We start from the raw sequence: 288,358 nt of genomic DNA on the forward strand, positions 1-288,358 counted from the left end.
CACACACACACACACAAACACACACACAGTTTACCTCGTGGGTAGCTTGGGAATGTGTCCACACACACACACGCACACACACACACACCTTACCTCGTGGATGGCTTGGAAATGTGTCCATACACACACACACACACACACACACACACAGTTTACCTCGTGGGTAGCTTGGGAAAGTGTCCATACACACAAACACACACACACTTTATCTCATGGGTGGCTTGGAAATGTGTCCACACACACACACACACACACACACACACACAAGCGCGCGCAGAGGAATGCAATACACGCCCAAAGGTATTAGCCTGATTTAAATAATACACTATCATGCAGCGGTATATGACAAGGTTACCCCCACCACTCACCTAAGAGCGCCTCTCCCAACAGCTTGATAAATAGTATAAACAAGTGCTCGTGGGCCCTTCGGGCCCCCCGCACTTGCTCCTGTGGAGGGCTCTCGCACTGCTGTATTTTAGTTATAGTTTTGGGCAAAAAATTCTTTGGACATCCTATGTCGGGCGCCGGGAGCGGTGTTTTTTTTGGTCAAAATGTGATCGCTCATTAAATATAGTAAAAGTTTTTCAATCGTGATGGAACCAAGTTTTTCACATCAGCGAATATTTTACGATTTTTGTGCCAATTTTGGTGCAATTTGAATGTGTAGTTTCGGCTGCCCAAAACACACACACACACACACACACACACACACACACGGCTAGTCCTATAGTATATTAGATGTAGGAAAGAAAAAAATAAAAGGAGGGAAAAGTTAATATACAATACCCTAGTCTAATGAGTTGAAGCAAGCAGGGCGGATAAATGGTTGGTGGTGCCGAGCAGAGTGTGAAGAGTGAGGAATATTAGGACGTAGGAGTACAGTAAACAGTGGAAAATAAAGGCGATGAAGGAATGCACTGTGAACATAATATCAGTTCAATACGTTAGACAAAATATCGCGTAAAATCTGACCGCAACCCTCAACAAAATATTGCATAATACTTGGCCGACAGACATACAGGTCAAGATGTCTTATCACACTGTAACATTTATTTAAGGATATACTGAAGCCTAAGGCTACCACATAGTTTTATTTACAGTTCTTTGATCTAAGAATTATTACGGATTAACTCGAGAGGAACGTGTTTGTATAATTGTGTGTGTGTGTGTGTGTGTGTGTGTGTGTGTGTGCACTTCATGCACCATCGCCATGTCTCATCGAGGTTTTCGTATGACCTACTTTCCCTTTACGTGTTCAGTCTCATGACAGGAATTTATGTAGTTCATTTAATTTTCCTAACGGCTGCATGTCATTTCCTGCAAACTCTTCTGATAAATTTGCACTGAATGACTAACGTAATTCTTAATTCTGCGGCTATACTGTGTTCCAGGCTTCATTCTTTGAGCTGCTGATCATCAGCGTATGAGACGAGTGCCACAGTTGCCAACGATTATTTCATTTAGTGTGGAGTTTGTTACATCTGCTTTAAAAATTTCCTTTTAATCCATTTAATATTTTGCAGTCAGTAATTCAATGTTAAGTCACACACATAAACTATGGAATGGAGGCACATTCATGATACCGTGAGTAAAATACATAGCACAACAGACACTTGGGTTTCAGCCAATTACCACCTGGGTTACAAGCCCATCTAGGATGGTGGGAGTTTCATTCATAAAAGAATACCACGGCCTAGTAGGGGTTGCCTTAAGTCACAACATTTCACAACCTTGGAAAAAAGTGTATCCCTTTCATTGTGGACAAATGTTCATGTAGATCTTCGTGATTTCAGTTTGTGTAATGTCCCTGCCTATTATTTGCCAAGACAGTGCCCAGGCTACTCACTTTCGGTAGCACACTTCCCTTAAGCACAGGAGTTAGTGTGGTTGGACCTTTAGTAGACGATGATCCAACAGGAACGCCCGTGAAATCAACAGTAGGATTCATATAGGGTTGGCGGGGGGGTGGCAAATAATTCCACCTCCGTCACATAGTTTTTGGTGAGGTGTAATTTTTGTGCCACCTTATTCATTATATTCGGTGGAGTCCTATATATCTATATGGGTCCCATGGTCCGCGTCGTCTAAGACAGTACCTTGTACAGAATCTGCCAGGCTTTCTCCTGTCCCCCACCTGGGGACGCGCCAGGTAGCAGTGGGATCCTGCCCCGGGGACCTTAGGGTCAGGGACCGAATATTAAGGCTGTCAGAGATCGTGCAAGATGGAGAGCCGACATTAGGTGATCAAGCCCATGCATGAAAGCATGTTGGAGCTTTTATAAATGATACGATGAGGGGGAGACAACTAATGAATAACTCTGGTTCATTGAGGTGCACAGCATCATCTTCACTTTGCAACATGTGGAGCATGGCAATGGAAGCCTCAACAACTCTGCAAGATACTTTTGCCAAGCATAAGAATCCTGAGAGTCATAAAAATGAAATGTTCCTCCATTCTAGACCTTATTAGATCATATAGCCCCGCTAGGTGACAGGAGGGTGCTACCCCTCCCGGCAGCAGATTTCTGTTCTGTATGCTTACTCGTCTCACCACTGAGAACCCTCAGCCAGGATCGACGCTCGCCCCGTCGTTCCAAAATTAACCATTAGTTTTTCTCGAAAATATGCTTAATATGTTGCCCAGGTAAAATTACATAGGTGATACCTAACCTAACCTGCCCCACTAGGGCTGCTTGGCTGAGGTGGCTGGCTGTGGTATTGAGACGAATACCTATACAGAACGGAAATATGCCTCCCGGCATGGCAGCTGCGGTGCGTGGCTCGAACTAACGACCCCCCGGTCCCGAGTTCGACGCTCTAGCACTGAGCCACCCTGCCCTCACTGAGTCACAAGACAGTTTCAGTGCTATTCTTTGTTGTTTTTAATACATCTAAATCTCAATTCCTATATATTTTGACCGGCCACAATCTTCCATAGGAATATCGTTTAATATTTAACAACATCTTCAATCACACAGTATCACTGAACATACATGGGGTTTCATTCCCTTGGGATTTACCATGGAAAGTTTAAAAATCTGCTTCCAACATATTAGGTGTGTTAAACTGACTCCATGCCATCTTTACTCCTGTACAGCTGGTGGCTTTTATTCACCCCTGTGTAAAGTACAGCCCTTGCGTCGGGGGGTGGGGGGGCTCCTCACATACAGCTGATCTCATCAGAGTGGAGTCAAAGCCTTTTTGTCTCGTTAACTGTCCTTCTCTTACTACTTCCCTTCAACCTCGGTCTTTTCGCCGCACTGTTGCAATTATCTCTATCCTGCTGCTACTTCAGTGGTCACTGCTCTTTTGAGTTCTGCTTGTATCCCCCCTCCATTACAGTAGGCACATAGCACACGTCTGGCAGCAAAGTCTCATCCCTTTTCTGTCCAGCTCTCTAGTGCAAGAGTTATCTGATAGTCATGTATGCAACAGGGCAACTGTGATACTGTCTTCCTCTGCGTTTTTCACTCTGCCAATGACCTCCAGTCATTTAAATGGAATGCGTTCAGGCATCTTGAAATGAACGGATCTTGACCTTCAGTCGTTCTCTCTCTTTTTATTTCGTTGTTGGAGAAATGGTAAGATTATTGTACAAAATGTAGCTACGACGAGAAATGCTACGTACTGTACTGTACAGTCATGGTCATAAATAATCACCTATCATCTTGTAGCCCGTGCCTCTGGCTGCCTCCTTTATGCGCGGCGAGTCACAGTGGAGCAAGAGGGGCTGAGAGGGAGGGGCCAGAGAGAGAAGGGAAGGTGGATGGGGGGACGAGTGATGGTGTAAGGGTGAAGTGAGGGATGGGAGGGAGGGAAAGTAGGGGAGGGAGATTGAATGTGAAGTGGTAGTCACATTATTTGTCTGTTTTCTTTCATTCAGGGCATGATATAAAGGAGTTAATATTCGGTAGATAATGCTGCATTACATCTTGTATACCGGCGTCAGATGACAAGCTTTATATTGGTCGTGATATCAAGGGCTGGCTCATGAGAGAAATGTACTGACGTGTCAGATCAAATATTAGTGCGGAGCCACATATTTGTGTTTATCTGTATATGTTGACTTCGGACGCAGAATGGAAGCTGGATGGCTTTGATTTCCGTAATGTTTAATTGAGACACGTCTTCTACCCTTATATGTACCGGTAATTAATTTTGGAACTAAATATCACATGCAACCTTTGACATAGCTGTGTCCACAGTAAGATCATCCTCTCGGTATACACTTCTCCATACAGTCACCATCATGTCAACTATTTTATGGCATCTCTTTATGAAAAGGCTATTAAAGATAACTGTCCATAAAAGATAAATAAATTTGATGTCTGGACACATGAGTGGATATAATCACAATATGTCTCATAAAATGTTAGAAAGAAAATAAAATCCTACCCAAACTCCCAAAATATATCAATGTCAGTGTTTACCGACACTGGTAAAGCCAAAGCAACAAGGAAAGCCTTAGTAAGTAGTCCTTTTTGGGGGGAGGGGGCTTAATGGCCATCACTCTCAATGCGGGGTATTAGGCCAGCCAATATTGCTGGAAAAAACCCAAGCCACACCCGCACCACACAATACCATCGATCTAGGGGGCCAGTCGAGGTTGTAGCACGATAAAAAGCTCGAAGGTCGGCTAGACGCACCTCCTCCCCCCTGACAATCGACAGTGGTCTTATGTCCTCACCCCGGTCGGCATCCCGGAGCAGATCGTAGAGGGTGCAATATGTCGTTGCTCCAAGCTGGTACGACCGGATGTGAACGTTGAGAGCCAGGAGGTGTCTATAGGAGGCTACATCTAACCGATCCTTAAGGTCGATAATGGTAGGGCGAGATGGGGCGCCGCCCTCTGTCTGAGGAGGGGGGGGACTCACCGACTTCCTCCTTGACTGAGGAGCCGGTCGACGCTTCCTCGGCCACGGAGATGGAAGTAGAAGAGTCCCGCCCCTCCTAATCGTCTGCAGTCTGCTCTGGAGCTTCGTGAATCTCCGCAACGGTCTGGTGGCTAGTGAGGATCAGTCCAGGTTCGGGAATCGGCTCCGTTGCTGTCCTCCAGTTGAGGGGGGGCATCCAGCCTCAGCCTTTTCCGTGGCGTAGATCGAAGTGCCGCGGATCTAGAAGGATGGGCCCTACGCTCCCGCCAGCGAGGGATTGTGAGCATATCACCCGGTAAGCAGCCCAGAGCAGATCGTGGAGGGTGGAATATGTCATTGCTCCAAGCTGGTATGACTGGGTGTGAGCGTTGAGAGCCAGGAGGTGTCTATACGTGCGGGGGAAGGAGCGGCCACTGTACGCCTTTCAGATGCAGGCCCTAGGAGTCACGAAACCGCGCTCACGGCCACTGTACATGACGGGGAAGGAGCGCCCACTGTACGCCCTTCATTTGTGGTTCCGAAGGTCCTCCCGAACCAGGAGGTCCCTTGCGCGGCCGACACTTTTCCTCTCGGCTGCGTGGGATGCCTTTGTCTCCTTACAGGAGTGGTTTCCAGGAGGTGCTGCCAGAGTGGCTGCGTGGCCCGATTCTGGTCCTACCACCTACCCTGGGAGGTCCCTGCCCCTGCCAGACGCCCGACGGAGAAGGCGCTGCAGTTCACCCCTGACGGGGCTCCACCCTGCAGGCAGCTGCAGCCCCCAGACCAGGGTAACTCAGGCTCTCTCTCCCCCCGGAGTCAGAGGAGACAGGCTTGCCTCCTGCAGCTGTTCGGCCCTAGTCCCGAGGCCCACCACTCAGGTCGAGGCCCCGAGACCGGAGGGCTTCCCTGCACCCCACCGACGAGGCTCCAGTACGAGGGCCTCCTCTCAGGTCGAGGCCCCCAGACAGGAGGGCCTCCCTGTACACCTCCGACGACGAAGACCCGGGCAGTGATGCCCCTGCGGGCAGTGCATTGCCCCCTACAGGAAGGCTCCCCATAGGGCCTCCTCTCACGACCGGGCACCGCATCAGGTTATACCCAGGAAACACGGGTATGCAGTGACATCAACGCCTCTTGTGTCGCGAACTGTCGAGATGGGAGTGTATAGTGACAGTAACAAAGTGAGGGCTAGAATAATATAAGTGACTAAGTTACCAGTGACACACCAAGGCCCGATACCCGGCAGAATAGAAAATACAAATAACCACAGACAGAGGAACTTATAGAAGTAGTGGGTCAAGACCAGTGGTGCGCGGGAAAATCAAAGACCTGTGAATAAGTGTTACCGCGACTGTCACTTTCTCGAGTGTCGCAGCCCGCACCCTGCACACTTATAGCACCATTCACTCCCCTGACCACCCCTAATGCATCATACTTAATATATAAAATATCAATTCTGCCTATAAACAGAATACGGGTATCGCAATATTATAATTCATTATCCATGTGTAAGTGAAGAAGCTATATGTCCTGAGTGTAACTGTGAACATTTATATTGAAGGATAACTCTGTGTCCCTGTCCAAAGCATATCCAGTGTCTCTGTTTTATACTGTAACGGTGTATGAATTAAGACAATAGATGTGTTAAGGTGTACTGCCTGGTTTTTATGACCTGTTCCTTTGTGGATGCTTTACTTACGGTCTGGAAAGAGGACCCCGCTCAGTCGCTGGCGTTTTTAGGACGAGAGGTCGGACTAAAAACACCCAGCAGAACAGCCAGTATCCTGCGAGATACTAATATCCTAGTTAAGGTTTTATTTTTCTGCCGCATATTGTGTTGTAATATCTGCTGATCTTGTCCTGTGTCTGACTGTGGTAATATACGTGTAAACGTTATTGCCTGGAGTTTTTGTGTCCTAAAGAGGACCCCGCTACACGTTAGGTGTTCTAGGATCGAGCAGTCGGGCCTTTTTCACCTAGCATTACAATAATCATAACTAGACCCCAGTGTCTTACACCCCCCCCCCTCATTCTTTGTGAGAAATAGTTCTAGCCGCTCCACTCGCATAGAGACCCCAGACTACACTAATTTAGAATATTCCGCCTCGAGTGCTGTTTCGACGCTATTCCCAGACAGTATACTGCGAGATACTATTAACCCTATTTAGTATTAAGAGTTTATGATCACTCAGAATATTGTGTCTGTAACATCTGCTGATTCACCTGTCTGATTGAGTAATACACGTGTAAGGTTATTGCCTGGAGTTTTTGTGCCCTGCCTCTCTCTTATATGTCAAAGCCCCAGTCTCGAAAGAGAGCCCCGCTACACATTAGGTATTTAAGGAACGGGAAGCCGAGCCTAAAAACACCTAGCATTACACGTACCATGTCCTTTGTTTGGTCCTTGGTCGTCACCTATTGGTAAGCCCTGGTCTGGGGCTTCTTGTTTGCATTTTTTAGTTGTTTTCCAAGAACAGGCACAAACCTCCGCCAACCCGCTTGTTGACACGTAGGGACCGCGTGTTGGTTGGTTATACTTATAAGGTTACCACCCAGCATATTAAATGATTTCCTGGTTTACGGAAAAGCATTTGGCTTGCCACTGAATATAGAACTACCCTGAAGTAGAATACCACTTCATGATGTGAGTGGATGATGGAGGCCCCCACCAACCACAGGGTTAAAGGAAAATGAATGTCAGAGGAGTGGAAGTGGGCTAAAGGGAAAAGAACTGGGAAACTGCTCACAGCGTTATATTTTTCCCATTAGCTATTACATAGCTTCACTTATCAGTGACTTGGAGTTCCATGGTGTCTCCTTCCACGTAACATTTTGTATGCAGATACATGGGTTAAAAAAACCTCATTAGATCATTGAGCTCAGGGATGTCTTTTCATTTCTTTTCCCCCATCCACAAATGATTTTCGTCACTTTTGTCATATCACTCGTTGTATTGTTTATAAAGGCTCCAGCATGGTTGCTTGCATCGGTCTTGGTCACCTAATGGCAGCTCTTCATGCTGCTCGATCTCTGGCAGCTGCCCTGTTCAGTCCCTTATCCCTGAGGTCACACTTAATGACCTCATTCAAGGTCATTTTCAATTTGCCTCTCGCAGCCTGACCCCTGACATTAGCACTTGTCTATTTCTGCACCCAATTGTCATTCTCCATCCTTTTAGCATGTCCAAACCATCTCAATTTACCCTTCCTCATCACAGCATCAGTACACTCCAGTTTCATTCTTCCCCACAACTCTTCAATCATAATCCTTGCCCCACCCCCCACCCCCCAGCCGCGCATTCAAGGATCCCTTAAACATCCGGTTAATCATTGTCATTTTTGTACATTTGAGCCTGCAAATATCCTCTTCCTTTGCTGCCCAGGTCTCACTGCCACACAGCACTATATATGCCACATACAAGGAACCTTTAACATGAAGGAAGAGCTCTGTCAATGTCAGGAGAGGCAACAGTTCCCTGAACATCCTCCAACCACTCCTTACTCTAATTGCAGAGCGAGCTCCAGCCCCACTTCCGGCTTGCAATGCATCCCTCAAATAACAAAGCTCCTCTACACACTCAAGAAACTCACCAGCATGATCAGGCTTTTCATGCCTGAGTCTCTCTCAGACACACTTCACACACAGAATCAGCATTATCTTGCAGTCTGCCTAATACCGCTACATCTCTATGCACCCACTTACCACAAACAGTGCACAGGATGGAGTTACTTCTCATTCCCATTTCAATGTGGATAATATGATTTTGCTTTAATAAAGCCCATCAGTGTGACAGACATTTCTCAGTCAAATAAAATTGTCAGATGCAAAAAGCTAAAAAGGACATCACTTGTAAGTGTGCAACAAGTGTTATACAGTATGACACAGACCAAGAATTCATATCACCAGCCTGCCAAATGAACATTAGTTCAGTGTTTGTGATTGTTGTCTGTGAAACCCATCAGACGTAGGGATGTCGATAGGTTTCTTGTGCTTGAGGGTGCATCAGTATAGTATTGTATTCAGTATCAATTACTGATTAATGGGAAAAAAAAATTGTGAACTAGTTATTTTGTAAAATTTTTAAATGCCCAGGCATCAAAGGGATATTATGCAAAACCACAATGTGTTAGTTTATATATATATTATGCATAAGGTAGGCTATATATACAGTATAATATAGTATTGTATCACTCAACAATAAACTAAACACAGGACAGTTTACCACGATCATAACTCAGTTTTAATGTGTGTAATATATACTCACATACCAATAATATATTTGTGTTTATTGAAAAGTTATATGGTTTCAAGTCCTTATTTGCCTACTAACTAAATATGTGTACCGGGTATGACTGCAATATAAGTAATATACTGTACCTGTAACATGTGAAGCTTGCAAAGTGTGATAAAAAAACTGTAACATGACCATTCCCTATGAACAATTAGGTATATGTAACCAGTTTTCTTTAATTTTATTACAAAACATTATGGTATTATGTAAATCTTTATTAGTGCAGCAGATCAACAAGAAGTACAGTATAACTAGGATTTGATCTGTGCTCTTAACAGTGTCAGTACTGTACAGTACTTCCATGCCAGCAGACGTGCCATAAAATCCTTCCTGTTGCCAGTACTCCATAATGAATTATTTATACATAGACATACACAGTGGTAGGTGGTGGCGACCATCATCCACTCACTTGATGTAGTGCGGCCTACTTTTTTCTTAGCCTTTATCATTCATTTTCAGTGCCTGCCCTCCTCTCTTCCTATTTCCCCCATCTTTACTGTAACTTCTTATTGCTTTTCTTTCCCTTACAGGAGGATTTACATTGAGTGACAAGCAAAATGGTTTCCTGTAAGCCAAGAAACCACACAACGCTGGGTGGTAACCATATAACCAAACCATACGTGCTCCCTATGTGTCAACAAGTGGGTTGGTGGAGGGTTAGTGCCTCTCCCCATAAAACAAATAACTCAAAGTCAAATGGCCACCCCTTACGGGATTATGGTGTCTGGCAACAGATAGATAGATAGGCAGACATCAACAGAAATGACATAATAAATACTATTAAAGATTGCGAACATTCCCATTCCCAGGGAAATGCAGAATGTTTCTACAGAGCTAATTAAAGTACAGTAAACTCTCAAATATCTTGTCGCAATATCCGGCCAAACGCAATCTCTATAAATACCGACAAGAACTTGTACAGTAGTACCCAGTTTCAAGCTGACGAATGCGAAAATCACTTATTTGATTTTTGTGAAGTCCGCGTACAATGTTCCCATGCAGATGTGCTGCCACCTGCACAAGCTGACAATCACATGTTTGAGGCAAGATGGCCATCCCGTGTTTACATGCACTGACCCCCCTTTTACGGCCTTCTGTGCATGCATCCTTCTTCCTGCCACCTTGTTGAAGTCCCCGTGTTGTCTGTCCATTCACTTAGGTGTCTTGCTGCTGTGTGCCTTCTCCCTTATGTTCCCGATGTTACATAACCATCTTGCATGTACCCTACCATCGAAACACCATTCCTATCACAAAATACAACACAAGTGCGCAGCAAACAGTGCAGTGTGTGATATTACAGGGGGAGATGACTTTGTGTGAAATACTGAAATTTGTGACTTGGAAAACATGTCAGGTAAGGGTTTAACTCCAGTGGAAAGCATGGTGCCACTGAGGGTGCCAAGGGCAAGCCAAAAAGGATAAGGCATAGCCTTCCCCTGCTGTTATACTGAAGACTGTTAAGCATCATAAGGACAGGCATGGGGTGAATAAGAGTGCAAAAGGCCTTAAGCTGCCCTATCCACAGTTTCTACCATATTTAAAAACCAGAGGCTGCAGGGCAAAACATGCCCACCCTGCATGCTACGCATCTAACAAAGGCTAGAGATTCCACTATGAAGATGAGGCATCTCCTAATGCTGTGAGTTAATGAACTTAAACCGAGTGAGGCAGCCCCTGCCGGATAACTGAGAGTTTACTGTCTCTTAACATAGTGTACTTCTGTGCAAATTTCCATAATGATAATTGTAATTAAACATACAAGAACACAGCCTCCTAAATACAGTATATATTGTATATTTTTTTTTACAATTAGACCAATGACCCTTTAACTTAAGGCCTAAATCCCCCAAATCAAAGAAGTATCTAGGGATGTTTGCCCATTGAACAATGTTGGCAAGTCTGAAATGAACTGGCTGAATATAAAGAAATGGCATCAATATGGTATGTGTTTGGAAGGAAGGGAGAAATAAAGAAACAGGAATTACTGTAGGCTTCCATCATGGTGTTGAGACCTAATTATTACGTATTAACTTGGCAGAATCCTGAAATACTTTACTACAGTATACCCAGAACTACAGAAGAGCAACAGTGACCATTGCAATTTACGGTTTTCAGTACTGACAATTCCATGTGTTTGAAATCACCGTGGGAAACATCGGTACAGTGAATATTCTCTCTCTCTCTCTCTCTCTCACCTCATCCTTCTCCTATATGGTATTATATAATGATGGGGGTAGTTGGTGGACCAATGGGATAATAGTTCTGTCAAATGTCACACTACAACAAACTAAGAAGGTTCTCATACTTCCCCTCAGCTGAAACTCTGAATAATTTATGTTGGTATATTTATCCCTACTAATTCATTTACAGTATTTTTATCCATGGCTCAGTTGGTTAAAGTGCTCCGCTCTGACCGAAGGGTCGGAGGATCGAATCCACCCAAGAGTCATTGGTAGACATCAGGAAGGGCATCCGGTCATAAAATGCTACACGCTCCAAACCAAAGTCCTCTACCCAGGGGCAACGCCTTAACCCTTATCCAAAAAATGGGGACTTGGCGTATTAAAAAAAAAAAAAAAAAAAAATTACGGGAAAGATTGTTTGCTGCACACATTAAATGTTTACAGTAAAATGTACTGAAAAGGATCAGGAGTGTAGGCCTGGAAGTCCTCCATATTTAGTTTTCCTCATTTCTGTGCTTCATGTCCCCAAGAGAAATCAATTTTTAAAAAATCTTGTTACCCCATATAGATATGGAAAACTGCATTAGAATAAGGATATTCTTCATCATCTATATTGACACTATTTTGAACTTCACGTCAGCTAACTTTGATTATTCATTATACAAATTACCTAAATACATTAAAATCTCACTATAACAGACTAACTGGGGCCCAAGTCATTCCGAAAAAAACGAAATTCCAATAAAAGCAACATGCAAACTTCCCCCTGCCATTCCGGAATTTTTCCAATACATCAGACATCAGTCTGGATTGCACCAATGGTTTTTAAACAGTTTTCACTACCACTGCAGTACTGTACTGTAGTATACATTCACTACAATAATCAAACGGTTTAATTTATATAATAATACTGTACTGTACACTGATAAACATGTCTTTTATTTACCTTATTGTGGTGAACACAGCTGAAGTGGTCAGGCAGTCTGGGCTGCTTCTGGTTTCATCAGAATTTTTCCGATATACTATATAAGAATTTGGTCTCGTAGCTCCTCGATTCCGATAAAAGCGAATTCCGGTCAACTGAAATCCGTTATATCAAGGTTTTACTGTATTACCAAATACATCTGTATAGTTTATTGCTTCCCCAATGCTTCATCAGAACCCAGCATATTTGACTCCATATCCACACAGTTGACCAACCTTAACCTCACCTTTACCACTGAAATTACTTTGCTCGGTGAGCTTAACATCTATATGTTGAATGGTTATTGCATTCTGCCAGGACTAACGATACTGGTTTAATGCGAGCTATTTGCAGAATTGTTTAATTTTGTGCAGTTGGTAAAACAACAGAATCCCAGATAATCTTGACCATAGGGCCTATCTCTTGGACATATTCCTGACAAATAACCTAGATCAGTACAGGACAGCGGTACTGTCACCACTTGGATCCTCTGACCATGGTCTTATCAAAGCCTCATTAGTCAGTTGCCTCAACCCTCCCCTTTCTGAACCAGTCAGGGTGACCAGGTGGCACTTTGATAGGATTGACTGGTGTGGATATTCCACGGCAGTCTTTCTCCTCCACTGACATCAGTTCTACTCAGTTCCACATCAATGACTTAATACAAGTTGGTGTAGAATTGCTCATAACCAGTCAAAAATTTACTAAAGATTGGACTCCTCAAAATAGTTTGACAGCATTTGTGCCAGAGCAATGACCCAAAAGTCCCTAGCATATAAAGTTAACTTAAAAAACCATCTGAATCCCTCAGGCAATTTAAAATTGCTAGAAACCATGCAAAAACTGTACTAAATCTCACTATGTCAAACTCTCTTCACAACCAAGCATCCAGACTATTTAATAATCCCACTGACATTAGAATATTCTGGTCAACTCTCAATTCATTCGGTAACAACTTTAACAAGTCATCACCCATTCCCCCACTAAAACAGATGGAAACATGATAAATGACCCACGTGGAAAAGCAATCATCCATGCTAGTACGTTTGCCACAAGTTTTACCTTAGAGGAAGTAGGTAAGAATGTCCTTGTGCATCACCTTGATTCTCCCGAAATTGCTACACGAAAGGTACGTAAAATCCATCTTAAACAACTGATCAACCAACGGAGCTCCAGGTCCAGATGGAATTCCTCCAATTGTTTTGAAAAAGTGTTCCCCTGAACTTGCTCTTGTTCTAGTTAAATTATTTAGACTATGCATATGTACTTTTTCATTCTCTAATTCTTGGAATGAAGTAAATATCCACCCAATCCCAGAGAAAGGAAGTTTCTCTGACTCCTCTGATTGCAGACCAATAGCATGCGCCTGTATAACATGAAGTAGTACGGTATATGTGATTTTTTTTTTTTAAATCAGCAAAGTGCATTAGGACACCACCCATCCATCCAATCCTGTTGCCCCAAGAGAAGCAAAGAAGCCCGGGGCTAGGCAAGTTGGTCCTGACATTTAAGATGAGAGTGACCAGCCTCACTCATCCCTGAGTGGCATTACATGGGCAATAAGCTCCAACTACCCCTTGAATATAATCCTACACAGGCTCAATCTGACTGAAGCCCCTTAATTACCCACTGAATCATCAGGTGCCATATTTGGTTATATGGTTACCACCCAGTGTAGTAAATAGTTTCCTGGTGTACAGGAAACCATTTGGCTTGCCACTCAATGTAGAGTCACCCATAGGCAGAAGGAAGAGGAAAGAATGAAAGAAAGAAAGACAGACGAGTATGGAAGGAAGAGAGGAAAGGGCAGACACCTGAGAGCAGGACTACATCGAGTGAGTGGATAGTGTGCACCCCCATCCACCACCAATAAAAACTTTCCATCTCAATGGACACTAAAAGGATCATGAAATTATGATTGCAGGATCTAAAATATCTGCCTTCTTAACTGCATCAATTTGGTGACTTACTTCACTTGTTTCTTTTTGCCACCTTGAGGTGAGTTTATTCAGTTTGTGGAACACCTGTTGAAGTGAGGGCATATGCACACCTATTTCTAACCCCTCCAGTTTAAAAACATCCTCCAAAACTGAATAAAATTATCTAGCAGTAGCATGAATAACATGAAAAATATAATCTGGCTGAAAGTGTTGAAGAAAATGAACTCATAAATGTGACAAGTTCATCAGTTAACACTTCCTTCACAACCTACACCAGACTTAAACATATTTTTCAACTTCTGACAAAAGCTGACTAAGAACTAAAAACACAGGCTAATATGACACTGAACAACAGCTGGTGCATTAAATTTTGGTACATAAAGTCACTATTAAGAGGTAAAACCTATATCCAAGAGATAGTATATCTTTTCCTATTCACCACGTGTAAATTCCAAATAAAAACTATTGCTACAGGTATTCATTTATCGACCAAACTATTTACTTGCAATAACAAGGCACTTCAAGGTTAAGTAGCTAGTTTTCTCTGACATCTAAATAACTATATTCAGTATAATACAATATTTTCCTTCACCCTTGAAATATGAATGGTATTACACAAAATATATGAATACTTCATACAGTATTACTAATATGTAAGGAAACTGGTTATTCTAATTTAAAGAGTGATTTCCCTTCCACGCACCAAGCGGCTCCTAATCTTCCAGAGATCCTGAAGGAGAATGCAATACAGTATCAATGTTTTTTTTTAATTTACTTTTTGTTTTTTTGTAAACCACACAGCCACTAATTTTAACCTTTGCACCCCAGATACAAGATTTACAGTCATCCCCCAGATATGGGCTAATCTGAGAAATTCTGCTCATCTTCAACTAGTTTTCTTTGTTTATTGGAGGGAATGCTGTAACTAAGAACATAATTTTAAAAAATTAATTCTTTCATTTGCCAACAGCCACCAAGAACACTTCTATAACCTTTATCATCTTGGTGTAATGAGTGACAACAGGTTGTGGTATAGTGACCTTGAGCCATTTTTGCTGCAAAATATAATGATATCGGAGACCAGAGGGTCTAAAACATTAAACAGAGGCAGTGCAGGCTTTCCTTTGCTCAGTAGCCCAACAAACACTTAGTGGGATGATAGAAGAGCCATGGCGTATAACAAAGTTGAAAAAATGGGGGGGGAAGAAGAAAAGTGTGTACAACTGAGGACACTGCCTGAGGTGCATTGGTCTACATCTAAGGATGTTCTTCAGGATGCAAGGGTCAAAGGAAATTGGTTATATATAAATCTTGAAACAAAGTAATTTAGCTATTTATTGACGTATTACTTTTTTTTTTCAGTACTTAATTCCAATGCATCTTCTTTGCTTTTATAACCTGCGCTTACCCGGTAATCCACAGCTACACCCCTCTTCATAACCAGCTCCTCGACTTCAAGTGCAATGTTCTCTTGAGTGGTGCCTTTCACATCAATGTACTCACAGTCTGATGCAGCATAATGGCAGGAAATGGCCTTACGGAAGTGCTAAAGAGAAGGAAAAGTTTATTATTTGATTTGACTACTTAAATTAAGCATCATGAAACAAAAGAATGAAAATTAAAGATATTTCTGAAATTTCACATTGAATAAGAGTACTACATTTTGCTTATGTTGCCACTGTTGGTTGTGTATTAAACAAAGATGATGTATATTATGTGGCTACATCTGCAGTATTCTGTACTGTCATATGTTTTATGTGACAGCCAAGTCAGGGAATCAGCAGTATCTATCCTGATTACAATAGTACAGAAGTTGTTGTTGAGCAACTCCAGTCTGTCTGGCAGTACAGGTCCATCAACCACAGGCAAGCAACAAGCAACCACCCCTGCATGGTCTTCCTGTGCAGTGAACAGATGTTTCCTTGTAGTGGATAGCACCTCACCACAGTGTGGTGCAGGGAAAAGCGTGACTGTTTGGTTCCTGGATGGACACTGCATTTGCATCTCTCTACCCCATAACAGGGGCACCACATTAAGCTTCACATCATCCCATTATCTGGTTATATGGTTACCACCCAGCATTGTAAATGGTTTCCTGGGATACAGGAAACCATTAGGCCTGTCACTTAGTGCAGAGCCACCTGGAGTGAAAAGGAGAGAGAGAGAGAGAGAGAGAGAGAGAAGGGGGGGGAGGATGAGGAAGAATGGGAAGAATAGGAAGAAAGGAGGACAGATAAAGAAAATGAATTATAAAGGTTAAGAAGAAGGCAGCACTACATCGTAAGTGGATGATGGTTGCCACCACCTACCACTAGTACAGTATCCGCAGTAACTAGTAGCTACACTACCTTAAATCTACAACATGAAAGTGTTTCAAGCCACAGGGAAGCACATCTTAATGAGACTGGGGCCACAACAACACCTAAGGATGTACCATACCCCTATCCACCTCACTCTTCGTCACCCCTTCAGTCTAAGTGGAGTACAGTTCCTGAATACAGTATCTGCACCCACAACCTTTCTCATGAAGAGGGGCTAAGAGGCCTTTGGCACTGATCACTGAAAGTTGATAAGAGATATATCTAGTATTTATATTCAAATGCTACCTAACTCAGACTTTAACCTGCCCCGTCCCGATGACGTACATATGTGCCCGAATGTTTTGTCCCTGTGACACCTGTTGATGTTTATAAATGCCCTGCAATTGCAAGGTCTGTCATTTGCACATTTTCAAATTTTGCGTGTGATTTTTGGTCCATATAAGCAGGACACCTTCCTCTACCCGAAGCCAGGCAGAGACAGTGCCTTACCCCATATGACTACCCCCCCCTCATACGCCATTGTTTCAGGAACTCACCTGTTACCAGTGACCTGGACAGCAAAGACAAGTTGCGCCAGGGTACGAAATTCAAGGCGAGAGTGATTCCCCAATCGATGACGATGTGGAGGACAAAGTTTACGTGGCGCCAGAGGAAGAAACGGTCAGAAGTGATGAGGAGGTAACGTCGCCAAGGAAGGTGCAATATGTTGATGTGTTTGGTGAGTGAAACAACACATATCGCTTATATTACTGTGTGAAAACCAATATACTCTTGTACTACATATAAATTCGTACCAAATAAATGTCTACCTATTCTGAGTGGTTTGGAATAGTTACCCCTCACACAGAAAATGTCTTCTCTGGAGCTGGGCTCAATAGAAGATGGTACCAGGTGAGGGGACTGTCACCTGTACCAGGCATTTCTAAGCTCAGGTGAGCACCCTCTCTCTGAATTTTCGATGTTTCTCATAAAAAGCAGAGGTTTTAGCAAAAAAAAAAATGCTGGGAGGGGGGGGGGAGTCATTGGTGAAAAATCTGCTGGGACACAGCGGGTTAATGTACTGTACAGTAATCCCTCCAAGACCCAACGTAATAAAGTCAAAGACATGTCCGGTACTTACTTGGGAAAATGCCTCCTGGAAAGGTACTTATGGACCCTAACTCAGCCTAACTCTGAAAACCACCTACATAACTCCCTGCTGGACATGCATAGCACCTATTCAAGACCCTAAGCACACAAATAAGGGACAGAAAGCATGAAATAAATGACAGGGAACCAAAGAATGAGGATTCAGAGCTTACTATGGAAAATATTTGGCAGTATCCAGGGTACTTACAACACATCCATGGCCATCACGAAGAATAACCCAACTCCTCTCAGACTCTGACAGTACGAAGGTACACCTGAAACACGTACAGTAATCCAGTATTGCACTGCACTTAATCCTTTGCACTCTGAATTCTAATTTCTTAACACTGCGCATTCTTTTCTTACTTGCGCTGCACTTGAAACTCACCAGTGTTGCACTCTCCACTTAAGCCTTTGCACTCTGAATTCTAATTTCTTAACACTGCACTTTCTTTTCTTACTTGTTCTACACTTGAAACTCACCAGTGTACAACAGCACTCTGCACTTAATCCTCTGCACTCTGAATTCTAATTTCTTAAGACTGTACAATCTGTTTTTAACAATGCACAACACTGTAAATTCCTTTGTGGTCTAGTGGTAAGCTTTTGCTGTTTATTCACTGTCAGAGTCCAAGAATAGGTGTTGCAGGTCGCCGAGGGGAGCGTTGCTGGGACGTGGTGATGGACTACCCACTGCAGACAACTCCGAGGAAAGCCACAAACTTACATCCAGTGGCGACTCCACCGTGGATGATGTGCTGGGCTGTGGCCTGGAGGTGGTAGGCCCGTCTTGGGGAGGCAGTGGTGTGGAGCCAGGGCTGGGCACAGCAGGGGTCACAGACCTGAAGAAACTGTCAATGGTTGATTGATGTAAGGAACAGTGATTCTGGCGAGCGATGATGCGCTGCCTAAAAAGGAACAGTGATTCTGGCGAGCGATGATGCGCTGCCTAAAAAGGAACAGTGATTCTGGCGAGCGATGATGCGCTGCCTAAAAGCGAGCACTTCCTCCACAAGTCCCAGGGGCACTATCTCCTGGTCGCAGTCTGGGTGTCCAAGGTAGTCCAGACTGAACTCGACATGTTCCCGGAGTGCATTCAGCATGGGGATGGCAGGAGTCGTGGCACACGGAGAGGAGTCCTCATCGTCCTTGCTGTCCTCGTCGGAATCTTCAAGCTGGGTACTTGTACCTGCAACTGAAGATGCAGTCTATATATCAGACATGATCTGATACCCAGGATCGCCCTCATCGTCATCCAACCACTCACGCACTTCGTCCACATCCACCTCATCGCCAGCCCCACGAAGACGTGCATGGAAGTCATCCACGTCAAGACCTAAAAAGTCATGCACCACATCAGCTCTGAGAAGCTGACACAACTGACCACTTTCCAGAGTCTTGACAGAAACTTCCCTCCATGCACTGGCCCAGTTGTAGATGGCTGACTTGAGGTTGTAGCGGCGAAGGTTTTCAACAGTCCACTGGCCTTGCGTGTCCCGTCCCTCCCTGAGCTCGTCCTCGTCCTTGAGAACAACCATCACCTCGTCCAGGAACTTCCAACGGTACAGCCTCTTTGTTGCCACAATTTACTCCTTGGTCCACTGGTTGGAGGACAGCAGTCGTATTAGTTGGCAAAAACAAGCACCTAATGCGGCCATTCTCAGCCACTAACTCCCTGTTGAACGAATGCGCAGGTGCATTGTCCAAGAGAGGGAGAGCCTTTACCTGGTTGCATGGGATTTCCAGTGTCTTTGTCTGATAATGGATGACCTCCTTGACGAAGTGCTAGTGACCATCAGTCTTTGAAGATCTTGGCTGTGAACCAAGCCTTCACAGAATGGTACCACACAACAGGAAGGATATCCATCACCCCACAAAGGCACCAAGACTGCTTTGCACAGCCAACAATAACGGGCTTGAGCCGGTGCATGCTGATAGCACTGGCGCAACACAAAGCAGATATCCATTGCTTGGAGAGCTTGTGGCCAGGTACACGCTTCTCCGTCTCCTCTGCTAGGTGTTCGTTGGCAGCAAAGCGGTAGAATAGACCAGTTCTGTCAGCGTTTAGACTTGACCAAGAGTGAGACCCTCCCTGTCGATCAGGCCCTTCACCACCTGCTGAAACTCTCCTACTCCATCCTCGTTGGTGTCCAAAGCTTCGCCATGGGCCTTATGGTTGGTAAGTCCATGCCATAACTTGAGAGCAAAGAGCCAACCCTCGGATGCCTTGAAGTCTGGGGTGTCGTGTAACCTTGTGAACTTCTCAGCACCTGCCTTCAACTCTGTACACGCACCAGTACACCAGCAGCTCATTGTTGACAGTACCAAATCAGTGTGGAGTGGTCGATTTCTGCAAACCTGGATGGGTACATAATCTTACATGTTGCGTTTGGTCTTTGACGCAAAGTCAGCTATGTACTGGGTGAGTCTGTCCTGAGAGTTCTTGATATCAAACAAGATAGTGTAGGCCAAGTTGAATTCTTGGAGGATGCGGGATGTCAACCATCCCTCGTCCACCTTGTCCAACATCTCCTTCTTCTTCTCCAGAATCAGAACCACTCGTTTTGTCTTCTAGAGCGACAGGGCCGTTGTCTCACACACACAAGTAAGAGGCAGCAGAGGAACACCAGGGCCTGCAGCAGGTAGAACACCACCACAAAAGCGAGCATGTGGGCAGCCATGATGAAAAGCGTACACTCACGACGATGGGTAGGTGGGAAATGGGGAGGAGGCAGTGTCACCCTGCTGGACGTCGGCAGAATCTTGCGGCAAAATACAGCTGTTTGGCGCCGCGTGACAAGTTCAAAATACTGTATGGTTGAAATCCCCCCCCCCCCAAAGGCCTGGGCCAAAATGTCTGGGACTTGAGATGTTCATGACTTGCGTGTCCGGGTCTTAGAGGGATTACTGTAGTAATTATGGCGCTCCAATCAGACTGAGCCTGTTCAGGTTTATGTCCGAGAGATTGTTGGGGTTTATTGCTCACGTAACGCCACTCAGGGATGGTTGAGGCTGGTTATGCTAATCTTACCCCTTTGAAATTCCGATGACGCTTTTGGGCGTCATTTCAAATCCAACATCAGAGATTTCGATGACAAATTTATTCGTCATTTTAAGATATTTTTGTATTCATCATAAATCACGTTTATGCATCATAACTGAGACTCAGGCATGACGTCGCTGAATGATTGCTGTGTGCGTGTGTGTCGGCTTGTAGTAATTCCTCAACTAGTCACTAATATATCAGCTTATTGGAACCCCACAGCTGATTACCAATTTATATATCTGCTTAGACGTGACTGCACTGTTCCAAGCAAAGTTATCAAGATATAACGTTCCGCCTGGTCGGAGTCACTTCCAGCTGACACTCTCCACCAAATGTCTTTTTCACACACTGGAGATGGTAGGAAATCGGTGTAGATCCAGTTGAAGGAATGGCAGAGGTAGAGTGTGTAGGTGAACTGAAAACTAAGCAGATTTATCTCTCTTTATTGGCCACAGAAATATACAACTGCGACACAGAGAGAGCCCAAAGTATATACAGTACCCTCGCGTCCAACACGGTAATATTGTCATGCATGGGTCACGTGTTGGACCAAAAACGTGTTGGACAAACAATAGAGCTTATGGGGAAAAATGAATTATGTCAGCAACCCTAGGAAAAGTCACCCTAAATACCTACCATATACCTATACATATATTGGTACTATTGTAATTATAATAAATGGTACTGTGCTATGAACGATAACTAACCTTTTAGGATAGTGTTGGTGGGCTTGCTGGGAATGGAAGGTGGTATCCAAGGCTGTAGGTAGTCCTACTGGGTCCCCGGAGGATGGCTGCTGGCGTCACTAGCGGGTAATGGCTGCTGCTCCTCCTCAACCTCCCTCATAAATCCTTCGAAATCACACTCAGAATCACTATCTTCGTCCACAGCCTATGGAAGGTCCTGCTTCTGCCTGTCCTAGCACTCTGTAAGCCTTCACTGCTGCCAGGATCTTGTCTTGGTTTTTTATTATGGTCCTCACGTTGGCTTCATTCATGTCGTAGGCCTTGGCAGTGTCAACTTTCCTCTCCCCTTTCTTCTTCCTCTCGATGCTTTCTAGCTTGGTGGCCTGAGGGAGGTGCCGACACTTCTTGGGGTTCTCAGAAGACTTCCTAGGCATCGTGAGCAGGGTAAAATGCAGTAACAAGGGCAGAAAATGCAGCAAGAAAAAAGCACCTTCCAATGCAATTATGCGACTGAGTGGCGCTGGGGCGGGAGAAATTAAAACAAAACATCACGTGACAGCAGAAGCGTTTTTAATTGGGCGGCATCACGATCACGTCACGATAGCGGGCAGGGAAGGCTACTAGATCAGAAGTTTTCATTGGCTATCATCATCCTGGGAATGTCCAGTATGACCATGTTGGACCGGGGGTGATCGTGCTAGAGGTGAACTCTGTGGATTTCGCCCACTTCTCGGAGCTCTGTGCGTGTTATGCTAACACACTCGTGTTGCAGTAATTAAATTGTATTAAATAATACTAATTATTTGCTCTCCGTGCTGGACATGAATCGTGCTGGACTAACGCGTGTTGGACGCGAGGGTACTGTACTGTAAGTCCCTTTCATTTGAATGATACGTGCATTCTCTCTAGCTGGCTGGCCTCCCCTCTGGGAGTGGCACTGAGGTCAGCTAAATCAGAGGTGCCAATCCCCACAGACAACTGGGATTTATACATGAACAGAAGCATAACAACTTTACCATGCACATTATACACCTCAACAATGTCGTACTGATTACATTAAAGTATACCAACAGGGTAAATACTTCCCCCAAGACTTTAAACATATATACAATTCATATTTCTCTATCGCCTTCCCTTTACTCTCGTTGTTTATGACAGAATATGCTGGACTTTGCAAGTCTGATCACCCATCCATCCCCATGCCACACTTATAGTAAGATGGTGTTACACACGCGTTAATTATGTTTAAACACCTTTGTCTGTAATGTGTAAAAATAGTGTGAGACTACAACTCATCGTGGAAACGATATCCTGCACCAGAACACGTGGCAGGTACTGCGCAGCTGGTATGACTCATGGCTTTGTTACTTTATTACTTTATTCTAGGCAAGTATTTTTCTACAGCAAGGTACAGTATAAAATTTTTGGTTTTTGCCCAAATTCAGCTTGTCATTTCAAAATTTTATTTTCTTTGTTTTCCTTCTTTGAACATACTATGGTAAAGTACAACTATTCAGCTTTTATATGACACCAAAACCAGCATTCTATCATTAAAAATGTATTTACACTGACCGATCAAAGAAAAAGAACATGAAGTGCATATGCTGCCAAGAATCATAAAAAACTGTGCATCTTATTCCTTTGGTTTTACCATGCAATAAAATGCAAAAATAACCATAATCATTATATCATTGTTAATGTAATTTATTGTAGTTTTGCATGGTTTACACCAGATATATATATCTTTATAACTTCTTTTTTTTCCATCATCATCATCCGGACCTCCTTTCCCACCCTAGGGCAGGATGAGGAGTAGCAATGTCCAGACAGCCCAAATTTGCCCAATCCAATAGGCCACGCTTCCATTCACTCATCATTCAAGCCTCCGGAATCCTGGCTCTATCGGATACGCCAAAAACATTCACCACGTTCTGTAGCTTCACATAAACGTATCCGCTTGAGTCAATCCAGACATTGCCATGTTAAAAAGGGTGCCAAATCCCTGATCATGCACTTCTCCTCACAACATTCACCCAGACAGCTCGATCTCTTGTCAGTCACTTGGCCTCACCGACTTCCAAACTTCTCTTCCTCAAACACTCATCCACCATATCTCTCCACCTTCTCTACGGCCTACCTCACCTCCTCCTTCCTTCAAATTTGCTCAGATATACCTTTTTCACCACTCTGTTGTTATCCATTCTCTCCACAAGACCATACCATCTCAGTACACTCTCTTCGATTCTGGTGTCCACCAACTTTCTCACTCCACATCTTTCACGAATCACATTATTTCGTATCCTATCCACCCTCTGTACTCCACATACATTCCTCAGTAGTCCCATCTCCACTGCTCTTACTCTTGACTTTTCATTTTCATGCCACACCATAGTCTCACATCCACATGTTAAAGCTGACACTGACACTCCATTATGTAAGCCTCACACAGCTGTAACACTCAAGCCTCTGTTTCTTATCAAGGCTTTCATTGCATCAACTACTTTTCTTCCTTGTGTCACACTACTTTCCACTTCTTTTGCACATTTTCCTCTCTTTTCTATCACTGTACCCAGGTATTTGAACTCTCTCCCCAATTTCAGTCTCTCTCCATTCACTGTAACATCACACTGGGAGTCACCTTCTCTCCCAGTAACCATTGCTTTACTCTTTTCTACATTTACTCTCAAGGCATGATGCTCACAGACATCAGCAAAACTCTGCACTAGCACTTTTTTTTTTTTTCCCCCAATATTTATTTATGGCAAGGTATAAAATTATTGGTTTTTCCCTAATTTCAACTCATCATGCTGACTTTATATTACCTTTGTTTTCCCTTTTTATATAAACTATGATAAAGTACAACTGTTCAGCTTCAAAATACCACCACAACTAGCATTCTATGAAAAAAAGTGTATTTACACTGACCAACAAAAAAAATGATTGTGAAGAGAATGTGCCTGAGAACCATAAAGAAATTTTTTACATTTTTCTTTTCATTTTACTGCACAATAAAAAGCACAAATTATCACAATCTATACTGTACAAAGGTTAATTTTTTTTCTGCCCACAGAACTAGTTAAATGGGTCAACAAATTTCACCCCTCACTGGATGCATGTCAGCTAATCTGGAATTTATGTCTGTTGCTTTACTAATGGCATAATTACCAGCAGATGCCATTGGCAATATACCAGTTATGCCCCAATCCATCTTGAGCTTTATGTCATCAGCTAGAATCATAACATCTTCTAAACTCTCTTGCTTGGCACCATCCTTGCTGTTCTTGAGGAAGAGACTGTTGCCACTGACCTGTACAAGTATTGGGGTTCCCTATTCCTCAACCCAGATTTTCCGCTTCTTTTACAATTTCCACTATTCCATCATCAAGAAAGGTTCTGACCTTCCTGTTATCCCTGTGTTTCTTTCCAAATTGAAACTCATGTCTTTGGACCAGAGTCACCAATCAGGAATGTTTGGGTTTCCTTGGCATCCACCAGACAGAATCTGCTCATGTTTAACTTGTTACCTTTCTTAGCCTTCACTGCCTGTTAATTATGAGGCTTTCTGCTTTTTTCATTTTGTACTCTATCATTCAGATGCTCTTCTGTCTCTAATGGTGTCTGGGTAGGGGTGGATTTATTCACTTATGATGCAAGGGCACTGACACTGTTCGTGATGCTCAATCCATATTTAGGTTTCTTGAGGTGGGTGTTTTCCCTTCGTCTGCCAACTGTTTCCCAGCCAGAATTGTCTTCAACTGGAACCTGTATATTTCTTTCGCAGGTTCTACTGTCGCGGTGCACGACTCTGAGGTTGTTATTATTGTGCTCTGGCAACGTATCATTCAAAAGTGAGTCTGATTTCATGTATAACATGAGATGCGTATGATTTGTGTATAATAAGTTTGTGTATTATAATATTCTATCTATCTATCTATCTATTGCCAGACGCCTCAATCCCGTACTGGGTGGCCACAAACAAATCGCCTCCACGTCACCCTGTCCCCCACCATTTCAATGCCCTGCTCCCAACTCACACCCCCCTCTCTCATATATCTCTCCACCCCATCCCTCCATCTCATCCTCAGCCTCCCCCTCCCTCTCCCCCCCTCCATCTCACTCACATACACTCTCTTCGTCAGTCTTTCACCCTCCATCCTCTCTACATGGCCAAACCATCTCAGTGTATTCCTCCAAAAGCTTCTTATCACATTCACATCCACACCACAATGCTCCTTTATATCCTCATTTGTCAGCCTGTCTCTCAATGCGACTCCACAGGCTCCTCTTAAATAACTCATTTCCACTGCTCTCACTCTTGACTTGTGCCCTTCCAACAACGTCCAAGCTTCACTTCCATACGTTAGAGTTGGTATCACAATACTGTCATGTAGTAACTTTTTCACTTCCATGCTCACTTCCCTGTTTCTTATTACTGCTTTCAAGGAACCAGCAACCTTTCTTCCCTGCTGTACCCTTTCAAGCACTTCACCCTCCAAACCTCCATCCTTACTCATCACACTACCCAAGTACTTAACCCTTTAACCGCGGGCATTGTTTTGCCCCGACTGGCCTCTCCCGCGCGGGTTCCAGCCAAATGTAAACAAACCTTTAAACCTTAATAACTCTGCACAGAATAAAGCTAGAGAAAAAAATAAGGTACCATTAGAAAGTACTAACCTTCAGCTTTACAGTGATGTACATTTCATGACTTTGTGGACTTTCACAGGACAGGCAGTGCCGTTAGAAGTGAGGTGTGTAAAATCACTATTTTATGCCCCACACACCAGTACCAAATGCCAACCACTCTCTGATAATAGTACTATAAACATATATGAACACTGCACATACAATAAACACCCACTCTGCATTCACTGAGGTAGGTAAAAGGCATTGTAATTGCCCGCACTTCACTGCGGCATCACACGCTCACTGACGTTTGGTTAGCGGCGATGTTTTCATTACTTCTAACTTCTATTACTATTTTACATATAATCTGGGCAATATACATTATATTTACACTGCACTTATTACTATATTGCGTCACTGTCGCATCACAGAATTTCAGCAGTGCCGCAGATTTTCTTATTACCATATCACTTATATACTGGCCATATTTACATAATTTTCTAGGTAAAATATCTCTTATTACTATATTATACAATTATTGGTAAAGCACGTCACTGTCGCATCACAGAATCACAGCAGTGCCGCAGATTTTCTTATTACAATATCACTTATTATACTGGTCAATATTTACATTGTTTTCTAAGCAAAATATCCCTTATTACTACATTATCCCTTATACAATTATTGGTAAAGAACGTCACTGTCGCATCACTGTATATCACTGTCACTGTCAGTATTTACTCAGAAAGTGGTACTCGGCAAAGCACGGAGTCACACAGAGAGCGACTTGGCATTCCTGGCACTGGTGTGTGCTCATTTTTCTCATCCGAGGCCTCCGTGTGGTGTTATGACACACTCTGCAGCGGCCCTGTGACAACCTGCTGCCTGCGGTGAGAGGCAATTTCACAAGCTGGTGCCGGCTCATGTAATTGCGGCACTCAAGACGGTCAGGGTGTGTGTCAGAGTGTCGCCTCGGGACCAATGCCGTCACCTGACCAAATCGTGCAAGCAGCTGCTGCACGACAGTCTTGGAGAACTGTCTCAAGGATGGTTGCCTTATGCCCCCAACTTGTGTCTTGTAGAGGAGGAAGGTGTTGAGCATGCACATATCGAGCATGTGGAGGCAAGCCTTCCTGTACCATCGGGTGTTTCTCCTGAGACAGTCAATCTCGCCAATCATCATATCAGACTTATCAACAAGTGTCATGTTGATATTATAGTCAATGACGGCATCGGGCTTCATGATTGGCTCTCCCGTCCTGTAGCTGACCTTCCCAGTTCTCTGCAATTCCCCCTTGTGGATGGTGCTGAGCATATTCACGACCTTCTTGTCATGCCACCTGATCGCCAGAAGCTTGTCAGACTTCTTCAGGTGCACATCTCCCTTGGATGATGATGATGCTTCAGGGAAACTTGGCCACTCTTTCCTATGGCTCTGTACAGTGCCAACAGTGCCGATGCCGTGTTCAGCCAGGTATTTGGCGAGTTTTGGTGCTGTGTTGTAACTGTCTGTGTACAGCACATGATTCCCACCAAAATACCTCTCCATCAGCACTTTTACTACGGAGCCAGAGAAGCCAAGGGGGTCTTTCCTGTCCAGGTCCATTGTACTTGCAGAGTAGATCATGAAATCAAGGATATACCCCGTCTCACAGTCACACAGCACAAAGAACTTTATCCCAAAGCGGTGGCGTTTGCTGGGGATGTACTGCATGAATTTGAGATGTTCTCTGAACAATACCAGGGATTCATCTATGACGACTTTTTGCATGGGACGGAAAAATCGCATAAATCGATCCCTAATCCTGTTGAGGAAATCCCTCACTTTCCACAAAGGGTCAGTTTGGGACGGGTTTCCATTGTCAGCAAAGTGCAGGTATCCTAGCAGCTGTCGGAACCGATCTCGTAACATGTACTTGCCGAATGTTGGGATTGAAGTAATGTCATCAACCAGCAAGTACTCCTCCAACTCATGTCTCTTGATATGGGGCATCAAGAACATGAGAGCAAAGAACACATACAGCTCTCTGATCCTGACAGGCAACCACGACACTTACTTTGGTGAACCAATAGGTCCCAGCCCTTCTGTTGCACACTGAGCTGCATACCTATTGGTCTCATCGCTGACAAACTGCACGATTTCGTCATCCATGAAGGCCAGGAAGTAGTATACAAAGTTATCTCCTTCGTTGCATGGGACGGCAGGCTGTATTCCCGCATTTGTCATGTCAAACGGCGGATTGTGTGGCTGAAAATCAGCACCGTCAGACCAAACAAATGCATCCACTTTCCCGGTGTGTGGTTCAGTGGCAGTGGCAGGTCGCATTGCACTCTTTTCCCCGTGAGAAGGAGCTGAGGTGGAGGCAATGGGTGAGGCAATGGGTGAGGCAGGAGGTGAGCGGGAGGGGGGTGAGTGGGGGGGGGGGGGGGGGGTGGCGAGGGTGAGGGAGCTGGGCGGGGGGCAGGCGGGGGGGTTACTGACCTGGTGTGTGGTGAAATCTGACCCTTTCTTCCCCGCTTATCACCTCACTTATCACCCAGCTTTGCCCTCCTACTGCCACGCATCCCCTTTGTTCTACAGTAGGCCAGCCTGCCCTGCTTATCCTGCCTGCACGGCCTGCACGGCCTGCCTTCCCTCGCTGTGCAGGCTCTGGGAATTCATATTCCTCAGATGATGTAGACTGAGGAGAGGGCACGGCAGAAGATGAAGATGATGTGAGGGCAATAGGGCTAGGGGAACGGGAAAGTGGTGGGAAATGCTTGCTAGGGCCTGGTGTAGGAGACGTAAGTTTACGCTTCACTCCCTTCCCACGTGCTACACCAGTTTTCCCCATAGGCGCCTTCCCTTTCCTAGAGTAAGTTGGGGGCGGTGGGGGGGAGACAAAATGTTCACTTTCATCACTGTCACTGTCAATCCTAAACGGTTCACCACCAATCACTGCATAGTCATCACTACTACTTGCTGTAAGTGTATCACTCTCACTGCCACAATCCAGAGTTGTACTTACAGTTTTATCCAGCTCTGTTCTAATTTCTGGGGTGCTCAACCCCTTCTGCCTTGCCATTGGCAGTTCCTTCCTCGGTGTAGAGGTCGAAGGCACACTAGCACTAGGAATTTCCGAGGAGGAAGCGAGCGACGATGACTCAGGACGGAGCGCCATTATCACGCACAGAGCTGGACAGATACTGATTGATGCATGTCAGGGCAGGGGTGGGGGGGGCCCCCTCAGGGTGGGAGGAGGGAGGTGTGGGATGGCTGGCGTGAAAGAACTCGACAGCTACTCTTGCGTGAAACAATTTGTGCACAGGAAAAACGCGCGGTGTTCAAAATATTCACGAACATTCCAGAATGACACCCGCGGTTTGGTCCAGTTTTGTCAATGTCATTCTGGAATGACACCCGCAGTTAAAGGGTTAAACATACTCACATTTTCCAATTCCTCACCATCCAACCTAGCTGTACATTCACTGACTTCACCTCTCTCAAAGACCATCACTTTACTCTTCCCTACAATCACCTTTAGATGCCGTTTCTTACATACTCTCCCAAACTCATCCACCAAGCCTTGCAGCTCCCCTTCGTCTTCACTCAACAACACAGTATCATCTGCAAACAACAGTACAGGGAGTTTCCAAACACTACCCACTCTCACCAGGGCCACTCCAACATCCACTACCCTACTTTGTACCTCTTTTATTACCCCATCCATGTACAGATTGAACAACCATGGAGACATGACACATCCCTGTTTCAACCCAACCTTCGAAGAGAAAAATTCACTCAGTTCACCATCCACACGCACTGCAGCCTTAGCACCATCATACATACACTTCACAGCATTCAACAACTTCCCATCTACTCCATATATTCTTAATACTTTCCACAATCCTTGTCTATCCACCCTGTCATACCACCCTGTCATATGCTTTCTCCAAATCCATGAAAGCCGCATACAACTTCTTTCCCTTCTCTAGAAACTTTTCCACTAAAGATCTAAGAATGAATATCTGATCTACACAACCTCTTCCCTTCCTAAAGCCTCCCTGTTCTTCTCCAACTAATTCCTCTGTTATTTCCCTAACTCTGTCAATAAGTATCCTACCATACACTTTTCCTATTATACTAAGAACATAAATGCCCCTATGATTACCACACACTTCTTTTTCCCCTTTTCCTTTGTACAAGGGAATAATTATACCTGACTTCCAACCCTCTGGAACTCTACCTTCCTCCCAGGCTAATCTGCACAACTTCCACATCCATTCTACTACTATCTCTCCCCCATACTTCAGCATTTCACCACACACTCCATCAATTCCTGGGGCTTTCCCCAATTTAACTTTCTTCATTGCTTCCACAACTTCTATCCTACTGATTTCTTCCTATCTTCTCACCTCCCTCCTTCTCCCAGCCATTCCCCAGCCACTTATGCTCACATCACTTCCATCCTCTATGTTCTACAATTCCTTAAAGTATTCTCTCCATCTGCTCACTTTTTCTCCCTTCTCCACAAGTAATCTACCATTTTTATCTTTCACTCCCCTGCTAACTTCATTTCCACCCTGTCTTACTCTCTTCACCTCTTTCCAGAACATTTTCTTACAGTCCCTCCACTTTACACTCAAATTCCTTCCAAATTTCTCATCCACTCTCTTCTTACTCTCTCTTACTAATCTTTTCACCTCTCTCTTTCTTTCTACATATAACTCTCTCTTCCGCCTCTCAACTTCTTCCACGCTCCTATTTCTCATCCATTCATTGTATGCTTTCTTCTTTTGTGCCACAGCCTGTCTCAACTATTCAGTCCACCACGCTGTTCCTTGCACCCCCCTCCATCTTCTCTTCATCCCACACACCACATCACATCACATGCTGCACATATTTCTGCTGTGAATATCCTGCACACACCTTCCATATCCCCCATCTCCTCCAATTCATATATGCCCAATCGTTCCTCCACATCTCTCTTATATTCTGCCTTTTTCTCATCCTCTTGTAACCTTTCCACTCTCCTTGCAAATACTCCTTCTTCTCGTCCTTCTCTTCTTCTATTTCTCCATCTTCTTTGGATCTTGATTCTGGCCACCACCAAGTAATGGTCAGAAAGTCCACTCCCCCAACCTCTATAAGCCCTATAATATATTCGTGCATGATAATATGATTGGTGTATAATATGATATGAAATCGGATGCACTTCTGAATGGTAGGTTGCAAATCTGACCTTTCTCAGGGTCTGGTTTTCAGTCTTCAGATTCCTGATCTCATCCCTTAAACTGCCAATCTCTTTCTGACCCTCAGCAGCTTCATTTCTTTGGCTCTTAATTTCTTTATCCAAGTTTTTTAGCAACTCTTTTATATTTCTTGCCTATTTTCTAAGCTATTCCTCATGCAGGCAAATTTTGCAATGAGAGTAAATGAAAGGATTATAGCAGTGAAAATACTGTTTGGTAAACTCATCTATCTATCTATCTATCTATTGCCAGACGCCTCAATCCCGTTTGGGGTGGCCACAAACAAATCGCCTCCAAGTCGCCCTGTCCCCCGCCATTTCACTGCCCTGCTCCCAACTCACACCCCCCCTCTCTCATATACCTCTCCACCCCATCCCTCCATCTCATCCTCGGCCTCCCCCTCCCTCTTCCCCCCTCCACCTCACTCACATACACTCTCTTCGTCAGTCTTTCACCCTCCATCCTCTCCACATGGCCAAACCACCTCAGTGTATTCCTCATAACGCTTCCTATCACATCCACATCCACACCACAACGCTCCTTTATATCCTCATTCGTCAGCCTGTCTCTCCACGTGACTCCACAGGCTCCTCTTAAATAACTCATTGCCACTGCTCTCACTCTTGACTTGTGTCCTTCCAACAATGTCCAAGCTTCACTTCCGTACGTTAGAGTTGGTATCACAATACTGTCATGTAGTAACTTTTTCACTTCCATGCTCACTTCCCTGTTTCTTATCACTGCTTTCAAGGAACCAGCAACCTTTCTTCCCTGCTGTACCCTTTCAAGCACTTCACTCTCCAAACCTCCATCCTTACTCATCACACTACCCAAATACTTAAACGTACTCACATTTTCCAATTCCTCACCATCTAACCTCGCTGTACATTCACTAACTTCACCTCTCTCAAAGACCATCACATTACTCTTCCCTACATTCACCTTTAGGTTCCGTTTCTTACACACTCTCTCAAACTCATCCACCAAGCCTTGCAGCTCCCCTTCATCTTCACTCAACAACACAGTATCATCTGCAAACAACAGTACAGGGAGTTTCCAAACACTATCCTCTCTCACCAGGGCCACTCCAACATCCACTACCCTACCTTGTACCTCTTTTATTACCCCATCCATGTACAGATTGAACAACCATGGAGACATGACACATCCCTGTTTCAAACCAACTTTCAAAGAGAAAAATTCACTTAGTTCACCATCCACACGCACTGCAGCCTTCGCACCATCGTACATACTCTTCACAGCATTCAACAACTTCCCATCTACTCCATATATTCTTAACACTTTCCACAATCCTTGTCTATCCACCCTGTCATATGCTTTCTCCAAATCCATGAAAGCCGCATACAACTTCTCTCCCTTCTCTAGAAACTTTTCCACTAAAGATCTAAGAATGAATATCTGATCTACACAACCTCTTCCCTTCCTAAAGCCTCCCTGTTCTTCTCCAACTAATTTCTCTGTTCTTTCGCTAACTCTGTCTATAAGTATCCTACCATACACTTTTCCTATTATACTAAGAAGACAAATGCCCCTATGATTACCACACACTTCTTTTTCCCCTTTTCCTTTGTCTCTATCTATATCTATCTATAGCCCGACGCCCTAATCCCGCAAAGGGTGGCCGCAGACAAAACGCCTCCAAGTTACTCTGTCACCCACCATTTGACTCCCCTCCCCCCAACTCACCCCCCCCTCCCTCATATACCTCTCAACTCCATCCCTCTACCTCATCCTCGGTCTACCCCTCCCTCTCCCTCCCTCCACCTCACCTACATACACCCTCTTAGTCAGTCTTTCATTCTTTTCCTTTGTACAAGGGAATAATTATACCTGATTTCCAATCCTCCGGGACTCTACCTTCCTCCCAGGCCAATCTGCACATCTTCCACATCCATTCTACTACTATCTCTCCCCCATGCTTTAGCATTTCACCACACACTCCATCAATTCCTGGGGCTTTCCCCGATTTAACTTTCTTCATTGCTTCCACAACTTCTATTCTACTGATTTCTTCCCGTCTTCTCACCTCCCTCCTTCTCCCAGCCATTCCCCAGCCACTTATACTCGCATTACTTCCATCCTCTACGTTCAACAATTCCTTAAAGTGTTCTCTCCAGCTGCTCACTTTTTCTCCCTTCTCCACTAGTAATCTACCATTTTTATCTTTCACTCCCCTGCTAACTTCACTTCCACCCTGTCTTACTCTTTTCACTTCTCTCCAGAACATTTTCTTACAGTCCCTCCACTTTACACTCAAATTCCTTCCAAATTCCTCATCCACTCTCTTCTTACTCTCTCTTACTAATCTTTTCACCTCTCTCTTCCTTTCCACATATAACTCTCTCTTCCGCCTCTCAACTTCTTCCATGCCCCTATTTCTCATCCATTCATTGTATGCTTTCTTCTTTTGTGCCACAGCCTGTTTCACCTCTTCAGTCCACCACGCTGTTCCTTGCACCCCCCCTCCATCTTCTCTTCCTTCCACACACCACATTACATGCTGCACATATTTCTTCTGTAAATATCTTACACACACCTTCCACGTCTCCCATCTGCTCCAATTCATATTTGCCCAATCGTTCCTCCACTTCTCTCTTATACTCAGCCTTTTTCTCATCCTCTTGTAACCTTTCCACTCTCCTTGCAACTACTCCTTCCTCTCGTCTTTCCCTTCTTCTATTCCTCCATCTCACTTGCATCCTAATTCTGGCCACCACCAAGTAGTGGTCAGAAAGTCCACTCCCCCAACCTCTATACACTCTTGCATCCTTTACACATCTTCGCATCCTTTCATCCACACACACATAATCAATCATTGCCTTCCTTTCATTCAGTTCACCACCCACCCTTCTCATCACTCGCCATGTATACCTGTGGATCATTTTATGCCTGGAGAGGGTACTGGCTATCACCAACCCCCTCCCAGCACAAATGTCCACTAATGCACTCCCATTCTCATCTATCTCGGCAGGCACACCCCACTCACCAACTATTCCATCCACCTTCACATTACCAACTTTACCATTCATATCACCAATCAAAAACACTCTCTCATTCCTTCCAAACTTTTCCATGCACACTTCCACATTTGTCCAGAACTCTTCTCTCACTCTTCTAGCATGATCTCATGGTTTCAGTTATATCAGTGTATGGTTCATAGGTTGACTTGGATGGTAAAGAAAAAGACAGATTCTAGGATGACTTGACACATGTGGTCGATGGTGTGTGGGATGATGAGTGTAGTTTCGGGTGGAGATTTAAATGGTCGTGTGAGTGAAGCAACTCAAGAATGTGAAGGGGTGCATGAGGGATGTGCACATGGTATGGGGAATGCAGAAAGGAAATGAAACTCAAACATGGGGAGACAATGGACAAGATTGTGTGCAACAAGCACATTAGCAAAAAAGAGTAGGCTGATTACATACTAGTCTGGGGGTAACAGTAGCCAGATTGACTATTTCCTGGTCAGTAGGGTTGGTAAGAGGTTGGTGAAGGATGTTAAAAGTTGTATGGAGCAAATAGTGTGTGCAGCAACACAAACTGCTGATATGTGACATGGTGCTGAAGGAGCATGTGACGAAGAAGAGGACCTATGCACCCAGGAGGAAAATACTGTATGGGAGCTGAAAAACCAAGTATTAAGAGTGGTGGATGAAGAGGGAGCTAGTGACAGAAAAGTTGCTAAGCAATACAGAGCTCTCAAGAACAATCTCTTGAGTTACTGATTCAGTGTATGGATGGGCAAGGGGCCCTCCACAACATAAAGTAACATGGCAGTGGGATTGGGATGTGAAGTTCAAGTTAAGGAGAAAAGAAGGGTTTTCCATGAATGGAAAAGGGGTTGTAAAAGAGACATATACTTGGCTGCCAAGCATAGGGCCAGAAAGGAGATATACAGGGCAAAACCTGGGTCTTGGAGATTTTTACTGGATAACCCAAACAGTGCTGAAATAAGGAATGTGGTATTTAAGGTGGCAAATCAGATGATTTTGAAACACATGGATATCATAGGTGAGCTGTGTGTGGAGATGAAGGAAAGGTAGTGGTGGACAGTGAGGATATCAGATGCCTGGACAGAGCACTGTAACTGGCTGCTGAATGAGGAGTTTGACTGGAAGAGAGAAGGTTTGGTGTCAGCAAATCCAGTTCAGTATTAGGCCTTTTGCCTTTGATGCTGCTAATGTGAGCAAAGAAATAGGCAGAATGCAGGTGGGGAAGGTGGCAGGTGCATCTGGATTGACTTTAGAAATGCTGAAGGCCTTGGGAGATACAAGAGTGGGTTTAGTTACTGATTTGATGCATTTGATTACAAATGAGTATGTTGTCCCAAATGACTGGCTGAAGAGTTTGATTGCGAATGTGTCAAGGGGGAAGGGTAATGCCCTGGAAAGAGGAAACTATAAAGACATGAAACTTTTGGACCATACAATGCAGGTAATGGAGAGAACCTTAGAAGGTATGATACACAAAAGAGTGAATACTGATGAAATGCAGTTTGGGTTTATCCCATGCAATGGGATGATTGACACCACATTCATTGACAGCTTCAGGAAAAACAGATAGGAATGAAAAATGGACCTGTACTTTGTTTTTGCTGATTTGATGAAAGCCTTTGACAGTCCTAAAGGGACAGTCCCAAGGGAGGTGTTGAAGTGGGCAATGAGAATGCTTGAGATGGAGGAGTGGCTGGTTTGAGTGAGTATGGCTCTGTATGTGGGTGCTTGCACCCAGGTGAGAGCAAATCTGAGTGATGAGGTTTCTGTGAATGTCTGCATGCATCAAGAGTCAGTCTAGAGCCCCTTATTGTTTGTCATGATGCATGAAGCTCTAATGTGACTTTAAAAATGAGACCCCCATGATAGATGTATGCTGATGACCTGCTGCTGATTGCGGAGAATGAAAAGGTGGCAGAGGAAAGATTTTGGAACAGGGGAGAGAGAGTTGGGCACAAAGGTTTGACAGTGTATTCTGATAAAACAAAAGTGATGATACCTTGGGCTGGTGGCAATACTGTAAAAGCATATGGAGTGTGGCCATGTGCAGTTTGCCACAAGGGTGTGCCAAGTAACTCCATCTTGTGCAGTGTTTGTGATAAGTGGATTCATAAGAAATGTTGCAGTATTAGAGGTTGGCTGCAAAATAATGCTGATTTCATGTGTGCTGCGTGAGGGGAGAGCATGTAGAGACTGTCAGGTGTGAAAGGATTGATCTTGCTGGAGAGTCTCGAGTGTGTGGAAGAATACTGTTACTTGGGGGACATGTTCTATGTTGGAGGTGGGGCTAGGATAAGGAGTGGCTGGATGAAATTCAGGGGCTGCTGCCTCTCCTAATGTTGAAAGGGCTCTCCCTCTGTGCAAAGAGATCTTTGTACGCCGCATGTGTTAGGAGTGTAGTGCTACTGTATATGGTAGTGAGGCCTGAGCAAGCAAATATTCCTAGGCTCAAATATGCAGAAATGAAAAATGATTAGATGGATGTGTAGTGCATCCTTGAATGCAAGGAGGCCTGGAAGGGCTAGGATTACAAATGAAAAGTTGAGAGGAAGGATAAGACTTCAATGTATTGATGGTGTGATGAGGAGGGGTAGATTTAGATGGTTTGGCCAAGGCAAGCAATAGAAGATGACAATTAAGTGTGGAGGGTGAGATGTGTGAATGTCAGGGGTAGGGTTGGGAGAAGCAGACCAAAAAAGACCTAGGATGAGGTCATAGAGTGTGACCTCAGGGATAAGGGACTGAACAGGGAGACTGCCAGAGACAGAGCATGGTGGAGAGCTGCCATTAGGTTATCAAGGCTGAAGCATGTAAGAATGTTGGAGCTTTTATAAATGATATGATGTACAGGAAGTAGCCTTTAGTTTCTGGACACCAGTCATTTTGCTATTTCTTTATTAGGTAGTTCGAACTTTTCAGGTTTGCTATTAAAAAAAAAAAAAAAAAAAAAAAATCATTGACTAATGCATCCAAAGACATGAAAGGTGTGGTGAATGTTTCCCACGCCATCTGCAGCTGTGTGCTTATGGTCTGCATTCAGTTGAGTACCCTGTCCTTGATGGCTTGTCACACTGACCAAAGATCTCCCCAGGACTGGATGATCCTAAATGTGCCACAGTTCCAAAGTGGACACCACAGGTTATATATTGATTTCCCACCAAGACTGATGGCAAGAGCAGAGTCCCTCCTAAGTTTTCAAACCACCATCAATGGCCAGACTCTTGGAATCAAGTGGTCCAGGAATATTACACTTGGTCAAGAAGCCCAAGAAATTTTAGTTGGCCTGGCCTCTAACATGGCAGTAAAGCTCTGTCACTTAAGAGCAGTCCTGCCAGAATGTGCCAAACAACAGTAAGGGGCTGGTTGGGCATTACAAGCCTGGAGTGAGCTACACAGGACACAACAGCCACACTCCATTTACTGGTTCACGATATGCATGAAACTCCTCCAATCCCAGTCTTTCACAACTTTTAAGTGTAAAATGGCATTATTTACAGAGGGGTCCAAAATGTCTCTTCCCACATACTGTATGTGGTTATGGAAGGGTCCTTAATAATATGTTTTGTCTTTTTTCCATCTTCTTCTATCTTTCTTTCCTTCATTCTTTCCCCGTCCTTCTGCTTACGGGTGACTTTACACTCCCTCTTCTGTCTTGCATTCCTTCATTCTTTCCTCTTCCTTCTGCCTGTGGGTGACTCTACACTGAGTGACAAGCCAAATGGTTTCCTGTACACCAGGAAACCATTTACTATGCTGGGTGGTAACCATATAACCAAATTTTGGCGCCTGGTGGTTTAGTGGGTAATTATTGTGCTCCAATCGGATTGAGCCGGTGAAGGTTTATATCCAAGGGATGGTTGGGGTTTATTGCTCACGTAATGCCACTCAGGGATGAGTGAGGTTGGTCACTCTCATCTTAAATGTCAGGACCAACTGCCTAGCCCCGGGCTCCTATGCTCCTCATGGGGCAACGTAGGATTGGATGATGGATGGATGGATAGATGTCTTTTTTTTTTTCTTTTTTAATAAATAGAAAAGGGCATGAGATCTTATTCCTATCTCTAAAGTTAAGTGGGTGTAGAAAGGCTTGGATTTGTAGGAATGCTACTAGAGAGAAAGAGAGAGAGAGAGAGAGAGACAGCAGCACTACTGTAATTCTTATTTCTTCTGTCATGTGCACAATGCTCATATATGTCTGCATGGCCATATGTAAACACTGTCTTGATTGCTGATAAGTGGCTGGCTGGGGTGGTGGGCATAACTTGTATTGTTTTCCCTGTTTCTTTAATTTTCTCTCTATTACTTTTTTTTTTAATAAACTTTGGATGACCCAAAAATGAATATGAGAGAGGAATTGATGTAACAGGAGAGAAAAAGAGAAAATGGGAAATGCGGGGGAAAAATTGAGAAGGGAGGAAAGAGAATGTCGTGGTCTGTCACTGTGAGCTTTTATAATGAAAAGATATATCCCTATATACAGCAAACTTGCCCCTAACGCGAGGGTTTTGTTCCAACCGTGACGCGTTCGGCGCAAAACCGCGTATGTTTTAACTGCTCCTTATTTTGCTCCCTAGACCCCCTGAATGTGATGTTTTGCTGTTATCTGCCATTGGTAATCAATATGAAGCACTTTCAGGAGTTAGAAGGGTTATGTAAAGTTATAACTTACAAATACAGTACTGCACAGCAAAACTTCAACACACAAATAAGTAAACACAAGGCAACATTCCGATGCCGACTGGTTTCGGGACAATTCATCGTCAAGTCAGTACGTCATCGCAACAATAACAAGACAGTTCGCCATCATTAATGAAGACTTCTGTGAGTGATGCTATGGTATAATTCAAAGGCGCAATAAGTATATTTATAGAATGACGGGGAATCATTCAGGGTGAGAATTGTCCTGACAGGGAATCGTCCATGTTTTGACGGGGAATCGTCTGACGGCGAATTGACGATGGAGAATTGTCTCGGAACCCGCTGATCATGGGTAATCATATAAATCAGATTAACTGGTTACATGGCTTTATTTAACGCTTTAACTTTACTTAAGTGCTTTAACTTACATACCGGAGCAGTAAATATTTAACTTACAAATACAGTATCGCGGAAAATCAGTGCAGCAAATCTTTAACGAACAAATAAAAAAGGCAATATTCCGATGCCTATCAGATAAACTGGTTATAAGACTTTATTTCATGCTTTAACATTATTTAATAGTACTTTAATGTACATAAACTTACCAGAACAGTAATGTAAATATTTAACTTACAAACTCAGTACTGTGGAAAAGCAGAACACCATCACATGATCAAAACAAACTGTGTGTGGTGCAGCGCTGATGTTTGAGGATTTGGCCTTTCAAAGGCCGCCTCCCTTGCGTAAATTTATAGTTTTCGTAATAGTTCTTTAATCTTACATTGTCTTATACGTATCCCAGCACTAACCGCGTATAATTGCGAGCGCGTTCGACGAGAACATGTTCGGGGCGAGTTTACTGTACAAAGAACCGGTTTGCATGGTAGCCCTGATTACTGGATGAACACATACCAGATAAGCATGGAGGGCCTACTGAATGTGTATTTTAGACGTAACTAACCTTTGTTCATTTTAAAAACTGTTATACATAGCATTATAAGCTGGTGGTGGCCAAACACCAAACCACCTTTTCACTATACATTATATTATGCTCTGTCATACGAGCATTCACTTGACAAGCACATTTCCATGCACACAACTACTGTACTCATAACATCAGGACCACCCTGTACACAATGACATTTTACCATGCTTATTACTATCTTCAAGGGTAGTGTTCTATGTCTGAACAGTTATGCAATACAGGTATAGGGTTTTATAGGGGGGTTAGACCCCCCTGGGGTACTTCTGCGGGTACTGCAGCAATATTCGCCAGCATGTCACCTTTTGGCACCCCCTTGGCCACTATACACATGATAACTGAGAGTTTACCATCTATCTATTTATTGTCAGATGCCTCAGCCCTGTAAGGGGTGTCCACAAACAAACTGCTTCCATGTCGCCCTATCCAACGCCATTTTACTTCCTTGCTCCCAGCTCACACCCTGCTCTCTCATATACCTCTCCACTTCATCCCTCCATCTCATCCTCAGCCTCCCCCTCCCTCTCCCCCCAGGCCACCTTGCTCACATACACTCTCCTCATTAGTCTCTCGCTCTCCATCCTCTACACATGGCCAAAACACCACAATCTATTTCTCCTAATGCTTTCTATTACATCCACATCCACACCACAGTGCTCCTTCACTTCCTCATTTCCCAGTGTGTCTCTTCACATAACTCCACATGCTCCTCTCAAATAACTCATTTCCACTGCTTTCACTCTTGACTTGTGTCCAGCCAACAAGGTCCAAGATTCACTTCCATACATTAGGGATGGCAACACAATGCTGTCATGCAGCGACTTTTTTACTTCCATGCTCACTTCCCTGTTCCTTATCATCACTTTCAAAGAGCCGGCAACCTTTCTTCCCTGTTGTACCCTTTCAAGCACTTCACTCTCTAAACTTCCATCCTTTCGCATCACACTACCCAAGTCATTAAATGCACTCACTTCTATATTTTCCAATTCCTCCTCATCCAGCCTCACTGTACATTCAGTGGCTTCATTTCTCTCAAAGACCATAACTTTATTCTTCCCTACATTCACTTTTAGATTCGGCTCTTACACACTCTCCCAAACTCATTCACTAAGTCTTAAAGTTCCCCTCTGTCTTCACTTAACAACATAGCATCATCTGCAAACAACAGTACAGGGAGTTTCCAAACACTGTCCTCTCTAATTAGAGTCGCTCCAACATTGACTTCTCTACCTTGTAACTCTTTTATAACCCCATCCATATACAGACTGGACAACTATGAGGATATGACATCCCTCTTTCAATCCAACATTCACATAGAAAAAATTCACTCAGTTCACTATCCACATGCACTGCAGTCTTGGCACCTTATACATACTCCTCACAGCATTTAACAACTTCCCATTTACTCCACTTTAACACTTTGGCCGGCCCCGCACGCAGGCCTCGCTACACCCCAAGGTTGGCCGGGGGTTGCCATGCAATGAGTAGTTCCTTGCAAATGTTTTTATTCTTTTCTTATTTCTGACTTTATTTTTTGTGCTACATTATTCATTTTAATGTCAAATCGTTTGTAATTGATTTTTCTCTAAGGATATATGCATATGAAGTTGAATAGAATACTAGCATTACCCGTACTATAACAGAATGTGCAATGACGTGAAAAAACATAGGCAGTTTGGATAAATGTTATTACTCTTTCTTTATTTTCAACGTTAGTGTTTGTGCTATTTTATTAATTTTTGTCTCTCTTTTTTGCAAGTGACTGTTCTACAATAGTATATGTATAAAATAATGAGCAAACAACTAGCATCACCATTACTAACACTGTAAAAACGACATGAAAAATGTGGGCAGTATGCGTAATTGTTTATACTGTACTCTTCATTTTTGACACTAGATTTTGTGCTATTTAAATCATTGTAGCCTCTGTTTGTTTGGAAGTCATTGTACTACAATAGAATATGTATAAAATAATATGCAAACAACTAATATCACTATTACTAACACCGTAAAATTGATGTGAAAAAATATAGGCAGTTTGTGTACAGTAATTGTTTATAATATTTTTTCATTTGTTATGCTATTTCATTCCTTCTAACCTCTCTTTATTTGTAAGTGATTGTTCTACAAAAGTATTTGTATAAAATAATGAACAAACAACCAGTATCACTAATATTAACACCATAAAAATGACGTGAAAAAATGTAGGCAGTTTGTGTACAGTAATTGTTTAAACTTTATTTTTGACATTATTATTATTATTATTTTTTTTTCAATTCATTTTAGTCTCTCTTTGTTCGCAAGTGTTTGTTCTCCAATAATATATATATAAAATAACAAGCAAACATCCAACATCACTATTACTGATGGCGTAAGGAAGGCCAGCCGCGCTCCATCAGTGCGCCATCTTGTAAACATTTACACTCATATTTTATTTTATTTCTGATGATATTTTGCATGCTATTTCATTTATTTTAGTTTCTAACTGTTCATACAAGTTTGTTCTACAGTAACATTTACATTCAAGAATGAACAGAACATGAACTCACTATTACTAACAGAGTAATCACTCTAATATCCGGACGCCCAATATCCGAACATCCCCACTATCCGGACATAAGAATGTTTCACACACAACTTTTTTTCCATACTATACTTACCTCATTTCACTCTTTAATATCCTTTATTGGTGTGAATAAGGTGTTAGGAGCTATGCATGTGCAGTAGGAAGGTGTTTTTCTGAGTTAGGCTAGGTTAGGGTCCATAAGTACCAGTCCAGGAGCCAGTCACCAGAATGTTTATTAATGTATGAACCTACTTCTAAACCCTCATTTTATGTTTCTTTTGCATTTATTTCAGTCATTTATGTGCCTTATTGGTGTGATTTGGGTCTTAAATAGGTGCTATGCATGTCCAGAGGGAGTTGTATAGGTGTTTCTCTGAGTTTGGGTTCATAAGTACAAGTCCATAAGCTGGAGCCCAATATCCGGACAGAACCAATATCCGGACCTACCTATGGCTCTATTACGTCGGATATTGGAGTGATTACTGTACATACAACAAAGGAGGCTGTAGCACCAGTCAATCAGGGTGGTACTCCCAAGGGGAATGGGAATGCTGGTGACAGGGAGAGCTGGAGCTCCTGTTTCACTATAGTTGCGGTACATGACTCTGAGGTTGTCATTATCGTACCCTGGCAACTTACCATTCAAAAGTGCAACCGATTTTGTATCATATTATGAACGAATCAAAACATTACGCACAAATATATTATGCACGAATATTATTATACACGAACACATTATACACAAATCACATGCGGCTCATATAATACACGAAATCTGATGTACTTTTGAATGGTAGTTGCCAGGGCACGATAATAACAACCTCAGAGTCGCGCGCCGCGACTATAGCTACCTAACCATCCCCCTTCAATGACCTTTTCAGTGTGACACTAACTTGGAGAGTAGACCAGCATACTCTCCCAAACACTTCCTCTAACTATCTCATACGCTACACCACATGTGCTTTACATGCCACACAATGTACCCCACTATGTCACAGGGGTTGATGTCAGCATGGGCATGCAGCCAGAGAACATTGCCCCCGCTACCCAGTGGCGGACCTTTAGAGGGGAGGAGTGACGAGAGCTCCACCAGCATAGATGGTGGGACAGTGGGAAGATAGGGCTTGAACCTGTGCTAGACGGTACAGGGCACTGCAGTCCCCAGGCCGCCACTTCCTCCCAATAAAGAGTGCCCCAAACCTGGAAGTAGTGCCCCAGGAGGCTGCCGCATCAATGAGTGTATAATGGCAGGGCAGTTACAGTGTCAAGGTGCACTTGGAGGGTGTCCCTGTAGCTGTCCTGGCAGGGTTCCCTGAGGCCACTACCACAGCCACTGGCCAAGGCTGGTGGGCTAGGGGTCCCAGATCCATTGCCTGGGCCTGGGACTGTGCAGTGGGTGGGGCCTGTGGCCTGTCTCTCCACTACTCATTTTATTGATTAGGCCAAGCTAAAGGAGGACATTAAATCATCCAGGGGGATCAGAGTGGCTTCGTGAAATGTGGGAAGTTTGAAGGGTAGAGCGGGGGAAGTTGTTGAGGTAATGAGCAGGAGGTGGGTGAATGTGAGATGTGTGCAAGAAGTCCAGTATAGTGGTGGATCAGCCAGAAAGATAGCTGGGAGGGATTGTTTCTATTAGTTGTTTTGGCTGGATATGGGGGTGTGGGTGTGTTGGTTAGGGAGGAATGGTTGGAATATGTCATGAATGTTGTGAGAGTGAATGATAGGATAATACTAAAAATTTTGTTCGGTAGGATGGTGTTTGCAATTACACTCAATCCTTAAGTAACACGTGGTTGAGTAACACGTTTTTGTTCTAACGCGGTCAGCATAATGAGACAAGTCATGTCAACACGCGGAAAAACTCGAGCTCACGCGGGAAGTAAGCTGGCCTGGGGACGAAATTTGAAAGCCGCGCGCTATGACGTCACCCTCTCACCTCTGGGTACATTTCCTGGGTGCATATTTCCATTCTGTATGGGTATTTATCTCAGTACCACAGCCAGCCACCTCAGCCAAACAGCCCTAGTGAGATGGGATAGGTTAGGTTGCTGAAATTTTGCCTGGGAAGCACAGTGGGCATATTTTCATGAAAAACCTATGGTTAGTTTTGAAACGAATGGGCAAGCGTTGTTCCTGGCTGAGGGTTCCTGTTGTTTTTTATGAATACGCATACAGAATGGAAATATGTTTTCTGGGCAAACTCAAGGCCGAACGGTTTGACGAAATTTATGGGTTTCGGCAGTTTCAGGGGACAAAATGGAACGACAATGTATGCTAATCAAAAAAAAAAAAAAAAAAAAAAAAAAAAAATCCTTGCGTTCTCGTAAGTTACAGTTCAGTTCCACATTCTTCGTTTGATTTCATGCTTCCCAACACATTTTGGACCAACTGGGCATATGGTTATCAGTCCTTTCTCATCCCTCATCTAGTTCTTATTACCCACAATTATCATGGATTTTGCAGTTTTAAGGAACGAAATGGAACGAAAATGTTTGCTAATTAGAGGAAAAGTTACTCCTTCGTCCATGTTATCGTAGCGTTCAGTTCCACATTCTTCGTTCGATTTAATGCTTCCCAACGCTTCCAACTAACTGAGCATACTGTTATCAATCCTTTCTCATGCTTCACCTAGTTCCACCCCACACTCATAATGGGTTTCGCAGTTTTAGGGGACGAAATGGAACGAAAATGTTTGCTAATTAGAAAAAAATACTGTCGTCTATGTGTTCTTGTTAGTGTTCAGTTCCACATTTTTCGTTCGGTTTCGTGCTTCCCAACACATTTAGGACCGACTGAGCATACGGCTATCAAGTCCTTTCTCGCGTCTCACAGACTCTACCTCACAGTCATATGGGTTTCGAGTTTTAGGAGACGAAACTGAACGAAAATGTTTGCTAATCACTCACACACACACACACACACACACACACACACACAAAATACTTCTGCTCGTGTGAGCATTCAGTTTCACATTCTTCGTTCTTCTTCCTGATAGTCTTATGTTTGTCGGATTACTCTGGGAGGTAAATAAATGTTTCATACTAAATTTGTTTCCCCCGTCGTTTTAAGTTGTATTCCGCTGTCAACTTGTTTGACACATCAGGGTTACGGCGAAATTAGGGCCTGTCCTAACCTAAGTGTTTAGACTTGACCTAACCTATCTTAACTATACCTTATAATTTAACCTAACCTAACGTAGCATCCAGTTGGGAAGTTGGGAGACGAAAATCACCTTTGAGTACATCAAGACAATCATGTTATGGCTTAAGGAACGTGATGATAAAAAGTGGGAAATTTTTCAGCAGGAAAAGGTAATTTACTACCCTGGAAATAGAAAAATACAGAAAACAAACTGGAGGAATATGAACTGAATTGGTAAGGTTCTTCCACTGCTTTAAGCGTACAAATACCAAAATGGCAAAAGAAAAAAAGAAAAACCATAGCATAAAAGAAAGCACCATAATAATGATTTGGAAGGACAGGGAGAAGATAAAGATCGTGTGTAGGAAGTGATGCAATCTGGCAGCTGTGAAGGTTTATATGTTGTCCTGAAACTGACTGAGAAGCTTATAGGGCGTTATGTGGAGCGTCAGAGAAAGCAAACTTTCACTTTTACCCCTTTTTACCATCTTACCCCACGTATTTACCTCCACCTATACGCACCATCAGGTAAAACACTGAAAGAGATATAACTGTTGTAATTAAAAACATCAGTGGTATTAAAAATGGCATTAACAAAAACAGAAGTTGGACTGGGTCAACACCACCTCCACTGAGTACCCTTTTGTTGATACGTAGCTCCACGGTATTTTACTCCCGCCCCCCAACCCCAAAGTTGTTGTCAAAGTTTGCCTTCTCGTATCATGTGGCCTTCGGGAGAGACGTTAGGCCGTATAGTTAGACTAAAATTTACGGGTCTGGCTGTTTTAGGGAACAAAATGGAGCGAAAATGTTTGCAAACCAGAAAAAAGGAACTCTTTCATCCATGTGTTCTCCTGAGTTAGCGTTTCGTTTCACATTCTTCGTTCGGTATCGATCTTCCCAACACATTACTCTTCGTTCGGTATCGCTCTTCCCAACACATTTCAAACTGATTGAGCAGTTTAGCCATATGTTTAGTTTATCAGAAATGCGTTGGGAAACGCGATATCAAACGAAAAATGTGAAACTGAACGCTAACTCACGAGAACACACGGATTAAAGTAATTTTTTCTTGTTAGCACAAATTTTCGTTCTACAGTATTTCGTACTCTAAAACTACCAGACCCATAAATTTTTGTCTAACCATATGGCCTAAGGTCTCTCCTGAAAGCCACATGATATGAGAGAAGGCGAAACTTTGACAACAACATTGGGGTTGGGGGATGGGAGGAAAATACCGGGGAGCTACGTATCAACAAAAGGGTACCCATCCCAACTTTTATTTTTGTTAATGCTATTTTTAATACCATTGATGTTTTTAATTACAACAGTTATATCTCTTTCAATGTTTTACCTGATGGTGGGTGCAAGTGGGGGTAATTTACATGGGGTTAGGCGGTAAGAAGGGGTAAAAGTGAGATTTTTGGAAAGTTGCCAGAACATATTGTACCATTATACATGTAAACATATTGTTTGAGTGACGCGGATTTGGGTACCACGGTCCTTGTCCAGTCCCTATTGCCCGCGGTACTCAAGGATTGAGTGTATATAGGCATGTGCTCCACAAGCAGGCTTGGATGAGGCAGAGAAAAATAGATTTTGGGATGACTTAATATGTGTAGTAAGTGGTATGGGGGATGATAAGATTGTAGTATTTGTAGGATTTAAATGGTCATGTAAGTATGCAGCTCAAGGATATGAAGGAGGTCATGGGGGATGTGCAAATGGTACCGTACAAGAAATGAGGAAGGGGAAAGGATACTCAAGTTTGGAGAGGCAATGAACATGATTGTGTGCAACACACATTTTAGGAATAGAGAGAGTAGGTTGATTACGTATGAGTCAGAGGGAAAAAGCAGCAAGATAGACTACTTCCTGGTCAGGAAGGCTGATAGGAGGTTAGTGAGGGATGTTAAAGTTAAAGGAAGCGAGAAGTGTGTGCAGCAACACAAATTATTGATCTGTGACATAGTGCTTAACCCCTGCATGTCAGGGGTTTTCCAATGTCACACACTCCTCCCTACGGGGGATATCCATGACGGAAAAAAATACGCATACTTCAAACCCTAATATCTGCCAAACAATAACAGCTAGAGAAAAAATTAAAGATACATAAGACTCAACAACTCTTCCTCTTTCATATGAAAGTATCCCCATGTCTCCAGGTGAGTAAGAATAAGTTAAAGTTCAAAGGGTGGCAGGAAGACACTTGTGGCTATACACGTTAACTGGCGTTGCTCCGTGCCCAAAATTGTGACGACTATACACGTCAACCGGAGCACAGGGGTTAGGGAGTGGTTGATGTAAAAGAGGACCTATGCACCTTGGAGGAAATTATGGAAGCTGAAAACCAAGCAGTAAGGGGTACCTTCTATTGTGAGATAGGGAGAGTGGTGGCTGATCAGGGAAACATTGACAGAAGTGTTAATGAACAGTATAAAGCCCTCAAGATCAAAATCTTGAGTTAATGATTCAGTATGTGGATGGACAAGAGGTCTACCAAGACATAAAGTGACTTGGAGGTGGGATGATGGTGTAGAAGCTGCAGTTAAGGAGAAAAGAAGGCTTTTCCAGGAATGGAAAAAGGGTGATAACAGAGAGGAATACTTGGTTACCATGCAGAGGGATAGAAAAGAGGTTTACAGGGCAAAGTCTGAGTCACAGAGACTTTTACTTGATAACCTAAATCATGTGGAAAGGCAGAATATGAATTTTAAGGTGGCAAACCAGATGAAGAGGGAGAATTGGGATATTATCGGAAACCAGTGTGTGACGAATGATGAAGGAAGGGTTGTGGTGAATAGTGGGGATATTAAAGACACATGGAGAAAGCATTACAGCCAGTTGTTGAATGAGGAGTTTGACTGGGACAGGGAATGTTAGGAGCCTGCAAATCCAGTGTTTGGCTCATGGCCTTTGATTGATGCTGCTACTGTGAGCAGGACAATATGCAAGATGAAGGTGCAGAAGGCAGCAGGTGTATCTGGGTTGACTGCCAATATGCCGAATGCTTTAGGAGATATAGGAGTGAGGTTTGTCACTGACCTCATAAATGCAATTATATATGAGCATGTTATCCCAGATGATTGGCTGAAGAGTTTAATTGTAAATGTGTACATGAGTAAGGGTGATGCCCTGGAAGGAGGAAATTATTGAGGCATAAAGCTTTTAGAGCAGATAACAAAGGTAATGGAGAGAGTTCGAGTGTTCTAGAAGGTATGATTAGAGAAAGAGTGAATATTGATGAGATGCAGTTGGGGTTTACGCCAGGCAAAAGGACCACTAATGCTATATTCGTTGTGCGACAGCTTCAAGAAAAATACATACGAAACAAAAGGGAACTGTACTTTGTTTCTGTTGATTTGGAGAAGGCTTTTGGCAGAGTCCCTAGAGAGGTGGTGAGGTAGGCAATGAGAAAGCTTGGAATTGAGGAGTGGTTGGTTAGGGTCGTTATGGCCATATATGTGGGTGCTCACACCCGGGTACAGGTGAATGGAGATTTGAGAGATGAGTTTTCCATGAATGTTTGTGTGCATCATGGATCAGTCTTGAGCCCCATGTTGTTTATCATGGTACTTGAAGCCCTCTCACATGACTTCAGAAATGGACTCCCGTGGGAGATGCTGTATGTTGATGATTTGGTGTTGATTGCAGAGAATGAAAGTGAGGCGGAAGAAAGATTTAGGAAGTGGAGAGATGGTATGGGGTGCAAGGGCTTAAGAGTAAATGCAGATAAAACAAGTGATGGTATCTAGGGCTGGGGGTGGTACTGTCAAAGAAAAAGGAGAGTGGCCATGTGCAATTTGCCACAAGAGCATGGGAAGTAATTCCGTCTTGTGCAGTGTTTGTGACAAGTGGGTGCATAAGATATGTACTGGTATTAGACGTAGACGGAGATAATGCTCATTTCGTGTGTGCGGTGTGTCGCGGTGAGCATGTGGATATTGCCAGGTGTGAAAGGATTCAACTTGCTGGTGAGCCTCTTGAGTATGTGGAGAGTTTTGTTAATTGAGAGACATGTTATATGCTGGAGGTTGAGCAGGAGCTAGCTGTGTGGCTAGAGTGAGGAATGGTTGGAAGAAGTTCAGGGAGCTGTTGCCTCTCCCGACATTGAGAGGGTTCCCCCTCCATGCAAAGGGATCTTGGATGCAGCATGTGTTAGAAGTGTAATGCCATATGGTAGTGAGACCTGGGCAGTAAAGGAAGATGATATTCACAGGCTCAATTGTACAGAAACTGCAATGATTAGATGGATGTGCATTGCATCCTTAAGTGCAAGGCCTGGGGAGGCTAGGTTTACAATGGAAGGGTTGAGATGTAAGATGGGACTGGTGTGTATTGGTGTTGTGATGAGGAGAGAGGTACCTTTAGATGGTTTGGGCATATGGAAAGGATGGGGGATGATAAATGGGTGCAGAAAAAGAGAACTGTTAATGATGGAGGTAGGGTAGTGCACGGCAGACCGAAAAAGACCTGGGAGGAGGACACTGAGTGTGACCTTAGGGTTAAGGGACTAAATAGGGAAGCTGTCAGATTGAGCGGCATGGACAGCCGCCATTAGGTGACCAAGGCAGATGCATGCATGCACGGTGGAGCCTTCAAAAACGAAAACGTTATACGTGCATTACAAAAACAAAGAAGCTATACACAGTAAATATACCCAGTATCTATACTTACCATCCAGTGATGCTTGTAGAGCACAGGAAGAATGGGAAGACACTGGCATGCATTTTAAAACTAATCCCATAAACACTGAACAATAAATTGATTTTTGGTGAATACAGTAACATCTCAAATAACACGAGGGTTAGGTTCCTGGAGAGGTCGCGTTAGTTAAAAATGTCTTTTTTAAACATAATTTTCCCATAAGAAACAATGGTAATATTGGAGGTTACATTCCTGGACTTTGGGAAAGTCTACCCATTTGGGGAGTTATGCTGCTCTAAACTTAAAAGCAACAATATTAATTTGAAGGAAAATTCAAGTAAAAAACAAAAACAGTCTTTGAGAGAGATGAAGTCAGTGAATGTATAGCGAGGTTGGATGGTGAGGAATTGGAAAATGTGAGTACAGTACATTTAAGTACTTGGGTAGTGTGATGAGTAAGGATGGAGGTTTGGAGGGTGAAGTGCTTGAAAGGGTACAGCAGGGGAGAAAGGTTGCTGGTTCTTTGAAAACAGTGATAAGAAACAGGGAAGTGAGCATGGAAGTGAAAAAGTTACTACATGACAGTAGTGTGATACCAACTCTAACGTATGGAAGTGAAGCTTGGACGTTGTTGGAAGGACACAAGTCAAGAGTGAGAGCAGTGGAAATGAGTTATTTAAGAGGAGCCTGTGGAGTCACATGGAGAGACAGGCTGACGAATGAGGATATAAAGGAGCGTTGTGGTGTGGATGTGGATGTGATAGGAAGCGTTATGAGGAATACACTGAGGTGGTTTGGCCATGTGGAGAGGATGGAGGGTGAAAGACTGACGAAGAGAGTGTATGTGAGTGAGGTGGAGGGGGGAAGAGGGAGGGGGAGGCCGAGGATGAGATGGAGGGATGGGGTGGAGAGGTATATGAGAGACGGAGGTGAGTTGGGAGCAGGGCAGTGAAATGGCGGGGGACAGGACGACGTGGAGGCAATTTGTTTGTGGCCACCCCAAACAGGACTGGGGCGTCTGGCAATAGATAGATAGATAGACAGTATATTCCGGGAGAAATAAACAACATTTGAGCCCTAGTTGGGCCGAAGCATTGTTTACTTCTCCCCAGTTACATACTGTTTTTGTTTTTTACGTGGATTTTCTTTCAATTCTGCTTCATTCACGGCATTGTGAAAGTTCCTCAACATTATTAATGCAGTAGTAGGTCATAAAAACACTACAGTAAAAGCAACATTTTCATTACAGTAAGTAGGTCGCAAACAATAACAACACAGAGCCTCACTTCATCTACGTTATTTTTTTTTTTGTGCTCAACTCTGGGCATAGGCCTCACAGCCTGCTCTCAAGGCCCAGTAGTCCTCCTACATATCATACACCACTACATGTCACCACTTTGGCCCTAACACCCACCGTCCATATTGAATACATGCTAGGGCTGTCTCATACAGGACTGGCATATTGGTATTAGCGGGGGTACTTTTACGACATGTCGGTGGGTCTTCTGGTAGATCGGTAAAGTCTGCTTTACATGTAGTTCAAATCCTTAAACTGTTCCCTGACCCAGCGGGGATTTGAACCTGGGTCCGGTAGGACCGCAGGCCACCTCTCTACCGATTGAGCCATGTATCACTCGTCGTCTGCTCCTGTCCCTCCTGACCCCTCTCCCCCATCTCCCACCGCTCCCCACCCTCAATTTGTTGTCCCTCCTCGCTCTGCTGTCCCTCCTCACTCTGCTGTCCCTCCTCACTCTGCTGTCCCTCCTCACTCTGCTGTCCTTCCTCTTCCTCCAATGCTACTGCTGATGAAGATAACTCTCTTAAGTTTTCTGTCTTCTTCATAAAGAACTGCTCTATCTTGGTCTGAGTGGTTTTCTTCTTTCTGTTCTGCAGCATCAAGTTGTAACAATTTAGATCTGCCATCACTTTCCTGGCCAAATTTTGTCTGAAAATGAGCCAAATTGCTCAGAATGGGGCCAAACTTCATTTTCAAATATTATAGTTCGAATAAAACCAGTTTAAGCAACAGACAAATAAAAAATTGTAATTATGCACAAACTGCCACACACGGTCTATCAGCTCGGGACTGTCCAAGGCGCGCGCGGCTAATTCAAAACCATCACGGACATGTAAAGGCGGGTTAAATCGAGAAACCCTTGTTAGTTAAACATATCTCCTTAAACATTTGCTCGTGTTAAAACGAAAACACATTTTTTTAAGTTCGCGTTAGTTGAGAGGTTACTGTATTTTACTTTGATGATGTGAATGACGCCCAGCTTAGGGAAGTTTTTCGGAAGACGTAAATAACATTGGCTGGCCAAAGTGTTATACTTTCCACATTCCTTGTCCACCCAGCCTGTCATATGCTTTCTCCAAATCCATGAAAGTCACATACAACTTCTTTCCCTTCTCTAGAAACTTTTCCACTAAAGACCTAAGAATGAATACCTGATCTACACAGCCTCTTCCCTTTCTAAAACCTCCCTGTTTTTCACCAACTAATTCCTGTTATTCCCTAACTCTGTCAAGACGTATCCTACCACATACTTTTTCTATTACACTAAGAAGACAAACGCCCTTATGACTGCCACACAATTCTTTTTCCCCTCTTCCTTTGTACAGGGGAAAAATCATACCTGACTTCAAATTCACTAGGACTCTACCTTCCTCCCAGGCCACCCTGCATATCTTCCATATCCATCCTACTACTCTCTCTCCCCCATGCTTCAGCATTTCACCACACACTTCATTAGTTCCTGGGGCTTTCCACATTTTGACTCTCTTCAGTGCTTCCACTGCTTCAGTCTTACTGATTTCCTCCTCTCTTCTCACCTCTCTCCCTCTCCCAGGCATTCCCCAGCCACTTATACTTGCATTACTTTCATTCCCTAAGTTCAGTAACTCCTTAAAGTGTTCTCTCCATCTGCTCAATTTTTCTCCCTTCTCTACTACCAGTCTACCATTTTTATCTTTCACTCCCCAACTTACTTCTTTATCACCCTGTCTAACTCTCTTTACCTCTTTCCAGAACATCTTCTTGCATTCCCTCTACTTGACACTCAAATTCTTTCCAAATATCTCATCCAGGTTCTTACTCTCTCTTACTAATCTTTTCACCTCTCTCTTCCTCTCTACATATAACTCTCCCTTCTGTGTCTCAACTTCTTCCATGCCCGTTTCTCATTCACTCACTATATGCTTTCTTCTTTTGCGCCACAGCCTGTCTCACCTCTTCATTCCACCATGCTGTTCCTCGCACCCTATTTCGTCTTCTCTTCACCACACACACCACCTCACATGCTGCACAAATTTCTTCTGTGTATAGCCTGCATACACCTTCCACGTCCCACATCTGCACCAAATCGTATTTACCCAATCATTCCTAAACTTCTCTTATATTCTGCCTTTTTTCCATCCTCTTGCAACCTTTCTACCTCCTTGTATGGACTATTTCCTCCTGTCCTTCCCTTCTACTCCTACATTTCATTTGAACTTTGACTTTCACCACCACAAAGTGGTGGTCAGAAAGTCCACTCCCCCAACCTCTGTATGCTCTTGCATCCATTACACACCTTCTCATTCTATCAACCACAGACACATAATCAATCATTGTCTTCTTTTCATTCAGTTCATCACCCACCCTTCTCATCACTCACCACGTATACCTGTGGATCACTTTGTGACTAAAGAGGGTATTGGCTATCACAAATCCCCTCCCCTCACAAATGTCCACTAGAGACTTGCCATTCTCATCCACTTCTGCAGGCACACCCCACTTTCCAACTACTCCATCCACCTTCACATTCCCTACGTTTCCATTCATATCTCCAATCAAAAACTCTCTCTAATTCCTCTCAAACTTTTCCTTGCACACTTTCAGATTTGTCCAGAATTGTCCTTTCACTCTGTTTGCATGACCTTGTGTTGGCGCATACACACACAGAGTTGCCCAGATTTGTAGTCCAACTTTCAATATTACCCACACAATCCTTGAGCTGATGGACCCATACTCTCTTATATTCTCCTATCTCTTGCACACAACAATACAAACTCCTTCTTTTGCCCTCTCATGCTCACCTACTCCAGCAAATATACCCCATCCATACTCCCATTTTCTCACAGTCTCACCTTTCCATTTTGCCTCAGTTATTCCACATACATCCACTTGTACATCTTCAAGCACCTGGACAATCTCTCACTCTTTCACCCCATCATTCGCACCCCTTACCTTCCATGTTGCAGTCCATGCCATGTCTTTTGTTCAGTCCTTAATTATCACCTGTTGGTCAGTCCTGGTCTCAGGCTTCTTGTATGTATTTTTAGTTAGTTGCTTTCCGGGGAGTGGCACTAACCCTCTCACAATCCACTTGTTATCACAAAGGGAACAAGTGTTGGCTGGTTATAAGCTTACCATCCATTGTTGTAAATGATTTCTCGGTTTACAGGAAATCATTTGGCATGCCACTGAATGTAGAACTACCCTAAAACAGAGTACCGCTACATTAAGTGGGTGGATGATGGGCGCCCCCATCTACCCCACTGTATCTGGAAGTTGAACCCCAAAGCGTGGCTCACCACCTCCCTCTGCGACTCCCACAAGGCCAGGTATCTCTCCCCCATACTCCATGATTATGCTAGCAGGAAGGACGTGACCAACAGGCTTTTCCTCCTAGTTAATAATGCTGCAAGCCACCCCGAGGGCATGGAAGTCTGGGTGGATCTCAGTGATGAGGTGGTCTATATGCCTCTTAACACCACATCTTTGCTCCAACCTATAGACCATGGGGTGATAGTCACATTCAAGGCACACTAAATGTGACATATGGTGGAGCAGATGGTGAGAGCAAGCAACTCAGAGGTGAGTGACTGTCATAGCCTTCTGGAAGAAGTAAAACATCAAGAATGCCATGAGCAGTATTAATGCTGTGCGGAAAGAAGTCACTGATAGCACCCTGAACACATTGTAGCACAAGGTGCGACGTAAGTTTGCCAGCTTTCCTCCTGTTGGGCAGATCCACAGAGACATCACTGATCCTCCCATAAGGCGAGGCTCAAAGAGGTGGATGAGGAAGACATTCAGGAGGTGCTCAGCAACCACATCAAAAATATTTTCAATGAGGAGCTAATGGAAATGGAGATGCAGATGGCACAAGGAGGGGAAGGTGAGAAAAGGTGGAAGTGGAGGAAGACCCAGTACTAGTGTTAGATCTGAAGACTCTTAAGGAGTTTTTAGGAATGATAAACCCTTGCATTCATTCTGGAGAAGGATCCAAACCTTGCCCTGGAGTATGCAACATGCTATGCAGCTGAGAAAAAGCTGCATGTGTGCTGTGAGTTACTGGAACACAAACGAGCTGTGAGTCAAATAATATCATTCTTCCCATCCAAGACATCTACCAGCATACACGAGGACCTGACACCCTCCACCAGTGGAGCATCAACACAATTGCCTTGTGACACCTCACCACCACCACCACCACCACCACCACCACCACCACCACCATCACAGTAATCGCCACGCCACCCACGCACTTCTGCTACCTCACTGCACTGCTTTCCCCAATGTTCATCATCTGCTCCTGATGACTCAAGTGAATGGCCAAAGATACCAGCTGTCCCTCCAGCTTCTGGGGGACCCATGATGATGACTCAGACCAACCAAGGTCCCACTTAACCCCTAAAAGACGGGTGTCTGCACATGCTGTTCGAGGGTACAAGGGCCAAAAAGACGGGTGTCTGCATATGCAGTCATGCCCTCCCCCCAAAACTACCCCACCCTCCCTTCCACCACACCCACACACCTCCCCCACCCCCCCACACCCCCATCCTGACCCCTCCACCATCTGCCACCCCCCACCCCCAACCCCCCCTACCACCACTAACTCCAACCATCCCACCATCCCCATCCTCCCACTCCTTCCATCCCCTAAACCACCCCCCTACCACTTCCAACTCCCCCACCATTCCCCCCCAACAACCCCACCCCCTAATACCCACCCCTACCCCCACCACCCCAAACCCACTGATCCCTATCCTCCACACCCCTACACCCCCACCCTCCAAACCCCCCACACCTCCCAAACCACCCCACCAATCCAACCCCCAAACCCCCCACCCCCTCCCCACCCCCCACTTCCCATCCCACACATCATCCCTCCACCTCCACACCCACACCCACCCCCACCTCCCCCAACCACCCAGCCCTCCCCTCTGCACCATCCCCTCACCTTCTTATCCCCCTCCCCAACCCCCCCACCACCCCCAACAAACCCCCCACCGTATCACACCTGCCGATTATGCCCGTCCTCAGCATATGTCAAAACATTCTGATGCCTGTCTTTTAGGGGTTAGGGTGAGTTGGAAATTTTTTAGACTTTTTTTTGGGTGGGTGGTCCTTGACCAAAAACACATCCTCATTCAATCCATATTATAATTACCTCAATATACAATCAATCACCGTTCAATGGGTCGTAACTTGACCTAACTCCACTGTATAGCATGGCGTGATAGTACAGGTGGATCTTCATCCTTCAGAACAGATGCTACTGTAACCGTGATCTCCTAGGCCTGCTGTCAACAGGTGGATTACGCTGTCTCAGAGCATACATGTGAAGTCCATTTGCTTAATATGCAAGGAATTTCTATCACGCAAACTGCCTAGAGTGCAACTGGGGGGGGGGGGAAGGGTTGAAAAAACTAAATCGGTGGTGCACAAGTTGATTTTGAAAATGCCAAATCGGGGTGGCAAAGTGAGCTGAATCCAATGTTACATCTTAGAGCACGCAAAGAAATGATGTGGGTCATGACGTCACAGGCCATGGCCATGGATAGTGAAGAGCTACCGATCCAAAACATAAGCAAAATCCTGGCAGTCTTTGACGAGTTTAAAGATCAAATGACAATGAACAAAAACTAAAGTGAGAGCTCAAGAGTTCTGGATGTCCCAGAAAACAGCCTCCATTACTACCGTACCGAGATAGGAATACTGAGGAAGTGAACTGAAGGCATCAAACTGACTACCATCTTCTTCACTCCACCACAAGAAGAAGATCCAGTGCCCTCAACATCAGCAGAGGATGAAGACGATGGTGCATCTGTTGTGTCTGCCTTGGACTATCAGGGGTTCACAAATGATGTGAAGCATGTTGGTGGTGGTAGAGTAGGACGGTGTGGAGGGTGCTGGGACCAGGGCACCGTAACCTCCTCACCCTACCTTGGAACCCCATCTCTTGAAGTCAAATAAGCCTTTCCTCCATAGATTTTAAGGTAAAGGGCTATTGTGTGGGTTATACTTATTGGGTACATGTGTTTAATGTCCCATAATACACAGGCAAAATGACAGACTAAGGGCCAAAGGGGTAGCTTTTGAGATAGCTACCCCACCAATTCGCATAAGGTACAAATTCTTGTGAATTATGCGAATGGACTGCACCTCATCAAAATCGTTTCTGTATTCGTTAACACAAGGCTGGTCAGCAGCTTTTGGATTTCACTAACTTCTGAGGTACCCAACCGTAAAACAAACTCCATACAGTACGTTCACTTTTTTCCGCAATATTTTTGCAGTTAAGTCTATCACGTCAAATGACTCTTGGTGTGTTATCCAAGCAACACAGCTTCTCCATCTTAGAAGCTTTGGACAGGGGGTCTATGCTTCTGGCCAGTGGATGGGTCCACAAATGACCACAAAAGTGGTCTGTGCTTCTGGCTAGTGGATGGCTCAACAAATGACCACAAAAGTCAACACTGGGTTTCAAACATGCCACTACAGTGTAAAGCCACAGATGCACAGCAGGGATAGTGCATCCATCCCAGTGCTGGTCAAGTGTGGCTGCAATTTTTGCTCCCTGTCTGGTTCCCAGGTCAGGGTAGAAAGACATGCAGAGGATTATGGAAGCACCATGGTGGTCACAACATCACTCTGCAGATAATCTGAGACATCCTGCAGTTTGAACCAGTATGAGAACTGGTTTAATTCAGTTGGAGACCCCACAACTAGGATGAAATTATGTTTTCTATGGACTAGATGCCATACTAAGTGCCATAACCATCTATTACTTCTCAAGAGATGGTGAAAACTGTTGGGGAAAACAGAAATATGAGCTATGCAGTACGCTCTTGTTGTTGAGTAACCCTCATCTTTCTGGCTGAACAGACCCATCAACTGCCGGCAAGCCAGAGCCCCTTCAGGGCTATGCCATGCAGTGAACTGATAGTCCCGTGTGGTAGACACTGCCTCGCCAAAGTGATGGGAAGGGACTAGTTTGGAAGTTTGGTTCCCAGATGGACACCACATTTATGGCTTTCCACCCAGTTAACAGGGGCACAACAGTAAGCTCCACATCAACCTATTATCTGATTATACTGTATGCTTACCACCCAGCATCCAGGAAACCATTACATTTGTCACTCAGTGTAGAGTCAGTTGTGGGCCACCTTCAATGGAAGAGTAATAAATGACAGTAAGAATGGGAGAAATAGGACGAGAGGATGGCAAACACAGAAGAAGAATGATAAGGGTAAAGAAGAAGTATGCAGCACTACAACAAGTGAATGGATGATGCTCACCACCACCTACCACCTAAAATAAGATCCAATAATAATAATAATACCTGTTTAGTTACTGAGTAGCCACAATAAGGAAGCTTTGCCATAGCTATTTATGGTATGTAAGATTTGAAATTTTGGCTTCATAAACAAGACTGTGACCTTTAAAAGAAGTTTAAGATTATTCATATTTGCAGCATGTACAGTGGGCTCGTACAGTATGCGTGATCCCAGTGCACGAATCACATAGTACACAAGTGACCAAAAATCACAACCATAAAACTCTGAATGCACAAGTTTAGCTCACAATACGTGAAGCTGAGGCAAGGAGTGGCCTCAAACCACTATTTTACCAGACTATGCGACCCCCCTCCCTGCACGATGCACCCATCATGACTTAGAGGCTCATGGGGAAGGTGCTCAAGAGGAGTCTATAGTATGATCTCGTCAATAACGACTTCGACAATGATGGTAAGTTCGAACAGATACCCAGTTTCTATAATAACGTTTGGATTCACTTGAATAACGGTTATTTCGCGAATCCCAAGTTCTTATACTGCAAATACGTCCAGAACAAGATGAAGAATGAAACAGACAAACAAGAAGAGATGAAAGAAATTGCCAAAAATGTGAGCAGTATCAAGGAGGAGATGGAGGATCCTCCCCTGACTCGCCGGCTGCTGTCCCCTACACCTCCACTTCCCCACCTGACTCACCAGCCGCCTCCCCCTCCACCTCCACAGCCCTACCTGACTCACCTGCCTCACCCAGCATACCTGCAACCCTCCACCATAATGGCTGTTGCAGCATTCTCAGAAATGTAACATTCGACAGGCCATAAATATCTTCGTAAAAGCCTGGAATAATACAACACTGGCAACCGTTAAACAAGCATGGTGTGGCTGGGGCGGCGAGGACACTCAAAGTGTGTTGTTGCGCCTCGGAACCCCTGCTATTTAAGTCCATCAGGCCTGTTGTCTACTGTTTTTAAGGTGACTGACCATAGTTTTATTATTTTAGCTATATTTGCAGTATACGTCTTAAAAAGTTTTGCATTATTATATCTCTAAGGTTAAAAAAAATATCAAGGTTTGAGGGAGTCCTGCCCATATGTTATTTTTCCCATAAGATTATGTATTCGCAGTTTGCAAAACCACAGTGCGCGAGGTCATGGACTGCCCATCCACTCGCGCACTGTGCGAGCCCACTGTACTTAGATTAACCCAAGGTAGCTTCTTGTGTAAAATCTACAAGATCTGAATACAAATGTCAGGAAGAATGTATGGGTACATTTTACATTTGTCTCAATAACTGGCTAACTATATGCTTAACTGTAACTGTATTCCTTTCAGATAATAAGAAGGACCACAGTCATATTTCTGTAATGTTACAGCTTTACAGCTTTTGTGATTTTCTCTATAATGTGCGACAAAGAAGACACTGAGCCAATTTGAATTTGGTACATTCCACTAGGCTAAATGGCAAAATATTCAGCCACAATTCTTAGCAAACTTTTTTATCCAAAGATTTTCAACCAAATAAGTGTATTTCAATTAGTTTCTGAGATATTTCTATTTCAAATATGCAATTTTTACAACAAAAATGAATATATGACCTTCAAAAATGGGACAAGGTCATTTATATTTGTACTTGGATTACCCTAGGGTACCTCCCTATATAATATCATCAAGATCTAAGAAAAAAGTGCAAAGAAAAATAATACAGTAATACTAACGAAAACAATAAGCTTTGCCATTTATAAGTTGAAGCTTAATAATAATAATAATGATGAGGTAGATGGGGGTGCTCACCATCCATTTGCTCAATATAGTGCTGCTCTCGGGTGTCTGCCCTTTCCTGCCCATCCTTCTTTCCTTACATCCTCTTCTGTCACTCTTTCTTCGTCCATCTGCCTACAGGTGACTTTACACTCCCTCTTCTGTCTTTCTTTCCTCCTTTCTTTCCTTTTCCTTCTGCCTGTGGGTGACTCTACAATGAGTGAGAAGCCAAATGGTTTCCTGTACACCAGGAAACCATTTACTGTACTATGCTAAGTAGTAACCATATAACCAAATTTTGCCACCTGGTGGTTTAGTGGGTAATTACAGTGCTCCAATCAGATTAAGCCAGTGAAGGTTTATATCCAAGGGATGGTTGGGGTTTCTTGTTGATGTAATGCCACTCAGGGATGACTGCAGCTGGTCACTTTCATCTTAAATGTCTGGACCAACTTGCCTAGCCCCAGGCTCCTACGCTCCTCACGGGGCAACACAGGATTGGATGATGAATGAATGAATGGTGAATAAGACAGCAATCATAATAATAATAATGGCTATTATTATTATTGGCCCTTTTATTAACTGCAGTCAGTCCCTGAAAATACACAGGTTCTTAATCTCGTATCCTAACCTACGGGGGTCAACAGGCTAACCAGGGCTGTTCCTGAGGAGAGCCAACATACTATCAAGATTCACTGTGGCTGGAGTGAAGTGCAGACACAAGAAACACATTACCTACCAGACTTTTGACTCTATTTACTTGTGTCTGAGTGACAACTGGGAACTGGTGGTGGAAATTTGATCTGGTTCTGTTTCAGTGGTCCAGTTAATCATTTTTGCAAAAGTAAGGCCTGATACAGTTCTGGTAGCCATGGCCAGGTCCTGCAGGCTAATTCTAAAGAAAGTTGTTCCAGTAATCCAGTTTGACGGGCTTATGCCATCAGTACTCTGGTCATATTCTACTTCTAGATAAAGGACAGGAAGGAAGGGGGGGAGAATCTCCTTCTCTAGTTCTAGTCTGGTTTTGATCCAGAAACTTAAATCCAGCAGATTTCAGTCAGGTTAACTGGTCCAGTTCCAGCTCATTTTTTGACAAACTTTCAAGTCTCTCTCCCTCTTGAAGATACAGTATTGTAGTCAAGAAATACTGCTCCCCAGGTATGGGCTCCTGAAGGCCACCAAACAGATGTTTCCAGTAATCAAATCTGCCATATTACATATGTTAATCACTGACAATAAATTAAAAATAACAGCATCATAGATGTTATATATCACCTGTAAACTGATTTACCTGTGTTCGATTGTCCCCCGATCCATGAAGGAGAATGGGATGGAAAAATACTGTGTCTCCCTTCTCCATGCATAACATTGTCTTTGGCACATCATCATAGCCTCGTACCCCATGGTACATCTTGTTCACTCCATTCTGCAATGTCAGATATACAGAGGGGCAATGAATTTCTTCTCTGATCAAAACTATAAACTTAGATGGAAACGTATATAGAGAAACAACTCAGCACATGCTAATCATTACTAGATGTTGTGGTATAAAAGAATCTGTTTTATAAGATGCAATCTAATTCTGGAAGGGAAAGACCAGATAATACAAGACTGACTTAACTCACTATTACGGTCAGTTCTTAACGCTGATTACCATATTGCGCAGCATAGAAAACACTGCACTGCTTGATATGAGTAATTTTAACTCAAATACTCAACTTTCAGAATATCTATTCACTACTGCTGATCAGTCATTGGTTTCTTTACTTTTATGTAAAAGAAAAGCATATGAAAACAAACAAACAACCACTTCCTTAACAAAAAATTACCTTACTCCACGATGCCATGTTGACAATATTCATGTTTATGAACTGTGCGATTTCTTTAATACTAGAGAATTACTGTTCATCTCCACCTATATATAAGTGAGGCACTGAACTGCAGTGGAGTCCAGAAGCAAACACGGCCATGTTTGAGTTATGCATAACACTGTACTCCCCAAACCTTCCTCTTTCTGGAGAGATGAAAGAGAGACTTCTACACACACACAGGTCGCCGACAGAGATGGAGCTTTTCCTGGATCATGAGGAAATAACTGCTGAATCAGCGGCAAAAAGGAGACCAGCCTAATGTGATTATGTGACAGCGTGAGTCGTGGTCCCGTCAGACAGTAGTTAAAAAAAAAAAAAAAAAAACGAGGTTCTGGTCATAAAGAGTACAAGATAGTGGAAATAGAAAGTTTCCATACGGTTACATCATGGCGGAGAGGGACGGTGCTTTGTTTACAAACGGTAAGGGGGATTTTGCAGGCTTCTCCGAAGATGATCTGAGAAATGGATGTACTAAGCTGAACCAAACAAGAGTAGCAGGATTACAGAAAACAGCAGAGAGGAATGTCCAGGAGTTAAAAAAGGTATGGGCAGTAATTAGACAGCTGCGGGAACGGACCTTACAGCACGAGAAAGAAATTAAAATTCTACAGAATAAACTGGAAAACGTTTGCACATGCAGTGATGAACAAGAAAGAGAAGTCACAGATTTAAAAGTGTGTAATGAAGCTGCCTCAAATGAAATAAAACAGTCAAGAGGGAGAATAAGAGGTTGGAAGGAGAAAGGAACAGGATGAAAAGTAAACTAGATGAGTATGGATCCAAATCAAGGATGCAAGATGAGCACATTAAGGAAATCAAGGAGCAACATAAGGGGTGGAAGAAAATTCAGGAGGAAGCAAATGTAAATTTGAGAGAGTTCATAGAACAACAAAGCAAGGAAAAGGTGGAGAAGGAAGTGGTTAGGGTAATGAAAAGTAGAGAATCTTTAGTCAGGGATGTAGCAGATAAGAAAAAATGAGTGATAATTTCGGGAGTAAAAGAAAAATATATGACAGTAAGATCAGAAAGAGAAAGAGAAGAACTGAGTAAGGTTAAAGAAATAATATCAGTGGTTATGGAGGGTAACAACGAAGCTCAAGAAGAGACTGAAGAAGTGTTTAGGTTGGGAAAGTATGAGGAAAGGAGGGGCGAGGCAGTTGAAGGTAAAGTTTAAGTCTCAGGTAATAGTAAATGAAAGCATCAACAGAACATGGAAATTATCAGACAGAGAAGGGTTCAAAAATGTTTGGATAAGGAGAGATGCAAATGAGGAAGAAAGAGCTAAAATAAAGGAGTTTGTAAAGGAGGCAATGGTAAAAAACGAACAGCGAACGGAGGAAGAGAAGACAGAGTTTTACTGGACAGTCATGGATCAGAAATTGAGGAAGTGGTACCAACGGAGAGAAGAGGGTATAAAAAACAACAAAAATAATTTGAAGGTGGCATATAGTAATGCAGATGGTTTAATACTGGCAAGGCTAGAAATCAACAATTTCTTGCGGGTACATGAACCTGATGTTATGTGCTTTGTAGAGACCATGTTAAGAGAAGATATTGATACCCATATGGGAGATGGTAAATATAAACTGTGGAGAGACAGAAAAGAAAAAACTGGAGGAGGAGGATAGCAGTGAAGAACAACACACATGAAGATACTGCGGAAATGGGAAAGGACAGGGCTGAAGTGATAAATATGAAATTAGAAACTGGAGGGCATGGCATGAGAGATATAGTGGTAGTTCCCCCTAGACAAGAGCATGGAATGAAGATGAATACCAGATGTTGTCAGACATGGCTTGTTATTTAAAGAGAATGACTGAGAAGAGCAACAATATAATTTTAATGGGTGACTATAATTGTAAAGAGGTGAACTGGGAGGAATGGGACTAATGAGGCAACGAAGATTCATGGGGCACCATACAATACTATTAAATATAACAATGAATAATGTGATGACACAGTGGGTCAAAGAAGACACACGATTCCGAGGTAAGGACACACCAGCAAGACTAGATTTACTGTTTACCAAAGACCCCGATGTAATAGAATCTTTGAAATATCTGTATCCTATAGGAAAAAGTGATCATGTGGTCACTGAGTTCCAGATGATAATAGGGAACGTGGTGCCAAGAGACAAGCTTTATAGGCAGGGAAGATACAACTTTGGGAAAGCAAACTTTACAGGATTGAGAAAATTTTCCGAAAATGCGGACTGGAGAAAATTCAGAGAAATATGAGAGATACAGAGGAAGTAGGATATCTTTCTAGACCTCTATAATTCGGGGGTAGAAAAATATGTGCCAAGAGTAAGGGGGAAAGAAAACAGGTAAAAGGAGTGAGTTAACAGAGGGTGTATGATAGCAAAAAAAGAGAGCGACAAGGCATGGAACAACTGGAGAAAGAGAGGTAATAACTGAACAAAGGAAGAATATAAAAGAACTAGAAATGAATATACAAGAATAAGTAGAGAGGAAGAAAGGAACTTTGAAAAAGGTATAATAGACAAATGTAAGGATGAGCCCAAACTGTTTTATAGATTTGTCAATGGCAAACTGAAACAAAGGGAAGGAATAAAAAAACTAAAAGTAGAAGGAAAGTTTTATAAAGATGCAGCAATGCAAGCTGAAATAATGAACAAATGTTTCCAATCGGTTTTCACTAATGAAAAGGAGTTTGTGGAAGGGGAGGAAGTGACTAGAAATGTAGTGACAAAAGGTATAAAAGTGGAAGTACAGGAAGTGTATATATTACTGGAAACTCAAGATGTAGGGAAAGCCCCAGGACCAGATGGAATCTCTAACTGGGTACTGAAGGAATGCAGAGAACAACTGGCGGATAAGATTCACAGTTTAATTGTGAGTTCTCTGGAAGAGGAGAAAGTGCCTCAAGAATGGAAGAGGGCAAATGGAGTACCAATTTAAAAGGGGGGAAAAAGGGAAGAACCCCTGACGTAGAGATCAGTGTCCCTAACCAGCATGGTCACAAAATTGTGCGAGATAATCCTGAAAGATAGAAGGATAAAATATCTGGAAGAGATGAATATTTTGGCTGAAAGTCAGGTTCGATTCAGAAATGGAAGGTCATGTGTTTCCAACTTGTTGAGCTTTTACTCAAGGGCGACTGACGTGCTATAGGAGAGACAGTTGGGTGGATTGTGTGTATTTAAAATTGGAGAAGGCCTTCGACAAGGTACCTCACAAGGGACTAATGTGGAAACTACAGCATATAGGAGGATTGAAGGGAAACCTCCTGGAATGGATGAGAGACTTTTTGAGAGAGAGACAAATGAGGACAGAAATAAAGGATAGGATGTCTGGATGGAGGGAAGTAACAAGTGGAGTCCCATTGGGCTCAGTGTTGGCGCCAGTAATGTTCCTGATTTACGTAAATGATATGGTAGTTCCCATCCCCCCCCCCCAACTCTGGACATAGGCTTCACAGCCTGCTTTCAAGGCCCAGTAGTCCTCCTACGTACCGCAAACCTCTACATGTCACCACTTCGGCACTAACACCCACTGTCCATATTGAATACATGCTAGGGCTGTCTCATACAGGACCGGTGTACTGGTATTAGTGTGGGTATTTTTATGACACGTCGACGGGTCTTCTGGTAGATCAGTAAAGTCTGATTTTTATGAAATTCAGATCCTTAAACTGTTCCCTGCCCCAGTGGGATTTGAACCCGGGTCCGTTAGGACTGCAGGCCACCTCTCTACCGATTGAACAGTCATGCAAGTTTGTTTGCTGATGATGCGAAGATCTAGAGGAAGGTGGAGGTTGAGGAGAACTGTAAAATGCTGCAGGAGGATCTGGATAGGATACATGATTGGAGCCGGATGTGGGAAATGAAATTCAACGCAAAGAAATGTAAAATATTTTAAGTGGGTAAAAGTACCAAGAGGCCATCACTGAATTATCTGATGGGTAATGAACCAATCACAAAAGCAAGAGAAGAGAAAGATTTGGGAGTGCTGATCTAGGATAGTTTGTCACCTGGAAAACATATTAACAAGATAGTTAGAGAGACGTATAAACTCTTCACTAACATAAGAGTAGCATAATTAGATGGATGAGATGATGAAAAAATTGATAGTGGCCATGATCCGCCCCAGGATAGAATATGCAGCTGTAGTGTGGTCCCCACACAAAAAGAAAGATATAAACAAGATTGAGAGAATACAAAGAACAGCAACCAAGATGGTCCCCAGTCTAGCAGATCTGTCATACAGACAGAGGCTGGAAAAGATGGATTTGCCTTCCCTAGAGGAAAGGAGAGAGAGGGGAGACATGATTGCAGTGTTCAGGACCATGATGGGAGTAGATAAAATTGACTGTTTGTATGGGATAAGACAGTAACAAGTGGACATGGAATGAAACTGAAGAAGCCAAGCTGCTTGAAGGATATTAAAAGATATAGTTTTCCTAATAGATGCACAGACCTGTCGAATAGCCTGGACAAACAGATTGTCCAGTCTAAAAATTTAAACGAGTTTAAAGCAAAATTTTCCTCATCGAGAAACAGAGACAGGACCCCACGAGTGTAGCTCATTTCCTGTATATCACAATCAGGTAAATACAATTAGGCATATACAAACATTCAGATGGTTGAAAATCATATAATGCGACATGCACTATTTTCCTGTGCATTGGCTGGATGGCTAGCCTGCCAAGCTAAGCCACAGAGAGAACCAAATGCCATCCACACCCCATACACATGACCGCATGGTGCCCACCCAACCACACACAGCGTTGTGCACCATCTAGGCCATTCTTGGCCAATCACCACACACACACCGTGCCCATATCACGCCGCCACCACCCTACCAGGTTCAGTTTTGTCTATGTCACCTCCCATTGTATTATCCTGCATCACTCTGTGTTTTTAGTGCCTTTTTTTTCCTGTTTACACTCAGTTAGTGCAATATGTCAAATAATTATAATCAATAATCAGAGTGATAATGAATAATCATAATCAGCACTCAATAATACTGCAACCTTTTTCTACCGTAATTATTTGTTACTGCACTCACAATGTTACTATCTTATTTCCTTAAAGAAGCCAATTATTATTTTATAATAATTTCATTACCTTTTTATACACAGTGCTTGTAGTATTTTTATATATTACTGCTATCCTTTCATGACAGAATACTCTTATTCTTATTACTGTTTTCGGATTTCACTATTTTCTTTTTCTTCAATGTATTTGTTGGTCTTCATAACACTCTTTCTAGCTTACTAATTTTGTTTTTCTTGGCCCTTTCTACCATCACAGTCTTCTAATTATTAGTTATTAACTGTATTATATTATTATCATTGTCAATGCCCTTTCTGTTTTTCAGTATGTACTGAAGCTTTCTGAACCCCTGCGGCACGAGAAAATCGTATTCATTGTTCCGTCATTCAAAATGCCATGCACTAAATTTTTTACTTTATATAATTAAATAAGACTTTAATCTACACTTTAATACCAAATTCAATTGCATACCTCGTACAGTGATCCCTAATTTACTTGAATGTGCAGTATCTGGACCAGTCATTATCCATCATCCAGATGTAAAAGTCCCCCAGAATTTTGGTCGGCCAGCCGACATGTTCAAACATTTGGTAACGTGGCCGCTGGGCTCGAGCCGTGAGCACGAAGTAGGCCGTAACCCACAACCAGAGTTAAAATGTCTGTCCACCCCTGTACTGAATGGTCAAAGCCAGCGCTTGTCCGATCACTCCCAACGAACCTCCAGCACCTGAGTAATACGACTGTAACCAACAAGTCAAAATGTTCGTACACATCCCCACCGAATGTCCCAAGTCATGCAGCCACCGGGCTAAGTCTTTCCGAACAGCCACTGACACTGTAACACAGACCGCAAGCTACGAGTACATGTTCGGTGACAGCAATCGTCTGCCTCTCTACCAAACGTCCAAAGTCGTGCGGTCACTGGGAGTTATGTTTCTACATGGCCACCAGGCGTCTAACAGACTGCAAGCAGCGAGTAAAAGTACAGCAAAAGCCCCCATCTGCCTTGTGACAGAAGAGCGAAAATCCTGCCCACAGCCTCGCTTCTCCTTCCCTCCCGTCCCTCCCCCATACCCTTCCGGCTCCCCCCTCAGCCCCTCCTCTCCTTCGCACAGATAGCACTGACTCGTGAGTTTTTACAATTTTTTGCAAATTATTAGAACACCACTGGTCATATCAAAATTCCAAAGCGACCATGAGAAAGCTCACAAAATTCTGCATCTAGACATGTTCTTAACTCTTGGAAGGTGCCAGCAAAATTTTGCACTAGGATAGTGGGAAGTTATATGAAGGTAAGTTTTACTCCTGAATACTATTTATTCTCACTGCATTTCTGTACGTATACTCATCAGTCTCCTGTGTTCTTATTAGCTTATCTTATAGTATAAACACCAATGATGATGGTATACCATTAGCTAATACCAATTTCACCAATTTCTGGTGGTATATTTGATAGTGGATTTTTTGTGGCCTGGGAACAGCTATCATTGGTGTTAGAAAACTGATTTTTCAACTGTCCTGAAGTTTTTTGTGGATTTTATTTTTTATGCATTGTTTCCCTGGTGTTTAGTATTCACCTGTGTGTGTTTTGATGTCTAAATATGGAAGATTGACCTGAAAACAGTGCCAGAATTAGGAGGGGTACTGTATACAGTAGCATGTAGGTACAGTGTATTTTTTGCTTTTCAGTGTTTGTTTTTTTTCTCTATCAAGATTTTCTTGGTGTTCATCATTACTCTGGATATTCCTGTGTGTGTTTTGATGTCTAAATATGGCAAACTGACCTGAAAACAGTGCCAAAATTAGGAGGGGTACTGTACATGCAGTAGTAAATAGGTACCAGTAGGGTGATTTTTGGTTTTCATTTTTTTTTTAATGGTTTTCTTGACATTTAGCATTACAGTACTTTGGATATTCTTTTGTGTGTTTTGATGTCTAATATGGCAGACTGACCTCAACACAGTGCCAAAAAAATTGGAGGGGTACTGTCCATACAGTAGTGTATGGGTAGGGTGTTGTTTTTCTTTTTCTTTTTTTTTTTTTCCTTTTTTTGGCATGGTTTTCTTGGTGTTTAGCATTACTTTGGATATTCCTAGGTGTGTTTTGATGTCTAAATGTGCCTGAATGCCTGGAAAACACTTCCAAAGTAAGCAGAGGTACTGTACAAATAGGTTAGGTATAGGTTGGAGGTTGGGTATAGGTAGGGTCTGGGCATAGTAAGGGAGATATTGTTCATTATCCGGACACTGAAATTACCCGGACATGCCTTTGGCTCAATTATGTCAGATAATTGAAGGATTACAGTGTGTATCCCAAGATATGGCATTCTGAAAGTCATGAAACTTTGAGCGCAGTTTTCTCTGTCTTTTTATTTTCGGAGCTTGGCCTCCTTGGCAACTCAGTGCCTCAGTTAATATCCATGGGGTTGTAAAGGAGGTGCAAGGTAGGGCAGTGGATGTGGGGGCGGCTCTAATGAATGAGGGTGAGATGTGGAAGATTCCGGTGTTGCTGTTTGCTGATGATACAGTATTGCTGAGTGAAATGAATGGGAGTTGCAAGGTTTAGTGAATGAATTTGGGACAGTGTATAGGAAGAGGAATCTGAAAGTTAATGAAAACAAGAGTAAAATTATGGTGTTTGAGAGGAATGAAGTCACAGAATGCACAGTGAGGTTGGATGGTGAGGATATAGAGAATGTGAGTGCATTCAAGTACTTGGGTAATGTGACGAGTAAGGATGGAACTTTGGGGGATGAAATGCTTGAAAGGGTACAGCAGGGAAGGAAGGTTGTTGGTTCACTCAAAGCAGTGATGAGAAAGAGGAAGGTGAGTATGGAAGTTAAGAAGTCATTGTATGACAGTATTGTGATCCCTACCCTGACATATGGAAACGAGGCGTGGACCTTGCTAGTGGGGAACGAGTCAAGAGTGAGAGCAATGGAAATGAGTTACTTGAGAGAAGCATGTGGAGTGACATGGAGGGACAGGTTGACAAATGAAGAAGTGAAGGAACATTGTGGGGTGGATGTGGATGTGGTTGAGATGATTAGGAGAAATACACTGAGGTGGTTTGGACATGTGGAGAGAATTGAGAATGAAAGACTGACTAAGAGGGTGTATGTAGTTGAGGTGGAGGGAGGGAGAGGGAGGGGAAGACCGAGGATGAGGTGGAGGGATGGAGTTGAGGGGTATATGAGGGAGGGGGGAGTGAGTTGGGGGGAGGGTAGTCAAATGATGGGTGACAGAGCAACTTGGAGGCATTTTGTTTGTGGCCACCCTGTGTGGGATTAGGGCATCAGGCTATAGATAGATAGATAGATAGACAGACGGAAAGATAAATGTTATTACAGTAATCTCTCGAAGACAGAGCCCAAGCAACGTCCAGGACTTGGTTTTTCTGGGACTTGGGAAAAATTCCCCTGGACAGGTACTGTACTTATAAACCCCAACCCAACCAAACTTTGAATGACCCCCTACCGGACATGCACAGCACCTATTTAAGACCCTAGTCACACAAATAAGGAGCAGAAACCATAAAATAAATGAAAAGGAACCAAAGAATGAGAAATTGGAAGTGATTAAGGAAAACATTTCGCAGTGTACAGGGTACTTACGACACGTCAGTGGCCGTCATGAAGATTAACCCGCCTCCTCTATGGCTCTGACAGTGGTGAAGGTGCACTTGAAGCACGTACAGTAATCCAGTGTTGCGCTGCACTTAATCCTTTGCACTGTGAATTATAACTGTATAACGCTGTGCATTCTATTCTTACTTTTGCCATGCCAGTTGCAACACGCCAGTGTTGCACTTAGCACTTAATCCTTTGCACTGTCAATTCTAATTTCTTTACATTGCACAGCACTGTAAATTCCCATGTGGTCTAGTGGTGAGGTACTGCAATTTATTCGCTGTTTATTCACAAAAGGGAGCACATGGGCAACCATGGTGATGAGTGTGCAGTCACAACGGTAGGTAGGTGGGAAATGGGGAGGATGCAGGGGCGCTCTAGCAGAAGTTGCCGGAACTAAGTGCAAAACACAGCTGTTCATCACCGTGTGGCAAATATAGAGAGGGGGTGAGCACATATCGGCTTTTTTTTTTTTTTTTTTTTGCATTTTGACATTTTGTGGCCATTTTTGGTGTCCCAGATCCCATCCATCCATCCATCCATCCATCATCCAATCCTACGTTGCCCCATGAGAAGCGTAGAAGCCCAGGACTAGGCAAGTTGGTCCTGACATTTAAGATGAGAGTGAGTCCCAAGTCCAAAATATCCGGGACTTGGGGTGTCTGGGTCTTGGGTATCCGGGTCTTAAAGGGATTATTGTATTCTTGAAATGAATTTAAAACAAATCAATAAAATCTGCTCTTTCATTCAATTAAGAAAATGAAAAGGCCATTAAAAATAAAAATACACTTTCTCTCCAAATCAGCTGCTTGTAGGTATATTAAAATCACAGACAGCACAAACAGATTTTTTAAAAAATCAAGTACATTGAACATTTACAACATTTTATTTACCCCAAAAGTGCCCCATACTTGTCAGATTCGTACTCAACACCTCTGATGTTACGGTATTTTCCCACATTTAGTCTCGACTCAGTGCAATATGAGACCACTGTAACCTGCAACTGATGTCTCATTACCTACAGACAACATACTGTATTCACGTCCATAACTGAAAAAATATGCTTTAACAAACAAACCAAATGAAATACAACATGAGTCTTTTCTGCTAAGCTGATTAGTAAAATACAAACATGCTCTTGAACACTCCTTTGTCACCATCACTAATTATGCACTCTCACTACACTAACCTCTAATTACCTCAAGAATATAAAAATGTAGCACTTGAATGTACACACTTAACAAAAAGCAAAATAAAATGTTTTACAACCGAAGTTCAATATACTGAGGCTGTTTGGGAACAGAGTATATAGTTGTCTCTACCCTCTTCCCTCAATATCACTCCCTCACTGTCAGCTATGTTTGCCTCACAACACCAACATTTAACAAAGAATACTCAGAATTTACTAAAAACAGTCATTCACCTCAAAACATATTGAGTACAGTGAAAACATCCACTGTTATGCCTAAGAAACACTGCTGCCTCCCAGCTGCTATGGCACACACACACACACACACACACACACACACACACACACACACACACACACACACACACACTCAACACTTGCTCAACTTATTATAGTGAGCTACCACTGAACAATACGTGACAGCTCTAAGAAAAGCACAAGAAAAATACAGCCCCATCAGAACATAATTTTGCACTGGAAATGTCAAGGCAAATACCAGTTAGAGAGATAGATAAATCTATCTATCTATCTATCTATTGCCAGACGTCTCAATCCCGTTTGGGGTGGCCACAAACAAATCGCCTCCAAGTCCCCCTGTCCCCCGCCATTTCACTGCCCTACTCCCAACTCACACCCCCCTCTCTCATATACCTCTCCACCCCATCCCTCCATCCCATCCTTGACCTCCCCCTCCCTCTTCCCCCCTCCACCTCACTCACATACACTCTCTTCATCAGTCTTTCACCCTCCATCCTCTCCACATGGCCAAACCACCTCAGTGTGTTCCTCATAACATTTCCTATCACATCCACATCCACACCACAACGCTTCTTTATATCCTCCTTCGTCAGCCTGTCTCTCCATGTGACTCCACAGCCTCCTCTTAAATAACTCATTTCCACTACTCTCACTCTTGACTTGTGTCCTTCCAACAACGTCCAAGCTTCACTTCCATACGTTAGAGTTGGTATCACAATACTGTCATGTAGTAACTTTTTCACTTCCATGCTTACTTCCCTGTTTCTTATCACTACTTTCAAATAACCAACAACCTTTCTTCCCTGCTGTACCCTTTCAAGCACTTCACCCTCAAAACCTCCATTCTTACTCATCACACTACCAAGTACTTAAACGTACTCACATTTTCCAATTCCTCACCATCCAACCTCGCTGTACATTCACTGACTTCACCTCTCTCAAAGACCATCACTTTACTCTTCCCTACATTCACCTTTAGATTCCGTTTCTTACACACTCTCCCAAACTCATCCACCAAGCCTTGCAGCTCCCCTTCGTCTTCACTCAACAACACAGTTTCATCTGCAAACAACAGTACAGGGAGTTTCCAAACACTATCCTCTCTCACCAGGGCCACTCCAACATCCACTACCCTACCTTGTACCTCTTTTATTACCCCATCCATGTACAGATTGAACAGCCATGGAGACATGACACATCCCTGTTTCAACTCAACTTTCGAAGAGAAAAATTCACTTAGTTCACCATCCACACGCACTGCAGCCTTCGCACCAACGTACATACTCTTCACAGCATTCAACAACTTCCCATCTACTCCATATATTCTAAACACTTTCCACAACCCTTGTCTATCCACCCTGCCATAGGCTTTCTCCAAATCCATGAAAGCCGCATACAACTTCTTTCCCTTCTCTAGAAACTTTTCCATCAAAGATCTAAGAATGAATATCTGATCTACACAACATCTTCCCTTCCTAAAGCCTCCCTGTTCTTCTCCAACTAATTTCTCTGTTCTTTCTCTAACTCTGTCAATAAGTATCCTACCATACACTTTTCCTATTATACTAAGAAGACAAATGTCCCTATGATTACCACACACTTCTTTTTCCCCTTTTCCTTTGTACAAGGGAATAATTATACCTGACTTCCAATCCACCGGGACTCTACCTTCCTCCCAGGCCAATATGCACATTTTCAACATCCATTCTACTACTATCTCTCCCCCATGCTTCAGCATTTCACCACACACTCCATCAATTCCTGGGGCTTTCCCCAATTTAACTTTCTTCATTGCTTCCACAACTTCTATCCTACTGATTTCTTCCTGTCTTCTCACCTCCCTCCTTCTCCCAGCCATTCCCCAGCCACTTATGCTCGCATTACTTCCATCCTGCATGTTCAACAATTCCTTAAAGTGTTCTCTCCATCTGCTCACTTTTTTCCCTTCTCCACTAGTAATCTACCATTTTTATCTTTCACTCCCCTGCTAACTTCACTTCCACCCTGTCTTACTCTTTTCACCTCTTTCCAGAACATTTTCTTACAGTCCCTCCACTTTACACTCAAATTCCTTCCAAATTTCTCATCCACTCTCTTCTTACTCTCTCTTACTAATCTTTTCACCTCTCTCTTTCTTTTCTCTTACTAATCTTTTCACCTCTCTCTTTCTTTCTACATATAACTCTCTCTTCCGCCTCTCAACTTCTTCCATGCCCCTATTTCTCATCCATTCATTGTATGCTTTCTTCTTTTGTGCCACAGCCTGTCTCACCTCTTCAGTCCACCACGCTGTTCCTTGCACCCCCCTCCGTCTTCTCTTCCTTCCACACACCACATCACATGCTGCACATATTTCTTCTGTAAATATCCTACACACACCTTCCATGTCTCCCATCTGCTCCAATTCATATTTGCCCAATCGTTCCTCCACTTCTCTCTTATACTCTGCCTTTTTCTCATCCTCTTGTAACCTTTCCACTTTCATTGCAACTACTCCTTCCTCTCGTCTTTCCCTTCTTCTATTCCTCCATCTTACTTGAATCCTAATTCTGGCCACCACCAAGTAGTGGTCAGAAAGTCCACTCCCCCAACCTCTATAAGCTCTTGCATCCATTACACATCTTTGCATCCTTTCATCCATACACACATAATCAATCATTGCCTTCCTTTCATTCAGTTCACCACCCACCCTTCTCATCACTCGTCATGTATACCTGTGGATCATTTTATGCCTGAAGAGGGTATTGGCTATCACCAACCCCCTCCCAGCACAAATGTCCACTAACGCACTCCCATTCTCTCTATCTCAGCAGGCACACCCCACTCACCAACTATTCCATCCACCTTCACATTCCCAACTTTACCATTCATATCACCGATCAAAAACACTCTCTCTTTCCTTCCAAAATTTTCCATGCACTCTTCTACATTTGTCCAGAACTCTTCTCTCACTCTTCTAGAACGATCTTGCGTTGGCGCATACACACACACAATCGCCCACATTTGTATTCCAACTTTCAACTTTACCCACACAATCCTTGACCCAACTGATCCATACTGTCTTATGCTCTTCTTCCATCTTTTACTCACAACTATACATACTCCTTCTTTTGCCCTCTCATTCTCACCTACTCCTGCACATATACCCCATCCATACTCCCATTCTCTCACACTTTCTCCTCTCCATTTTGTTTCAGTTATTCCACATACATCCACTTCCGCACCCTCAAGCACCTGGACAAACTCTCTCTCTTTCACCTCATCATTCGCTCCTCTTACATTCCATGTACCCATTACCAAGTCCTTTGTCTGACCCTGGGTCGTCATCGTTTGGTCAGTCCTTGTCAGAGGCTTCTTGTTTGTTTTTTTAGTTAGTTGTTTTCCGGGGAGGGGCATTAACCCTCCGCCAACCCTTTTAGTCGCCTTTTACAACAAGCAGGGATACTGGGGGAGTATTCTTGAAAAAAAAAAACTACCCCCAGGGGCAAGGTAAATAAGGGCTAGATAAATAAAATTATAAATGGACAGGTCCTACTAAGACCAACTGACATTCATTCCACCATCCAACTCCCTTACACACACATATTGAAATCATACACTACTCCCTCAAACATTTTCTACCAGTTTCAGTTGAAACGTTAGGTAAGCAAGGGAAATCCTTCCTCTTTCTTATCCTGTTTTATTCTAAAAGCTCCCAAGCATGGGCTAACCAATCAACTGCAGAAATCCTCTTATTATTGCTAAAGCAAACATTTTTATTGGGCCCATGTGAAACTCTTTAAACTACAGGCATTTGATCCAGCATGTATGAACCCCTTCAGTACATGATGTTTCCTGAACCGAATAATATTATCTGCCAGGCAAGAACAAACTACCCTACAAAATACATTACAGTACAGTCAGATCCCACTTAGCAGGGGTTATGTACAATGAGTCCTCGATATACGAAAGGGATAGGGACCAAAAAAACTTTTGTAATGCGAAATTTCGTATATTGGAACGATTTTCCCCACTGAAATATACAAACAAAGGGGGGGATGCATCCCAGGACCCCATTGGATCCCCCACTTAAAATTTACCCCTCCTATTTTGAAGTATGCAATACAAGTATATAGTACTATACTATTGTACAGACTTTAAAAAATAAAACATACAACTAATTACTGTAGTATTAGTACTGTAGTATTAGACAGTGCAAGGCCTAAAGCTCGCCCAATCTCCAAGACTCCCTACTCCTCCTCATGGCGTCTTATTATTTCCAATTTCCTCTCAAGAGTGACAGTACGATGCTGTTTCTTCCTTACAGCTGGTTCCCGGGATGCTGTAGATGATGCAGGGCACTTGGGAGGCTTGGTGAAATTATGAAGAGGTGAAGAACAGCGAAAAACAGCGTAATGTACAGCGAAGCTGAGAGGAGAGGACGGACGTGACTCGACTGAGAAGCGTGCAAAAATGTGTTTACCAGAGAGGGATTAGTTCGTTTTCTCGCCGCAAGCGAGCACGGCGCTGTGCAGCGCGCCCATTTTGAATTTTTTGTATTTCCTCTAGTTTTGCTTTTCGTACCATCGAGACAGAGGCTTTTCATATTGTGGAATTTGTCCTACATTCATCACTTTCGTACCATCGAAAATTCGTACATCGAGTTTTTGTATGCCGAGGACTCACTGTACCAGGACACCCCTTGAATGTTGAATTCCACGAATAGTCCAAACCTACCAGAGAAGTCACTGATTTCAATGTTTTTGCTATTCCTATTACATACAAACCCATTATATTACCTGTAAATTAATTTTATAGCACATTAATACGGGACTTCCTAAAAAGACAGTACAGGATGATACACAAGCCCTTCTGGGTACAGTTTACCGTACTCACCATGCAGTGATGACGGTGAGAGTTTGCCGTGTGCTGAACAGCACATACCTATACTCGGTAATTGTACTGTTTAACTGTATAGGACGGTATTTCTCACAGAAAGTATGCAAGAAAATCACTTTTGAACCACTAGGAACAGTTGATGCTGTGGGAAAAGCAGGATATCTTGAAATAATTTCCCAGAAAAATCCATGAATATGTGAACCCGCAAATAGCGGGGATTGACTGTACTGTACTGGTTTGAAGGGATTACGTTAAATGGTTTATCATTGTGCCCCTACCTGAATTTCTCCTACTCCTCCCTCCTTAACCTCTTAACCGCGGGCATGTCAGAGGCGGTCTGTGCATCTCACGTGTGGATATTCGCGCTCCGACTGACTTTTTAAAATTATTTGCCAAAACTCAGTTATTAGTCCTAGAATATTATAATTAAATATGCATATGACACATACCTTCAGCTTTCTCCTGGGATGTTTGTTGAGCCTTCGTCGACTACCGTAGGACTTGTGGAGACTTCTGAAGTTGGGTAACGAAGTCTCCATTTTACACTTCCCGACACTCCTTAATATGAATACCACAGCCTGATAATATCACTAGAAACACTATTCTATGATTTTCAAGTAGTTTGGAATCCATACTCCAAAAAAAAACCCACTGTGAAAGCAATGTAAATTACGAGCGCGTACCAGCTTCCCACTCGTGCTTGTTCCCCAGTGGTATTCTGTCATTTATTATTCATAAACACACTCACACTTTATATTCCTAGTACTTTATTACACTTATATATACACATAAAGTATTTATCCATAAGTTTCCTTCAGTAACAGTAGTTTATTTTCACTCCAGGCATTCACTTTCTCGTTCAGTAAACTAGAGTAGAGAGCAAAGCTTTCACTATCACAGTCACTACTCCAAGTATTTGTACTCATATTCTTATATTAGTAATTATTTACATTTCTATTTTATTTACACTATGTTAAACACTGTCACTTCCAGTAAATAAGGGCTCCTTTCCCTTGGAGCCAGGATGAACTTGGGACACTGAAGCACTCGTAGTTTATCACTATTTCCTCCACTGGCTCATCACACGATTCACCAGAAAGATTGTAGTCAATGTCCATCATTATCATGGATAAACCAGCCAGTTCACGTTCCACAGCAGAGTCACAGTCCTTTACCCCTTCCCACACGAGGTTTAGTAGGGATAGAGGTCACAGGGCCCTCTAGAAGCGGCGGAAATGGAGAGGCGCGAGTGCGACGTGGTTTCGTCTAAAGAGACAAGACTGAACTGAATGACGAGGCAGATATGGGGCCGCCAAGGGTTGACAACTTCAGCATGGTGACAGCTGCTAGTTTATATGCTGTGAAATGATTGGCAGGAAATCTAGACAATACATAATAAATTAGGTAGTTCCAGGTGAATGTAAATATCACTTAGGCTTCTCCCTTCCTTTCTTATATATATTTTTATTATGAGAACTGGTCATACAGCATATTTCAAGGGGAAATAAACAGGGAAAATTAGCGAACAAGTGCACGTGGGGTGTTGCCAGGTGATAATTAGCCAATTACCTTTTTTCTTTTTTATATATACATTTACAACACTGGGTGGTAACCATATAACCAAACTATACGTGCTCCCTACATGTCAACAAGTGGGTTGGTGGAGTGTTAGTGCCCCCATAAAACAAATAACTCAAAGTCAAGGCCACCCCGTACGGGACTATGGAGTCTGGCAATAAATAAATAGATAGATTCTGTATAAGAATAGGGCATAGAGCTCATTCCCATGGATGAAATGAGTGGAAAAATCTAGGCAAGATTTGCCTAGTGCAGCGCAGCTGGGGCAAGTGGGAGGAGAGGGTAATGGAGGGGAGGTAGGAAGGGGAGTCAAGAAGGGGGAGAAATGGCTAAATTGTCAACATTGGATGGGAGTACAGATGACAATAGCAGCACTGACTATTGTTAGACACTGGCAGTACTGACAGATGATACAAGCAACCACTTGAAAGCCCAGGCAAATTCAAAATAACACAGAATCGCAAAAGTGACGCCCCATGGTATGATCCATTGCACCCAAGCGTCATGAAAGTAATGCCCTGCAGTTAAGGGGTTAAATACACCCACACCACACTCATACCTGCGCACACATCCAATGGGCTGCATTCACCATCGCCGGTCATAACAGCTTTGCTAGGGCAGCAGTGATACAGGCAGTGAACGGGATTGCTCACTCTGTTCACTGTCTGCTGTGAAATGGCAGACATTGCTATGAATGCCCATCACGCACTGCTACTTTTAAATATTGTATTAATTAACTGTGGTAGGTGTAGGCGCCCATCATCCGCACACATGGTGTAGTGGTACTCTATTTTAGGGTGGCTCTACATTAAGTGGCAAGCCAAACTGTTTCCAGTAAACCACGAAATCATTTAATATCCCTGGAGGTAACCTTATAACCAACCAACAAGTGTTCCTTATGTAACAACAAGTGGGTTGGTGGAGGGTTAATATAAACAAGAAGCCACTGACCAGGACTGACCAACAGATGACAACTAAGGATCGAACAAAGGACATGGTATAGATTGCAACATGGAATGTAAGGGGTCCGAATGATGAAGTAAAAGAGGGAGAGATTTTTCAGTTGCCTGAGGGTGCAAAAGTGGACATATGTGGAATAACTGGGACTAAATGGGGAGGTGAGAGAGTGAGAGTATGGATGGAATACATGTGCAAGAGTAGGTGAGAATGAGAGGGCAAAAGAAGGAGTATGTATTGTTGTATGCAAGAGATGGAAGGAGAATATAAGGAAGTATAGATCAGCTGGTTCAAGGACTTTGTGGGTAAGATTGAAAGCAGAACAAGTAGGACTACAAATGTGGTCGATTGTGTGTGTATATGCGCCAATGCAAGACCATGCAAGTAAAGTGAAAGAAGAGTTCTGGCCAAATGAGGATGCATGCATGGAAAAGTTTGAAAGGAATGAGAGTGTTTTTGATTGGAGATGTGAAAGGAAATGTAGGGAATGTGATAGTGGATGAAGTAGTTGGTGAGTGAGGTGTGCCTGCAGAAGTGGATGAGAATGGCAGTGCTCTAGTGGACATTTGTGAGGGGAGAGGTTAGTGATAGCCACTACTCTCTTTAGGCACAAAACGATCCACAGGTATACGTGGTGAGTGATGAGAAGCGTGGGTGGTGAAATGAATGAATGGAAGGGAATGATTATGTGTGTGTGGATGACAGAATGACAAGGTGTATAATGGATGCAAGAGCATCCAGAGTTTAGGGGAGAGAACTTTCTGACCACCATGTGGTGGTGGTGAAAGTCATGGTTCAAATGCAAAGGAAGAATAGGAGGAGGGGAGGACAGGAGAAAGTAGTCCAAACAAGGAGGGTAGAGATGTTACAAGAGGATGAAAAAAAGGCAGAATATAAGAGAGGAGTGGAGAGTGACTGGGTAAATGTTGGCATGTTTTGGCAAGAGAAAGTTTAATCCCAGATCGATACCGGATCGAGGTAAAGTCGATCCCAACTGCTGATCCTATTTTGGCAAGCCTCAGTCCTGGTCCTGGATTGGAATGAAAGATGATCCCAGATCGATCTGAGGCAGTACACCTCCCCAAGGTAGACTGAGCTGGGCGATCCTGGATTGTGACATCACGGCAAAACAAATGTAGCGTCAGCTCCTACACTGCAAGTGCCGTATTTTTTTTTTTTTTTTTTTTTTTTTTAATACTGAAAATGCCACTGTCAGTTACTAAGCTGGATATGAGGGGCTCAACTGTGTCTGGTTTCATCAGCAATGGGACCGTACTGTTGAAAATGAGAGCAGAATTACTGCTGACCGAATCATCTGCCTGAACTTTCAACTGCCATCGTTTTGTTTACAATCAGATGGGGCACTGGGGCTTCGCCATGGCAGCAGGACAAGCCAATCCGAAACTGCTGGACTGTTTTGGCGTGGCCCTTCTGGATCAATAATCCGCCTCTATCCTAATCCAACCCCACTGATCCCACCAAAATAGGCCTTATGATTTAGAGCGGATGGAGGAGGTGGAAGATGTGTGCAAGATAATCACAAAACAAATCTGTGCAGCATGTGAGGTGGTGTGTGGGGTGAAGAGAAGATGAAAGGGGGTGCAAGGAACAGAATGGTGGAATAAAAAGGTGAGACAAGATATGGCACAAGAGAAGAAAGCATATGATGAGTGGATGGGAAGCAGGGATGTAGAGGAAGGTGAGAGATGGAAGAGAGAATTATATGTGGAAAGGAAAAGGTGAAAAGATTAGCAACAGAGAGTAAGAGAGTGGATAAGGAATTTGGAAGGAATCTGAGTGTACAGTGGTGGGAATGTATGAAAATGTTCTGGAAGGTGGTAGAGAGAGACAGACAGGGTGTTAAAGAAGTTAGTTGGGGAGTGAAAGATACAAATGGGAGATTGCTAGTAGAAAAGGGAGAAAATGTGAGCAGATGGAGAGAACACTTTAAAGGAACTGTTAAACACAGAGTGAAAATAATGTGAGTATGAGTGGCTGGGAAATGGCTGGGAGAAGGGGGGAGGTGAGAAGACAGTAAGGAATCAGTGGGCTGGAAGTAGTGGAAGGAATGAAGAAAGTCAAAATGGGGAAAGACCCAAGAACTGATGGTGTGTGGAGAAATGTTGAAGCACTGGGGAGAGATAGTAGCAAAATGGATATGGAAGATGTGCAGATTGGCATAGGAGGAAGGTAGAGTCCCAGAAGATAGGAAGTCAGGTATAATTATTCCATTATACAATGGAAAAGGGGGAAATGTGTGGTAATCATATGGGGAATTTGTCATCTTGGTGTAACAGGAAAAGTATGTGGTAGGATACTTATTGACAGAGTTTGGGAAAGAACACAGGAATTAGTTGGTGAAGAAATGGGAGGCTGTAGGATGGAAAGAGGTTGAATAGATCTGATATTAACTCTTAGGTCTTTAGTTTCTAAAGAAGGGAAAGAAATTGTATGCCGCCTTAATGGATTTGGAGAAAGCATATGACACGGTGGATAAACAAGGAATGTGAAAAATACAATAGATGCTTATTCTAATGAACTAATTCAGCCAACCCCCATTCCGTTATCTCAAATTTTCCACTAAATCAAGTTCCATAACCAAGGCTCAATAAAGCCAAATTTTTCGGTATTTTGAGCTATCTTCCACTAAATCCCTGAAGGCAATCCAAACCTAGCAAACTATGCTAACTATCAGTGCTACACACAGTAGTCTACACCCACAATTAATACCTCTAGAAATGCATTATTGTGTATGGAATTTCCTTAATGGAATTATGCTTGATTTAAAAGATTTTTTCAGTTAAATAGGGCAAAAATCTATCTATCTATCTATTGCCAGACGCCTCAGTCCCGTTTGGGGTGGCCACAAACAAATCGCCTCCAAGTCGCCCTGTCCCCCGCCATTTCACTCCCCTGCTCCCAACTCACACACCCCTCTCTCATATACCTCTCCACCCCATCCCTCCATCTCATCCTCGGCCTCCCCCTCCCTCTTTCCCCCTCCACCTCACTCACATACTACAGGGAAAAAATAATTCCATTCTCTCAGGCCTCCATAAAATCAGTGATTGTTAAATAAAGCATCTACTGTACAGCGCACCCCCCCCCCACACAATGCGAACTCACACGATGTGAATCACCTACAATGAGAGGTCAACCCGGAAAATGCTTATCTTTTATCGAATGCGAAATCTGTGAATTAAACTTCCCAACATGCAATTCGGCTGTATGATTCCAGGGCAAAAATGGACTTCCAGCCATTACCACAAGTGTCAGGCTGGACAATGCAAGTCAGTCACACGAAGGCAGGTGGCTGGCAACGAGCCAGATTCAAACTGATGGGTGGTTGACCAGCTATCTGCACGCCATCTACCGACTTTCCTGGGTAAACAGACAGTTCTCCTCCATATTGCCGTGAGAACGTATGTTGTACCTCGCATCCTGTGGTCCGTTTTAGCATCATAAGTACCTACCTGTTCATCATGGTCTCACCTGTCGATTCTGAAGGCTTTATGGCACCTCCAGGAGACCTCAGCAGTGACAGTGAGAGTGACAACGGGGCAACCCGCCCCACGGGGCAAGAGTAGACGCCTGAGCCTCAGATACCCACCCCCCTCCCTTCTTAACAAGCCCAGAAGTCATTTAAATACAAGTACATGGTGTTCTGTTCATTGTTGTATTTGTTGGTCCAACTAGAAGTACTGTTAGACAAAGTATTAGCAGGGTAGACTAGGCTGAAAGGGGACCCGAAGACCAAGCCCTGGGAGGGCTGTCCACCATTTACCGTATTTCCCAAAAGTTCTTTGGTTCACACAATGCGAAATCATAGAATGGGAGGGTTTCTGCCACTCATGAACTCGCATTGTGTGAGGGTGCACTGTATTAAGAATAGATAGAATAAATGGAAAGTTGTTGAATGCCATGTAAAGTATGTATGAAGGTGCTAAGGCTGCACTGCTTGAGTGAATTTTTCCATTTGAATGTTGGATTGAAACAGGGATGTGTCATGTCTCTATGGTTGTTCAATCTGTATATGGATGGGGTTATAAAAGAGATACAAGCTAGGCCAGTGGATGTTGGAGCAGCCCTAATGAGAGAGGACAGCATTTGGAAACTCCTTGTACTGTTGTTTGCAGATGATTCTGTACTGTTAAGTGAAGATGAAGGGGAACTGTGAGGCTTGGTGAATGAGTTTGGAAGTGTGTGTAAAAAACAGAATCTAAAGGTAAATGTAGAGAAGAGTAATGTTATGATCTTCAAGAGTAGTATGTCACTGGATGTACAGTGAGGTTGGATGATTAGGAAATGGAAAATGTGAGTGCATTTAAGTACCTGGGTAGTGTGATGAGTAAGGATGGAAGTTTGGAGGGTGAAGTGCTTGAAAGAGTACAAAAAAGAGGATAGGTTGCTGGTTCTTTGAAAGCAATGATAAACAGGGAAGTGATTATGGAAGTAAAGAAAAGTCCCCGCATGACAGTATTGTGATACCAACTCTAATGTATGGAAGTGAAGCTTGGACCTTGTTGGAAGACACAAGTCAAGAGTGAGAGCTGTGGAAATGAGTTATTTGAGGAGCATGTGGAATCACATGGAGAGACAGACTGACAAATGAGGAAGTAAAGGAGCGTTGTGGTGTGGATGTGGATGTGATAGGAAGCGTTAGAAGAAACACATAGAGGTGGTTTGGTCATGTAACAGAGGAGACTGAGAGACTGATAAGAAGAGTGTATGTGAGCGAGGTGGAGGGGAGGAGAGGGAGGGGGAGGTCAAGGATGAGATGAAGGGATGAAGTGGAGAGATATGAGTGGAGAGGATGTGAGCTGGGAGCAGGGCAGTGAAATGGCGCTGGACAGGGCGACATGGAAGCAGTTTGTTTGTGGCCACCCTTTACGGGATTAAGGCATCTGGCTATAGACAGGCAGATAGATAGTATTAATGATGCAACTCGGTAAATTTTTTCCATTTTCATAACAGTAGTGTAACTGGCTGAGCCCTGAGTGGCTTTGACATTGCTAAAGTACTCTAGTAATGGCTGAAAAATACAGGGTAGTTGTAATTTCAGGCAGTATTGCTTAACATTACAACTGATTTTCCTGTTTTTCAAGCAATATAAGACTTTTGCTATCTATGATACTCTTGTCTCGAATTAACCCGCCCTGTCCTGGAGACGCGAATTCACGTCCTCACATGATGTGCACTTATGTCCTGGAGACGTAAATTAACGCGGCAACATTGCAAGGTCCCTAATTTGCACAATTTTCAATTTAATTTGCACAATTTTCAATTTTCGCGAGTGATTTTTGGCACGTATACACGGGACACCTTCCTCTACAAGATGCCAGGCAGGGACAATGCCTTACCCAGCATGACCTCCTCCCCCCCCTGCATGCCCTTTTCTCAGCAATTCACTTGTTATCAGTGACCTGGCCAGTAAAGACATGTCATGCCACGGTACGAAATTCAGGGCCAGAGTGATTCCCCAATCGATGACAATGTGGAGGACAAACATTAGAGGAAGAAACAGTCAGAAATGATGATCAGGTAATGTGGCAAAAAGGTCATGAATGGTGATGAGTTAGCGAGTGAAACAATGCTTATAATGCCAATATTACCGGTTGAAAACCAATATACTCTCGTACTACATAAATTCGTACCAAATAAATAAATAAATACCGTTTATGAGTGGTGTGGAATAGTTATCCTCCCATAGAACTCATTTTCTTTGCAGCCTGCCTGACAGAAAACCCTGTAAGGTAAGGAGGTACTCCTACCTGGATCGAGTATTTTAAACCTCAGGTGAGCGATTTCTCTATGAATTTTCGATGTTTCTCACCAAAAGCGGATGTTTGAGCCAAAAAAAAAAAAAGGTCCAAAAATGTCAGGACTGGGGCGTACCACTGTCCAGAAAACGTCGGGGTGGGGGGGGGGTTAAACATAATATCAGTAAGAGAAGCCAGCTTAACAAGGGTGATTGAATTTCCATTTGCGACACATGTCTTATAATGACTCGGCAGTCTCGCTAGCTAGCATCTCTCCAATATGATTGCCTTGCAAGTTAATGAGTGGATGACAAGCAAAGTGATCATGATTGACTTTCAGAATGTTAGCGGGCAGTTCACCAGTATTCATGTTAGCTTGCTACAGTTGGGTGAATAATAGACACTATCTATCCACCTTGTCTATTGTCAGACACCTTAATCCCGTAAAGGGTGACCACAAACAAATCGCCTCTATGTCGCCCTGTCCAGCACCATTTCACTGCCCTGCTCCCAGCTCACACACCCCTCTCTCATATACCTCTGCATCCATCCATCTCATCCTTGGCCTCCCCCTCCCTCTCCCCCCCTCCACCTCACTCACATACACTCTCCTCATCAGTCTCTCACTTTCCATCCTTTCCACATGGCCAAACCACCTCAGTGTGTTTCTCCTAACGCCTCCTATCACATCCACATCCACACCAAAATGCTCCTTCACTTCCTCATTTGTCAGTCTGTCTCTCCCTGTGACTCCACAAGCTCCTCTCAAATAACTCATTTCCACAGCTCTCACTCTTGACTTCAGTCCCTCCAACAAGGTCCAAACTTCACTTCCATATGTTAAAGTTGGTATCACAATACTGTCATGTAGTAACTTTTTCACTTCCAAGCTCACTTCCCTGTTTCTTATCACTGCTTTCAAGGAACCAGCAACCTTTCTTCCTTGTTGTACCCTTTCAAGCCCTATTGCAGCTTATTTCACATCCCTGTCATAGAACTTCATGACTAGTATAATATTACTATACTGAAATCTTAGTACAAACCAGCAGTCACAATGGGGAGGGGCAATTTTAGGCTAGTTTATTTTTTTTTTCCCTTTACCGGTAATAACAAAACAGAGGAAGGAAAAACAAATGAATAAAAAAATAATCCATACACCATATTACTGACATCCTACATTCATAAGCAATCTGTAACTGTTGGACTTGAACAGCTGTAGGTTGAAGTTTGGGGGGAAATAGCTTTGGGGAAGTGAGTTCCAGAGAGATGCAGTTCGAGGAATAAAAGAATTCTGATGGGCAGAAGTTCTGCAATATAGCTGAGTGACATTCCAATCATGAGTGCTACCAGATGCCCGTGTAGCACAAGGGAAGGCAAGGAGAGGTGGCAACATGGACGCAACTTCATCTGAGCATTTGCCATACAAGTATCTGTAACATAATGCACGGGAGGCAACATTCCTTCTTACTTGTAGGGGAGGTTGTTTATTTGTAATAGCAGGGTTATTAATAATTCCAACAGCTTTGTTCTGAATTTTGTCTAGTTGTTTTAGTGCAACCTCTCCACATCCATTCCACAAGGGTGAGCAATATTCTAGCTGAAAGCACACATAAATTATAGCTAACTCCCTCTATCTGTATTTCCTGCTTCCTATGATCTCCAGTCTTTCAAACGCAGTGTGGCCAGGCATCTCGAAATGATCAGATCTTGAATTTGGCTCTCTCTTGTATTTTGTTTTTCTCTTGGAACAACAATTGCAGGCTCGCGGCCTTTGGTTCCTTCTTCCTCGCATAAAAAAAAAAAAAAAATGCTCCTCAGTGAAGAGGTTATGGATTCTGTACAATAATCCAAGTTTCTCTGGGGCAGTTTTAGCAAGTGATCTGAAATGAGAGGTCCAGCTGAGGGCACTGTTAAGTGAGACAACGAGAATTTCAATTCTTTTGGAGATGGGAATATTACTAGTACTGATGGTAATATACAAATCTGGCGATATCTGTCTCTTTGTATATATTTGGTTTTACAAGCATTAAATGAGACAAGGTTATTTTGTCCCCACTGAGTGATCTCAGATTAGTCTTGATTTGTGGAGATGGCTGCACTGAGTTGAGAGTTAGAGATAGCAAACTTTGTGAAAGGGTGTTTGAGTGTGAATGTAGCATGAAGTGTTGAGTCATCTCCGTGTGAATAGATGGGATTGTGGGTGACAGATAAGAAATCATTAATATGGATTGGGAATAGGGTTGGTGCCAGAACTGATCCTTGTGGCACACTGACATTAACTGAGTGGAAATTGGAATATACATCATCTATCATCTACGTTTACTCTTATTTTTCTGTCGCTGAGATGAGGATAGCAGAGACACAAAAGACGTTAGTCCACAGAAAGGGAGTTTGGATAGCAGGGAAGAGTGCCACACTCTGTCAAAAGCTTTAGAAATATCAAGGGCTATTGCATGAGTTTCTTCATGCTGGTCAATTGATTGATGGATGGTATGAGTCAGGAGATTGAGTATATCAATGGTGGTTCTTTTGTGACAAAAAACATATCGTCTATCACTAATAAGCTGTTGGATTAGTGATGGGTAACATGTGCTTGTTAATTACAATTTCAAATACTTTACCAACAGAAGACATGATAGCTATTGGTCTGTAATTAGTGGGGTCAGAGGAACTTCCTTTCTTTGGAATTGGTGGCTACTGGCTTCTTTCCATGAAATAGGGAATGAAGAAGTATTTATCCATAGTCTGAATAATTTAGCTAGAACAGAGGCAACTTCTGGGAAGCACTTTTTCAAAACAATTGGAGGAATTCCATCTGGTCCTGAAGCTTTGTTGGTCGGTAAATTGTCTACGATGGAATTTAAGTATCTAGCCTGGACTTTAAGTGGAACAATTTTGGGAAAGTCAAGTTCTAGTACAGGGACATTCTGGCTGACATCCTCTACGGTAGAATTTCTGGCAAATGTACTGACAAAGATATTCACTTTACCATGCAGATCATTTGTAATGTTACCATCTGAAAATTTAAGTGGGGGAATAGATGATGACTTGTTAAAGTTATTATTGAAAGAAATGAGAGTTGACCAGAATATTCTATTGTCATTAGGATTGTTAAGTAGTTTTGATGCTTGGTTTTGAAGAAAGATTGATTTAGCAGGATTTATTACTGCTTTTGCGTAGTCTCTAGCAATTTTAAACTGACAGAGTGATTCAGATGTTTTTTATTTTAATTTGTGGATTGCACAATTACCTTTTTTTTATCCCACCCCGTGGTGTGCAAAAAATCAAGGAAGAAAGTTATTTTTTTAGTTTTTGTTTATTATAAACTTGAAGATAAACACCCAGGACATTGTCTGGTAAAAAAAAAAAATAATCTCCCTCTCTCTCTCTCTCTCTCTCTCTCTCCGTCTTTGCATAGGGCCATGAGTAAGTTTATGTAGGGGAGTAGTGAAAAAATGAAAAAAAAAAGTTTTTGTTTATTATAAACTTAAGATAAACATCCAAGGCATCATCTGGTGAAAAGAAAAAATCTCTTTCTCTCCATCTGCATATCGCCATGCGTAAGTTTGCACAGGGGTGAAATAGTTAGTGGTGATGCATGGCCAACACAGCCTGAGCTGTGGCTCGCAACGTGACGCTACCCAGCCTGAGCTGTGGCTCACAATCCACAGGTTAAGTAAACGTTATATGCTATGACTTTTGGGCTGTTGCTCTGGCACAATTCCTATCAAACCATGTTGGGGAGTTTGATCTTTTAATGAAATCCTGACTTGGTAAGAATAAATCCATACCAGCTGGTATAAAGTTATTAATGTTGGACTGGGTAGAACTACTATCACTAGAGAAGAAAGACTGCCATGGAATGTCAGCAAGATAATTTCTAAATCCATCCAAGTTTGCCCTATCAAAGTGCCATCGGGTCACCCTGACAGGTCCAGAACAGGGGGTTTGGGGGAGCCGACTAATGAGGCTTTAATGAGATTGTGGTCGGAGGATACAAGTGGTGACGGTACTTCTATCCTGTATTGATCTGGATTATTTGTCAGGAATAGGTCCATGAGATAGGCATTATGGTCAGGATTATCTGGTATTCTGGTTGGATGCTTAACCAATGGCATGAGATTAAACAATTCTGCAAGCAGCTCGCACTCTAGACCAGTATCGTCAGTCCTGGCAGAGTGCAATAACCATTTTACATTATGTATGTTAAAATCACCCAAAATGGTAATTCCAGTGCTAAGGGTAAGGTTAAGGTTACTCAACTGTGTGGATATGGAGTCAAGTACACTGGGTTCTGAAGAAGCATTGGAGGAGTGACAGACTACACAGATATATATGGTAATACAGTAATCTTCCCAATATCCAACGTAATACAGCCAAAGGCATGTCCAAGTGGTTTTGTCCAGATACTGGGCCCCTGCCTCCTAGACTGGTACTTTTGGACCCTAACCCAGCCTAACTTTGAAAGCCACCTAAATAACTCCCTACCAGACATGCATAGCACCTATTTAAGACCCTATTCACACAAAAAAAGGACATAAAGCATGAAATAAATGAAAAGGAACCAGAGAATGAGGAATTAGAAGAAAGTATGGAAAATATTTAGCAGTGTAGCCCCCCTGGGGTAGGGGGGGTTTTCAAGAATACTCCCCCAGTATCCCTGCTTGTCGTAAAAGGCGACTAAAAGGGTTGGCGGAGGGTTAGTGCCCCTCCCCGGAAAACAATTAACTAAAAAGACAAACAATAAGCCTCGGACAAGGACAAACCAAAAGATTTTTTTTTTTTTTTTTTTTTTAAATAACAGAACGGAGGAAGGAAAAACAAATGGAAAAAAAAAATAATCCATACACCAGATTACTGGTGTCCTCTGTTCATAAAATATCTGTAACAGTTAGACTTGAACAGTTGTAGGTTGAAATTTGGAGGAAAACAACTCTGGGGAAGCGAGTTCCAGAGAGATGCAGTTCGGGGAATGAAAGAATTCTGATAGGCAGAAGTTCTGCAATATGGTTGAGTGACATTCCAGTCATGAGCGCTACCAGATGCCCGTGTAACACGAGGGAAGGCATGGAGAGGTGGCACCATGGACGCAACTTCGTCTGAGCATTTGCCAAAAAAATATCTGTAAAATAATGCAAGGGAGGCAACATTCCTTCTTACTTGCAGGGGAGGTAGTTTATATGTAATGGCAGGGTTGTTAATGATTCTAACAGCTTTATTCTGAATTTTGTCTAGTTGTCTTAATGCAACCTCTCCACAACCATCCCACAAGGGTGAGCAATATTCAAGCTGAGAGCGCACATGACTCTTATAAATTATAGCCAACTGCTCATCGGCGAAGAAGTTACGGACTCTGTACAATAATCCAAGTTTCTTTGAGGCGGTTTTAGCAAGTGATCTGACATGAGAGGTCCAGCTGAGGGCACTGTTAAGTGAGACACCAAGAATTTCAATACTTTTGGAGATGGGAATATTAGTAGCACTGAAAGTAATGTACGAATCTGGCAATATCTGTCTATTAGTAAACTGTATATATTTAGTTTTACTAGCATTAAAAGAGACAAGGTTGTTTTGTCCCCATTCACTGATTGTAGATAGATCTTGATTAATGGAGATGGCTGTACTGAGTTGAGAGGTAGAGATATTAGACTTTGTAATTGGATGTCTGAGTGTGAATGAACTATGTAGTGTTGAGTCATCTGCATATGAGTGAATGGGATTGTGAGTAACAGATAAGAGATCATTAATGTGAACCAGAAATAGGATTGGCGCCAGAACTGATCCCTGCGGCACGCCGGCGTTAATTGAGTGGAAATTTGAATATACATCATCTACTTTTACTCTTATTTTCCTGTCACTAAGATAAGAAGAAATCAAAGGAACAAAAGACGTTAGTCCATAGCAAGGGAGTTTGGACAGCAGGGAACGGTGCCATACTCTGTCAAAAGCTTTAGAGATATCAAGAGCTACTGCATGAGTTTCTCCAAAAAGATCAATTGACTGATGAATCGTATGAGTTAAGAGATTGAGTATGTCAATGGTGGATCTTTCGCGGTGAAAACCGTATTGTCTATCACTAATTAAGTTGTTGGATTCAAGATGTTTAACAATATGCTTATTAATTAAAGTTTCAAATACCTTACCAAGAGAAGATGTGACAGCTATTGGTCTGTAATTGGAGGGGTCAGACGAACTTCCTTTCTTCGGAACTGGGTGGATATTGGCTTCTTTCCATGAATTTGGGAATAAAGAAGTACGTATGCATAGTCTGAATAATTTAGCTAGGACAGAGGCAAGTTCAGGGGAACACTTTTTCAAAACAATTGGCGGAATTCCATCTGGGCCTGGAGCTTTGTTGGTAGGTAAATTGTCTAGGATGGATTTTACGAATCTTGTCTGTATTTTAAGTGGGGCAATTTCGGGAGAATCAAGTTCCAGTACTGAGACATTCTGGCTGGTATCATCTATGGTAGAGTTTCTTGCAAAGGTACTTGCAAAGATATCTGCTTTCCCACGTGGGTCATTTGTAATATTGCCATCTGAAGATTTTAGTGGGGGAATGGAAGATGACTTGTTAAAGTTATTATTGAAAGAATTAAGAGTTGACCAGAATATTCTATTGTCATTAGGGTTGTTAAGTAGTTTTGATGCTTGCTTTTGAAGAAAGTTTGATTTAGATAGATTTAATACAGCTTTTGCATGATTTCTAGCAATTTTAAATTGGGAGAGTGATTCAGATGTTTTTGATTTTAAGTAAGAGTTATATGCTAATGACTTTTGGGCTGTTGCTCTGGCACAATTGCCATCAAACCATTTTGGAGAGTTTGATCTTTTAGTGAATTGTTGACTTGGTATGAATAAATCCATACCTGCTAGTATTAAGTCGCAAATGTGGGACTGGGTAGAATTGGGATCACTAGAGAAGAAAGACTGCCATGGAACATCAGCAAGATAATTTCTAAATCCATCCCAGTCTGCCCTGTCAAAGTGCCATCGGGTCACCCTGACAGGTTCGGAATGGGGAGGTGTAGGAGGGTTAACTAATGAGGCTTTGATGAGATTGTGGTCAGAGGATCCAAGTGGTGACAGTACCTCTATCCTGTATTGATCTGGATTATTTGTCAAGAATAAATCCAAGAGATGGGCATTATGGTCAGGATTATCAGGTATTCTGGTTGGTTGCTTTACCAACTGGGTGAGATTAAATGATTCCGCAAACAGCTCGCATTCTAGACCAGTGTCGTCAGTCCGGGCAGAATACAATAACCATTCAACATTGTGTATGTTAAAATCACCCAAAATGGTAATTTCATTGTCAAGGGCAAGGTCAAGGTTACTCAACTGAGTGGATATGGAATCAAATACACTGGGTTCCGAAGAAGCATTGGGGGAACGATAAACTACACAGATATATTTGGCAATGTTTTGGCAATTTAATTTATATAATGAGTAATCAAAACTGGATGAAGTGAAGTTTAAAATAGTATCAACTGCATATTGGGATTTGATATAACAACAAGTGCCGCCCTTGTTTCGAAAGTTTGTAAGGAGATGGTAACCGGGAAAACAAAATGGAGATATATCGGTAGAGGGTGAGATTTGTGGTTCTGTGAGGAAAAGGGCCAAAGGGGATATGGACTGAAGGAAAAAATGAACTGAGTTTAAATTTGTGGTAAGGCCGCGGATGTTGGTAAAGAATAAGGCCGTACCGTCACCTCTTCGCCGGTGAGCATTACCGGAAATAGCAACAGTCACTGCTGGCACAGTCGCTTGATGGCGACCGGGAGGACCCTGTGCCTCCAGCCCTACCCTGCCGGTGGTGGCAATCCGAGGTACCACCTCATTTGATTGTAAAATTGCAGCGGCCATTACTAAAGATGTGAATAGAAGGTGTGATATATTATGCGCATGTAGTGTGGTGTAGACAGTTGAAGGTAGAGGTATTATGAGAGCATGCTGGCCTACTCTCTGTGTAAATGAATGCACTGAAAATGTTCAGAAAAGGGAGATGGTCAGGATCAAGTCCTGAGGGCTAGTGAAACGGGAGCTCCAGCTCTCCCTATCACCAGCTTGCCATCAACCTCGGGAGTACTGCCCTGTTCGACTGGTGCTACAGTCTACTCCTCAAAAACGACCAAGGACCGGACAAAGGACATGGTAATCGGAACGTGGAATGTAAGGGGAGCAAATGATGAGGTGAAAGATAGAAAGATTGTCCAGGTGCTTGAGGGTGCGAAAGTTGATGTATGCAGAATAACTGAAATGAAATGGAGAGGTGAGAGTGTGAGAGAATGGGAGTATGGATGGGGTATATGTGCAGGAGTAGGTGAGAATGAGAGGGCAAAACAAGGAGTATGTATAGTTGTGAGTAAAAGATGGAAGAAGAGCATAAGAGAGTATGAATCAGTTGGATCAAGGACTGTGTGGGTAAGATTGAAAGTTGGAATACAAATGTGGGCGATTGTGTGTATGCGCCAATGCAAGATCGTGCAAGCAGAGTGAGAGAAGAGTTCTGGACAAATGTGGAAGTGAGCATGAAAAAGTTTGGAAGGAATGAGAGTGTTCTTGATCGGTGATATGAATGGTAAAGTAGGGAATGTGAAGGTGGGTGGAATAGTTGGTGAGTGGGGTGTTCCTGTTGAGATAGATGAAAATGGAAGTGCGTTAGTGGACATTTGTGCTGGGAGGGGGTTGGTGATAGCCAATACCCTCTTCAGGCACAAAATGATCTACAGGTATATATGGCGAATGATGAGAAGGGTGGGTGGTGAACTGAATGAAAGGAAGGCAATGATTGATTATGTGTGTGTGGATGAAAGGATGCGAAAAGGTGTAATGGATGCAAGAGCTTATAGAGGTTGGGGAAGTGGACTTTCCGACAACTACTTGGTGGTGGCCAGAATCAAGGTCCAATTAGGATGGAGAAATAGAAGAAGGGAAGGACGGGAAGAAGGAGTATTTGTAAGGAGAGTGGAAAGTTTACAAGAGGATGAGAAAAAGGTAGAGTATAAGAGAGAAGTGGGGGAAAGATTGGGCAAATATGAACTGGAGGAGATGGGGGATGTGGAAGGTGTGTGCAGAATATTTACAGAAGAAATATGTGCAGCATGTGATGTGGTGTGTGGGATGAAGAGAAGACGGTGGGGTGTGCAAGGAATAGTGTGGTGGAATGAAGAGGTGAGACAGGCTGTGGCATAAAAGAAGAAAGAATACAATGAATGGATGATAAATAGGGGCATGGAAGAAGTTGAGAGGCGGAAGAAAGAGTTATATGTAGAAAGGAAGAGGTGAAAAGTTTAGTAAGAGAGAGTAAGAAGAGAGCAGATGAGGAATTTGGAAGGAACTTGAGTGTAAAGTGGAGGGACTGTAAGAAAATGTTCTGGAAAGAGGTGAAAAAAGTAAGACAGGGTGGAAGTGAAGTTAGCAGGGGAGTGAAAGATAAAAACGGTTGCTTACTAGTGGAGAAGGGAGAAAAAGTGAACAGATGGAGAGAACGCTTTAAGGAATTGTTGAACATAAAGGATGGAAGTAATGCGAGTATAAGTGGCTGGGGAATGGCTGGGAGAAGGAGGGAGGTGAGAAGACAGGAAGAAATCAGTAGGATAGAAGTTGTGGAAGCAATGAAGAAAGTTAAATTGGGGAAAGCCCCAGGAATTGATGGAGTGTGTGGTGAAATGCTGAAGTATGGGGGAGAGATAGTAGTAGAATGGATGTGGAAAATGTGCAGATTGGCCTGAGAGGAAGGTAGACTCCCAGAGGATTGGAAGTCAGGTATAATTATTCCCTTGTACAAAGGAAAATGGGAAAAAGAAGTGTGTGGTAATCATAGGGGCATTTGTATTCTTAGTATAATGGGAAAAGTGTATAGTAGGATACTTATTGACAGAGTTACAGAAAGAACAGAGGAATTAGTTGGAGAAGAACAGGGAGGCTTTAGGAAGGGAAGACGTTGTATAGATCAGATATTCATTCTTAGATCTTTAGTGGAAAAGTTTCTAGAGAAGGGAAAGAAGTTGTATGCGGCTTTCCTGGATTTGGAGAAAGCATATGACAGGGTGGATAGACAAGGATTGTGGAAAGTATTAAAAATATATGGAGTAGCTGGGAAGTTGTTGAATGCTGTGAAGAGTATGTATGATGGCGCTAAGGCTGCAGTGCGTGTGGATGGTGAACTGAGTGAATTTTTCATTTTGAAAGCTGGGTTGAAACAGGGATGTGTCATGTCTCCATGGTTGTTCAATCTGTACATGGATGGGGTAATAAAAGAGGTACAAGGTAGGGTAGTGGATGTTGGAGTGGCCCTGGTGAGAGAGGGTAGTGTTTGGAAACTCCCTGTACTGTTGTTTGCAGATGATACTGTGTTGTTGAGTGAAGACGAAGGAGAGCTGCAAGGCTTGGTGGATGAGTTTGGGAGAGTGTGTAAGAAACGGAATCTAAAGGTGAATGTAGGGAAGAGTAAAGTGATGGTCTTTGAGAGAGGTGAAATCAGTGAATGTACAGCGAGGTCGGATGGTGAGGAATTGGAAAATGTGAGTATGTTTAAGTACTTGGGTAGTGTGATGAGTAAGGATGGAGGTTTGGAGGGTGATGTGCTTGAAAGGGTACAGCAGGGAAGAAAGGTTGCTGGTTCTTTGAAAGCAGTGATAAGAAACAGGAAAGTGAGCATGGAAGTGAAAAAGTTACTACATTACAGTATTGTGATACCAACTCTAATGTATGGAAGTGAAGCTTGCACGTTGCTGGAAGGGCACAAGTCAAGAGTGAGAGCAGTGGAAATGAGTTATTAAAGAGGAGCCTGTGGAGTCACACAGAGAGACAGGCTGACAAATGAGGATAAAAGAGCGTTGTGGTGAGGATGTGGATGTGATAGGAAGCGTTAGGAGGAATACACTGAGGTGGTTTGGCCATGTGGAGAGGATGGAGGGTGAAAGACTGACAAAGAGAGTGTATGTGAGTGAGGTGGAGGGGGGGAAGAGGGAGGGGGAGGCCGAGGATGAGATGGAGGGATGGAGTGGAGAGGTATATGAGAGAGGGGGGTGTGAGCTGGGGACAGGGTGATGTGGAGGAGATTTGTTTGTGGCCACCCCGAACAGGATTGAGGCGTCTTGCAATAGATAGATAGATAGATAGTACAGCGTACTTACAGCACATCCATGGCTGCCTCTTCCAAGGCTATGGCAGTGGTGAAAATACTCTTGAAGCACGTACAGTAATCCAGTGTTGTGCTGCACTTAATTCTTTGCACTGTGAGTTATAATTGTTTAACATTGCACATTCTGTTCTTAATTGCGCCATGCCAGTTTCAACCGCCAGTTTGCACTCCACACTTAATCTTTGCACTCTAAATTCTAATTTCTTAACACTACACAACACTGTAAATTCCCATGTGGTCTAGTGGCGAGGTATTGCAGTTTATTCACAAAAACAAGAACGTGCGGCATCCACTGTGATGAGCATCTACTCACGATGGTAGTTAGGTGGTAACTGGGGAGGGGAGGGACAGCATGGGGCTGGGGGCTGTGTGTAAACACAGCTGTTCAGCGCTGCACACCAAGTTCAAATTACGGGTGGGAAAAAAATTCAGCTTTTGGGGGGATTTTTTTCATTTTTTGGCCATTTGGGGGTTCTAAAGGCCTAGGCCCAAAATGTCTGGGTAGTGGGGTGTCCGGTTAGTGGGCATCCGGATAATAAAGGGACTTAAATAATTTAGTTTAGGTTGGAGTAACAGGGGTAGGAAACACGTTTCGTACACTGTACCTGTATGTATGGCTGTACACTGCTAACATTGCCACGTATCTTGTAGGTTGTATACTGACAGAACTGTCACTCATTCTCACTATCGGTAATGATTACTTCTGTCACTGTCGGTAATGATTACATCTGGTGACTCAGGTGTCACGTCTGGTATAGAGATTCCTACAGATCACAGATATACAGAAATTTGGCTAGTTTCTAACTTCTAAAATGGCAGATTATTGCACTGGGGGTTGGGGTCCTGGAGGCTGTAGTGCTGGCTCATGAGGCTATGTGAAACTGGATGGGGAGGCTGATACTACAGACACAATGGAGGTCTCTGACTCTATGCAGGGCCTCTTGGCAGTAGAGGGCACAGCCTTGAAAGACTTTGGCTGGATCATCCTCTTACTGGCTCCCTTCAACCTCTGTCTCTTTACCGCACTGTTGCCTCTTTATCTCATTTCTATCGCTACTTCCATGGTCACTGTTCCTCTGAACAGTCTGCCTGTATTCCTCCGCCTCTTTGACGGGCGCAAAGAACCCGACTAGAAACAAACTCTCAAACCTTTTCTGTCCAACTCTCTAATGCAAAAGTTAACTGTTACTCGCAGTCCTTCATTTCTGCAACAGGTCAACTCTGGAACTGTCTTCCTCTGTCCGTAATTCCTACTTCCTATGATCTCCAGTCTTTCAAATGCAGTGTGTCCAGGCATCTCGATATGAACGGATGTTGAAATGGGCTCTCTTTTGTATTATTTTTGTTTTTCTCTTGGAAGGAACTGTTTTGCGGGCACCTAGCAAATGGTTCCTTCTTCCTCACATTAAAAAAAAAAGAAAAAAATGCAGTGTTGGAGGACACCTTTCTCATCATTAAGATGTCATATGGCTCATCAGACTGGAGCTAATACAGCAGCAACACAGGGGCGAATACAACCCGTGTATAAAGTCAACAACTGTGGAGGGGTAAAGAAGGTACGGAGTCAGCTTAACACACCTAATCTCTTGGAAGCAGATTTTACTTGAGATGTAATATGATCTTCCCAAGATAAATCCCATGTGAATGAAACCCCAAGCATGTTCAAGGACGATGCAGGATCAAGCTGAATATTATTAAACATTAGTGGGTACTCCTGTGGAAGATTTTATCAGGTTGACAGATGTAAAAAGTGAGTCTTTGAAGCATTAAATACAAGATTATTTTTACCCCAGTCAGAGATACGAGCCAAGTCAGACATTACGAGTGCCATAGCCTCATCCCTTGTTTGCTGAAGTAACTGCTGGGATGGATGTTGCGGGAACCAAATGGAAAGGCGAAGGGTGGAATCATCAGCGTACGAGTGGATAGGGTTAGATGTACAGCTTAGATCACTGATGAATAAAAGGAAGAAAGTTGGTGATAGGAACACCACTGTTGATTGATCTAGGAGGAGAATGATGGCCGTCTACAACAAAAGCTATAGAATGATCAGAAAGGAAGCTGTAGATGAAGGCACAGATAGAAGGATAGAAACCATCAGAGGGAAGTTTGGAAATTAAAGATTTATGCAGGCTTGATCGAAAGCCTTTGAGATGTCAAGTGCAATGGCAAAGCTTTTGCCAAAGTCCCAAAAGGATGACCAGGAGATGCATGAGCACTGCAGCATAAATACCTACAGCTAGATAGTCTAAGTGCCGCCTCCTCCTCCTCTTTGTCTTTCCTCTTTGCTGGTGTCACATCTTCCTGCAGTTCCGCTACAATTTCCTATTCTGTCTGTTGATGGCAGCCAGCCACACCAGCATCCTCATCCAGCCACTGTTGCAGCTCCTCCTCAACAAGGTTCCCCAGCCCTACAGCTGCCAATAATTCTACCATCCTAGGTGACCAAACCACAAATCATGCTGTGAAGCTGAAGTCTTGGGGGTTCCGAAGAGTTTGTACCACCCACTCCTGTGCGTGGCAAATGGCACTTTCTGCCATACCTATGCCTAGTTGAAAATGGTGTCCTTTATGGTGTAGTGCTTGAAATTCTCCTGGGTTTTCTTGCATCTGGTGTCCTCACAGTCAGCCTTGTCCATCCCATCCTCAGTCACAATGAGGCACTGCTGCAGGTAAAGACTTCTGTAGTGCCTTTTGCCACTCTGTATGACTCCCTGGTCCATGTCCTGGATCATTGCTGTGGTGCTGGGTGGCAGGAACAAGGTCCTAATTCGTCCATCCGTGCTGCATGGTTTGGTGGTGGAAAGATGGGCTATGGTCTTGTTACAATAGCAGCACTGCCTTCATTTCATCAAGACTGATGCCATACCTTTTTAGGTGCTGCTGCACAGAAGTATCAAAGCTGTGGTGGAACCAGTCATTGATGATATCCTGGTTAAACCAGGCTTACTTGTTCCCATGTTACTACACAGGAAGCCTGGCCATGATGTTCCTGAGAGAGCTGGGCTACTTGTCCTTACTTGCTACAACTGGCAGACTTATTCACATGTTACTCCACAGGATGCTTGGCCATGACATTCTTGACTGCCTGGGCTGCTTACTCTTACGTACTATGACTGGCAGACTTGTTCCCATATTACCTCACAGGAAGCTTGGCCATGATGTTCTTGACTGACTTGGGCTGCTTGCTCTTACTATGACTGGCACACTTGTTCCCATACTTCACTGGAAGTTTGGCCATGATGTCCTTGAGTGACCTGGGCTGCTTGCGCTTACCTATTATGACTGGCTGTAGGCAATGAGAACCATCAGTGTTGGCACAGACCAGGGTGGAGAGCTGCTTCTTCATTGTTTCATGCCCTGGAGTGCAGTCAATTTCTTTGGAAGCTTTGGTGTTTTGAGGAGGAGCATGCCAGAAGAGCCCAATTGTGTCTGCATTGTAGATTTGGAACTCATGCTGGCCCTCCTCCTCCATTAGCTTCCACAGATGCTGTACAAATGGCTCTACAGCATCAACACTGGAACTGTGCAGCTCTCCAATTGCCTTGTTAACAATGCCATTGTGCCTCATGAACCTCCACAGCCAGCCACCTATCTCTACACTTGAAATCTTTAATTCCAAGGTGTGCAGCATGCCTCTGTGCTGTATGTTGGATGTCCAGGTCACGAACAGACACTCTCAACTCACTCCTGTGCATACCACTTTAAACACATCTTTGCCCAACTTCTCATTTGGCAGCTTCCTGGTCTTGAACATACTCTTCCCTTTCTTTCTGCTTTCCATTTTCTTTACTGCTTCCTTTGTTTTATCTTCAGTCTTCAGAGTATCATGAAGGGTTGTCTTCTTGAGGCCATAACTACCCATGAGATAGGCCCTGCTCATGCCTTTCTTGTGGGCCTCAATCACCTCCATCTTCTCCAAAATGAAGAGATTCTTCCTCTTCGCTTTCTCAGAAGAAGTCGTGCTGGGAGATTCCATACTAGAAGCCATTCTTCACAATCACAGCAGAAAAATGCTTGGTAAAGTCAAGAGACATGAGATGCAAACATGGTTGTCTCAACAAAACAAAAGACACCGCAAGACTAAGGTGATTGCATGTGATAGTGTGTCCACAGACTCTGGTCTCATCCAAGCCTACCAGAAGTAGCCTCAAAATAGCCCAACTTTTCCTGGCAACAGATATCCAACCCAGCCCAAGTGGGTGGGAGAAACCACCACAACCTTGGCAACTGTGTTGTGTCACCCAGCTCATGAGGAGTAGTTCAGAAGGGCCATATATTGTGCCTCACTTATTGGCCATTGTTCAGTAACTGTAAAACAGTTAAATGGGCTCAGAGGCATTTGGATGGGCTGCGTGATGCATCCGAACAACTAAGTATTGCCAACAGAAGTTTGGTGGCTTTGAGGCACTTGATAAATCTGAAATCTGTTATATCGGGGTTCAGTATTGCAAGGGTCTATTGTATTCACATCTATCCATTTCTTGGCCTTCAATCCCTCCATCTACCCTCACTGTCTCATATTCTGTATGTTTTTCACCACTATACTAATTCATTCTATGTGACAGCACATTCCCATACCATCAAAGCACACTTTCCTTTACTCTGATCAGCAGACTTTCCTACATCACATTTTTCATAACTCTCCAAAATTCCTTACCATGTCCACTTGTAACACACTTCTGTTCCTTAACAGTTCCATATTTGCTGTCCTCACTCTTAACTTCTAATACCAGTACTTCTATTATACCAGTCTCACAATCATAATGTCATAAGCTGTCCTGGGTCATGAAATTATGGTAAAAATCCCTTTATCAAAAAATAGTTGGCACCACTGACCATTTGAATAAAGTGAGCTCTTTTGGTAAAACTGCACTTTCAGATTCAATTGTTCCCATGGCATATTTCGGAGACAGCTTCGTGTTTAAACTGGAGTTATTTAGCATCCACTACTTTAATTCACCATCTGGCATTTCCATCAACACTTGTTAAAATAATGGTGGTTGCATTATCTAATTCAGTCTATGTCACTGTCATTATACCAGTTACTTCATGTGAAATATAATCTAAATTACACAGGATGATGATTGAGGATTGAGGAATTACAGTATATGGGATCTGGAAAAGAGTGGAAGGTTGTAGTCATGAGAGAGGTATAACTTTATCATCTATATGAGGGGATATATTAGCAGTATTTTTCAACTGCTGCTGCCGCCGCCGTCACCACCACCACCACCACCACCACCACCACCACCACCACCACCCTGACCTTTTCCCCACTTAAGGATACAGTGAGGTAAGATTTAGAAACACAGCAAGTACAAAAGTGGGAGAAATGTCAACAGCATGCCCTGTAAAATGGACCAGACTATCATTCCCATATCATTCATATCCCTGGCCCTGGTCTGACCTCAGGTCTATCCATCTAAACATTTCTGAAGTACTGGGATTTTCTTGTGCTGATGTGCTTCACATGCACCTGGCAGAGTCAATCCACTATCAAATTTAAGAAAAAAAAAAAAAGGGGGGGGAGGCACACCCTTTATGTACCCTACATCTTCTTAATCTTTGATAGCTATTCCCAACTGTTTGGGGATGGCTTCTCTAATGAGCCTTCACCATTGCTGTCTATCCATGGCACTGCCCTCCATGAGCCCAGTGTCTCTCAAATCTCTTTGAGCCACATCTCTTAACCTAATCCACTGCTTTCCTCTTGACCTTCCTTCCACTGACATTCATTCTCTTTTTGATTGGCTCCTCTCTTCTCTTCTGATGACCATACCATCTAAATCCTGTTATTAAGATCTCACTGCTACACATCACACCTGCTCACCACCTAAAGTCCTCGTTTCTAAACCATTCTCTGATCAAAACACCCACCCCTCACCAAAGCATTCTTATTTCATTCTTCTCATGCTTCTCCTCCCCTCCCTCCCTCAGTGCCCAGGTATCCATCCAATACCTCAACACTGGTCTCATAACCATTTAACACATTTTTTAACCTCTGTGCTGTGGCACACCATTCCTGATACCTTCTTCCACTTCTTCTGACCATTCTTTACCCTCTCACCAACCTCCTCTTCACATCCACTATAACCCAGTCTACACAGTCCTGACCACTATTTGGGGGAAGAAAAAGTAAGGGTAGATTAATGTCTGAAGTGAGAAACAGGTGTCTGTGAAGTCCTCATGGCTGTTCAGTGTGTGTGTGTACATATAGATATATATATATATATATTCACTCTCATCTTAAATATCGGGACCAACTGCCTAGCCCCGGGCTTCTACGCTCCTCATGGGGCAATGTAGAATTGGATGATGGATGGATGGATGGATGGATATAAACATATATATAGATAGATAGATAGATAGATAGATGGGATTAGAAGAGATCAAAACACAACTTATGGATAGAGAAGTGAAGACAATGATGAATAGTGAGGGACAGATATCTCGAATCTGATGTATACAGATGATACTGTGCTCATTTCAAACTATGAATGGGACTTTGGAGACAACTTAAGTTTTATGGATATCTGTATATGATGAAGTCTGAAAGTAAATGTAAGTAAGAGTTTAAGTGATGGTTGTCGTGACAGGCTGATTCCGACCTTGATGTGTTGGTCAGTGGAAAGAGAGAGACACTGGCAGAGAAATTCATGTACCTGAATATAGTGACAGAAAAGAGATAAATATGCAGAAGAGGAAATCCGAGTGACTTATGTATGAAAAGTGGCTGGTGCCCTGATACAACATAAAAGATTTCAGTACAGAGGCTATGGGAAAACTGCCCAGAGGTGCTTTATTTCCCATATTAACATATGGGTATGAAAAAAGTCTAAAGAGACACAGAAATGGTATTACAGTATCAAGAAATGTATGCAGGAAGTGGAGGCTGGAGGAAGCAAAACAATCGATGTGGAGCAAGGAAGCCAACCGATCAAAAGATAAAAGATGTATAGGCGATATCGGAGTGGGGTTAGTTACCGATTTAATAAATACGATTATATATGTGTGTGTTGTCCCAAATGAATGGCTGAAAAGTGCGACTGTAAATGAGTATAAAGGGAAAGGTGATGCCCTGGAAAGAGGAAATTATAGAGGCATAAAATTTTTGGACCAAATAATGGAGGTAATGGAGAGAGATCTAGAAGGTATGCTTACAAAAAGAGAGAATACTGATAAGATGCAGTTTGGTTTTATAGCAGGCAAAGGGACCACTGATGCCAAATTCACTGTTTGACAGCTTCAGGAAAAATACATATGGGAAAGAAAAGGGATCTGTACTTTATTTTCATTGATCTGGAGAAGGCCTTTGACAGTTTCCAGGCAGGTGAAGTGGTCAATGAGAAAGCTTGGGATCATGGAGTGGCTGGTTAGAGTGGTTATGCCTTGGTATGTAGGTGCTTGCACCCAGGTGAGAGTGAATGGAGATTTGAGAACGAGTTTTCCATGAATGTTGGTGTGCATCAGCGGTCAGTCTTGAGCCCAATATTGTTTATCAAGATGCTTGAAGCACACTCACATGACTTCAGAAATGGACTCCCATGGGAGATGTATGCCGATGAGCTGGTGCTGACTGCAGAGAATGAATGGGAAGCGGAAGAAAGACTTATGAAGGGGAGAGATGGTATAGGGCACAAGGGTTTGAGAGTAAATGCAGATAAAGCAAAGGTAAAGACATCTTGGGTTTGTGGCACTACTGTGAAAGAAGTGGGAGAGTGGCCATATGCAGTTTGCCGCAAAGACATGCGAAGTAATTCCATTTTGCGCAGTGTTTGTGATAAGTGGGTGCATAAGAGATGTAGGGTATTAAAGGTAGACTGTGGGATAATGCTGATTTCATGCATGTGGTGTGTTGGGAAGTGCATGTGGAAATTGTCAGGCAAGATGGCATTACTCTTGCTGGTAAGTCCCTTAAGTGTGTGGAAGAGTTCTGTTTTGTGTGACACATGTTATGTGCTGAAGGTGGAGCCGGATCTAGCTCTGTGGTTAGAGTGAGGATTGGCTGGAAGAAGTTCAGGGAGCTGTTACCTCTCCTGACACTGAGAGGGTTCTCCCTCCATGCTAAAGGATCTTTGTGTGCAGCATGTTAGAAATGTAATATTGTATGGTAGTGAGACCTGGGCAGTAAAGAAAGAAGACATTCGCAGGCTCAAACGTACAGAAATGATAATGATTAGATGGATGTGCAGTGAGTCCTTGAATGCAAGGCCTGGGGGGGGCTAAGTTTACAATGGAAGAATTAAGAGGAAGGATGGGACTGGAGTGTATTGGTGTTGTGATGATGAGAAGCAGACTGAGATGGTTTGAGCATGTGGAGAGGATGTGCAGAAAGTGAGAAGTGTGAATGTTGGGGGTAGGGTTGTGAGATGCATACCGAGAAAGACTTGGGATGAGGTCAAAGAGTGTGACCTCTGGGGTAAGGGACTGAACAGGGAGGCTGCCAGAGATCAAGCTGCATGGAGAACCGCCAATAGGTGACCAAGGCCAATGCATGCAAGCATGTGGGAGCTTTTTTTAAAGAAAACAAAATGATAAGAGATACTACAATGTCTTCCAGTCATTATGAAACATCTTAGACTCACCTCCCACTCAGGGTAATCATGCTGTTCTAGAACCCCTTTGTGAGACCCAGGAAGGACAAACAGGCAACCATTGTTTGTGTCAACCTTCTCCATGGCTGTCCATGCACACACAATACGGTTTGCAGGCCTGAAAACAGCAATGTTTACATATCAGTTAAATGCAAGAACTGTAAGAAATACAAGCAAGGAGACGTTGGAAATAGGATAGGGGGACCATCAGTCAGTACGCTTATTACAGCAAATTATATGACAAAATAGGTTTTTGTGATCCATCTTTTTTTTTTTTTTTTTTTTTTTTTTTTTAACCATCAAGAGTATTGTGGCCCATTGCTAAGCTATACAGTCCTGACGTTTAAGGTGAGGATGACTAGCCTTGCTTGCCCTAGAGAAGCATTATGTGAGCAGTAAACCCAAACCACCCTTAGGATGTAAACCCTTACAGTCACCATCTGGTTCCACCATCTTAACCCATTAGACCACCAGGCATCATCTGGTGGTATGATTACCACCCAACATGGAATATTTATTCTTGATTACAGGAAACCATTTGGCTTATCATTAATGCACAGAATTATCCTACCTAAGGGTACACCATCTGGCTTATCACTCACATGCAGATTCAGCCTAACTAAAGGTATCACTAGGTAACACGGCATCAGGTAGGTGGACAGTCACAGAAATGCTCTGACAAAAGCAGTAACAACACATCCTAACCATCACAAGCAATTGGTGAGGGGATAATTTTGATACTTTTTCCAAGTCATGGAAAGAGATGCTGATGCTGATGTATGATGATGATGATGATGCCTATAGCCAGACACCATACTACCATAAGAGGTGACCGTTTGTCTCTGAGTTTGTGGTTTTGTGGGGACGGGCACTAACCCTCCGCCAAGCCACTTATTGACACATGGAACACCTGTGGGTTGGTTATATGGTTACCACCCAGCACTGTGCATGGTTTCATGGCTTACAGGAAACCAATAGGCTCTTCACTCAATGTAAAGCCACCTGAAAAGGAAAGAATAGTAATAAAAAGTGACAAGAAAGATGGGGGAAATGTGAAGAGAGGAGGACAGACACAGAAAAAGAATGATAAAGGTGAAGGAAAAAGTAGGCAGCACTACATCAAGTGACTGGATGATGGTTGCCACCACTTACCACAACAACTGCTACTACTACTACTACTGCTACTACTACTACTGCAACTACTACTAATAATAATTAACCCTCTCGCGCATGATAAGTTTCAGTAAGTTTTCCGGCGTACGATTTTTTCTGCGAGGCCGCCCGGCCAGGCTGCCCGCGCGCAGCAAATAACACGTATTCTCTCCTTATCTTCGCCACCCAAACATCAATATACTGCCATGAAACCTATGTTATCTTACTCGTCAATGTTTGTTCTAGCTGGTAAGCACCACAAAAAAAAACAGGAAAACACGAATAAAACAACATTAGGCGGCCATGAATAAACATTTTGCTACGTCACATTCACTTCCCAACATCACCATTTGAATGTTTTCCGTCATACAGGAAAATGTTATAAGAAGTTTTGATAGAGCATTTCATCAGCTTTCTAAAGAGACTAATCCGGTTGTGATAAGATTTGTAGTTTTCGAGAAAATAGCCAAAAACTGAAAGCCATTTTTGAAAAAAATCAAGGAGCTCTAATACTGAACTTTTCCCGCACATGTTACGGTATGTTTTTATTGCATAATATTATGCAGAATTTCACGAGCTTTCTAATGACCTAAAAATGGTTTTGATATGCCTCATAGGTCTCGAGTAAATCGCCAAAAACGACTGGGAACTCACGTCCGTACGTCACTTTCGTGATGTGCGCACAGCATACGCAATATTCCCGCCTCCGTAACAACGACTTCTTATCATAGATATTGCATTGTTATGTCTTGTACATACGTAGAATTTACTGCTCTTTATCATGGTTCTTACAGGAAATCGATACGTCCAATAGTTTTCGAATAATTGGCCGACAAAGTGAGATTACTCCTCTGAGCGCTTTCGACTTCACCAAAACAGTCTGTTCCTCCAACTTTTCCAACAGAAAATGCTCCCAAAGGCTCATACTCTGCAAATGAACATACGCAGAATTTAATGCTCTTTATCATGATTCTTACGGGAAATCGATACGTCCAACAGTTTTGCAGTAATTAGACAACAAATGCAGAATACTCCTCCTCACCTGCACGCGAGATAAAAAACATTCTTTCCCTACCTCACCCATGGCTACATATTTTCGCTCGTTACGTTTTATTATTTTCTTTTTTTACTCAAAGTATACACGTAAAATATCATAAGGTTTTTGATAGTGCTGTCAAAAACTCAACATGACCATTAGTCTTTCTGCTAGGTTCTGATACTGAAGCTGAACTTTCTTCCATCTCATACGTGTGTATGTAAAAAATATTATATACAAATCAACAAAATGCAGATAACTCACTTCCTCCAGAGGTGTTGAGATGCTGGCAGTAGCTTGAAGATGAGGAGTTATGTAGTGTATTACCTATTTGTATTTACCTATTTGTAGTATACAGGAATTGAGCAATGCTCGTGTTGTCCTGTCTCCATATCCACATTTATCAAGTCTACCTTTACACACATGAATGTTTTTCTCATGCACCACCTCTTTGTCTAAGTCGTTCCAAATATTTAAGAATATACCTAATTGTGATATACACGGAATGTACTATGCTCGTGGGTTTCCGTCGCTGTTTCTCAATAAGTCGAATTTAACTTTAAACTCGTTTATGTTTTTAGACTGGACGATCTCTTTGTCCAGGCTATTCCATAAGTCTATACTTCTGTAAGGAAAGCTATATTTCTTGATATCCTTCAAGCAGCTTGACTTTTTCAATTTCATTCCATGTCCTCTTGTTGCTCTCTTATCCCATACAAACAGATCTTCTTTGTCAATTTTATCTACTCCCACCATGGTCCTGAACACCGCAATCATGTCTCCCCTCTTTCTCCTTTCCTCTAACGAAGGCAAATCCAGTTTTTCCAGCCTCTCTCTGTATGACAGGTCTGTCAGACTGGGGACCATCTTGGTTGCTGTTCTTTGTATTCTCTCAATCTTGTTTATATCTTTCTTTTTGTGTGGGGACCACACTACCGCTGCATATTCTAACCTGGGGCGGATCATGGCCACTATCAATTTTTTCATCATTTCCTCATCCATATAATGAAATGCTACTCTTATGTTAGTCAAGAGCTTATAAGTCTCTCCAACTATCTTGTTAATGTGCTTTTCTGGTGACAAACTATCTTGGACCAGCACTCCCAAATCTTTCTCTTCTCTCCTTTTTGTGATTAATTCATTACCCAAAAAATAATTCAGTGATGGTCTCCTGGTACTTTTACCCATTTCCAATATTTTACATTTCTTTACATTAAATTTCATTTCCCACGTCCGGCTCCAATTGTGTATCCTATCCAAATCCTCCTGCAGTATTTTACAATCCTCCTCAACCTCTATCTTCCTCAAGATCTTTACATCATCAGCAAACAGACTCGCATAACTGTTCACTCCATCTACCATATCATTTACATAAATCAGGAACATTACTGGCGCCAACACTGAGCCTTGAGGGACTCCACTTGTTACTTCCCTCCATCCAGACATCTTTTCCTTTATTACTGTCCTCATTTGTCTGTCTCTCAAAAAGTCTCTCATCCATTCCAGAAGTTTCCCCTTTAGTCCTCCTATATATTCTAGTTTCCACATTAGTCTCTTATGAGGTACCTTGTCAAAGGCCTTCTCTAAGTCTAAGTACACACAATCCACCCAACCATCTCTCTCCTGTACCACATCAATCGCTCTTGAGTAAAAGCTCAACAAGTTTGAAACACATGACCTTCCACTTCTGAATCCAAACTGACATTCAGCCAAAATATTCATCTCTTCCAGATATTTTATCCATCTGTCTTTCAGGATTCTCTCACACAATTTTGCGACCATGCTGGTTAGAGACACTGGTCTATAATTCAGGGGTTCTTCCCTGTTTCCTCCCTTGTAAATTGGTACCACATTTGCCCTCTTCCATTCTTTTGGCACTTTCCCCTCTTCCAGTGAGCATACAATAAAGCTGTGAATTTTATCCGCCAGTTGTTCTCTGCATTCCTTCAGTACCCAATTAGAAATTCCATCAGGTCCTGGGGCTTTCCTTACATCTTGAGTTTCCAGTAATTTATACACTTCCTGCACCTCCACTTTTATATCTTTCATCACCGGAACATTTCTAATCACTCCCTCCCCTTCCACAAGCTCCTTTTCTTTAGTGAAAACTGACTGGAAACGTTTGTTCATTATTTCTGCTTGCATTGCCGCATCATTAAAGACCTCTCCATCTACTTTCAGCTTGGTGATTCCTTCCTTTTGTTTCAGTTTGCCATTAACAAATCTATAAAACAGTTTGGGTTCATCCTTGCATTTGTCAATTATACCTTTTTCAAAATTCCTTTCTTCTTCCCTACGTATTCTTGTGTATTCGTTTCTTGTTCTTTTATATTCTTCCTTTGTTCTGTCGTTACCTCTCTTTCTCCAATTGTTCCACGCCTTATCTCTCTCTTTTTTGGCTATCATACACCTTCTATTAAACCACTCCTTTTTCCTGTTTTCTTTCCCTCTTACTCTTGGTACAAATTTTTCCACTCCCAAATTATAGAGGTCTAGAAAGATATCCCACTTCCTCTGTATCTCTCTTGTTTCTCTGAATTTTCTCCAATCCGCATTTTCAAAAAGTTTCTCAATCCTGTAAAATTTGCTTTGCCAAAGTTGTATCTTCCCTGTCTATGAAGCTCGTCTCTTGGCTCGACGTTTCCTATTAACATCTGGAACTCAATGACCACGTGATCACTTTTTCCCAAAGGACAGAGATATTCCAATGATTCTATTACATCAGGTTCTTTGGTGAATAGTAAATCTAACCTTGCTGGTGTGTCCTCACCTCGAAACCGTGTCTCTTCTTTGACCCACTGCGTCATCACATTATTCATTATTATATTTAATAACATAGTACCCCACGAATCCTCACCGCCTCCCGAGTACCATTCCTCCCAGTTCACCTCATTACAATTAAAGTCACCCACCAAAATTATATTATTGCTTTTCTCAATTATTTTTTGCAAGTAGCTAGCCATATCTGACAACATCTCATGGTATTCGTCATCCTTCCATGCTCTCGTCTTTGGGGGAACATACACTACCGCCATATCTCTCTTAACATTCTCTCCAGTTTCTAATTTCATATATATCACTTCAGCCCTGCCTTCTCCCATTTCCACAGTATCTACATTTATGTTGTTCTTCACTGCTATCATCACTCCTCCTCCCTTTTTTTCTTTTCTGTCTTTTCTCCACAGTTTGTATTTACCATCTCCCAAATGAACATCAATATCTTCTCTTAATTTGGTCTCTACAAAGCACATGACATCAGGTTCATGTTCTCTCAAGAAATCATTAATTTCGATCCTTGTCGATATGAAACCATCAACATTAGTATATATCACCTTCAAATTATTTTTGACATTATTAATACCCTCTTCTCTCCTACTCTCTGTCCGTACCACTTCCTCAACTTCTGATCTTTCACAACCATCCCCCTAATTTCCTTCACTTCTATTTCCTTAAATACCATTTCCTTACTTTCATATCCAATACTCTCCAAAAAAAAGTATTACGTTCTTCCTCTGTCCTCTTATCATTTTTTTCCTTTACTTCTTCCTTTAATGATTTTAAAGCTTCTCTTTCTTCTTCATTCAGATCTTTTCTTATTATAATATTTTCCATCCCCGCCTCTTTGCTTAATTTCCAGGTCACTTTAAGTATCTCATTTATTACACTTTCTGATGTAAACTTGACTCTCATTGGTCTTGTTTCCCCTTTCTTATAAGGCCCTATCCTCCTTACTTCCTCAATTTCTTTTACCCACTTGTTTCCTTCGGGGTCAATCTTGCCTAATATTCCTCTCACCATGTTCGTGTCTCTCTCGAGTCTTGCGAACCTAACCTTTTCTTCCTCTTCCCTGTTTCCAAATACTATCACACATCTGTTCCTTTCTACAGTTTCTCTCACTATTTTCTCTTTTTTCTTCAGTATTTTCACTACATTTTCTTCCATTTCTTTCTTGTTCATTTCCCTTTCTTCCTGGATGATCTCTCTTAAGCTGACCACTTCTTTCTGTTCTTCCTCTACGTGTGCCCACTTTGCCTTGTGTTCTTCTAGTACATTACTCACCTTCTCCGTTTTATTAGTACTCTCTTCAAGTTTCCTCCTCAGTTCAACATTTTCCCGCTTCAAATTCTTTAATCTCTTCATTGGCTGTTTCGTTGGACTGGATTAGACTCTGTATGGTGGTTTCCGTATTTCCTGATACATCCTTTATCACTAGATTCTCTACTTTTTTTTCGAGTTCACTAATCCTCATAATTAATGTTTTCACCAGGTCCATGACATTAGTATTAGCATCAAATCCTTGAAATTCCATTCCCTCATTGTTTACATTTTCGGCCATCTTTAACGTACCGATCAAGTACCTAAACAGCTGTTACCAATAAGCCACAAACATTCATGTATACTATTGCCAACAAATCTTTACATTTTTGGTAGTCTACCAACTTTCATTATTTTAAATTTAAAGAAAGACCCTAGGAGACAGGACAGACAAAATTCCTGAAACTACTCAAGGTCAGGAGCGATGCCTGGGACGTCCTCTCTCTCCGGCTGTTCGTGTGTGTGTGTGTGTGTGTGTATTTACCTATTTGTATTTACCTATTTGTAGTATACAGGAATTGAGCAATGCTCGTGTTGTCCTGTCTCCATGTCCACATTTATCAAGTCTACCTTTACACACATGAATGTTTTTCTCATGCACCACCTCTTTGTCTAAGTCGTTCCAAATATTTAAGAATATACCTAATTGTGATATACACGGAATGTACTATGCTCGTGGGTTTCCGTCGCTGTTTCTCAATAAGTCGAATTTAACTTTAAACTCGTTTAAGATTTTAGACTGGACGATCTCTTTGTCCAGGCTATTCCATAAGTCTATACTTCTGTAAGGAAAGCTATATTTCTTGATATCCTTCAAGCAGCTTGACTTTTTCAATTTCATTCCATGTCCTCTTGTTGCTCTCTTATCCCATACAAACAGATCTTCTTTGTCAATTTTATCTACTCCCACCATGGTCCTGAACACCGCAATCATGTCTCCCCTCTTTCTCCTTTCCTCTAACGAAGGCAAATCCAGTTTTTCCAGCCTCTCTCTGTATGACAGGTCTGTCAGACTGGGGACCATCTTGGTTGCTGTTCTTTGTATCCTCTCAATCTTGTTTATATCTTTCTTTTTGTGTGGGCACCACACTACCGCTGCATATTCTAACCTGGGGCGGATCATGGCCACTATCAATTTTTTCATCATTTCCTCATCCATATAATGAAATGCTACTCTTATGTTAGTCAAGAGCTTATAAGTCTCTCCAACTATCTTGTTAATGTGCTTTTCTGGTGACAAACTATCTTGGACCAGTACTCCCAAATCTTTCTCTTCTCTCCTTTTTGTGATTAATTCATTACCCAAAAAATAATTCAGTGATGGTCTCCTGGTACTTTTACCCATTTCCAATATTTTACATTTCTTTACATTAAATTTCATTTCCCACGTCCGGCTCCAATTGTGTATCCTATCCAAATCCTCCTGCAGTATTTTACAATCCTCCTCAACCTCTATCTTCCTCAAGATCTTTACATCATCAGCAAACAGACTCGCATAACTGTTCACTCCATCTACCATATCATTTACGTAAATCAGGAACATTACTGGCGCCAACACTGAGCCTTGAGGGACTCCACTTGTTACTTCCCTCCATCCAGACATCTTTTCCTTTATTACTGTCCTCATTTGTCTGTCTCTCAAAAAGTCTCTCATCCATTCCAGAAGTTTCCCCTTTAGTCCTCCTATATATTCTAGTTTCCACATTAGTCTCTTATGAGGTACCTTGTCAAAGGCCTTCTCTAAGTCTAAGTACACACAATCCACCCAACCATCTCTCTCCTGTACCACATCAATCGCTCTTGAGTAAAAGCTCAACAAGTTTGAAACACATGACCTTCCACTTCTGAATCCAAACTGACATTCAGCCAAAATATTCATCTCTTCCAGATATTTTATCCATCTGTCTTTCAGGATTCTCTCACACAATTTTGCGACCATGCTGGTTAGAGACACTGGTCTATAATTCAGGGGTTCTTCCCTATTTCCTCCCTTGTAAATTGGTACCACATTTGCCCTCTTCCATTCTTTTGGCACTTTCCCCTCTTCCAGTGAGCATACAATTAAGCTGTGAATTTTATCCGCCAGTTGTTCTCTGCATTCCTTCAGTACCCAATTAGAAATTCCATCAGGTCCTGGGGCTTTCCTTACATCTTGAGTTTCCAGTAATTTATACACTTCCTGCACCTCCACTTTTATATCTTTCATCACCGGAACATTTCTAATCACTCCCTCCCCTTCCACAAGCTCCTTTTCTTTAGTGAAAACTGACTGGAAACGTTTGTTCATTATTTCTGCTTGCATTGCCGCATCCTTAAAGACCTCTCCATCTACTTTCAGCTTGGTGATTCCTTCCTTTTGTTTCAGTTTACCATTAACAAATCTATAAAACAATTTGGGTTCATCCTTGCATTTGTCAATTATACCTTTTTCAAAATTCCTTTCTTCTTCCCTACGTATTCTTGTGTATTCGTTTCTTGTTCTTTTATATTCTTCCTTTGTTCTGTCGTTACCTCTCTTTCTCCAATTGTTCCACGCCTTATCTCTCTCTTTTTTGGCCATCATACACCTTCTATTAAACCACTCCTTTTTCCTGTTTTCTTTCCCTCTTACTCTTGGTACAAATTTTTCCACTCCCAAATTATAGAGGTCTAGAAAGATATCCCACTTCCTCTGTATCTCTCTTGTTTCTCTGAATTTTCTCCAATCCGCATTTTCAAAAAGTTTCTCAAGCCTGTAAAATTTGCTTTGCCAAAGTTGTATCTTCCCTGTCTATGAAGCTTGTCTTTTGGCTCGACGTTTCCTATTAACATCTGGAACTCAATGACCATGTGATCACTTTTTCCCAAAGGACAGAGATATTCCAATGATTCTATTACGTCGGGTTCTTTGGTGAACAGTAAATCTAACCTTGCTGGTGTGTCCTCACCTCGAAACCGTGTCTCTCCTTTGACCCATTGCGTCATCACATTATTCATTATTATATTTAATAACATAGTGCCCCACGAATCCTCGCCGCCTCCCGAGTACCATTCCTCCCAGTTCACCTCTTTACAATTAAAGTCACCCACCAAAATTATATTATTGCTTTTCTCAATTATTTTTTGCAAGTAGCTAGCCATATCTGACAACATCTCATGGTATTCGTCATCCTTCCATGCTCTCGTCTTTGGGGGAACATACACTACCGCCATATCTCTCTTAACATTCTCTCCAGTTTCTAATTTCATATATATCACTTCAGCCCTGCCTTCTCCCATTTCCACAGTATCTACATTTATGTTGTTCTTCACTGCTATCATCACTCCTCCTCCCTTTTTTCTTTTCTGTCTTTTCTCCACAGTTTGTATTTACCATCTCCCAAATGAACATCAATATCTTCTCTTAATTTGGTCTCTACAAAGCACATGACATCAGGTTCATGTTCTCTCAAGAAATCATTAATTTCGATCCTTGTCGATATGAAACCATCAACATTAGTATATATCACCTTCAAATTATTTTTGACATTATTAGTACCCTCTTCTCTCCTACTCTCTGTCCGTACCACTTCCTCAACTTCTGATCTTTCACAACCATCCCCCCTAGTTTCCTTCACTTCTATTTCCTTAAATACCATTTCCTTACTTTCATATCCAATACTCTCCAAAAAAAGTATTACGTTCTTCCTCTGTCCTCTTATCATTTTTTTCCTTTACTTCTTCCTTTAATGATTTTAAAACTTCTCTTTCTTCTTCATTCAGATCTTTTCTTATTATAATATTTTCCATCCCCGCCTCTTTGCTTAATTTCCAGGTCACTTTAAGTATCTCATTTATTACACTTTCTGATGTAAACTTGACTCTCATTGGTCTTGTTTCCCCTTTCTTATAAGGCCCTATCCTCCTTACTTCCTCAATTTCTTTTACCCACTTGTCTCCTTCGGGGTCAATCTTGCCTAATATTCCTCTCACCATGTTCGTGTCTCTCTCGAGTCTTGCGAACCTAACCTTTTCTTCCTCTTCCCTGTTTCCAAATACTACCACACATCTGTTCCTTTCTACAGTTTCTCTCACTATTTTCTCTTTTTTCTTCAGTATTTTCACTACATTTTCTTCCATTTCTTTCTTGTTCATTTCCCTTTCTTCCTGGATGATCTCTCTTAAGCTGACCACTTCTTTCTGTTCTTCTTCTACGTGTGCCCACTTTGCCTTATGTTCTTCTAATACATTACTCACCTTCTCCGTTTTATTAGTACTCTCTTCAAGTTTCCTCCTCAGTTCAACATTTTCCCTCTTCAAATTCCTAATCTCTTCATTGGCTGTTTCGTTGGACTGGATTAGACTCTGTATGGTGGTTTCCATATTTCCTGATACATCCTTTATCACTAGATTCTCTACTTTTTTTTCGAGTTCACTAATCCTCATAATTAATGTTTTCACCAGGTCCATGACATTAGTATTAGCATCAAAACCTTGAAATTCCATTCCCTCATTGTTTACGTTTTCGGCCATGTTTAATGTAAAGTACCTAAACAGCTGTTACCGAATAAGCCACAAACATTCATGTATATTATTGCCAACAAATCTTTACATTTTTGGTAGTCTACTAACTTTCATTATTTTAAATTTAAAGAAAGACCCTAGGAGACAGGACATACAAAATTCCTGAAACTACTCAAGGTTAGGAGCGATGCCTTGGACGTCCGCTCTCTCCGGCTGTGTGTGGGTGAGTGTGTGTGTGTGGGTGTGGGTGAGTGTGTGTGCGTGTGGGTGAGTGTGTGTGCGTGTGGGTGTGTCTGTCGCTGTGGCGTATTTTCTTCTCTCCTTGCGATACATTTGCCTAAAACACATGCATGCACACAATAGATTTCTCCACGAACATTCGCTGCATGACATACGTATTTATATGTGACTGTGGCATATTTCTTGTCTCTTACACTTGCGCTATGTTTTAGCCAAGTCAGTCAATGAAGGGGAGCTGCAAGGCTTGGTGGATGAGTTTGGGAGAGTGGGTAAGAAACGGAATCTAAAGGTGAATGTAGGGAAGAGTAATGTGATGGTCTTTGAGAGAGGTGAAGTCAGTGAATGTACAGCAAGGTTGGATGGTGAGGAATTGGAAAATGTGAGTACGTTTAAGTCCTTGGGTAGTGTGATGAATAAGGATGGTGGTTTGGAGGGTGAAGTGTTTGAAAGGGTACAGCAGGGAAGAAAGGTTGCTGGTTCTTTGAAAGCAGTGATAAGAAACAGGGAAGTGAGCATGGAAGTGAAAAAGTTACTACATGACAGTATTGTGATACCAACTCTAACGTATGGAAGTGAAGCTTGGACATTGTTGGAAGGACACAAGTCAAGAGTGAGAGCAGTGGAAATGAGTTATTTAAGAGGAGCCTGTGGAGTCACATGGAGAGACAGGCTGACAAATGAGGATATAAAGGAGCGTTGTGGTGTGGATGTGGATGTGATAGGAAGCGTTATGAGGAACACACTGAGGTGGTTTGGCCATGTGGAGAGGATGGAGGGTGAAAGACTGATGAAGAGAGTGTATGTGAATGAGATGGAGGGGGAAGAGGGAGGGGGAGGCCGAGGAGGAGATGGATGGATGGGGTAGAGAGGTATATGAGAGAGGGGGGTGTGATTTGGGAGCAGGGCAGTGAAATGGCGGGGGACAGGGTGACTTGGAGGCGATTTGTTTATGGCCACCCCAAACAGGATTGAGGTGTCTGGCAATATATATATATATATATATATATATATATATATATATATATATATATATATATATACAGTGTATACTGTATATATATATATTTATACAGTATATATATACAATAGCTTCTCAAGTAACATGTGGGTTATGTTTCTGGAGATGTCGCATTATCAAAAAATGCGTTATTTAAACATAATTTTCCCATAAGAAACAGTGGCAATATTGTGGGTTATGTTCCTGGACTCTGGGAAAGTCTACCCATTTAGGAAGAGTTATGCTACTCTAAACTTAAAAGCAATAATATTAATTTGAAAGAAAATTCACTTAAAAAACAACAGTATATTTGGGGAAAAGTAAAGAACATGTGAGCCTTAGTTGGGCTGAAGCGTTGTTTACTTCTCCCCAAATACATACAGTACTTTTTTCATTTTTTTACGTGGATTTTCTTTCAATTTTGCTTCTTTCACAGCATTGTGAAAGTTCCTCAACATTATTAATGCATTAGTAGGTCATAGAAACAGACAATATATCTATGTTCCATAGACACAATCACTTCACATTATAGTCAAAAACACTGTACAATCACAATATTTCAATATTGGCTTCTGCCTCGGGTGGGAGGGGGAAAATGGCGGGTTTAAAGGGACGCTGACAGCTGTGCTACTCTCCTGCCTGGGTGGTCATGACATACTGAGATATTTCTGCTACGCATTGTCTCATCAGAGCAGTCACAGTGTTGCCAAATGCTTACCTTGGAAAAGAGATGCACACACTGGAACACACCAAAATTTGACGCAAATCGGCCAAAAACTTTTCTTTTGACGACGTTTTTTCTGCTTAGGAACGCAATTTGAGTGACTGAACATCTTTAGAACAATCCACATGAAACGCAGATCATGTGAGTGACCCTGAGAGGGTTAAAATGTGGTAGGTGGAGGAGCTCATCATCCACTCACTCGACGTAGTGCTGCTCTCGGGTGTCTGCCCTTTCCTCTCCTCCATCCTTTTTTCCTTCCATCCACTTCTGTCTTTCTTTCCTTCATTCCTTCCTCGTCCTACTGCCCACGGGTGACTTTACACTCCCTCTTCTGTCTTTCTTTCCTTCAGTCTTTCCTCTTCCTTCTGCCTGTGGGTGACCCCACACTAAGTGACAAGGCAAATGGTTTCCTGTACACCAGGAAGCCATTTACTATGCCGGATGATAACCATATAACCAAATTTGGGCCCCTGGTGGTTTACTGGGTAATTACTGTACAGTGCTCCAATCGGAGGGATGGTTGGGGTTTATCGCTCACATAAAGCCAAGGATGAGATGGAGGGATGGAGTGGAGAGGTATATGAGAGAGGGGAGTGTGAATTGGGAGCAGGGCAGTGAAATGGCATGGGACAGGGTGACGTGGAGGCGATTTGTTTGTGGCCACCCCGTATGGGATTAAGGCGTCTGGCAATAGATAGATAGTAATGCCACTCAGGGATGAGTAAGGCTGGTCTCTCATCTTAATGTCAGGACCAACTTGCCTAGCCCCGGACTCCTACGTTCCTCATAGGACAACGTAGGATTGGATGATGGATCGATGGATGGATGAAAAAATAATAATATAGTACAAACTCCCAAAATCTGAATTACTTGGGTACAATGGCTCTACAGATAACTGAAAACTTTGGAATACTGAATCATAATGATAACTAATAAGAAAATCATTATTTAAATAGCCTACATTACCATCAGCAGTCAATACGATACAGTACTTTGTATTACCAAATTTATATCTATTTAAAAAAAAAAAAAAAAAAAAAAAAAAATGATTATGTTCTTGTTCCTGTTGTTGAGTAATCTTGGTCTGTCTGGCCAAGAAGATCCATCAACTGCAGACAAACATCCTCCCCAGCAGGGCCATCCCATGCTCTAAACCAATGTTCCATTGCTGCAGCCAAGTGCGAACGTTTGGTTCCACATTTGCACCTCCACCCAGTTAACAGGGGCACCACAGTACTGTAGGCTCCACATCATCCCATTATTTGGTTATACGGTTATCACTCACTGTTGTAAATGGTTTCCTGGGTTACAGTATGCCATTAGACCTGTCACTTAGCGTAGAGCAGCTTGTATTGGAATGAGGAGTAATAAAACGTAATAGGAAGTATGGGAGAAATAGAAGAGGAGAGCAGATATAGGCAAAGAATGATAATGTGATGGAAGAAAGAGGCAGCACCTCACTGAGTGGATGATGATATCACTGTGAGGACAGGTGATAGGAACACCCCCATGATGATACATACAAGGGAAAGTGGACATTACAAATGTAATTTTCGGATTTCAGAATCTGTACTGTAATAATACAGTAATACTACTACTACTACTACTAATTATAATAATAATAATAATAATTTATCTATTTATCTATCTATCTACTGTATCAATCTATCTATAGCCAGACGCCATAAACCCATGAGGGGTGGCCGTTTGACTTTGAGTTACCGTAGTTATTTGATGGGGAGGGACACCAACCCTCCAATAACCCACTTGTTGACATGTAGGGAACACATATGGTTTGGTTATATGGTTTTATAATAATAATAATGGCTAAGGGTTTGCTTCTCAAAAGCATCAGCTCTTCTACAGAATCTGCTAGTGCTACAAACCTAGGAAAAATAACACGACTATGAATTTGCATTCAGTACTGCATCAAAACAATGACATCTAGTAAACCAAACAATTCCCCTATACACTAACATCAACATGATCAGAGTTTTCAGGGAAGGAAAACTTGTTTCTTAATAGACTAAACTAACCACACGGCTTGTTATTTTTGTCTGTCTGATCGAGCAGACCCATCGACAGAGGCAAGCAACTGTTCCTTCAGTCATGCTGTACAGTAAACCAGTGTTCCCATGTGGCTGACAGTGCCTTGCCACAGTGAGGTTGGGGGGGGGGGGTCAGTGTGGTGGTTTGGTTCCTGGGTAGATACTGCATTATTTTGCATCTCTTCACCCAGTTAACAGGAGCATTAAAGCAAGCTCCATGTCACCACATTATTTGGCTACAGTTTGGTCTCGCTGTAAGACTGTTTGCTATGTGATAAATTGCTAGAACGATAATTAAAAAATCATACCCTCTTTCACAATAACATTTAAAAATTAGTTGCGATTTCACTGGAATGATAGTTTTGACAGCCGCTTTTGAGAATCTCGTGTGGATGTAGTGACGCAAGCAAGCCGACAGTCAGCTGCCAGAGCCAAGATGGCCGCCCAGTGTTTATATTTGCTGTGATCATCTGCCTTTCATTCTATTTTGTCCATGAAAGACCACTGCTATTGCCAAGTAACAGAGCAAGTGCTTAAAAAACAGAGCAGTGTGTGATATTAAGTGGTACCTTTCTGTGTGAAATACTGAAACATGCAACTTGAACACGAAACATGCAACTTGAACACTGTGTCAACCTTACATTTCCTCTATCTGGGTTTCCTCTCCTAACACTGAGAGAGCTCTCCTTTTGTGTTACGGTATCTTTGTATGTGGCATGTGTTAGAAGTGTCATGCTGTATGGTAGTGAGACCTAGGCAGTAAAGGAAGAGGATATTCCATGAATCAAATGTACAGAAATGACAGTTTATTAGATGGATGTGTAGTGTGTCCTTTAATTTGAGGCCTGCGGGGGGGTGTCTTGGATTACAAATGAAGAGTTGAGAGGATGGATGGGACTTGAGTATACTGGCATTATGGTAAGGAGAGGTAGACTGAGGTGGTCTGAACATGCTGAGATGATGAAGGATGACAAGTGGGTGTGGAAGGTGATAAAGTGTAAACATCGGGTGTAGCGTTGCAAAAGGCAGATCTGGGATGAGATCACAGAGTGACCTCAGGGATAATGGACTGAACAGGGAGGCAGCCAGAGACTAAGCAGCATGGAAAGCCACGATTAGGTGACCATGCCCAACCCATGTAAGCATGTTGGAGCCTTTATTAACAATACAATATGACGACGGCACTCCTTTCTTCCTATTTCTCCCATTCTTCCTATCTATCTATCTATCTATTGCCAGACACCATAATCCCTTAAGGGGTGGCCATTTGACTTTGAGTTATTTGTTTTAAGGGGAGGGGCACTAACCCTCCACCAACCCACTTGTTCACACGTAGGGAGTACATAAGGTTTGGTGATATGGTTACCACCCAGCGTTGTAAATGGTTTCTTGGCTTACAGGAAACCATTTGGCTTGTCACTCAATGTAAAGTCACCTGTAAAGGAAAGAAAAGCAATAAGAAGTGACAGGAAAGATGCGAGAAATAGGAAGAGAGGAGGGGAGGCACAGAAAAAGAATGATAAAGTAGAAGAAGTAGGCAGCACTACATCAAGTGAGTGGATGATGGTCGCCACCACCTACCACCCTACAATTATTATTACTCTTCTTTCCGCTTCAGGCAATTCTTTACTGAGTGACAAGCCTAATGGTTTCCTGTAACTCTGGAAACCATTTACAAATAATGAGGTGATGTGGGGCCTACTGTGGTGCACCTGTTAACTTGATGGAGATGCATATGCAGCATTTATCCAGGAACCAAACCTCCGCATTCTTCCCCGTGCCTCATTGCTGTGAGGTGCTGACTGCCGCAAAGGAACATGGGTTCACTGCACAAGACAGCGCTGCAGGGCCTGTTGTTTGCCTGGGGTTGATGGGTCTGCTTGGCCAGACAGACTGGGGTTACTCAACAACAACTGCATTCAGGTCTTTGTTTTGTGTTTTTTAAGCTTTTCCAAAGCTTTGGTGGTTAGGATGGGGGTTTAGCTTTAGCTAGTGTAATTCACTGTGATTTTATTAAATAGTCTGTAGATTATTTTCAAGGAGACTTTCCAATGATGTTGCTTGTATGCTGAGATAAGGCCATGGATGTGTCCAAAGCAAGCTCTAAAATTCGAGGGTGTCTATCCAGCAGGAATGGTTAGTTAAATTAAAAAGGGAGATTTGTCAATGTGCAATATTCACGTGTGTCTGGGGTAAAGAAGGTGATGATGGCTGATCTGGTTGGTGAAGCAGACATTCTATTTAGCCTAAGCCACTGTTTTCATTAGTGTACATACTGCTGGAGCTAGCCTTCTGGCTTACTGAGTCTCAGAGTTATTAATCTATTGCTGGGTCAGTGACATAAAACTGTTACTGAATGAGGACAGGTTGCCAGGTCATGGAGGAAAAGGTTTAAAGGTGAACAGACTGAACCCTGTGGAACATCACCGGATAGTACTGTGAATCAGAAACTTTGGTTTTGGTTGAGTTCCTGAGCCTGTCCACCTGAGAGGAAGTTGGCTGGAGAGGATCTATAGGACTACATAATAGATAGATAGATAAATAGATAGATAGAGAGACAGATAGAAGCAGGAAGTCAAATGATGAGAAGGTGTTGTGTCTGCGAGAAGCGAGCAGCGCTAAACATGCTTACACGGAGGAAAGCTGACGACAGCGGCCAGTAAGGAGATGATGCAGTTAGCTGTCAGCAGTCCTCTCGTGAGAAAGGTCTGGTTGCCATGAGGAACATACGTGACACATCCTTACTACACCAGATTTTAGGAAAGAGAGTTTAGAAGGAGACAAGCGACCCTAGAGAGAGGTCGAGACGGAGATTAGCCTTAGAACAGAGAGAGAGAGAGAGATAGCGAGACAGGGAGGTAGCTACCCAGGACTTATACTATTATACCTGTTTAATATTTCCAAGACAAATAAAAATAGTCCCATACTATTCTTTACCTCTCCCGTCACTACATGACATCTGGTGGGGAAACTACTACAAGATATAAAAGCCGCTCGACCACAAGTCTAAAATATACTTCTCTACAAGTAACTACAAAGTCTTTATGACATTTGGTAGCAGCGAACGTATACGAACCTCGTCTACGAATCAACATTAAATTCCTACAAAATATCAAGATTGAAAAGAACCAACAATATCAGCTCCTGACAGTATTCTCTCCATCCTGCCCCCTCCGTCTCCCAGATCATTACGCTGATGCAGAGGTCAAGAGATCGCTTGACGCCTTGCAAGTAGCTTAACGACAAACCAGCAAATCTGCGGACATCGTCTCCGAATTAAAAGCAAATTTCTACAAAAGCAACCGAGACTACAAGATTAGCTTCAGTTCTACAAAGTCTACAGCCATCTACAATCAACTACAATTAACAACTCTACGTCGTCTGTATAATCTTCTACACGCACCTACAAGTAGCGGCAGTCTTCATCCCACAACGAGTAAATCACTAGAGAAAGGACCGAGAAAACTTCCACATAAAATAAAGGGAACAAACAAACGAAGAGTGAGACACGACTCACAACTCATCTTCACTCAAGTTACTCATCGCTACTCATTCACTCACCACAGCTACCAGTGTGGGAAGCCGACGTCACCATGTGCTGAGATGACATCACAACGCGAGTCTGCCATGCCAAGCAACGTGTGACTGACACCAGGCACTTCTCACCCACTACTCATTACTCATTATTCACATAGCTCCTACTCATATTCACTTATTTTCACAGTTATACAAGAATGCCAGTTAACCACCCTGAATGAAGTGTATATATTTTGTATATAGTATTAATTATATATAAAAAAAAAAATAATAATAATAATAATAATAATAACACAAAGAAGAATGACCCATATATGACAAACCAGTACCATTATCTTTGAATGAAATATTAATAACTCTTACAATAATCTTAATTTTAAACTATTTTTATTCTTGCATGTATGCATTTCACTATAATAACCCAAGTACATACTGTATTACAGTTAAATAATTTACTTTAATGCATTTATTCCAATATGTATTCAACTTATTTAAAATGTAATATTACTGAATAATCACTATTTACTATGAATAATATATGTATACAATATTCATACAATTATGTTACTTTACAATATTATGTATTTCACTTAATTAGCTTATAAGTTCATTATAATGTGTATGTAGTATGTATTAATATATTATAACTATTAAATGTCGATGGTACGCCATTTTCGCGCGGCCGAGCAAATATAGGACTACATAATAGATAGATAGATAAATAGATAGATAGAGAGACAGATAGAAGCAGGAAGTCAAATGATGAGAAGGTGTTGTGTCTGCGAGAAGCGAGCAGCGCTAAACATGCTTACACGGAGGAAAGCTGACGACAGCGGCCAGTAAGGAGATGATGCAGTTAGCTGTCAGCAGTCCTCTCGTGAGAAAGGTCTGGTTGCCATGAGGAACATACGTGACACATCCTTACTACACCAGATTTTAGGAAAGAGAGTTTAGAAGGAGACAAGCGACCCTAGAGAGAGGTCGAGACGGAGATTAGCCTTAGAACAGAGAGAGAGAGAGAGATAGCGAGACAGGGAGGTAGCTACCCAGGACTTATACTATTATACCTGTTTAATATTTCCAAGACAAATAAAAATAGTCCCATACTATTCTTTACCTCTCCCGTCACTACATGACATCTGGTGGGGAAACTACTACAAGATATAAAAGCCGCTCGACCACAAGTCTAAAATATACTTCTCTACAAGTAACTACAAAGTCTTTATGACAGATCCCCTTCCTGTGGTTGGACCAATATGGCCGGATAGGGACTCCAAAAAAAGAATCAGCCCACCCCAGATGGAGAAACTGTCTGGGTATGCAGAGATCCCTGGACTCTCCTCATTTCCCAAATGGAGAATGGTGGGCTACAATGTCGGAACAAAAGCCGCATTTCCAGAGACACACAAAGATTACAATGATATGCCAATGCTGTACAAGGTATACATTCTCATACTACATCACCACTTTTAAAGTATAATAACCCAAGGCTAGCCTAATATATACAGAACATTTCAAAATAGGCAACTGGTGTACACCCGTGGCTGATCATATGATCAAAAACCTTCATCCACCACTTTGGTATTCTTACCTGTATGCAGCACCTGATCATTACCCAGACATCCTAAAGAGGACAACGCTGATCAACAGGTGAAGAGACTAACCTAAAGGAGAAGTAGTGAAGATCCTGGTGGAGAGGGTGACGAGAAGTGCAAGTGCCTGGATCTGGAGGTTTGTTGATGAGCATGGTATGCATGGCCATGATGTTTGGTCCAGTGAAGCATTCAACATAATCAAGTATCTGTAATACATACAGTCTTATAATTTCTGTAATATTTCAACAAATAACTTTTGAAACACAATCCCCATACACACTCAGTAAATTAAGGGTTGATTATGGATCAAGTATCTGTAATTTCATTAAAAGGCCCAGATGGTAATTTCATTAAAACAAACATTATTGATCTTCCATAAGATCCACTAACGTGTCACAGGCCCATAGTTTTGTTGGGTAAGGAGGATGTCTAACATTTCCTCCTTACTTATTTGTTTTCCAGACTACAGTATTCAATATTATCCCCTGGTTTTCTTCTAATGCCTTTTCAACAATGACATAGATTGGATGAAAAATACACAAAAATACAGTAATGGGACAAAATCATAAATAAATCAGTAAGGAAGAGGTGTCAGTAGGCTTCCTAATTGTACTAGAATACCACCCATCAACAGTACTGTAAACCATTCAATATGGGTGGTGGGTATTTGGTGCTGAAATTGAGACATATGAAGGGGTGTGGTACAAAAGAGGACTGCTGGACCTCAGGGAACAGTCTCTCTCTCAATCACTCTCTCTTTCTTTCTCTCTCTCTCTAAGCATGTGGTTTTTTTCCAAGTGTCATCTATGTCTTGTCCACTCTTTAAAATGTGCCTTATACTACATTACTTGTTTCTCAGACTACAGGACCATCTGGGCCTTAACCCTGGAACACTAACATCGGGTTAATTTCCCCCAGTGTCTTATCTTTTCCGTGTTTACCGCATGATAAGGAAGGGTATGCAGCTGTCCTTCCACAAGTGCTCAGGTCATCCTAGCCTCTTGCCATGATAGGTAGTGCACCTTTTCTCTCTCCCATATTTCCCCTCGTATTTGAGGATTGAAGGGTAAGTTTACACAATGTTAGCAGTGCAGGATATATATATATATATATATATATATATATATATATATATATATATATATATATATATATATATATATATTTTTTCCATGACATTTTCAAGCCAGGGTAATTTGTAAGCGACATACCCAGCTTCAATCTCCAGGGTCCAATAATAATCTTGACCAAAGCTAATGTCCTTTGGGCAATACAGATTTGAAGGTAAAACAGTGGACCTTTTTTTTAAATTATTTTGGTAAAATCACATGTAACTTTATTTTTTGATACTGTTTGTTCTTTTTTGCATGTAAAGGAAGTGTGAGAGTTGTGTTTTCATACCATGTTTTCGGATTCAAAAAAAAGATTGAGTATAAGTATTTTTAATTAATTTACTAATATTGGGTAAAATTCTCCCATGGTTAGCAGTAACTTTTCAAAGCTGATGTTAGCATTCCAGGGTTAATGATACAAGAATCTTCCATGGAAATGTGTGGTGTCACTATTGCTTTGTGTGCCGTACTCATTATGACACTGGCAGGAAGATAAGGCTTGATAAGCTGGGTGTCTCCCAAATGCCCTTACAATGAAAGAAGCATGATCCTTGGTTACATAAATATAGTAGCTATAATTTTCACATTCCACACTCTTCCTTTGGAGACATCCTGGTAAAAGTGCCGAAGACTGAAGGCGGCAGATCTGTGTGCATCATTTCACTAACACTTTCAATTCTCTTGCATCCTGGTCTGGTCCTCTGTGTGGCACTACATGCCCACCTTATCATCAAACTTATTTCTAAGAATATCTGCTCCTTTAACTGGCCATGTTTAACTACCATACAGCATCATACAGTAACGACCCAGTATACAATCATCTGGTAAGTGATCAATCCCTATAGAGATTAATGAAAATTTGTAGTAACCAGTTTCAAGTTAATGAACAAGAAAATTGCTTACATGATTTTTGTTATGTCTGCATAAAATGATCCCACATGAATGTGCTGCCACCTGCGTAAGCCTACAGCCATACATATCAGCCAAGATGGCCAACCCGTGTGTATATACACAAATCCCTTTTCTAAGGCCTCTGCACAGGCATCCTCCTTCCCACCACCCCTTTGATGTTCCCATGTCACCTGCCCATTTGCTCACGTGTCTTGCTGCTACGATCTTGTTCCTAGTGTCCCCAAGTTACATAAGCTTCTTGCATGTGCAAAGCCATCAAAACACCACTGCTATCATAAAATAACAATAAGAGTGTGCAACAAACAGTGCACTGTGTAATATTACAGGGGCTGGGAGGGGGTTGGTGATAACCAATACCTTCTTCAGGCATAAAATGATCCACAGGTATACATGGCGAGTGATGAGAAGGGTGGGTGGTGAACTGAATGAAAGGAAGGCAATGATTGATTATGTGTGTGTGGATGAAAGGATGAGAAGATGTGTAATGGATGCAAGAGCATATAGAGGTTGGGGGAGTGGACTTTCTGACCACTACTTGGTGGTGGCCAGAATTAGGATACAAGTAAGATGGAGGAATAGAAGAAGGGAAAGACAAGAGGAAGGAGTAGTTGCAAGGAGAGTGGAAAGATTACAAGAGGATGAGAAAAAGGCAGAGTATAAGAGAGAAGTGGAGGAACGATTGGGGAAATATGAATTGGAGCAGATGGGGGACGTGGAAGGTGTGTGCAGGATACTTACAGAAGAAATATGTGCAGCATGTGATGTGGTGTGTAGGAGACAGAGGGGGGTGCAAGGAACAGCGTGGTGGACTGACGAGGTGAGACAGGCTGTGGCACAAAAGAAGAATGCATACAATGAATGGGTGAGAAATAGGGGCGTGGAAGAAGTTGAGAGGTGGAAGAGAGAGTTATATGTAGAAAGAAAAAGAGAGGTGAAAAGATTAGTAAGAGACAGTAAGAAGAGAGTGGATGAGGAATTTGGAAGGAATTTGAGTGTAAAGTGGAGGGACTGTAAGAAAATGTTCTGAAAAGAGGTGAAGAGAGTAAGACAGGGTGGAAGTGAGGTTAGCAGAGGAGTGAAAGATAAAAATGGGAGATTACTAGTGGAGAAGGGAGAAAAAGTGAGCAGATGGAGAGAACACTTTAAGGAATTGTTGAACATACAGGATGGAAGTAATGTGAGTATAAGTGGCTGGGGAATGGCTGGGAGAAGAAGGGAGGTGATAAGACAGGAAGAAATCAGTCAGATAGAAGTTGTGGAAGCATTGAAGAAAGTTAAATTGGGGAAAGCCCCAGGAATTGATGGAGTGTGTGGTGAAATGCTGAAGCATGGGGGAGAGATAGTAGTAGAATGGATGTGGAAGATGTGCAGATTGGCCTAGGAGGAAGGTAGAGTCCCGGAGGATTGGAAGTCAGGTATAATTATTCCTTTGTACAAAGGAAAAGGGGAAAAAGAAGTGTGTGGTAATCATAGGGGCATTTGTCTTCTTAGTATAATAGGAAAAGTGTATGGTAGGATACTTATTGACAGAGTCAGAGAAAAGACAGAGGAATTAGTTGGAGAAGAACAGGGAGGCTTTAGGAAGGGATGAGGGTGTGTAGATCAGATATTCATTCTTAGATCTTTAGTGGAAAAGTTTCTAGAGAAGGGAAAGAAGTTGTATGCGGCTTTCCTGGATTTGGAGAAAGCATATGACAGGGTGGATAGACAAGGATTGTGGAAAGTATGAAGAATATATGGAGTAGATGGAAAGTTGTTGAATGCTGTGAAGAGTATGTATGATGGTGCTAAGGCTGCAGTGCGTGTGGATGGCGAACTAAGTGAATTTTTCTCTTTGAAAGTTGGGTTGAAACAGGGATGTGTCATGTCTCCGTGGTTGTTCAATCTGTTCATGGATGGGGTAACAAAAGAGGTACAAGGTAGGGTTGTGGATGTTGGAGTGGCCCTGGTGAGAGAGGATAGTGTTTAGAAACTCCCTGTACTGTTGTTTGCAGATGATACTGTGTTGTTGAGTGAAGACGAAGGTGAGCTGCAAGGCTTGGTGGATGAGTTTGGGAGAGTGTGTAAGAAACGGAACTTAAAGGTGAACGTAGGGAAGAGTAAAGTGATGGTCTTTGAGAGAGGTGATGTCAGTGAATGTACAGCGAGGTTAGATGCTGAAGAATTGGAAAATGTGAGTATGTTTAAGTACTTGGGTAGTATGATGAGTAAGGATGGAGGTTTGGAGGGTGAAGTGCTTGAAAGGGTACAGCAGGGAAGAAAGGTTGCTGGTTCTTTGAAAAAAGTGATAAGAAACAGGGAAGTGAGCATGGAAGTGAAAAAGTTACTACATGACAGTATTGTGATACCAACTCTAACGTATGGAAGTGAAGCTTGGACATTGTTGGAAGGACACAAGTCAAGAGTGAGAGCAGTGGAAATGAGTTATTTAAGAGAAGCCTGTGGAGTCACATGGAGAGACAGGCTGACGAATGAGGATATAAAGGAGCGTTGTGGTGTGGATGTGGATGTGATAGGAAGTGTTATGAGGAACACACTGAGGTGGTTTGGTCATGTGGAGAGGATGGAGGGTGAAAGACGAAGAGAGTGTATGTGACTGAGGTGGAGGGAGGAAGAGGGAGGGGGAGGCCGAGGATGAGATGGAGGGATGGGGTGGAGAGGTATATGAGAGAGGGGGTGTGTGAGTTGGGAGCAGGGAAGTGAAATGGCGGGGGACAGGACGACGTGGAGGCGATTTGTTTGTGGCCACCCCAAATGGGATTGAGGCGTCTGGCAATAGACAGATAGATAGATAGATCCCTATCTTCTAGTGCCTTTCCTTAAGTCGGCAGATGCAGTCATGGAATGGCAGATCTTCCTCAACATGGACTCCTCTCTTCATAAGGACTCTTTTAGAATAAACACAGGTAGGTCCCACTCCCCTCCATCTTCCTTTACCTCAGCGGCCTACTTTGAGGACCTTTCCACGTACCAAACTTGATCATTCAGTGGACGGTGTGATGTTCTGATGATGGAGCTCTAGGCATCCTCCAGACTTTGAGTATGTGTGGACCTTCCTCCATCCCCAACTGGTGGTTTTATATACCAACTCGCAGTCCTCACTCACCCTCCTTCTCTCAGTTCGTCCTGTAACTCTTGTCAGGATTGGCCATGCTATTATGAAGCATCCCTTTCTCCTTCCTACTCCTCTATGGCACTTCTGCCTTCAATGGATTCCTTCGCATGTAGGCATCTGAGGCAATGAAATCGCAGACACAGCAGCAAAGTGGGTGCTGACCTCCAATACACTGGCACCCGATATATGTGGCACCAGATACTGCCGCATCCCCTAACCTTGCACACAATGCCTGCATGTCGCACTAGAATGCAGACCTTGCGACTAATCTCCCTATTTCCCACCTGGTGCGTTTTTGCTCCGACTCCTCTGCACACCCTTGGGCTTGCCATTCCTGTTGGGACACTGGCGTAGCCATCACCAGGTTACAGTTGGGCCACACAGGCCTCATAAGTCATCCATACCATTTGGGCATGACAGAGCACCCTTGGTGCCAATGGTGTCCTTGGGTTGAAAAGATCATAGAACATTTCCTGTTATGGTACCCTAGGTTTCACTCCCTTCACACACTTTTGAGAGATCATCTGGCATCTCTGGACGTTTTCAACTTGTCTCTCCACATCCTCTGGGGAGGAGGCAATAGGAACCCTCAGTTACGACAATGACTCATGTGGTACACATCTGACTTTATCTGAAAATCTAGGAAGCTCTCCTGCATGTAACTTCAGGCCCTAATCAATCTGCATCAGAAAGGCACTGGGCCACAGTCTTGGCTGCATCCCTTAAACAAACAAAAAGTAAAATAGGAGGAGATGACTTTGTGTGAAATAATGAAACTAGAAACTTGGAAAACATGTCAAGTAAGGGTGCTAACACCATCGGTAAGAATGGTGCTACTGAGGGTGCCAAGGGCATGCCAAAAAGGGTAAGGCATGGCCTTTCCTTGCTGTTAAACTGGACACTGTTAAGCATCATAAGGATGGGCATGGGGCAAACAAAATTGCAAAAGCCCTTAAGCTGCCTTAGTCTACAGTTTCTGCCATAATAAAAAAAAAAAATAGGCTGTCCTAACTGTAGCACAAAACATGCCCATCCTGACCGCTATGCATCTAACAAAGCCCACAGAGCATCTCCTTGTGCCATAGGTTAATGAACTTAAGCTGAGTGAGGCAGCCCCTGAAGTTTACCTTCATCTCCACAAAGACGCTTGATCTCTGGAAGGATCTCTGTTTACTTATATTTACAAACATTATTTTCATTATATACATTATTTACACACACACACACACACACGAGCAGCCGGAGAGAGAGGTCGTCCCAGGCATCGCTCCTAACCTTGAGTAGTTTCAGGAATTTTGTCTGTCCTGTCTCCTAGGGTCTTTCTTTAAATTTAAAATAATGAAAGTTGGTAGACTACCAAAAATGTAAAGATTTGTTGGCAATAGTATACATGAATGTTTGTGGCTTATTCGGTAACAGCTGTTTAGGTATTTTACCGGTACGTTAAAGATGGCCGAAAATGTAAACAATGAGGGAATGGAATTTCAAGGATTTGATGCTAATACTAATGTCATGGACCTGGTGAAAACATTAATTATGAGGATTAGTGAACTCGAAAAAAAAAGTAGAGAACCTAGTGATAAAGGATGTGTCAGGAAATACGGAAACCACCATACAGAGTCTAATCCAGTCCAACGAAACAGCCAATGAAGAGATTAAGAATTTGAAGAGGGAGAATGTTGAACTGAGGAGGAAACTTGAAGAGAGTACTAATAAAACGGAGAAGGTGAGTAATGTACTAGAAGAACACAAGGCAAAGTGGGCACACGTAGAAGAAGAACAGAAAGAAGTGGTCAGCTTAAGAGAGATCATCCAGGAAGAAAGGGAAATGAACAAGAAAGAAATGGAAGAAAATGTAGTGAAAATACTGAAGAAAAAAGAGAAAATAGTGAGAGAAACTGTAGAAAGGAGCAGATGTGTGGTAGTATTTGGAAACAGGGAAGAGGAAGAAAAGGTTAGGTTCGCAAGACTCGAGAAAGACACAAACATGGTGAGAGGAATATTAGGCAAGATTGACCCCGAAGGAGACAAGTGGGTAAAAGAAATTGAGGAAGTAAGGAGGATAGGGCCTTATAAGAAAGGGGAAACAAGACCAATGAGAGTCAAGTTTACATCAGAAAGTGTAATAAATGAGATACTTAAAGTGACCTGGAAATTAAGCAAAGAGGCGGGGATGGAAAATATTATAATAAGAAAAGATCTGAATGAAGAAGAAAGAGAAGTTTTAAAATCATTAAAGGAAGAAGTAAAGGAAAAAAATGATAAGAGGACAGAGGAAGAACGTAATACTTTTTTTGGAGAGTATTGGATATGAAAGTAAGGAAATGGTATTTAAGGAAATAGATGTGAAGGAAACTAGGGTGGATGGTTGTGAAAGATCAGAAGTTGAGGAAGTGGTACGGACAGAGAGTAGGAGAGAAGAGGGTATTAATAATGTCAAAAATAATTTGAAGGTGATATATACTAATGTTGATGGTTTCATATCGACATGGATCGAAATTAATGATTTCTTGAGAGAACATGAACCTGATGTCATGTGCCTTGTAGAGACCAAATTAAGAGAAGATATTGATGTTCATTTGGGAGATGGTAAATACAAACTGTGGAGAAAAGACAGGAAAGAAAAAAAGGGAGGAGGAGTGATGATAGCAGTGAAGAACAACATAAATGTAGATACTGTGGAAATGGGAGAAGGCAGGGCTGAAGTGATATATATGAAATTAGAAACTGGAGAGAATGTTAAGAGAGATATGGCGGTAGTGTATGTTCCCCCAAAGACGAGAGCATGGAAGGATGACGAATACCATGAGATGTTGTCAGATATGGCTAGCTACTTGCAAAAAATAATTGAGAAAAGCAATAATATAATTTTGGTGGGTGACTAATTGTAAAGAGGTGAACTGGGAGGAATGGTACTCGGGAGGCGGCGAGGATTCGTGGGGTACTATGTTATTAAATATAATAATGAATAATGTGATGACGCAGTGGGTCAAAGAAGAGACACGGTTTCGAGGTGAGGACACACCAGCAAGGTTAGATTTACTGTTCACCAAAGAACCCGATGTAATAGAATCATTGGAATATCTCTGTCCTCTGGGAAAAAGTGATCACGTGGTCATTGAGTTCCAGATGTTAATAGGAAACGTCGAGCCAAGAGACGAGCTTCATAGACAGGGAAGATACAACTTTGGCAAAGCAAATTTTACAGGATTGAGAAACTTTTTTGAAAATGCGGATTGGAGAAAATTCAGAGAAACAAGAGAGATACAGAGGAAGTGGGATATCTTTCTAGACCTCTATAATTTGGGAGTGGAAAAATTTGTACCAAGAGTAAGAGGGAAAGAAAACAGGAAAAAGGAGTGGTTTAATAGAAGGTGTATGATGGCCAAAAAAGAGAGAGATAAGGCGTGGAACAATTGGAGAAAGAGAGGTAACGAAAGAACAAAGGAAGAATATAAAAGAACAAGAAACGAATACACAAGAATACGTAGGGAAGAAGAAGAAAGGAATTTTGAAAAAGGTATAATTGACAAATGCAAGGATGAACCCAAACTGTTTTATAGATTTGTTAATGGCAGACTGAAAGAAAAGGAAGGAATCACCAAGCTGAAAGTAGATGGAGAGGTCTTTAAGGATGCGGCAATGCAAGCAGATATAATGAACAAACGTTTCCAGTCAGTTTTCACTAAAGAAAAGGAGCTTGTGGAAGGGGAGGGAGTGATTAGAAATGTTCCGGTGATGAAAGATATAAAAGTGGAGGTGCAGGAAGTGTATAAATTACTGGAAACTCAAGATGTAAGGAAAGCCCCAGGACCTGATGGAATTTCTAATTCGGTACTGAAGGAATGCAGAGAACAACTGGCGGATAAAATTCACAGCTTAATTGTATGCTCACTGGAAGAGGGGAAAGTGCCAAAAGAATGGAAGAGGGCAAATGTGGTACCAATTTACAAGGGAGGAAACAGGGAAGAACCCCTGAATTATAGACCAGTGTCTCTAACCAGCATGGTCGCAAAATTGTGTGAGAGAATCCTGAAAGACAGATGGATAAAATATCTGGAAGAGATGAATATTTTGGCTGAATGTCAGTTTGGATTCAGAAGTGGAAGGTCATGTGTTTCAAACTTGTTGAGCTTTTACTCAAGAGCGATTGATGTGGTACAGGAGAGAGATGGTTGGGTGGATTGTGTGTACTTAGACTTAGAGAAGGCCTTTGACAAGGTACCTCATAAGAGACTAATGTGGAAACTAGAATATCTAGGAGGACTGAAGGGGAAACTTCTGGAATGGATGAGAGACTTTTTGAGAGACAGACAAATGAGGACAGTAATAAAGGAAAAGATGTCTGGATGGAGGGAAGTAACAAGTGGAGTCCCTCAAGGCTCAGTGTTGGCCCCAGTAATGTTCCTGATTTACGTAAATGATATGGTAGATGGAGTGAACAGTTATGCGAGTCTGTTTGCTGATGATGTAAAGATCTTGAGGAAGATAGAGGTTGAGGAGGATTGTAAAATACTGCAGGAGGATTTGGATAGGATACACAATTGGAGCCGGACGTGGGAAATGAAATTTAATGTAAAGAAATGTAAAATATTGGAAATGGGTAAAAGTACCAGGAGACCATCACTGAATTATTTTTTGGGTAATGAATTAATTACAAAAAGGAGAGAAGAGAAAGATTTGGGAGTGCTGGTCCAAGATAGTTTGTCACCAGAAAAGCACATTAACAAGATAGTTGGAGAGACTTATAAGCTCTTGACTAACATAAGAGTAGCATTTCATTATATGGATGAGGAAATGATGAAAAAATTGATAGTGGCCATGATCCGCCCCAGGTTAGAATATGCAGCGGTAGTGTGGTCCCCACACAAAAAGAAAGATATAAACAAGATTGAGAGAATACAAAGAACAGCAACCAAGATGGTCCCCAGTCTGACAGACCTGTCATACAGAGAGAGGCTGGAAAAACTGGATTTGCCTTCGTTAGAGGAAAGGAGAAAGAAGGGAGACATGATTGCGGTGTTCAGGACCATGGTGGGAGTAGATAAAATTGACAAAGAAGATCTGTTTGTATGGGATAAGAGAGCAACAAGAGGACATGGAATGAAATTGAAAAAGTCAAGCTGCTTGAAGGATATCAAGAAATATAGCTTTCCTTACAGAAGTATAGACTTATGGAATAGCCTGGACAAAGAGATCGTCCAGTCTAAAAACTTAAACGAGTTTAAAGTTAAATTCGACTTATTGAGAAACAGCGACGGAAACCCACGAGCATAGTACATTCCGTGTATATCACAATTAGGTATATTCTTAAATATTTGAAACGACTTAGACAAAGAGGTGGTGCATGAGAAAAACATTCATGTGTGTAAAGGTAGACTTGATAAATGTGGATATGGAGACAGGACAACACGAGCATTGCTCAATTCCTGTATACTACAAATAGGTAAATACAAATAGGTAAATACACACACACACACACACACACATACTTTCCCTGTTCTTCTGTTCAATAATTTTCTAATGTATGGTACTCTGTGATGAAGGGTTCCATACACAGGCCGACATTGCTGTCTTTGCACTCATATCTTGTCTTTTTTCTTCTTCTAAGGCTGTCTTGTGGTGGTGGAAACACTTTACTGTACATTGCTGGACAGTTTTATTTGGTTTCTGTACTAGGTATACAAGGGCGGACTCAAATACTTTTGCGCAAATGTGAACAAAACTGTGTCCTTATATATACGGACTCAGCTGATCGAGTTGAGCAGAAAATGTCACAATGGTTTGGGCATATGGAGAGAATAGATGAAGAGTGATTGGTGAAAAAGATAACTGGATCAGATGTGAGAGGTATAAGGCTGAGAGGAAGACCACAAAGAGGATGGATGGACAGCGTGAAGAGAGCGTTAAATGCGAGAGGGATGTCTGTTGAGCAAGGAAGAGTGGCTGCGTGTGACAGGAATGACTGGAGAGAAATTGCAAATGCATAAATGGTGATGTGGCCCTGAGGAGATATTCTCCCACATTAGGTCTGATCAGCTGATCAGGTCAGGTGTAGGTAAGGGGATGGGTCCATTATAATGTGGCAGGGGCAAACCAGCTCTGTTGTCAGGCCTTACTGCGGATGTCACTGATTGCACTGCGCAGTTGACCCTCATGCGGTGTGGTGTGGTAAGGATCTGTTCCTTCTCCCCTTGGAGCTAAGATACGAATAAATGTGTGTGTGGGGATGAATATACAGGGAGTATGTCGTCCTGTCTCGGCTACCTCCCTTTCTTTGGGGGGAAGAGCCTAGGTATACAGATAGACAGACAGGTTTGTCTGCATATATACAGACTTGGCATTTTGTGCCAGTGTAGGTTTGTTTGTACATATACGGACACAACACGGAACGGGTTAAGCCAAAACCCTTGCTCACCTAATGTTGGAAGAATCCCCGGGTACTGGCAGGGTAAGTTAAGGGGGTTACTTGGAAAAATAACCCCAGGGCTTGGCTGACCAAATTGCTCTGTTGATCCTACATTGCAGGTTACTATACCTGTCCCTCCTGCCCATGTGATACACTAGCCAGAACAATCCGGCAAACTGCTTTCTCCTCCTCATGGACAATACCCCAAGCCACCTTAACAGCACAGAGGACTGGGTCGACAACATCAAGGTTGTGTATCCACCCCCCAACACAACATCATTCCTCCAGTCCACAGAACAGGGGGTGTTGCCACTTTCATGGCCCACTTCCTCTACTGCAATATGGAACAAATGGTGGGGGCAAGCAACTTCGGGGAGAATGATGCAGTACACCTCTTTTGGAGGAAAAAATTTAACATCAATACTTCACAGTTCATTACACTCAAACACCCATTCACAAAGTTTAATATCTCTGACTCTCAACTCAGTACAGCCATCTCCATAAATCAAGACTTATCTAAGATCACTGAATGGGGACAAAATAACCTTGTCTCATTTAATGTTAGTAAAACCAAATATGTACAGTTTAATAATAGACAGATGTTTCCAGATTTGTATATTACCTTCAATGCTACTAATATTCTCATCTCCAAAAGTACTGATATTCTCAGTGTTTCACTTAATAATCCCCTCAACTGAACCTCTCATATCAGATCACTTGCTAAAACTGCCTCAAAGAAACTTGGATTATTGTACAAAGTCCGTAATTTCTTCACTGAGGAGCAATTAGCTAAAATTTATAAGAGTAACGTATGTTCTCAGACTGAATATTGCTCACCCTTGTGGAATGGATGTGGAGAAGTTGCATTAAAGCAACTAGACAAATTTCAGAACAAAGCTGTTGGAATTATTAATAACCCTGCTATTACAAATAAACTACCCTCCCTACAAGTAAAAAGGAATGTTGTTTCCCATGAATTAGCTTACAGATACTTTATGGCAAATGCTCAGACTATGTTGCATCCATTGTGCCACCTTTCCATGCCTTCCCTCATGCTACATGGGCATCTGGTAGCACTAATGACTGGATTGTCACACAGCAATACTGCAGAACTTCTGCCTATCAGAATTATTTTATTCCCCCAACTGCACCTCTCTGGAAGTCGCTTCCCCAAAGCTGTTTCCCCCCAAACTTCAACCCACAGCTGTTCAAGTCCAAATGTTAAGGATTTTTTATGAAAGGAGGATGCCAGTAATCTGGCATATGGATTATTTTTTATTCATTATTTTTTCCTTCCTCTGTCCTATTATTTAAAAAGAAGAAGAAGAAAAAAGGCCGTTGATAACATCATGACAACGTGGAAAGAAGTTCAGGAAAGCATGCTCAATGCCAACTGGAGGAACGAGTGACCGGAGTGCATCCACTCCTTCACGGGGTTCCTGGCATCCGTCATGAAATCATTGACCTATCCCATGAGGAGGCTGATATCCAAGAGGTTCTGGGGAGCCACAACAAGAAGCTATCCATTGAGAAGCTCGCTAAGCTAAAGTAAAAGGTGGTGGAGGCACAGGAGGGTGGTAAGGATGGTGGGGAGGAGGACAAGCCAGTGCATGTCCTGGACATCAGGACACTTAAGGAGTTCCTGGCTAAGACCAACAACGCCAATGCCTACAATCAGGATATGGATCCGAACCTAGTGAGCAGTGTCACAGCGATGTACTGCGTTGAGCAACACTTAAAGCAGTACAGGGAGTTCTTGACAACTAAGAAAATGGCAGCATGGCAGACCACCATTTCTCCTTCTTCCCCCTTTTGACAAGCACCAGCACCGAGATAGACCCAAGGCCATCAGCGAGTGTGGTGCAAATGCTATGCCGTGTCTAATCTGCTTCCTTGCCTTCATCTCTGCCTGGCTCACCCCTATACTCCCTTTGCCTCAGGGTACATATAATTTCTTGCCTTGCCGCATCGTTTTCCCACTGCCTCACCACGTCGCTCTTCTACTTTACCATAATGCTCTCCCACCACCTCAATGCATCACTCTCCCATTGCTTCACCACACCATTCTCTCACTGCTTCACCATGTCATTCTGCTGTTGCCTCACCGCATCACTCCCCACCTGCCACGCCACTACAATCTCCCTTGGTGTCACCGCATCACTCTACCCACCACTCATCACCTCCTCCTGACAGCCAAAAGTGATCACCCATGCCCTCCAGCAGTCCCCCAGCCTTGGGGAGAACCTATGGTGATGTTTCAGACTGGCCTACAATGTACTTCAGGTGGGTGGCATTTTTTTTTTTCTTTTTTCTTTTTTTAGGTTACGTGGCCCTTGACCCCCAACATATCGCCATTGAACCCATGTTAAATCAAAACTGATTTACAGTACCATCAATTGATATGCGATCGGTTCTTACTTGACATAACCCCATTGTACTGTACTGTGCACACACAAACTGTAAAGTTTTCCTTTCATATTTTGAGAATATTCCTTGTTATCAGGGTAACAGGTCTTTAACCAGAGGCGTCCTGTCGACGTATGGGTACGTTGCAACATTTTGCATTTGCCAGTCCCGTCGACGTACTGATACGTCGCGCAATTGCAAGGTTCATAATTTGCACAATTTTTTATTTTCGCGTGTGATTTTTCATACATATACACGGAACACCTTCCTCTATTCCTCTACAAGATGCCAGGCAGGGACAATGCCTTACACCGCATAACCTTCCCCTCCCCCGGACGCCATTGTCTCAGCAATTCACCTGTTACCAGTGACCTGGCCAATAAAGACATTCAGGGCCAGAGTGATTCCCCAATCGATGACAATGTGGAGGACAAAGTTTACATAGCATTAGAGGAAGAAACAGTCAGAAATGATGATCAGGTAATGTGGCAAAAAGAAGGTCAGGTATGGTGATGAGTTAGTGAGTGAAACAAAGCTTATAATGCCTATATTACTGTTTGAAAACCAATATACTGTACTCTCATACTACATATACATTCGTACCAAGTAAATAAATAAATACTGTTTATGAGTGGTGTGAAATAGTTACCCTCCCATAGAACTCATTTTCTTCGGTGCCAGCCTGTTAGAAAACCCAGTCAGGTAAGGAGGTACTGCTACCTGGATCGAGTATTCTAAACCTTAGGTGAGCGATTTCTCTATGAAATTTCGATGTTTCTCACCAAAACTGGAGATTTTAGCCAAAAAAAATTTTTTCGAAAATACCTCGGGATTGGGGGGTGTCAGAGGTGTGAAATAGCTCGGGATGTGACAGGTTAAACTTCCAACCACTTGTGACACATGCAACTGAGCTATTTTCTCAGCCACCTCCTGTGTTAATCATATCCTCTAGGTAGTCAGACTCTACAAAACACTTATGAGACACAATTCTTATGTCAATATTCTCCAGCCCTGGCTGCACCACATGAACTTTCCCTTACATATGGCACACTTGTAATTACATGCTGTTACATCTCTTTTGTACCAGTCCTGGCTGCACCACATGAACTTCCCTTACATATGGCACACTTGTAATTACTTTTTACCTTCCAGGCTAGCTATCATGCTGTTACATCTCTTATGTACTGTACCCGTCCTCTACAAACACCAAATGTGGCACTCAGAACCAGAATATACATTCAGCCATAGGTCCCAAAGCCAATTTTTTCCGACCATCTCATTGCCTTATACAACAATTTAGACCCACTAAATACATACATACTGTTATGGTAAGCTTCAAAAACACACACAGGCTAGAAGAAAGTGAAGAAAAGGGCACAATAAAGAAACACACACCACTGAGACCTGAAATGGACTCAAGATGGGCTAAGAGGTTCCAAGGCTGGGGGGTACAGAGTTAGTGGTCTATAACACCTGGGATCAACTCTTTGCTCAGGGCCTCATCTTTGGATCCCTCAAAGCCATCAGAGACTACATACAATGCACCATCATTGTCAGAAGAAACCAACTCAGAATGCGTGATAACAATGTTTTTAAGCTGAAGAATGCCCTATAACGGATGAAGCACAGTTTTTTATCTTGCAGCAATAATGAATCTCCTGTAACCAAGGGATCATTGTATAGATGAATCATACATACAGCAGCGACAGTGAAGAGGTTTAAAGGAAAGAAAAAAGGGAAAACTCACCATGATAAACCCTAACTTGGCGACTAAAAATTTGGTGATCTCAACTGGACCACAAATCTCTTCCTAAGGGCACATCTTACAGCACAAGGGTAAAGCAGGCATACCAGTAACAGAGTGACAGCAAAAAAATGTTACATAATATTTAAAAAAAAAAAAAAAAAAGTTTCAGCCCTCAAAGATGGTGTATAAACAGCAAGCCACTCAACTGACATGCATATCTACTCATGCAGCATTCTTGGTACCACTTTTTATGTCCATGCACTTGGGATCCATCCACACAGAGCCCATCCATTTGAAGGGGTCACTGTAATATACTGTACTTAAGATAACTCTAAAATCCAGCTTCCTCAGAAAATACATCAAACATTAGTCTGAGCTGACAAGATGCTACTGTACAGCATGTTTATATCGTATGGTAAATGTAGTGCTGTTCTCAGGTGACTACCCTTTCCTCTCTTCTTTCATTCCTTCCTCTTCTATCTTTCTTTCCTTTATTCTTTCCTCTTCCTTCTGTACATGAGTGACTCTACGCTGAGCAACATGCCAAATGGTTTCTTGTACACCAGGAAGCCATTTACAGTGCTGGGTGATAACTACATGTATATAACCAGATTATGGCACCTGGTGGTTTAGTAGACAAATAAGGCGCTCAAGTCAGATTGAGCCAGTGCAGGTTTATATCCAAGGGATGGTTGGGGTTTATTGCTCACGTAATGCCACTCAGGGATGAGTGAGGCTTGTCACTTACATCTTAAATGCCAGGACCAACTTGCCTAGCCCCTGGCTCCTACATTCCTGATTGGGCAACACAGGATTAGATGATAAATGAATGAATGAAAAGGAATCATATCCTTTACAATATTAAGGAGGAACTGCATGACTATACCTGAGGCAACTGGCAGTGCTCTGAAAGGACCTCATCCCAAACAAAGTCCTGGATTTTGTTGACAACACGCTCTGCTGACACTCCCTCTAAATCCTTCAGAGCCACATCCTTCATTTTGGTCATCCCACCCTTGCTGACCCGACCTTCTACCAGGTCCAGAAACCTGATCCTGAAATCATGGAAACACTGATTAGGTCTAGTTTCAAAACAAATTACAGAGACTGCATTATCATCATCATCATCATGTACATCATAATCCTGACTATTTTTGCCATTTAAAGAGGCATGCTAAACCTGACATCAGCTTCTACATACATAATTCCTTCAACCAACTAAATTCTCAATCAATTCCCTTGCCTCATCAACTTTCATATGTTTTCTCATATGTTTACTGCATTTATGACACCTATCCACCTTATTCTTGGCCTACCATGCCTCCTTTCACCTCTAGATTCATTTAAATATGCCAGTTTCACCCCCCTAACTGCATTTAATCTTTCTGTGAAAAATGGTATTGTGGCTGATGTTTGTGACATCCTTGCAGAAATGATCAAGCCATGAGCTGCGGATTACTTGCTGTCACAGAAGCCATTTGATGGACTGTTATCCTTGATCCTGACAGAACAAGGGGTTTGATCATCCCTGTCTGGAAAGGGAAAAAGAGACTAGTATGACTGCAGTAACAACCATGGTGTTACAGTGCTCAGTGTACCAGACAAGGTTCTTGCTTGTGTGCTCTTTCCGAGTACATTTGCTAAAGTTTCAAAGGCCTGTGCAATCCAAAATTACATTCAGAAAGTCTACAAGTGACCAGGTGTGAACGCTTCGGCTTCTCATGGAATGCAGCTGTGAATTATGGCAGGGACTGCTAGCAACCTGTTGATATCAAGATGACATTTGACTCAGTAAACTGGGAGGCACTGTCGGAACTCATGCAACTCCGTAGGATTATCCTGCTCATAACTGGGATGAATTTAGATACTGAGAATGCTGTCTAGAGTGGAAGGGGAACATCTTATTTCTTTCCAGTAAGTTCTGGAGGAAGACAGGGATGTGTCCTTTTCCCTTTCACTTAATAACATGTGCATGAATTGGATATAGGGTTGGGTTGTGGGCTGGAGTCACTGTGGTGTATTAAGTGGCACTCTAAGGTTACTGACCTTGACTTTGCTGAAGATTAGTTATTTTGAGTCACTAGAGCTATTCCTGAGTGCTCATGAGGCAATTCACGAGGAGACAAAGGCAACAGGACTAAAGGTCTCCTGGGAAAAAACCTAGGTCCAGGTATTCAGTGGCTTGCTGGATGAAGCGGTACAGTCTATTCAGGCATCTGGTGACATCAAAGAGGTTTTGGAGAGATTTACTTTCCTTGTAGTATTGTTCCTGTCTCCATGTAGACCCAATGTCAACAGGTAAATAGCTGTTTCTGCAGAGCCAACCTACAGGTAAAGTACAAACCCATGTAGGGATCCAGCACTTCCTTGTGATAGCCAGCACCTCATCACGGTCGGACCAGGGTCTTTTCCCATGGTGAGGAACAGGGGAACACGAGGAGGTTTGGGTCCTCAGTGGATGCCAGTTACTCCAAAAGGGGTGCACCGTGCCACTATGTGTGGGTTCCTTGTCAAGGCCTCAGTGGTAGACTTATCTGCCTCTTGGTAATGTGATCCTTAACAACAGTAGGTTACATGATAAGATCTTCCACTGCACAGGTCTGGCCTACAGTGTTATGAACTCATTTGACCTGAGTATTTAATGTAGTCCATATTTTTGTAGCATGAAAATCCCTATCTTCCAGGTGCTGTTGCTGCCTGTCCTTATGGCTGTGAAGCATGGATACAAAACAGTGCCTTGGAATGGTGAATTGACTTCTTTGGTACTAGGTGCCTTCACAGGATCAAAGGGTGCTTAAAAAGTGACTGCCTACTTTGAGACTGAATCAAGGTCTGTTACCTGCAAAATGTATGGATACCCACTCCTGCTATGTGGGTGTGTGGCACATTTCCTTGAGGCTGTTCCTGTTCAGTGTAGAAGCCAATCCAAAAGCCAACTCAGGGGGGACCAAGAGGGAACCCACAAAACTCATACCTGGAGCAAGTTGATCATTCCTGTCAGGAGACACTTGGAAGGGGAGGAGCCACTGCCTGGAGCCTTGCACAAGGGGATCCCAGTGGATGGGGTCGGAGGGTTAGTGAGGCTATGTGCCTGGCAGCATTTGCCTCAAGAGAGTGAATGAGTATGGTTTTATCATCTATCCACCTTATTCTTGGTCTACTGTGCCTCTTCCCACTTTTACTCATTCACATATACCTATTTCACCACCCAAACTATGGTACATTCACTATCTCCTTATAATCACATTATCTAAGCATACTTTTCAATTCCATTATTAATATGCCTCCTACTGCACATCTGTCATGGATCAGTTTCTTATATTACCTACTCTACTCACTCCACACATACTTCTCAACATTCCCATTTCTACTGCAGAACTTTTATTCTAGACTTATCAAAGTTAAGCCATACTCATTTCACACCTATTAACTGTATTATTGCAGCTACTAACACACCGTCAAGCAATCTAGCAGTCTCCTTGTTCTGACCCCTGTTTTGTATCATGGTCTTCATAGCCCTAACTCCCTTTCTTGCCTATGCTCCTCTGTTTTTGTACTTTTGTTGCATATTTACCAGTAGGCCTACATAGTTTTTCTACAGTGTATACTGCATTAAGGTATTATAACTAAATCAACAAAACAAGTTCACCTCTGGTAACAAGAACGTTATCCTAAGTCACCTTCGGGGCCGTTCAGCCAGACTGCCTAGGGAACAACTACAGTATTACTAAGTCATCTTACACTATTAGCTATATTTATTGTATTCTCTACTTTTTTTTTTTTTTTTATCATTCATCATCTAATCCTACGTTGCCCCATATGGAGTATAGAAGCCCGGGGCTAGGCAAGTTGGTCCTGACATTTAAGATAAGAGTGACCAGCCTCACTCATCCCTGAGTGGCATTATGTGAGAAATAAACCCCAACCATCCCTTGGATATAAACCTTCACCAGCTCAATCCAACTGGAGTGCCATAATTACCCACTACACCACCAGGCGCCAAAATTTGGTTATATGGTTACCACCCAGCGTAGTAAATGGTTTCCTGGTGTACAACCATTTGGCTTGTCACTCAGTGTAGGGTCACCTACAGGCAGAAGGAGGAGGAAAGAATGAAGGAAAGAAAGACAGAAGAGGAAGTGCAAAGTCACCCGCAGGCAGAAGGATCAGGAAATAGTGAAGGAAAGACATCTTAAATGTCAGGACCAAATTGCCTAGCCCCAGGCTCCTATGCTCCTCATGGGACAATGTAGGATTGGATGATGGATGGATGGAAGACAGAAGAGGATGGAAGAAAACAAAGATGGAGGTGAGGAATGGACAAACACCCGAGAGCAGCACTACATCGAGTGAGTGGATTTTCTACTTCTATGGCATATTTACCAGTACCTGATTTTTCTACAATTATACTGCACTAAGGTATTTTAACTTAATCACCAAAACAAGTTCCACTCTACTGACCATAATCATACTTAGTCACCTTATACTATTATCTACATTTACTTTCAAACAGTTCCATTAAAAAACACTCACAAAACTGAACCAATCTGCAAAGATCTTGTTTTCTATTAGCATGCAATACTGCATCATCTACATACATCAGATCTGAGATAATCCACCCTTCATCATTAATTACCACCCCCACCCCACTTGACACAAATCAAGTTTTAACCTCTGCAATAACTCCATTTCTTTACTGTACAGTACATATACTAAATAACCATCAGAACAATACACATCCTTTTCTCACATCAACAGTACTGACATCCACCTACTTTTACACATGCTTCATTAACCTCTTTAAAACACTTCACAGCATTTAACGGATTTCCATGAACACCATACAAACAAACATCTCCCCAAAACCTTCTCTATTTACCTTTCCATATGCTTTTTCCAGATTTATGAATGACATACATTTCTTCTAAAATGTTTTCTCCACTCTTACTGCAAATACCTGATCCACACATACACAGGTACCACTCACAAAAAAAAAAAATCACCTTGGTCATTACTCACTAGACATTTCCATATATATTGGTTATCTCCGGTAACCCAGTTACATGAGTCTGGTAGGTTGGCATGCAGCAAAAAAAATACACTTTATCTGCAGAGGAAAAGTACTATAAAGAACTAAATGGTTTCTGGCCTCTTGGGCAAAGTCACCAATTTTCTCTATACTTCTATCAAACAGTACACTGAACATCTTGCCAAACACAGAATGTTATAACAGTGTACACACACACACACACACACACACACACACACACACACACACACACACACACACACACACACACACACACACCTGAGTGACATCATGTGAACAGTGTCACTTTCAAATTTAGTGTCATTCATGAAAGGGTCACACTTCTCCTTACCATACAACCCACATCCATAGAAGAGGTACCACTGTATTCCTTATCTTTTCTGTCAGTATTTATTCATATAACTATCACCCAACATTCAGCAGACTTATCTCTATACTGTACATTTCTGCAGTCACTTTAACCATCTAAACTTATGTACAAAAGTACACCCATTTTTCCACTCCATAGGCAAAATGCCATTCATCCAAGCTTTAGCAACATATCAGAGGGCAGTTTCATTTTTTTCTTTCCGCTGCATATAATCTCATTTTACATCATCAACACCTGTTACCTTCCCATTCTTTAACCTCTTAACAGACTCATTCACTTCTGACAGTGTTACATTGCGGGGCATCACATTCCTTCTCTGTGCACCACCAACACTAATGATGTTTACTGCTCTTCTCTTATCATTCTCATTCACTTGTACCAGTATTTCAAAATATTCTTTCCATTTGCTCTATTTTGTTTCTAGCCATTTGCCAGTTGTTAGAATTCTTCCACTCTCATCCCTCACATGTTTCACACTTTTTTCAGATTCAGTCCTACATTTTTGGTTAACTTATTCCCAAATGTAGTTTTCATCCAGTTTACTTCCTAGATCACCATTAACTTTTTTTCTTCTCCTTACTAATATCCTACATGTGTTTCTTCTCTCAATATACTTCCTCCCTGTTAATTAGAAAACATCTAATTTTATGCACCAAAATTACACTCAAACCTCAATTTAAGGGACTAAATGGGGAATCAGCTTAATGAAAATGTCCATTGCTTTACCACATATAAACGCAGTCTTATTTATGCAATGACTGTTTCACTTATCTTACTTATTTATGTACAGCGAGGTTGGATGGTGAGGAATTGGAAAATGTGAGTACGTTTAAGTACTTGGGTAGTGTGATGAGTACGGATGGAGGTTTGGAGGGTGAAGTGCTTGAAAGGGTACAGCAGGGAAGAAAGGTTGCTGGTTCTTTGAAAGCAGTGATAAGAAACAGGGAAGTGAGCATGGAAGTGAAAAAGTTACTACATGACCGTATTGTGATACCAACTCTAACGTATGGAAGTGAAGCTTGGACATTGTTGGAAGGACACAAGTCAAGAGTGAGAGCAGTGGAAATGAGTTATTTAAGGGGAGCCTGTGGAGTCACGTGGAGAGACAGGCTGACAAATGAGGATATAAAGGAGCGTTGTGGTGTGGATGTGGATGTGATAGGAAGCATTATGAGGAACACACTGAGGTGGTTTGGTCATGTGGAGAGGATGGAGGGTGAAAGACTGATGAAGAGAGTGTATGTGAGTGACGTGGAAGGGGGAAGAGGTAGGGGAAGGCCGAGGATGAGATGGAGGGATGGGGTGGAGAGGTATATGAGAGAGGGGGCTGTGAGTTGGGAGCAGGGCAGTGAAATGGCGGGGGACAGGGCGACTTGGAGGCGATTTGTTTGTGGCCACCCCAAACGGGATTGAGGCGTCTGGCAATAGATAGATAGAAATGGATAGATGAATGTTATTTTACAGGTACTGTATAAAGAAACGTATTAATGTGTATAATCAAGACAAAATATAATTTATTAAAGGTCTTGTCCATTTGTCAGGTAGAATATGGAGTCCCTTATATCCGAAATCCCTTAAATGGAGGACCTTAAATCGAGGTTTGAGTGTACTGTACTTCATTCATCTTTCAGTACTTTTTAGAATTCCACATCCCATGAAGCTGTACCTGCAACCCCACAGAGAGCTTTCGCATTTCTGATAAAACCTTGCTGCATACACTCCATAAGTTTTCCAAAGATATTTGCTCTCTGTTCAGCGAGCCTACCTCCTCTACAACCCCAGGTTCATACTCATATGCCAAAGATCCTTTCTCTGCTTTTCCACTTTTAGTATTTTACTCTGAGTACTCCTCACACCTGTCCTTCAAGCTCCTCTTAATTTCCTAATGCATGCCACAATCATATGATCATACCATACCATGTTCTCATTGCTCTCACATCAATAAATCTACTAATTGTCTTACACTCACGTAATTATGCAGGTTCCATCCATATTCTCTCCATTCACCACTCATGTATATTTATGCATTTCTTTGTGTGTGAAATATATATGAATCATCCATAACCTTCTTTCCTGAAATATATACTTCAATTACTATTCATAATTGCTCTTTCTCAGTACTCCAAAACGATCCAGTACCAATATTCACAAAGCCACTGTAAAATACTCCCATTCAGGTCTCCCATCACAATCACTCTGCAGCTCCTGAGTATTTGTCCTATCACTCTATCCAGTTGGTTTTTAATATCTGTACCTGTCTTCCACACCTCTGTTACTACAAGGTGCATACACTATGATCAGTGCCACTTTTACCATTATATACTTAACACTTGCCACACTGAAGACCTCACATGAGGAACAATGAAGGTCTGCATGGGGCATGCTGCAAGCCTCATATGAGGGACAGTTTACATTGGTTATAAAACAATGATTCAGGAGAGGTAAACTACCTTACAAAAGATCAGCAGAGAAGGGGTTAAATCTGATGCATCTGCATGTCAAGGTGATATATACCTACATAATCTTCATTCCTTTCTCTCATTCACTGCTGATCAGCATAGCAACACTCTTCATTTTTCTCTCTTTTTTGCCATTTACTACTCAACAACAATGCAACACCCTCTTTTGTGTCCAGGAGTGTTCATACCTAACCTGACACACATCACATCTCCCCACGTTCCCTTTCATCTTAGTCTCACACAGTGCCATATCATTCATATTTACAGGACCACACAAATTATGCAAAAATCAGAAAGGAGTGGCTATCTTAAAAACACAGTACCATACTGTACTGAAGTGAGGTATGTGCAGCATTCAGTACAGTGGAGTCTCTTTTATCTGAAATCATGGAACTTTCAAAGTTTCGTTTAATCGATTTTTTGGGATAAAAGATACTGTACTCTAATAATATGTAGAATACAAGGGAACAGAATTGTACTCACCCATCACCCACTTCTGGTGACGTCTAGCCCACCACCACCACCAGCACCCCAAAAGCCACTCAACCATCACCAAAACACTTAATACACCGTAGTAACTACGTACCGTATGTAACTGCACTTTTGTAACTATAATAGAAACTGTCAACTTAAATCAATCTTCACTCAAATAAACTTAAATAAGCCTTCGGCAAAACAATTACGCAATTCACTGTAAGCAATTTGAATAAATAAAGTCTTAAAACTAATTGTTTTTTCATATTTTCTGTTTCCTTATTCAATCATTTCCACATCATCTCCCACATCATCCCAACAGACTGAGGGGGCTGGCACAACCAACGCTCACTCTAGTGACTAGCAGAGCAACCGTAAACTAATGCTAGTGGCGCGAAACAAGCCCACCGTGTTTGAATTTTCGGATAGATTTCAGATTTGTGCAGTTAATCGAAATGAGAACGTTTTAGTAAAACTTACGGTTAACGGCATATTATGGTTAAAAGAATTTCGGATAAAAGAGACTCCACTGTAGTTATTTTCATTACTGATAAAAAACAAGCTAAAAAACAAGTACAGTCATCCTCTGAGTTACATGGTTTTGAAAGATACAGATCCATGTTATACAGATTTTTACTCAAGTTACAATCTGAGCCCAATGAAGTGCCCTCTTCCTCCTGATGCTTCAGATCTGGTATAAAGTGATATCGCTGTATTTGAATCTCAACCCATTATGCTACAAAACAAAACAAAACAGTGGGCTAAAGTGAACCACAAGGAGCTACATGGGAAGACAGACAACTGGAGTTGTGAAGGGGTGTTGTGGTATTGATGTGGATGTGCTGGAAAGCATCAGAAGTACCTTGAGGCAGCTTGGTCATGTTGAGAGAATGGAGAATGAGACACTGACTAGGAGATGAGAGAGTGTCAAAGGGGAGGAAGAGTCCAAGGATCTGATGGAGAGACAGGATGGATATATATGGGAGGGAGATTTGAGTTGAAGAAAGAGTAGCCTGACAGCAGAGGACAGGATGACACTGAGATTAGTTTGTGGTCATCGTTTCCAGGAAAAGTGTGTCTGGCATGAATAGATAGATATTAGAAAGGCACAAAGCAGCAACGACTCAGGGGTTTCTTGCCACCTCTGCTGCCTAGTAGGGTGCAGACATGTTGAAGGCTAGCCTAAGCCTTCAACCCTGGACCCACCCCCCTCACCACCATGCCAACAAGTATTGTTTGTCACAGTTGGTGGCACTGTTTGTTCCTCTATCTTTTATCTAATGTAGCTGTTTTATGTCTGTTTTACCTTCTAACTGTATGGTAAGTCCTTAGAAAGTGTGTCAGTAAACATGTTTGATCATACCAACGTAATGGGGAGGAGTGGGGGTCAGGCTGAAGATGGGGTTAGCACATTAGTCTTTGTATGATGGGTTTCGATTGTACAAGTTACATAGATTCAAATTAACTGATACCCTACTGTACAGTATGTTAACATACTGACCATGTAATTCAGCGGACAACTGTACTACGATACTGCAGTGCAAGACACACCTCCATTTATCAATTTTGTCATGAGGTACCAAATCAGGGATCACCAGAAAATCATTTTCCTTCGTAGAATGCTGTCTGTGCATGGGTGAGGTAAGGGTTGTCAAGGATAAACTGAAATCCACCCTTATCTATGCCCACACCCAGTGATCCAGACACTGACCATGGGTCCTTTGGTGCCTGCTAAGGAAAACCTTTCTTGGACATTAACATACTGTTCAAGATGAAAGAAGAAAAACAAAAATCTGTCTGTATTGGTTTTCAAAATTATACCTTTATTTCTAAAAGATGTACCCATTTCTTGTTCAGGGAGAATAAACTGATATATTGTACTAGTCCTGAAATAACAATACAGTGAAAGCTTTTATGATTGTAAATGTACATCAATAAATTTACAGTTCAAGATTCAGTTACAGCAGAAACTAAACTGAGTGATGAAAAAAAAAGTAATATTTCATACACCTTTTATTCCTACCTTATGGGGAAGTCTGATCTTGCAGTGGACCAATAAACGATGAACCTTTATTAGTCCACTGTAAGAATATAACTAATGTAATCTAATAATAATCACTTAGCATGCACTTCTGGAAGTTCTGGTTGTCAGGCTGGCAAATGGGCCACAGCTAGATACTTTTTTTTTTTTTTAATGGCTACTAATCGGTGTAGTAAAAGGTTTCCTGGGCTCCAGGAAACCATTTGGCTTGTAATTCAGCGAAGTCACCTTATGGATGTACTACATCAAGTGTGTGAATATTGGGTGCCCCTCCTGCTAGTGTAAATGGCACAAATCAAGAGGAATTTTTGCTCTTTATGAAGGTCAGGCAGAAACAGATTAGGTATGTGACAGTACTCAAGACCACAAAAAAACTACACTCCTCCCACCCACCCTGCCATGCTACTCTGGAACTGGGCCACTGGCAATGGCTGTCGACATTTCTTTTTCTCTTGATTATGTTCATAAACATTTGTTACAACCTTAGACTTTCAAAGTTCCAATACCTAGGGATTATGTTTACAGGGTTACTGACATGATTAGCCTAACCAGTGGAACAGGGGGGTACAAAACAACAATTAACCCTACCAGGTTTCTGGGCCGGCCACATTATGTCTGTGCTAGAGTCAGCCACTCTCACACTGACCCACATCTTCATGGCGCGACATTTTTCTTTGATCCCACTGTGTAAATACACTTTTCATGATAGAATGTTGGTTGTGGTGTCATTTTAAACCTGAATAGTTGTTCTTTATTGCTATATGTTCAAAAAAGGAGAATATGTCAAAATGATGAGTTGAAGTTAGGGGAAAACCAAAAATCTTATACCTTGCCATAGAAAAATATTCAGCAAAAGAAAAAAAAAACTAATAAAGCTATGTAAATCTGGCTTCAACCCTGCAAAACTACAATAAATTATCTTTATAATGATATACAGATTATGGTTATTTTTGCATTTTACTGCGCAGTAAAACAAAAGGAAAGAGATGCACATTTTTTTTTTTTTTTTTTTTTTTTTAAGTCTCAGACGCATATTCTTTTTGCAGTCTTTTTCTTTGATCGGTCAGTGTAAATACACTATCAACAAGTGGGTTGGTGGAGGGTTAGTGCCCGTCCCCATAAAACAAATAACTCAAAGTCAAATGGCCACCCCTTACGGGATTATGGCGTCTGGCAATAGACAGATAGATAGATGATAGGATGTTGATTGTGGTGTTATTTTGAAGCTGAATAGTTGTCCTTTATCATAGTATGTTCAAAAAAGGAAAACAATGAAAATAAAGGTCAAAGCAATGACTTGAATTCAGGCAAAAACCAAAAATTTTATACCTTGCTGTAAATTAATATTCTCCAAGAACAAAGTGATAAAGAAACAAAGCCATGAGTCAGACCAGCTGTGCAGTACCCACTATGAATAAACCAACCATTCTGTGACATCACGCTCGAGCCTCTTTGTTATGACGCGTAAATGCGATTTGTGGTGAATATTTTACAGAAGTTTCTTAAAATCATGATTAAAAGCATCACTGGAATCTCTGAGGTTGGATTTGAAATGACGATCAAAATCGTCATCGGAATCCCAAAGGGTTAATTTCATCCTTCAAGTTCACAATGTGTGAGATCATATCATCATCATCATCCGGACCTCCTTTCCCATCCTAGGGCAGGGTGAGAAGTAGCAACATCCAAGCAGCCTAAGTTTGCCCAATTCAATGGGCTATGCTTCTATTCACTCATCACTGAAGCCCATGGAATCCTGGCTCCATCAGATAGGCAAAAAAAATTTCACCATGTTCTGTAGCTACACATATTCACATCTCATAGAGTCAATCCAAATGCTGTCACATTAAAATGAGGTGCCAAATCCCTGGTTATGCGCTTCTCCACACAAAATTCATCCAGCCAGCTCGGTTTCTTGTCAGTCCCTTAGCCTCACCAACTTCCATACCTCTCTTCCTCGCATACTCAGTCACCATATCCCTCTATCTTCTTCTTGGTCTACCTAAACTCCTCCTCCTACAAATTTGCTTACATATACCTTCTTTATCACTCTATTGTCATCCATTCCCTCCACATGACCACACCATCTCAGTACTCTCTCTTCGATTCTGGTGTCCACAGATTTTCTCACTCCGCATCTATCACAATCACGTTATTCCATATCTTATCCACTCTTTCTACTCCACATACATTCCTCACCAGTCCCATCTCCACTGCTCTTACTCTTGACTTTTCATTTTCATGCTACACCATAGTCTCATGTCCATATGTTAAAGTTGGAACTAACATTCCTTCATGTAAGCCTCGTGCAGCAGCAGCAGTCAAGCTTCTGTTTTTTATCAAGGCCTTCATAACACCAGCTACTTTCCTTCATTGTGTCATTATACTTCCCACCTCTTTTTCACATTTTCTTATCTTTTCTATCACTGTACCCAGGTATTTGAACTCTCTCTCCATTCACTGTAACATCACACTGGGAGTCACCTCTCTCAATAACCATCACTTTACTCTTTTCTACATTTACTCAAGGCACGACGCTTACAAACATCTTCAAAACTCTGCCCTAGTCTACCAAGCTCTTGTCCGGTACTTGCATGTAGCATTGCATCATCAGCATACAACAAATTTGAAATATTCCATCCATCACCATTCATTACCAGTGCCATCCCTCCCTCCATTACTCGTATTTTTACTTCTCTCATCACCTCATCCACATATATATATATATATATACAGTACAAGTCCCATTATTCGGCATCTATGGGACCAGGATGATGCCGAGAAATTAGATTTGCCGAATAATCAAAAACCTACCCACTCAGTACCTTAAATATATTGGTGAACACTCATCACCACCTACGGTACGGTATTACAACTGTGTTTGGAGAGAGTACTGTATACTGTACAATACTGCAATCAATACAGTACTATACCTGAATCTGAAATACAGTATATATATATATATATATATATATATATATATATATATATATATATATATATATATATATATATATATATACATATATATATATATATATATATATATATATATATATATATATATATATATATATATTAGTGAACATATACAAGTGTAATGACACAGTAGGCATACAAGTCAGATAACACTTCCTGGATGGCCGAAATGATACGGAATATTACCTACCAGCTCAGTACATCACTTGTATTGGTGAACTCATCACTACTTATATTATTACAAATATGTTTGGAGTGAGTACTGTATATAGTACTTTTTCCAAACAAAATAAACTAGTCAGAAAATTGCATAAAATAAAGTAAAGGGATCTGAATTGGTAAGGTCTTTCTGATGATAAGTTATAACTTACATTTAGCACTCACTCTTTTGTTCGTTTTTTTTTTTTGTTTACATGTGAAAGGAGAGTACTGATGGAAACAGTAATGTATTCCATGAACCCCTTAATAACCTCCGACATTGAACAACCCTTTACAGTACCGATGTCGAGTTAGTGAGCTATGGAAAAACTGTGAACAATTATGGGAATGGAACGAAGGTCACTGGTATGATTACACGACTCTAGCTACGATTCCAAGCAGTCAGGGGGTCAGTTAATCTCAGATGTTTTCGCCCATTTGGTAAATGCACCGTAACTTTATTAATTCTCCAGTCAATCAGAGCGAATCATAGCATGGGTTTAGTAAGCTAAATAACACATTTCTAGGTGCACCAGACGATTATCTTCACATCTTATAAGAAAATGGAAGAAATTAAATCCTTCTCTGAGTACGCATAAAGTTCTTCCATTCTTCTGAAATCAATTTATTTTTCTTAAAGATGGGAAGATAATCGTCTGGCTCACCTAGCAATGTGTTATTTAGCTTCCTAAACCCATGCTATGATTCGCTATGAGTCACGGAAAGATTGATAAAGTTACGGTGTATTTACCAAATGGGCGAAAACATCTGAGATTAACCGACCGCCTAACTGCTTGGAATCGTAGCGTAGTCATGCAAACATACCAGTGACCTTCGTTCCCTCCCCATAATTGTTCAGTTTTCTTTATAGCTCACACTAATTTAACATCCCTGACATCGGCACTGTAAAAGGTTGTTCAATGTCGGAGGTTATTAAGGGGTTAATGGGATATATTACTGTTTGCATCAATGCTCTCTCTTTCACGTTAAGCAAAAAAACAAACAAAAGAATGAGAACTAAATGTACGTTTAACTTTCATCAGAGAGACCTTAGCAATTCATATTCCTCCAGTTTATTTTTAATTTTTTTCTGACTTTAGGTTAGGTTAGGTTTGGTTAAATACAGTTAAACTCGGTTAGGTTAGGTTCAGTTAAACAGGACAGTCCCACCATTATGCTGAGGAATAAAAATACTAGAGCTGTCACAGCCGTACAGCTAAAAACAACGGGGAAACTGATTTAACAAGCAACATTTATTTATGGGTAATGCATTACAGTGTCATGGGCTACTCAATTACCGGTAAGTCATTTTCATGAAGGCATCAAGAATGAAGGAATTTCAAGAATTAGCGTGGGGGCTTGGAAAGTAACCCTCGCTAATTTGGTGGGGGTGGTTACTGTAGTGTATGATACTGTGCAATATTGTAATCAATACAGTACTATACCTGAATCTGAATAAAAATATAGAAATTAGTGAACATACAGAAGTGTAATGAAACATTAGGCTTACAATCCACAGATATCACTTCCTAGACTGCCGAGATGATTCCGGACATATGCCGAACAATCAATGATTTTCGTAAATGGGACTATTTCTCAAAACTGCCGAAATGTCGGATCTACCGAACAATCAGCTGCCGAATAATAGGACTTTTACTGTATATATATATATATATATATATATATATATATATATATATATATATATATATATATATAATGTGGAAGTGTGCATAGAAAAGTTTGGAAGGAATGAGAGAGTGCTATTGATTGGTGATATGAATGGTAAAGTTGGGAATGTGAAGGTGGATGGAATAGTTGGTGAGTGGGGTGTGCCTGCTGAGATAGATGAGAATGGGAGTGCGTTAGTGGACATTTGTGCTGGGAGGGGGTTGGTGATAGCCAATACCCTCTTCAGGCATAAAATGATCCACAGGTATACATGGCGAGTGATGAGAAGGGTGGGTGGTGAACTGAATGAAAGGAAGGCAATGATTGATTATGTGTGTGTGGATGAAAGGATGCGAAGATGTGTAAAGGATGCAAGAGTGTATAGAGGTTGGGGGAGTGGACTTTCTGACCACTACTTGGTGGTGGCCAGAATTAGAATGCAAGTAAGATGGAGGAATAGAAGAAGGGAAAGACGAGAGGAAGGAGTAGTTGCAAGGAGAGTGGAAAGGTTATAAGAGGATGAGAAAAAGGCAGAGTATAAGAGAGAAGTGGAGGAACGATTGGGCAAATATGAATTGGAGCAGATGGGAGACGTGGAAGGTGTGTGTAAGATATTTACAGAAGAATTATGTGCAGCATGTGATGTGGTGTGTGGAAGGAAGAGAAGACGGAGGGGGGTGCAAGGAACAGCGTGGTGGACTGAAGAGGTGAGACAGGCTGTGGCACAAAAGAAGAAAGCATACAATGAATGGATGAGAAATAGGGGTGTGGAAGAAGTTGAGAGGCGGAAGAGAGAGTTATATGTGGAAAGAAAGAGAGAGGTGAAAAGATTAGTAAGAGAGAGTAAGAAGAGAGTGGATGAGGAATTTGGAAGGAATTTGAGTGTAAAGTGGAGGGACTGTAAGAAAATGTTCTGGAGAGAAGTGAAAAGAGTAAGACAGGGTGGAAGTGAAGTAAGCAGGGGAGTGAAAGATAAAAGTGGTAGATTACTAGTGGAGAAGGGAGAAAAAGTGAACAGATGGAGAGAACACTTTAAGGAATTGTTGAACGTAGAGGATGGAAGTAATGCGAGTATAAGTGGCTGAGGAATGGCTGGGAGAAGGAGGGAGGTGAGAAGACAGGAAGAAATCAGTAGGATAGAAGTTGTGGAAGCAATGAAGAAAGTTAAAACGGGGAAAGCCCCAGGAATTGATGGAGTGTGTGGTGAAATGCTGAAGCATGGGGGAGAGATAGTAGTAGAATGGATGTGGAAAATGTGCAGATTGGCCTGGGAGGAAGGTAGAGTCCCGGAGGATTGGAAGTCAGGTATAATTATTCCCTTGTACAAAGGAAAAGGGGAAAAAGAAGTGTGTGGTAATCATAGGGGTATTTGTCTTCTTAGTATAATAGGAAAAGTGTATGGTAGGATACTTATAGACAGAGTTAGAGAAAGAACAGAGAAATTAGTTGGAGAATAACAGGGAGGCTTTAGGAAGGGAAGAAATTGTGTAGATCAGATATTCATTCTTAGATCTTTAGTGGAAAAGTTTCTAGAGAAGGGAAAGAAGTTGTATGCGGCTTTCATGGATTTGGAGAAAGCATATGACAGGGTGGATAGACAAGGATTGTGGAAAGTGTTAAGAATATATGGAGTAGATGGGAAGTTGTTGAATGCTGTGAAGAGTATGTACGATGGTGCGAAGGCTGCAGTGCGTGTGGATGGTGAACTAAGTGAATTTTTCTCTTTGAAAGTTGGTTTGAAACAGGGATGTGTCATGTCTCCATGGTTGTTCAATCTGTACATGGATGGGGTAATAAAAGAGGTACAAAGTAGGGTAGTGGATGTTGGAGTGGCCCTGGTGAGAGAGGATAGTGTTTGGAAACTCCCTGTACTGTTGTTTGCAGATGATACTGTGTTGTTGAGTGAAGACGATGGGGAGCTGCAAGGCTTGGTGGATGAGTTTGGGAGAGTGTGTAACAAACGGAATCTAAAGGTGAATGTAGGGAAGAGTAAAGTGATGGTCTTTGAGAGAGGTGAGGTTAGTGAATGTAGAGCGAGGTTGGATGGTGAGGAATTGGAAAATGTGAGTACGTTTAAGTACTTGGGTAGTGTGATGAGTAAGGATGGAGGTTTGGAGGGTGAAGTGCTTGAAAGGGTACAGCAGGGAAGAAAGGTTGCTGGTTCTTTGAAAGCAGTGATAAGAAACAGGGAAGTGAGCATGGAAGTGAAAAAGTTACTACATGACAGTATTGTGATACCAACTCTAACGTACGGAAGTGAAGCTTGGACATTGTTGGAAGGACACAAGTCAAGAGTGAGAGCAGTGGAAATGAGTTATTTAAGAGGAGCCTGTGGAGTCACATGGAGAGACAGGCTGACGAATGAAGATATAAAGGAGCGTTGTGGTGTGGATGTGGATGTGATAGGAAGCGTTATGAGAAACACACTGAGGTGGTTTGGCCATGTGGAGAGGATGGAGGGTGAAAGACTGATGAAGAGAGTGTATGTGAATGAGGTGGAGGGGGGAAGAGGGCGGGGGAGGCCAAGGATGAGATGGAGGGATGGGGTGGAGAGGTATATGAGAGAGGGGGTGTGAGTTGGGAGCAGGGCAGTGAAATGGCGGGGGACAGGGCGACTTGGAGGTGATTTGTTTGTGGCCACCCCAAACGGGATTGAGGCGTCTGGCAATATATATATATATATATATATATATATATATATATATATATATATGTATATATATATATATATATATATATATATATATATATATATATATATATATATATATATATATATATATATATATATATATATATATATATATATATATATATATATATACTGAACAACCATGGGGACATCTCACAACCTTGTTGAATGCCCACACTGATCACTTAGATGCCCATTTACCCTTACACATGCCTCACTATCATCATAAAAACTCCTGACAGCAATTTAGATTACCCCATATTCCTCAACATCTCTGATTATGGTTTAGTCCTACGTAAGCAATGATGTTGTTATTATTATTTTTATTATCATTACTTTTTTTTTTTTTTGAGGGGGAGGGAGAGTAACTTGTCCATGACCCCCCATTTAATACAGCCCTGGATTTTAAGGATATTTTACATAGAATTACATCAACACTGTATAATCAGTTTGATGGGGAGATCCACAATTATCAACTCCTACCGATTAAGGAAAATGTGTTCTATGAAATGAAGTTATCTAATGCTGTGTATTATGGTACTGAAATACACAAACATTACACTGCACCATCTGAAAGGCAATGTTCCATTCCTTCATGGAATAATAATAATAATAATAATAATAATAATAATAATAATAATAATAATAATCCATCCATCCATTCATCATCCGATCTTATGTCACCCCATTAGAAGCGTATGAACCCAGGGCTAGGCATGTTGGTCCTGACATTTAAGATGAGAGTGACCGGCCTCACTCATCCCTGAGTGGCATTTATGTGAGCAATAAACCCCAACCACCCTTTGGATATAAACCTACACAGGCTTAATCCAATTGGAGAACCTTAATTACCCACTAAACCACCAGGCACCAAAATTTGGTTATATGGTTACCACCCAGCATTGTAAATGGTTTCCTGGTGGACAGGGAACCATTTGGCATGTCACTCAGTGTAAAGCCACCCACAGGCAGAAGGAAGAGGAAAGAATGAAGGAAAGAAAGACAAAAATGGGAGTGTAGTGTCACCCATAGGCAGAAGAATGAGGAAAGAATGGAGGAAAGACAGAAAAGGAAGGATGGAAGAGAGGAAAAGGCAGGCACCCAAAGCAGCACTACATCGAGTGACTGGATGGTGAGCGCCCCCACCTACCACTAATAATAATAATAATAAATAATAATAATAATAATAATAATAATAATACAGCAGTCCCTCATTTATTCATCTTTGCATTACCTGACATACTGGTACGTCATTATCTGTCCATGCAAAAATATGTGGCTGAATTAAAGCATTACCTGTCTTTACCTGTATATCCATTACTGTGCATGGAAACTGAAGTTTTCAAACTGCCCCCTGCTCCCTGCAATGCAACTGATGATTCCTGGCCATGACAATGCTAACTCAGTTATGATGCCTCAGTACCCATCAAGTACAGTAATTACTCGTGTATGCAGACCTGCATTATACATACCTTGACATTTTCCAAACCTTCATATCGGATAATGAACAAAATTAACAAATAATAAATACGTGAAAGAAAGAAACTTTAATTTCACATGCATGGCGAAATTTGCGTGGTGGCCGGTAGGTGGCAGAGCAAATAAAAAAACAATAACCAGCTGCTCCTATGCCTAAGGCTGGGAAAGTCAGGGAAGCCTTTGAGACTCTCACTGAGTACTATGAGCACCCAAATGCTATACCATCCTTCCAAAAGGCCGCAAGCTCCCTCTGAGAACTTCGTGACCTGTTCATCAGAAATCTGAGCAAGTGGGCATTCAAGTAAACAACAATCTGCACCTTTTTCTAGCCGACCACTCCTGTAACATCACCGTCACCATTGTTTACACCATCATGCAGCCAACCATCCACCTCTACAGCACCTCATCCAATCACAATACCCATGAATGTCAACAACAGTAAGGATGAGGTTACGGAGACAGGCTTGTAAATTGGTGAGTAATGTCTATCTATCTATCTATCTATCTATTGCCAAACGCCTCAATCCCATTCGGGGTGGCCACAAACAAATCACCTCCACGTTGCCCTATCCCCCGCCATTTCACTGCCCCACTCCCAACTAACACCCCCCTCTCTCATATACCTCTCCACCCCATCCCTCAGTCTCATCCTCGGCCTCCCCCTCCCTCTTCCCCCCTCCACCTCACTCACATACACTCTCTTCATCAGTCTTTCACCCTCCATCCTCTCCATATGGCCAAACCACCTCAGTGTATTCCTTCTAACACTTCCTATCACATCCACATCCACACCACAACGCTCCTTTATATCCTCATTTGTCAGCATGTCTTTCCATGTGACTCCACAGGCTCCTCTTAAATAACTCATTTCCACTGTTCTCACTCTTGACTTGTGTCCTTCCGCAACGTCGAAGCTTCACTTCCATACGTTAGAGTTGGTATCAGAATACTGTCATGTAGTAACTCTTACTTCCATGCTCACTTCCCTGCTTCTTATCACTGCTTTCAAGGAACCAGCAACCTTTCTTCCTTGCTGTACACTTTCAAGCACTTCACCCTCCAAACCTCCATCCTTACTCATCACACTACCCAAGTACTTAAACGTATTCACATTTTCCAATTCCTCACCATCCAACCTCACTATACATTCACTGACTTCACCTCTCTCAAAGACCATCACTTTACTCTTCCCTATATTCACCTTTAGATTCCGTTTCTTACACACTCTCTCAAACTCATCCACCAAGCCTTGAAGCTCACCTTCGTCTTCACTCAACAACACAGTATCATCTGCAAACAACAGTACATGGAGTTTCCAAACACTACCCTCTCTCACCAGGGCCACTCCAACATCCACTACCCTACCTTGTACCTCTTTTATTTCCCCATCCATGTACAGATTGAACAACCATGGAGACATGACACATCCCTGTTTCAACCCAACCTTCAAAGAGAAAAATTCACTCAGTTCACCATCCACACACACTGCAGCCTTAGCACCATCATACATACTCTTCACAGCATTCAACAACTTCCCATCTACTCCATATATTCTTAATACTTTCCACAATCCTTGTCTATCCACCCTGTCATATGCTTTCTCCAAATCCATGAAAGCCGCATACAACTTCTTTCCCTTCTCTAGAAACTTTTCCACTAAAGATCTAAGAATGAATATCTGATCCACACAACCTCTTCCCTTCCTAAAGCCTCCCTGTACTTCTCCAACTAATTCCTCTGTTCTTTCTCCAACTCTGTCAATAAGTATCCTATCATACACTTTTCCTATTATACTAAGAAGACAAATGTCCCTATGATTACCACACACTTCTTTTTCCCCTTTTCCTTTGTACAAGGGAATAATTATACCGGACTTCCAATCCTCCGGGACTCTACCTTCCTCCTAGGCCAATCTGCACATTTTCCATATTCATTCTACTACTATCTCTCCCCCATCCTTCAGCATTTCTTCAATTCCTGGGGCTTTCCCCAATTTAACTTTCTTCATTGCTTCCACAACTTCTATCTGACTGATTTCTTCCTGTCTTCTCACCTCCCTCCTTCTCCCAGCCATTCCCCAGCCACTTATACTCACCTTACTTCCATCCTCTAGGTTCAACAATTCCTTAAAGTGTTCTCTCCATCTGCTCACTTTTTCTCCCTTCTCCACTAGTAAAATACCATTTTTATCTTTCACTCCCCTGCTAACTTCACTTCCACCCAGTCTTACTCTTTTCACCTCTTTCCAGAACATTTTCTTACAGTCCCTCCACTTTACACTCAAGTTCCTTACACATTCCTCATCCGCTCTCTTCTTACTCTCTCTTACTAATCTTTTCACCTCTCTCTTTCTACATATAACTCTCTCTTCCGGCTGTCAACTTCTTCCATGCCCCTATATCTCATCCATTCATTGTATGCTTTCTTCCTTTGTGCCACAGCCTATCTCACCTCTTCATTCCACCACGCTGTTCCTTGCACACCCCTCCGTCTTCTCTTCATCCCACACACCACATCACATGCTGCACATATTTCTTCTTCCACGTCCCCCATCTGCTCCAATTCATATGTGCCCAATCATTCCTCCACTTCTCTATTATACTCTGCCTTTTTCTCATCCTCTTGTAAACTTTCCACTCTCCTTACAAATACTCCTTCTTCCCCTCCTTCCCTTCTTCTATTTCTCCATCTTAATTTGATCTTGATTCTGGCCACCACCAAATAGTGGTCAGAAAGTCCACTCCCCCAACCTCTATAAGCTCTTGCATCCATTACACATTTTCGCATCCTTTCATCCACACACACATAATCAATCATTGCCTTCCTTTAATTCAGTTCACCACCCACCCTTCTCATCACTCTCCATGTATATCTGTGGATCATTTTGTGCCTGAAGAGGGTATTGGCTATCACCAACCCCCTCCCAGCACAAATGTCCACTAACGCACTGCCATTCTCATCTATCTCAGCAGGCACACACCACTCACCAACTATTCCATCAACCTTCACACTCCCTACTTTACCATTCATATCACCGATCATATATATATATATATATATATATATATATATATATACACATACATACATACAGCAATCCCTCTACTATCCAATGTAATAGAGCAAAGACATGTCCGGAATGTGGTCCCATCCGGAAAGTGGGCCCCTAGCTCCTGGACTGGTACTTAACCCCTAAACTGCAGGGTTGTTTTGGCGCTCCTTGAGTGTCCTGCGAGAATATTTGCACTCTGACAGACTGTAAAAATATTCGCCAAAAATCAGTTATTAGTCCTAGAATATTATAATTAAATATGCATATGACACATACCTTCAGCTTTCTCCTGGGATGTTTGCTGAGCCTTTGTCAACTACCGTAGGACTTGTGGAGACTTCTGAAGTTAGGTAACAAAGTCTTCACTTTACACTTCCAGATACCCCGTAATATGATTACCACAGCTTGATATTATCACTATCAACACTAGTCTATGATTTTCAAATAGTTTGGAATCCATGCACAAAAAAAAAACACTGTCAAAGCAATGAAAATTACGAGCGCGTATAAGCTTCCCACTTGCGCTTGTTCCCCGCCGGTATTCTGTCATTTATTATTCATAAACACACTCACACTTTATATCCCTATTACTTTATTACACTTATATATATATACAGTATTTATCAATAAATTTCCTTCAGTAATAGTAGCTTATATTCATTCTCATTCAGTAAACTAGCGTAGAGAGCAAAGCTTTGACTGTCACTACTCCAAGTATTTGTACTCATATTCTTATATTAGTAATTAATTACATTTCTACTGTATGTTATTTACACTATGTTATACACTGTCACATCCAGTAAATAAGGGCTCCTTTCCCTTGGAGCCAGGATGAACTTGGGACACTGAAGCACTCGTAGTTTATCACCATTTCCTCCACTGGCTCATCACATGATTCACCAGAAAGATTGTAGTCACTGTCCATCATTATCATGGATAAATCAGCCAGTTCATGTTCCACAGCAGAGTCATTTAGTCCTTTACCCCTTCCCACACGAGGTTTAGTAGGGGTAGAGGTCACAGGGCCCTCTAGAAGCGGCGGAAATGGAGGGGTGCGAGTGCTACGTGCTTTCATTTCAAGAAACAACGCTGAACTAAATGACGAGGCGGATATGGGGTCCCCAAGGGTTGACAACGTCAGCGAGGTGACAGCTGCTAATTTATATGCTGTGAAATGATTGGCAGGAAATTAGGTAGTTCCAGGTGAATGTAAATATCACTTAGGCTTCTCCCTTCCTTTCTTATATATATTTTTATTACGAGAACAGATTATACGGCATATTTCAAGGGGAAGTTACCAGGCAAAATTAGCGAACAAGTGCACGTGGGGTGTTGCCAGGTGATAATTAGCCAATTCCAGGTGTATGGCATTATCAGTTACTTTATTTTTTTTTTGGTATCGGTATATATTATTTTGTATAAGAAGAGGGCATAGGGCTTATTTCAATGGATGAAATCAGTGGAAAATTCCAGGGAAGATTTGCTTAGTGCAGTGCGGCCAGGCAGCCGAGAGGAGAGGGTAATGGAGGGGAGGTAGGGAGGGGAGTCAAGAACGGGGATAAATAGCTAAATTGTCAACAATGGATGGGACTACAGATGACATTAGCAGTGCTGACTATTGTTGGATACTGGCAGGACTGATAGATGATACAAGCCACCACTTGAAAGCCCGGGAGAATTCAAAATAACACAGAATCGCAAAAGCAACGCCCCGTGGTTAAGGGGTTAAGGACCTTAACCCAGCCTAACTTTGAAAGCCACATAAAAAACTCCCTACCAGACATGCATAGCACCTATTTAAACCTATTTAAGACCCTATTCACACCAATAATAGACATAAAGCATGAAATATATGAAAAGGAACCAAAGAATGAGGAATTAGAAGTGACTGTACCTCAGCCAGGGTACTTACAGCACGTTTGTGGCCAGCTTTTCCAAGGTTTTGGCAGTGGTGAAAATGCTTTTGAAGCACGTACAGTAATCCAGTGCTGTGCTGCACTTAGTTCTTTGCACTGTGAGTTATAATTCTTTAACACTGCACACTGTTCGTAACTGCACCACGCCAGTTTCAACCGCCAGTTTGCACTCCACAGTTAATCCTTTGCATTCTAAATTCTAATTTCTTAATGCTGCACAACACTGTAAATTCCCGTGTGGTCTAGTGGCGAGGTATTGCAGTTTATTCACTGTTTATTCACAAAAAATGGGCATGTGTGGCTTCCATTGCGGTAGGCATCTACTTGCCATCAAAATTAGGCAGTAACTGTTGGAGTGGTTACAGGGAAACAGAATTGCCAGATCGCAACGGCCACATTACCAAACTCCTCAATTTTCATTATCAATTTTAAATTTAACTTTTCATTACCAATTCATAAAGCTAGCATTTATTCTTCATTAATTATATATACAAGTGAAAATACATGTAAGCACTCTCCTTATAATTAACAGCATGGTGATTATTTTCACGCCATGTTGGCCAGCAGATTAATCAGAGAGAGCAAAACAATCCACCATCTCCATCCTGTGTATCCTCATACATGTGAAAAATCCGTTTGATAATGCATTATTCTGATTCATTACCAAATGAATTTTTCATTACCAAATTGGCCCACATTTGGAAATGAAAAATACCAAATGGCAACCCTGACAAGGGAGGGGGGAGGGGGGAGGAAGGAAGGAAGGGGTGAAGGAGCTGTGTTGTAAACCAGCTGTTTGGTGCGCGGTAATTTCAAATTGCAGGTGGGAAAAAATTCGGATTTATTTTTTTATTTTTTTGGCCATTTTTCGGTTCCGAAGGTCCAAGCCCACAATGTCCGGTAAGTGGGATGTCCGCAAAGTGGGCATCCGGAAAGTATGGGGATTACTGTATACTGTATATATATCTTACCAGACACCACAATCCCATAAGGGGTGGCCATTTGACTTTGAGTTATTTGTTTTACGGGGAGGGGCACTAACCCTCCACCAACCCACTAGCTGACACGTAGGGAGCACGTATGGTTTGGTTATATGGTTACCATCCAACATTGTCAATGGTTTCTTAGCTAACAGGAAACCATTTGGCTTGTCACTCAATGTAAAGCCACCTGTAAAGGAAAGAAAAGCAATATGAAGTGACAGGAAAGATGGAAGAAATAGGCAAAGAGGAGGGCAGGCACAGAAAAAGAATGATAAAGGCTAAGGAAGAAGCAGGCAGCCTTACATCAAGAGAGTGGATGATGGTCGCCCACATTTATATATACAGTATATATATATATATATACAGTGACCTCTTAACTAACGCGAGTTTAAACAGCGGGTGTTTGTTTTACCACATGCAAATATTTAAGGAGGTATGTTTAACTAACAAGGGTTTATCGATTTAACGCGACTTTACACGTACGTGATGGTTTCAAAGACCAGTGCGCACCTTGGACAGTCCCGAGCTGATAGACTGTCTCAGGGACGGTTTAATTTATTCAGTTGAAAAAAAAAAAAATTAATATATTGTATCTGTTTCATTTTGGTAAATTAAGTCTTTACGTATCAGGAAGTGGTAGGTGGTGGCAACCATCATCCACTCACTTGATGTAGCGCTGCCTACTTCTTCCTTAGCCTATATCATTCTTTTTCTGTGCCTGCCCTCCTCTCTTCCCATTTCTCCCATCTTTTCTGTCACTACTTATTGCTTTTCTTTCCTTTACAGGTGGCTTTACATTGAGTGACAAGCCAAATGGTTTCCTGTAAGCCAAGAAACCATTTACAACCCTGGGTGGTAACCATGGAACCAAACCATACGTGCTCCCTACGTGTCAAGTGGGTTGGTGGAGGGTTAGTGCCCCTCCCTGTAAAACAAATAACTCAGAGTCAAATGGCCACCCCGTACGGGATTATGGTGTCTGGCAATAGATAGATAGATAGATAGACATATCAGGACAGCAGAGTGAGGAGGGAGAGCAGAGAGAAGAGGGGGAGCGGCGGGAGGTGGGGGAGGGCTGGAGGTGGGGGAGCAGGGTGAGGAGGGACAGCAGCAGACGACAAGTGATGCATAGATGAAGTGATGCAGTGTGTTGTTATTGTTTGTGACCTACTTACCGTAATGAAAATGTTGCTTTTACTGTACTGTTTCTATGACCTACTAATGCATTAATAATGTTGAGGAACTTTCACAATGCTGTGAAAGAAGCAAAATTGAAAGAAAATCCACGTAAAAAAATGAAAAAAGTACTGTATGTATTTGGGGAGAAGTAAACAACGCTTCAGCCCAACTAAGGCTCACATGTTCTTTACTTTTCCCCAAATATACTGTTGTTTTTTAAGTGAATTTTCTTTCAAATTAATATTATTGCTTTTAAGTTTAGAGTAGCATAACTCTTCCTAAATGGGTAGACTTTCCCAGAGTCCAGGAACATAACCCACAATATTGCCACTGTTTCTTATGGGAAAATTATGTTTAAATAACGCATTTTTTGATAATGCGACATCTCCAGAAACATAACCCACATGTTACTTGAGAAGCTATTGTATATATATACTGTATAAATATATATATATACAGTATACACTGTATATATATATATATATATATATATATATATATATATATATATATATTGCCAGACGCCTCAATCCCGTTTGGGGTAGCCACAAACAAATCACCTCCACGTTGCCCAGTCCCCCGTCATTTCACTGCCCTGCTCCCAAATCACACCCCCCTCTCTCATATACCTCTCTACCCCATCCATCCATCTCCTCCTCGGCCTCCCCCTCCCTCTTCCCCCTCCATCTCATTCACATACACTCTCTTCATCAGTCTTTCACCCTCCATCCTCTCCACATGGCCAAACCACCTCAGTGTGTTCCTCATAATGCTTCCTATCACATCCACATCCACACCACAACACTCCTTTATATCTTCATTCGTCAGCCTGTCTCTCCATGTGACTCCACAGGCACCTCTTAAATAACTCATTTCCACTGCTCTCACTCTTGACTTGTGTCCTTCCAACAACGTCCAAGCTTCACTTCCGTACGTTATAGTTGGTATCACAATACTGTCATGTAGTAACTTTTTCACTTCCATGCTCACTTCCCTGTTTCTTATCACTGCTTTCAAGGAACCAACAACCTTTCTTCCCTGCTGTACCCTTTCAAGCACTTCACCCTCCAAACCTCCATCCTTACTCATCACACTACCCAAGTACAGTACTTAAATGTACTCACATTTTCCAATTCCTCACCATCCAACCTCGCTGTACATTCACTGACTTCACCTCTCTCAAAGACCATCACTTTACTCTTCCCTACATTCACTTTTAGATTCCGTTTCTTACACACTCTCCCAAACTCATCCACCAAGCCTTGCAGCTCACCTTCGTCTTCACTCAACAACACAGTATCATCTGCAAACAACAGTACAGGGAGTTTCCAAACATTATCCTCTCTCACCAGGGCCACTCCAACATCCACTACCCTACCTTGTACCTCTTTTATTTCCCCATCCATTTACAGATTGAACAAGCATGGAGACATGACACATCCCTGTTTCAACCCAACTTTCAAAGAGAAAAATTCACTTAGTTCACCATCCACACGCACTGCAGCCTTAGCACCATCATACATACTCTTCACAGCATTCAACAACTTCCTATCTACTCCATATATTCTTAATACTTTCCACAATCCTTGTCTATCCACCCTGTCATATGCTTTCTCCAAATACATGAAAGCCACATACAACTTCTTTCCCTTCTCTAGAAACTTTTCCACTAAAGATCTAAGAATGAATATCTGATCTACACAACCTCTTCCCTTCCTAAAGCCTCCCATACTGTATGTATATACAGTAATCCCTCTACTATCCGATGCAACAGAGCCAAAAGCATGTCCTCAAAGTGGTCCCATCCAGAAAGTGGGCCCCAGCCTCCTGGACCTGTTCGTATGGACCCTAGCCTACCCTGACTCAGAAAAACACCTATACAACTCCCTACTGGACATGCATAGCACCTATTTAAGACCCAATTCACACCAATAAGGGACATAATAGACTGAAATAAATGCAAAAAAAACAAACAGAGAATGAGGTTTTAGATGTGAGTTTATACAATATTAAACATTCTGGGTACTTGCAACAAGTCCCTGGCTCCTGGACTGGTACTTATGGACCCTAACCTAGCCTAACTCAGGAAAACACCTCCCTACTGCATATGCATAGAAAGAACGGACATAAAAGGGTGAAATGAGGTTTTAGAGGTAAGTATGGAAAATAGTACAATATGAACATTCTGGGTACTTACAACAAGTCCCTGGCAATCTTGATGAATAACCCACCTCCTCTCAGACTCTGACAGTAAAAAAGAGTACCTGAAGCACCTGCAGTACACTGTACATGAAGTCATGCACTGAACTTAGTCATCTGCACTCAGAATTCCATTCTCTTAACCCCTAAAACGCGGATCGTCGCATTTGCGACGGTCGGCCCAAAGGGCAAAACGGCGGGTCGTCGCGTTTGCGATTTGAGTTAATTTTGAATAACCGTGGGCAAGCAGGCTCAAGCTGGTATTGTCTATCAGTCCCGCCACCCGTGAGCTACTTTTAGCACACTTGACCTTTGTACTACTGACCTCGGTTGTTGCCAAGTCTCATTTTTTTTACCCACGGACGCACCGATGCGCGGCCCTCCCTCGTCGTGCGATATGGCAACGCGCGGATGGCTGATACGTGTCAATCTGCGCCGTCATCTCGCAAGCACTTTTTGCTATTGGGAAACGCTTGTTTCCCCAGTTGTCACACTGTCATTTTTTCGCGCGGTTTGCCCCAGAATAGCGTCAGTCCACGCAAATCTGCCACGGTGACACCATGTCAGGCTCTAGCTCTTCTAGTTCCGTGCCTTCTAGCCCTCCGAAAAAGGGTTTTGTTACCTCTACGCCCTTCAAAACTTTACCAGTGACTACCAAGGGGCTAAGTGACTCGGCCATAGCATCAGAACTGTTGAAAGCCTCTATGGACTATGGCAGTGACATGGGTGTTTTGTCTAGCCTGGCTGAATCAGAGACACAATCGAGTGCTGATTCAGGCCCTGAAGTGATTATTTCTGTGCCGGAGGAAACTGTGACTGTGCCCAGCACCTCAACAGGGAAGGCCCCGGTGAAAAGGGGCCTCGAATATGGAAAGGGAGAAAAAAGGAAGAGGAGCGGAGACACCAGTGCACCGCCATTGTCCACTACGCCACGCCACACCACCGCAAGCCCGCCACGTTCTCCCAGCCCTCTTCTCTCGTCCTCCTCGTCTGCTGTCCTGTCTCCTGAGTCATCGGAGTCTCCATCACCACCGAGAAAGGGAAGTAGACGAGCAATGTTACGTATGAGAGGTTATCGTAGGCCTAGTGTTCGTGTCAGTAAAGTTAAGTCCCCTAGGCTAACTCCCACTAGGCAACTCAGGAGTCACGCCACCGCGGGTGACCTTGACCCAAGCGATAATGTCCCTCCCACCACCACCACCACCACCACCACAACACCAACACGGCCTGGGATAGTCTCTCCCTTACCTACTATTGCCCAGCCTGCCTCACCCACTCCCACACGACCTGCCTCACCCCCCGCCGCCCCAAGCACCTCCCAGCCTAGGCAGGGAACTTTAGATGCTTTCGTGTGGTCAGAGGGATCAGATTTTGTGCCTGAAGATCTGCCCTTTGACGAAAGTGAGTGTGGACTTCAGGCTGACTTCCCTGTGGACGACGATGGTGAATGTGTTGACTACCTGTTGGCCTTCCTTGACGACGAGGTTATGGAGCACATCTGTACCGAGACAAACAGGTACGAGGGGCAATGTGCGCCAGTTCGCGAAGAAGAAGGTGAGGCTGCGACGCCATCCATGTCGCGGATGGCATCATGGGTGCCTTTGATGATCCGCGAGCTTTTTGTATTTATTGCCTTGATGTTGCTTATGCCGCACAACTGGAAGCATAAGTTGGAAGAGTACTGGGGTTCCGACGAGCTGTGCCCAACACCCATATTCAATAAATACATGAGCCGCGATCGTTTTAGGCAGCTGATGACTTATCTTCACTTCGCGAATAATGATGAGCCTTCCCAAACTGACCCATTATGGAAAGTGAGGGGAATCCTGAACATGATCAAAGATAAGTTTACGAGGTTCTTGCGCCCTTTCAAGAAAGTCGTGATTGACGAGTCTTTGGTATTGTTCAGGCCGTCTTCGGTTCGTCCAGTACATTCCAAGCAAACGCCACCGCTTTGGAATCAAGTTTTTCGTGCTGTGCGACTGCAAGACGGGGTTCATCCTTGACTTCGTCATCTACACCGCCAGCAATGTCGACTTGGATAAGACTGACCCCCTTGGATTCTCTGGTTCTGTGGTGAAAGTGCTTTTGGAAAAGTACTTTGGCGAGAATCATGTCCTGTATACGGACAATTACTATACAGCTCCAAAACTCGCCAAGTACCTTTCTGAACACGGCGTCGGCTCCTGTGGCACTGTCAGAAGTAACAGGGCACATTACCCTGCCTTCCCAGAGGCTGAAAAGTCAAAGCGGGAGACGTGCACCTGAAGAAATCTGACAAGATGCTTGCGATCAGGTGGCATGATAAGAGAGTCGTGAACATGCTCACCACAGTACACAAGGGTGAAATGCTGGCAACAGGGAAGGTCGACAGAAGGACTGGCGAGCCTGTGATGAAGCCTGATGCTGTCATTGACTATAACGTCAATATGCGGCTGGTGGACAAGTCTGATATGATGATTGGAGAGATTGACTGTCTGAGGAAAAATCGTCGTTGGTACAGGAAGGTGTTCTTGCACTTGATTGACATGTGCATGTTGAACGCCTTCATCCTGTATAAAATCAAGAACAGGAAGCCAGCCAACTACTCTCTCAGAAGATTCTCCAAGACTTGTGTCTACCAGCTGCTTCAGCGTTACGGCCAGGTGCTTTCTACAGGTCCCAAACGCCACCCTCACACACCTCCAGACCGCCTACAGTGTATGGCCTACCTTCAGCGACACCGCCTGGAGCCACTCCCAGCCACTGCAAAGAGGGGGAAAGCACTGAGGAGGTGTCATGTGTGCAGCCACACTACCAGGCAGGAAAGAACTTTTAGGCGCACCTCCTTGCAGTGCAAAGAGTGCAAAGTTCCCCTCTGTGCTTACCCGTGTTTTTCGACTACCACAGCCTAAGTAGATTTTGAAAATAAGGGTAAAAATATTGGGAAAAATACTGAGAGTGACAGTGATAATATTGTTTAGTTTTCTTTTACGTGCTGACAGTGACAGCCTGATGAGTGTAAATTAGTGTATGTACTTGTAAAAGCACTGACAGTTACAGTGTTTTTTGTTGTAAATAATTGTACATAGTAATCATATAAGTATTGCGAGTGACAGTCACTCCAGTGTAAAAAGATAAAAGCATATTTTCCTATTCCATGTTCTGAAAGTGAAAGTTTTTTGTGTATAAAATATTATTTTTATAACACTGGACAGTGACACTGATGAATAAGGCAAAAAAAAAAAAAGATACAGTGAAAGTGAGCGATAGAAATGAAGTGCGAGTGGCCGACAGGAGCGAGAATAAAGTGCCTGCCGTAAGGCTGAATAAACTCGCGCCGCGGTGGTCTTCCTCAGTCCCAATCCACAATACTGGCAGTGATATTGATTTTTATGACCGTAATAGTGACAGGCAAACGTTTGCGAAGTCCTATGATGGAAAAAAAAGGAGTATACGTGTTTTTTGCCGAGAAAAGGCAAATGTGACAATATTGACGGGAATATCGCCACCGCGCTGCATGTCGGCAGTGCGCTCCGTCCATTTTAGCCTTATTTTCAGTTCTTATTTACAAATACGGATTCCAAACAACCTGTACGTTGTTGTATAAAGTGTACTGTGACAGATTGAGGCTGTGGTAGAAAGAAAACCGGGTTTCTGGAGGTGTGAGAGTGAAGACTTTGTTACCCAACTTTGCAAGTCTTCACAAGTCCTTTGGTAGTCAACGAAGGCTCAACATGTGGCTCAGGAGATAGCTGAATGTAAGTAATATATGCCATAAAAATTTTAATGCTCTAGGGTTAATCTATGATTTTTGGCAAATATTTTTCCACAGGTACTCAAACCCCGCTACAACCCGCCACAGGGGGGGGGGGATTGCGCGTACACAGCCACGTTTTAGGGGTTAACACTGTGCACTCTAGTCTTACTTGTGCTCCATTGCATCTTAATGAAATAAGTGTTGCACTCTGCACTTAAGTCTTTGCACTTATAAATCCATTTTCTTAAAACTACACACTCAAGTCTAATTTGCAGTCCACTGAACATCAATAAAATCAGTGTTGCACTCTGCACTTAAGTCTTTGCACTCAGAATTCTATTTTCTTAACACTATGCACTGTTTTTTTCACTGCACAACACTCTAAATTCCTGTGTGGTCTAGTGGCGAGTTCTTGCTGTTTATTCACTGTCAGAGTCTGAGAGTAGCTGATGCAGGTGGCCTAGAGGTGCGTCACTGGGTCGTGGTGATGGACTACCCACTGCAGACGACTCTGAAGAGAGGTGAAAACTCACGTCCAGTGGTGACACCACCGTGGCTGATGTGCTGGACTGTGGCTCGGAGGATGAGGGCCTGTCTTGGGGAGGCAACGACGTGGAGCCAGGGCTGGGCACAGCAGGGGTCACGGGTCTACAAGTCCCAAGGGCCCCATCTCCCTGTCGCAGTCTGGGTGTTCCAGATAGTCAAGAACAAACTCTGTGTGTTCCCAGAGTGCACTCAGCTTGGGGATGGCTGGAGTAGTGTCACGCTGAGAGGAGTCCGCATCATCGTCGCCATCCTCGTCAGAATCTTCAAGCTGGGTACTGACACCTGCAACGGAAGATGCGATCTCTATATCAGACATGGTCTGATACCCAGGATCGCCCTCGTCGTCATCCAACTACTCACACACTTCGTCCACATCAACATTGTCGCCACGCGCACATAGATGTGCATGGAAGTCATCCACGTCAAAACCTAGGAAATTGTGCTCCACATCGGTTCCAAGAAGCAGATGAGACCAACCATCTTCTAGAGTCTTGACAGGGACTTCCTTCCATGCACTGGCCCAGGTTTAGATTACAGACTTGATGTTGTAGCGGCGAAGGTTTCCAACAGTCCGCTAGCCTCGCGTGTCCTGTTCCTCCCTGCGCTCGTCCTCGTCCTCAAGAACAACCATCACTTTGTCCAGGAACTTCCTTCGGTACAGCCTCTTCGTTGCCATGATCACTCCTTGGTCCATTGGTTGGATGAGAGCAGTCGTATTAGAATAAACATGCACCTAGTGCGCCCATTCTCAGCCATCAAGTCCTTGTCGCACGGGTGGGCAGGTGCATTATCGAGGAGAAGGAGGGCCTTTACCTGGTCGCGCGGGATTCCCAGTGTCTTCATCTGGTAAGTGATGACCTCCTTGACGAAATGGCGGTGGAACCAGTCTTTGAAGATCAGGGCAGTGAACCATGCCTTCAAAGAATGGTACCAAACGACAGGAAGGACATGAATCACCCCACGAAGACAACGAGGCTGCTTTCACATGGCCAACAATAACGGGCTTAAGCCGGTGCATGCCGTTAGCATTGGCACAACACAAAGCAGATATCCATTGCTTGGACAGCTAGCGGCCAGGTACTGTACACACTTCTCCGTCTCCTCGGCTAGAGTATTCTTTGGCAAAGAGCGATAGAATAAACCAATTTTGTCAGCGTTGCAGACCTGACCGAGAGTGAGGCCCTCCCAGTCGATCAAGCCCTTCACCTTGTGCCGAAACTCCTCTATTCCATCCTTGTTGGCATCTAAAGCTTCGCCATGAGACTTACGTTTGGTAAGGCCATGTTGTAACTTGAATGTGAAGAGCCAACCCTCAGATGCCTTGAAGTCTGGGGCGTCATGAAGCCTTGCGAACTTCTCAGCAGCAGCCTGCAGCTCCGTGCCACACACCAGCACACCAACAGCACGTTGCTGTTGATACCAAATCAACGTGGAGCGGTCGACTTCAGCAAACTTGGGAGTAAACATCATCTTGCTCTCCATGTTGCGTTTGTTCTTCGACGAGAAGTCAGCCGTGTATTGCATGAGTTTGTCGCGGGATCTCTTGATATCAAACAAAGTAGATCGGGCCAAGTTGAATTCACGTAGGATGCATGAGGTTGACCATCCCGTGTCCACCTTGTCCAATATCTCCCTCTTCTTCTCCGGAGTCAAAACCGTTCTTTTCCTCTTCTCAGGCAGCGGGGCCATCATCACACACACCAACAAGAGGCAGGAGAGCAGCAGGAGAGCCTGCAGCAGGTAGGGCACCACAACAAAAGTGAGCACGTGGGCGGCCATGATGACTAGCGTGCACTCACATCAAGAGACTGACGGTAAATAGGGAGGATGCAGGGGCGCTGTAGCAGACGGCGGAAGAACTACGCACCAAAACAATGTTGGTCTGCACCATGCGAGCTGAGTTCAAACTTTGGGGAAAAAGTCGGATTTTTTTCGAATTTTTTGCGATTTTGGGAAAATGAATCTTGGGACCAAAATGTCCGATAAGTGGGGTGTCCGGAAAGTGGGTGTCCGGATAGTGCGGGGATTACTGTATACAGTAAACCCTCACTTTATCGCGGGGTTAAGTTCCAAAGGCACCCGCGATAAGCAAAAATCCGCAATGTATCGACACTACCCCTAAAATGGCTATTTATTGTCTATTAATAAGAAAAACCAGTACGGGTACTCACTGATGATGAATGTGATGAATTGAAGGTGATGATCATGAAGTTCAGTACAAGCTGTATATTAGTTGTGCAGCTCTTGAGAGGGTGCCTATGACAACATTTCTGCGGGCGGTGAGCGAAACGTAAGTGTGGGAGGTCGGTCTACCACGCACCACAAACTTAAGGGAGGAATGTCGGCGACAATTCTCCGTCAGGACAATTCCCCGTCATTTATTTACATACCAGTTTATTCAGCAAGTACAGTACACTAGTTTTTTACTTATATGAGTTATAAAATCCCCCTGAAAATTAATGATTAAAGTACAGTATTAATTAATCAATAATAAGTATATTTATAGAATGACAGGGAATCATCCATGTTTTGATGGTGAATTGTCTCTGAACCGTGTGTTTGGGGTGAGTCAACTGTTCTTACAATAAATCAGACAGAACGTAGCATACGGGACTAAACGGGAGTCAGTGTGGGCTAGTGCACCAGCCTGTGCTGAAGTGTCTCCACCTATGCTTGTGAACTGGCTCAGAACCGTATGTTTGGGGTGAATGAGTCAACTGTTCGTACAATAAAGAAGGCAGAATGTAGCATATGGGAGGCAGTGAGAGTTTGTGCACCAGACTGCTGAAGTGTCTCCACCTACGCCTATGCTTGTCAGGTAAACTGCGGTATGGCGGTGCGGTGCGGTCCTGCTCTTTTCTTTGAGGACGGCGCGTCAGCAGCAGCCAATCAGCGGCAAATAAAAATGTAAAGCGTGTTTGGATTGGCTACTGGTAAGGTTCCAGCCAATTGTGTGCCACCTACCAATGAGTCTGGGTATTTCCTCACCCCACGCCACGATTTTGCTTGTATTTTATCAAATACATTAGCCGATTTTTAATTATTATTTTAATTAATACAGCTATTAATATTTTAGAATAAATAAAGATGTAAAATACCATAAACATATCCATTTCAGAATACAGTACTGAAAATAAAGATGTAAAATATGTACTGTACCCAAAAAATAGCCGTAGTAGGCTTTGCGGAAACAACGATGAGGCGGGGTTTCCCGCAATGTAAAAATACTTAGGTTCCAATGAAAATCCCGCGATAAAGTGAACCGGCAATATCTGATCCGCATTATAGCAGGGGTTTACTGTATACAGTAATCACTCTAATATCCTAACGCCCAATAACCGAACATCCCCGCTACCCGGACATAATCGTCCTGGGATCCAACATTCCCAAAATGGTCCGAAAACCCAAAAAAATAAAAAAAAAATAAAACGATTTTTTCCCGTCCGTAATTTGAACTTACCGCGAGCGCCGCGGGAGAGCATTGTTTTCGCGCATCATTCCTCCGATGTCCAATAGAGCGCCCCTGCATCCTCCCCACTTTCCGCCTGTCTCTCGCCGCGAATGCACGCTCGTCATAATGGCTGCCCACGTGATCGCTTTTGTGGTGGTGCCCTACCTGCTGCAGGGCCTCCGGCTGCTCTCGGGCCTCCTCTTAGTGTGTGTGATGATGGCCCCGCCACCTGAGAAAAGGAAGAGAGTGGTGTTGACTCTGGAGAAGAAGTGGGAGATATTGGAGAAAGTAGATGCGGGGTGATCTTCTTCCCGCATTCTCCGCGAGTTTAACCTGGCCCGGTCTACTTTGTTCGATATCAAGAGGTCCCGAGACAAACTCATGCAGTACACGGCTGACTTCTCGTCGAGAAGCAAACGCAACGTGGAAAGGAAGGTTATGTTTACCCCCAAGTTTGCAGAAATTGACCGATCCACGTTGATTTGGTATCGACAACATGCTGCTGGTGTGATGGTACGTGGAACGAAGCTGAAGGCTGCTGCTGAGAAGTTCGCCAGGCTTCACGACGCCCTAGACTTCAAGGCATCCGAGGGTTGGCTCTTCGCGTTCAAGTTGCGGCATGGCCTTACCAACCGTAAAGCACATGGCGAAGCATTGGACGCTAACAAGGATGGAGTTGACGAGTTTCGGCACAAGGTGAAGGGCTTGATCGACAGGGAGGGCCTAACTCTCGGTCAAGTCTACAACGCTGACGAAACTGGCCTATTCTATCACTCACTGCCAATGAACACTCTAGCCAAGGAGACGGAGAAGCATGTACCTGGCTGCAAACTTTCCAAGGAACGGATATCTGCTTTGTGTTGTGCCAGTGCTAACGGCATGCACCGGCTTAAGCCCGTTGTTGTTGGCCGCGCAAAGCAGCCTCGGTGCCTTCGTGGGGTGATGGATGTCCTTCCTGTCATCTGGTACCATTCTTTGAAGGCATGGTTCACAGCTCTGATCTTCAAAGACTGGTTTCACCGTCACTTCATCAAGGAGGTCATCCATTACCAGACGAAGACACTGGGAATCCCGCGCGACCAGGTAAAGGCCCTCCTTCTACTCGACAATGCACCTGCCCACCCGTGCGACAAGGACCTAGTTACTGAAAATGGCGGTATTAGGTGCATGTTTCTGCCACCTAATATGACTGCTCTCATCCAACCAATGGACCAAGGAGTGATTGTGGCAACAAAGCACCTATACCGTCGGAAGTTCCTGGACGAGGTGATGGTTGTTCTCGAGGACGAGGACGAGCACGGGGAGGGACAGGACACACGAGGCAAGCGGACTTTGGAAAACCTTCGCCGCTACATCAAGTCTGTGCTGTACAACTGGGCTAGTGCATGGAAAGAAGTCCCTGTGAAGACTCTGGAAAATGGTTGGTCTCGTCTGCTTCTCGGAACGGATGTGGAGTACGATTTTCTAGGCTTTGACGTGGATGACTTCCATGCATGGCTACGTACGCACGGCGACGATGTAGATGTGGACGATGTTCGTGAGTGGTTGGATGACGACGAGGGCGACCCTAGGTATCAGACGTTGTCTGATATCGAGATCGCGTCTTCGGTTGTAGGTGTCAGTACCGAACTTGAAGATTCCGACGCTGAAGGCAACGATGATGCGGACTCCTCTCAGCATGACACTACTCCAGCCATCCCCAAGCTGAGCGCACTCCGGGAACATCTAGAGTTCGTCCTAGACTACCTGGAACACCTGGACTGCGACAGGGAGATGGGGCCCTTGGGACTCGTGGAGGAAGTGCGTGCTTTCAGGCAGCGCATCATCAATCGTCAGAATCGTCGGTCATTGCGTCAATCAACGATTGACAGTTTTTTCAGGCCCGTGACCCCCGCTGTGCCCAGCCCTGGCTCCACTCCGTTGCCTCCCCAAGACAGGCCCTCATGCTCCGAGCCACAGCCCAGTACATCAGCCACGGTGGAGTCACCGCTCGACGTGAGTTTGCGGCTGTCTACAGAGTCGTCTGCAGTGGGTGCACCATCACCACGACCCAGCGATGCACCCCTAGGTCGCCTGCCAGTGATACTCTCGGACTCTGACAGTGAATAAACAGCAAGAACTTCTCCACTAGACCACACGGGAATTTTGAGTGTTGTGCAGTGAAAAAAACAGTGTATTGTGTTAAGGATTTAAAGTTGTGAGAGAAAAGACTCTATAGAAACAAAATTTAACGTAAAGAGACTTGTTTGTTTTGGCTTTGGAAAATTATAAGAATGGGAGAAGTTAAAGTGCAACACTTAGTAAGTTACAATGGAGCATTATTTAGACAAAAGTGCACACTGTGAAGAGAACGGACTTCTGTGTGGTATTGACTAAGTTCAGTGCAAGACTTCAGGAATAGTGTACTGCAAGTGCTTCAGGAAATCGTTCTTACTGTCAGAGTTCGAGAGGAGGTGGTTATTCATCGAGGTGGCCAGGGACTTGCTGTAAATAGCCAGAATGTTTCATACTGTACTTTTTCCCATACTATACTTACCTCATTTCACTCTTTAATGTCATTTATTGGTGTGAATAGGGTGTTAGTAGCTATGCATGTGCAGTAGGAATGTGTTTTTCTGAGTTAGGCAACGTTAGGGTCCATAAGTACCAGAATGTTTATTAATGTATGAACATACTTCTAAACCCTCATTTTATGTTTCTTTTGCATTTATTTCAGTCATTTATGTGCCTTATTGGTGTGGTTTGGGTCTTAAATAGGTGCTTTGCATGTCCAGAGGGAGTTGTATAGGTGTTTCTCTGAGTTAGGGTCCATAAGTACAAGTTCATAAGCTGGGGCCCAATATCCGGACAAAACCAATAACCGGACCTACCTATGGCTCTATTACGTCAGATATTGGAGTGATTATTGTATATATTGTTACATAGCCTATGATTTCATCATCCTTTGTGTAATTTTAACGCTCAGTTGCTGCATGTTTGATCACGAGCGTGTTCTGCCTCAGTCCCCCCCTTCTACCGTTATAGTAGAGTAAGTCGTCCTTTCTGTTATTCAGTGCGGGATTGTCGACCGTTTGTCCCCATCGCTTCATTAGCGCGTCCTTATTACAAGTTGTATCAAGCTCTGCTAGCCCCTATATAATGAGCTCAATCTCTGCATCATGGCCACTTAGATCTGCTCCTCATTTTGTTCACATCTCTGTCCTCCCCTGTACAGATATTATTATTGTGAGTGCTCAAGAAGTCTCCAACCATCTAGCAGCTGTGTGTAATTTGAGTATAACTGTTGTTGTATTTTTTCTTGTACTGTATAGCATAAGTTTAATTTGTAGGCCTAGTGAAGTTTGTAATTTATGTAGGGTTCTTTGTCAGTCATTTTTGATAATAGTTTGTATCTGTAATTATTTATCTGGCATTCACTGAGTATTATCTGGTATCTCATTTTATCAGGGCTGACTTAGATAAATTTATTCTTGCTAATTTCGTGTTAATAGAGGCTATTGCAGTTAACCATATATTTAACCTGTTTATTTGCCATTGCATTGTCCTTATGAGTCCTGAATGTTTTGTTGTTAGTTTAAGCATTAAACTTTAACTTGTAATTTTACCTAACTCTTTTGTTTTGAACCTGGAACTTTACGGGACAGTAGTGACTCTTCGTATTCTCACTTAAAGTGTACATTATCTTTCTCTGTTCCGTAACATAAATTTGGCGACCTCATATCAGGATATTCAGGATATTATCATAAGGATATTGTTTGATATTTTGTGACTGTGATATATTCATGATGGCTACTATTTCTACACTTGATGAAGCCAGGGATTTTTTATCAAATGTGCAAACAGTGTGTGATATAGAAAACAGAACAAAGAATGAACTTAAGATTGTTGCTCAACAATTGGGATTTGTTGTTCGCTCTCATCAGTCTAAAGATCAGATTGTTGCCATGATTAATGAAAGCTTGTTCAATGTAACTCCTCCAAATGAGCAAACGCAGATTGAATTAGCTAAGTTACAGCTAGCTCTGCAGGAGTCTCGTGTGAAGGAAGCTGAATTTCAGGCAAATACTAAGCAGGCTGAGTCTCAGGCTAAGGAGGCGGAATCTCAGGCACGGATTCAGGAGGCACAGATACAGGCACAAGTTGAACTTGCTAGGATTCAGGCAGACCATGAGTATCGCATGAAACAAGGTGGAACTGGATCATCTAGCTCTGATGGTTTTGATGTGGCTAAAAATGTTAAACTTGTCCCTCCTTTTAATGAATCTGATTTAACAAAGTATTTTCAGTTGTTTGAGAGGGTAGCTACAGGTTTTAATTGGCCTAAGGAGTATTGGCCAGTACTCCTTCAAACTGTTCTCACCGGTAAAGCTCAAGTAACTTATGCATCTTTGCCTCAGGATCAATCTGATAATTATGATGTAGTTAAGAGCTTGATTCTTAAGGCCTATGAGCTTGTTCCTGAAGCCTATAGAGTAAAATTTAGGACAACTTACAAGCAAGATAAGCAATCCCATGTTGAGTATGCAAAAATCAAAGAAGATCTGTTAGAGCAGTGGTTAAATTCTAAGAATGTGGGTTCTGATTTTGGTAAATTTAAGCAGATGATTTTGCTGGAGGATTTCAAAAGGTGTATTAATAAAGATGTAAGCCTATATCTTGATGAGAAAAGAATAGATAATTTGTCTGATGCTGCAGTTTTAGCTGATGAGTATGTTCTCACTCACAAGAGATATTCTAGAGAAAAAGGGAAAGCTGAGAGTAAGTACGTTGCCTCTACTCAGAGTACAGGTAACAGGAAAGAGAATAAGGATGATGTTTCTCAGGAAGTAAATACCAGCTTCACCTCTAGATTTCAGAAAAGTAAATGTACTTATTGTAGTAAGCTTGGTCATACTACGGAGAGATGTTTCAGGAGACAGCGTGATGTGAACAAAAAGGAGTCTTTAAATATTCAGTCAATTGGTCTAGTGTCCACTCTTGAGAGTTCCCAGAATTCTTTAACTGAGTTAACTGAACCTGCTTTGAGGGGTAACTTAAATTCTCATGATGGAGCTCCTCTTTTGAGCAGTAACGTGGGTGACACTCTCAAGAGTTCATGTGCTAATTTCCTGTCTGAAGGTTTTGTCAGTCCTCTGGACAGTAATGACAGAAAATCAGTTCAAATATATCGTGATACAGGTGCTTGCCAATCCCTTATGCTGACCAGTGTTCTAGGCTCTAATGTTAATTCCTCTGATGAAACTGTAATCTTACAAGGTGTAGGGAATAATTACTTCTCTGTTCCTCTGTCCAGAGTGAATTTAGAGTCTGGTTTTGTTAATGGTTCCGTTATGGTTGGGTTGGTTGAGACACTCCCAATGTCAGGTGTAACTTTCTTACTTGGAAATGATATTGGTGGAAGTCAAGTGTGTCCAGCTCCTCAGTTGTCTAGTGAGCCAGTGGCTGTGTCCCAGGATTGTGATGTCCCTGATGTGTTCCCTGCATGTGCTGTCACTAGGGCTAAGTCTAAAGTTACTGGTGATTTAGAGGATAATGATGATGATGATGTTATCCTAGCTGACACTTTTCTTGCTAATTTGGACCACTCACCAGATGAGGCAGTACTCCGTAGTGTTGATAATTTGTCTCGTCAAGAGTTGGTTGAGTTGCAGGTTGCTGACCCTGAGTTGAAAGGTCTAGCTAACTCTGCTTACAGTGAAGAAGAGTCAGCCGGTGCTTCTACTTGTTATTATGTAAAGTCAGGAGTACTTATGAAGTGGAGACCCCAACAGCATCAGCCGACTGTGAGTGGGAAGTTGTACATCAAGTTGTCATCCCTCGTGTTTGTAGGCAGGATATCATTCGAGTGGCTCATGATTCCAGTTTGGCAGGACACCTTGGAGTGAGGAAGACTGTGGCACGCATTTTGAAACACTTCTACTGGCCAGGTATCTTCAGGGATGTTTCCTGGTATTGTAAGTCTTGTCACACCTGTCAAGTTGTGGGGAAGTGTAATCAGACCGAAAAGGTTGCACCTCTAGTTCCCATTCCTCCTTTTGAGGCGCCTTTCACCGTGTGTTGGTGGATATTGTGGGCCCTCTTCCTAAGACTTCTTCAGGATTTTCTTATGTGTTGACCATGATTGATATGGCTACTCGTTATCCTGAAGCCATTCCACTTTAGAAATATCTCAGCAAAGAACGTGGTTAAGGAAATGCTAGGGTTCTTCACAAAGTTTGGTCTGCCCAAGGAGGTACAGTCAGACCGGGGAAGTAATTTCATGTCAAACGTTTTCAAACAGTCTCTGAAAGAGTTGGGCATCTCCCAGATCACGTCTTCAGCTTACCATCCCCAGACCCAAGGAGCGTTGGAGAGATATCATCAAACACTCAAATCGATGCTCAAGAAATACTGTTTGGAACATCAGAAAGACTGGGATAAAGGTCTTCCATTCGTTGTGTTTGCTGCAAGAGAATCTCCAAATGAATCACTGGGCTTCTCACCTTTTGAACTACTGTTTGGCCATGAAGTAAGAGGACCCCTTAAGTTACTCAAGGAATGCTGGCTGTCGGAGGAAGATGACGTCAACCTGCTGGAGTATGTGATGAAGTTCAAAGAACGGCTGTCCACTGCTTTACAGCTGGCGAGAGAGAATTTAGGAGCTGCTCAGGAGAAGATGAAGACTTGGTATGATAAGAAGTCCAGGTTACGCCACTTTCAGCCAGGAGATCAGGTTTTGATTCTGCTACCAGTTCATGGGCAACCTCTTCAAGCCAAGTTTAGTGGCCCTTATTTCGTGGAGAAGAAACTCAGTGATGTCAACTATGTCATCGCCACACCAGATCATAAAAAGAGCAAGCAACTATGTCACATCAACATGCTAAAGTTATATCACAGGCGGGACGAAAATAATCCAGTCTGCACTGTAGCTGTTCCACCCGAGTCTACAAGTGAAGTTCTCCCATGCAGTATGAGCCTGAGTGATAGTTTGGGGAAGAATCCTGATATCATGAATGATCTCCAGACTAAGCTTTCTCATCTACCTCCCAAGGAAAGGCAGGAGTTTTCGGCATTACTGCAGGAGTACCCGCAAGTGTTCCGTGCCACTCCAGGAAGAACCACTGTGTTGATGCATGATGTCGATGTTGGAGACGCAAAGCCAATTAAATTGCCTCCTTACCGTGTGAACCCAGTGAAAGTTCCTCTTATCCAGCAGGAGCTTGGCTACCTGTTGGACCACAAGATGATTGAGCCCTGTCAGAGCGAGTGGAGTTCTCCTGTCACTCTAGTCCCTAAGCCAGGTGGGTCACAGAGGCTTTGTATTGACTACAGACGTGTTAATCAGATAACTAAAACAGACACTTACCCTCTCCCTCGTGTGGAAGATTGCATAGACAAGATCGGAAAGGCTAGGTACATAAGTAAGTTTGATTTGTTAAAGGGATACTGGCAAGTACCTATGACTGAACGTGCTAGGGAGATCTCATGTTTTGTAACACTAGGAAAGGCTTTTGCATGTTCTGTAATGCCGTATGGTATGAAGAATGCACCAGCCACATTTCAGAAGCTCATGAATGTTGTAACAGAGGGTTTGGCAGGGTGTGTTGTTTATATTGATGATGTATTAATCTTCAGTGACAACTGGAAAGATCACCTATGCCATGTCAGTAAATTTCTTGACCGTTTAGTTCATGCTAATCTTGTAGCTAATTTATCAAAGTGTGAGTTTGGTCAAGCTAAAGTTCAGTACCTTGGGTATGTAATTGGTGATGGACATGTTGCACCACCAGGAGCTAAGGTTCAGGTTATAAGTGATCTTCCCAGACCTAAAAGTAGGAAAGAGCTACAAAGATTTTTAGAATGGTAGGTTATTACAGGAGATTTGTTCTTAACTTTTCTATTCTTGTATCACCACTTACAGACCTACTGAAAAAGGAGTTAAATTTGTCTGGACCGATAACTGTGAATCCTCTTTCAACAAACTTAAAGCTATTCTATTAAGTCAGCCAGTGCTCGCTACTCCAAATTTTGCTAAGCCTTTTAAGATGGCTGTTGATGCAAGTGATACAGGAGCTGGGGCTGTTTTGCTGCAAGAGGATGATCAGGGTATTGAACATCCTGTATCTTATTACAGTAAGAAGTTCACTCCACCTCAAAAGAACTACTCCACTATTGAGAAAGAGCTTTTGGCCTTGATTTTGGGTTTACAGCAGTTTTCATTTTATTTGTGTTCTGGTTTTTACCCCATAGTCATTTATACCGATCACAACCCACTTAAATTCATTTGTAATTTTAAATATAAAAATCAGAGTTTGACAAGATGGAGTCTACTTCTTCTTGATTATTCATTAGACATACAACATGTCAAGGGGAAAAGAAAATGATAATGCACAATGCTTATCTAGAATTTAGACAGATTGTTTTAGAGTAATAAGAAAATTTCCTTTGTAAATTTCTTTTTTCTTTGTGGGGAGGTGTTACATAGCCTTTGATTTCATCATCCTTTGTGTAATTTTAACGCTCGGTTGCTGCATGTTTGATCACGAGCGTGTTCTGCCTCAGTCCCCCTTCTACCGTTATAGTAGAGTAAGTCGTCCTTTCTGTTATTCAGTGCGGGATTGTCGACCGTTTGTCCCCATCGCTTCATTAGCGCGTCCCTTATTACAAGTTGTATCAAGCTCTGCTAACCCCTATATAATGAGCTCAATCTCTGCATCATGGCCACTTAGATCTGCTCCTCATTTTGTTCACATCTCTGTCACTCCCTGTACAGATATTATTATTGTGAGTGCTCAAGAAGTCTCCAACCATCTAGCAGCTGTGTGTAATTTGAGTATAACTGTTGTTGTATTTTTCTTGTACTGTATAGCATAAGTTTAATTTGTAGGCCTAGTGAAGTTTGTAATTTATGTAGGGTTCTTTGTCAGTCATTTTTGATAATAGTTTGTATCTGTAATTATTTATCTGGCATTCACTGAGTATTATCTGGTATCTCATTTTATCAGGGCTGACTTAGATAAATTTATTCTTGCTAATTTCGTGTTAATAGAGGCTATTGCAGTTAACCATATATTTAACCTGTTTATTTGCCATTGCATTGTCCTTATGAGTCCTGAATGTTTTGTTGTTAGTATAAGCATTAAACTTTAACTTGTAATTTTACCTAACTCTTTTGTTTTGAACCTGGAACTTTACGGGACAGTAGTGACTCTTCGTATTCTCACTTAAAGTGTACATTATCTTTCTCTGTTCCGTAACAATATATATATATATATATATATATATATAACAGCAAACTCACCCGGAACACGTTCTTGCTGAACGCGCTCACAATTATACACGATTAGTGCTGGGATATGTATAAGATAACGTAAGATTAAAGAACCATTATGAAAACTATATATTTACGCAAGAGAGGCCTTTGATAGGCCAAATCCTCGAACATCAGCTCAGCACGCACGGTTTGTTTTGATCACGTGATGTGATTCGCTGTACTGCTTTTCCTCAGTGCTGTATTTGTAAGTTAAATATTTACAGCACTGTTCTGGTAAGTTTATGTGCAAGTTAAAGTATTATTAAATAACGTTCAAGCAAGAAATAAAGTCTTATAACCAGTTTTCTGATAGGTGTCAGAATATTACCTTTTTTATTTGTTTGTTAAATATTTGCTGTACTGCTTTTCCACAGTACTGTATTTGTAAGTTAAATATTTACTATTCTGGTATGCACCTGTAAGTTAAAGCACTTAAAGAAAGTTAAAGCATTAAATAAAGCCTTGTAACCAGTTATAGATTACACACGATCGGTGGGTTCCAAGACAATTCGCCATCATGTCAATTCCCCGTCAAAACATGAACGATTCCCCATCAGGACAATTTGCACCCTTTATGATTCCCCGTCATTCTATAAATATATTAATTAATCAATACTTTTATAAATATACTTATTATTAATTAATCAATACTTTAATAACTATATTTCAGGGGGATCCATCAAAGTCTATGTTGTCTTGTTATTGTTGAGACGGCGAACTGGCTTGACAACGAATGGTCCAGAAACCATTTTGCTCCCTAGACTCCCTAGGCGTGGTGTTTTGCTGTTGTCTGCCATTGGTGATCAATATGAGGCACTTTGGGTGGTTGGAGGGTTCATTTGGTGTTGTGGCTTGCAAGTACAGTGCTGCACAGCAAGGCTTTGACGTGCAGGTGCGTGGGCATGGGGCAACATTCCGACGCCGACTGGTTTCGGCATCGGAATGTTGCCTTGTGTTTGGGTGTTTGTGTGTCGGAGTTTTGCTGTGCAGTGCTGTGTTTGTGGGTTGTGACATTGGATGGTCCTTCTGACCACTTGGGGTGCTTCATATTGATTACCAGTGGCAGATGGCAGCGGGGGACCACGTTTGGGAGATCTAGGGAGCAAAATAAGGAGTAGTTAAAACTTACGCGGTTTCGCGCAGAACGCGCCACGTTAGGAACGAAACCCATGCGTTGGGGGTGAGCTTGCTGTATATATATATATATATATATATATATATATATATATATATGTACACATTATACCTGTATATATCTATATTATATATAGATATAATAATATAGATATTATATACTGTATATATATATATATATATATATATATATATATATATATATATGTATATATATATATATATATATATATATATATATATATATATATATATATATATATATATACACTCAATCCTCGTAAATCGCGTGTTTATAAATCACGGATTTGTAAATCATGGCTAAGTGGCTGTCAGACTGCCGGCACCCTTATATCGTGTTAAGTCATGAAAATCGCGGACCTAGGCACTGAAGTGGGCCTTTTCTGAGGAGAATCGTAAACTGTGGCATTCAAATTGAAAATCGCAACCCAACAACCAATCATCAAGCGTCCCTGGTGGCATATGTCCATACTAATGCCGCCACATTGTTGTTATTCTTGTCCTGCCAGTCCGCACACTACAGACCGTCGCCGTCGAGTACAAGAGCTAACTGCCTTTTTTGTGCAACTTCCCCCTGCCTCCTACCTGCCATGGCCCCTCCCGACCCCCCAATGAAGTGCTCTAAGCAGTATGGCATCAAGAAGCTGCCGCAGTTGTTGTACAGTCAATGTTTGGAGCTCATTCGTCATGTTGAGAGGGGAGAAAAGTTTTCAAAGCTGACGAAAGAGTCTGGGAAGAACAAGTGCTGAGAGGTTCTGAGTTCTTCCCAACACCACTCCACTCCATTCACTTAAGCAATATCGTCATAGGATTAAGGTGAGATCCCTTAACACTGCTTATTTCTATTAAATACATGCACTGAATATTCCTAAATTTGTATGTTTGTTTTTGGTGGTGCCTAGATAGGTGAAGGTAGGGTGTTGTGGGGGGTGGTTGGCCAAAGTCCAGACCCAAATTTATTTTTCACATAAGAGTTATTATTTATAAACCATGGAATTTGTAAATCACGGCAGTGGTCCAGACCCAAATTGCCGCGATTTACGAGGATTGAGTGTGTATATATATATATATATATATATATATATATATATTAGAGCTGCACTATAGCCGAAAGTGTGATAGCCGTACTGAAGAACTTACGGTAATAATTCTAATTGGTGCCATTACCTCAATATTTACCCCTAAGATCCCTTTTTTGTACCACATATTAACATATAATAGTCTAAAAATGAGCATGCAAATTAGAAACAAACCAAGGTTAATAAAAAACAAACAGAGCTTAATATCCCTATTTATTCACCTTTTGGGGGATGTTGAGTGGCTTGGGTGGGATAGAGGGGTTACAAGGCTCGGTTGGAGTCTACTGACCACCTCTTCGATGTTCAATCTCATCAAGGAAATTCTCAGCAAACCCATGAAATTCCTCCTCCTCCTCATCATCATCAAAGTCCAAGAGGGCAAATGCTAGCTGACGGTCCTGGTTTGAAGGTCCTGGTTGTGGGTCCGGTTGTGCCTGTGTCCGACGGCGTAGGAAGTCGGTTATTTGCCGTTGCTGTAGAGAGTTGATGTGAGCATGGTATTGCTCTTCGTATCCTGCCAGTGCCTGAGTAACTAAGGAACACCTTGCCTCACTGTTAATGGTGGAATCTTGTTCAAGCAGGTGTCGTAGCTGGCCACCCAAGTCAATGACCTTTTTTACATCGTTTATGCACAGTCCCTCGGTACGCTGCACATCACCGCCAGCTTCCTCCTCCTCTCCTGCACTGTCCTCATCTCGTGTCATTTCCTCATCCACGATATCAGCAGCAGAAACTGGGGCTGGTCGTATCATTTCACGAATATCTTCGTCAGTTGTATCCCCAAAACCAGCTCCAGGAATCTGCCGTGCCTCCTCAGCAGCTGCCTCAACCTCTGACTGAACCGACTGAGGCTCACCAGGTGCAGACCCGCGACAGTGCTCAGGTAAACCCTCCAAAAGATTCCGCCAAGCATGACGAATTGTTGCCTGGGTTACGTTATCCCAACACTGAACCATCAGATTAACAGCCTGCTTGACACTGAACCGCTTCCAATAGTTTATAACCCTCTGCTCAGCATTGGTGTCTCCTTGCAATTGATCATCCTCATTTTCATCCTCACTGTTGTTGACCAGTTGCTGGATTAACTGTGTGTCCTCAGTTGCTTCCCTCATCATTCTAAACTGACGCCTGGAGTATGCAGCCTTCAGGACTGAAATAACTTCTTGGTTGAGGGGCTGGATCAGTGAGGTGGTATTGGGTGGGAGGAATTCCACTTTAACATTGGGGTGTGCGGTCCTCAGAAGGGGTGAGTGTCCAGGGGCATTATCCATCACCAGCAGAATGTTAAACCTGATGTTATTTTTCTTGCAATGCTCCTCAACTTGCAGGATAAATGCCTCCTTGAGCCAATCCAGGGACAGTTTGGCAGACATGTATCCCTTCTTTGAAGCCATCCACGTCACGATGAGCTTCTTCATGTTATAACCTTTATAGGCCCTGGGTCTTTTCGCTTTGTGCAGAACCGTCGGCTTCAGGCGACACGTCCCAGAGGCGTTCATGCCCAGCACCAAGGTGAATCGTTCCTTGAGTGCTTTCCTCCCATGTATTTTCACTGACTTGGTGGTGATGAACGTCCTCCGTGGCAAAGTTTTCCAATAGAAATTGGTTTCATCCATGTTATAAATTTGTTCTGGTGTATACTGGCCCTCCTCAATTATGTTCTTAATAGTTTCTGGGTATTCACGTGCAGCTGCATTGTCGGCACTTGCCGCTTCACCAGATATTTTCACACTTTTAATATTGTGCCTTGCCATAAACTTGTCCACCCAACCTTTTGAAGCCATAAAAACTGGAGGTTGTCTCACGTCTAACTTCTTAGCAAGGTCAACATAAATTTCCTTGGCAGTGTTCATGATTTCACATGTGTCCACAGCAATATTTCTCCTTGCCTGTCGATCCATATATCTCCCAAGCAATTGCTCGGTCTTGAGGAGCAACTGATTTCTGCTACGTAGGGCGTGGGAAGCAGCTTGTGATGGTGCAAGACTCATATGTTTTATGATGTGATCACGATTCTTATAAATACCCCTCACAGTTGATTCACTGATGTTATATTTCTTCCCCACACTTCACTTGGTCTCACCATTATCGAGAAGTTTCACTATTTCCAGTTTATCTGCATAGTTTAGGTTCTTCCTCTTCTTTATTTCCCTGCCAGGTGCCGCAGCATTACATTGGGCGATGGTAGGGGGATAGGGAGGGGGTACGTTGGCCATGGCTGTATCACAAAAAAGGTTATTGTTCTCGCTATCATTGCTCGCGGTCTGAGGGCAAATCCTTGAATGGTTTGGCGGGTGCGAGATTCGGTTGGGTGGTCAATCAGCGCTCGGCTGGCGCTGACATCACATGACCAATCACGACGTGAATCACGCTGGCTGGGCGGAGCACCAGAGCCCAACCTTTTTGAAATTTTCGAACATTTCTGGTGCGTGATAGCAGGCATTTAGTGCGTGATATAGGTATTTGGGTGTTTTTTTTTGTATAGGCATGATAGCGAGATACGGTATAGCAGAATCCGTGATAGCAGAGGGTTGAGTGTATGTGTATTTATATATATATATATATATATATATATATATATATATATATATATATACAGTATATATATCTATATCTATACCTATCTGTCTATCTATCTATATATATATATATATATATATATATATATATATACAGTACCCTCGCGTCCAACACGCGTTAGTCCAGCAAGATTCGGGTCCAGCATGGAGAGCAATTAATTAGTATTATTTAATACAATTTAATTACTGCAACACGAGTGTGTTAGCATAACACGCACAGAGCTCTGAGAAGTGGGCAAAATCCGCAGAGTTCAACTCTAGCACGATCACCCCTGGTCCAACACGGTCATACTGGACATTCCCATGATGATGATAGCCAATGAAAACTTCTGATCAAGTAGCCTTCCCCGCCCGCTATCGTGACGTGATCGTGATGCCGCCCAATTAAAAACGCTTCTGCTGTCACGTGATGTTTTGTTTAAATTTCTCCCGCCACAGCGCCACTCAGTCACATAATTGCATTGGAAGGTGCTTTTTTCTTGCTGCATTTTCTGCCCTTGTTACTGCATTTTACCCTGCTCACGATGCCTAGGAAGCCTTCTGAGAACCCCAAGAAGCGTCGGCACCTCCCTCAGGCCACCAAGCTAGAAAGCATCGAGAGGAAGAAGAAAGGGGAGAGGAAAGTTGACATTGCCAAGGCCTACGACATGAATGAAGCCAACGTGATCATAATAAAAAACTAAGACAAGATCCTGGCAGCCGAAGGCTATCACACGGCACTTCATACCAGGTTTGCCGAGGATACAATGGTAAATCAAAACGGTAACGTGGTAAAATTGCTGATGATACCACGGGCATTTGGAATTCATCTGGATGGATTCCTGCCGAGGATACGACGGGCAAAACAGTGTGACCAAAACCCAGGTGACTCGATAGAGAATGTATCGTACTACAGCATTGAACATTTAGCCTGACACTGAATACATATTAATATTTTAGAATAAATATCAATCGTTTTGAAACCCTTCTCATCGGCGTGCGTACCAGTTTATAAACAAAGTTCCTTCTCCTTATTCTGTACAGAGTCAGCGACAGCGATCACTTTCCACAGTCACGAGACGGGGCTCTGGCAACAGTATGAGAAGCATGCACTTTGCTGAGGATTATAGTGCTAGGAAAGCAGAAGCAGGACCTTCCATGGCTGTGGACGAAGATAGTGATTCTGAGTGTGATTTCGAAGGATTTATGATGGAGGTTGAGGAGGAGCAACAGTCATTACCCGCTAGTGACGCCATAGCCATCCTCCGGGGACCCAGTAGGACTACCTACAGCCTTGGATACCACCTTCCATTCCCAGCAAGCCCACCAACACTATCCTAAAAGGTTAGTTATCATTCATAGCACAGTTCCATTTATTATAATTACTGTCTATCTATCTATCTATTGCCAGACGCCTCAATCCCGTTTGGGGTGGCCACAAACAAATCGCCTCCAAGTCGCCCTGTCCCCCGCCATTTCACTGCCCTGCTCCCAACTCACACCCCCTCTCTCATATACCTCTCCACCCCATCCCTCCATCTCATCCTTGGCCTCCCCCTCCCTCTTCCCCCCTCCACCTCACTCACATACACTCTCTTCGTCAGTCTTTCACCCTCCATCCTCTCCACATGGCCAAACCACCTCAGTGTGTTCCTCATAACGCTTCCTATCACATCCACATCCACACCACAACGCTCCTTTATATCCTCATTCGTCAGCCTGTCTCTCCATGTGACTCCATAGGCTCCTCTTAAATAACTCATTTCCACTGCTCTCACTCTTGACTTATGTCCTTCCAACAACGTCCAAGCTTCACTTCCATACGTTAGAGTTGTTATCACAATACTGTCATGTAGTAACTTTTTCACTTCCATGCTCACTTCCCTGTTTCTTATCAGTGCTTTCAAAGAACCAGCAACCTTTCTTCCCTGCTATACCCTTTCAAGCACTTCACCCTCCAAACCTCCATCCTTACTCATCACACTACCCAACTACTTAAACGCACTCACATTTTCCAATTCCTCACCATCCAAACTCGCTCTCCATTCACTGACTTCACCTCTCTCAAAGACCATCACTTTACTCTTCCCTACATTCACCTTTAGATTCCGTTTCTTACACACACTCCTAAACTCATCCACCAAGCCTTGCAGCTCCCCTTCGTCTTCACTCAACAACACAGTATCATCTGCAAACAACAGTACAGGGAGTTTCCAAACACTATCCTCTCTCACCAGGGCCACTCCAACATCCACTACCCTACCTTGTACCTCTTTTATTACCCCATCCATGTACAGATTGAACAACCATGGAGACATGACACATCCCTGTTTCAACCCAACTTTCAAACAGAAAAATTCACTTAGTTCACCATCCACACGCACTGCAGCCTTTGCACCATCGTACATACTCTTCACAGCATTCAACAACTTCCCATCTACTGATTCTTAACACTTTCCACAATTCTTGTCTATCCACCCTGTCATATGCTTTCTCCAAATCCATGAAAGCCGCATACAACTTCTTTCCCTTCTCTAGAAACTTTTCCACTAAAGTTCTAAGAATGAATATCTGATCTACACAACCTCTTCCCTTCCTAAAGCCTCCCTGTTCTTCTCCAACTAATTTCTCTGTTCTTTCTCTAACTCTGTCAATAAGTATCCTACCATACACTTTTCCTATTATACTAAGAAGACAAATACCCCTATGATTACCACACACTTCTTTTTCTCCTTTTCCTTTGTACAAGGGAATAATTATACATGACTTCCAATTCTCTGGGACTCTACCTTCCTCCCAGGCCAATCTGCACATCTTCCACATCCATTCTACTACTATCTCTCCCCCATGCTTCAGCATTTCACCACACACTTCATCAATACCTGGGGCTTTCCCCGATTTAACTTTCTTCATTGCTTCCACAACTTCTATCCTACTGATTTCTTCCTGTCTTCTCACCTCCCTCCTTCTCCCAGCCATTCCCCAGCCACTTATACTCGCATTACTTCTATCCTCTATGTTCAACAATTCCTTAAAGTGTTCTCTCCATCTGTTCACTTTTTCTCCCTTCTCCACTAGTAATCTACCATTTTTATCTTTCACTCCCCTGCTTACTTCACTTCCACCCTGTCTTCCTCTTTTCACCTCTTTCCAGAACATTTTCTTACGGTCCCTCCACTTTACACTCAAATTCCTTCCAAATTCCTCATCCACTCTCTTCTTACTCTCTCTTAATAATCTTTTCACCTCTCTCTTTCTTTCTACATATAACTCTCTCTTCCGCCTCTCAACTTCTTCCACGCCCCTATTTCTCATCCATTCATTGTATGTTTTCTTCTTTTGTGCCACAGCCTGTCTCACCTCTTCAGTCCACCACGCTGTTCCTTGCACCCCCCTCCGTCTTCTCTTCCTTCCACACACCACATCACGTGCTGCACATATTTCTTCTGTAAATATCCTACATACACCTTCCACGTCTCCCATCTGCTCCAATTCATATTTGCCAAATTGTTCCTCCACTTCTCTCTTATACTCTGCCTTTTTCTCATCCTCTTGTAACCTTTCCACTCTCCTTGAAACTACTCCTTCCTCTCGTCTTTCCCTTCTTCTATTCCTCCATCTTACTTGAATCCTAATTCTGGCCACCACCAAGTAGTTGTCAGAAAGTCCACTCCCCCAACCTCTATAAGCTCTTGCATCCATTACACATCTTCTCATCCTTTCATCCACACACACATAATCAGTCATTGCCTTCCATACATTCAGTTCACCATCCACCCTTCTTATCACTCGCCATGTATACCTGTGGATCATTTTGTGCCTGAAGAGGGTATTGGCTATCACCAACCCCCTCCCAGCACAAATGTCCACTAATGCACTCCCATTCTCATCTATCTCAGCATATATAATATATATATATATATATATATATATATATATATATATATATATATATATATATATATGGTATATATATATATATATATATATATATATATATATATATATATATATATATATATATATATATATATATATATATATATATATATATATATATATATATATATATATATATATATATATATATATATATATATATATATATATATATATATATATATATATATATATATATATATATATATATATATATATATATATATATATATATATATATATATATATATATATATATATATATATATATATATATATAGTATATATATATATATATATATATATATATATATATATATATATATATATATATATATATATATATATATATATATATATATATATATATATATCTATCTATCTATCTATAAGCCCGACGCCCTAATCCCGCAAAGGGTGGCCGCAGACAAAACGCCTCCAAGTCACTCTGTCACCCACCATTTGACTCCCCTCCCCCCAACTCACCCCCTCCCTCATATACCTCTCAACTCCATCCCTCCACCTCATCCTCGGTCTACCCCTCCCTCTCCCTCCCTCCACCTCACCTACATACACCCTCTTAGTCAGTCTTTCATTCTCCATCCTCTCCACATGTCCAAACCACCTCAGTGTATTTCTCCTAATCTTTTCAACCACATCCACATCTACCCCACAACGTTCCTTCACTTCTTCATTCGTCAACCTGTCCCTCCATGTCACTCCACATGCTCCTCTCAAGTAACTCATTTCCACTGCTCTCACTCTTGACTTGTTCCCCTCTTGCAAGGTCCACGCCTCGCTTCCATACGTCAGGGTAGGGATCACAATACCATCATGCAGTGACTTCTTAACTTCCATACTCACCTCCCTATTTCTCATCACTGCTTTCAGTGTGCCAACAACCTTCCTTCCCTGCTGTACCCTTTCACGTACTTCATCCCCCAAAGTTCCATCCTTACTCATCACACTACCCAAGTACTTGAATGCACTCACATTCTCCATATCCTCACCATCCAACCTCACTGCACACTCTGTGACTTCATTCCTCTCAAACACCATAACTTTACTTTTGTTTACATTAACTTTCAGCTTCCTCCTCCTACACACTGTCCCAAATTCATTCACCAAACCTTGCAACTCCCATTCATCTTCACTCAACAATACTGTATCATCAGCAAACAGCAACACCGGAAGCTTCCAAATCTCACCCTCATTCATTAGGGCCACCCCGACATCCACTGCCCTACCTTGTACCTCCTTTACGACCCCATCCATATATATATTAAACAGCCATGGAGACATTACACACCCCTGTTTCAGTCCCACACTGAGATCAAAGAACTCACTCAGCTCTCCATCCACTCGCACCGTAGCCCTAGCTCCCTCGTACATACTCTTCACAGCACTCAACAATTTCCCCTCCACTCCATATATTCTTAATACCTTCCACATACCTTTCCTATCTATTCTGTCATAAAGCTTTCTCCAAGTCCATGAAGGCAGCGTACACTTTCCTTCCCTTCTCTAGATACTTCTCCACTAAACATCTTAGAACAAATATCTGATCTACACACCCTTTTCCCTTCCTAAATCCCCCTTGTTCTTCTCCAACTAGCTCCTCTGTCATATGCCTCACCCTGTCAATGAGTACTCTACCATATATTTTACCAGTCACACTAAGAAGGCAAATACCCCTATGGTTACCCATACTTCTCTCTCCCCTTTTCCTTTGTACAGAGGAACAATTATACCTGATTTCCAGTCCTCTGGAACCTTCCCTCTTCCCAAGCCAATCTACACAACTTCCATATCCACTCCACAACAATCTCACCCCCATACCTAAGCATTTCACCACACACTCCATCAATTCCTGGGGCCTTTCCCAGCTTAATCTTCTTCATCGCTTCCACTACTAGTCCCACCTGATCTCTTCCTCCCTCCTCTCATCTCTTCTTCTCCCAGCCATTCCCCAACCACTTATACTCACACTGCTCTCACTCTCTGCCTTCAACAAATCCTCAAAGTGCTCCTTCCATCTCTCAATTTCTCTCTTCTCCACCAACAATCTATTATTCCTATCTTTCACTCCCCTACTATTTCCCCTTTCACACTGCCTTACTCAACCTCCTTCCAAAACAATTTCTTACTCTCCCTCCATTTCACACTCAGATTCCTCCCAAACTCTTCATCCACTTTCTTCTTACTCTCCTTCACCAGTCTCTTAACCTCCCTTCTCCTGCTCACATATACCTCTCTTCTCTCTCTCTCATCTTCTCCCCTACCTCTACTCGCCAACCATTCACCATATGCCTTCTTTTATTCCACAGCTCGTTTCACCTCATCATTCCACCATGCTGTCCCTTGCACACCCTTGCATCTCCTCCTCCCTCCACAAACCACCTCACACGCTGCGCTTATCTCTTCCGTGAATATCTTACATACGTCTTCCACCCCTTCCATCTGCTCTAGCTCATACCTTCCCAATCTTTCTTCCACTATGCTCTTATACTCTGTCCTCTTCTCACTATTTTGCAATTTCTCCACTCTTCTCACAGGAGCTGCTTCCTCTGTCTTCCCCTTCGCCTCCTCAACCACTTTCTTTGCAGCTCTATCTTGGCCATCACTAAGTGATGGTCCGAGACTCCATTCCCCCACCCTCTCCACCCTTGCATCCAACACTTGTCTTCTCATTCGCTCATCCACACACACGTAGTCTATCATTGCCTTTCGTTCAACAAGTTCACCATCCATCCTCCTTATTACTCTCCATGTATACCGGTGGATCATCTTATGACGAAAGTAGGTGTTGGCTATTGCCAACCCCTTACCAGCACAGATGCCCACCAAAGCACTACCATTCCCATCTACTTCCGCTGGCACACCCCACTGACCAACCACTCCATCCACTCGTACATTCCCGACTTTGCCATTCATGTCTCCAATCAACAGCACTCTCTGCTCCTCTCAAACTTGTCCATACATGCTTCTACTTTCGCCCAAAACTCATCTTTCACTCTTGCCACTCGATCCTCTGTTGGAGCATACACACATACAATCGCCCATGCTTGTATACCTACTTTCATCCTCACCCATACAATCCTTGCACCCACTGTTCCATACTCTCTTATATTCTCCTTCCACTTCTTGCTTATCATCAGACATACTCCCTCTCTTGCCCTCTCATTCTCACTGACTCCCGCACATATACCTACACCGTATTCCCATTCTCTCATCCTTTCACCTTTCCATTTAGTTTCAGTCAATCCACATATATCCACTTTTGCATCCTCAAGCACCTGGACAATCTCTCTCTCTTTCACTTCATCATTCACTCCTCTCACATTCCACGTTCCTACTCTCAGAATGTCCTTTGTCCGTTCCTTAGTCGTCAACGTATGGTCCGTCTGGGTCCGAGGCGCTTTATTTGCTTTTTTAGTTAGTTCTTTTTACGGGGTATATATATATATATATATATATATATATATATATATATATATATATATATATATACATACAGTAGAAGTCCCATTTTTCGGCATCTATGGGACCAGGCAAGTGCCGAAATATCAAAATTGCCGAATTATCAAAAACCCTACCCACTCAGTACCTAATATGTTTCGGTGAACATTATCTTCACTACTCATATCATTTCAAATGTGTTTAGAGAGAGTACTGTATACTGTTTGATACTGTACAATACTGTAATGAATACAGTACTATACATGAATATGAAAAATAAAGAAATTAGTGAACATACTGTATATAAATGTAATGATACAGTAGGCCTACAAGTTCACATGAACTTACCTAAACTTATTGTAGGTTCCTTATTTACATACGTACAATAGAAGGGGTTGATTGGAGTCTGCTACTGCTGGAAGAAGTCCCCAGCAGTAGAGGGGACGAAAATAATCAGAAAATCTGCCGAACGATCAGAGATTTTCGTAAATGGGACTATTTCTCAAAACTGCCGAAATATCAGATTTGCCGGGGAATTGGATGCCGAAGAATTGGACTTTTACTGTATGTATATATATATATATATATATATATATATATATATATATATATATATATATATATATATATATATACTGTATATATATATATATATATATATATATATATATATATATATATATATATATATATATATATATATACTGTGTATATATATATATATATATATATATATATATGTACTGTATATATATATATATATATATATATATATATATATATGCTGTATATATATATATATATATATATATATATATATATATATATATATATATATACACAGTAATCCCTCCACTATCCAATGTAATAGAGCCAAAGGCATGTCCGGAAAGTAGTCCAGTCCGGATAGTGGGCCCCAGCCTCCTGGACTTGTACTTATGGACCCCAATTCAGAAAAACACCTATATAACTCCCTCTGGACGTGCATAGCACCTATTTAAGACCCAAATCAGACCAACAAGGCACATAAAAGATTGAAATAAATGCAAAAGAACCATAAAATGAGGTTTTAGAGGTGATTTTATACAATATTAAACATTCTGGGTACTTACAACAAGTCCCTGGCTCCTGGACTGGTACTTATGGACCCTAACCTGCCCTAACTCAGAAAAATACCTCCCTACTGCACATGCATAGCACCTAATACTGTATTCACACCAATAAGGGACATAAAAGAGTGAAATGAGATGTTAGAGGTAAGTACAGCATGGAAAATACAGTACCATATGAAACATTCTAGGTACTTACAGCAAGTCCCTGGCCATCTCAATGAATAACCCGCCTCCTCTCAGACTCTGACACTAAGAAGGAGTTCCTGTAGCACCTGCAGTACACTGTACATGAAGTCTTGCACTGAACTTAGTCATTTGCACTCAGAATTCCATTCTCTTAACACTGCACACTCTAGTCTTACTTGCGCTCCATTGTACCTTAATGAAATAAGTGTTGCACTCTGCACTTAAAGTCTTTACACTCATAAATCCATTTGCTAAACATAACACACTCTTTAATTTATGCTACATTGAAAGCCTATTAAATCTGTGTCTTTTCTCTCAGAATTCTAATTTCTTAACACTATGCACTGTTTTTTTTTTCACTGCACAACACTAACTTCCTGTGTGGACTAGTGGAGAAGTTCTAGCTGTTTAATCACTGTCAGAGTCTGAGAGTAGCTGTTGCAGGTGACCTAGGGGTGCATCACTGGGTCGTGGTGATGGAGTACCCACTGCAGACAACTCTGAAGAGAGGCACAAACTCATGTCGAGTGGTGACTCCTCCGTGCCTGATGTGCTGGGCTGTGGCTCGGAGGATGAGGGCCTATCTTGGGGAGGCAATGAAGTGGAGCCAGGGCTGGGCACAGCGGGGGTCACGGGCCTGAAAAAGCTGTCAATGGTTGATTGGCGCAAGAAACGATGATTTTGACGCTTAATGATGCGCAGCCTGAAAGCGCACACTTCTTCCACAAGTCACAAGGGCCCCATCTCCCTGTCGCAGTCCGGGTGCTCCAGGTAGTCCAGAATGAACTCTACGTGTTCCCAGAGTGCACTGAGCTTGGGGATGGCTGGTGTAGTGTCACGCTGAGAGGAGTCCACATCATCGTCGGCGTCCTCGTTGGAATCTTCAAGCTGGGTGCTGACACCTGCAACTGAAGATGTGATCTCGATATCAGACAGGGTCTGATACCCAGGATCGCCCTCGTCGTCATCCAACCACTCATGCACTTCATCCACATCAACATCGTCTCCATGCGCACGTAGACGTTCATGGAAGTCATCCACGTCGAAACCTGAGAAATCGTGCTCCACATCCATTCCGAGAAGCAGATGAGACAAACCATTTTCTAGAGCCTTGACAGAGACTTCCTTCCATGCACTGGCCCAGTTGTAGACTGCAGACTTGATGTTGTAGCAGCAAAGGTTTTCCAAAGTCCACTGGCCTCACGTGTCCTGTCCCTCCCTGCGCTCGTCCTCGTCCTTGAGAACAACCATAACCTTGTCCAGGAACTTCCTTTGGTACAGCCTCTTCATTGCCACAATCACTCCTTGGTCCATTGGTTGGATGAGAGCAGTCGTATTAGGTGGCAGAAACATGCACCTAATGCGCTCATTCTCGGCCACCAACTCCTTGTCGCACGGGTGGGCAGGTGCATTGTTGAGGAGAAGGAGGGCTTTTACCTGGTTGCGTGGGATCTCCAGTCTGGTAATGGATGACCTCCTTGACGAAATGGCGGTGGAACCAGTCTTTGAAGATCTGGACTGTGAACCATGCCTTCAAGGAATGGTACCAAACGACAGGAAGGACATCCATCACCCCACGAAGACACTGAGGCTGCTTTGCATGGCCAACAATAACGGGCTTAAGCCGGTGCGTGCCGTTAGGAATGGCACAATACAAAGCAGATATCCGTTGCTTGGAGAGCTTGCAGCCAGGTACACACTTCTCCTTCTCCTCAGCTAGAGTGTTCGTAGGCAAAGAGTTATAGAATAAACCAGTTTTGTCAGCGTTGTAGACTTGACCGAGAGTGAGGCCCTCCCTGTTGATCAAGTGCTTCACCTTGTGTCGAAACTCCTCTACTCCATCCTCGTTAGTGTCCAAAGCTTCGCCATGAGACTTACGGTTGGTAAGGCCATGTCATAACTTGAACGCGAAGAGCCAACCCTCGGATGCCTTGAAGTCTAAGGCATCGTGAAGCCTTGCAAACTTCTCAGCAGCAGCCTTCAGCTCCGTGCCACGCACCAGCACACCACCAGCACGTTGCAGTCGATACCAAGTCAACGTGGAGTAGTCAACTTCAGCATACTTGGGAGTAAACATCATCTTCCTCTCCACGTTGCATTTGCTTTTTGACAAGAAGTCAGCCGTGTACTGCATGAGTTTGTCTCGGGATCTCTTGATATCAAACAAAGTAGATTGGGCCAGGTTGAATTCACGAAGGATGCGTGACGAAGACCATCCCGCATCCACCTTGTCAAATATCTCCCTCTTCCTCTCCAGAGTCAAAACCACTCTCTTCCTCTTCTCAGCCGGCGGGGCCATCATCACACACACTTACAAGAGGCACAAGAGCAGCAGGAGAGTCTGCAGCAGGTAAGGCACCACCACAAAAGCGAGCACGTGGGCGGCCATGACGACGAGCATGCACACACAACAAGAGACAGGCGGTAAGTGGGGAGGATGCAGGGGCGCTGTAGCAGACGGCGGCAGAACTACGCACCAAAACATAGCTGGCCCGCTCTGCTCGCGCCAAGTTCAAATTACGGGCAGGAAAAAGTCGAATTTTTTGCAGTTTTTGGCCCATTTTGCGAATATTGGATCCTGGGATGAAAATGTTCGGTAAGTGCGGATGTCCGGAAGGTGGGTGTCCGGATAGTACGGGAATTACTGTGTATATATATATATATATATATATATATATATATATATATATGTATATATATATAAGTAATCCCTCTACTTTCCTGACACCCACTTTCCGGACATCCCCACTAACTGGACATCATTGTCCTGGGATCCAATGTTCCCAAAATGGTCCGAAAACCGCAAAAAATTTGAAAATAAAAAAAAATTTCCCACTCGTAATTTGAACTTGGCGCGCGGGGCACGGGACAGCTTTGTTGTGACGCGTCATTCCTCCGACGTCCGCTATAGCGCCCCTACATCCTCCCCGCTTTCCGCCTGTCTCTTGTCGTGAGTGAATTCTCGTCGTCATGGCTGCCCACGTGCTCGCTTTTGTGGTGGTGCCTTACCTGCTGCAGGCACTCCTGCTGCTCTCGTGCATCTCCTTCATGTGTGTGATGATGGCCCCGCCACCTGAGAAGAGGAAGAGAGTGGTGTTGACTCTGGAGAAGAAGCGGGAGATATTGGAGAAAGTAGATGCGGGATGGTCTTCTTCACGCATCCTCCGTGAGTTTAACCTGGCCTGATCTACTTTGTTTGATATTAAGAGATCCTGAGACAAACTCATGCAGTACATGGCTGACTTCTCGTCGAAAAGCAAATGCAACGTGGAGAGGAAGATGATGTTTACTCCCAAGTGTGCTGAAGTTGACCGCTCCACATTGATTTGGTATTGACAGTAACGTGCTGCTGGTGTGCTGGTGTGTGGTACGGAGCTGAAGGCTGCTGCTGAGAAGTTCGCAAGGCTTCACGACGCCCTAGACTTCAAGGTATCCGAGGGTTGGCTCTTCGCGTTCAAGTTACGACATGGCCTTACCAACCCTAAGTCTCATGGCGAAGCTTTGGACGCTAACAAGGATGGAGTAGAGGAGTTTCGACACAAGGTAAAGGGCTTGATCGACAGGGAGGGCCTCACTCTCGGTCAAGTCTACAACACTGACAAAACTGGTTTATTCTATCGCTCTTTGCCAACGAACACTCTAGCCGAGGAGACGGAGAAGCGTATACCTGGCCACAAGCTCTCCAAGCAACAGCTATCCGCTTTGTGTTGTGTCAATGCTAACGGCATGCACCGGCTTAAGCTCGTTATTGTTGGCCGTGCAAAGCAGCCTCGGTGTCTTCGTGGGATGATGGATGTCCTTCCTGTCGTCTGGTACCATTCTTTGAAGGCATGGTTCACTGCCCAGATCTTCAAAGACTGGTTCCACCGCCATTACGTCAAGGAGGTCATACATTACCAGATGGAGAAACTGGGAATCCCACACGACCAGGTAAAGGCCCTCCTTCTCCTCGACAATGCACCTGCCCACCTGTGCAACAAGGACTTGGTGGCTGAGAATGGCCGCATTAGGTGCATGTTTCTGCCACCAAATACTACTGCTCTTATCCAACCAATGGACCAAGGAGTGATCGTGGCAACGAAGCGCCTATACCGTTGGAAGTTCCTGGACGAGGTGATGGTTGTTCTCGAGAAAGAGGACGAGCACAGGGAGGGACGGGACACGCGAGGCCAGTGGACTTTGGAAAACCTTCGCCACTACAACATCAAGTCTACCATTTACAACTGGGCCAGTGCATGGAAGGAAATCCCTGTCAAGACTCTAGAAAATGGTTGGTCTCGTCTGCTTCTCGGAACGGATGCAGAGTACGATTTCCTAGGTTTCGACGTGGATAACTTCCATGCACATCTACGTGGGCACAGCAACGATGTTGATGTGGACAAAGTGTGTGAGTGGTTGGATGACGACAAGGGCGATCCTGGGTATCAGACCCTGTCTAATATCGAGATCGCATCTTCAGTTGCAGGTGTCAGTACCCAGCTTGAAGATTCCAACGAGGACAGCGACGATGATGCGGACTCCTCTCAGCATGACACAACTCCAGCCATCCCCAATCTGAGCACACTCCAGGTACACCTAGAGTTCGTTCTGGACTACCAGGAACACCCGGACTGCGACAGGGAGATGGGGCCCTTGGGACTTGTGGAGGAAGTGCGTGCTTTCAGGCAGCGCATCATAAATCGTCAGAATCGTCGTTCCTTGCGTCAATCAACGATTGACAGCTTTTTCAGGCCTGTGACCCCCGCTGTGCCCAGCCCTGCCTCCACTCCGTTGCCTCCCCAAGACAGGCCCTCATGCTCCGAGCCACAGCCCAGCACATCAGCCATGGTGGAGTCACCGCTCAACGTGAGTGTGCGTCTATCTTCCAAGTCGTCTGCAGTGGGTACGCCATCACCACGACCCAGCGACGCACCCCTAGGTCACCTGCCAGCGATACTCTCAGACTCTGACAGTGATTAAATGGCAAGAACTTCTCAACTAGACCACACGGGAATTTAGTGTTGTGCAGTGAAAGAAAAACAGTGCATACAGTTTCGTTTTCGTTTTCGTTTTTAAAGGCTCCAACATGCTTGCATGTGTCGGCCTTGGTCACCTAATGGCGGCTCTCCATGCTGCACGATCCATTGCAGCCTCCCTGTTCAGTCCCTTAACCCTAAGGTCACACTTAATGACCTCGTCCCATGTCTTTCTCGGTCTACCCCTCATAACCCCACCCCCAATATTAACACTTCTCACCTTCCTCACCCAACTATCATCCCCCATCCTCTCCACATGTCCAAACCACCTCAATCTACCTCTCCTCATCACAACACCAATACACTCCAGTCCCATCCTACCTCTCAACTCTTCCATTGTAAACCCAGCCCCTCCAGGCCTTGGACGCAGGGACGCTCTGCACATCCACCTAATCATTGTCATTTCTGTACGTCTGAGCCGGCGAATGTCTTCCTCCTTCACTGCCCAGGTCTCACTGCCATACAGCATTACACTCCTAACACACGCTGCATACAAAGACCCCTTAGCACGTAGGGAGAGCCCCCTCAATGTCAGGAGAGGCAAGAGCTCCCTGAACTTCTTCCAACCACTTCTCACCCTAGCCACAGAGCTAGCTCCAGCCCCACCTCCAGCACACAACATGTCTCCTAAATAACAAAACTCTTCCACACACTCAAGAGATTCACCAGCAAGTTCAATTCTTTCACGTCTGACGATCTCCACCTGCTCACCCCGGCACGCCGTACACATAAAATCAGCATTATCTCGCAGTCTACCTCTGATACCACTACATCTCTTATGCACCCATTTATCACACGCACCGCACAAGATGGAATTACTTCCCACGCCCTTGTGGCAAACTGCACATGGCCACTCTCCCTCGTCTTTGACAGTACCACCACCAACTCTAGATATCATCACTTTTGTTTTATCTGCATTTACCCTTAAACCCTTTTGCCCCATACCATCTCTCCACTTCCTAAACCTTTCCTCCACCTCCCTTTCATTCTCTGCAATCAACACCAAATCATCAGCATACAACAACTCCCACGGGAGTCCGTTTCTAAAGTCACGTGAAAGGGCTTCAAGTACCATGATAAACAACATGGGACTCAAGACTGACCCCTGATGCACACCAACATTCACGGAAAACTCATCACTCAAATCTCCATTCACTCTCACTTGGGTGTGAGCACCCACATACATGGCCATAACCACCCTAACCAGCCACTCCTCCAAGCCAAGCTTTCTCATTGCCCACTTCACCACCTCTCTAGGGACTCTGTCAAAGGCCTTTTCCAAATCAACAAAAACAAAATAAAGATCCCTTCTCCTACCAATATATTTTTCCTGAAGCTGTCGAACAATGAATATGGCATCAGTGGTCCCCCTACCTGGCATAAACCCAAATTGCATCTCATCAATATTCACTCTTTCTCTAATCATACCTTCTAAAACTCTCTCCATTACCTTCATTATCTGATCTAAAAGCTTTATACCTCTATAATTCCCTCTTTCCAGGGCATCACCCTTCCCTTTATACACATTTACAATTACACTCTTCAGCCAATCATCTGGGACAACACACTCATAAATAATCCTATTTATCAGGTCAGTGACTAAACTCACCCCTATATCGCCTGAGGCCTTCAACATTTCGGCAGTCAACCCAGACACACCTGCTGCCTTCCCCACCCTCATCCTGCCTATTGCCTCACTCACAGTAGCAGTATCAATCAAAGGCCAGGGGCCAGACACTGGATCTGCTGGCTCCAAACCTTCCCTGTCCCAGTCAAACTCCTCATTCAACAACCAGTTATAATGCTCTCTCCATGCATCTTTAATATCCTCACTGTTCACCACTACCCTTCCTTCATCATTCTTCACACAGTGCTCACCTATGATATCCCGATTATCCCTCTTCACCTGACCTGCCACCCTAAATATATTTTTCCTTTCCCCATGATTTAGGTTATCAAGTAATTGTCTCTGTGACTCAGACTTTGCCCTGTATACCTCTCTCCTAGCCCTACGCTTGGCAGCCAAATATTCCTCTTTGCTACCACCCTTCTTCCATTCCCGGAAAAGCCTTCTTTTCTCCTTAATTGCAGCTTCTACACCCTCATCCCACCACCAAGTTACTTTATTTCTTGGTGGTCCTCTTGTCCAGCCGCATGTTACATCAGTAACTCTCAAGAAATTGTTCTTGAGGGCTCTGTACTGTTCATTAACGCCTCTGTCTACAGCTCCCTGTTCAGCCACCACTCTCCTCAACTCGCTATAGAAGGCATCCCTTACTACTTGGTTTTTCAGCTTCCATATTTTCCTCCTAGGTACATAAGTCCTCTTTTTCATCATTTATTCTTTAAGCACCATATCACAAATCAATAGTTTGTGCTGCTGCACACACTCCTCACTTCCTATAACTTTAACATCCCTCACTAACCTCCTATCGGCCCTCCTAACCAGAAAATAATCTATCTGACTGCTATTTCTCCCAGACTCATACGTAATTAACCTACTGTCTCTTTTCCTAAAATATGTGTTGCACACAATCATGTCCGTTGCCTCCCCAAACTCGAGTATCCTTTCCCCTTCTGCATTCCTTAGACCATATGCACATCCTCCATGCACTCCTTCATAACCTTGGGCTGCTTCACCTACATGACCATTTAAGTCCCCTCCCAAAATCACTATCTCATCATCCCGCATACCACCCACTACACGTATTAAATCATCCCAAAATCTATCTTTCTCTGATTCATCCAATCCTGCCTGTGGAGCATATGCCGATATAATCACAGCTATCTTTCTTCCCAACAGAATTTTCACAACCAATATCCTATCGCTTACTCTCAAAACATTCATAACATATTCCACCCATTTCTCCGCAACCATCACACCAACACCTCCATATCCGTCTGTCCTCCCCTGCCAAAACAACTTATAGCAACAGTCCTTCCCAACAATCTTTCTGGCTGATCCACCCCTGTACCGGACTTCCTGCAAACATGCCACGTCCACCCACCTCCTACTGAATGCCTCAACGACTTCCCCTGCTCTTCCCCTCAAACTTCCCACATTCCATGAACCCACCCTCATCCCCATGGGTGATATACTGTCCTCAGGCTTGCTTTGAAACCTTTTTTGTTTTGTCATCTTCAGTATTAATAAATGGGGACAGACACAGCACAGGTCCCACTCACCGCACAATCCCAGGTCCAGGCAATGGATCTGGGACCCCTAGCCCACCAGCTTACCAGTGGCTGTGGTAGTGGCCTCGGGGCACCCTGCCAGGACAGCTGCAGGGACACCCTCCAAGCGCGTCTTGGCACTGCAACTATCCCGCCATTATACACCCACTGATAGGGCAGCCTCCTGGGACGCTACTCCCAGGTTCGGGCCCCTCTCTATTGGGCGGAAGCGGCAGCCTGGGAACCGCAATGCCCTGTACCCTCTAGCACAGGCCCGAGCCCCATCTCGCCCTGGACCCATGATCTATGCCGGCGGAACCCCCGCCACGCCTCCCCCCAGAAGTCCGCCACTAGGTAGCGGGGGCAAAGTTTTCTGGCCGCATGCCCTTGCTGGCACCAACCCCTGTAACGTAGTGGGATACGTTGTGTGAAATGTAAAGTGCATGTGGTGTAGTGCATAGATAGTTAGAGGAAATGTTTGGGAGAGTATGCTGGTCTACTCTCCATGTTACTGTCACACTGAAAAGGTCAGCAAAGGGGGATGGTTAGATAGCTAGTGAAACAGGAGCTCCAGCTCTCCCTATCACCAGCATTCCCATTCCCCTCGGGAGTACTACCCTGTTCGGCCCGTGCTACGGCCTCCTCCTAGCCGTAAAGAAAGTTGAAATTTGAGTGAAAAGAAAATTTTTGGACTAAATTTAACGTAAATACACATGATCTGTTTTGAAATTGGTTTTATGAGTGGAAAGACTTAAAGTGCAGAGTGCAGCACTTACTGTATTAAGTTACAATGGAGCATAAGTAACACAAAGAGTGCGCTGTGTGAAGAGAATGGACTTCTGAGTGCGAATGACTAAGTTCAGTGCAAGACTTCATGAACAGTGTACAACAAGTGCTTCAGGAAATCCTTCTTACTGTCAGAGTCTGAGAGGAGGCGGTTATTCATCGAGATGGCCATGGACTTGCTGTAAGTAGGCAGAATGTTTCATACTGTACTGTACTCTATTTTCCATACTATACTTACCTCAAACACCTCATTTCACTTTTATGTCCCTTATTGGTGTGAATATGTTGTGTCTTAGGTGCTGTGCATGTGCAGTAGGGAGGTGTTTTTCTGAGTTAGGCTAGGTTAGGGTCCATAACTACCAGTCCAGGAGCCAGGGACTTGTAAGTACCCAGATTGTTTAATATTGTATGAACCTACCTCAAAAACCTCATTTTATGCTTCTTTTGCATTTATTTCAGTCTTTTATGACCCTTATTGGTGTGATTTGGGTCTTAAATAGGTGCTATGCATGTCCAGAGGGAATTGTATAGGTGTTTTTCTGAGTTAGGGACCATAAGTACAAGTCCAGGAGGCTGGTGCCTACTATCCGGTCAAGACCACTTTCCGGACACGCCTATGGCTCTATTACGTCGGATAGTGGAGGGATTACTGTATATATATATATATATGGTGAAGTATGGGGGAGAGATAGTAGTAGAATGGATGAAGAAGATGTACAGATTGGCCTGGGAGGAAGGTAGAGTCCTGGAGGATTGGAAGTCATGTATAATTATTCCCTTGTACAAGGGAAAAGGGGAAAAAGAAGTGTGTGGTAATCATAGGGATATTTGTCTTCTTAGTGTAATAGGAAAAGTGTATGGTGGGATACTTATTGACAGAGTTAGAGAAATGACAGAGGAATTAGTTGGAGAAGAACAGGGAGGTTTTAGGAAAGGAAGAGGTTGTGTAAATCAGATATTCATTCTTAGATCTTTAGTGGAAAAGTTTCTAGAGAAGGGAAAGAAGTTGTATGCAGCCTTGATGGATTTAGAGAAAGCATAGTGTTAGAGAAGATTAGGAGAAATACACTGAGGTGGTTTGGACATGTGAAGAGAATGGATAATGAAAGACTGGCTAAGAGGGTGTATGTAGGTGAGGTGGAGGGAGGGAGAGGGAGAGGTAGACCGAGGATGAGGTGGAGGGATGGAGTTGAGAGGTATATGAGGGAGGGGGGGGTGAGTTGGGGAGAGGGTAGTCAAATGGTGGGTGACAGAGCGACTTGGAGGCGTTTTGTCTGCGGCCACCCTTTGCGGGATTAGGACGTCGGGCTATAGATAGATAGATAGATAGATAGTGGTAGGTGGTGGCAACCATCATCCACTCACTTGATGTGGTGCTGCCTACTTCTTCCATAGCCTTTATCATTCTTTTTCTGTGCCTGCCCTCCTCTCTTCCTATTTCTCCCATCTTTCCTGTCACTTTTTATTGCTTTTCTTTCCATTACAGGTGACTTTACATTGAGTGACAAGCCAAATGGTTTCCTGTAAGCCAAGAAACCATTTACAACGCTGGGTGGTAACCATATAACCAAACCATACGTGCCCCCTACGTGTCAACAAGTGGGTTGGTGGAGGGTTAGTGCCCCTCCCTGTAAAACAAATAACTCAGAGTCAAATGGCCACCCTTTACGGGATTATGGCTTCTGGCAGTAGATAGATAGATAGATATGACAGGGTGGATAGACAAAGACTGTGGAAAGTATTAAGAATATATGGAGTAGATGGGAAGTTTAAGGCCGTGAAGAGTATGTATGAGAGTGCTAAGGCTGCAGTGTGTGTGGATAGTGAACTTCGTGAATTTTTAAATTTAAAGGTTGGACTGAAACAAGGATATGTCTTGTCTCCATAGTTGTTCAGTTTGTATATGGATGGGGTTATAAAAGAGATACAAGGTAGGGCAGTGGATGTTGGAGCAGCCCTGGTGAGAGAGGGCAATGTTTGGAAACTCCCTGTACTGTTGTTTGCAGATGATAATGTGCTGTTAAGTGAAGACAAAGCTGCAAGGCTTGGTGAATGAGTTTGGGAGAGTGTGTAAGAAACGGAATCTAAAGGTGAATATATGGAAGAGTAAAGTTATGGTCTTTGAGAGAAGTGAAGTCAGTGAATGTACAGTGAGGTTGGATGAGGAGGAAATGGAAAAGGTGAGTTTGTACTTGGGTAGTGTGATGAGTAAGGATGGAAGTTTAGAGGGTAAAGTGCTTGAAAGGGTGCAACAGGGAAGAAAGGTTGCTGGTTCCTTGAAAGCAGTGATAAGAAACATGGAAGTGAAAAAGCTACTACATGACAGTATTGTGATACCAACTTTAACACATGGAAGTGAAGCTTGAACCTTGTTGGAGGGACAGAAATCCAGAGTGAGAGCAGTGGAAATGAGTTATTTGAGAGGAGCATGTCGAGTCACGTAGAGAGACAGACTGACAAATGGGGAAGTGCAGGAGCATTGTGGTGTAGATGTAGATGTGATAAGAAGCATTAGGAGACACACATTGAGGTGGTATGGCCATGTGGACAAGATGGAGAGTGAGAGACTGATAAGGAGAGTTTATGTGAGTGAGGTGGAGGGGGGGAGAGGGAGGGGGAGGCCAAGGATGAGATGGAGGGATGGAGTGGAGAGGTATATGAGAGAGGGAGGTGTGAATTGAGAGCAGGGCAGCGAAATGGCAGGGGACAGGGTGACGTGGAGGTGATTTGTTTGTGGCCACCCTGTATAAGGGATTAAGGCATCTGGCAATAGATAGATAGATAGATAGATAGAGTAGTATACAGTTAATGTTGACTTGACCAGCCTTTTCTGGCAACTAAGTCTGCTGTTCACTCTTGATCACAGATTTCCTCAAGTGGTATCCTTCTTGTCTGCATAATAAAACAAGACTCAGCAGATGAAGATATATAATGGGGTTTGCCGAGTCATAGCCACTGCCTCATGATTTCTGAGCTCTCCAAATTAAGCTCATACCAGTTTATAATAAGTGCTGTCACTCCCCCCTGTAGCAAGCTACTTGCAAGTCCACAGACATTTTCTGAGTAGTAGTCTGCTTCTATGTTGCAAGCATCAACATAGCCAAAATAGCAGCATTCTCATTGGTGTATATCATCACTATTTTTATTGGTGTGCTCATTCGTGTATCAATAGGATTTAATAGGAAAGACTTCTGTCCCTTGTTGGAGGGACAGAAGTCAAGAGTGAGAGCAGTGGAAATGATTTTATTTGAGAGGAGCCTGTGGAGTCACACGGAGAGACAGACTGACAAATGAGGATGTGAAGGAGCATTGTGGTGTGGATATGGATGTGATAGGAAGCATTAGGAGAAACACACTGAGGTGGTTTGACCATGTGGAGAGGATGGAGAGTGAGTGACTGATGAGGAGAGTGTATGTGAGTGAGGTGGAGGGGCAGAGAGGGAGGGGGAGGCCAGGGATGAGATGGAGGGATGGAGTGGAGAGGAATATGAGAGAGAGGGGGTACGAGCTTGAGCAGGGCAGTGAAATGGCAGGGGACAGGGCGACATGGAGGTGATTTGTTTGTGGCCACCCCTTACAGGAATAAGGCATCTGGCAATAGATAGATAGATAGATAGATAGCATGACACACTCACTTGTTTATTTCTTGCAGTGATAGAATAGCTCATGTGACCACTTTTGAAAGATTTTTATTGCTTTTGCTATTGCCTTTCAGATTGCTTTTGCTAAAAAATACCCTTGTGTGACCACGGGTTTTACTACCAAGACACACAAACACATGCCTGATATGTGCATTGGCTTGGTACATCAGCTTATGACATCATCACATGAGTAAGCAGTTTTCCTTGGCTGTGAGCCTTTAGCCATCAAAGCTTATTTTTCACTGGCCTGCACCTTCACTGTGAGGATAGAAGATGAGTTTCACCCTATGTTGATCATTTAAACCATCGCCACAACACACTGCGGCAGAGGCAAATCACGGACTCCACCTCCTAGTCTCAGAATTTCTTATGTCAATCTCATCACAAGTCTGTCCAAGACATGTGTTTCCAGTAACAATTTAAATATTCTCACGTATTGTGCCCTTTTCATAACTTTCTGTAAACCTAAACCTATCTATGTGTTTTTCTGGTACTTACCATAACATTATACTGTATATGTATTTAGTGCATTGAAACGATTACTGTTACTTAAAAACCCGGGTATTGCAAACACAAATACATTAATTAAATATATTTAAAAATATATTAAAAATTACAGAAAATAGAATCCACAAAACAACCAAAATCTCATATTCTTGACAGAGAGTCCTAATTCTTTAAATCCGCCCAAGAACAACCAAAATTACGTGTAACTGCAATATAATCAAAACACAGCACTTAAATCACCCAAAACACCTTAACACATTAAACACACATGATACTTAATATACAAAATTTAAAAGAATTCACCACCCTACTGTAGAGGAGCACAGTATAAGAAAGCACATGGTACTTATGGGAACTGAAGATGGAGCATTAAGTACATCCCAGGTCCACTCAGCTGTCGAACCCACAGTATGCAAGGACTGACTTGAATGGCGGGAATTCACCCTTATATATCCCACTAGTTCATATTAAGAGTGGAAACTAAACTGGTGCACCATCTTCATTCTGTATGTGAGTACACCAGAACAGAAACTGCTTCACTGTGCCATCCAGGTAGTGAATTCTTCCCAAGCATGATTATTCGAAACAAACTGGTTGGGTAATGAAGATATTCGTAACACCTTCCCCTAAAAAGAAAACATTTATGCTTTCTATTTCCAAGCAGTTTGCCTCAACAATATATTTTTTTACATTATATACATTATAGAGTTCTCCCTAACTGGCACTATGTACTCTCGATAGAGCATCTGCAATCACGTTATCTTTGCCTTTTATGTGATTAATTATCAAGTTATAGGGTTGAAGTGCCACTGACCATCTCATTAACCTCTGATTTTTATTTTTCATTCTATTCACGAACTGCAGTGGATTATGGTCACTGAACACATGTAAAGGGTATGCTGCAGCATTAACATATACCTCAAACTTCTCAAGGGCTAAGAGCAAAGCAAGAGTTTCCTTTTCTATTGTAGAATAATATGTCTGATATGGCTTGAATTTTGCTGACATAAAGCAAACCGGATGCAAGACATTCCACTCATCACTTTGCATCAAGATAGCACCAGCTTCCACATCACTAGCATCAACTTGAAGACTAAAGGGCCGAGTAAAGTCAGGAGCCCGAAGAACTGGAGCTGTAGTCAGGAGGTTCCTTAAGCGATTGAATGCATCCTGACATACTTTCGTCCACATAAATGGCTTCTTGGGACTAATAAGAGCTGGCAAAGGTGCAGGGACATCCGCGAAGTTAGAACAAAATCTTCTGTAGAAGCCAGCCATTCCTAAAAATCTCATCACTTCCTTACGGCTTGATGGAATAGGATACTGATGAATCGCTTCTACCTTGACTGCTAGCGGTGCAACTTTACCCCTGCCGACCACATGACCCAAATAAGTGACCTCAGCATGCCCCAACTCACTCTTCACAAGGTTCACGGTTAGTCCAGCTTCAGCTATGCGATGGAAGAGTTGCTGAGAACTGGCGACATGTTCTTCCCAGGTGGATGTGAAAATGACCAGGTCGTCGATGTAGACACGGACGTTCGGTAGGTCACGAATTACAGAGTTCATGAGCCGCTGGAAAGTTGCTGGGGCATTCCTCATTCCGAAGGCCATCACCTTGTACTGGTAGAGCCTATCTGGTGTCACGAAGGCAGACACTTTTCTGACCTGGTCTGTCAGAGGAATCTGGTAATACCCCTTCAATAAATCCAACTAAGTAATGAACCTGGCATTACCGATGTCATCGATGATGTCAGTTATCCTGGGAAGAGGGAACGAGTCAGCCCTGGTTAGACTATTTACTTTCCTGTAGTCCGTGCAAAGTCTGTCACTGCCATCAGGCTTCGGTACTAGCAGGCAAGGTGAGTCCCACTCACTGTCACCAGGCTCTGCCAACCTATTCTGAAGCAAAAACTCCACCTCCTTCTTTAGAGTCTCTCTCTTATGTGGATTCACTCTGTAGGGGGGCTGCTTTACTGGTGAAGCATTGTCAATTAGCACGATGTTGTGTTGTACCCCTCGGCATGGCTGTGACACATCACTAAAAATCTGCTTATAGGCAGTCAGCAGTTTGCAGAGATCGTCCTTCTGAGGCTGTGGAAGGTGCGACATTTTAGTTTCAGGATTATTTAACACATGAGAGTTCAGTAGTGGAGTACACAAGTCATAGGGTAACACATCTTTCTACTTGTCAGGGTTGTGTTCAGAGTCTATTTCACTTGTTATAAAAACAACAGGTTCAGTGTCCCTTGCATAACATGGCTTGAGTAAGTTTACACGAATCTTTCTTTCACTCCTTTTCTTTCCTGGGGTCTCTATCAAATAGTTTAGATCACTCAACTTTTCTTTCACAACAAAAAGACCACTATACTTTGACTGGAAAGGCTTACTGTACAAGGGTATGAAAGCTAACACTAAGTCACCTGGCTTAAATCCCTTTTCCACAGTTTGCAGGTCATAATTTCTTTTCATTACATATTGGACTTTACTTAGATTGTTCTTTGCTAATTTAGTGGCTCTTTTCAACCGTTTTCTGAACTGTTTTACATACCGAGACAATGGCATACGTAAGTTTCTCTTTAGCCAACAATCCTTCAAAACTTCTAAAGGTCCTCTAACTGCATGACCATACACCAGAGAAAATGGACTAAATCCTAAGGACTCCTGTGGACAAGATCTAATAGCATACAGCATGAAATGCACTCCCTCATCCCAATCTTTCAAATTTTCAATGCAGTATTTTGTGAGCAAAGACTTGAACGTTTGGTGGAAGCGTTCAAGTGCCCCCTGGGACTGTGGGTGGTATGCTGTGGCTTGGAAGTGAGTTATTCCTAATTCTTGCACCACTTGCTGGAAAACATTTGAGGTGAAATTAGTTCCCTGATCTGACTGCACATAACTGGGAATACCATACTGGGTGAAAAGCTTCAGCAAGGCATTAACTACAGCTTTTGTTGTAATTCTTTTTAGGGAAATAGCCTCAAGATATCTTGTAGTTGCACACATGATTGTCAGCAGAAACTGTTTCCCTTTTTTAGTTTTAGGCATTGGTCCAACCCAGTCAATAATAACTTTGCTGAACGGTTCACTTACCACAGGAATAGGCTGCAATGGAGCAGTCTTCAATACCTGATTTGGTTTCCCAGCAACTTGGCAGATATGACAAGTCTTGCAATAATTGGCAACATCTCTTCGTAACCCAGGCCAAAAGAAATTAGGGAGAATTTTCATATAGGTCTTATTTATACCTAAATGACCACCAACAAAATCATTTGCTAGACTCAATATATCCTGTCTGTAACAATTAGGTACTATTATCTGATGGACCACATTCCATTCTTGATTGGCAGGGACATCAGCGGTCTGAACTTTCTCATAAGTATGTCATTATTTACATAATAACATACAGGAAGTTTGCCAATTTCATGTAGATCTACTGCTCTAGCAAACAAAGGTTTCAAATCTGGATCATCTCGTTGTGCTTCGGCCAACATATCCCTACTCACTGGTACCGTATCCATTACCACAGGATCTCTATCGATACCTGAACCAGATTCAAGGGACACAAGCTCATCTTGAATCACATGGGAATTATGAAGATCATCTGTTTGAAGAAAGCTACTGATATCTGCCTCATCAACAGCAGCACCACAGGAGATTCTGCACTCCTACCAGACATGCTCCTAGTCACGGAACATGAAGGAAACAATCCTGGAATGTCCGTCTCTATTGCCGCAGTGTTGCACTCCTTAGTAGGAACCATTGACACTATCGGATCAGGAACTACCCTGGTTCCAGCAATATCATTTCCCAGCAGAAATGAGACTCCCTCTACAGGCAATTTATCCTGAACCCCAACAGTAACATAGTTTAGAAACTAAATCTGTCTTTAGAAACACCCGACAGAGGGGCACAGTGACAGCATCACTAACACCCTGTAATACCACTCTCTTGCCAGTCAAAACGCCCTCTAAGAAAGGAACAGCACTCGTAAGCAAAATACTGCACGAGGAAGCCGTATCTCTTAGGACACGAACAGGGAAACGTTCTCCGTTGTCACTGACACTTACAAACCCATCAAACTGAAAAGGTTTAAATAACTCAGACTTTGTCTCTGAAGATACTTCACTTGGGATACAATCTATAGTATTATTACATGCCATAGTTGTCTTCTTATTCAACTTCTGCCGTGCCAAAAGTCTGAGACAATTATTCTTAATGTGTCCTGGTTGCCTGCAGTAGTAACACACTAAATCTTTCTTACCTGGGACAGAAACAGCCTTACTAGAACTAGACACAGTAGAACCATTAGCTGTATCATCAGGACTACCTTGACCACATGAAGGAGACAAACTCCTAACCCCACCAGTAACTTTTGCTGCACCTTTCCAACCATTTGATTGATGTTGGTACCTGTGAATAAAGCCTTTATGAGTCAATGCATAATTTTCAGCCAGGGTTGCAGCCTGGACCAAGGATGTTATTTCTCGCTCCTCCAAATATACCTTTACCTCCCATGGCACTGCTCTCTTATACTGCTCCATGTACAAAAGTTCCTGTAACTCTTCAAATGTTTTAACATTGTTGGCATCCAACCACCTTTGACCCAGTTTCTTTACTTTATGGGACAACTCTATATATGACAAAACACCATCCCTTCTTATAGCTCTAAATTTTTGCCTATAAAATTCTGGAGTCAGTTGATATGCATTAAGAACAGATTTTTTGATTAGCTTATAATCCTTACTCTGATTAATATCTAGGGACAAATATGCTGATCTCCCTTTACCAACTAACATAGTTTGAATTAGTACTGGCCAATACTTGGTAGGCCAAGACAGTCATGTAGCTATCTTTTCAAACTGTAGAAAAAATTCCTCTGGGTCAGTCTCGTCAAATGATGGAACTAATTGAGACTGATTTGTTACATCAAATATGTCTGAACCTGTCCCATCTGCTGGTCTAGTAGTTATACCGAGTTCTGCTTGCTTCGTTAGTAACTGTAACTGAAACTCTCTTTCTCTTTCCTTTTCTTGCCATGCCAGCGATTCGTCTGCATGTTGTTCTCTCTCAGCTTCCAGCTTTTTCATCAAAAGACCAGTAGGGTCTTCTTCACATAATATGAGTGCACTTTCATCCAAAATTTTCTTCCCAATCAGCCCGGTTATTACCTTTGACTGGATCTCCCTTTTTCTCCAAGTTTTCTTACACACAATACCCCAATGCAAGCCAAGAGAAAGCCAGTCTTCCTTACGAAGATGAACGTTTTTCAAATAGTCAACTGACTGATTTTTTACAAAATCATCTAATTTAAACTCCATTCTAAATCAACAAGGGAAAATATCACAATAATACAACCACAAATTACCCTAAATTACTCCAGAACCAGCAAATAAGGCAAGCCAAGCATAAAACAAGGTAACATCAAAATATGCTAGGGCTTCATTAACGAACAAACTCAAGGTCATTAAGAAAATGAGATCCCGGACGGGCCCCCATGTAACGATTACTGTTACTCAAAAACCCGGGTATTTCAAACACAAATACATTAATTAAATATATTTAAAAATATATTAAAAATTACAGAAATAAAATAGAATCCACAAAACAACCAAAATCTCATATTCTTGACAAAGAGTCCTAATTCTTTAAATCCGCCAAAGAACAACCAAAATTAGGTGTAACTGCAATATAATCAAAACACAGCACTTAAATCATCCAAAACACCTTAACACATTAAACACACATGATACTTAATATACAAAATTTAAAAGAATTCACCATCCTAGAGGACCACAGTATAAGAGAGCACATGGTACTTATGGGAACTGAAGATGGAGCATTAAGTACATCCCAGGTCCACTCAGCTGTCGAACCCACAGTATGCAAGGACTGACTTGAATGGCGGGAATTCACCCTTATATATCCCACTAGTTCATATTAAGAGTGGAAACTAAACTGGTGCACCATCTTCATTCTGTATGTGAGTACACCAGAACAGAAACTGCTTCACTGTGCCATCCAGGTAGTGAATTCTTCCCAAGCATGATTATTCGAACAAACCGGTTGGGTAATGAAGATATTCGTAACAGCATCTAAATTGCTGTAAAAGGAAAAATTTGTTTGGATCTTGGGTGCCTGGGACCAGTCAATATATATTTCATAGGCTCTGGGTCTTCATTATTACGAGTTTTCATTGCCATATCATATGCCATGTACGGTACCAGTTATGGACAATAACCAAGGGATGACTGTTTAAAGACTTGGCCCAAGGACATGGCATATAATATGGACCCTTCCATGGTTCACGCACTGAAGGTAATACGTGGTCTGGATGACGCTGTTCTGTACAAGAACATCTTGGACCATACAAAATGAAAGCAACAACAGCTGTCTATCACTGTTCTTCAGTAAAAAAGAAACTCCTTGCAATACTCGTGTCTCTCTGATGCTCCTGGAGCTACCTCCACCTCAGGACAAAACCATACCCTTTGTCAGCCACGTGTTTCCGAGAGTGATGTTGATATTGCACCTGTCGGAGAGGACGTGGATCATCGTTACCACAGTCTTTATTGTCCTTTAGGTGGATCACTCGGCCAGCAACTCCATAGGAGAGGTGAGAGCTGTACAGATTTAATGGTGTGAAGTAACCGAATTGGCAATAAATTATCAAATTAGCGCCAAATCAACACTTTAAATTTCAAAATATATTTTTAATCACCATATAGTTTTGTATAGATCTCATTTATGTGAATTTTAGTCAAACCATTGTTTTTAATTTTACTTCCTGGCTTGGATGCATGTTTATTTGATAAGTAGAGGCACACAAGGTAAATATGTGTACCTTTTCCCTTTTCAGACTGTTTTGGCTTCCAAAACATGTTATATATATATATATATATATATATATATATATATATATATATATATATATATATATATATATATATGTATATATATATATATATATATATATATATATATATATATATATATATATATATACAGTATATATATATATATATATATATATATATATACAGTATATATATATATATATATATATATATATATATATATATATATATATACAGTATATATATATATATATATATATATATATATATATATATATATATATATATATATATATATATATATATACAGTAATCCCTCCAATATCCGACGTAATAGGGCCATAGGCAGGTCCGGATAGTGGTCCTGTCCGGATATTGGGCCCCAGCTTATGGGCTTGTACTTATGGACCCTAACTCAGAGAAACACCTATACAACTCCCTCTGGACATGCATAGCACCTATTTAAGACCCAAACCACACCAATAAGGGACATAAAAGACTGAAATAAATGCAAAAGAACCATAAAATAAGGTTTTAGAGGTGAGCTTATACAATATTAAACATTCTGGGTACTTACAAGTCCCTGGCTCCTGGACTGGTTTGAACCGCCAGTTTGCAGTCCACAGTTAATCCTCTGCACTCTAAATTCTACAATCAACACCATATTGATTATTTTCACGCTATGTAGGGTAGCAGATTAATCAGAGAGAGCAAACAATCCACCATATCCATCCTGTGTATCCTCATACATGTGAAAAATCCATTTGGTAATGCTAAACTCTGATTCATTACCAAACAAATTTTTCATTACCAAATTGGCCCACACTTGGTAATGAAATATACCAAATAGCAACCTTGACAGGGGAGGGGGGAGGAAGGAAGGGGTGAAGGGACCATGGTGTAACAGCTGTTCGGCGCCAGGCGGCAATTTCAAATTATGGGTAGGAAAAAAGTCAGATTTTTTTTCCGAATTTTTTGCAGTTTTTGGCCCATTTTAGGAATATTGGATCCCAGGATGATTATGTCTGGTTAGTGGGGATGTTCGGATATTGGGCGTTCGGATATTAGAGGGATTACTTATACTGTATATATATATATATATATATTGTGGTAGGTGGGGGAGCTCACCATCCACTCACTTGATGTAGTGCTGCTCTCGGGCATCTGCCCTTTCCTCTCCTCCATCCTTCTTTCCATCCATCCTCTTCTGTCTTTCTTTCCTTCATTATTTCCTCATTCTTCTGCCTGCGGGTGACTTTACACTCCCTCTTGTGTCTTTCTTTCCTTCATTCTTTCCTCTTCCTTCTGCCTGTGGGTGACTCTATACTGAGTGACAAGCCAAATGGTTTCCTGTACACCAGGAAACCATTTACTACGCTGGGTGATAACCATATAACCAAATTTTGGAGCCTGGTGGTTTAGTGGGTAATAACGGTGCTCCAATCGGATTGAGCCAGTGAAGGTTTATATCCAAGGGATGGTTGGGGTTGATTGCTCATATAATGCCACTCAGGGATGAGTGAGGCTGGTCACTCTCATCTTAAATGCCAGGACCAACTCGCCTAGCCCCGGGCTCCTGCGCTCCTCATGGGGCAACGTAGGATTAGATGATGGATATATATATATATATATATATAAATAAAATAGTTCAGCTTCTTTCCATGATTTGCCAATGTTCATACGTATATATTTCTTTGTGGATATTTTTAAACTTATGTAATCTTAAATACTTTCTGAAAAATAGTTATACACATTTCAGACGTATATACCCACTTTCAGTTCTTTAACAGTCTTCACCTTGACTGAAACTTCACAATTAGGCTAGGTTCATTAAGTCAAATTAAAAACATGTCGGCTAAAATTCACATAATAGGACATCCACAAAGGTACAGTATATGGTGATAAAATGTATCAGTCTTGAGCCACTTATTGTTTGTCATGGTGCTTGAAGCTTTGTCACGTGACTTCAGAAATGGATTAGGGTATAACACGCCTCATGAATGAGTGATGCATGTACAGAGTAACAGTACCATATTCCCAAGATTGGTCCGACAGTCCAGTAGAGTAGCGGCCAAGACCAAAAAAGGCCTCTATTTTAGGAGATACCCCAACCGGAAGTAGAACCAGCAGAAAATGGTATCATTTTATTCCTCTGGATGTGTAGTTTTCAGAAAAGGATGTTGTAGTTGCAGCAATTGTGTACAACGTGCCAAATTAGTCCCTGCATTGCAGGCATCCATGAAAATATTTTGGATCCACTGTGAGGGGTAGGATGAATTGAAATATTTGTTACTTTGCAACGAGTTGGCCTATAATTACAAATGACCACTCAAAATATTTGTCATAGTTGGTTCTACAAGGTTGTGTATGATTTATTAACATCTAATTGGTAATGAAGGTCTCAGTGAGTCAAAAGGTAACAAATGCTCTTCCAATATAACACATACCATTTGGTTAGTCCTCATTCATTAATTTGATATTAACATGCCATGAAACTGTCATAGAACAACTATTATTCGATGGAATAAAAAAATATCCATTGAAACAATGTCACCTTTTTGACAAACCCTTCACCATTTACTGTTTTAAATGAAAACATAAATTATACTGAAATGCTATTATTTTTTGTTTTCTGTTATCTCTCTCTCAAAATATTAATTTCAGGCTGACATCCTTGATGAGTTGTGATTTATCCTGGTTCTAACTCTTTCAGGAAAGGAGATGGCTGTCTCTCATGAACCGCCCACAAAGAAAAGGTGAGGAAGTAATCCTGACAACTGTGTGATATGCTATCAACCCCTAGACTCCAGGTCTAAATTTGTCAAAAGTCCAACACTGGAAGGTGTGAAAGCTGTTATCCGCGCTGCAGAAATATGTCAGAATGATGTACTATCACGAACAAAAGTCCATTCCCCTAACCAGCCACTATGTGAAGCTGAAACTCCTGATGATCGAGAAACGAAGCATCTGAAAATAGTGCCATTTTCACCCAACAGATGGCGCGCAGTAATGTTTATGTAGCGAGGTTGGGAGAGGAAGATGCGACGAGAGGAAGTTTGTATCTGCGGCCAACGTAGTTTAATCATCAGATGTTGATGTGGTTACGAGTGTGATAGCGATGGATTACAATAAGACCGATAAATAATGTTCAGTGACAATATATGTATGCGTGGTGTATGTTGTAGCAGCAACAGTAGGTCGTTTCATCGTTCGTTTCATTTTTAAAGGCTCCAACATGCTTGCATGCATCGGCCTTGGTCACCTAATGGCGGCTTTCCACACTGCACGATCCATTGCAGCCTCCCTGTTCAGTCCCTTAACCCTGAGGTCACACTTAATGACCTCGTCCCATGTCTTTCTCGGTCTACCCCTCATAACCCCACCTCTAGTATTAACACTTCTCACCTTCCTCACCCAATTATCATCCCTCATCCTCTCCACATGTCCAAACCATCTCAATCTACCTCTCTTCATCACAACACCAATACACTCCATTCCCATCCTACCTCTCAACTCTTCCTTCGTAAACCCAGCCCCCCCGGACCTTGCACGCAGGGACGCACTACACATCCACCTAATCATTGTCATTTCTGTATGTCTGAGCCGGCGAATATCCTCATTCTTTACTGCCCAGGTCTCACTACCATACAGCATTACACTCCTAACACATGCTGCATACAAAGACCCCTTAGCACATAGGGAGAGCCCTCTCAATGTCAGAAGAGGCAAGTGCTCCCTGAACTTCTTCCAACCACTTCTCACCCTAGCCTCACCTCCAGCACACGACATGTCTTCCAAATAACAAAACTCTTCCACACACTCAAGAGATTCACCAGAAAGTTCAATCCTTTCATGCCTGACAATCTCCACCTGCTCTCCCCGACACACCGTACACATAAAATCGGCATTATCTCGCAGTCTGCCTCTGATACCACTACATCTCTTGTGCACCCATTTATAACAAACACCGCACAAGATAGAATTACTTCCCACGCCCTTGTGGCAAACTGCACATGGCCACTCTCCCTCGTCTTTGACAGTACCGCCAGCAACCCTAGATATCATTACTTTTGTTTTATCTGCATTTACCCTTATGCCCTTGTGCCCCATACCATCTCTCCACTTCCTAAATCTTTCCTCCGCCTCCCTTTCGTTCTCTGCAGTCAACACCAAATCATCAGCATACAACATCTCCCACAGGAGTCTGTTTCTAAAGTCATGTGAGAGGGCTTCAGGTACCATGATAAACTACATGGGACTCAAAACTGACCCCTGATGCACACCAGCGTTCACGGAAAACTCATCACTTAAATCTCCATTCACTCTTACCTGGGTGCGAGCACCCATATACATAGCCATAACCACCCTAACCAGCCACTCCTCAAGCCAAGCTTTCTCATTGCCCACTTCACCACCTCTCTAGGGACTCTGTCTTTTCCAAGTCAACAAAAACAAAATACAGATCCCTTCTTCTACCAATGTATTTATCCTGAAGCTGTCGAACAATGAATATGGCATCAGTTGTCCCCCTGCCTGGCATAAACCCAAACTGCATCTCATCAATATTCACTCTTTCTCTAATCATACCTTCTAAAACTCTCTCCATTACCTTCATTATCTGATCTAAAAGCATTTTACCTCTATAATTTCCTCTTTCCAGGGCATCACCCTTCCCTTTATACACATTTACAATTACACTCTTCAGCCAATCATCTGGGACAACACACTCATAAATAATCATATTTATCAGGTCAGTGACTAACCTCACCCCAATATCTCCTGAGACCTTCAACATTTCGGCAGCCAACCCAGACACACCTGCTGCCTTCCCCACCTTCATCCTGCAATAAATTGCATCACTCAAAGTAGCAGCATCAATCAAAGGCCAAGGGCCAAACACTGGATCTGCTGGCTCCAAACCTTCCCTGTCCCAGTCAAACTCATTCAACAACCGGCTATAATAGTCTCTCCATGCATCATTAATATCCTCACTGTCCACCACTACCCTTCCTTCATCATTCTTCACACACTGCTCACCTATAATATCCCGATTATCCCTCTTCATCTGATCTGCCACCTTAAATGTCATATTTTTCCATTCCCCATGGTTCAGGTTATCAAGTAAAAGTCTCTCTGACTGAGACTTCGCCCTGTATACTTCTCTTCTAGCCCTGTGCTTGGCAGCCAAGTATTCCTCCTTGCTACCACCCTTCTTCCATTCCCGGAAAAGCCTTCTTTTCTCCCTAAGTGCAGCTTCTACACCCTCATCCCACCACCAAGTTACATTATGTCTTGGTGGTCCTCTTGTCCAACCACATGTTGCATCAGTAACTCTCAAGAGATTGTTCTTGAGGGCTCTGTACTGTTCATTAACGCCTCTGTCTGTGGTTCCCCGTTCAGCCACCACTCTCCTCATCTCGCTATAGAAGGCATCCCTTACTACTTGGTTTTTCAGCTTCCATACTTTCCTCCTAGGAACATAAGCCCTCTTTTTCATCAATCGTTCTTTAAGCACCGTATCACAAATCAATAGTTTGTGCTGCTGCACACACTCCTCACTTCCTATAACTTTAACATCCCCCACTAACCTCCTATCAGCCCTCCTAACCAGAAAATAATCTATCTGACTGCTATTTCTCCCAGACTCATACGTAATTAACCTACTCTCTCTTTTCCAAAAATATGTGTTGCACACAATCATGTCCGTTGCCTCCCCAAACTCGAGTATCCTTTCCCCTTCCGCATTCCTTATACCATACGCACATCCCCCATGTACTCCTTCATAACCTTGTGCTGCTTGACCTACATGACCATTTAAGTTCCTTTCCAAAACCACTATCTCATCATCCCGCATACCACCTACTACATGTATTAAATCATCCCAAAATCTATCTTTCTCTGCTTCATCCAATCCTGCCTGTGGAGCATATGCTGATATAACTGCAGCTATCTTTCTACCAAATAGAATTTTCACTACCAATATCCTATCGCTTACTCTTATAACATTCACAACATATTCCACCCATTTCTCCGCAACCATCACACCAACACCTCCATATCCGTCTGTTCCCCCTTGCCAAAACAACTTATAGCAACAGTCCCTCCCAATAATCTTTCTGGCTGATCCACTCCTGTACCGGACTTCCTGCAAACACACCACATCCACCCACCTCCTACTGAATGCCTCAACGACTTCCCCCGCTCTTCCCCTCAAACTTCTCACATTCCATGAACCCACCCTCATCCCCCTGGGTGATTTACTGTCCTCAGGCTTGCTTTGAAACTTATTCTTGTGTTCTGTCATAGTCAGGATTAATAAAGGGGGATAGACATACCACAGGCCCCACTGAAATAAATATATATGTATATACTGTATACATATATATATATATATATATATATATATAATGTATACAGTATATAAATACTGTGTATATATATATATATATATATATATATATATATATATATATATATATATATATATATATATATACATATATATATATATATATATATATATATATATATATATATATATATATATATATATATACAGTATATATATATATATATATATATATATATATATATATATATATATATATATATATATACATATATATATATATATATATATATATATATATATATATATATATATATATATATATACGGTATATATAGTTCAGTTCAGTTGGATGGCGGAAGTATTGCCTTAGAATAGACACTTCCTGATGCGGTCTTATCGTTGTCTGGGTCTTTTTCTTATGACATTGAGTCTTTTATTTTATTTTCCCTTATTTGCTAGAATTTGTATAACACTGTTTTGTTTTCTTCTTTATTGTCGTTATCGCATATTAGTTTTCCAATAATAGAATCTTCATCCTTCTGGTACAGGCGCTGTAGTGTGGGATTTTTTCTTCTTTCCTCGTTGTAGGGAGGGCAATGTAGGATGAAGTGATTCAGGTCATCGGTGTTATATTCGCACATAGTACATTCTTTTGACTCATTTTGGAACCTTGGTCTGTCTCTCAGGCTCATGTTATTACTTCTGCACTTGAAGAGAATGACTGATGCTCCCTTGTTGTCATTTACTTTCTCTTGGCCACCCATTTCTTCTCCACCCATTATACATTCTGAAACTCACTTTTTCTTGCATCTCTTGCTTCCAAACTCTTACCGTATATCCCATGCTTGAACTTTCATCTTTATTTCATTATTTGTCTCAGTGCTTCCTCTTATAGCTATCCTTTTTCTTCCCTCTGTTAGACCTTTTATGCATCCATTCTTTTTGGCTTGCACACTCATCTCTCCCACAACTCTTTCAATCAGTTCATTCCCCTCCTCTCAAAATATACTGCAAATACTTTAGCTGATCTTCCATAATGCATGCTCTCATACTTGATATTCCTATTTTCCCCTTAAAGCTGCTTGTTGTGCATAGCTTGGAGCTCCTAGTATCTTCCTACACACACTGTTCTCTATTCTCTGTACCCTATCTGTCTCCTGCTTTGTGAAGATTATTACACTGGAGCCATACAGTATTGCTGGGAGAGCTACACTCTTCCAGTATGTTTTTCCTATTAACAGCTCCTTGCAACTGTTGAACAGGTCATGTTTGCCATTCTCACTGCCTTCTGTATCATTAACTCTTTCTGTTCTTTGAAGAAGTATCTATTATCATTAATTGTAATCCCTAAATACTTCAGCGTATCACTAATGCTTATACCAGCTATCTCCAATGGTTTTTCTTTCAATGTTGAATATTATAAAATTACTTTTTTGTTTATTTATCTCTAGTCTGCATTCCCTACCTGTTGTCACCACCTTTTCCACTACTCTTCCTGCATTTTCTACATTGCATGCCAACAGCATCCCATCATCAGCAAAGATCAGGGATGTTATTTTAAGCCTCATCTTTGAAGCCCCAATCTAGCTCCTCTAGGCGTTGGATTACTTCCGCTCTTACATCTCCGGCACCTACGTAGTCATCATCACAGATCACCAATCACTCCAATGGCTACGTCAATCGAACACCACCAATGCCCAACTCATTCAATGGCAAGAGGCATTGGAAGAATTCGATTTCTAGATCTCTTACCGGCCCAGCAAATTACATGTTGATGCCGATGCCCTTTCTTGCCTCCCCATCAACGCTATTCACTCCAAAACAGACCTCCTACAAATGTGGCATGACAAACAATGCCCCACCTGGATCCTGCCACGCACCTTCGCCAAACTGCACCAGCATGGCGACCATCTATTCAACCCAGATGGCCACATCGTCCTCGATCCTAGCACTGCACACGATGCCATGCAACACCTTCACGCTGACAATGGCATCCACCTTGGCACAAAGAAGCTACTACAAGTCTTCAATGACATATATTGGACACCAAACCCCTCCACCATCGCCAAAAACATCATTCAAACGTGCTGAGCCTGTTCCTTAGGCAAAGACATCACGCGCACACCTGGACCATCGGGGAAACTGTCTGCACAAAAACCCTGGCAGCTACTCTCGGTTGATGTAGTTGGCCCTCTCACACCTAAAGCGGGGTATAAATACATCATCACCTTCGTTGATGTTTATTCCAAACTCATCATCGCCTGCCCCACTAAAGACCATAATGCCGTGACAGTCGTAGATGCCTTAGTCCGCCACGTCTTCCCCTACTTTGGGATTCCCCAGGCCCTACATTCAGATAACACTCCGGAATTCACGGGCAAGGTCTGGGAAGAACTCGCAACACTCTTCAGTTACCATATTTCCCATTGCTCTCCATACTGGCTTCAGGGAAGTGTCTGTGAAAGAAGCCATAGATCCCTCTTTAACTAGGTACGAACCAGAATTGTTCAAACAGGCAACGACGACTGGCCAGCCCATGTCAAAATTGTGCAGTGAGGCCTTAACACATGCCCCAGAGACGATGGCATAACCCCCCATGAGCGAGTCTTCGGGGAAGCCCCGCTCCTCCTGCCCCTCCATCAACACCTCCAACCCCCTCCGCTACCCTCCACCATCAACCCCCTACACCACCTCAAAAGGTTCCTGCACCACCTTCAATCACAATAAGACCTACTGTCCGACGCAATCCCCTCCAACCACTACAAACCGGGAGATTCCGTTGTCATGGCGCGCCTACCAACTCCCAGCAAAACCTACCCCCGATTCGACGGCCCTTTCACTATCATCAAAGTCCCTAACCCCTACAAGGTCATTATCGATCACCAGGGACAGACACGCACATACCGCAACAGACACGTGCATCCCTTCCAACCCACCAACAATGACCCCACACTCAACCACGCACCACCCACCTCAGCGTCTTCCGAGAATCACCCCCCTGATTCATACTTTTTTCACCCCCCCCCCCTTCTAACTCATCCACCATCACGCCTCCTCCTACACCCACACGTGACCCACCATCGACTCTCTCCGACCCTGAGCCCTCACTACCCTCAACTTCCCATGTCTCTCCTACCCCCACCCCACCTTCTCTGCCCCACCACTCTCAATCACTGCCCGCTATGCCCACCACCCACACCGCAACCCACCACCCAACACCAACTCCCACCTTCACCGCAACGGACACAACCACCACGACTACCCCCACACCCCTCCAACACACTTCCATGCACCGCCCCATGCAACACCAATCACCCACTAACCCCCCACGTGCACCAACTCCACCTGCCACCCACTCCACCCATTCATCCACTCCTGGCCACCCATTACCTACCGACCATGCCCACTACACACGACACCCCACACCACCAACAACAACCGCCCACGACCATGACGGGACGCCCACGCCACCACGTGCCTCCCCACCTTCACCACCAACACCAACTCTCACTACCACTACCACAAGATCAGGATGCCTCTCCCGCCCACCATCTAGATACACTCCTACACCAATCACTGCCCCCCCTACTGCCCCATCTTCCCCCACACAAACCGCCCATACCCCCAACACCACCCCCATCATGCTCCCCCTACAGCAAGCAAGATGGAAAATTCCCAATACCCAATTCCTTAGGGGACAATGCCCCTCCCACCAGGTCCTCCCCCATAAAAAGCCCAGGACCTCATCCCTCGCCAGCATACAGCCTCTGCACCTGCTCCAAGCACCACCACCAGAGATAAGGCTCCACAGGATTGTATGGCGCCCCCACAACCATCTGGCCCTCAGAGTACGAGGAATCCACCAGCTCCTACGTAACCCGCCACACCAAACAACCTTCTACGCTCCATCTCGCCCTCAACCCACACCAAGAACCAAACCTCGTGATGCACCACTGGACCTCCCTCCTCCAACACATTACCCCGGCCCACCAGCACATAGCACCTCCAGTCATGGGGCCGTGACTTTTTGACCGTGGACGGTGGTAAAATACACACCTCCACCGCTGCCGGACCATCCACCCCGCCACCCCCCACCCCGCTGCCAAGCTGCAGCCCTACCTCCACCCCAGGAGGACACCACGGGGGGCCAGGTCAGTGTGATATTGACCCAGAGCGAGAAGGAAACCGGGACGCCCCTACCTTGAGTCCCTCTTCCCCTCAACCGACCCAACGGCAACAACGCAGGAATGAGAGACAACCTCACGAACGGAACAGCCCTCACCAGGTTCGGGATGGGACTACTCCAGATTCAGTCCCAAGCAACACCGTGGTCACAGCCACCGTACGTACCGGGGAGGGAGCGGCCACCGTACACCCCTCAGTTGCTTCCCCCTGTAGCTCCGCAGTCATTGCCACCGTACGTACTGGGGAGGGAGCAGCCACCGTATGCCCCTCAGCTACTTCCCGCTGGGCAGGCAGAGCCACGACAGTGGCCACCGTACGTATCGGGGAGGGAACGGCCACTGTATGTCCCTTATCTGCCTCTTCCTCCTTCGGGAGCAGCTCCGCGGTCACGGCCACTGTACGTCCTCATCTGCCTCTTCCTCCTTTGGGAGCAGCTCCACAGTCACGGCCACCGTACGTACTGGGGAAGGAATGGCCACCATATGTCCATCTGCTGCTACCCTTAGAGACTGTGGAACCACCACAACGGCCACCGTACGTGTGGGGGAAGGAACGGCCACCATACGCCCATCACCTATAGTCTCAAGGGTTCTCCCAGAGGAGAAGGTCCCTTGCACGGCCGACTCCCTACCTCTCGGCTGCATGGGACGCCTTTCACTCTCTCCCTCCAGGTGTGGTTCCCTGGAGGTGCTGCCGTTCCAGGAGTGGTGGCAAGGTCCTGTTCCTGCCCTGCAGCCAGTCCCTGGACGCCGCCGGCCCCTGACGGATGCCCGACAGGATAGGTGCAGCAGTTTGTTCCTGATGGCACCCCACTCTGTAGGTGACCGCGGTACCCAGTCTCCCAGGGCCAGCCAGCGGACCCTAAGGTGGGATCGCTTGGGCCCCACTCCCCGTCGGCCCTCCACCCGGAGTACTAGGCGGCAGGCCCTCCTCCTGAAGTTGTTTGGTCCCAGTCTCGAGGGCCACCTATCAGGTCAAGGTCCCCAGACGGAAGGGCCTCCCTGCACCCCAGCTACGAAGCAGGCCCGGGCAGTGATGTCCCCAAGAGCTGTGCATTGTCTCCTGCGGGAGAGCTCTCCAGAGGGGCCTCCTCCCACACCCGGGCGCCACCTCTGTTAACCCCAAGAACCAGGGGCCTAGTGATGACTTTACCTCACCTCTCAAGTCGGGCCCAAGACTAAGTGAATGAGACAGAAGTGATAGTGACAGTAGAACCGTAAGAATATAATATAAAGTGACGAACAGTGCATATAAATACAAGGGCAGGAATCAAGGGTCAGTGAGCACGAATAACAAGCAACTGTGATATACTAAGATACAGTGTCTCTACCAGTGGCGCCCCGAGATAGACTGAGACCATCTAGCAGAGACAGAACCATCAAAATAGTGTCGCCGTGGCTAAGTGACATTCCTGTGTGCTACGGCTAGCGCCCCGTAAAGTGTATAGTAATATCAATCAATCTGACCCTTCATTCCATCCAGGTACAGTGTATCCTGTTGAGTGTATTAAATGACAGTTGTGCCCTAACTCCAACACCTATACCGTGCTCTAGTGACTAATAATATCTATGTATGTTGATATAATTGTATTTTGCCCTCAACACCACTATTGTGCTTGTGTACACTTTATACCTGAATAGTAACTCGGTCACCCTGTCCATTCTATATCCAGTGTCTCTTTGTCCTTGTATTGTAAGGTGTTTGAATTAAGACAATAAACGTGCTAAGGTATACTGCCGAGTTTTTATGCCCTGTTCCTTTGTGGGTGCTTTACTTCCGGTCCGGAAAGAGTACCCCGCTCAGTCGCAGGCGTTTTTAGGACGAGAGGTCTGACTAAAAACACCTGGCATAACACCATGTAATGGAATGTACTGCAACGAAATACTTGGACGAATTCACTGAATGCTGCTGCTGGATTTAACCCGCCCCATCCCGACCACTTTTCCACCACTGACTTCCCCCAGTCCCGACCATTTTTGGATAAAAATTTCTTTAGTTCAAACCTTCGCTTTTGGTGAGAAACAATGGCCAATCACAAAGAAAGTGGTCACCGGGGTCTATAAGTGGCCTAAACAGGGATACCTTCATTACAACTGGCACCGTTTTTAATGGAGGTGCTCTGCGGCTGTTACGTTTTCTATGGTATTATTAGTCTGGGAAACCATTCACAAGAGGTAGATATTTATTTATTACAAACAAAAAAACATGTAGTGCAAGAGTAAATTGGTTTTTATACAAAATTAGAGGTGAAATGAACATTATTCCAATGGGTGAACCTAGTGAAATCACCCAAACTGTTCACCAATGGTTCGCTAACATTGTTGTTTCATCATACATTTCATTTTTTCAACTTACCCAATACTTTTTAAATAACATTATACCCTTTTCCACTTTAGAGAACTGTTTTCACATATTTACAGGCCTTACGATAATATTTAGCGTAATGTTAGCACTTATTTACGTAGTGAGTGAACTTGCTGTGACTGTTGTTTGAACTCGCTTTCTCTTTTTTCAACTTATAAAATACTTTCCCACTAACATTACACCCGTTTCCACTTTATATAATTGTTATCACATATTTACAGACCTTACTATTTTACTGAGCGTCATATTATCGCACATTTACACAGTGAGTGAACTCGCGATATCATTTGTTTCAACTTATGAAATACTTTCCCACTAACATTACACCCGTTTCCACTTTATATAATTGTTATCATATATTTACAGACCTTACTATTCTACTGAGCTTCATATTATCACATATTTACACAGTGAGTGAACTCGTGATATCATTTGTTTCAACTTACACTATATTTCAACTTATATAATACTTTCCCACTAACATTACACCCGTTTCCACTTTATATAATTCTTATCACATACTTACAGGCCTTACCATTATACTGAGCGTCATATTATCGCATACAGTATGTACAGGCCTTACTTCTACAGTGAGCGTCATATTATCGCATACAGTATGTACAGGCCTTACTTCTACAGTGAGCGTCATATTATCGCTATCACACACAGTATCAGTAGTGTAGGTAGTCGTGATATTCCCTGAAACATAACTCAAGGCACAAAGCTACTTTGCAGTCTACATACTCGTATCTTGTGTCTTTTCTCTGAGTGGCTGGTCTTACTGTTGAGTGCTTGCATACATGGCAGCGGCGATGGGGTCTAGGACGGTTTGGTTGAGGAGGGATGTTGGTCAGGTAGTGGCGTAGGGGAGTTTGGGCGGCAGTGGGAGTGCGGGTGCGGTGTAGGGTCCTGTCCTGTGCGTACCTGGCGATAATTTCACGAGACAGCTCCCTCACAAACCCCTCAAAGGTCTCACAGATTCCCGTTGTCATGGCGTGGAGGTAGTGTTCGTTGAGGACCATGATGTCGAGCAAGTGGAAGAAGAGCTTTTTGTACAACTTCATCGTGGTCCTGGCACAGTCCACACTGGAAATCATGGAGTCAGACTGATCAACTTGCCTCATGCTGAGATTGTAGTCCAGTACCGACTCCGGTTTCCAGATGTGGCGCCTCCTCTCGCTACGGTGTTCCACGGAGTCTGTGCGGTGCATCAGGGGGCTGTGTCCAGTCGACAGGAGGCAAACTTCCCTGTTGTGGTTCCACAGGGTGGCAAGGATGTTATTTGCCTGGAAGAAAACCACCTCGTTCTTGTCAAGTTTCCTCCCTACATTGACCATATGGCGACGGTTTCTCTTGACTGTACCACAGACTCCGGTGTCATGTTGGTGGAGGAACCTAGCGAGAAGAGGGCTAGTGTACCAGTTGTCCAGGTACAACACATGACCACGATGAAGGTACTCCTCAATCATTGTCTTCACCACGGCCCCTGAGAGTCCAATACTATGATCTTCTGTTATGTCTGTCTGTGCGCCGGTGTACAAGACTATGTCTTGCACATAACCAGTCTTACAGTCACACATAACAAAGATCTTGAACCTGAAACGGTGTCTCTTGCTGGGTATGTACTGGCGAAAGGAAATATTGCCTCTCCACAACACAAGACTCTCGTCTATGACGAGGTCTCTGTAAGGATAAAATGACGAGCGGAACATTTCCCGTAGGTGATCAAAGACAAGCCTAATTCTCCTCATTTTATCTGTGTTATTTGCATTAGCAGGGTCGTCTGCATCATAAAAGTGGAGGCGGCTGAGAATTTGCTGGAATCGATTATGACCCATTACCTTACCAAAGAAAGGTGTGCTGGTCATTGGGTCCGTGGTCCAGTATGCAGGAATTTGATTTTTTCATACAACACCCATCAAGAAAATCAGGGCCAAAAATGTGAACATCTCACCTAGGGTTACGGGATAGTCTTACTGCTGGAAATGCCTGCTCATTGTACCTTGACACTCACTTTCACGGCACTGGCTACTTGCAAATAAGTTTGTTTGCTCCACTATGCGGCCCACAAACTCCTCCCCAAAGAACAGGTGGAAGAAATCCACCCGAGTGGAGCCCGTGTGGATACCCGGAGCAGTGCAACCAGACCGCCACTCCTCAGTGAAAGGGTGAATGATGAAAGTGAAATTACTCCCATCTTCCCAGTTCCACGACACACTACCATCTCCAGCCTCGTCCCCATCGTCAGGGTGGGGAGGGGAGGGTGGTGGGGGAGGTTGGGTAGGTGGAGAGCGGCACCCTTCCTCACTCGCACTTCTCTTCCCCCTCCCATTTCCTTTCCCCTTTCTCTTCCCTTTCCTTCCTTTCCCCACATCATGGGGCTGTGGGGAGGAAGTGAGAGAATATTGTGGGGCAAAAGACGTGCTAGGGAGCGGCTCCACCTCGCCTCCACGCTGCCCATGCACACCACGTGCTCGTGCTGCCTCCCTCACACCACTTTCCCTTTCACCGTTCACTCCCGCCACACCACTTTCCCTTTCACCCCTCACTCCCGCCACACCACTTTCCCTTTCACCCCTCACTCCCGCCACACCACTTTCCCTTTCACCCCTCACTCCCGCCACACCACTTGCCCTTTCACCCCTCACTCCCGCCACACCACTTTCCCTTTCACCCCTCACTCCCGCCACACCACTTTCCCTTTCACCCCTCACTCCCGCCACACCACTTTCCCTTTCACCCCTCACTCCGGCCACACCACTTGCGCCTTCCCCAGATAATACAGAAGGACCATACCTGATTTGCCTTCTCGCAACACCTTTGGATCCTCGCGGTGAAATTTTCTCCCTTCCCAACCACGAGGTTACATCACGTCCTACGCCGCCGTCCTCATCCTCGTCTTCATCTGACTCTGTCTAGGGGCTGGAGAGAGGTCCGTGCATGTGTATGGGGTCCAGGCTGGCCTTCCCTTGTCTTACGGTACGCAACATACTGCATTTTCCTCAGCAAAGGGACCTCATCACTGCTGCTTGTTTCCTCCTCAGGCTGCACATAATCTCTATCCTCCACATCATCATCCATTGGAGAATCACAGTCACCTGTGAAGGCATCCAGGGCAGATTGAATTTCGTCCTCAGAGAGACCTCTACACGCCATGTCTGACCTGGGTCACTGCTAACAGGTGAGTGACTGAGACAAGGGCGTGCATGGGTCACGCGTGGCCTGGGAGCGGGCCCGCCTGGTGGCAGTTAGGGGAGGCTTGCCTGAGTGTGCGTACCAAAATCCACGTGCAAAATTTGAAAATTGTGCAAATTAGGGACTTTGCAATTGAGGCACATTTATATACGTCAACGGGAGTGGCAGTGACAAAATGTGGACATATATATACATCAACAGGACGCGGCGGGTTAAAGAAAAATGAATGAAGTATGTACCGAATAATTTCCAAGACGAACGCACTCAACAACGAACACAAGGACAAAGAAACATTTGCAGTTATCATACAATACTGCATATATATCACGTTATACTGAAAATAAATGAGAAAAATACGTTCGTTAGAAATATGTAGAAATATATACATATATATGGATATTTCGAGTTGTCCACATTTTCAATTTTCTGTCTGGAAACTACACTATGGACACATGTGGGCTAGGCCATGAACTAGAATTCGTGAAGACTCCAATTACACAATGCCTTGTACTGATATTGATCTCAATCACTGTCCACCTAGTTCGGTATCTTTGTCTCACATCTGAGTTATTTCCTCACAGTATCACAGGCAATATTTCACCGAGATAACTGGTACATCAACACAGACATTTACAGACAACACAACCCAGTATACGCACAGCGACAATTCTTAAGCCTAGGTGTTCCCGTGACATAGATAGATCCTAGCTAATACAACATCTCCGCATGACATGTATGGAAGTCACTAGCCTCTATACATGCGTCACACAGGCCGAGAATATACCATAGGTCACACTGGGGGAAGTGGGGGGGAGAGGGGCTTAATGAGGATAGGGAGAGTTTATCTCTGTGGGGCTGGGGCGGGGGCAGGGAGGAGAGGGGGGGGGAAGGGAATACCACTGAGATACACTGAGATGTTGCTGTTTTATGTGAGTGAGAAGGGCTTGACTATCACTGTCCGAAGCAGGGGCAGGGTCTCAATCCAGGGCTGGGGTTATACACTCCACACGTAATTCACTGGGGCTCGATTCATCGGCAAGGGGAGGAAACACTATGAGTGGGGAGGGAAGTGTGTGCCATGTATGGGGATAGGGAGGAGGAACACAGGAGAACGGTTCACTAGTATTTCACTAAGGGCAGGGGGCTCACAACACGGGAAGTATATGATCATGAGACCTGTTACTCACGATTCTGATGGAGGGGGGGACCACGGTGCTCAGGGAAGAGGACCTATGCAGGGAGCTCCAGATGGAGGCCAGGTGTGGGAGGCGGGCCATCTGGGGAGCTGTGCAGGACGGTGGGGCCCGGGGAGTTGCCACTAGTCTGGAAGGAATGGTGCAGCGTCTGGGGCGGCTTTCTCGCCACGTCGGCCCTGGAGGCAGGGCTCTCGGGACTGGGACCAAAGAGGGCCAGGAGTTGGGCTATACGCCGTTGGCCCTTGGTCATCTTTGGGGTCCAGGGGAGGGCTCAGTTGAGGCCCAGGCCGAGGGTCAGCCGGGAGGAGGGTGCCGCTGGGGTGGGGCGGCCTGCACTCACGTCCAGGGTGGCCGTCAGAGAAGAACTGCGGCCACTTGCGTCGGGGGAGGCCCTTCGTCCACGACGAGAACGTGGGGAGGCCCACTGACTCTGGGGGCTGTGGCCTCTGCTGCAGGGGGAGGCCGACAGGGTAGGGCTGTGGCCTCTGGTCCTGGCGAAGCCTGTCAGCACCTGGGGTGGCTCGGGTTGGAGGGACTGGATCCCGGGCCCCGGGGACGCCTCGTCTGGTCTGGACTCAGGTGGGGAGCCTGTAGGAGGAGAGACTCCACCCTTCTAAGGAGAGAGCTGGAAAGTGACACCTCGCTCTAACCCCAGGGCGGTGGGTCGAGGCAGAGGTGACTCCTGCCGCCAGGCGGCCCCGTCGGGCACTGCCTGTGCTCTTACATGGATCAGGGGCGCGTGGGCACTCCTGTCATAGGACTAGGGCCTCCTGCCCTTGAGACATCGGGAGGAAGAGGTCGGACATACTCTCTTGACTTTCGCCACAGCTCTGACGGAGTGTGCCCTCCCGTTGTCGGGTCGGAGTTACCTGTCCCGGGGATGTCAGGAGGACGAGGTCGGACAAACTCTCACGGCTTACGCCACAGCTCAGACGGAGCGTGCCCTCCTTCTGTGGGGGAAGGTCTTGTGCCTGTAACATCGGAAGGAAGAGGTCGGACGTACTCTCTTGGCTTTCACCACAGCTCCGATGGAGCGTGCCCTCCTTCAGTCTCGGCAGGGTAATAGCAACCCTAGAGGCTCCTCCTGAGTCCTCAGTCAAATGTTGGGGCGATCCAGAGGACTTGGTGTCCAAGGGTGTGCTTGGGAGCTTGCCACTGCAAGTCCCACTCCAATTCTGGCAAGCATTCCCTCTGCTGGAGAGTAGTGTACTTTTCTGTACACTGCTAGGTGGTCTGGCTGCGTGGAAGAGGGGCGCTGGGTCGCGAGGGAGATGCGCCACTGTTGCCTGGACATTGGCCCAGGTAAATCAGCCCCTCCGTCATCTCCTTGTGGGGTGGGTGTCACCACCTCACTCTCTCCTCCTGGGGTTGTGGTGTCGGGCTCATCCCACCGCGCTGGTACTTCAATAATATTGAATATTCTTGGTACAGTTCGGTTTTTAATATGCTTTATTCCTGTTTTACATTATTATAGCCCTTTCCAGGCAGTGCGGTACCGTAATATTTCCGCATCAGTGCATTATTGCATCCTCACTACCAACCTGAACACAGGGTTACGTTTCCACAGATTTAATTTCCGCATAGCAGACGACATTTCTGCATTTTGGCAACACTGTCCCCCACTCACCTTCCCTTCTCTCTGGCCTCTCCCTCTCAGCCCCTCTTACTTTACTGTCACTTGCCAAGCATATAGGAGCCAGCCTGAGGCACGAGGAACCGGATGATAGGTGATTATTTATGGCCACAACTGAACATCGTACCGGTGACTTAATCGTACATGCACGATAATTATCGTACACGTGGCAACACTGGCCACGGAGCAGCTGCAGGCCACTGAGCCCTACTGTATAGTATGGAGAGGCTTTCTCATGGGTAGCACCGCGCAATTTATGTAGCCGCCGCCAGGGCACCACTGGTGTAGTGGTAGACATATTACACCACGCTTGATGCCCGCGTTTTTTAACTGAACTGCTTGTGGGTTTTTGAAAGCAGCTGATGATTACGGAAAGTATAGTGCCACAGTCCACTGTCCAGCTTATCTATACAAAAATGGGCACAGGAAATCATCGAAGAGAGATGGCGGTTACATTTCACGAGTAAGAAATATATCTTGATGCTAATTCTATAAGATTACTGGGGAGGGGCGGGAAGATTCTTCACCAGTATCCCTGCATGAATGAGGTCACTAAAAAGGGCCCATTACTCTCCACACTTTCTTTCCATGTCCTCTTCTCTTCTATTCATACTTTCTTGTAGATATTTCCATGTTTCTTCTGGCCTTTATCAATCTGGACATTCGGTTTCATGACATGAACAGTCTAAAGACTTCCCACACCATTTCAACATCATTACTTCCACGTAAAACAGCTTCAACATCACTATCATTTCAACGTTAACACCACACTATCTTTTCTCTTTCTGCCATTACCTTTTTCTGCCTAGTGCCGTAAAGAGTAAATTCTGCACTGCAGCAACCTATGGCGTTGTTTTATACTCATTGGCTAAATGTACCCCAGATAATTCGTTGAACTAGGCCGAAAAAGTCACAATCCATACATGTTTTTTGTATTATAAGCGACGAGTGTAGGTGTTTCAATATTGCGGCCAAAATCACACGCTCATGGCGGAGATAGCCTCTCCATATTATAGAGCTCAGTGACGCAAGCTAATAATTTATCACGGTGTTGCCAAACAAATGGAAAAGCGCTACACAGAACTTCAAAACTTAGTGAACTGTAAGTGAACGGTTCAAAATTTCGAGCAATACTGGGTGTTAAAACGCGCCAGTTAAAAAATAAAGCCTAAGATCTGAATGTATACACAACTGGCAAAGTTCTATGACACAGGAGTAAGTTATGGTAATTAAAATGCGTGGCTTGAAAAACAGTGCCCCCAGAGAATACCATAATACCTCCGACGACAGGGCAAGCCAAGAACAGCGTAGTGTGCCCACAGATACGCCGACACCCCCACACGGACCCCACTGGGTGGCCGCCACCAGCCACCACCACTCCGGGCAACAGCGACACGTCAGCCCTGGCCATGCGCCCCTGTGACATGCAGCCACCACGCCGCCGCCACCGTAGGAGAAGGACACTACCTTCGATAGTGGAATTGCTGAGCCAGCTAGGGGTGGAGTTAGAAACTATACTCCAGACGGCGCCCCTCTGGTAGAGACGATCTATGGTCGCTCCCAAAGTGTTCCGGTAGAGACGATCTATGGTCGCTCCCAAGATGTTCAGGTAGAGACGATCTATGGTCGCTCCCAAGGTGTTCCAGTAGAGACGATCAATGGTCGCTCCCAAGGAGTTCAGGTAGAGACGATCTATGGTTGCTCCCAAGGTGTTCAGGTAGAGACGATCTATGGTCGCTCCCAAGGTGTTCCGGTAGAGATGATCAATGGTCGCTCCCAAGGTGTTCAGGTAGAGATGATCTATGGTCGCTCCCAAGGTGTTCCGGTAGAGACAATCTATGGTCGCTCCCAAGGTGTTCCGGTAGAGACGATCTATGGTCGCTCCCAAGGTGCTCCGGTAGAGACGATCTATGGTCACTCCCAAGGTGTTCCGGTAGAGACGATCTATGGTCACTCCCAAGGTGTTTCGGTAGAGACGATCTATGGTCGCTCCCAAGGTGCTCCGGTAGAGACGATCTATGGTCGTTCCCAAGGTGTTCCGGTAGAGACGATCTATGGTCGCTCCCGAAGTCTTCCGATAGAGACGATCTATGGTCGCTCCCAAGGTGTTCCGGTAGAGACGATCTATGGTCGCTCCCAAGGTGTTCCAGTAGAGAAGATCTATGGTCGCTCCCAAGGTGTTCCGGTAGAGACGATCTATGGTTGCTCCCATCCTCGTGAGACAATCTATGGTCGCTCCGAGAGTGTCGTGGTAGAGACGACCCATTGTCACTCCCTCCCTCGTGAGACGATCTACGGTCGCTCTGAGGGCGTGCAGAGTAGAGAGACGTCCCCACGGCAGGAGACTGGAGCCCAGGCTTCCTGTCCCAGAGTGACCCAGACAGGCTTCCCAGCCTCCCCCGGTCTCTGTACCCTACGCCTGGCTCTAGAGCAGACACACCTGACGGACCCCAGTGAAAGTCGCTGCCGCAGCTCTCCCCTGTCAGCACCCCTAGACGCTGGAGACCGCAGTCCACAGTCTCTCGGCTCTCCCCACGACACCCAGGCGTGATCTCTCTACGCCCCCACGACGCCAGGACCTATCACAGGGGTTCCTGGAGCTATTCGGCCCCAGTCCCGAGGGCCACACACCAGAGCCAAGTCTGGAAGCCACAGGAAGTCCAGGACGTGAGAGGACGCCCTTACGAGCTATCCCGTGCCCTCTCGGCACGCCTCGCATTGACGGTGCCCCTAGCCCAGCATGATCACCGATGACATGTTCCTGCCTATCCCCCTGATGAATATGTGTGATATTGTAGCACGAGTGATTTAGGTTAAGTGTGATTTCCCCTAATGTAAGTATTGTGCAGTGATTTCATATAGTGAATATCGGGGTAAATCAGATCACAGTGAGAATTTAAAGGACGAGAGTGTGGAACAAGATCTGATTGACTATACGTGTGAGTGACATCTCTGTTATATAATTAATAAGCCTGTGCCTATAAAGACATACCCCCATTACTGTGAAGGAATATCGTGAAAGGAAGTATTAATAGTATTCTCTCCTTCCCCCACGCTGTGGAACAAGATCTGATTGACTATACGTGTGAGTGACATCCCTGTTATACAATTAATAAGCCTGTGCCTCTAGAGACATACCCCCATTACTGTGAAGGAATATCGTGAAAGGAAGTATTAATAGTATTCTCTCCTTCCCCCACGCTACCCATAAATCTTGTTTACCACCCGCTCTCACTCCCATATCTCAAGTAAGTGGAATCAAGGATAAAATCAATTACCAAAATATTTTGGCTAGTGGAAACCATATAAATTTCACGGCTAATATCTGCCGCCTTCCAGTATTACCATAACTTTCCCCTAGCCGTCACAAGTCACTCCCCGCACCTCCCCTATCTCCTCCTAATGAGTCTCAACCCCCTCCCCGCGCGCGCCTATATTTACTGCATTCCTGATACACTAGGATTGTTTGTGTTGTCATTAGTATCAGAGAAGCAAGTATCCTGCGAGATACACATATCCTAGATAAGGTTTTATATTGCTACATATTGTGCTGTAATATCTGCTGATTTGTCCTGTGTCTGACTGTGGTAATATACGTGTAAAGGTTGTTGCCTAGAGTTTTTGTGTCCTGCCTCTCTTTATTGCACTAGCTCCGGTCTCGAAAGAGGACCCCGCCCCACGTTAGGTGAAATGGGAACGAGAAGTCGAGCCTAATTCCACCTAGCATTACAGTAATAACTGGTTACTGTTTGGTCTGCACAGTTCTCAACGTATAGAGGACAAGGAATTTTGATAATTATTAGGGAACTATTCCGCATTTCAACCAAGTCTCCTCTCCACTAACTCTTCAATCTGTTGTTACGTAGCCTATGATTTCATCATCCTTTGTATAATTCTAACGTACAGTATGCTGCCTGTTTGATCACGATTCGCCTCGTGGCTTCCATAGTGACTAGGTTTGCGTGTTCTACCTCACTCCCCCCTTCCTCCCTTATAGTAGAGTAAGTCGTTCTTTCTGTTGTTCAGAGCAGGAGTGTCAACTCTTTGTCCCCTATGGCTTCATTTGCGCGTCCTTCTTACAATTTGTATCAAGCTCTGCCGGCCCCTATATAATGAGCTCAGTCTCTGAAGTAATTGCCACTTAGATCTACTCCTCATTTTGTTCACATCTCTGTCCTCCCCTGTACAGTTGTTATTTTTGTGAGTGCTCAGGAAGTCTCCAACCATCTAGCTGCTGTGTAATTTGAGTATAAGTGTTATTACATTTTTTCTTGTACTGTATAGCATAAGATGTTAATTCGTAGGCCTGGTAAGGTTTTTGTGATTAGTGTAAAGTTTTTACTGTCAGCCAGTAGTAATAATATTTTGTATCTGTAATAATATATATTGCATTAACTGAACATTATCCGGTTTTCTCATTTTATCAGGGCTGACTTAGATAAAATTACTCTTGCTAATTCGTGTTAATAGCAGCTATTGCAGTTAACCATATATTTAACCTGTTTTTGCCATTACATTATCCTTATAAGTCCTGAATGTTTAGTTGTTAGTTTGAGCATTAAACTTTAACTTGTAATTTTACCTAACTCTTTTGTTTTGAACCTGGAACTTTGTGGGACAGTTTTCTGTTCCATAACATAAATTTGGCGACCTCTTATCAGGATATTCAGGATATTATCATAAGGATATTGCTAGATATTTTGTGACTGTGATTTATTCATGATGTCTACCATTACTACGCTTGATGAAGCCAAAGATTTTTTGTCAAATGTGCAAACAGTGTGTGATGTAGAAAACAGAACAAAGAATGAACTTAAGCTTGTTGCTCAACAATTGAGAATTGCTGTTTGCTCTCATCATTCTAAAGATCAAATTGTTGACATAATTAATAAAAGCTTGTTTAATGTAACTCCTCCAGATGAGCAAACGCAGATTGAATTAGCTAAGTTACAGCTAGCCCTGCAGCAGGCTCGTATTCAGGAGGCACAGGTACAGGCTCAGGCACAAATTGAACTTGCTAGGATTCAAGCAGACCATGAGTATCGCTGGAACTGGATCATCTAGCTCTGATGATTCTGATGTGGCTAAAAATGTTAAACTTGTCCCTCCTTTTAATGAATCTGATTTAACAAAGTATTTTCAGTTGTTTGAGAGGGTAGCTACAGGTTTTAATTGGCCCAAAAAGTATTGGCCAGTACTCCTTCAAACTGTTCTCACCGGTAAAGCTCAAGTAACTTATGCATCTTTGCCTCAGGATCAATCTGATAATTATGATGTAGTTAAGAGCTTGATTCTTAAGGCCTATGAGCTTGTTCCTGAAACCTATAGAGTAAAATTTAGGACAACTTATAAGCAAGATAAGCAATCCCATGTTGAGTATGCAAAAATCAAAGATCTGTTAGAGCAGTGGTTAAATTCTAAGAATGTGGATTCTGATTTTGGTAAATTTAAGCAGATGATTTTGCTGGAGGACTTCAAAAGGTGTATTAATAAAGATGTAAGCTTATCTTGATGAGAGAAGAATAGATAATTTGTCTGATGCTGCACTTTTAGCTGATGAATATGTTCTCACTCACAAGAGATATTCTAGAGAAAAATGGGAAACCTGAGAGTAAGTACGTTGCCTCTACTCAGAGTACAGGTAACAGGAAAGAGAATAAAGATGATGTTTCTCAGGAAGTAAATACCAGCTTCACCTCTAGGTTTCAGAAAAGTAAATGTACTTATTGTAGTAAGCTTGGTCATACTACGGAGAAATGTTTCAGGAGACAGCGTGATGTGAACAAAAAGGAGTCTTTAAATATTCAGTCAATTGGTTTAGTGTCCACCCTTGAGAGTTCCCAGAATTCTTTAACTGAGTTAACTGAACCTGCTTTGAGGGGTAAATTAAATTCTCATGATGAAGCTCCTCTTTTGAGCAGTAACGTGGGTGACACTCTCAAGAGTTCATGTGCTAATTTCCTGTCTGATGGTCTTGTCAGTCCTCTGGACAGTAATGACAGGAAATCAGTTAAAATATATCGTGATACAGGTGCTTGCCAATCCCTTATGCTGACCAGTGTTCTAGGCTCTAATGTTAATTCCTCTGATGAAACTGTAATCTTATAAGGTGTAGGGAATAATTACTTCTCTGTCCCTCTGTGCAGAGTGAATTTAGAGTCTGGTTTTGTTAATGGTTCCGTTATGGTTGGGTTGGTTGAGACACTCCCAATGTCAGGTGTAACTTTCTTACTTGGAAATGATATTGGTGGAAGTCAAGTGTGTCCAGCTCCTCAGTTGTCAAGTAAGCCAGTGGCTGCGGCTCGGGACTGTGATGTCCCTGATGTGTTCTCTGCATGTGCTGTCACTAGGGCTAAGTCTAAAGTTACTGGTGACTTAGAGGATAATGATGATAATGTTATCCTAGCTGACACTTTTCTTGCTAATTTGGACCACTCACCAGATGAGGCAGTACCCCGTAGTGTTGATAATTTGTCTCGTCAAGAGTTGGTTGAGTTGCAGGTTGCTGACCCTGAGTTGAAAGGTCTAGCTAACTCTGCTTGCAGTGAGGAAGAGTCAGCTGGTGCTTCTACTTGTTATTATATAAAGTCAGGAGTACTTATGAGAAAGTGGAGACCCCCAACAGCATCAGCCGACTGTGAATGGGAGGTTGTACATCAAGTTGTCATCCCTCGTGTTTGTTGGCTGGATATCATTAGAGTGGCTCATGATTCCAGTTTGGCAGGACACCTTGGAGTGAGGAAGACTGTGGCACGCATTTTAAAACACTTCTACTGGCCAGGTATCTTCAGAGATGTTTCCTGGTATTGTAAGTCTTGTCACACCTGTCAAGTTGTGGGGAAGTGTAATCAGACCGAAAAGGTTGCACCTCTAGTTCCCATTCCTCCTTTTGAGGCGCCATTCACCCGTGTGTTGGTGGATATTGTGGGCCCTCTTCCTAAGACTTCTTCAGGATTTTCTTATGTGTTGACCCTGATTGATATGGCTACTCGTTATCCTGAAGCCATTCCACTTAGAAATATCTCAGCAAAGAACGTGGTTAAGGAAATGCTAGGGTTCTTCACCAAGTTTGGTCTGCCCAAGGAGGTACAGTCAGACCGGGGAAGTAATTTCATGTCAAATGTTTTCAAGCAGTCTCTGAAAGAGTTGGGCATCACCCAGATCACGTCTTCAGCTTACCGTCCCCAGACCCAAGGAGCGTTGGAGAGATATCATCAAACACTCAAATCGATGCTCAGGAAATACTGTTTGGAACATGAGAAAGACTGGGATAAAGGTCTTCCATTCGTTGTATTTGCTGCAAGAGAATCTCCAAATGAATCACTGGGCTTCTCACCCTTTGAACTACTGTTTGGCCATGAAGTAAGAGGACCCCTTAAGCTACTCAAGGAATGCTGGCTGTCGGAGGAAGATGATGTCAACCTGCTGGAGTATGTGATGAACTTCAAAGAACGGCTGTCCACTGCTTTACAGCTGGCGAGAGAGAATTTAGGAGCTGCTCAGGAGAAGATGAAGACTTGGTATGATAAGAAGTCCAGGTTACGCCACTTTCAGCCAGGAGATCAGGTTTTGATTCTGCTACCGGTGCATGGGCAACCTCTTCAAGCCAAATTTAGTTGTCCTTATTTCGTGGAGAAGAAACTCAGTGATGTCAACTATGTCATCGCCACACCAGATCGTAGAAAGGACAAGCAACTTTGTCACATCAACGTGCTAAAGTTATATCACGGACGGGACGAAAATAACCCAGTCTGCACTGTAGCTGTTCCACCCGAGTCTGCAAGTGAAGCTCTCCCATGCAGTATGAGCCTGAGTGATAGTTTGGGGAAGAATCCTGATATCATGAATGATCTCCAGACTAAGCTTTCTCATCTACCTCCCGAGGAAAGGCAGGAGTTTTCGGCATTACTGCAGGAGTACCCGCAAGTGTTCCATGCCACTCCAGGAAGAACCACTGTGTTGATGCATGATGTCGATGTTGGAGACGCAAAGCCAATTAAATTGCCTCCTTACCGTGTGAACCCAGTGAAAGTTCCTCTCATCGAGAAGGAGCTTGGCTACCTGTTGGACCACAAGATGATTGAGCCCTGTCAGAGCGAGTGGAGTTCTCCTGACACTATAGTCCCTAAGCCAGGTGGGTCACAGCGGCTTTGCATTGACTACAGACGTGTTAATCAGATAACCAAAACAGACACCCTCTCCCTCGCGTGGAAGATTGCATAGACAAGATCGGAAAGGCTAGGTACACAAGTAAGTTTGATTTGTTAAAGGGATACTGGCAAGTACCTATGACTGAACGTGCTAGGGAGATCTCATGTTTTGTAACACTAGGAAAGACTTTTGCATGTTCTGTAATGCCATATGGTATGAAGAATGCACCAGCCACTTTTCAGAAGCTCATGAATGTTGTAACAGAGGGTTTGGCATGGTGTGTTGTTTATATTGATGATGTATTAATCTTCAGTGACAACTGGAAAGATCACCTGTGCCATGTCAGCGAATTTCTTGAGCGTTTGGTTCAGGCTAATCTTGTAGCTAATTTATCAAAGTGTGAGTTTGGTCAAGCTAAAGTTCAGTACCTTGGGTACGTAATTGGTGATGGACATGTTGCACCACCAGGAGCTAATGTTCAGGTTATAAGTGATCTTCCCAGACCTAAAAGTAGGAGAGAGCTACAAAGATTTTTGGGAATGGTAGGTTATTACAGGAGATTTGTTCTTAACTTTTCAATTCTTGTATCACCACTTACAGACCTACTGAAAAAGGGAGTTAAATTTGTCTGGACCGATGACTGTGAATCCTCTTTCAGCAAACTTAAAGCTATCCTATTAAGTCAGCCAGTGCTCGCTACTCCAAATTTTGCTAAGCCTTTTAAGATGGCTGTTTACGCAAGTGATATAGGAGCTGGGGCTATTTTGCTGCAAGAGGATGATCAGGGTATTGAACACCCTGTATCTTATTACAATAAGAAGTTCACTCCACCTCAAAAGAACTACTCAACTATTGAGAAAGAGCTTTTGGCCTTGATTTTGGGTTTACAGCATTTTTCATTTTATTTGTGTTCTGGTTTTCACCCCATAGTCATTTATACCGATCATAACCCACTGAAATTCCTTAGTAAATTTAAAGATAAAAATCAGAGATTGACAAGATGGAGTCTACTTCTTCAGGAGTATTCATTAGACATACAACATATCAAGGGGAAAGCAAATGTTATTGCAGATTGCTTATCTAGACTTTAGACAGATTGATTTAGAGTAATAAGAAATTTCCTTTGTAAATTTCTTTTTCTTTGTGGGGAAGTGTTATATAGCCTATGATTTCATCATCCTTTGTATAATTCTAACGTACAGTATGCTGCATGTTTGATCACGATTCGCCTCGTGGCTTCCATAGTGCGTGTTCTACCTCACTCCCCCCCTCCTCCCTTATAGTAGAGTAAGCCGTTCTCTCTGTTGTTCAGAGCAGGAGTGTCAACTCTTTGTCCCCTATGGCTTCATTTGCGCGTCCTTCTTACAATTTGTATCAAGCTCTGCCAGCCCCTATATAATGAGCTCAGTCTCTGCATTAATTGCCACTTAGAACTACTCATTTTGTTCACATCTCTGTCCTCCCCTGTACAGTTGTTATTTTTGTGAGTGCTCAGGAAGTCTCCAACCATCTAGCTGCTGTGTAATTTGAGTATAAGTGTTATTACATTTTTTCTTGTACTGTATAGCATAAGGTGTTAATTCGTAGGCCTGGTAAGGTTTTTGTGATTAGTGTAAAGTTTTTACTGTCAGTCAGTAGTAATAATATTTTGCATCTGTAATAATATATATTGCATTAACTGGACATTATCCGGTTTTCTCATTTTATCAGGGCTGACTTAGATAATTTACTCTTGCTAATTTCGTGTTAATAGCGGCTATTGCAGTTAACCATATATTTAACCCGTTTTTGCCATTACATTATCCTTATAAGTCCTGAATGTTTAGTTCTTAATTTGAGCATTAAACTTTAACTTGTAATTTTACCTAACTCCTTTGTTTTGAACCTGGAACTTTGCGGAACAGTTTTCTCTCTTCCGTAACACTGTACAAATCTTTGGATGGAATAATCACGTATTCATGTTGCCACCTGCCAGCCTCCATCTCCCGCCAATCCACCCCCGCAAGGCAGTGTAAGCTGACTGGACTAAACCGACCTCAACGGCTCAAAACCTCGTTTTGAGTATCTGATCTGGGATTTTGCAGTAATCCAGGGTTTAAAAGAGAAACCTGAATTTGGACTTAAGATTCTGTTATAACAATTCATTACTTTTCTGTAAATCATCACTATTTAGAAAATTCTGGTTTTACCTCATCCGGTCCTGCTGATTTTCCATTTTTTAACTTTTTCAAAGCATTTTTAACACACATTTAGTTGGGTGTAACTATCGCCTTCAGGGATAGTGATTATCAACATTTCTTCAGGGAGTCACTTCGGTTTTGGTTTATAACAGTCTATGGGAATTTCATGTTAAGTTTGATACATGTCTTTCCTGTGTTCCAACTTTCACATATTCTATTGTCATGTTTTTGGTACATTTGTGTCCAGTGTTCCTCAACCTTTCTGCGTCCACACTTATCAACTGACCGTCATAATAAAACGGAAGTTTCATTCATACTTTTAACACTTGTCTTTAACGAATATGTTTTCTGATATTTTTTTTTCCTTTTGCTTTGCCTTCATTGATCTCATTTGTCGTTTTCAAATCATTTTTCCAAATTTCGTCTTTTATCATCTTTTGTACATACACTTTTCGCCTTTGGTCCACATAGCTACTGACGACAATATTTCTTTTTCAACTGCGTCTGCCCTCCTTCTTCTCTTGTTATACCGGTAGCTTATTCTTAATCTAATTTCCTTGTCATCATTTCTCCATGGTGGTTCTTTTATTCCATTACATACATTGATTTTTCTATTATACACTCTTACGAGGGCTTTGTCTGTCTTTACCTTTAATCAGATTATTCCTCAGTTCCAGACTTTCACCACTGTTTTCTGCCTTGATCGCACCTTCCAAATAGTGAACATAATCTTCCAGTGCCTTTGTATTGTATAACTGTTTTGGTTATTTTTTCAATCTCAAAATGTTCTTTTGCTCTTTATTTTCATTGCTACCTGAGTAAGGTTATGATCTGGTATAGCTTGTGTATCTGTTCTTCATTAATATGTCATACATTTCATCATTCACTAGTACAGTGTCAGTTATATTCTTCTGCACTCCTCTTCCCCATGTATATGTCCTTCAAAATTTGGGTTGTCAGTTAATATACCTACTCAACTTATATTTTTTCATCCATTATTTTTGTTTCATTTTCATTCAATCACTGTTCATCAATAAAGCCAACATATCCATTCATATCACTTAATAATACGGTACATATCATCCACTTTTTTTTCCCAACAATTTTATCATTTTCTATTTTCTCAGACAACTTTTGAATTGCATCCGCAAGTGATAAGGAAACCAAAATTATTTCTGCAGGTGCTTCCTCAGTTTTCCTTTGACAAGCAACAGATCTCTGTTTACTGAACTCATTTCCCCCAAACTAAAAGGACCATTGTTTCTACACAATAACATAAGACTTCTCCTTTATCACCTTTAAAACTTTTAATAGTCTATCTTACACATAGTTTCACTGATCTTTGCCTGTTTACAATTGTTTTAGTGATGCAAAATATATCGCTCACTAATTATTGTTTATAACTCATGTATATTTGCAACTGTTAACCCTTGTGCATTTAATAATTTCAATTTTACACATTTTTCTTCACAATTTACATTACTTACACTACCAAGATGTTGATTTTTACGGTAATTTTCTGTGGTTCCATCAGTACTTCCTGCAATTACCATTCTGTAGTTTCTTCCATTCTTTCAGCCAATTTACTTCTCCAAATTTTCCATTCTGTTTCACCATATTTTTTATCATCCAGTTCTTTTTCCATAAGATCATTTTCCTCCCTTTCCTTCTGTTATATATAGTGATATATCTATTTTCTTTTTCAGTAGATCAGTTTCGTTTCTTTTTTGGATGCCCTCTTACTACCTATTTTTGAATATCTCATTTTCACAAGCACAGGTATAGTCTTGTTGCCAGATTTCTTTCCCAGTCTTATCACTTTCTCCAACTCAGAGTCCGCCAGCCCTAAGCTGTTCTGAATTACATCAAACATTTCTCAGTACCTTGCCTTTACGGTACCTTTGTGGCAGTGTCTTCTTCAAATTCACTAAGATTAAACATCACTACAGTATTCTTCCTTCTTTCTTTATCTTCTTTTTCATGGTTCCATTAAATCATGTTATTTTGTGCTGCACTTTCCAGCTCCTCAATTCTAGCCTCAGCTTTCATAAACCTCTGATATAATCGGCCCCGTCAAACCACTAAATAGCCATGCCTTACGGGATGATGGCGTCTGGCCATAGATAGACAAATAATCGGTCACTTGTGCTTTACAACTTCTACTGAACCACATCAGCTCTTGAGAAATTGGTAAAACACTGTATAATTCAGCCGGCACTTTGTCACACTGTGCCTGCAACCATTTCTAACACAGGTCACAGTGGATAATCGCTTTCTTTCACCTTCTTGTGGCATAGGCCTACTCCACATTCACTGTTGCACATTTCATATTTCTGTGCAGTATTTAATGCTGCAGTTTACATAGGCGCTGACCAGGATAATGCTGCACTTCTTCCACAAACACCACAGTGTTTCTTTTGTGAACTTGTCTTTCCTTTGGTTTAAATGAAGCCACCATTTCACTTAAGATCAGGGAACAGGCGCCTTTACCTCTCTCCAGCCAGTACCTCAGACCTCCAGTGGCGTTTTTACTGCTCCACTTCCGCCACCGTTGCCACCATATCGTGTGGTTCTTGCCACAGCCACAGTTATGCTGGCAGACACATCGGTGTGGGCTACAAAAACAAAGAAGTGTAAAGTTTCATTCTCCTTGCCACCGAGTCCGCCTGTCTGGTAAGCTAAACAAACATAAGAGCAGCCAGATGCGCGTCATAAGCTACATTTCAAATAACGGAACAACACTTATTGCACTAGAAAGTGATAGGGGCAATACCTCAAAAATATTTATGGCTCCATTCCTGCGGATTCTACACCTCCGATACCTCCATCGCATATATAATTACAATTAAATGCTACACCAAGCATTTGCGCCGGAAAATTAATAGAGAACATCCCTCGAATACGGCGTGAAAATAAGAAATAAATATGTGACTTATGGATCTGAAACGATATTTACCAATATTATTACAGTCGTTGGCTGACTTGGTTTCTGGGTTGATGTTTGACCTTACAAAGTAAAATAATTTGGTTTATTCCATGTTTTTGTGGTATTAAGTGGATGAGTCAGGCAGAGCAAAAAAAATAATAATAATAATAAATAAATAAATAGGCCTACATGAATCCAGACCAAAGATGAGCCAGCATACTTACAAATAGATTTCGTAAATGGCCTTTATTTTAAAACTCCAGAATCATAATGAAGCCAAAAAGATGAGCTAAATTTGAATGCAGTTAGATATTATTTTAATCCCCGGGCGCTTGCAGTTAATTGATAGGTATAGTTTTAATTACTTTTTTTCCTTGCCTTTTTTTTTAATGTGATCATTTTCATTTTTTAAATACATTTATCGTTTCTTATTGAATTATCAAAACAAAATTTGATACTGGTGAAAATAGTGACATACTTATTCACACAGGTCGGTGTACATAACTATGTAGTTATTCTCACCAGCTGACAGGTTATAAAAGGTCGCGGCTGAGCATCACAAGGTCATTATTCGAGTGAGTTGCAGTGAGTGCACGCTTGGGTGATAACTTCGTGTTAATTCCTATTGACGTTATTCGAAGGCTAAAGTTTGTAGAGTTGATACATATACAGCTTTATATAGTATAATACATTAGCAGTTTACAATGTTCTCTGTTGAAGTCGTTTATGGGCCGGAGTGGGACCCGCAGCCAATAATGCCGTTTGTGGAGATGCAAGTTGGCGACCACACATTCCGGATGCTGATTGACTCTGGCGTGGACACCACAGTGTTACCTTTGTCGCTGGTCAAGCAGTGTGGTCTGCTGGACAGGATGCTTCCGCCTGACCCACACTGTCCAGAGCAGATAATCGGAAGCTTGGGTACCACTGAGTTCCAGTGTAAGACAGTCAGTGGAGAAATGATCACTATTTACCCGTATGTTTTGGTGGGCAAAGATGATCCCCCTGTACCGCTGCTGGGCAGGGATGTGTTAGTGTATTACCAGTGTTGTCTACGAAACTTTTCCCCTTTAAAACCACAAGATTCCAACCCCTTACCAACCCTGGACTTTGTAATGACTGATGACCTGCCGGAACCAGTAGAAGCTCAAATGGTCACATATACCGTTAATGGAGTACAAGTGACCGGCCTCCTGGATACTGGTTCAGAATACAATTACTTTACTGAAGAGGAGGCGCGACGGTGTGGTGTGGAGATTGTGGAATTGGACTCTCCAGCTAAGGCGGTAGGGTTGGCTGGTGTGTGGAAAATGACTCGCTATTGTCCGCATGTACCCATAATGGTTGGCTCAACAGAGATTGATCATATGGTTTTTTTTATAGATGAAAATCCAAATTCATATAATGTCTTTGGTGTGTATCTTATTATTATGTTTAATAAACTTTCTGTAACCAGTGATGGTTTGGTCCTTTCCGAGCCAGATATATGAGTTCACTATCTTACCCGTGCACTTCACTAAAATTGTATTTAAATGACACTAATTCAGTATCACCCGCCTCACCCCCCCACACTAACACATTGCCTCTGTGTACTGGTGGATTAGGCCTGCCTGACCAGCTCATGGCGGGGACACCACTTGAAAAAAAACGAGCCCTGACACTACCTCCTGGGTGGCTTGGAAATGTGTCCACACACACACACACACACACACACACACACACACACACACTTTCCCTCGTGGGTAGCTTGGGAATGTGTCCATACACACACACACATACACACACACACATACACACACACACACACAGTTTACCTCGTGGTAACTTGGGAATGTGTCCACACACACACACACACACACACACACACACACACACACACACATACCGCAAACTCACATAGGACCTCCCCCCACAAGGTATTAAAAAACACAGAAATCATAGTGTATCACAATGTTCATGAAATGCCATTCATTAATATGAAACCATGTTTCCCTTGTTTTTCAGGACCAGTGGGATGCATTTTGGTGTTGAATCACATAGATCTCTAAAGTATTTTAAGGACATTTCTTTGCACCAAACATTTGTCAGTTCAGTCTCGAGGTTGTCCAGATTGGGTGTCTTCTTTGCCATGATTTTCTTCATCTTTGCCCAGCAGTTTTCTATCAGATTTAGATCCTGACTGTTGCCAGGCCAGTTGAGGACCTCAATCTGATTATCCTGAAGCCATTTTGTCACTTTTCTTGACCTGTGACATGGAGCTGAATTGTGCATGGAAAAGTCGCATCCATGAATGGCAAAAAAGTTTTACAAATGAACTTTCAGAACTTGAATGTACCGGCCACCATTCATCATCAAGTTCTTAGGTAGAAAGTAGAGGCCTTCCCTTCCCATTTCACCTGAAAAACACCCCCATACCATTACTGATTGTGGGTGCTTGACAGTCGGCACCGTGTAAGCAGGGTCATATCGATTACGGGAGGCAGGGCAACGAACCGTAACAGAACGCACCTGGAACACTTGAAATGTCCTTTCATCGGAAAACATAGCTTTTCTCCACTCATCTGATGTCTTGTGTGCATACTTCTTGGCAAATTGAATGCGCTGCTTCTTCATGCGGTCAGTGAGAAGCGGTTTCTTGGCTGTGTGTCCCGTTGTCTGATGAGGCCTTGAATTTCTGGTGTGAAGTTGGGGTTGTGTCTCTTTCTGTTGCCTCTAGGGATGTGTCTTTTGTCTGCATATTGTATAATTGTATTGAAAGTGTGCACAGCGGTGTTGATGTTTGTGATGGGTGTACTGTTTAGTGTTTCGAAATGTTGTTCTGTTTCAGTTACAAAGGCCTCCCATTTGGCTCTCTTATAGTTAGTGTATGTGTGTTTGTGGCCAGCTGGGTTGATTCTGGTTTTGGTAGTGATGATGATTGGGAGGTGATCAGAACCTAGGGTTTTGACCACTCTCCATGATGTACCGTAGTGGGGGCGAGGTTTGGGGAGCAGAAGGTGATGTCTGGAGATGATGGGAGGAAGAGGGCTTGGTATGGGATATGGGTATATTGGTCTAGACTGTTTAGTAAGAAAAGATGATCTGTCTGGGATTGTAGTACCAGCCCTCTGTCTGTGTCAGGGTTGTTGACATGCCAGGCCGACGACTTGGCGTTGAAATCACCACCCAGGATATTGTTAGGTATGTTAGTGATGTGGTGTATCTGTGGAGAGTAATTGTGTGGTACTGTGGGGGACGATTGGGGGGGGGGAATGTATGTGTTAGCGATTGTTATGTGTGGTTTGTTACTAGTGCGTATTTTAATTGATTGTATTTCTGTTGTGGTGTCATGTGGGGGGAGAAGTGACTGTGTGTGCACTGGTATCTGCAAAGTTGATGGATTTGTGTACCAGGGTGATGAGTCCACTGCCACCGCCGTCGGCCCGGTCTTGTCGAATGGTGGTGAAATTATGAAATGTCGGTGTTTTCTGTGCTCTGTGTAGTTTTGTTTCTTGTAAGATGGCAATGTGTATGTTCTGTTGTTTGATGAATTGTGTGAGTTCATGTTTTTTGGTGTTTATGCCATCTATGTTTAACTGAAGGATGTTTATGTTGTGTATGCGATGTGTGTTGGCTGCTGCAGCACGGGGGGGGAGGTGGTGTGGGTGGAGGGGAAGGGGTAGGAGGAGGTTGTGATGGAGGTAAGGGTTGAGGTGGATTAGGATGGGTTGGAATGGGAGGAGCTGGGGGACTAGATGGTGTGGGAAGGGTCGGTGGGTTTGGCTGTGGAGGTGTGAGGGAAGTAGGAGTAGGATTGGAAGGGGGGTTGATGGGTGGGGGGAAGGAGCATAAGGAGCAGGTCCAGGTGTTTGTGTAATGTTTTCTGGATGCAAGTGTTGTGCAGGTGTAATGGGTCCAGTTCTTGCAAGAATTGCACTGAACTGAACCCTTTGTCTGTCGGCTCGACGTGATAGGTTTTGAGCATGTTGGACATAAAATTTGTTGGTGGGTCCTGGATTGCTCTCAATGTTCCCCGGCTAGAAGTCGTCGAGAAATGACAACCGGGGAGTCATTTCTCGGTGTAGAAAAAACGGTGTTGTTGTGTGTGTTGTGTTGGGAGATGCGGTACTTGCTCAGGCGACCGAAGCCACTCCCAGGTACTCGAGCCCCGTGAGGGGCTGGGGGGGTTTGCGGTGGTTTGGCCCCCATGCTGTCCTCCTCTTTTCTTCGACAGCCTCTGGGGGGTAGACCTACGACGAAGACGCCACCGCTCCAGGTCCAGTTCACTAAGTTTTGAAGTTCAGTGTAGCGCTTTTCCATTTGTTTGGCAACACCGTGATAAATTATTAGCCTGCGGCACTGAGCTATATAATATGGAGAGGCTATCTCCGCCGCGAGCGGGTGATTTTGGCCGCAATATTGAAACACCTACACTCGTCGCTTATAATACAAAAAACATGTATGGATTGTGACTTTTTCGGCCTAGTTCAACGAATTATCTGGGGTACATTTAGCCAATGAGTATAAAACAACGCCATAGGTTGCTGCAGTGCAGAATTTACTCTTTACGGCACTAGGCAGAAAAAGGTAATGGCAGAAAGAGAAAAGATAGTGTGGTGTTAACGTTGAAATGATAGTGATGTTGAAGCTGTTTTACGTGGAAGTAATGATGTTGAAATGGTGTGGGAAGTCTTTAGACTGTTCATGTCATGAAACCGAATGTCCAGATTGATAAAGGCCAGAAGAAACATGGAAATATCTACAAGAAAGTATGAATAGAAGAGAAGAGGACAGGGAGAGAAAGAGTGGAGAGTAATGGGCCCTTTTTAGTGACCTCATTCATGCAAGGATACTGGGGAAGAATCTTCCCGCCCCTCCCCAGGGGACAGTAATGTTATAGAATTAGCATCAAAATATATTTCTTACTTGTGAAATGTAAACGCCATCTCTCTTCGATGAATTCCTGTGCCCATTTTTGTATCCATAAACTGCCGCTACACCAGCGGTGCCCTGGCGGCGGCTACATAAATTGCGCAGTGCTACCCATGAGAAAGTCTCTCCATACTATACAGCAGGACCCATATACATATAGGGTCTTCTCACACCTTTCCACTACGCAGATTTACTGACGTCACGCTTGAGACAGGGCACTCCCCCCATTTCTCCCCACCCACCATCTCCCTTGGGACCTCAGAGGGAGGCCTCAAGTCGCGGTGAGGTGCAGCTGTCTGTCATCCTCCATACCCACCCCTCCCACACACAACTCTGTTCCCCACACACATTTCCTCAATTCAAATGATTGTTTAACTTCTCCCTTCTCATATTTAAAGGTACATTATTTACAAATAAACACAATATACTCTAATAGTGACACTTATTAGGATACATGGATATCATCTTGTTATAAATGATATCGGATGTTTATTGGTACTGCTACCGGTATTGACTATACAGTATGTTACTATGCAGGCTTCATTTCCTTAACTTCGACATCTTACTCTGCAGCTTTCGTGTCGAGTTAGCCAAATTTCTGTTTAATACCCGCATCCTGAAAAATACTCGGTATCGAACAAAAAGGCTAATTACTTCAGTAGGAAGAGACACACGCCTATATATTAGTACTGACAATGCCTTGCCAGTTGTCTTTTAAATTACCGTTGGTAAGGCTTAGGTTTTATGCTGGTTTTAAGCCACAGTATGTCAAATGTATATATTCCGCATATATCATGGAGAGAGAGAGAGAGAGAGAGAGAGAGAGAGAGAGAGAGAGAGAGAGAGAGAGAGAGAGAGACTGCGTAGATACCAAATCGTTAATTATAAATAACAAATCTCTTAATCCGAGCTACTAAATATATGTGAATGTATTTCATATACTCTTTGTGGCTTCATGTTCATAAAACGTTATATAGTTTTTACGAATTATTCACTCTTTGAGAACGAAAAGTGGCTGTATAAATAATTTCCAACCACCTGGCACCGTTGTTTTTGCGACCTGGAAGGGAGGGAGGGAGGGAAGGAAGGGGGGGGGATGATAACATACTTTTTGCCAAACGCTTCCAGATGGAATTACTACGTTACGAACCTGCTTTAAACAAATACATTCTGCGATATACCGTACTTAATTTTCAACACTACTGCTTTCTTGCTAGGGTACTCAGTAATGGTTACCTACAGTACGTGGGTAAAACAAAATAATGGTGGGTAAATATGAATACTAGCAACTCATACTAGTGCGGTGGCCAGTTGCCTCAATTTATTTTACCTGGGCTGGTAAATGCAATGCACCACGTGCTTTTCCACATTTCTGCAAGCACTAACCCCGTGAGGGGCGATATACTGTACAGCTTATAAAGAGCAAAGCCCACCATATACAGGGATATGCACCCACGCAGAGAGAGAGAGAGAGAGAGAGAGAAAGGGGAAGGGACTTAACATTTAATGAAGCTGATGGCAGATTCAGCGTTGGCAGGGCGTGCTCTTCAAGGCGTATTTGATTTTTTGGAATATGCAGTTTGAGAAGTTCATATTTTAGATTTCTTTTATAAGCACTTTGATCAAAGTGAAGGCTGCAGATGCGAGCAGTATTCGGATTAATTGAGTCTTTCCTCTTGCACAGATGAATCCACTTACGTTTAATCTCTTCATCTTTGGGGAAAATATGGAAAGTTATATCCCCACCTTTCTTCAGTAAAGAGTTACAGCCAAACAAAGCACAATTGGTAGGCATTATTTCACTGGGCACATACAATGGAATAAAGTGCAGGTGACAGAGGTGACCTGTTTGGCGCCGTGACCTCTGAGCAACTGAGTCTACTTCTCACTATATGGCAACCCCTTCTCGGAAGACCTCACCTGGTGTCTTCGCCATGACGTCATGCGCAAACGCGACGCGTTTTTGGGTCGGTATGGTTAGACCCTGTATGTATATGGGTCCTGCTATACAGTAGAGCTCAGTGGCCTGCCGCCACTCCGCGGCCAGTGTTGCCATGTGTACGATAATTATCGTGCATGTACGTTAAGTCACCGGTACGATATGCAGTTGTGGTCATAAATAAATACCTATCATCCGGTACCCCGTGCCTCAGTTGGCTCCTTTATGCGCGGCAAGTGACAGTGAAGTAAGAGGGACTGAGAGGGAGGGGCCAGAGAGAGAAGGGAAGGTGGGTGAGGGACAGAGTTGCCGAAATGCCGTCTGCTATGCGGAAATTAAATCTGCGGAAACATAACCCCATGTTCAGGTCGGTAGTGAGGACGCAATAACGCACTGATGCGGAAATATTACCGCACTGCCTGGAAAGGGCTATAATAATGTAAAACAGGAATAACGCCTATTAAAAACCGAACTGTACCAAGAATAATCATTATTATACCAATAATGTAATATTCCATAGGTAGTACCAACAATAATGGATAGTAATGGTCATCCAGGTATATGTTAAATAATATGTTGTTGAAATTCAGTAAATCTACGAGGGAATTCACAAGGTAATTACCAGTGGTAAGACTCCTGTTGCATATACAGTACATTATTAATGTTCTTCAACCAATAATATACTAAATAGATACTCCAAACATGCCTGTACACATAGACTGCCCATCACGCATATTCCAGTATGCAACGATATGTATATGTCTGAGATAGGCCTAGTGCACTGTCGATCCGTAAACAGCTCTTAATATTGTATCTCCTTCTCCTCCTGTATGCCATATCTAATGTAGGCTAAGTTTTTAGAAATGTATGCAGTAGTGTCTACGACTACAGAAGTACTTGCTTTCTCAGACAGCTTTCACAGTGCCACCAATATCAAGCCGGGAATTCCGAGATGCATGGTTGCAGCATCAAGATTTTCGTGACTGGCTGGGGAAGGCTGAGGGAAGCCGTAAAAGGGCCTACTGCAAAGCGTGTCGTGTAGATGTATCAGCCGAAATATCTGCACTTAAGCGGCACAGAACCTCAGCCTACCACACACGTAATGCAGAGCAGCCATCAATATCTGAGGACACTACGAGAGAGGAAGCAGCTGACACTGAAACGGACATGGTTAGTAGAGCAGAGGTAAAGCTTGCCACATTTATGGCTGAACACAATATAGCCTTCAATACTACTAACCATTTAGTCGATATCTTAAAGGATATATTCCCAGACTCGATGATATTACAAAATATGACATTATAAAGATCAAAGGCGACATACATAATGAAGGAGGTAGCGAAGGTGTCCCACAATGAACGGGTCGATGATTTGAAGGCAAACAGTTTCTCATTAATAATTGATGAAACAACAGATAATACATCAACTAAGACGTGCTGTTGTATGTAAGTATTATAATAAAACCAGGAACGCCATTAATACCGCACTCCTCGATCTATTGGACATCTACACATCACATGAGGCAGCAGGTTCTTCTCAGGGATCAACACGTGACAGTTTACACAGAATGATAACAAAGTATTTAGATGATCATGACATTCCTAGTGCCAGCCTGATAGGATTTGCAGCAGATAATGCCAGCAATATTATGGGCAGCCACAACTCTTTCGTGAGTGGCCTTCAAGTAAGTGCACCTGACATTACCATCCTTCGCTGCATCTGCCATTCTGTACATCTCTATGCTTCACAGGCTGCTAAAACACTTCCTAGGATGTGTGAGGACCCAGTAAGGAATATTTATACCTATTTCTGCCATAGTGCCAAGCGAAAGAGTGAATTCCGACAGTTCCAGGCTTTCTGTGATGTCAAACCGCACAAGATACTGCATGTTGCCCAGACACGGTGGCTGTCCCTGCATATGACGGTTCAACGTATTCTAGAACAGTGGAACCCCCTCGTACTGTTCTTTCAAGAGAAGTGCATGGAAGATAGGTTAACATCCAACAAACAGATCTGTGATGGCTAGAAAGATCCCAGCATTCGTTGCTATTTCCACTTCCTTAGTTTCATTCTTCCTAAATTTAATGACTTCAATAAACTGTGTCAGAGGGCCGACCCGACCATTCACCTGGTGTATGATGCATGCACGAAACTGTACCTGGACGTACTGAGACTCTTTTTACAGACATGACCGCCTACATGTGTCTCCTGAACTGATTGATCCCGACAAGGGGGACAACTACCTACCAACTGAAGAGGTTTACCTGGGTGCACAAGTACACAAGTTATTGCAAACACCTGAGTATGGTCAAAATCAAGTAATGGTTCGTGATATTAAGGAACGATGTGTAACTTTCCTGGTCACTGCATGCAAGCAGATGAAAACCAGATTTCCCTTAGAGTCTAAATTGTTTAAACAGTGTTCAGTTTTGTCTGTCCATAAATTCCTTAGTAAAAACCTTCTCATGGAGGTGCCTACTTTGGTAGATTGTGCCAGTGAGGTTCTGCGTATTTATACTGGGGATATCCAAAGCTTAATGATGAATGGAGAAGTTTACCTCACATATATCTTCCAGATGACGTGAGGGAAGCAGGAAACCCTGAAGTTTTCTTCAGCAGACTCAGGAGCCTGACTAATGACGATGGTGAGCCCATGTTCTCTGTTCTTCCCCAGTTTGCCTTAGGTCTCCTAGCAATACCAACCTCAAATGCTGATGCTGAGAGAATTTTCTCCAAATTAGGGCTGGTTAAAACAAAGCGTAGAAACATGCTTCACACTGGAACACAGGCAGCATTAGTCCAGGTGTCAGAGACGGTCAAGAAGCATGGAGGATGTGTCAAGTTTCAGCCTTCCCCCACAATGACTGCAGCAGCAAAACAACGAGGCGAGCAAGTGACTGGGGATGACACTGACTCCGACGGACCATAAAATATTCTTTAGGTATAGCATTCTGTGACATTCCATGTATGTTTTATGGACGATCTGTATAACTATATACAGTATATACAGTAGATGTGTATGCATTTATGCAGTGTGTATATTGGGCATGTGTGGTTTGTCTACGTATAAGAATATCAACATGTATTACTATTTATTATGGATGTTCTGTAATAGTGTAATAATTATATGTGTATATTTTCTCATTGTATATTATGGTCATATTTGGTTTGTGCAAACGTAGTTTTACAGTACCCTACATGTATTACTATTATAATGGATGGTCTATATGTATATATTTATGCGTATTTTGTGTATGTCAGGTTGTGTACTTCACAGTATAAAGTCTAAGTACATCTAATAATTACTATATATTTATCCTTCTTACTATTAGTATCCATCCAGCAACCGAGTCAGAGTCAGACATAATTTATACAGATATCCAACAGCATCTAGTGTTTTCTAACCATACCCATAAGAGAAACTATATGCGGAAATGCTTGTGCAGTAGCCGTGGCAACACTGGTGGGGGGACGAGTGATGGTGTTAGGTTGAAGTGAGGGAGGGGCATGCTCGGATGTTTCGGCCACAGACGTTTGAACCATGGGCCACCACCCTGGGACGTTTTGGGCATAGGTTAGGTTGGGTAAGGTTCACAACACTTCAAAACGTCCTAGGTTGGTGACCCATGGCCCATACGTCCGTGGCCGAAACGTCCTACATTCGGGAGGGGAGGGAGGGGAGGTAGGAGAGGGAGAATGATATGCGAAGTGGTGGTCACATTATCTATTTTCTTTCATTCAGGGCATGACATAAAGAAGTTACTATTCGGTAGATAATGCTGCATAACATCTTGTATAGCGGCGTCAGATAACAAGCTTTAGATAGGTGTTGATATCAATTGCTGGCTCGTGAGAGAAATATACTGACGTGACAGATCAAACATTAGTGCAGAGCCATCAAGACTGTGTGGGCCCAGGTTGTCAACGCGTGGGAGCCAGAGGTCTAGAGGACACAGGCCCTCCTCCTCAAGCACACCACAGACGAGCGGGAGCTGTTCAGACGAAACCAGCAAACCATCAACAACATTGTTTCCTCACTGCCGCAAAGACTACAAGAGGTTAATAAGAGGCAGGAGGCCACTGGACTAGAGTACTCTGATGCATGGTCGCGGAGGATGTAGACGTGTTTTCATCTGCTCTCTTCTCTAGCTTTGCAGGGCTGCCTCACCGGCATTAGTTTTGTACATAGCACTAATAAAAGGTTAGCTAGGCCTAATTTTCCTCCCAGTCTTTTAGAGATATAGTAGGTGTCTACATCTGTGTCCTGAGAATGTCTTTACTTACTCGCCTTTGGAGTGTACCTCCAACTGATCGCTCTGGGGTGTGAGTTACACACAGGCGCGTCCTCCCGAGAGTGGTTTGAGAGGGTAATCTCAGACTAGGTGTGTCTTCCCCGGGTGCTCTGTCCCTTGCTCGTTTTTCTCTTTCTTCCCACTTCCCCCTCACGGGGAAAGTGATTACTATGGGGGACGCCCCTGTTGCCTCTCCGCCTCTTCAGGGGGGGAGGTGGTCATGCCGACAATAAGACTCACCGGACTGACAACCCCTACACTGGCGGACGCCAGACTCGAGCCCCACTTGACGTTCCCGTAGGGAATGCCACCTTTGTGACAATTCGTGCTCTTGGTTCCACTTCCCTGTCCAGTCTCAATCCCTTCCTTATCAAGAAGGTGATTGACAACTGTGCAGGAGAGGTGGAAGAAATAAAACACTTGTGAACGGAGATCTGGTCAAAACTGTTAACTCGTCACAGGTGAAAGATTTGCTGAAACTGCGTAAATTCCACAGTTACGATGTCGAGCCTAAAATCTCAGTCTCCATGAATTCATACAAGGATGTTGTCACTTGCAGGGATCTCATGGTGATGAGCGAGGACGAAATCGTACGTGAATTGGCGCAGCAAGACGTAATTGATGCTATATTCATTACTCGTTACTCGGAAGGCACAAGGATGAAGACGGCAACTATTGTCTTGACGTTTGGCAAAGTTTCTCTTGCTAGTCATGTGAAGGTTGGATACGAAATTGTTCATGTTCGGCCGTACATCCCTAACCCTCTACGTTGCTTGAAATGCCAGCTGTATGGGCTTAGTGACAAGGCTTGTCGGGCTTCCCAGCTAGTGTGCGGCGAGTGTGGAAGCCAGGGTCATGATGCGGAACGTTGCACATCAGAAACAGTATGTTGCATTCACTGCAAGGGTCCTCACTCCACTTCCTCTAGGGACTGTCCCAAGTGGAAGGAGGAGAAGGAGGTCTGCAGGGTGAAGGCAACTGAGGATATTTCCTTCTACGGAGCTAGGAAAAAGGTGAAGGAGTTGCATGCAACTTCCACACCGAATAGGTCCTATGCTTCCATGGTAATGTCCCATACTGTGATGTGCTCTGTCGAGACGCAAACTGACCTTGTCCTTCTCCCTCCTGCCACTCATTGTCCCTCTCCATCTCCATCTCGGCCTCCTGTACGCTCCAACTCTCTCACTGACATCCCTAAGGCTTCGACATATTCTCAGACTGCTGCTGCCTTTCCATCAGTATGGCCTAAACCGAAGTCTGATAAGTCTAGTAAGAGTAACATGACCACCCTCTCAAAACAGTCACGTCCTCATGTTCTTCCAGTTCCTACTCCATCGAAGGAGAGAAAGGTTAGGTCTTCCTTGGGAGAGTCTGGGAGCCTAGTTATTGATGAAAATATGGAGGTTTCTGTAAACAAGCACCGGGATAGGTCCCCCGGTAGTCACACGCCTGTTGGCGGGCGGCATAGAAAGACAAGCACACTGGCCCCCAACGTACAGGAGACATGCTAGGTAGATCATTCTGATCCTCCACAGTTCAAACACTACCACTTGTATAGAAGACATGAAGGTCATGGAGTTGCCATATGCACACACAAATCACACCCACAAACGGAAGTGATTCTAAATTCTACTCTGGAAGCAGTCGCGTGCAGAGTAAAATTTAATAACACGTATCTGTCTATTTGCTCTCTGTACTGTTCACCACATGGCCTCATTGATACTGATGCTTTAAATTCACTATTTGAACATCTTCCGGGAAATAGGTTAGTGTTGGGCGACTTTAACATCCATCACTATCAATGGGGTAGCTTGAGGATCGATGGTCGTTGGGAGCATGTAGTCCAACATCTGTCTTCTGAACGATGGTAGAGCGACTCGTGTAGATGATCGTACTGGTAAATTTTCGGCCATTGACTTATATCTGGCCTCCCCTGGTATACATCAAGATTTCTCGTGGGACCCTTATGACGACTCCTTGGGAAGTGATCATTTACACATCTGTCTTTCTTATACACGCAACATCGTTTCGGACCCTCCACCTCCAAAATTTAACTATAAGAAAGCATATTGGGGATCCTTCTCAAGGATCGCCTAGTTAGATATATCTGGGGAGACCATAGATGTTAAGGTCGAAAATTTAACCAGATCCATATTACACGCGGCTGAGGCTGCTATTTCCAAGACTCCTACAGTTCATGCGAAGCATATAGCACTTTGGTGGACACCGGATTGCCGACAAGCATCAAGGAAACGCAATAGGAGATACGAGATTTTTGATAGTCAGCCCACTGAGGAAAATTTTATTGCTTACAAACAGGCACGGACTGAGGCAAGGAGAATAATAAGAAGGGCCAAACGTGACTCCTTGCGGTACTTTCTGACCACGGTGACTCGTACTACACCACTAAGTAAGGCCTGGTCCACTATAAGAATAATAAATATTAGGGGCCCATACTTCCCTGTGACCACCCTGCAGGTGAACAACACCATCTATGACGATCCCGTGGACGTTGCTAGCATCCTCGCCAGGAGTTTTTCTCATGTAAGTAGCTCAGCCAATTATGACCAGCGTTTCCAACATCATAAACGCTTGGCTGAGCTACAGATATTAGAGCTCGAGGAGACTTAGGACGTTCCTCGTGATCTACGGTCGTCTCTTTCTCGGAAAAAAATCAGTAAATCTTCTGTGGCAAGGTCAGTGGACCTGACACTGCCAACCGTCCCAGTCGCCTTGAAGAAAAAGTGTTGGCGCGTTTGCGGCTTAATGCCACCATTTTAACTTATATGAAGCCTTATATGGAAAGACGCTTCCCACCGCAATGTGACATCTGTGATGCGGTGTTATCTATCAGTCATATCATCCTGCGCTGTGGGCGATTCATTCGTGAACGTGCTTCCCTTATAAAGTACTGCGGCGCAGCAGAGGTCCCCTTCACCCTTTCCACCATCCTGGGTGATGGGGACATTGTTATGACTGATAAATTGATGGCTTTCTTGAGAGAGACTGGATTGATCAGAGTGATGTGACTTTTTTAGTATATGGTTTTGGTTTATATCAATTGTAAATATGTAAATATTATACTGTTAATTAGGGTTGACAGTTGACATATATGAAATAGTTCCTGCTTACGACTAATCTATTTCCAATATAGATGTCCCGTCCCCTACATTAAATCCGGTTCCTCGCCTGACAGTCACCAGCTGATGAGTGCAAGTGTGTAATATAGAGAGGTATTGGGCACTTGCAGTCGATGGTGGTTTGTTGGGCGAGGTTCTTCACTTTTTGTACAGCTCCGTTCAGAAGTTCGTACTACACCTAAAGTGAAGGCACAAGCCTCGGTCAGCTCTTTCTGGACGACATGTTAATACCCCGAACCGCTCGCCACCACAGACAGAGCAGCAAATACCGGAACAGTTTCAGTCACACGACGAATGCGAAAATTGAGATGAAACGGATATTTATACAGATATTGGCAAGTATTATTACATATTAATGAAGGAAATACGTGGACATTAAGCGGTTGTGATGAAAATATGTATACAAGTAATAAGTTACAATACACAAATAGAGGGAAATGAAGTCTGATATGAATCAATAAGTGATTTGTGAGCTGACTATTCTCCCAATGAAACACACACACACACACACACACACACACACACACACACACACACACACACACACACACACAAACACGCACACACGCACAAACACACACACAAACACACAAACACACACAACACAAACTCATAAGAACAACAACAATAACAACAACAGCCACCACCACCACAGTCTCCGCCACTTGCCATCCACCACAACCACCCACCACCATCAACGCCGCCGCCGCCACCGCCCACCACCACCGCCGCCACCCACCAACACCCACAATCCACCATCACCGCCGCCGCCGCAACCACCGTCCACCACCACCGACGCATTAACAAATCGCATAATTGTGCAGGAAAAGACATTGCAATAGTTTACTTCATCCGTCCTGTTTGTATGGGAAGACCAAGGAACACATTATATTTATTACGTATGAGTAATCTCGCAGCCGTGGCTCAGTGAGTTAGAGCGCTCGGCTCTGACCGAAGGGTCGGAGGATCGAATCCACCCAAGGGTCATTGGTAGACATCAGGAAGGGCATCCGGTCATAAAATGCTACAGCTCTAGTTCAGAAGTCCTCTACCCAAGGGCAACGCCTTAGCCCTTTGGGGATACCTGGCGTAAAACCAAATTTTATATATATATATATATATATATATATATATATATATATATAATCTTGCATCTAATAGGAGGTGGATAATATACAAGCATAATTATACGGAAGTTTTCAGACAAAAAATAGACAATTTTATTTTTATTTCTATTTTATAGTCAATATATATATATATATATATATATATATATATATATATATATATATATAAACGAGTATAATCTGTATTATATCTATATCTATCTATATTATTTCTATATCTGTCTCTATACCATATCTAATTATCTATATCATATCTATATCTACATCTTTATTATATCTATCTATCTAACTATCTATAGTATGTCTATTGTAACTATTATATCTAGCTATTGTGTCTATTATATCTATCTACCTCTGTCTATCAACAGTATCTATCTATCTATCTATCTATCTATCTATATAATATGCATACATATCCTTAATATAATGATAACAGTTGCCTAACTTTTCACATCAATATCGGGTCCAGCTTCCCCCTTTCTCAATCACTGCTTTGCAACCTGTCAGGCATGGAGCTTACAAGGCCAAGGATGAAGTCGTGTTTGCGCCGGCAAAGTTCCTGCTGGGCGTTTACGTGGTCGAGGAGATCATTTCTTGTCCTCTTGTCTCCTGGCTGCCAGGAATTAATCATGTCAGGCCAAACATGTTTGTTACATTTAGATTGGCCCCTTTGACGAGCCAGTCTGAGAGGTGAAGTATGTCTTGTCTCTGAAACCACTGCCGTACTACACGTGCGGTGTGGATGGGGCACCGGTCATGCCTGGAAATTACAGGTCCATCTTGGAACGGGAAACCCTTTGCACGTAAAGATGGCAGGGAACGTTCCTTCAGGATATGGACACACTGGTCAACAGTAAAACTCCCCTCGATGCTGAACATATCACCCAGGCCATGTAGAGTCAGGTATCCCCAGATGTTACAGGTAACGTGACCCGTTCGTGCCTCCTCACAAATATCGACCCTCTCGCATCTGCATGCGAAATAAATAAATAAATAAATATATATATATATATATATATATATATATATATATATATATATATATATATATATATATATATATATATATATATATTTTGTATTGTTGCAGCCATTAGACAGAATACTAGTTGATGACATGCCCCCCTAACCTTATATTATTTAGTACTGATCACATTTTTTTCTTGGCACTGTCTTTATACAAAGAAAACAGAGGCAAAGAGTAGAAGGAATCATGTCTTTTTCCAGGATAATATGAACAGAATAAGACCAAAATAAGGGATCCTGATTATTTTAGATGCCTGGTCATATTGCCTTTAAAAGACTGGAAATCAAGGATGGAGGGGTATGCAGACTGCGGAAGACAGCTTCAGTATTGACCTATTCCATACGTAAAAGTCTGAATATCGGTTAATTATTGTAACAGAGTGATAGAAAACAGATGACTGCAACGAAGACGAAGCCTGGGGGGGGGGGAATAACAGTACGGAATTTTATCAGTAATAAAAATGGTAATATCATATACCTGGTGTTGTTTCTTCTCCAGCAGTGAACCCTACCATGCGAGGTGGAGGAGAAACACTTCTCATCCATGAAGATGACTCGCGACCAAAAGTCTAGATTCTTCTGAAAGTAGCGTTGAGCAAAGGCTAACCTCCCCTCTCTGTGTTGTTGTATCAGGCTTTTCATCATTGCTGGAATTCTATAGTGTATACCAGCGTCATGCAGCCTTTGCCTGACAGTCAGCACGGACACATCTCACTGAAGACTGTCCCTTATGGCCACCGCGATCGTAAGAGGTGTTGCCCCTGCTGCTGCGACAATAGCAGCATCTCCAGCCTGGGTGGTTCTTCGAGGGACTCCCGTCCTTTCTAACGTGAAAGTATTTGCTATTAGTAAATATGGCACTGATAAAAATCAACGCCGAAAGTCTAGTTTGGGAAAACATTACGAGTATGTATACTTGTGCTGAATATATTGTATGATATGAAAATATTGTTACAAGGGCAACAGTTGTACTAAACAAACTGCTCCCTATAAAGATAGTGGCGTAGCGAGACTAAATGCAGCTCAAGGCCGGATATTCTAGTTTCACCCCATCACTGCACGGGACAGCCCTGCAGAGGCGATTGCTTGACGGTGGTCAAGGCTCTGCGCTGGCCAGACAGACCAGGGTTACACAACAACAACAACAACAACAACAGCTACATCAAGAGATGGGAATTGAAGTCTCGTTCTTAGAATGACTAGGACTGATTTGTATGTGACCATCATAAATCAAAACCCTGTCAGCTCCATCCAAAGAAACGTAAACACAAATATCCATTTCACTGAGATGCCTGGATGCACAGCGTTCGAATAATGTGGCACTATGCATTGGAAAAAGACATCCTAAGACATTTCAACAATTACCTAGTCATATACAAGAAAGGCAGATTACTAGTTAACAGATGCATCACAGAGCGGGTGAGAGGATGGGGCAAGGCTAGTACCTCGTTTCAGTCGTAATGGGGGAGAGAAACAAGCAGAGAATTCAGAGGAACAGTGGTGTGTGTGTGTGTGTGTGTGTGTGTGTGTGTGTGTGTGTGTGTGTGTGTGTGTGTGTGTGTGTGTGTGTATAGAGGGAGAGAGAGACAGGGATGGCCCGAGGAGTATGTGATTGGGGGGAGGGTAAGGACAATTTTGACCAATTTGATCCGTTTGGCGTTACGGTTTGACCAACTAAATAGATGGAAACAAACCAAATTTATGAGAAAGTAATTTTTATTGTAACAGACTTACAGTACTTCCTGGAAAGTAATTTATTTACTGGTGACGAATTTTGACAAACTCTCATTCTGGATTTCTGGTGCATATAGACACAACTTAATTCAAAATTGCACTACTGTTCACTGATTTTCAGTCATACAGTGAGAGATACAAGATGCTTAAACTGACTACTTAAAAAAAAAATAACATACACAAATCACACTTGGTAAGTCAAATAAGGAAAAAGGTGAAAAACGAATGTTGAGTCAACTTGAAGTGAATGTGGATAATGGATTAATAAGGATTCAGCAGTAACAACCTGTATATACAGAGTGTGTAATGATAATGGCTTTTAGATTTTTATTCATGTTTTCATGAGTTTCCACCAATTTGCAGTTTTTTTGAAGATCTAACTGATCAGTTAGGTCACTTTCACAAGCTAGAACCATCAGATATTGTAACGTTTTTTCTTCGGTTCGGTTTCGCAAATAGGCCTATGTTTTTAAAAGCTTAAGCCTGCTAAATGACTTCTCGATTATTGACCAACTCAGTAATTCTTTGACCAACTCAGAACACACACTGGGGGGGGGGACCCCCTCTCCCGGTCGGGCCATCCCTGGAGAGAGAGAGAGAGAGAGAGAGAGAGAGAGAGAGAGAGAGAGAGAGAGAGAGAGAGAGAGACCGAAGGGAGTCAGCAGAGATAAGGAGACGAACAAAGCTTAAAGAATAAGTGCAGTATGCATCAAAATCATTATTATAGATCACTTTCATCAAGATGCAAAATTATTTCCAAAGATCATATGAATACGTGAGACAGTTAATTGCTGTAGCTCAGTACCCATCTCACCCTTGCAATTTCATGTTGCATCACCGCCATCCAAAAATAAACAAACGAACAACTGCCCAACACTACACAGAGTATCTCGGTAACATACCCCCTTCTCCACCCAATAATACAAATCACAGATCACCCAACACTACAAATCACAGACACAGTGCATAAACACAGCCATTAGCCACCACAGCCATCCAAACCCATCAGTCAAACAGCATCCTTCGTGAACCACCACAAGACATACACTCATCAACCCTACCCAGAAAGTCACGAACACACCTATACTCATTTTTTTTTAAATTGAGGCGAAGATGCACTTGACAGGTTGGTGATTATTGGCTGAATGCAACATGTCCGAATAACATCCTCGTATTTCAAATAATTACCAGGTAATGTCACATTACTTGGTAATTATTTGAAATACACCTATGTTACTCGGACATGTCGCATTCAGCCAGTCATCATCAACCTGTCAAGTGCATCTTCGTCTTAAAAAAAAAAAAAAAAAAAAAAAAAACAGTATAGTCAGACTGCGATGTGGTCACCACTGTTCCCTGCTACGGTTCCGACACAAAATACAACTCACAAACAAGTTACTTTGCCCACACTGCAAGGCAACCCCCCACACCACAACACATTCATTCACCACATGCACATCACTATTGCAACACAGTCTTTAAATATAACCTCAGCCAAAGACTTTTGGAAACGACGGGTAGAAGCTTCTGATTTCCATTGGGATCGCAACGAGATGAACCTGGGGTTGCAACAACAACTACAACATCCAAACCTCCGCCGACTTTCAAACTCGACTTTACTTTTTAACAACCTATCAAGATCCATTCTCTCTTCATGACCACACCAACTGTATATCATTATATGTTATCAATAAGCCTCCTCACACCAACAATTTTTCAGTTCCTATTATTCTCCATTCTCTCTTCATGACCACACCAACTGTTTATGTTATCAATAAGGCTCCTCACACCAATTTCTCAGTCCCTGTTATTCATTATTTAACCCACTTTACACACGCCACACACATTCCAAAACTGTCCCATTTCCAGTGCCATTAGTCCATAATTTTCGTCCTTATGCCATACAAAGAGTTTAAGTGATAACACACTCACACCCACACCCAAACACACCCATAGCCAGACACACACACCCAGACACAAACACATACACACACATACACACCTATACCCACACCCACAAACCCATCACCCACACACCCACACCCATACCCACACCCCCACAACTCACCCATACCCTCACACCCACAGGCCTACACCCCCACACCCCTATACTCCCCCACTCCCCCCCCACTCCCACAACCTCCCCCCCCACACACACACACTGTGTGGACAATGCATCACTGAACAGAAGTCTGATATTTTGTGAAAGATCAAGACAAGGTTCAGCAAACATTGGCTGGGAAAGTATCACTGAACATTATATATTGCATGTAAATCACGACTTTATTAGGCTTAATGAATATTCGGATGTGAGGTGTGTGAACGTGAAAAAAGCAACAGAAGAGGCGAAGTGAACATCGGCCACCGTGCTTGGCCACGCCCGCTGGCTCTGGCAGCCACTAATAATTGTGGATGTAGTGTAGGGGATATTTGGCCATGAAAATAATGCATAATAATGACTGTTTTTACACCTGTTGCATATGCTTTACATTAATCACCCACACCACGTCAAAAAGTAAAATGGGAACGTTGACTATAATACTCAGGATGTAATTTGCCACTCTCCCAATAACTGATGCTCGAGAAGGTTGCAACCCCGCTCCCACCCTTTTACTACGCCAGTTCACTGTATAAAGCTGTTTTCACTGACATCTTCCACAGGGACCGAAAACTAGTTTTAGTTTCTATTAGCACTGGAATATATCGGGGAGCTATTGTTCACAATTATTCATTATTAGCATAACATCACAGTAATACAAAAGACTTATGACTTACGTTGGTCCTGAAGGTTGGCACTCTCCTCCCATCTCTTTATCCACTTCATCACAGTTTTTGTAGTGAGGTCAAGTTGATGCGCTGTTGCCCTGATGGAAAAGCCATCATCACGTAACGCGAAAAATTTGACCTCTGAGCATTAATTTCTCGTCTCGCCGATTTATGTCAACTTGGTGGGGCACGTGATGGTGCTGATTTCACCTTTGAGCAGAGGATAGCCAAAACACCTCGGTGGAACACCCCCTCCCACACCCCACAGAGAGAGACAGACAGACAGACAGACAGAGATAGATAGATAGAGAGAGAGAGAGAGAGAGAGAGAGAGAGAGAGAGAGAGACCGACGGTTACGCAGAGGAAACATCATGTTTGCTACTTCATCTTAAAACATATGATTTCCATTATTCCTTAGACTCCACCAATCGTCTTCATCTACTTTTGAGTATGAACATGAATTTTAGCTGTTCAGATACATCGTAAATGTTTGAATATCTTGGCTGTATACACATTATTTTTGGCTGCTTAGATTTTCCTTGAAACGGTAGAACCGTTCATAAATACTGAGCTAAGATGGTTAGTTGAAAAACTGCCCGTGTCTAGGGATTAAGACATGCGATAACTCACTAACTCGCATAATCATATTGATTCATAGCCGAGCTTCTAATATTCTGTTATGTGCTTTTCTTCTGTTATTTTATTATTTCTTTTAAGCCGGGCGAATATAAACATACTTTCTTCATTTAATCAGCAGTAAGATTGACTGATATATGTGAGTATGAAAATAAAATTCTCATTTCACTTAACAGTCGGTGAGCGAATGACACTGCTTTGATACTAGCCAAAGTCTGGTTGCTCGTGGGAAGTCCCAAGCTGCAACCTGTCGTCTGGGAAGGAGGGTCAGAGACTAGCGCCTTCCACGCTGGGTGTAGTACGAACTTCTGAAAGGAGCTGTACATATTATGTAAATACATTATACAATCTTGATTAAGTTGTCCTAATTACGACCGACAGCTGACGTATATGGAAATGTTCCTAACTTGTCTGGTTCCCTTTCATATATTGATGTCCCTTACATTAGGTTGTGCCTCGACTGACAGTCCCAAGGTGATGAGTGCAGGTATGTAATGTAGAAAGGCATCACATATCTGCAGTCGATGATGTTCTCTTGGTCGAGGTATTTTTACCATTAGGGTTGGTTTAGCTATTTGTCTCTTTAGGATTTAGTATAGGTTAGCGATTTGTCTGTTAGGTAATCAGTTTTAGAGTCTTTAGATTATGCATATATATATATATATATATATATATATATATATATATATATATATATATATATATATATATATATATATATATATATATATATATATATATAAGGTCTAAAAATATAAAAACAAGAAAAAATACAAAAATACAAAAAATAAAAATAAAAGTTAAAAAGTATGTATAGATGTGCGTGTGCATGAGAGTGTGCATGTATATTTGCAATGGATGTGCGTGTGCCTGTGTGTGTGTGTGTGTGTATATATATATATATATATATATATATATATATATATATATATATATATATATATATTTTTGTATATTTATATGTATATATGTGTATACAGTGTGTATATACATATATATATATGGCCTTAATGACCAGGGGCTTTGGCCCCAGTGGTCAATAGGCCAAAAATTAAAAAAAAAAAAAAAAAAAATGGACTACTTGAGAGAGCGACGAGTCATGACAGAGCACGGACGTGCCAATCTTGCTCCTGCTTCAACCTCTCCTGCTGCTGCTCACGACCCGTTGAGGGGGGCAGACAGCAGGCCTCGGCCTTCTATGGCCCAGTCGAAGATCAGAGGCGCCATGGTGTGGTTTAACGTTCGGGCGGAGTATGGTTTTATGAAACGCCAGGACACTGACCTTGATATTTTCGTTCACCGTCAGGCGATCGTTAAACCAAATCCACAGCATCTCCAGCGATCCCTCGGCAATGACGAGACGGTGGAGTTTTCCCTCTCCGGAACGCCCAAGGGTCCTGAGGCTAGGGACGTTATGGGACCGGCAGGGGCTGCTGTGCAGGGCTCGGCCTATGCTCGGCGGAGTCCCACCGTTTGGCAGTGCCAGCCCAGGGATCAGGGGTGCTCAGAGGAGGTAAGCACCATCGTCGAGAGGTGCATCGCGGCAGCGAAGGCTTTTTGTGGGGGTGATTAGGGAGCCCTGCATGTTCTCCTTCCTAAAAGGGGCCCTGCATGTTCTCCTTCCTAAAAGGGGCCCTGCATGTTCTCCTTCCTAAAAGGGGCCCTGCATGTTCTCCTTCCTAAAAGGGGCCCTGCATGTTCTCCTTCCTAAAAGGGGCCCTGCATGTTCTCCTTCCTAAAAGGGGCCCTGCATGTTAGGAGGGGCGGGACTCTTCTACTTCCATCTCCCTCAACTGTAAGACAGCAGGGGAGCTGATTACCGACCCTGACTAGCCACCAGACCGTTGCAGAGATTCACGAAGCTCCAGAGCAGCCTTCGGACGATGAGGAGGGGTGGGACTCTTCTGCCTCCATCTCCATGGCTGAGGAAGCATCGACCGGCTCCTCGGCTGAGGAGGAAGTCGGTGAGTCCCCCCCTCCTCAGACAGGGGAGGGAACCCCATCTCGCCTTACCAATATTGACCTTAAGAATCAGCTAGACGTAGAATCCTATAGACACCTCCTGGCTCTCAACGCTCACACCCAGTCATACCAGCTTGGAGCAATGACATATTCCACCCTCCACGATCTGCTCTGGGCTGCTGACCGGGTGATGTGCACACAGTCCCTCGCTGGCGGGAGTGCAGGGCCCATCCTTCAAGATCCGCGGCACCTCGATCTACGCCACAGAAAAGGATGAGGCTGGATACCCCCCCTCAACTGGAGGATAGCAACGGAGCCGATTCCCGAACCTGGACTGATCCTGACTAGCCACCAGACCGTTGCGGAGATTCACGAAGCTCCAGAGCAGACTGCAGACGATTAGGAGGGGCGGGACTCTTCTACTTCCATCTCCGTGGCCGAGGAAGCGTCGACCGGCTTCTCAGTCAAGGAGGAAGTCGGTGAGTCCCCCCCCTCGTCAGACAGAGGAAGGCGCCCCATCTCGCCCTACCATTATCGACCTTAAGGATCGGTTAGATGTAGCCTCCTATAGACACCTCCTGGCTCTCAACGTTCACATCCGGTCGTACCAGCTTGGAGCAACGACATATTGCACCATCTACGATCTGCTCCGGGCTGCCGACCGGGGTGAGGACATAAGACCACTGTCGATTGTCAGGGGGGAGGAGGTGCGTCTAGCCGACCTTCGAGATTTTTATCGTGCTACCACCTCGACTGGCCCCCTAGATCGATGGTATTGTGTGGTGCGGGTGTGGCTTGGGTTTTTTCCAGCAACATTGGCTGGCCTAATACCTCGCATTGAGAGTGATGGCCATTAAGCCCCCTCCCCCAAAAAAGGACTACTTACTAAGGCTTTCCTTGTTGCTTTGGCTTTACCAGTGTCGGTAAACACTGACATTGATATATTTTGGGAGTTTGGGTAGGATTTTATTTTCTTTCTAACATTTTATGAGACATATCGTGATTATATCCACTCATATGTCCAGACATCAAATTTATTTATCTTTTATGGACAGTTATCTTTAATAGCCTTTTCATAAAGAGGTGCCATAAAATAGTTGACATGGTGGTGACTGTATGGAGAAGTGTATACCGAGAGGATGATCTTACTGTGGACACAGCTATGTCAAAGGTTGCATGTGATATTTAGTTCCAAAATTAATTGCCGGTACATATAAGGGTAGAAGACGTGTCTCAATTAAACATTACGGAAATCAAAGCCATCCAGCTTCCATTCTGCGTCCGAAGTCAACATATACAGATAAACACAAATATGTGGCTCCGCACTAATATTTGATCTGACACGTCAGTACATTTCTCTCATGAGCCAGCCCTTGATATCACGACCAATATAAAGCTTGTCATCTGACGCCGGTATACAAGATGTAATGCAGCATTATCTACCGAATATTAACTCCTTTATATCATGCCCTGAATGAAAGAAAACAGACAAATAATGTGACTACCACTTCACATTCATTCTCCCTCCCCTACTTTCCCTCCCTCCCATCCCTCACTTCACCCTTACACCATCACTCGTCCCCCCATCCACCTTCCCTTCTCTCTCTGGCCCCTCCCTCTCAGCCCCTCTTGCTCCACTGTGACTCCCCGCGCATAAAGGAGGCAGCCAGAGGCACGGGCTACAAGATGATGGGTGATTATTTATGACCATGACTGTACAGTACAGTACGTAGCATTTCTCGTCGTAGCTACGTTTTGTACAATAATCTTACCATTTCTCCAACAACGAAATAAAAAGAGAGAGAACGACTGAAGGTCAAGATCCGTTCATTTCAAGATGCCTGAACGCATTCCATTTAAATGACTGGAGGTCATTGGCAGAGTGAAAAACGCAGAGGAAGACAGTATCACAGTTGCCCTGTTGCATACATGACTATCAGATAACTCTTGCACTAGAGAGCTGGACAGAAAAGGGATGAGACTTTGCTGCCAGACGTGTGCTATGTGCCTACTGTAATGGAGGGGGGGATACAAGCAGAACTCAAAAGAGCAGTGACCACTGAAGTAGCAGCAGGATAGAGAGAAATGCAACAGTGCGGCGAAAAGACCGAGGTTGAAGGGAAGTAGTAAGAGAAGGACAGTTAACGAGACAAAAAGGCTTTGACTCCACTCTGATGAGATCAGCTGTATGTGAGTAGCCCCCCCCCCCCCGACGCAAGGGCTGTACTTTACACAGGGGTGAATAAAAGCCACCAGCTGTGCAGGAGTAAAGATGGCATGGAGTCAGTTTAACACACCTAATATGTTGGAAGCAGATTTTTAAACTTTCCATGGTAAATCCCAAGGGAATGAAACCCCATGTATGTTCAATGATACTGTGTGATTGAAGATGTTGTTAAATATTAAACGATATTCCTATGGAAGATTGTGGCCGGTCAAAATATATAGGAATTGAGATTTAGATGTATTAAAAACAACAAAGAATAGCACTGAAACTGTCTTGTGACTCAGTGAGGGCAGGTTGGCTCAGTGCTAGAGTGTCGAACTAGGGCCCGGGGGGTCGTTAGTTCGAGCCATGCACCGCAGCTGCCATGCCGGGAGGCATATTTCCGTTCTGTATAGGTATTCGTCTCAATACCACAGCCAGCCACCTCAGCCAAGCAGCCCTAGTGGGGCAGGTTAGGTTAGGTATCACCTAGGTAATTTTACCTGGGCAACATATTAAGCACATTTTCGAGAAAAACTAATGGTTAATTTTGGAACGACGGGGCGAGCGTCGTTCCTGGCTGAGGGTTCCCCGTGGTGAGACGAGTACGCATACAGAACGGAAATATGCTGCCGGGAGGGGTAGCACCATCCTGTCACCTAGGGGGGCTGTATGATCTAATAAGGTGTAGCCTGAGGGAACATTTCATTTTTATGACTCTCAGGATTCTTATGCTTGGCAAAAGTATCTTGCAGAGTTGTTGAGGCTTCCATTGCCATGCCCCACATGTTGCAAAGTGAAGATGATGCTGTGCACCTCAATGAACCAGAGTTATTCATTAGTTGTCTCCCCCTCATCGTATCATTTATAAAAGCTCCAACATGCTTTCATGCATGGGCTTGGTCACCTAATGTCGGCTCTCCATCTTGCTCGATCCCTGGCAGCCTTAATATTCGGTCCCTGACCCTAAGGTCCCCGGGGCAGGATCCCACTGCTACCTGGCGCGTCCCCAGGTGGGGGATAGGAGAAAGCCTGGCAGATTCTGTACAAGGTACTGTCTTAGACGACGCGGACCATGGGACCCCATATAGGTATATAGGACTCCAACGAATATAATGAATAAGGTGGCACAAAAATTACACCTCACCAAAAACTATGTGACGGAGGTGGAATTATTTGCCACCCCCCCGCCAACCCTATATGAATCCTACTGTTGATTTCACGGGCTTTCCTGTTGGATCATCGTCTACTAAAGGTCCAACCACACTAACTCCTGTGCTTAAGGGAAGTGTGCTACCGAAAGTGAGTAGCCTGGGCACTGACTTGGCAAATAATAGGCAGGGACATTACACAAACTGAAATCACGAAGATCTACATGAACATTTGTCCACAATGAAAAAGATACACTTTTTTCCAAGGTTGTGAAATGTTGCGACTTAAGGCAACCCCTACTAGGCCGTGGTATTCTTTTATGAATGAAACTCCCACCATCCTAGATGGGCTTGTAACCCAGGTGGTAATTGGCTGAAACCCAAGTGTCTGTTGTGCTATGTATTTTACTCACGGTATCATGAATGTGCCTCCATTCCATAGTTTATGTGTGTGACTTAACATTGAATTACTGACTGCAAAATATTAAATGGATTAAAAGGAAATTTTTAAAGCAGATGTAACAAACTCCACACTAAATGAAATAATCGTTGGCAACTGTGGCACTCGTCTCATACGCTGATGATCAGCAGCTCAAAGAATGAAGCCTGGAACACAGTATAGCCGCAGAATTAAGAATTACGTTAGTCATTCAGTGCAAATTTATCAGAAGAGTTTGCAGGAAATGACATGCAGCCGTTAGGAAAATTAAATGAACTACATAAATTCCTGTCATGAGACTGAACACGTAAAGGGAAAGTAGGTCATACGAAAATCTTGATGAGACATGCCGATGGTGCATAAAGTACACACACACACACACACACACACACACACACACACACACACTATTATACAAACACGTTCCTCTCGAGTTAATCCGTAATAATTCTTAGATCAAAGAACTGTAAATAAAACTATGTGGTAGCCTTAGGCTTCAGTATATCCTTAAATAAATGTTACAGTGTGATAAGACATCTTGACCTGTATGTCTGTCGGCCAAGTATTATGCAATATTTTGTTGAGGGTTGCGGTCAGATTTTACGCGATATTTTGTCTAACGTATTGAACTGATATATGTTCACAGTGTATTCCTTCATCGCCTTTATTTTCCACTGTTTACTGTACTCCTACGTCCTAATATTCCTCACTCTTCACACTCTGCTCGGCACCACCAACCATTTATCCGCCCTGCTTGCTTCAACTCATTAGACTAGGGTATTGTATATTAACTTTTCCCTCCTTTTATTTTTTTCTTTCCTACATCTAATATACTATAGGACTAGCCGTGTGTGTGTGTGTGTGTGTGTGTGTGTGTGTGTGTGTGTGTTTTGGGCAGCCGAAACTACACATTCAAATTGCACCAAAATTGGCACAAAAATCGTAAAATATTCGCTGATGTGAAAAACTTGGTTCCATCACGATTGAAAAACTTTTACTATATTTAAAGAGCGATCACATTTTGACCAAAAAAACACCGCTCCCGGCGCCCGACATAGGATGTCCAAAGAATTTTTTGCCCAAAACTATAACTAAAATACAGCAGTACGAGAGCCCTCCACAGGAGCAAGTGCGAGGGGCCCGAAGGGCCCACGAGCACTTGTTTATACTATTTATCAAGCTGTTGGGAGAGGCGCTCTTAGGTGAGTGGTGGGGGTAACCTTGTCATATACCGCTGCATGATAGTGTATTATTTAAATCAGGGTAATACCTTTGGACGTGTATTGCATTCCTCTGGGCGCGCTTGTGTGTGTGTGTGTGTGTGTGTGTGTGTGTGTGTATGTACACTTTCCCAAGCTACCCACGAAGTAAACTGTGTGTGTGTGTTCTTACCTAACCTAATTGTTCTTACCTAATTGTATCTTTACAGGAATGAGTCAAGCTCGTATTGTCCCGTGTCTTAGACCATATTTATCGTACATATCCTTAAATTTGTGAATTGTTTTGGCACACACTATTTCATTCGGTAGTGCATTCCATTGATCAATTGCTCTGTTTGGGAAACTGAATTTCCTTACGTCTTTATCACCTCTCTTCTTATCCAGTTTTTTGCAGTGTCCTCTTGCTGATGCTTCTCCATATGTTAAGTAATCATTTATGTCTATTTTCTCCTTTCCTGATATGCACTTATATAGCATTATCATGTCACCTCTTTTCCTTCTCTCCTGTAGTGTTGGTAGATTCAGTTTATTTAGTCTTTCTTCATAGCTTAGGTCCCTTAAGCTTGGTATCCATCTTGTAGCAGCCCTTTCAACTTTTTCAATCTTGTCTATATGCTTTTTGAGATGAGGACTCCAGACTACTGATGCATATTCCAGGGTTGGTCTAATGAATGATGTTATTATCCTTTTTAGCATGTCTTCATTTATGTATGTGAATGCTATTCTCATATTTGCAAGCAGTGTATACATGTTCCGTACCTTCTCGCTGATGTGGTCAGCCGGAGATAGTCTGTTATTGATAATCACACCTAGGTCTTTCTCTCTTTCTGATGTGTATAGGGTTTTATTTCCTAACTTATAATCCCAATCAGGTCTTTTTCCACTTTTACCAAACTTGATTACATGACACTTGTCCACATTGAATTCCATTTGCCATGTACTACTCCATTCATGAAGTTTATTTAATTCTTCTTGTAGCTTCCTACAAGAGTCTGTGCTAGTAATTCTCCTTTGTATTTTTGCATCATCTGCAAACATATTCAGATAGCTCTCATTTCCAGTGTTACTGTTTATATCATTTATGTACACTAAAAACATGGTTGGTGCCAGCACCGAACCCTGTGGTACTCCACTAGTCACTTCTTTCCATGATGAGTAGTTTCCTCTTAGTACTGTCCTCATTTCTCTTTTTATGAGAAAGTCTTGCATCCAGCAAAACAGTTTGCCTCGAATTCCTCCTTGATGGTACAGCTTCCATAAAAGTCTTTGGTGTGGTACTGTGTCAAAAGCTTTCTTGAAATCTAAATAGATACTGTCCACCCATCCTTCCCTTTCCTGTATTGTGTTTGTTACTCTGTCATAGTAGCTCAACAGATTAGTAACACATGATTTTCCTTTTCTGAAACCAAACTGTCTTTCTGTTATCATACTGTGTTTTTCTAGATGATTTACCCAAGCTTTTCTTATAAGTTTTTCTAATACCTTGCTTACAACACTAGTCAGTGATACTGGTCGGTAGTTGAGAGGATTTTGTCTATTTCCTTTCTTGAATAAGGGGACTATATTTGCTTTTTTCCAAATATCAGGTAGTTTCCCTTGACTCAAAGATTTCTTGAAAATTAAAAATAATGGTTTACTTAACTCATTTGCACATTCTCGTAACACCCAACATGAAATTTCATCAGGACCACTTGCTTTTCCTCTGTCTAATCTACTTAACTCCTCTTGTATTACTTTTTCTGCTATTTGTATATCTGGTAGTATGTGTGGACATGCGTGTTCCACATAGTCTCTCTCAAAATTTTTTCTTCTGTAAAAACTAATTGGAAATTCTTATTTAGTGCTTCACAAATATCTTTCTCTTGTGTATAAGTGATTCCCTCGTCCGTGATGGATTGTATTATATCTTTTACTTTGGTTTTGCTTCTGATATAGCTGTAAAACAGCTTTGGTTGATCACTACTTTTATTTATTATATCCTCCTCAAACTGTTTTTGGGCTTCCCTCCTTATTCTTGTATAGTCGTTTCTTGCCTGTTTGTAATTATTATATGCCCTTTCACTATTGTGTCTTCTGTATCTATTCCACAACAAATCTCTTCTTTCTTTAGATTTTTTACATTCTGTATTGAACCATTTCTGTATTTTCTTATCTGCTTCTTTGTGCTGTGGGATGTAATTCTGGACTCCTATTTCATAAAATTCACAAAATTTTTTATATACAGCATTTAAATCTTGTCCTCTAAGCTCATTTTCCCAATCAACTTCTAAGAAATACTTCTTTAGGTCTTGATAATTTCCCTTTTTATAGTTTAGTCTCTTTTTGTAACTGTCAGTGCTGTTTACTATGTCATATGCTATCCTGAAGTTATAATTTAGTACTGCATGATCGCTTTTGCCGAGTGGAGGGTGATATATTAAACTGTCAATGTCATTTTCTTGCGTAGTAAATATTAGATCTAGCACTGAAGGTACATCAAGTCCTCTTTTTCTAGTGGTTTCCCTCACATGTTGCGTTAAGAAAAACTCTTGTACGAGATCCAGGAGCTTTTGGTCCCAGCAGCTTTCTTGGCTATTTATATCTAGAGTATTCCAATTTATATTTGTATTGAAATCCCCAGTTAGTATAATTCTTTCCGATTTCTCTTCCATTTTATGTAGTAAGGATCTTATACTCTGAATTGTACTCTCTGGTAGGTCCTCATATTCGTCTCTTTCCCATGTGTTTGATTTGGGTGGCATATACAAATTGGCTACAATTACTTTACCTTCAGATGTGTCGATCTCTACTGCAATCAGTTCTACTTGTGATGGTATATCTAGGTTTATTTCCTTGACTTTTAGATTTTTCTTAGTTAATATTATAATTCCTCCTCCTTTTTTTAAATTTCTGTCTCTTCTCCATATATTGTATTCCTCTAAGTTTAGTATGTCATTGGATATCCTTGGTGTTAATTTTGTCTCAGTTAGGCATATTATTTGTGGTTCATTTTCTCTGACATAATCATTCATCTCTAGTAATTTAGATACCATTCCATCCACATTTGAGTACATCAACTTTATCATTTTGTTTATATACTTGTCATGACATGGTTCTACTAACTTCCTCCTTTTTCTTCCATCCTGTTTGTGTACCACTTTCCTACCTGCAATCCTATTACTTTGTAAAAAAATTTCTTCTTGTCCTCTTCTGATCTTCCCTCATTTTTTGTTTTTGCTTCCTCCCTTTTCTCTTTCAGTAATTCCAGTTCCTCTTGTGTTAGACATCTTTTTATCCATACATTTTTGAACTCCTCTTTTTCCATAAGATTCTTTGCATTTTTTAGTATCTCTTCCACAGTGTTTACACTCAGGAAAGTCACCTTTAGAGGTCTTGTCTTGCTTTTCTCGTATTTCCCTAACCTTTTGTGTTCCTCTATGTCTTTACTACAGATTTCCTCTGATACTTCTTTCAGTAAGTTCATTACATTTGCCATCTCCTTTTTGTCTCTAGTGATTTTGTTTTTAATTTCTTCCTCTTCTATACCAGTGATTACTATTGATTTATTTATTTCTACTGAATCTCTGACTAACTTTGGATTGTTTTGGATTATTCTTTTCACTTCCTTTTTAATGCTTTTTTCCTCCACCCTTGTTTCCAAGTCTTTCTTTACTTTCACCATTTCAGCATACGTGGTTTCTACATCATTTTTGTAGCTTTGCACAGCTTCATTCACCTGTGTTATCTTCTCCTCAATATCACTGCTCTGGTCCATAAGACTGCTTGCTTGTCTAATTGTCTCTGTGTCATTTTTTAACTCTTCCATAACACTCTCGTGATTAACTACTGTACTTCCCATTTCACTCACTTTCTTCCTAAGGGTATTCAATTCCACTGTTAGTTCACTGATGGTTGTGTCTTTCTTATTGGCCTCCTTTCCCAGTTTATCTATCTCTTCCTTTTGCAAGTGCATTTGCTTCTTTATTTCATCAATTTCATTTTTGAAAGCCATTTCTAGATTGTGTACACGTTCAACCAGTCTATTGTGAGTCTCCACTTCAACCAGTTCTTGGTAGAAATCGTCATTTTGCTTTTTACTTTTATCCCTTTTCTTTTCCAAATTTGTTTTACTGAAGTATGTATCCATTTTGTAATACTAAATGAACAGAGTATGTACTTACAGTGTGCACGCTTTCCCGGTCTTTCTGTAGTATAAACAAACCCAGCTGACTCAACGCATCGTGGTTCTTTGTTGTTTCAACCAGTCTTATTTAAACTTATTATTTCTTTTCCTTTTAATAATGAAAAATCATTTAGTCTAACCTGGTACAGAGCTTGACTCATTCAAAGATACTTATTTAGGTAATGCCTCTGGCCGTGTTGAGCTTGTATGGAGCGCCGGTACAGACGTCCACATCCGACGATGCCGTGTGTGTGTGTGTGTGTGTGTATGGACACATTTCCAAGCCACCCACGAGGTAAGGTTGTGTGTGTGTGTGTGTGTGTGCGTGTGTGTGTGTGTGTGTGTATGGACACATTACCAAGCTACCCAAGAGGTAAACTGTGTGTGTGTGTGTGTGTGTGTGTGTGTGTGTGTGTGTGTGTGTGTGTGTGTGTGTGTGTGTGTGTGTGTGTGTGTGTGTATGGACACATTACCAAGCTACCCACGAGGTAAACTGTGTGTGTGTGTGTGTGTGTGTGTGTGTGTGTGTGTGGAAACATTTCCAAGTCACCCACGAGGTAAGGTATCTTTGAATGAGTCAAGCTCTGTACCAGGTTAGACTAAATGATTTTTCATTATTAAAAGGAAAAGAAATAATAAGTTTAAATAAGACTGGTTCAAACAACAAAGAACCACGATGCATTGAGTCAGCTGGGTTTGTTTATATTACAGCAACACGCGGAAAGTGTAAGTACATACTCTTCATTTAGTATTACAAAATGGATACATAACTTCAGTAAAACAAATTTGGAAAAGAAAAGGGATAAAAGTAAAAAGCAAAATGATGATTTCTACCAAGAACTGGTTGAAGTGGAGACTCACAATAGACTGGTTGAACGTGTACACAAACTAGAAATGGCTTTCAAAAATGAAATTGATGAAATAAAGAAGCAAATGCACTTGCAAAAGGAAGAGATAGAAAAACTGGGAAGGGAGGCCAATAAGAAAGACACAACCATCAGTGAACTAACAGTGGAACTGAATACGCTTAGGAAGAAAGTGAGTGAAATAGGAAGTACAGTAGTTAATCACGAGAGTGTTATGGAAGAGTTAAAAAATGACACAGAGACAATTAGACAAGCAAGCAGTCTTATGGACCAGAGCAGTGATATTGAGGAGAAGATAACAAAGGGGAATGAAGCTGTGCAAAGCTACAAAAATGATGTAGAAACCACGTATGCTGAAATGGTGAAAGTAAAGAAAGACTTGGAAACAAGGGTGGAGGAAAAAAGCATTAAAAAGGAAGTGAAAAGAATAATCCAAAACAATCCAAAGTTAGTCAGAGATTCAGTAGAAATAAATAAATCAATAGTAATCACTGGTATAGAAGAGGAAGAAATTAAAAACAAAATCACTAGAGACAAAAAGGAGATGGCAAATGTAATGAGCTTACTGAAAGAAGTATCAGAGGAAATCTGTAGTAAAGACATAGAGGAACACAAAAGGTTAGGGAAATACGAGAAAAGCAAGACAAGACCTCTAAAGGTGACTTTCCAGAGTGTAAACACTGTGGAAGAGATACTAAAAAATGCAAAGAATCTTATGGAAAAAGAGGAGTTCAAAAATGTATGGATAAAAAGATGTCTAACACGAGAGAAACTGGAATTACTGAAAGAGAAAAGGGAGGAAGCAAAAACAAAAAATGAGGGAAGATCAGAAGAGGACAAGAAGAAATTTTTTTTTTACAAAGTAATAGGATTGCAGGTACGAAAGTGGTACACAAACAGGATGGAAGAAAAAGGAGGAAGTTAGTAGAACCATGTCATGACAAGTATATAAACAAAATGATAAAGTTCTATCTATCTATCTATAGTCCGACGCCCTAATCCCGCAAAGGGTGGCCGCAGACAAAACGCCTCCAAGTCACTCTGTCACCCACCATTTGACTCCCCTCCCCCCAACTCACCCCCCCCTCCCTCATATACCTCTCAACTCCATCCCTCCACCTCATCCTCGGTCTACCCCTCCCTTTCCCTCCCTCCACCTCACCTACATACACCCTCTTAGTCAGTCTTTCATTCTCCATCCTCTCCACATGTCCAAACCACCTCAGTGCATTTCTCCTAATCTTTTCAACCACATCCACATCTACCCCACAACGTTCCTTCACTTCTTCATTCGTCAACCTGTCCCTCCATGTCACTCCACATGCTCCTCTCATGTACTCAAATGTGGATGGAATGGTATCTAAATTACTAGAGATGAATGATTATGTCAGAGAAAATGAACCACAAATAATATGCCTAACTGGGACAAAATTAACACCAAGGATATCCAATGACATACTAAACTTAGAGGAATACAATATATGGAGAAGAGACAGAAATTTAAAAAAAGGAGGAGGAATTATAATATTAACTAAGAAAAATCTAAAAGTCAAGGAAATAAACCTAGGTATACCATCACAAGTAGAACTGATTGCAGTAGAGATCGACACATCTGAAGGTAAAGTAATTGTAGCCAATTTGTATATGCCACCCAGATCAAACACATGGGAAAGAGACGAATATGAGGACCTGGCAGAGAGTACAATTCAGAGTATAAGATCCTTGCTACATAAAATGGAAGAGAAATCGGAAAGAATTATACTAACTGAGGATTTCAATACAAATATAAATTGGAATACTCTAGATATAAATAGCCAAGAAAGCTGTTGGGACCAAAATCTCTTGGATCTCGTACAAGAGTTTTTCTTAACGCAACACGTGAGGGAAACCACTAGAAAAAGAGGACGATGTACCTTCAGTGCTAGATCTAATATTTACTAGGCAAGAAAATGACATTGACAGTTTAATATATCACCCTCCACTCGGCAAAAGCGATCATGCAGTACTAAATTATAACTTCAGGATAGCATATGACATAGTAAACAGCACTGACAGTTACAAAAAGAGACTAAACTATAAAAAGGGAAATTATCAAGACCTAAAGAAGTATTTCTTAGAAGTTGATTGGGAAAATGAGCTTAGAGGACAAGATTTAAATGCTGTATATAAAAAATTTTGTGAATTTTATGAAATAGGAGTCCAGAAGTACATCCCACAGCACAAAGAAGCAGATAAGAAAATACAGAAATGGTTCAATACAGAATGTAAAAAATCAAAAGAAAGAAG

The 288,358-nt window shown here is 42.9% G+C and overlaps 1 pseudogene across 1 annotated transcript; it reads right to left on the minus strand.

The window, feature by feature from the left end:
• Positions 1–14,085: 14,085 nt before the first annotated feature.
• Positions 14,086–152,126, minus strand: LOC145412170 (phytanoyl-CoA dioxygenase, peroxisomal-like; annotated as a pseudogene). Its single transcript, XR_013899538.1, has 8 exons — positions 152,115–152,126; positions 150,979–151,155; positions 141,961–142,129; positions 125,443–125,579; positions 105,459–105,585; positions 61,875–62,009; positions 15,640–15,777; positions 14,086–14,961 (listed from the first exon to the last, which is right to left on the minus strand). The product of XR_013899538.1 is annotated as a phytanoyl-CoA dioxygenase, peroxisomal-like (transcript).
• Positions 152,127–288,358: the final 136,232 nt, after the last annotated feature.

Source organism: Coenobita brevimanus, chromosome 92 (genome assembly GCF_032717465.1).
Source record: "Coenobita brevimanus isolate Jiangsu-jjx chromosome 92, ASM3271746v2, whole genome shotgun sequence".
Classification (NCBI taxonomy): Eukaryota; Metazoa; Arthropoda; class Malacostraca; order Decapoda; family Coenobitidae; genus Coenobita; species Coenobita brevimanus.